The sequence below is a fragment of the Acomys minous genome (genome assembly GCF_964271855.1).
Source record: "Acomys minous genome assembly, chromosome: 6".
NCBI classification, from domain to species: Eukaryota; Metazoa; Chordata; class Mammalia; order Rodentia; family Muridae; genus Acomys; species Acomys minous.
Window position 1 is genome coordinate 88,357,740 of NC_140487.1, and position 239,956 is coordinate 88,597,695.

General features: G+C 43.3%; 2 protein-coding genes and 2 long non-coding RNA genes across 12 annotated transcripts; 3 read left to right on the plus strand and 1 right to left on the minus strand.

The window, feature by feature from the left end:
* The first annotated feature begins 23,041 nt into the window (after positions 1 to 23,041).
* On the plus strand, positions 23,042 to 87,070 carry NRDC (nardilysin convertase). Of its 3 annotated transcripts, none has more exons than XM_084784440.1 (33): positions 23,042 to 23,540; positions 36,950 to 37,292; positions 40,384 to 40,517; positions 41,354 to 41,423; positions 41,568 to 41,649; positions 42,703 to 42,856; positions 49,521 to 49,594; positions 53,313 to 53,408; positions 54,837 to 54,959; positions 59,089 to 59,146; positions 59,871 to 59,944; positions 61,304 to 61,373; positions 64,525 to 64,602; positions 66,035 to 66,155; positions 66,236 to 66,294; positions 66,566 to 66,620; positions 68,771 to 68,875; positions 69,784 to 69,907; positions 72,323 to 72,409; positions 73,439 to 73,558; positions 75,080 to 75,131; positions 77,102 to 77,252; positions 78,830 to 78,957; positions 80,053 to 80,215; positions 81,392 to 81,423; positions 81,645 to 81,783; positions 83,621 to 83,668; positions 83,948 to 84,000; positions 84,354 to 84,437; positions 85,296 to 85,386; positions 85,584 to 85,700; positions 86,336 to 86,425; positions 86,503 to 87,070. In XM_084784440.1, the coding sequence occupies exons 1-33, from the start codon at positions 23,200 to 23,202 to the stop codon at positions 86,695 to 86,697; spliced, it is 3,711 nt and encodes a 1,236-aa protein (XP_084640566.1). In that variant the 5' UTR covers positions 23,042 to 23,199; the 3' UTR covers positions 86,698 to 87,070. The 3 variants fall into 3 exon arrangements, with proteins under 3 accessions (XP_084640566.1, XP_084640567.1, XP_084640568.1); XM_084784442.1 differs by lacking the exon at positions 23,042 to 23,540 and adding an exon at positions 33,222 to 33,352; XM_084784441.1 differs by lacking the exons at positions 40,384 to 40,517; positions 41,354 to 41,423 and having other exon boundaries at positions 23,048 to 23,540.
* A 616-nt stretch (positions 87,071 to 87,686) lies between these two features.
* Positions 87,687 to 223,936, minus strand: OSBPL9 (oxysterol binding protein like 9). 7 transcript variants are annotated; one of them, XM_084784443.1, is made up of 25 exons: positions 223,764 to 223,936; positions 195,395 to 195,445; positions 179,236 to 179,314; positions 153,572 to 153,648; positions 132,036 to 132,104; positions 127,568 to 127,663; positions 126,154 to 126,201; positions 124,784 to 124,813; positions 123,450 to 123,500; positions 116,053 to 116,091; positions 111,575 to 111,665; positions 110,487 to 110,591; positions 107,148 to 107,307; positions 97,919 to 98,031; positions 97,697 to 97,815; positions 96,880 to 96,965; positions 93,853 to 94,024; positions 92,455 to 92,539; positions 91,421 to 91,531; positions 91,161 to 91,224; positions 90,916 to 91,056; positions 89,883 to 89,961; positions 88,846 to 88,937; positions 88,112 to 88,247; positions 87,687 to 87,933 (listed from the first exon to the last, which is right to left on the minus strand). In XM_084784443.1, exons 1-25 carry the CDS (start codon positions 223,926 to 223,928, stop codon positions 87,859 to 87,861), a joined length of 2,334 nt encoding a protein of 777 aa, XP_084640569.1. In that variant the 5' UTR covers positions 223,929 to 223,936; the 3' UTR covers positions 87,687 to 87,858. The 7 variants fall into 7 exon arrangements, with proteins under 7 accessions (XP_084640569.1, XP_084640571.1, XP_084640570.1 ...); XM_084784445.1 differs by lacking the exon at positions 132,036 to 132,104; XM_084784444.1 differs by lacking the exon at positions 116,053 to 116,091.
* On the plus strand, positions 142,118 to 142,817 carry LOC311598908. The gene is made up of 2 exons (XR_014779705.1): positions 142,118 to 142,245; positions 142,446 to 142,817. It is a non-coding gene; the product is annotated as an uncharacterized lncRNA (long non-coding RNA).
* Positions 160,871 to 167,162, plus strand: LOC311598909. The gene is made up of 3 exons (XR_014779706.1): positions 160,871 to 160,966; positions 162,658 to 162,729; positions 167,043 to 167,162. It is a non-coding gene; the product is annotated as an uncharacterized lncRNA (long non-coding RNA).
* Positions 223,937 to 239,956: the final 16,020 nt, after the last annotated feature.

Genomic DNA, 239,956 nt, shown 5'->3' on the forward strand with positions numbered 1-239,956 from the left:
ACAAAACCCAGAGAGAAAGCTGCAACCTTTAATTTTCCCTTCTAGCCAGAGTCCACTTCTGTGTATCTGTCTCCCTCTTGTGGTTCATCAGGGAATCACCTCTGCCAACACCAAAGTCTACTGGCTTCAAGAGCTGAGGTAATGGTTCTTTCTTTCTTTCTTTCTTTCTTTCTTTCTTTCTTTTTTTTTTTTTTTTGGTTTTTCGAGACAGGGTTTCTCTGTGTAGCCTTGCCTGTCCTGGACTCGCTTTGTAGACCAGGCTGGCCTTGAACTCACAGCGATCCACCTGCCTCTGCCTCCCGAGTGCTGGGATTAAAGGCGTGCGCCACCACGCCCGGCTCGGTAATGGTTCTTGAATACGCCATGGACCTGTAACAAACGCTCATTGAGTGTAATGGCAGCAAATCCTCACGACAGCCCTATGCGGGTGTGTTTTGAAGATGAGATAACCAAGGTTAAGAGGTTAAGAGACTTGTCCAATGTCTAGGTCCTTTATATCCCAGCATTTGGGAGGCAGAGGCAGGCAGATCTCTGAGTTCCAGGCCACCCCGATCTACAGAGAGAGTGCCGGGGCAGCCAGGACTACACAGAGAAACCCTGACTCAACAAAACAAACCAAACAAACAAACAAAAACCAAAGAGTCTTGTCCAAGGTCTTGTAAGTGATTTTAGCAGGTAAGATTTAGCCCAAATCCTTTTGCCCTTTTCCTTTCTTCTACAATTGTCGTCTCACGTACTCAAGTACACACCTATCAGTGCCCACCCACCCCCACTTTAATATCCACCATTTTAACTAATCCCTACAGTTCTATAGAGACTCAATATCCCTTTTCCTAGACTGTATGGCGCTTAAGCGTTGTGTTTTACCCAGGCACCTGTCTTTGCCATGGAGCTTCTCATGCTGATTTGAGAACAGCCCTGACTGCTTCTCACTATGATAGATCTGTGATGTCACCAAACAATTTACCTGAAGGCTCCTGATTAAAAACCCTTGCCTTAGCTGGCCGTGATGGTGCACACCTTTAATCCCAGCACTGGGGAGGCAGAGGTGGACGGATCTCCGTGAGTTTGATCCCAGCCTGGTTTACAAAGAGAGTGCCAGGGCAATTACATAGAGAAATCCTGTCTCAAAAACAAACAAACAAACAAACAAACAAAAAATAACCCACCACCAACAACAACAACAAAAAGCCCTTGCCTTAAGAATGTCATCAGGCCCCAAGCCCAGGAGTACTGGCCAACAAAACACAAACTCCATGTTTGTTTGTTTTATAGGATTTTCTGTTTCATTTGGGTACTTTTTTTGTCTTATTGGGTTTTTGTTTGTTTGTTTGTTTGGTTGGGTTTTTTGTGTGTGGGGGATTTTTGAAAGAGAAAGAGAGAGCACAGTTGGAAGGGTAGGGAAGTGGGGAGCACCGGGGAGAGACAGGAGGAGGAGGAAACAGGATTTTAAAACATATTGTATGAAACACTTTAAATAAAATTCCTAAGTGCAATTGAAACCCATAAAGAACATCATCACAGACTGTACTTTACAAATAAGGTTGTGTAGGGGTGTGTGTGTGTGTGAGTGTGTGTGTGTGTGTGTGTGTGTGTGTGTGAGTGTGTGTGTGTGTGTGTGTGTGTGTGTGTGTGTGTGTGTGTGTACTGGAAGAGTCTAGTGTAGTTCAAGACAGAGCCAAAGAGATTGGCTAGGCTGCTTTACCAAGGGGCTTTTCCTCACATCCTAGCATTAGAGTGTGTGAGTTTTAGCAATTTAAAAATTATCCCAGGTCATGGACTCTTGGAGTTCGCTCTGATTAATGGAAAAGAACGTTGGACCCATTAAATGCCAGATATCTGGCATAATAGTATTGCCTCTACCCTGTGGCTTGCATTTTAAAGTAGTCTATAATAAGTGGATAAAGGAACAAATTAAAATTTAAATGACAAGCATTAGAAATAAGCCTTGGTAGTTAATATCAATGCAAAAAAATAATGGAAAAGTGAGCATAGCATTAGGATCTAAATTTGAGTTCCTGCCCTGCCCCCGCCCGTCTTTTTTTTTTTTTCTTTTTTTACTACTAGCTTCATATCCTTGGCCAATGAAGCCATTGATCTCAATGACTGATCTTGGATGACTTGAGTGGACTCTGAGTATACTAATTTTTAATGTAATCAAATGTTACTCTTCTAGCGAACATTTTGTCTTACTGGGATCTAGTGGTTTCTCAGTAGATGGAAAGCTATTCAGGATTTGAGTTAAGATCTGAATGTGCCGAGCGGGCCTTTGGGACTCAGTTGGAAGAGCACACACACAACAGGCAGAATGATGACCTCCTGAAGATGTCCGTATCCTGATCCCTTGAATCGTCGGATACATTAGTATAAATGACAGGTGTGAGTTAAGGCTGCCGAGGGCATTAAGATTGATTATTAGGTAGCTAATCCTGAAATAGGAAGATGATATTGGGTTATCTGGTTGGGTTCAGCACAGGGGCCCTTCAAAGTGGAACAGAGGGAGGAGGACATAACTACAGAGAGATGCCACGTTTCTTGCTTTGAAGAGGAGGAAGCCAAAGAATTCGAGCTGCATCTAAAAGCTAGGGATGGCTCTTCCAGAGCCTTAGGAAAGGAGTGCAAACAGTGGAGGGACGTAGCTCAGTGTAGAGCATTTGCCTACCATGGCCCCTAGCACCTAGAATAAAAACAAAGAGTGGAATGCCTTTGCCTTCCCTTCTTCTCTTTAGATTTTGTTTTGACATAGCAATCTTACTCTGTAACCCAGGCTGGCTGGATTCACACTTGTAGGAATCCTCCTGCCTCTGGCTCTTGATTGTTGTGACTGTAGGCATGCGCCAACCACTAAACCTGGCTCAACTTTTAACTTTAGCCCAGTGTGACTTGTGTCCAACTTCCGCTCTATAAAACTAGATGATAATACACCTATGTTATCCAAGCCACTAACATGTTGATTTACTTTATATGCAACAGAAAATTAATGCAGTATCTGTGACCATCACTGTGTGCAGATTTATTACCTGTCTCTCGTGGTGGAATGGAAAAAGCACTGGGCTGGAAATCTGAGTAACAAGGGCCACATTCCAATTCTGCCATTCAATAGTTGTGTTGTACAAGTAATTATTTCTTCTCTGAGCTAATCGTGGGCAGCTCCTACCTCACAGAATTGTTATGAAAACAAATGAGATCATGGGTGCGTAGGTGCTTTATAAAGCTGCAATGCATCCTATGCTTGTAATAAATTATTGTTTACAGTGCCTCGTATGTGATATGCCAAAAAATACTTGATAAATATTCTTTGACCATCTTTGGAATGTAGACATGTGATTGCAAAAAAATATGTATATGTTAGGCACACTGAGGAGAAAAAGATACTGTTCATGGGATCTACTGCTAAACTGGCTACAATATAATTGGGAAGATAACATTCTTGAGAAGATTTAAACAGAGACTTATAAATTATGTAAGATTATTACAGGACACACCAGGGACAGGAGAAGTCCCAAGAGTGTATATGATTTCTTACTGAGAAAGCGGCACAAAGAACATGCAGCCCCAGCCCAGGCACGGAAGGGGTGTTAAGTACGCGCAGGAACATTCAGTGAAGGCCTGTGGGAGCAGAGTCTTCCGTCGGCTCTTGGAGGGTGTGGCTAAGTGGAGATTCCCTGCTCTTTTCCCCACAAACAGTTGTCTCTCCACAACTCCAGAGATCACACTGTGTATTTAAGACACTAACAATCAGTTCTACTATTTCAAGTGCTATGCATCCTTTCCTTTCCTTTTTTTTTTAAAAAAGATTTATTTATTTATTATATATACAGTGCTCTGCCTGCATGTACACCTGCATGTGAGAAGAGGGCACCAGATCTCATTATAGATGGTTGTGAGCCACCAGGTGGTTGCTGGGAATTGAACTGAGGACCTTTGGAAGAGCAGTCAGTGAGTGTTCCTAACCTCTGAGCCATCTCTCCAGCCCTCCCCCCCCCCCCCGCCCTTTTTTTAAAAACAATTTCAAACTTACAAGGTTACAAAGGCTGTTTTCCCTTGAGCCTTTTGAGAGTAAGTGCCTATCTGAGACTCTCTCACCTGCAAATGGTTAAAACGGGGGTTTCTTTCCTTCCTTCCCATCATCTTCTTTACTTTTTTTTTTTAAATGCTAGGGATCAAATTTAGGCCTTTGTACATGCTGAGCATATATTCTACCACTCACAGACAGGCCCGGTCCCAAATCAGTGCATCACTGGGGTGATGGAGGATGTTTTAGTGCGCTGTGTATTCAAATGCTGATTTCTGTATCCAGAGATCTGGTTGCAATTGGACTTTGGCATTATAATTACTATGAGGCATCTACGTACCTGGATAAAACATAAGAACCACAAGTGAGAGAAAACATCTGATATCTGTCTTCCCATGATTGTTTAATTCACTTAATATAATTACCTCCATTTGCATCCATTTTCCTACAGGTGACTTAACTTTGTTCTTCTTCATATCTGGGAAACTCCATTAAGTCAGATACATATGTATAAGTCACAGCCTTTTTACCTGTTCCTATAACGCTGGGTAACCTAGGTTGGTTCCATAACCTGGCTACTGTGTCTAGTGCTTTAATAAACACTGGTAGGCAAGTATCTCAGTGATGTATCAACTTAGAATCCTTTGGCTAAATTAAATAGCAAGGACTGATGGAGTTAGGTCATATGGTAGATATAGTTTTACTTTTTTGAGAACCGTGTATACTGGTTTCCATAGTAATTAGATTAACTTACACTGCCACTCACAGCGTGTGAGGGTTCTCTTTTGTCCATATCACCAACACCATTTGTTGTTGTTGTTGTTGTTGTTTTGTTGTTTTCTTTGTTTTTCACAGTCTCATGTAGCCCAGACTGGTTTCAAACTCATTAAGTCACTAAAGATGACTATGAACTCTTTGAGCTTCCTGCATCCGCACACTGAGGGATTATGGGTATATACATACACCTAGGTTTAGGAGGTGCTGGGCATGCTAGGCAAGCGCTCTACCAACTGAGCCACATCCCAGCCCTTATTTGTTTTCTCAATGACAGCCAGTTTGACTAGGGTGAAATGGAATCTCAGTGTAGTCTTAGTCTTTGTTTCTCATGTGTCTGTAGCTGTGTGACATCTGAGTCTTTTATTCTAACCTATTGATATATGTGTTGGTTTTGTGCTACTATCATGGCACTTTTATCACTATGACTCTGTAGCATAACTTGAAATCATTATGGTGGTGATGCTGGTACTATTCTTATTAGTCCTCTGCAAGAGCAGCGAGTGTTCAAATTTTTGAGCCATCTCTCCAATGCCCACAAGGCTAATAGCTTTGTGTGTTAATTTTGTATCCTGCTACTTAGCTGAAAGGTTTGTTGTTGTTGTTGTTTGTTTATTTGTTTGTTTTTTACATCTGAGCGTTTTCTTTTCTTTTTTTCTTTTTCTTTCTTTCTTTTCTTTTTTTTTTGTTTTTTTGTTTTTTTGTTTTTGAGACAGGGTCTCTCTGTGTTGCCTTGGCTGTCCTGGACTCACTTTGCAGACCAGGCTGGCCTCGAACTCACATTGATCCATCTGCCTCTGCCTCCCAAGTGCTAGGATTAAAGGCGTGCGCCACCATGCCCGGCCTGAGAGTTTTCTAGTAGAGTCTTTAGGTCTCTTATGTATAGAGTCATAGAATCTGCATATAAGGATACTTTGATTTCTTTCCTATTTGAGTCTCTTTTATTTGCTTATTTTGTCTTATTATTCTGGCTGACTTTAATTAAAGTGGAGAAAGCACACATCTTTGTCTTGTTCCTGATTTTAGTGAACATGGTTTGAGTCTTTCTCCAATGAGTATAATGTTGGATATTGTTTGTTGAGATATGTTCCTTCTGTTCTTAATTTATTCAGGGTTTTTAGAGTTTGACAAAAGTCAAAATGAAGGGATGTTAGATTTTGACAAAAGTCTTTCCTGGGCAGGTGTAGCTCAATGCTTGCAGCTAAACCTAACAACCTGAGTTTGGTGGCCAGGGCCATATACTGAAAAGACAAAAAACATCCACAAGATGTCCTCTGTCCTGCATATTCACACATGCATATGCACTCACACATGCATACATGCTGGTGCACACACAAATAAAAACAAAAATGTTTAAAGGTGTTGTTTTAAAATACAAAATTCCCCCCCTTTCTCTCTCTCTCTCTCTCTCTCTCTCTCTCTCTCTCTCTCTCTCTCTCTCTCTCTCTCCCTCCCTCTTGTTGTGGTTTTTGAGAAGGTTTCTCTGTGTGTAGCCCTAGCTGTCCTGGCTCTCACTTTGTAGACCAGGCTGGCCTTGAACTCACAGAGATCCACCTATCTCTGCCTCCCCAGTGCTAGGATTAAAGGTGTGTGCCACCATGCCTGGGAAATACAAAATCTCAAACATTCGATTTTACCAATAGAAATTCAGGAGCCAGGTGCTGGGGTGAAAACCCAAGAGGCAGAGAAAGCACCCAATTGACCTTCCTACACAGCTCACACACATCCCAGAAGAAAAAAAGGCCCTTCTCCACACTGTCTTAAGAAACCTGTGAAGGCTGGGCATGGTGGTGCACGCCTTTAATCCCAACACTCAGGAGGCAGAGGCAGGTGGATCTCTGTGAATTTGTGGTTAGCTTTGTCTACAAAGTGAGTTCCAGGACAGCCAGGGCTACACAAAGAAGCTCTGTCTCAACAAAACAAAACAACAACAAAAAACCCACAAACAACAACAACAAAAAGAAAGAAAGAAAAAAAGAAAGAATGAAATCCTTCAAACCCCGTTTTATTTCCTATGTGTCTCTCTATCCGTCCTCTGGACTTCCTCTTCTCTCTATGGTTTTTTTCTATATTTATTCCTTGTCAACTGATAGCTTGCTTTGCCTCTTGACCTATGGTTGGCTTTATTTAGCTCTTGTTTAAAGAAAGCTCTTGGGTTAAAGGTGTGTGCTAGGGCTGAGCCACACCACAACAAGAAACAGGTTCTTTTCCAGTTCACAATCTGGGGTTCATAATGTGATCAAATATCCTGCAACATAAAGGCCTTTTCTGTATCTACAAAGATATCATGTGATTCCTGTCATTGAGTCCACTTCTCTAGAATTTGAGAGTGCTAATGTGGAATGCAAAAAAGGCTATTAGACCCTTGAGGGCAAGATCTACACCTCTTCATGAATGGGTTAAAACTGCTGCAGACATAGAAACAAATGCTTATGATTCAGTTATAGTTGGACAAACAACTACAGGAGATGATTCAACATTCATAACAAGGCCCATGGCAGGGCGGTAGCCAGACCTCAGGGCACTGAATCAGCATTAGAATACATAGCACCAGGCCAACACCCAACAGCCCACAAAGTAATGCTGCTTACTGGCTTGCTCCAAAGCTCATATTCATCTGCCCTGGGATGGCACTGCCCACAGGGTGACCTTCTACAGCAATTAGCAATTAAGAAAATGTTCCCCACGGAAATGACCACATGCCAATCTGGTGGAGGCAACTCCTCTTTCAAAGTATGTAAGGTTGATAACCAAGATTAGCCGCCACCGATTCCCTTAAATATTGTCTACAGAGCTGCTTTAATGGTCATGGATTCCTTTTGTGTGTTTTTATTATTCTTCCTCCTTCATTTATGACATAATCTAGACTGGGGTGGTACTTGGTTTCTTTCAGAGTTTGAAATACATCATTTCAAGTCTTCCTGGCTTTTAATAGTTTCTGTAGAGAAACCTGGTACCATTTTGATGGGCTTGCCTTTGTGTGTGTGTGTGTGTGTGTGTGTGTGTGTGTGTGTGTGTGTGTGTGTTTGTCTCTTGTAGCATCCAATATAGTTTATTTTATATATTTAGTGTTTTAACTGTAATATTTCAAGACCCAGGTGGTCTGAGTCTATTCCTGGAAGCCAGATTGAGAGACAGAGTCCAGAGTTGATGCAAAAGCAAAGGAATTTATTATGCCAATGCGCTGGGGTCCACCAAGCTCCAAGGAGATGGAAGACACCATTCTGCAAAAGTTGGGGATTAATATACCATATACAGAAGCAGAACTTAACTACAAAGGGTAATTAACGAGTGATAGGCTAACAACAGGTGACTGACGTAGTAAATTCTAAGTAAAGTGAAGTAAGGGCAGTAAATTCTAAGTAGGGTGAGGTGGGGGCAGTAAATTCCAAGGGCAGGAAGAAATTTTAACTTATCTTTCCCTGTTTATTTCACGTTGCTCAGCTAACAATGCGATGGCTATTTTTCCAAGCCACCTGAAATCTTACAGTATGACATGTGAAGGATCTTTTCTGATTCTGTCTGTGCCTCCTATGCCTAGATAAGCATACCATTTCCCTGGAGTTGGTGAATTTTCACCTGTGATTTTTACTGAAAATGTTTTCCTATGCTTTTGGGATGAAACTTTTCTCCTTTGTCTATGCGCATGATTTGTGTATTTGATCTTTTCAAAGAGTCCCACAGCTCTTACAATGTCTGATTGTATCTTCTTATTTAGCCATTGAAAGCTCCAAATCCTCTATCTTATCTTCAGCTCTGATGTTTGTCTTCCCTTTGGTCCACTCTATTGGTGAGGTTTTCCATAGAGCTTTTCATTTGCTTATTGAATTATTTATTTTTAACATTTATTTATCTGCTGTATTTTTCAGACCACGAGGTGTACCTGACCATAAGACACAGCTAGTTTTTAGAGCAGTAAAACAAGAAAAAATATCCTAAACCAAATTAGTACTAGCATAATAAAATATTTATTAAAATATAACAAAACATGGCAATATTAAACAGCGTTAGCTCAACAGGAGGAAAGGCTTAGAGACTCAAGCGTTTCTCTAGTTTTCTGGAGACCCCAAAACCTCATCATTGTTGGTGTCAGAATTCAGGAAGCTCAGTTGCTGACAATCACTTGTATCACTTTCTTCGCTCTCTTAATATATGATATTATCTTCAGTTCCATCTAAGGCGTTGCTAATGCCACATTTTTTTGAATGATTGTATGACCGTTTTCTTCTTCACTGACTGCCATGATACTTTAACCCATTCACTAACGTGAGTGATAGTGGCCCTCTTCATTCATCCTGTTGGAGTCAGATCATGATTCCCAGCAGCCATGCATCCATTCCACTCCTCTCTCATAAAGACTTTGAATGGTTTGTTGAGTGAAACATCGAGAGGTTGCAACTGGGTGGTAAGACCCCCAGGAATTACAGGTAGATGAGTCTTCACCTCTTTACATCTGTTGTTGTTGTTGTTTTGCTAATTTGTGCTTTGAACTGATCAAGCACTAATAAAGCAGATGTTTTCAGAAGCCCTCCAAGACATTAGGACAACACTTTTTCTTTTTTCTTTTCTTTTTTCTTTTTAGACAGGGTTTCTCTGTGTAGCCTTGGCTGTCCTGGACTCACTTTGTAGACCAGGCTGGCCTCAAACTCACAGTGATCCACCTGCCTCTTCTTCCCGAGTGCTGAGATTAAAGGCGTGCGCCACCATGCCTGGCCTGGACAACATTTCCTCAATCCATCTTCACACATATGCAGAACGAACAATTCTGTCTTCTCCCATACGCCCAGTAACAATTTCTGCATAGCAATGTGGTCCTGCTGGAGTCAAGGAGGGACAAATGGTAGCTAGAGCTTCCTTATTGCTGCACATTTTACTGCACTCACCCTGCCCCGCTCCCTGCAGCAAGCTGACATGCACCTGCTTACCTGGCAGGCTACGATCAGCATTCAGCTCAGATCAGCGCAGTGGGGGTGGCGGGACGACTAGGCTCTGTGTGAGAAGGGATTTCAGGGAAACTGCCCATGCCTCTTCCTGTTCTCAAGGACATACTGAACCCTGCCTGTGTTCCTCGGCTGGCACACTGAAGACAGCAGTAAGTGACTACTTTCTTGATGCCTGATGGACAGCAATCGGACCATAAGGCGCACCCTAATTTCCCCTCACCTTTGGGGGGGGGAAGTGCATTTTATGGTCCAAAAAATATGGTATGTGTGCACATGCACATGCGTGTGCGTGTGTGTACCATAATGTTTACACATAGGTCAGAGTACAACTTTGTGGAGTTGGCTTTCTCCTGCTACTGTGTGGATCCTGGAGCCTGAACTCAGGTCATCAGACTTGGTGGCAGCGCCTCTACCCACTGAGTCAACTCCACAGTATGAGTTACTGAATTTTTCACTTGCAGCATTTCAGGTTCTTTTTTCTTTTTCAGCATTTCTCTTTCTCGAATTCACTGGTTTATGCTTGTAATCCCAGTGCTAGGGAGGCAGAGGCAGGTGGATCTCTAGGGCTAACTGGCCAGCCAGCCAGCCTAGCCCGATTGGCAAGCTCCAGGTCAATGAAAGACCCTGTCTCCAAAAGCAAGATAGAAGGCTGCAGGGAAACAATACCTGAGATTGTCCTTTTACTTCCACCCACCCATGTACATGTATGTACCTCTGTGTCTCCCCTGCCACACACACATGTATGTACCTCTGTGTCTCCCCTGCCACACACACATGTATGGACCTCTGTGTCTCCCCTGCCACACACACATGTATGGACCTCTGTGTCTCCCCTGCCACACACACATGTATGGACCTCTGTGTCTCCCCTGCCACACACACATGTATGGACCTCTGTGTCTCCCCTGCCACACACACATGTATGGACCTCTGTGTCTCCCCTGCCACACACACATGTATGTACTGTGTCTCCCCTGCCACACACACATGTATGGACCTCTGTCTTCCCTGACACACATACATGTATATACCTCTGTGTCTCCCCTGCCACACACATATGTATGTACCTCTGTACCTCTGTGTCTCCCCTACCACACACACATGTATGTACCTCTGTCTCCCCTGCCACATACACATGTATGTACCTCTGTCTTCCCTGCCACACACGTGTATGTACTCTGTGTCTCCCCTGCCACACACATGTATGTACCTCTGTATTCCCTGCCACACACATGTATGTACCTCTGTCTTCCCTGCCACACATACATGTATATACCTTTGTGTCTCCCCTGCCACACATACATGTATGTACCTCTGTCTCCCCTGCCACACAGACATGTATGTACCTCTGTGTCTCCCTTACCACACAGACATGTATGTACCTCTGTGTCTCCCCTGCCACACAGACATGTATGTACTTCTGTGTCTCCCCTACCAAACACACATGTATGTACCTCTGTGTCTCCCCTGCCACACAGACATGTATGTACTTCTGTGTCTCCCCTACCACACAGACATGTATGTACCTCTGTGTCTCCCCTGCCACACAGACATGTATGTACTTCTGTGTCTCCCCTGCCACACACACATGTATGCACCTCTGTGTCTCCCCTGCCACACACACATGTATGTACCTCTGTGTCTCCCCTGCCACACACACATGTATGTACCTCTGTCTTCCCTGCCACACACACATGTATGTACCTCTGTGTCTCCCCTGCCACACACACATGTATGTATCTCTGTCTTCCCTGCCACACACACATGTATGTACCTCTGTGTCTCCCCTGCCATACACACATGTATGTACCTCTGTCTTCCCTGCCACACACACATGTATGCACTGTGTCTCCCCTGCCACACATACATGTATGTACCTCTGTCTTCCCTGCCACACACACATGTATGTACCTCTGTGTCTCCCCTGCCACACACACATGTATGTACCTCTGTGTCTCCCCTGCCACACACACATGTATGTACCTCTGTCTTCCCTGCCACACACACATGTATGGACCTCTGTGTCTTCCCTGCCACACACACATGTATGTACCTCTGTCTTCCCTGCCACACACACATGTATGTACTGTGTCTCCCCTGCCACACACGCATGTATGTACCTCTGTGTCTCCCCTGCCATACACACATGTATGTACCTCTGTCTCCCCTGCCACACACACATGTATGCACCTCTTTGTCTCCCCTGCCACACATAGAGTGAGAAATACTATGACAATCTAAAACACTCCCAGCACTCAAGAACTCAAGAGAGTTAGACACATATCAGGCGAGACTATGTTCTTTGAAAAAAAGAATCTATCAAAATAAAAATGAAAGAGAGAGAGAGAGAGAGAGAGAGAGAGAGAGAGAGAGAGAGAGAGAATATGCACACAAGAACAGAAGTGCCCTGGCAAATTGACATTGGGTGTTAAGGAAAGGAGAAATAAATGTGGAGAGGGCTGGAGGGAGGACAGCCTGAATTCAGTCTAGTCTGCTCTCAAGATTTTAGTCTCAACTCCCTCAGCATTCCTTCCTAGGTTCCTAGATGCCTGTCACAGCCCTGGGTGTCAGGTCACAGGTCACAGGTCACAGGTCAGTAGATGGCTCTTGACAGGATACATCATAGATGCTGGGCACACCTCTGAGCAACCCTTCAGTACTCAGGTGGCAAATGCTGACCCTGTCCTCTTGGTTGGTCCCTTTTTAGCCAGGCAGTGATGGCACATGTCTTTAATCTCGGCAGAAGCAGAGGCAGGTGGATCTCTGTGAGTTCAAGGACAGCCTAGTCTGTGAGTTCCAGGATAGCCAAGGCTACACAAAGAAACTTCGTCTTAACAGCCCTCCTCTCAAATTAAAATTTATTTCGTCGTATATGTATAGGTGTGTTGTCTGCATGTATGTCTGGGTACTAGTTGAGGGCCTGGTGCCTGTGGAGGCCGGAAGAGGGTACTGGGTTCCCTAGAACTGGAGTTACAGACAGCTGTGGGTCACCATGTGCGTGCTGAGAATCAATCCAGGGCCTGTGAGTCACCATGTGCGTGCTGAGAATCAATCCAGGGCCTCTGCAAGAACAGCCAGTGCTCTTAACCAGTGAGCTAGCTCTCTAGTCCTGTGGCTCTCTAGCCCAAGGTTTTTAATATTGGCCAAGCGCCTTAGAATTGGTATCTTTGTCTCCCAGCAGGCATGGCTCAGTCAGACCTTGCTGAATTCTTATGTGTTTATGATTTAAACTTATATCCCTGCAGTTTGGAGGTATTCTGATGGCCAGCTGTCAGGAGGACATACGTGGCGCTTACTTTGACTTCTCCCGCTGTTCAATGATCACACCCAATTTCTGTTTCCCCTTCCTCCTTGTTTATTTATTTATTTATTTCTTCTCTCTTTAAAATGTCCGTCATTGGGGGCTGGAGAGATGTCTCACTAGTTAAGATCACTGTCTGCTCTTCCAGAGGGGCCTGAGTTCAATTCCCAGAAACCACATGGTGGCTCACAATCTATACTAGGATCTGATGCCCTGTTCTGGCATGCAGGGGTACAATCAGACAGAACATTCATATACATAAAATAAATAAATAAGTCTTTTTAAAAAAATGTCAATCATTGGCATCTCAGTGCCAGATTCTTGAGGGTCTCTGTCCTAAGCGTAGCTCCAGTTACTCCCTTTCACTGAGAGTGGAGAACCCCAGACCCATCCGTCTCCCCAGAGCAGAATCTGCCCCCCTGGCATCCCCCCCCCACTTTCTGTTTTATGTGATTTCCTATTTATTGTGCTGTTAAATGGGAAGTTTTCAGCCTTCACTCGCCTCTCTTGGTGGCTCTAGCCTCTTCCAGTTTATTCCTTGGAGAGTCTAGCAGACTGTTTCTGATTGTAGTCACCACCTCCTGGCTCCAGCCTCCCGTGCTCCATGTATTTGAGCATCTCTCAGCATCACTTGTAGCTGAGAGAGAAGGTCAGAGTGAGGGCTGGGACCCCAGGTCAGGGTGCTGTGGTCCTTCCTCCCGATAACAAGCTTCGTCACTGTTACCACGGGCCACACCACACTGTTACCGTCACTGTGTTGTTCTGTTTATTTCACTGCCGGGACCAGAGTTATTCCAGATGGTGAGAAGGTGGTCACGTTACGCCCAGAGGAAAAGGCCTTGTGGTAGGAGTTATTATCGGGGAGAAAGGACTTTATTTTTACTTATAGTTGCAGGGTACAATCCATCATTGTTTGGAAGTCAAGGCAAGAACTTATAATAATTAGTCAAGCGATGAGAAAAAATAAATACATACATTTTTTTTCCCCATTCTTACTCAGTTCTGGACACTGTGCCTAGCGGATGGCGTGGTTCACAGTGGATAGGGTCTTTCCAGATCAAGTAACCTAATTAAGAAAATGCGCCCGAGCCTCCAGGTAAACCCAATGTAGACAATCTTTCGTTGAGATTCTCTTCCCATGTGATTCTATTTCCTTTGAAGTTAACAATTAGAGCTGACCGCCACAATGGTACAGGAAAAAGCAACTTTTTGTGTGTGTGTGTCCTGGACTTGCTTTGTAGACCAGGCTGACCTTGAACTTACTCTGCTGAGATTAAAGGCGTGTGCCGCCACGCCCAGCTGAAAAAGCAATTTTTACGATCACTCGAACTCCCTGGTCTAGTGCCACACATAATTAGTCTCCTAAGACAGGACTCCGTAAGAATACACCTACTTCCTGACCTAGATAGAGACAAACCTGCTACCTGGGAATAGCAATTAAAGGGTGGACACATTAATTAAAGCTTCAAAGATATAATTTCTTATATAGTACGGGCCTTGGATAGGACTGAAGATAATATTTGCCTCCCTCTGTACATTTCCTTCCACATTTCGCCATCCCCTTGCCCACCTCAGGTTTATGATAATCTCAGATTGCCCAAAGCATGCTTACAGAAGCGGAAAGGGAGAGAGTAGGAGGGGGGGGGGAGAGAGAGAGAGAGAGAGAGAGAGAGAGAGAGAGAGAGAGAGAGAGATGAAATAAAAGAAATCCATTCATAAAATGGTGTTTTACATTCCCACGTGTGTTACTGGCATTTAGGAGGAGTTATAGAGAGGATAATGAATGACTAGCGAGGGAATTTTGTACAGTAAAGGGGATAATTTGAGGCTTGAAACTTTAATGGGGCTCACACCATCCCTCATTTACTCAATGCAGAATCCGCACTCCACACTTCTGACATCCTGACTCTCACAAAAGTTACCTCTGAATGAAGGGGGAAAACACGAAAGTACAAGGGTGAATATTTGGGAAGAGGAATGAGACTAGAGAGAGAGTAAATATGATCGAAATATATCATACATGGGTATAAAAATGTCATAGTGAATCTCATTATTTTGTTGACAATTAATACATGCTTATAAAAAGGAGAAAGTAATAGAAAATATCCCACTTAAAATTTTCATACTAAAATATATCCAAAGTAAAATTATGAATGCAATAAACAAATTCAAAACAATATATATTAAATAAGTTACCTAACAGCCTAAAATCTCTTAACCAATTTCATTTTTGACATTTGAAACTGTGCTGTATGAGGAACATTATTTTTTCCCTTAACTTTGGCTTCTTTATCCTCCAAAAGGAGAAATTTTTTTCTATATGTCAAGTATAGGACTTTACACGATTTTCTTTTAGTTTTTTATCATCTAAGGTACTTCTGAGAGTGCTCATCAATTCTTACGCATTTAAAAAAGAAAAAGAGTTAACCCTTGGCTTTTTAGAATAAGGTTCCGACCTGTCCCTTGGTGAGTGGGCAGACAGCTTTACTAAAATGACACTCAGCTGCCCCCAACCCTGTTCTTCGAGACAGGGTTCCTCTGTGTATCCCTGGCTATCCTGACTCAATTTGTAGACCAGGCTGGCCTTGAACTCACAGCAATCGGCCTGCCTCTGCCTCCCTAAAATGACACTCAGAACTAGCCATTGGTCACAGAAATGAGATCGTTTTTAGTCTTGATGATTTCTGAACTCTTGTCAGAACAATAGGAAGGGTTGCGAAGTCCATTAGGAGGTAGCCCTCAGGTTAAAAATGACAAAGACAGCCAGACGTGGTGGCCCACATCTTCAATCCCAGCACCGAGGAGGCAGAAGCAGGGGGATCTGTGAGTTTGAGGCCAGCCTGGTCTACAGAGTGAGTTCCAGGACACCCAAAGCTATGCAGAGAAACTGTCTTGTAAAAACGGGCGGGGGGTGGGGGTGGGGGTGGGGGTGAAAATTAGGTCGGCTGCAGATGGAGTGAAAATAGAAAAAAAATTGTAATACTCTAAAAAGTATTGGCTGGGCTGGAGAGATGGTTCAGTGGTTAAGAGCACTGGCTGCTCTTCCAAAAGTCCTGAGTTTAATTCCCAGCAACCATATGGTGGCTCACAACCATCTACAATGTGATCTGGTGCCCTCTCCTGGCCTGCAGGGGTACATGCAGATAGAGCACTCATACATACAATAAGGAAGCATAAAGTTCTGAATTTGATACTTAACCCCACATAAAAAAGTTGCTCATGATGCTGCACACTTGTTAATCTCAGCACTGAGAGGCGGAGACAAGCAGATGGTTAGGATTCACCAGCCAGCCTAGTTCAACTAGACCAGTTAGACTGATGTCTCAAAAACTAAGGTGGACAGGTCCTGAGGAACAACACGTGAGGTTATCCTCTGCCCTCTACAGGCATGCTCCCTACCCATGCACCTCTGTGCATGTGAGTACACACACACACACACACACACACACACATACACACACACACACACACACACACTGTAATAATCTTGTGCTCTGTAACTTTCTTGCTGATCTCAAAATCTTTTTCATTTTAGAAAATATCAATTTCTTATAAAATTGTCGTATAAGCAGCTTAGATGTGCCATTTTTCTTTACAGTAACTATGGATATTGAAATGAGGTATGGCAACTTTTAAAGCTATTTTCTTTTCTTTCGTGTGTGTGTGTGTGTGTGTGTGTGTGTGTGTGTGTGTGTGTGTTTCTCTGTGTTGCCCTGGCTGTCGTGAAACTTGCTCAGTAGACCAGGATGGCCTCCAACTCAAGAGATCTATCTGCCTGATTCTGCCTCCCCAGTACTGGGATTAAGAGCATGCACCACAACCACCACCAATCTTAAAAGTATTGTTGGGGCTGGACAGACGGCTCAGTGGTTAAGAGCACTGACTTCTCTTTCAGAGGATCCAGGTTCAATTCCCAGCACCCACATGGCAGTTCATGACTGTTTGTAACTTCAAGATCTGGCACTCTCACACAGACATACATGCAGGCAAACCACAAATGTACATAAAAATAAATAAATTATTAAAAAAAGTATTGTCAAAAGGAAACCAATGGTTCTCATTTGGAAGTGCTGGCTAGGCCATAGGTCACTTATGGCCTTTAACTGTTTGGGTATGTAATCATCTTCATATATGAAGAAACCAAACCAAAGTATTTTTGTGACTTCTAGCCAATTCTATTTTTTTTTTTCCGAGACAAGGTTTCTCTGTGTAGCCTTGGATGTCCTAGACTCACTTTGTAGACCAGGCTGACCTCGAACTCACAGTGATCCGCCTGCCTCTGCCTCTCCAGTGCTGGGATTAAAGGCGTGCGCCACCACGCCAATTCTATTTTTTAAACCAAAACTTTTTATTACACTTATTTATTGTGTGTTTGGACACTCATGTTAGCACATGCCATGTGGAAGTCAGAGGATGCATTGAGTGTTGGTTTTCTCCTATTGTAGGGCTCCCAGGGATAAACTCAGGTTGTCAGGCTTGGCAGCAATCACCCTTTACCCGTTGAGCCATCTCACCAATCCCCAATTCCGATATTTTATACGCATAAGTTGACACCTAATGGCAACTAATTTGACATTTTGACATCTGCTGTGGTCTCAGGATTATATTAGGCTTAGCATTAAAGAGAAATTTTCATGTGATACTGCATTCATTATCCTGGGTTTTGCATTACAACTCGGGAAGCCTTCTCTCTAACTCTCTTTCCTCTTATTTTTTTCCTGATGAGCTTCCTCTGCCTCAAGCTCTTAAGGATGAGGTTCTTTACTTTTTTTGCTTGTTTTTTTTTGTTGTTGTTGTTGTTTCTTTTCTTTTTGAAAAGACTTATTTATTTATGTGTATGTGTGCTTGCTTGCAAGAGTTTATGTGTACCACGTGCGCGCAAGAGCTTGTGAATGCCAGAAGAGAACATCAGCTTTTCTGGAACTGAAGTTACAGGCAGTTGACATGGGGTCCTGGGAACTGAACCCAGGGCCTCTGCAAGAGCAGCAACGGCTCTTAACCACTGCGCCATCTTATCTGCTCCACCATTTCTCTCTCTCTCTCTCTCTCTCTCTCTCTCTCTCTCTCTCTCTCTCTCTCTCTCTCTCTCTCTCTCTCTCTCTCTCTCTCTCCCCCCCCCCCCTCTTTGAACTCACTATGTGGTCAAGGCTTGCCTTAAACTCACAGAAGTTCTCCTGACTCCGCTCTCCTGCCTGTTGGGATTACAAATGCAAGTCACCATGCTCCACTCTTTTATCGGTTTCCCTTCACAATCTCAGAGCGGGTGATCTGGCTCTGTAAGTTTTGTTTATCACCTAGGAACTGACCAGTCTCGGTTTTATTTCCCACCCCCCAACCTAGGCTTCCTTTCTGACTCCAGAGCTGACTTCATTTGTGTGGCACACAAATAACAATCTGCCCCAAACCGAGTTAATGTTTTCTCCTCTCCAAACCGTTTCTCTTCCAGAAATAACTCTCCTACAAGTTACTGGCAGAATTGGGAGGGTCAAAACCTGGGCAAGTCTAACAAGATCAGCTCAGCCACCAGGCCTGAACAGGCCACTTACAAAGACAAATGACAATGTAAAGTAGAGCCAAGAGATTTAATCAATATGGCCACGGTGAGAAGAGAAACTCCTGGAAGGACAAGTGACTTCCCAAGTCCCATCATCTGGGGCTTGACCTAGGTTTGAGCTTGCATACATTGCAACTAAGCAATCCTGGTTGAGGTGTGGTCCCGTCCAGGCCTGACCCACTAGTGCCTGGCCCTAGACTTTCCTGCAAAGTGGCCTGACAAGCTTTCAGAATCCTGTCAAAGCTCTTCCTGGGACACAGGTTCCTCCTCCGGTTGGCACCATATCATCCAGCCTGAGATGGCTGGGGACACTCCTGTTGCAGGGTATTTGATCCCATGTGAACCCCAGGATTGTGAACTGTAAGACCCTGTTTCTCGTTGGCTGTGGTTGAGCCGTAACATACACCTTTAACTCAAGAACTTTCTGTTTATCATAAACAAGTGATTATGGTGTGGTTCATCTAGCCTAGCACACACCTTTAGTCTAAGAGCTTTCTGTACACAGGATTTAATAAAGTTAGCCCTAGGTCAAGAGACAGAGCAAGAAACCAGCTGACAGGGATTAAGGAGAAGGAGGCACTTTGAGTTGAAGGGTATTTAAGACAGCGTGGGTAAGAAGCAAGCTTCCTGAGCTTTGAGCTAGCAAGCTCTTTGGCTTTTAGCTGCTGGCTTTTTCCCTCCTGTGCTGTCACCTAAGTTAGTGAGCTTTTTGGTTTGTTTGGTTGGTTTTGTTTTTGGTTTTCCTACTGTAGATATGAGCTGAGTAGGAAGGTCAGCTGGGCGCTTTCTCTGCCTTTCTGAGCTAGCAGGTTTTCACCCTTGCATCTGGGGCCTTTTTTTTTCTTTCTTCTTCTTTTAAATAACAACACATTCCAATTCCCTGGATCCCACTGTGGAAAGGGAGGGTCGTAAGTGTCTCTTTTTGGAATGTCTTTTCCCCCACCAGGATGGGGCTTAGCACACAGAAAATTAGGCAGCAAGGCATTATGAAATCTGATGCCCTCTTCTGTCATGAAGGCATATGTGAAAACAACACTCATATATGTAAATAAATTAATTAAAAAAAAAAAGAAATTGTTCTTTTTGGTTTGGGGAGATCTCAGTATTTTTCCCCTCGCTAGCCCCCAATTCTTGGGCTCAAGTAATCTTCCTGCCTCAGCCTCCTGAATATTCCCAGGTCAGATTACAGACATGTCTATTCTATTTTTCTATTTGTCATTTTTAGTTTTCCCCTTCTCTCCTTCCTGCTTAACTTCATTATTTTTAAATTTTTGTTCTTTCTTTTGTTCATGTGTGTATAAGTGGGGACATGTGTTTGCTTCTGCGGAGGCCTGAAATTGATAGCATGTGTCTGCCTCAATCACTCTCCACTTAACGAGTGAAGGTAGGGACCCTCACTGAATCCAGAGGTTGCCAGTTCTGGCCAGTCTATCTCTTCCTGGGAACCCCGCTTCCAAGTGCTGGGCTTGTAGGTGGGCACCACATCTGCCTAACATGGGTTCCGGGGAGTAGACCTCTGATCCTCAAGCTTGCTATCTCTCTTGCGTCCAGTTGGTTTGATTTACTTATTTATGACTCATCAACTATGGTATCTACTTAGAACACAATGGTGACCATTCCTTCTCCTCATTTGCTCACGCATCACTTAGTGAGTCCTGACAGCTCGTTGGAAAACATTCTAACATCTGGGGATCTGGTGAGGTACTCAGCAGGCAGGGCAATGTCTTACTCTCTAGAATGTTCCGTGTGATCTTTGCCGCTGACCCCTTTGGCTTTTGTTTCCATATCACCAGTGTAACCACGTTCAGAGCTTTTCACCAAGTTCATCCCCACACCAATCCTTGTAGTTTCCAAAGGTTAGCTTAAATTTCCCTTCTTTGGGAGAACGCCCTGAGGAAGACGTATGTTTATCTCCGTCTAGAGTTATTTGTAATTGTGGACTTAAAACTTGTATGCTTCTTTTTTTTTTGGACCATATAGCTAAATTTCTACAATGAAAAGGAAAGGTAAAAATGATAAGTTCCAGAGACACCATTTTTGCCCTTAATATCTGCTCTTGGGGCCAGATGGGGAAACAGGCAGGAAAGCACAGAAGCATGTGACACTGTACCAGGATGCTTCATAAAAGTATGGAACTCTTCCTGAATTTGCCTCTCCCCCTCAGCAGGGGCCACGTTGGTTGATCTTCTCTGTGCCGGTCCAGCTTCAGTGTATGTGCTGCCGAACTCAGCGCTCTCTGTGAGCACCCTGCCTCCAACTGAGGCACACAGTAGCAGCTTACTTGGCTAGCAAAATGGATAATGGAATGTTTCACTACAGGGAAAACCCAGCAAATGGCAAGTAAGGATATAAATTATTTTTCTCCTTAGGAAAATGAAATTGATTGTTGAGGCAGATTTCTTATTTCTGGCATTATTGCTTTAGTGAGAGAGATTAAAAAAAAAAAAAAGCAGCCGGGCGTTGGTGGCGCACGCCTTTAATCCCAGCACTCAGGAGGCAGAGGCAGGCGGATCACTGTGAATTCGAGGCCAGCCTAGTCTACAAAGGGAGTCCAGGACAGCCAAGGCTACACAGAGAAGCCCTGTCTTCAAAAACCAAAAGCCTAAGAAAAAAAAGCGTGTGCACACACACACACACACACACACACACACACACACACACCAAAGGCATAGACTATGTCACTTCAGGATCCATTCAGCGTTTACTATTTTTTTTTTTTTTTTTTTTTTTTTTTATAGACTGGGCAGCCATTCTAGTAGTGGAGAGACACTGCTTAGGAGAGCCCAGTGAAGTTGCCTAAAACCTGCTAACCTTTGAAAGTGTGCTCAAACCAGGATGCCTCAATGCTTTCAAGTACTTCTGCCTCAATTCACCTATCCTCCTCAATACTATCTTTCTATCCTGTAGTGCATGTAGTCTTAGCATTTATTGTTTTTTGAATGTATCATTTTATGGTCTATTTCTTCCCATAAGAAAATAAACTTCACCTTTATCGTTTGCCGGGACTATCTCCCTTATACATCTGGAAGGACGATCGCTGTGAGCAGTGCCACAAGAACACGTCTGTGCACCTGTCTCCTTATTTCAGGGATGTACTCACCATGGGAGAGTGCAGGCCCCTGAGCAAAACTGTTCGACTCAACGTGCTCAGGGTCACCAAGGCTGCTAGCACCGAGAAGCAGTTTCAGAAGTTCTGAGGGGACTCTCTGGCCTACTCCTCAGAACAAATAAAGTTATTTTCCAACTAAAAAAAAGAAAAAGAAAAAAGAAAAAAAAAAGAAAGAAAATAAACTTCTAGAAGGCACAATTTTATCTTTTGAGACAGAGTCTTAGTGGGTAGCCCTGGGTGGCCAGGAACTGCTATGTAAACCTGGCTGGCCTCGAACTCAAATTCACCTGCTTCTGCCTGAGCGCTGAGATGCAGGGCATTGACTACCACACCAGCGAAGATTTGCGTTTTGCTCATGGCTGTTATCGTCAGCACCTGAGGTTCAGAGGCAGGGAAGATAATTACTAATGTATCTACCAACTTCAAGCCATTTTTCGTTTATTCATGTTGAATACGTTTATTTCTTTCATGTGGTAATAATTTCACTATCCAAGGCATCAGCATATTGTATCTGGCCAAATGCTTTTTTATTTTAATGTTCTATCTGTGCCAGTCGCAGCAAAGGCTCCGGCAAACAATAAAACAAAAAACGCCTAACATGTTTTTTGCTTTTCAGTAAAAGTTGGTTAAACTTAAAATGGTAGGCTGAGGACTGGCAGTCTGTGGGAAAGCTAAAGAAATATTTCACATACAAGAGTGAGCACACTGAAATCGGTCTCTTAGGCACTCTTTCGGGTTTGGGGGCATGAAAAGCACCAATGGCTTGGCAGCCTACAGGATGGAAAGGTGCAACTGTTATTTCCGGTGCTCAGTGACCCACAAGAACAGCGTCCATCTCAGGACAGGGTAGGAAAAGACTTCCGGTGCTCCGCTTTTAAAAAAAAAAAAGAGACTCGCTGAGTCACCCTGAGAGCAGAGCACAAAAAATACAGCGCAAGTGGGTGAAGAAGATTAGCGTCCACTATCTCGGCTCACTTCTGCGTCGTCCCGCTGGGTCACATCTTCTCAAGGCGCGGGGCGTAACGCGGCTCCCTCTAAACAGCCACCGGCACGCGTCACAATCGCAGCAAAGCTTCTCCCACCGTCTTCCGCCTCTTTTCCTTCGCCCCGCCCACGTCAGGTTTCGAAATGCTCTCTGGGTGCTTCGGGAACCCGGCTAGTTCCTATTGGTCCCTCGCGTTCCCTGATCCTATTGGCCGTTTCTGAAAACGTGACGGCGGTCCTGCCTTGTGATTGGCTAGAGGTCATGCGTCACCGGCTGTCAGGAGGGGTGGGATGAAGGAAGTCGGTGTGAGCGAGGCCGGGTTGGAGGAGGGGTTCAGGCCTGTCCTCCCCAGCGGCTGCGGCAGCAACAACGCCGGCCGCCGCCGCCGCCGCCGCCGCCGCCGCCGCCGCCGCCCCTGGGACGCGGAGGAGGAGGAGGAGGAGGAGGAGTGGCTGGAGGAGGAGGAGGAGGAGGTGGGCCTGGGGAGCGGGATGTCCAGCGCTACGACTTGCTGGTGAATGCTGAGGAGAGTCGCGGTTGCTGCAGTCGGTGCCACCGGGAGGAAGTTGTGGTGTGAGGCCGGGCGGGAGCTCACGACTTTGGGGCGAATCGAAGCGCGGGGTCTGTGCGAAGAATCTGCGAGAGACCCTTTCCCTACGCTGACCATGCCGGGAAGAAACAAGGCGAAGTCCACCTGCAGCTGCCCGGACCTGCAGCCCAATGGACAGGACTTGGGCGAGAGCGGCCGGGTTGCCCGTCTCGGAGCGGACGAATCTGAGGAGGAGGGACGCAGCGGGTGTCTCAGTAATGCTGGCGACCCTGAGATCATCAAGTCTCCCAGCGACCCCAAGCAGTACCGGTGAGGGACGAGGCTTGGCCTAGGGAGAACAGGGTGCGGGCTTCGGTTGGTGCCGTAGTTGACTTCTGGTCTCCGTGTTTCCCGGAGGAGCAACAGGACGTTATTACTTCCCATCCCAAATGTGTGGTGTTTTTTTTTTTTTGGGGGGGGGGAGGAGGAGGCAAGGGCAATTTGGGTTGTCCCCAAAGGAGTCAGTGTAGTTAGCCATGGCTGTCCTGAAACTCACTCTATAGACCAGGCTGGCCTTTATTTAACTCAGAGATCCGCCTGCATATGCCTCTCAAGCGCTGGGATTAAAGATGTGCGCCACCATCGCCCGCCTAATTTTGACTTTTATTAAAGCAAGAACTAAGGTTTCCATGAGGAAGACAGGATGGATGGTGTACGGCGGTTTGGTATGTTACAAGGAAAGCTTGACAGCTGGCGATATTAATTTTGCTGGAGAGGATATTTGAGATGTGTCTCAGTCCAAAGACATACAGTGTCCCGTCGGTACAAGAGAGGTAAAACGGATTAAAAATTACGAAGATGGTGCGGCTTTAATAAAAGACCTTTTCACTATAGCTGGCCTAAGATGGGAGTGGCTTGTGACCGTGGGTACCTTCCCTTAACTAGAATGCCTAGGTGACTTCTTCCAAAAACGTACTAGAACTTAGGCCTCAGCTGGGTGAATGGGAGGTTTGTAAAATCCCATCTAATCCAACGTTTCAGTCATCTGTAATGAATGGTGACTCAGTCTCCACCTGAGTACACTTAAGCGTTAGCTTGGCTGTCTTGTATTTGAAATAGTTCGTATTACCTCGCAGCCTCGTTTTACCGGTAGAGGACATTGGAACCTGGAGAGGTTTTTCTCGCTCAGAATTAGACAGTTAAATAATACCGGAGCTTGTATGAAAGCGGTCATCTGACACAAAAGCCAAGCGCACTTTTTATGCGCTGTATTATGTATTTTATGAGGTCCTTACTCATGCTGAGTTAGAAGCCCGAGTAGTCTGGGTCCAAATTTATTATAAGCCTGTAGTGTGTTAAAGAGTAGGAAAGCGCTCCAGAGACCATCCTTTCCGCTTTCTCGGACTCCTGTTTTACAAACAGCTGAAACGCAGGTCCGGAAAGCAGTGACACAGACCCAACTTCAAGACCAGCTTAATTTCTCTGAATAATTTTTGTCAGGTTATCAGGGTCAAGATATCTTTATAAATTAGGGATAACTTTTCTTGTTAGTGATGTAGTTGTAGCCTGTAAGTGAGCAAGTGGAAAGTAATAACATTGCTTGATTTTTGCCTCTCAGATTAAGTTTTCAGTACCGGTTCTAATTTTTTTTTTTTTCCTGTTCATACAAAGTTACCTAAAAGTAGCTAAATGTCAGACGCTGTTCTGATTGCTTTGGATGTATTCTTTGACTTTATTTTCAGCAAATTGTTTTTAACAAATGTTTACTAAGTATCAAGTGCCAAACTAGCACTTCTACACCTTGGGGTCAACTAAGTAACATTTTATCCAGAGTGGTATACAAAGATGATTAAACTTATTGTAGTTGGATACAGACATTTCAAAAAGGAAAATGAGAGTGGGGCTTGGTAGTGTATACCCCTGTGACCCCAGCACTAGGGAGGTGGAGGAAGGAGAATCAGAAGTCAGGAAGTCATCTTTGGTCATATAATTTGGGCTACATAAGACCCTGGCTCAAAAAACAAACTAGGGAGAGAGAAGCGAAGTCAAGGACTAAAGTTGAAGGAATTCCTGGTGGAAGTATGCATGTTGGAGTGGATTAAATAATAAACTAGGAAGTGATAAACCAGGATGGCTAGATGGCTTCTTCCAAAAACGTATGAGAGGACTTGGACCTCAGCTGGTTGAAGGGTAGCTTGTAAGATCCCTTCTAATCATCCAGTGATCCAGTCATCTGTCATGAATGGTGACTCACACCCCACCTGAACAAACTGAGCTTGCTTGTGGTGCAAGGAAAAGGAAGACTTCAAAAAAAGAGACAATGCAGCTGGATGTGGTGGTGCCCAGCTTTAATCCTAGCACTAAGGAGGTGGAGGCAGGCGCATCCCAGCCTGGTCTGCAGAGCAAGTTCCAGGAAAGCCAGGGCTACAGAGAGAAACAACAGCTGGGCGTGGTGGCACACGCCTTTAATCCCAGCACTCTGGAGAGGCAGGCAGATCGTTGTGAGTTCGAGGCCAGCCTGGTCTACAAAATGAGTCCAGGACAACCAAGGCTACACAGAGAAACCCTGTCTCAAAAAAAAACAACAACAAGCCCAAAAAACAACACAACACAACACAACACAACAACACCACCACCAACAACCCCTCCCCAAAATCCAAATAGCAACAACAAAAAAGATAATGGTTAAGAATTATTCTGAGTAAGTTGTTGCATTGATGGTTTGTGGCTTTGTTAGAGCACCATCTTCCCTTCTTGTCCATCTTTACCTTATTTTTACATACTGAAGTTTCAAACTTACTTTTTATTTTGGCCAGGCTCTCACTAGCTCTGGCTGGGCTGGAACTCGCTGTGTGGACCAGGCTGATCCAAGCCTGGGAGAGTGCTCCTGCCTCTGCTTTCTGAGTGCTGTGATTATAGACATGACCACCACATTGTCTTCCAGTTTGACTTTCAAAGAAAAAGTTTTTTATTCTTGTTACTTTAAAATAAAGGTGGAAAACTTCAGAATTAGATCTTTAAAGTTAAATTCTGTGAATTTTGGAGCAGAACCTTAGACAAATCCAAGTTATCAGAAGGCAGACATACATCAAACATTACGAGAAAATTTCCTTTTGTATTGAGTGGTAAGAAAATGGTTTTTTTTTTGTTGATATTTATTATTAAAACTAGTAAGTGCTTCATTGAATATGTAAGGGATTAATTTCCTTTGTATGTATGTATATAGAATAACGGTGCTGTCATAGGTTCTTGGAGTTATAAAGTAAATCATTGTGTATTTACTTGTATTAAATTCTAGGAACTTTGAAACACTTAATTTCTTGGTCTGATACTTGAATTCAAACTCCAATCTTCTTAAACATTTGTTTATTTTATATTTAAAATTTTTATGTGCATGCATGTTGTACCTGATGGCCTTAGAAGTCAGACGAGGGCATAATTTGGGGCAGTGTTTTCTGCAATTGTAGAGCCAGGGGGTAGATATTGACAATGCAGTAAGTATTATGTGTAAAATATGGTGAACTGCAGTCATTAGTTTCCAGTCTAAGCTATGTGATCTTGAGCAAGTTAATCTCTCAAAGGCTCAGGACCTTTAAAAGACATAGCAGAACAACCCTAAACAATTGAAATAGAAACTGAGCAGTCCAGAAGGAACAGAAGAAAAACACAAATGAAGAGTCTTTGAAAAGGAACACTTTAGCAAGGGGTGGTAGTCAGTGTTCCTGACTACTTGATACTGTGCAGGAACAGAAGATTGGAGTCTTAGAGACCTAAGAAATTATTCCTGGAGGAAATACTTTAGAGGAAATATGAGGAGGCAGAAGCCATGTTATACTGCTTTAAAGAGTGAATGGGAAGCATGAAATTTTAGATCACCAGGGAGATAATTTTTTCTAGATGATGATGATGATGATGATGATGATTATCATTTGGTTTTTCGAGACAGGGTTTCTCTGTGTAGCTTTGGCAGTCCTGGACTTGTGCTGTAGACCAGGATGGCCTCGAACTCACAGCGATCCACCTGCTTCTACCTCCCAAGTGCTGGGATTAAAGGCATGTGCCACCACACCTGGCTTCAGGATAATTTTTTAAAAAGTCTGTCTGTCTGTCTGTCTGTCTGTCTATCTATCTACTTACCTACGTACCTACCTACTTACCTATATAGTTTCATATATTCCAAGTTGGCCTTAAGCTCAATATGTAACCCAGGATGACTTTGAATTTCTGGTCTTCTTACCCCTACCTCTCACATGCTAGGATTATAGGCATATGCTCCAATACCCAGTTTATGCAGTGCTGGGGCTCAAATCCAGGGCCCTGTGAGCACCAGGCAAACACTCTACTAACTGAGCTATCCTCCCAGCGCCCCCCCCAGAAGATTAAAACAGTTATTAAAAAAAAAATGTTATGTGTATGGATGTTTTACTGGCATGTGTGTGTGTACCACGGTATCCCTGGTACTTGAGGAAGGCCAAAGAGGGCTGCTTCAGATCCCCTGGAACTGAGTTATTGACAGTTGTGAGCTACTGTAAGGGTGGTGGGAATTGAATTTAGGATCTTTGGAATAAGCAACCTGTGCTCTAAACTGCTGAGTCATCTCTAGTGCAAGAAGATTGTCTAAAGTGGAAGGGAAGAGAGCTTTTAGGATAATGCATTGCCTAGAGTAGAGGGAGAGCTTTTGCAGGTGGAAGAGACATGCTTAGTGCTTAAGGAATTTGAAGGTGAAGATAATCCTCAGATAGCTGGGAAGTGACAAGGCCCATAACACCTAGGGAATGATTGGTTGTTTTTTTTTTTTAAGATTTATTATTTATACAGTATTCTGCCTGCATGCCAGAAGAGGGTACAAGATCTCATTGTAGATGGTTGTGAGCCACCATGTGGTAGCTGGAATTGAACTCAGGACCTTTAGGAAAAACAGCCAGTGCGCTTAACCTCTGAGCCATCTCTCCAGCCCATGATTGGGTTTTGAAGGAATAGAAAAGTCTTCTGTGAAGTGGAGGAAGGAGGGGAAATAGAGAAAGAAAATTTCCAGTAGGCTCACAAGGTGATGAGCGCTGACTCACACTCCCCATAGGCATGGCGGTGTGTAAGCAGTGAGGGGAGCAGCGGCAGGTATGAGGAAAGCTATGCTTGTGCTGGTTAGTCTTGGAGAAGATTGCTGTTGAGAAAATGTCTGTAGGAAAGTCCATGGGGCATTTTCTAGATTGACGATTGATGTCTGAGGATCCAGCCCGCTGTGGGCAGTGTCGCCCTTGGCAGGTGGCCCTGGGCAGTGTAAATGAGCAAGCCTCGGAGTGGTTCTCTGTTGTCTTGGCTTTAGTTCCTGCTTCCAGGTTTCTACTTAAACATTCCTTCAAGATGGACTGTAAGCTGTGATATGAAACAAATCCTTTCCTCAAGTTGCTTTGGTCATATTGTTTATTACAGCAATGGAAAGCAAAGGAGGACAGAAATTGGCACAGAGAGTGGAATGTTGCTGTGAGAGACCTGACCATGTTTTGAGAGGATTGTGGACATGTTTGGAACTTGGGTTGGAAAAGCCCTTGAATGCTCAGAGATTAATGGCCTGTTCTGGGGGGGGGGGGGTCTTGGAAGATAAAAATATTGAGAGAGGTACAGACCGTAGAGGCCTGGCTTGGGAAGTTTGATAGTCTCTCAAAGATGCTATTGAAGCTTTTGTGTGATAGTTTGAACTAGTAATCTGTGGTTTTGGTCAGCTGGGGCTTATGAATCAGCTCTGATTAACAAGAGACTAGTACCAGTGAAGTAAAGCCATTGCTTTCATGGGCCAGTTGCTGCTAGTTAGCTGGTGCTGATGTATCAGCTGTGAATACTCACATGAGCCCAGCACCACTGAGGTGAAATCTTCTGGGAAGTGTTTCCTTAGGGCCAGCACACAGAAGCTGTAGTCCAGAGGATGGTTAAGGTTGCATCTTAAGCTGACGGCCAAACTGAGTAACTTGGTATTGTCTTTGAGGGCATGAGGGTAATGAGGAGTTGCTGAGGTTTGGCACCCTGTGGTGGGGCCAGAGACCCTCCTGAGGACCAGGAGGTCATTGGCTGAAGTTTCTGCCTCAGATACAGTGGAGACCCCAGGATATTGGAGATGTCAGGAGCATGGGGTGACTGCCTGGAACTGCAGGAGCTGTGGAGTGGAGCCAGCCTGAGCCTGTGAAATGAGCTTTGTGTGCTGTGAATGGCAGTCAGAAAGTGGGCTGCCCAAGCTCTTTGGAGCCCAGGTGATCATGACTGAATACCATGCCATGCAGCCACAGGATTTATTTACAGTATGGGTGTTGGTGTTGCTTTGATTTAAGTGTAACTGCCCTGGTTCTTCTCTCTTGGAGTAAGATGTATGTAACTTACTGTTGATTTTACAGAAGCCCACAATTGAGACACTTTGGATTTTTAAAGAGAGGTTGGATATTTAAAAGAGAAAAAAATGTAAAGACTATGGGACTTTGAAAATTATAATGTGTTTGTTTTTTGAGACAGGGTTTCTCTGTGTAGCCTTGGCTGTCTTGAACTTACTTTGTAGACCTGGCTTGCCTTGAGCTCACAGCAGTCCTCCTGCCTCTGCCTCCCAAGTGCTGGGATTAAAGGCGTGCGCCACCACTGCACAACTTGTAGGGCTTTTTCTTGATTAATAATTAATTTGAGAGGATCCAGCCCACTGTGAGCAACACCACCCCTAGGCAGGAAGTCCTGGGTTGTGTAAGAAAGTAGGCTGAGCAAGCCATGGGGGCAAGGCAGTCAGCAGTGTCCTGCCATGGTCTGTGTTTCATTTTCTACCTTCAGGTTCCTGCCGGGCCTTCCTTTCATGATGAGAAGTTGTCAGATGAAATGCTCTTTCCTCTTCAAGTTGCTTTTGGTCGTGGTGTTTATCACAGTAATAGAAAGAAAAGCAGGATGTTGGTGGAAGTTTGATAGCTAATGCAGAGAGCACTGAAGAGACTGGGTGACAGTTGGTTAATGCCAGTAAAAATTTCTGCACTTTCTGTGTGAGAATGGAACACGGAATGATGCTTCAAGATTAATCTGAAGGCTACTGCTTAAATTCTTAGGATGTGTCAAGACTGCTTTGAGAGGCAAAGTTGTGCGTTGAGTGGTATGTACATTGACACAAATGGCACTAGTCTTTCTCAAGTGTGTGCTTCTCTCTCTCTCTCTCTCTCTCTCTCTCTCTCTCTCTCTCTCTCATCTCTTTTTGATTTTTGTTGTCCTCCCCACACCCTTTCTTTTTTTTGAGGCAAGGTTTCCCTGTGTAGCCCTTGCTGTCCTAGACCTTGCTCTGTAGACCAGGCTGGCCTCAAACTCACAGAAATCCTCCTGCCTCTGCTTTTTGAGTGCTGGGATTGAAGGTGTTAACTTAGATTCTTTTGATTTTTAAAGTTTTAAAAATTATGTTATGCGTTTGAGTGCTATGTCTGTGCATATCTGGTGCTCACAGAGACCAGAGTGTTGGATCTTCTGGAACTGAAGTTCTAGGCAGTTGTCAGTCGCCATGTGGGTGCTGGGAATCTGACCCGGGTCCTCTGGAAGAGCAGCCTTTCAATTTTCTTTTAGCTGATTCCCTATTATCTCAATTTAATAGGTGTTTGCAGACTAAAACCTCATGAATATGGAGAACATCACTGCTTTAGTTGCTCTGTGCCTAGCACATTGTAGATTCTTTAATACCATTTATTGAGTGTGGGAATAGGCATTTTTATAGACTCTTAGTAATGTTTTCCCCAGAAATTTCTTACATTTATAGCTGGCCAATTTCTAAAAATGTCTTTCTTCTTTCTTTCTTTTTTCCTAGAAAACAAATACAAACAGGCAAGTTACAAAACAAGAAGTACAGATTATAGAAATAATAACCCATGGTGATATTGTATATTTAATTTATGGAAGCTTGTGTTTAGCATATAGCAAGTAATTAAATATTAGCTATTCATGTTTAAAATTACTAAATGATATTTATATAAAGTTATCATTTGGTTGATTTTTTTTTGTTTTGTTTTGTCTGTCGAGATAGGGTTTCATTATGTAGCCTCTGCTGCCCTGGAACCAGTATTCCAGGCTGGTCTTGAACTTCTGATTCTCCTGCTGCTGGGTTTATAGCTGTGGTACCATGTCCATCTTGCAGCATGGTTTTTGTAGCAGCAGAAAGTTAGCAACAGTTTTTATCACCAATTATATAAACTATGGTACAATTCCACAATTAAGATAATTAAAAAAGATAAGTACTCCTTTCTTTTGTTTCTTTTCCTTCCTTCCTTTTTTTTTTTTTTTTTTTTTTTTTCTTTTTTAAAGTTTTGAGACAGAGTCTGGAGTTGCTATGTAAACCAGGCTAGCTTTGAAGTAATGCCAGTATGCCAGAATGCTGGGGTTACATGTGTGAGTAATCCAGGGAGGTTGTGTCTTATGTATTGACATAGAAAAATGTCTTATAACTTATTGTTGAGTTACAACTAATGGTCAAACAAAATATTACATAATTTTGTTTTAAAAATTTAAGAGGAAAACCCCACTAAAAACAGCACCTCTTTTTTTTTTTTCTTTTTCTTTTCTTTTCTTTTTTTTTTTTTTTTTTTTTTTTTTTTTTTTGGTTTTTCAAGACAGGGTTTCTCTGTGTAGTCTTGGCTTTCCTGGACTCACTTTGTAGATCAGGCTGGCCTTGAACTCACAGCCTTTGCCTCCTGAGTGCTGGGATTAAAGGTATGCAACACCACCACCCAGCTTTTTAGGTTTTTTTTTTTTTTTTTGGGGATTTGAACACATAGCCTCATGCTTGTACAGGAAGTACTCTTATCTACTGAGCCATCGCTCCAACAGCAGAACAACAATCTTTTTTTTTTGTTTTTTCAAGACAGGGTCTCTCTGTGTTAGCCTTGGCTGTCCTGGACTCACTTTGTAGACCAGGCTGGTCTCGAACTCACAGCAATCTGCTTGCCTAGCTAAAAGAACAATCTTATGTTGTTAATGTTTTCTGCCAGTATTCAACGTACTGCTCAGTTTGTTTATGATGCTTTATGAACATCTTAAATTAATATTTAATAATCTTTTTATACTTTTTCTTTTCCTTCCTTTCTTTTTTGCTTTCTGAAGTTTCAGTTACATTTGTTAGCTGAATTCCAAAAACATTAAGTAGAATTTATAGAAATAATTTGTCTTAAAGTTGTATGCCATTCAGAGTATTGTATTCTACCTAAAATGTGGATCTCTCCTTTTGTCTCGGTTATCAGATATGTAGAGTTGATACCAAACCTTGGATAAGGGCACCACTGTATAGTACAGTCTTTTCTTTATCTTTAAACAAAAACAAACCAAAAAACATGTATTTATTGTGTGTGTTGGGGGATGGGTGGGGTACAGTGTGCTTTGGTATGCATCTGGGGTTCAGTTCTTTCCTTCCACCATGTGGCTGGAATTGAGGTCATCAGGCTTTGGCAGTAAGCGCCTTTATCCTCTGAGTGAGTTCACTGGCCCCTTGTTTTCTTTATAGCTTCTGGTTTTAGTGTGTTGTTGAGTGTAAAATGTCTTCACTCATACTATAAATTATTTAAAAAAAATAATTTTAAAACATTCTTTTTAGCTGTTTATAATACATACGGTATATGTAAATATACCCTATCTTAGCACAAAGTGCATGGACATCTGTATTTTTCTCCACTCTTTGTCTCATCAGATACAGATGATTGCTTCATTTAAGACTTTTAGGTTTTTGGTATACTTTTTAGATGAATTTAATCTGTATATTTTATATATACAGAATTTACTATTCATTGATTTTTTTTGTTTTTTTTTGAGACACATTGATTTTTTTTAATAAAATGAGTTATTAGATTTTATTTGATAGTCTGTTTCATGTGACAGAGATCAAGTATCTACGATATATCAGGTCCCTTTTTAAATTGAACATTCTTACAATATTCTGGTCATGGTTTCCCCTCCCCATTTTGCAGATTCTTTTCCATCTCCTCGCCTATCTAACTCAATGTCTTCTTTATTTTTCTCTTTAGAAAATAAACAGGCAAATAAAAAACAAACAGGCCAGAATTAAAACAACAGCAAAGCACAAGAAATACACACATAGACACATACAACACAGAAGAACACAGAATCGGAAACCATAATATACAAGTAGAAGACAGGTAAGATTGAAAAAAAGGCCTAAATAAAGCAATATGAGACACCTCCCAAAAGAAAGACAAACAAAAAATCCAAAAAACAAAAAACATTGAGCTGGGCATGGTGGCTTATGCTTGTAATCCCGGACTTGGGAGGCTGAGTTCGTGGTCAACCTTGTCTTCAAAAGTCCAGGCCAACCATGGCTACACAGAGAAACCTTGTCTTGAAAAACAAAAAACCAACAAAACAAAACAAAACCCCTAAAAAACAACAACAACAAAAACCCACTGAGTTCTTTTTGTGTTGGCCATCTACTGCTGGGCATAGGGCCTACCCTTAAGTGTAGTGTATATATCCTGTATATATCTCTGTTGGAAAAAGCTGATTTTTCCTTTGTAAACAGTTGGTGATAACTTCTTGGTTAGGGATGGGAAATAGTGTTCATTTCCTCTTTTCAGCACTGGGATCCCATCTGGTTTGAACCTGTGCAGGCCCTGTGTATGCACCAGTCCCTCGTGAGTTCACAATGTGCTTCATTCCTCTTGTGTCTAGATGACACTGTTTCATGGTGTCTTCCATCCTCGCTGGCTCTTACAATCTTACTTGTTTTCTCTTCCACATAGTTCCATGATCCCTGAGGGAGGGGTTTGATGAAGATGCCCCATTTAGAGCTGAGTGTTTCAAAGTCTCTCACTCTGCACATTGTCCAGTTGTGGGGCTCTGTATAGTTCCCATCTACTGCCAGAGGAAGCGTCTCCGATGATGGCTGAGTGAGACGCTGATCTGTGGGTGTCACAGTGTCTCTAGGAGTCATTTTATTGCTGTGTTCCTTTAGCAAGAAAATAGTGTTTGGCCTTCTCCTAGGCCCATGGTCTATCTAGTCTCAGGTTCTTGGCCACGTAAGCAGTGTCTGGCATGGAATAGATAACAGTGTCCAGCCTTAAGTGCAATCAGATAGTGGTTGGGTCTCTCACATTTGTGCCACTATTGCACCAGCCTAGCACGCCGTCAGGTCACTGTTGTAGACTGCAGCATCTATAGATGAGTTGGTGGTTGGTTATCTTTTCTCCTCTGGTCGTATGGAGAGTAACTTCCAATACTATGAACACTAGTCAGTAGCGGCAAAGGCTCTAGTTACGCACCAGCTGCACTTATCTGTGTTGTTCAATTGTCTCTGGAAGTAATTTAAAAGCATATTTGTGGGGGCTGGAGAGATGGCTCAGTGGTTAAGAGCACCGTCTGCTCTTCCAGAGGTCCTGAGTTCAATTCCCAGCAACCACATGGTGGCTCACAACCATCTATAATGTAATTTGATACCCTCTTCTGCAGATAAAGCACTCGTATGCAATAAATAAAATAAATAAATCTTTTAAAAAAGCGTATTTGTGTGTGTGTGTGTGTGTGTGTGTGTGTGTATGCATGCATGCACACGCACGTGTACCACAGCATGTGGTTGAAGGTCAGAGGGCAGCTTATGGGAGTCAGTGCTTTCCTTTCAGGGTGTAGGTCCTGGAGACTGATCTTTAGGTTGTCAGGCTTGGTGACAAGCACATACCCACAGCGCCATTTTGGCAACCTCACCATTTTCTGTTTTGATTTGCTTTTGAGACGTTGTTTCATTATATATCCCAGACAGGACTTGAATTAGCATCCTTCTGCCTTTCCCTCCATAAGGCTAGGATTACCAGACATGTACCAACACACTCATCTATTAACATTGATTTATCTATTCAGCAAATATTTCTTAAATATTTGGTGTTTGCCAGATGATGGCATATATGGGAGAAAAAAAACCTTTGTAACATTCTAATGAGACAGACAAAAAATGTTTTTAAAAGTAGTGACAACTGTTGCACATTTAAAGCAGGATTAGGGAGGATAGAGATTGACCGGCACGCTATGGAGTGGTCAGGAGGCACAGTTCTAAAGTGGAGCTGTGCAGCACAGACTGCCGTACAGACGGCATCTTCTCATCAGCTCTTTTCTTCTGAGCTCAAGAACTAGGATCTTCTCCTCCTCCTCCTCTTCCTCCTCCTCCTCCTCCTCCTCTTCCTTCTCCTCCTCCTCCTCCTCTTTGGTTTCTATTTTTCTTGTATATTGCCTTTCTTTCCCCAAACTATTTTAAAGCATTTAGTATATTATTCCATTGCTTTGTTTGGCAAACCTTTTATCTATCTATCTATCTATCTATCTATCTATCTATCTTTCTTTCTAACTATCTATCTTTTTAAGTTTCATCGCATATAAAGCATAAACAGTGTTTATTTATTTTGCTTGCTTTTTGGCTTTATTTGAGTAATATTCATGTGGTATGTTGTCTTTTGTGACTTGCTCCTTTTCCTTACTATGTCCTGAAGATTAACTGCTTTCGTAGCTTGTTGCTAAATAAGTTTTCCTGTTTTATCGTAGGGAGGACAGCTACTATGTGACGCGATCACAATTTATTTTTCTGTTGTCAGTAGACTTTGAATTTTTTCCAGGTTGATTAACGTCTGAGTCAGTGTTCTGTTGCTGTGATGAGACAGCAAGACCACAGCAACTTTTAAAAAAGAAAACATTTGATTGGGTCTTGCTTACGTTTTTGGAGGTTTAGTCCATTATAGTCATAGTGGGGAGCATGGCAGCACACAGATAGTTGAGATGCTATCTGGGGTTTTTTTGAGACAGGGTTTCTCTGTGTAACCTTGGCTGCCCTGGAACTCATTCTGTAGACCAGGCTGGCCTCAAACTTAAAGATATTCCTGCCTTTGCCTCCTGAGTGCTGGGATTAAAAGCAGGAACCACTACCACTTGGCTATTTTTGCCCCTTAAAAGAGATACTTATGGCTTCTCTTTGGTGTGCCAGATACCAACATTACCTTCCTTGAGTGTTGGAGGCCACTATTAAGTAATTAAAGGTTACTTTTGAACACAAGCACTGGGATACCATTAATGTTATCTGCTAAAACTAACAGCTATTAGCTGGGCAGTGGTAGTGCACACCTTTAATCCTAGCACTGGGGAGGCAGAGGCAGGTGGATCACTGTGAGTTCGAGGCTAGCCTGGTCTTCAAAGCGAATGCAGGACAGCCAAGGCTACACAGAGAACCCCTATCTTGAAAAACAAAAACAAAACAACCCCTCCCCCAAAACTGACAGTTATTACTGTGTGTGGTGGTATACGCCTTTAATCTTGGCACTCAGAAGCAGAGGAGGCAGATCTCATATGTGAGTTCAAGGCCAGCCTTGCCTACAAAATGAGTTCCAGGACAGCCAGTGCTATGTAGATAAATCCTGGTTTCAAAAATCCAAATCAAACTAAACTAAAGCAAAAAGAACAAAAACCTGATTGACAGCTATTAAATGGCTAAGATATTGTGTGTGTGTGTGTGTGTGTGTGTGTATGTGTGTAAGTATGTAAGTATATTCATATATCAGGACAAAAAACCATTATTTTCATGAAATCTTTATTCATGCTCTGATTGGACAGAGTGGTACACAATTTTAAAAATGTACTAATTAGTCTATTTGGATCATGGTTGATGAGTAACTGAAACTTGGGGTAAGTGTGGGTATTCATATAATAGGGGTGGTTCTTACTGAATAGTTGAATCAAAATGTTTTGTTTCCCCCCTCCCCCAGATACATCAAATTACAGAATGGCTTGCAGGCACTTTTGATTTCAGATCTAAGTAATATGGAAGGCAAAACAGGAAATGCAACAGATGAAGAGGAGGAGGAAGAAGACGAAGAGGAGGAAGAGGATGACGATGATGGTGATGATGATGATGATGATGATGATGACGACGAAGAAGAAGATGAAGACTCTGGAGCTGAGATAGAGGATGATGAAGAAGAAGGTTTGGATGATGAAGATGAATTTGATGATGATGACCATGATGATGATGATCTTGATAATGAGGAAAATGAACTGGAAGAATTGGAAGAGAGGGTAGAAGCCAGGAAGAAAACCACTGAGAAACAGGTATGAGTCATGTCTATATCGTCTTTCTCACTTGGGAATTCCTTGGGTTAATGACTGAACTTGTGGCTTATTTTTTAGTAGCAAAAAGAAAGTATGCACTATCAAACTTCTTTAAAGCAAAGTTCTATTCTATATAAAGATTACATTTTGAAAACAGTTTGCTCTGGTTATAAAAATAATAAATGCTTACTATAGAAGTTAACAAAAATGTAAAAATTATTCATCAGAGGTAAAAAAAATGGCAATAATTGAATTTATATATGTTATGTACATTATATGCTTTAAAAAATGCCAGGAGGTGAGAATCTGTACAATTCTTAGTTGAAGAGGAATAAGAGAGTGTATAATCCTTGGAAAGACTGGAGAAAGAAGAACAAGGCTAGTGCAACACCTTCACCTGGCCCTAGTGTCCTAAGTTACCATGTGGGTAATTCCTTTGAGGGTAATTGAATTTGAACAGTTGGAATAAGTAGTAGTACATCAGGAAAGTTTAAGTGAGAGAGTTGGCCTTACTTTAATCATCAGTGAATTGTTATATGGGTCTTGATAGGGAGATTTTCCTCAACATCTTTTGAAGAATGCTCCCATTTTGCAGGAGGGAATTCCTAGATCAGAGGGTAGGTAACATTTTACAGATATTATTATTAAGTTAATTTCTTTCTTGTTTTGTTTTTTGAGATAGGGTGTGATGTAGCCTAGGCTGCCCTTGAACTTAGTGTAGATGGGATGACTTAGAACTCCTGGTCCTCTAGACCGGTGTTTCCCAACCTTCCTAATGCTGTGAGCTTTTAATACAGTTCCTTATGATATGGTAACCCCAGCCATAAAATTATTTTTGTTGCTACTTTATAACTTATTTTGCTACTGTGATGAATTGTAATGTAAATTTTTGGAGATAGAGGTTTGCCAAAAAGGTTGTGACCCACAGGTTGAGAAGCACTGCTCTAGACTCTTCCCAGGCGCTGGGATTACAAGCATGCACTGCCATGGTCAGCTTATAGTTGAATATCAGTACATCAGCATGGTATAGTCTTATATACAGGATTTATAGCTAGGTTATTAGTGTAGATCTTAAAAGAATACCTAAAAAGTTGTTAGCCTGTGAGACTGACAAAATAGCTCAGGGGGTAGAGGTAATTGTTATGCAGGTTCAATGACCTGAGTTTGATGTTTAGAACTCACAGGGCAGAGGAGGGAAGCAACCTGTGGAAGTTCTCTGACCTCCATATGTACACGTGTACTCAACATATACCATGCATGCACACATCACCATCATCATCAGAACTCAGTTCTTAGTTTTTAAAAAAGTGGTTAGCACTCGAAGATTTGAAGGCGTAAGTTATAAGTAGTAATGACTGTTGGTAGTGGTGGTGTTTGAGACTAGTTCTTGTTTAACTTAGGTTAGCCTTGAATGCTGTGTCTGCTTCAGCCTCCTGAGAGCTAGAATTTTAGAGTGTTATAATCATAGACCTGCTGTATCAGTCCTGCACACTCACCCCCTCCCCCCTTTTAGAGATGTGAATCTCACTTGGTTGTTCAGGGTAGTCTCACACTCTTAGATGCAAGTGGTACTGCCAGTCCCTGAGACTATAGACATTCCCCCCTGCTTTTGAGTTCAACAGTTCTCTTAAACGAATTCTTTGAGAATCCCCCCTCCTCCTCCTCACTCCTCCTTTCTCCTCCTCTTCCTCTTTTTTAAAAGTTTTTTTTTTTTTTTTGAGACAATGCTGTGTGGCCCTGGCTGGCCTGGTATTTGCTAAGTAGACCAAGCTAGTCTTGAACTCTCAGAGAACCATCCACCTCTGCCTCCAAAGTGCTAGGGTTAAAGGCATGCACCTCCACTCCCAGATCCTTTTTTTTTTTTTCCTCTTTTAAGAAAGATTGTAAGGTGGGCATGGTGGCACACGCCTTTAATCCCAGCACTTGGAAGGCAGAGGCAGAAGCAGAGGCTAGGGGATCGCTATGAGTTCGAGGCCAGCCTGGTCTACAAAGTGAGTCTAGGATAGTCAAAACTACACAGAGAGACCCTGTCTCAACCCCCCTCCCCCTCCCCCAAAAAAAGATTGTACCAAAATTTTGCCAACATTTTTTGGTAGATTGAGTTGTGTTTTTAAGAAGTTTTTTGTGTGTCACATAGTAGGGCCAGGTTGTGTTAGCTTGGAGCACTTTAGAGGTGAAACTCAAAACACTGAATAAAATTTGTATGTATGCCATGTGGTAGACCTTTCTAAAGTTTTTTTTTAATAGGCAAATGTGGAATTAATTGGCTTATTTTTGGTTCTTAGTAGAACAAGTGTAGAATGGAGAAGCTATAGCAGCCATAAGATGAGCCTGAGTTCTAGCTCTAGGTCTGTCCCTGGCTTCTTGGGTGACCTAAGGCTGACTGGCTCTCTTTTTTTCACACCCACTTTCAAGTTCACATAATTTTTTGAGCTCTAGCTTAGCTCCAAAAATGACAGAATTATTAAATTTTAGATGCTTACCTCTTAAGTTTCTGCATCTGTCTTTCTGTGTGTTAAAAACTGCAATAGCTTTTCCTGTGCTATAGACTTCTTTTGATGAAATAATTAGGTTTGAAGGGATCAAATCATGTTGGCTGTGAAGCAGTGCGTACCCTCCTAGAAGAAGAGGTTCCATGATTGTAACAGTGGGAAGTGGTTTCTACTTAGTGGGTGTGGAAGCATCTGGAAGGGAATATGAATGTTAGTTTAGGTGAGAGGTGGCTTCAGAATTGCCCTGATTCTGAAGTCATTTTAGGATTTAAATTTTTATTTGAGAAACATGAGCCTCATTTAAGGTAAATAATTCTCATTAATAAATGAAATGGGAAGAAAAAAAATCTGTTAGCTTTAGGAGAACCTTATTTAATTAGAAACTAATTACTTTCCTGAAACATTTAAAAAAAATTACCCCTGTTTCTGTCCTTTGAAAAGAAGTTTTTCTTGATCTGAAAAGTTAATAAATTAACAAGATTGAAATTTAAGTATGATATATTTGAATTATGATTTGTTCATAATTTGAGTGTTATAACTCAAATCTCAAGTATAAATTTCTTGGGTAGAAAATTCTCAAGTATGAATTTCTTTTCTAGCAATCGCAGAACCTGTTTTTGCTGTGGTCAAAGCTGACTGATAGACTGTGGTTTAAGTCAACTTATTCAAAAATGTCTTCAACCCTGCTGGTCGAGACAAGAAATCTTTATGGGGTAGTTGGAGCTGAAAGCAGGTTAGGCATCTATTAAACATCACAGAACAGGTTAGACTGTGGTTTGAAGAAGTGGATATTCTTCCATGTTTTAAGTGAGCTTATGTGCTAAGTCTTCAAACTTGGGACTTGAAGTATCAAGTGAGGCTGTTTGGTTCTTCTCAAAACACAGGGTTGGCTTGTATGCCAGGTACATGCTCTTTTTATAGGGATAACCTTATCGAACAATGCTTCACCAAATGGAGTAGTTCTGAATATTGATACAAAGTTGGAAAGTTAATATTACTTCCCTATTTTCAAATTGACTTTCTTCTACCTAAAACAAAACAAAACAAACTTTTAACTAATGACGATAGCCTGTCATTTTAAACTGAGTTTTGTGTACATTTTGGCCATTTATTTTGTTCAAAACAAGTTTTCCAAGGAATTTGGCAAATGCACATTGATAAATAACATGATCTATATGTGTGTGTTCAAAGCAAATAGAAGAACTAAAAAGCCTCTTAAATCCTTTTTTTTTTTAGCTTTTTAATAACAAAAGTTTTCTCTTTTAACCATTTACTTACTGTTTTACTAGATATTTTCCTAAATTGTTATTTTACCCACCCTCTCACCCCATATTAGTAATAAAACTTTCTTGAGTAGCATACTGAGAAGTCCATGTTTTGTAACTGAGTTACTGAACATAAACATTTAAAATTGCCTAGAGCTCTTTATTGTACTTAGATATGCTTGTTCTGCAGATTTCCTAAATCTAGTAACTCAGGGAACACTAGGTTCAGAGCCCTGAGTCAGCAGCATGAAATTGGTGGCCGGCCTCTCCCGTTGTCTCTGTCTGTTTCTGCTTTTTCCCTTAGGTCTGCACCTGTTGAGCATTTGGCAGGATGGCAAGTGGAGGAGCAGCAGGGTGAAACTGACACAGTTCTGGTGAGTTTCACTTTGCTGCTCCTCCTGATTCCCAGGGAAAGAATTCTGTTTCTTTCTGTTGGAAAACTTCTCCAAATGAATCCTTGAAGTACTGGTACTGCTTTAGGATTGACTCACTATTTGTATGTGTTCTACTTACCCCAGTCTGCAGCGGCTCTGTGTGTTGGAGTTGGGAGCTTTGCTGATCCAGATGACCTGCCTGGGCTGGCACACTTTTTGGAGCACAGTAAGATCTTGTAAACTATCATTCCCGGGTGTGGTTTCCTTTTTCCCATTAAATTTGTGTTAGTTGATTTCAAAGACTAATATTGGTTAACTGAAGCACGTTTAAACAAGGAAAAAGCTAAGAGGAAAATGCTTACTTAGGAATAATCCTAGGGAAAGACTTTTCATCTAAGTATACTGACTTTAAGGATTTGAATGAAAATGGTATCTTCCTCACTCTGTTCTTTATTCGTTGAGGGAGGGTTTCAGTCAAGCCCAGAGCTGGCCAATATGGCTAGTCCCCCTGTCCAGCTTGCTCTGGGGAGCCTCTTATCTCTGCCTTCTGTAATGAATTACAGGTGGGCTGCCATATCCACCTGGCACATTACATGGGCTCTAGGGGTCTGAACCCCAGTTCTCATATTTGGTCAGTAAGTGCTTTAACCACTGAGCCATCATTCCAGCCCCAAACCTGTTTTACCCATAGGCATCATCATGTGGTGCAGTGCAGTGAACAGAGTGGGAGACAGTACCATTCTCTAGGAATCGGCCAGCTCTGGTTGGCACAGTCTGTTTCAGTGACGTCAGAACATCGAAATAGAGAGTAATAAAAAGACATGATAAATACCCCACAGAAAGGAACCATAAGTTTAGTTATGAGTATGCCTCAATAAAACCATGTGGATATGAGATAGCTACAGATGTTCACACACATACTTGCTTTTCTGCATTAGTCTTTTTTTAAAAAATGTCTTTAGTTTCTAAGTTATTTGAAAGTAAACTTCCTACCTGACAAACTTTTTATGGTAGTGATTAATCTGCACATAAGCTTATGTTTAACTTTTACCATTTTTATAAACAAATTATTTGTTTTTAAAAATGAAATGTTTGGGTTTCCTTGGAATAGAAATAACATGAGCATTGCAGAATGTTGTGCAGTATCAGTGTACCAAGTGCTAGTCAGACACAGTAGTTGTTTAATGTGTTGCTTTATCTTTTGTGCGTAGAAAACCTCATCTTTCATGATAAAAATGTTGTCCGTTTCTTTGTGTGACTTTTTATTCTTTTCATTTAGTGGTGTTCATGGGTAGTTTGAAATATCCTGACGAGAATGGATTTGATGCCTTCCTCAAGAAACATGGAGGTAGTGATAATGCCTCAACTGATTGTGAACGAACAGTCTTTCAGTTTGATGTCCAGAGAAAGTATTTCAAGGAAGCCCTCGATAGGTAACTATTATTTAATAACATTGTACACATGGGCACATAGGACACGCTCTATTGTATTTTCAAGAAGTAGTCTAGTTTTCTAGAACTGTCAGAGTAGTTGGAGAAAAAAAGAACAAATTATTAAATGTTCTTCCTCCCTTCCTTATTGAGATAAGGTCTTAGTATATATGCATGGCTGTTCTGGAACTCACTATATACACTAGGCTCGCCTTAAAACTCACAGAGATTCTCCTGCCCTTGCCCTCCCGAGTTCTGGGATTAGAGGTGTGTGCCACCACACCTGGCTCCATTCATTTTATTTGAACTCTCAGGAACCTGGAGCTCACTTGTTTGTTTGGCCAGCAAGCTGCAGGGATCCTCCTGTCTCTGCTTTCCTAGTGCTAAAATTACAATTGTATGTTCCATGCTAGGCTTTAACGTGGTGCTGGGAATAAACTCCAGTCTCTATTCTTATGTGACAAGCACCTTATTGTTTGAGCTATCTTCCCAGCTCCTCCTCATTATTTTTTTAAAGATTTAGCGTGTGTGTCCACACATGCGTGCATGCACAAGAGTGTGGATGGATGCCAACATACATCAAAAGGAGTCTCAGGTGTGTTACTCATCAGAGTTACTGGTGTTTGTGGTGTTTGTGAGCCACCTGGTGTGTGTTTTGGGATCCAAACTCTGGTCCTCTGGTAGAAGAATAAATTCTCTTAACCACCGAGCAACCTCTCCAGCTTCCTTATTTTTTCCTGTACTAGCAATGAAAAGTCCAATAGTGAAATTAAGATAGCTTCTTTAATAATGGCATCTAAAAGAACAAAATGCTTCAGAATAAACTTAAAGAGAAGTAAAAGACTTGTAATAGTGGAAATTCAAAAAAAAATAAATAATGTAATAAGTAAGTAGAGAGTGGCTGAGAAGCTATGCTATGAGCCTGAGACTTAGTATTGCTAAGAATGGGAGCCTAGGAGATGACCTCTTCCTCTTCCTCCTCTTCCTCCTCCTTCTTCTTCAAGTTTAGGTTTTTAAAATTTTTTATTTTTTTATTTTATGTACATTGGTATAAGGGTGTCAGATCCCTTGGAACTGGAGTTACAGACAGTTTTAAGCTGCCATGTGGGTGCTGGGACTTGAACCAAGGTCCTTTAGAAGAATAGCCAGTGCTCTTAACCCCTGAACCATCTCTCCAGACCCCTCAGGAGACTTTAAGAGTGACAACAGTTTCCAAACTGATTTATGGATTCATCCCAGTTGCTTCATAGTTCTAGCTTCCCCTTTAAAGAAGCCAGTGAGCTCTCATAATTCATATGGGAAAAGCAAAAGTAGCCTAAGTTATATTTAAGACCAAGTTAGACTCTCTTTTCTCCAAGACTGAGAGATGCAGAAATCCCAGTAATGTGTTTCTGGCATAAGAACAGACACTGCTCAGTGGACTAGAACTGGGACTCTAGAAATAAACCACCACACTTGCTGTCAGTAGTACAGTGCCAGGAAGCTTAGTAGGAGAAAAAAGATTTTTAGCACTCTGCCAGATATCCAAATGCAAAAGAATAAACCAAAGTTTTTTATTCAACTATATACCAAATTTAATTCTAATTGGGCCTCAGACTTAAATGTGAGAACAAAAATTATGAGACAATAGTTAGGACATGTAGTGTTGGCAAAAAGACAAATAGAATAATAAATCACAGAATTGATAAATGTGGACAATTACGCAAAGACACTATGAGGAAGTGGCAAAATAAAATTTTATTGAAATAATGCCAAGACAATTGAGTTTCCATGAACTCAAATATAGGAATAAAATAGGAATAAAATTGACTGCTTAACTCAAAAAAAAAAAACACACAAAGAATGTTCTGGATAGATTGTAGACTAAAAAGTGAACAAAACAGCTAGTATTTAAAGGCACAATTTAGGTCAGCTTTGTCAAATAAGATTAAAAAACAAACCAACCAATCAAAGATCATAAAGAAAGTGGTATTCCTGAAAAGACACTGGAGAGCTAGGACCTGGCTCAATGATAACTAGGCTCAGCTTTGGTCCCATACCGTTCTCTAAAAAAACAAACAAACAAACAAACAAAACAAACCCACAAAGTAAACAAAATATATAGCAGAGTATTTTTGCAATGAGTAACTAACAAAGACTTATATTTTGAATAGTTAACTGGTTTTTAACTTATTAGACTTTTATATATAAGTATCTAATATAGTTTAAATTGATATTATATAAAACATAAATATCATTAGATGTACTGTTAGAATTAAAAATACAATGTAATCAAAGAATTTGAATAAATATTTAAAAAATTAATTCCTGATATAACTATATAAAATATTCACCCCTATTAGGAATCAGGGAAAGGTACCATATTTTCCGGTGTATAAGATGACTTTTTAATCCTGAAAAATACATGTCTTATAAACCAGGTACTTACCTGCAGCTTGCTTCCCTTTACTTCATATGTCTGGCACATATAGTGGGGGGAGGGGGTGCCTCCGCTGACTCCCCGTTCTGTGTGGGGTGGGGGGGTATGAAGCAGGGAGGACCAAGCTGCACACATCTTCCTGTACCTCTAGGAGGAGAATGTGCACACGGATTGGCTCTCCACCAGAACCCGCCCATTTGACTTGAAGGGCTGCGCCTCTTTGCGTTGAGTGTGGAGTGTACCTTAAGGGACGGTGTAGGCTGGCACTGGCTGTCTGCAGGCTTTTAATAAAGCTCCTGGCTCTCTGTGCCCTGTCTGCAAATAGACACATGTCTGCTGTACAGGATATGCATTGGAAGAGACGTAGTCTTGTACGGAGAGGATATTCCAAACAATATTTTAACTGGAAAAGTTGGGGTCTTCTTATACACCCAGTTGTCTTATAAACCAGAGGGTGGGGGTAGGGCGGTAAATGGAAACTATTAGAAGATTTAACTATCACAAAAATTACAGAAAAAATTTAAACTCTGATAATATTAAAGGAAAGTAAAGCTGTAGAGCAATGGTGGGATCAGAACCACTGGGCAAGTGTGTGCTGGTACCACCACTTCAAGAAAATTGGAGCCAGGCGTGGTAGTGCACGCCTTTAAGCCTTTAATCCCAGCACTCGGGAGGCAGAGGCAGGTGGATCTCCGTGCGTTTGAGGATAGCCTGGTCTTAGCGAGTCCAGGACAGCCAAAGCTAACACAGAGAGATCCTGTTTTGAAAAACCAAAAAAGAAAAGAAAAAAAAAAAAGAAAAAGAAAAAAGAAAATTGGATATTATTTGGTAATGGCATGTGTATCCTATTCCTTTGTAGTTCTTTCCTGGTTAAATACCTAGAGAAACATTTGCATATGACTCAATACACAGTATAAAAACTAACTTACGGTAATAGTGTTTGCAATACTTCAGTTCTAAAGCCCCGGTATTTGCCAAATAACAGTGGAATACATGCATAAATTCATTTCATGTCAAAACGAAAATTAACTAGTCACATTTGCCCATATGAATGAATAGACTATCGTAGCATTAAGTTGAACTGTAAATATTTTTATTTCCTCAGAGGAAGGGATGAGTTGAGAGCCTTACCCAAGCTGTACGAGTATAGTGCTTGGGCTGAGCCCAGAGCATTTCTCTGTCCTAATTATCTCTAGGCCCGGAAGCTTCTAGCCTCTGTATAATCCGAATGAGTCAGATTCCAGTCTTCATCTGCTAAGCTACGCCTAGAATGCTTCATCCTCCAAGTCTTACTGCTGAATAAACTCACCCTTTCTAGCTCTTTCTGAACTCTTGCTGGCTGGTTCAACTCAGCTGTTCTGGCCCAAACTCCTCTCCAAGCTGACCGATTCAGTCTGGCTTCTCTCTTTTCTTCTGACTGAATTACTCTGCTTGGCCTCTGACTCCAGCAGTATGTTCTAATCTTCTGGCTCCATCTCACCCTCTGCTTGTTTTCTCTGCAACCTGTCTCTGTAAAACTGTCCCAGTAAACCTGCCACACACACTACTTCTACTACTGCTGCTACCCTTTCTCCCTGCGCTGCTTGTAAGCAGGCTTCTCCTGTGCTGCTTTCATGCGGGTTGGGTTATCCTATCTCTGACTCATTCTGTCACGTATCTCTCTGATCCCTCACTTTGTCTGCCCCTCAATTAGACATCACTTTCAAACATGTCTGTTTTCTTCTATACACTCATATTTTATTATTTGGCGTTAAAGGTGTGTACTAAGGGCATGTCTGTATTCCAGCCAGATCACATAGACTTAGGTCTTTAGATGTGATCCTTTGCTAGAACAGCCACTTTGGTGGATTAAAGTTCCTTGACACTGAACAACACATGAACAGTTACATACTCTGTATGTTCAGGAACAAAATGATTTTGCTTAAAACATACATTCTCAATGGAATTGATGGTATTTGTTCCCTTTGGTGGCAAAAATAGATTAGTTCTTGAGAAATTAAAAAAGATTAATCCCACGAGTTAAACAGTTTCCTTTATTTATTTAAACATTTATTTATTTATTTATTTTGTTTTCCGAGACAGGGGTTCTCTAGTTTCCTTTACTTGTATTTGTCTTTTGTGTTTATTTTTCTTGTGTGTCAGGTGGTCACCATTTAATCCAACACCTGATTCATGGGAGGTACACATGTGCAGGCTTAGTGCTGTGAGATGGGGGAGTGGGCAGCTGACTGGAGGACGGAAATACTTACTTAATCCCAGAGTCATTGTGCCTGTTGGTTGCTCTGTGTGTTGCCTATGTTTTATCTGAACTATTTTGCATATAACTTTGTTTTTTTAGAAGTAGGTAAAAATATTTCCTGTTTTATTCAAGGTATACTAAATATTTGGAAGAATGTGAATATTTTAATATGTAAAAGCAGATCAGAGTTACAGCAAAAGATTTCAGCAAGTTAGTCTTTGAATAGTTTTATTTTCTGGGAAAAGAACAGTTAGAGAAGAAGAGTGCAGGCAGGCTGAAGCAGAAGAGTCACTTGAATTCAGAAGTTCAAGGTCAGATTGGGCAACACAGTGACCAAAACACCCAAAATAGAGCCTGGTGTGATGACTTACACCTGTAATCCTAGTACTTGGTAGGCTGAGGCAGGAGGATTACCAAAGTACGAGGCCAGACTGGGCTGTAGTGTGAGACTCTGTATCAACAAGCAAATAGTTTTAAATGCTTAAACAAAACCAATTTTGATTATATTATTATACATATATAAAAATGGCATTTACATATATAATTTGCTGTATAATAGTTCATGTAAGTATATAATATTAGGAAAACCAGGGCCATGAAGATAGCTCAGTGGGTAAAAATGTCTGCTACTCAAGCCTGATTGATTACCTCAGTTCAGTCCTTAAAACCACGATAAAAAAAAAAAAGATGTGTTTGTGGACATCTGTAATCCTAGCACTCATAAGGAGAGATGGGAGGTAGCCATCCGTGGCCTGGTGTGTGCAGCACCTCAGAAACAACTAGAGAACCAGAGAGACCTGCCCTGACAGGGTAGATTTTTAAAAGTTGTCCTCTGATTTCCACATGTACATCTGCATATTCATTGATATTCTCTCTCTCTCACAGTCTCTCTCTCCCCTCCCTCCTTCCCTCTCTCCTTCCCTCCCTCCCTCCCTCTCCTCCCCCGTCTCTCTCATACACATACACATACACACATAATAAAAAATACCAGTAAATTTTGTGGTGCAGTCAAATATCAATAGCCTTTAAAATTCTGATTTTAAGGTCTTATTGCTCCTGCAGAGGACCTGGGTTTGATTCCCAGCACGCACACAGTTGCTTACAGCCATCTGTAGCTCATGTTCCAGGGGGTCCAACCCTTTCTTCTGCCCCATGTGGTAACCAGGCACGCACATGGTGAACATATATGCCATGTAGGCAAAACCTTGACATACATAAAATAAAATCTAAATAAAATTCAAATTCTATTTATTATTTTGTAGCTTAAAATATCACTCATAACACCATTAAATGAATAGAGTGAGTTTTGTTTAGTTTCATGTTCAAAAGTATTGGTTGGTATAAAGATTGTATATTGGAGAGAGCTGGGGGTATTGGATGTCTGTAATTTCAGCTGAGGCAGGAGGGTCATGAGTAACAGGGCCTGCCTGGACGACATAGCAATATTTCATCTTTTAAGATGGAGATGTAGGGGGCTGGAGAGGTGGCTCAGAGGTTAAGAGCACTGGCTGCTCTCTTCGAATGGTCCTGAGTTCAATTCCCAGCAGCCACATGGTGGCTCACAACCATCTATAATGAGATCTGGTGCCCTCTTCTGGTGTACATGCAGGCAAGCAAACAAACAAACAAATAAAGAACTGTGTATATATGATAAATAAATAAATCTTAAAAAAAAAGATGGAGATGTAGCTCAGTAGCAGAGTGCTTTCCTACCACATAGGAGGTTGAGTTTTGATCCTTAACATTTCAAAGAAAGGGCAGGATATGTAATAGGAAACTTTTGAAAATGCTTTAATGTGTGTATTTATATCTTAAGTACTTTTTCTGAATGAGTGTTTTCTTTCACAAAGAAACAAAGTGGTTTGTGTACTTTAAACTATTGAAACATTGGTTGTTATTCTGATCTTGTAGATTTTGAGGTAATCCTCTAACTGAGTAAAAATAGTTAATGAAAGTAGATATTGTTTGATGAACTGAACAATCCTAGAAAGACCTGCTTTACTTTTCAGATGGGCCCAGTTCTTCATTCATCCACTAATGATCAGAGATGCAATTGACCGAGAAGTTGAAGCGGTTGACAGTGGTAAAGACACTTTTAACAATTTGTTTCTTTTATTCAAACTCTTAGCATTTTTCATTATTTTCAAAACTGTCGTTTTATTTGTATATTTCAAAGGGAAATATTGAAATAGATGCATCATATTTAATCCTGCAGTTGGTAAATTTTTCATTCAGGATTAAGCTGCCATAATCCAAAAGGATTCAGGGTTCCTAAAGCGAATATTAGATCTTAGAGCGTCAAAAGTGCAGTTACTCTGTGTGTGAAGAAGACACACTTTCTCTGAGGCTCCGTTTCAAGCATACATATTTATAGTTTGTCCTTTGTTATCTGTTAGCCATATCTATGTATTCTTTGTGGCTTGAATTTTATATAAAAATAACTGTGATATGTTTGTGGATAAATAAATCAAATCCCTAGTAGGAAGTGAACTTCATTTTACTCTTTGACAATTTCTCTTAAACTTGAGGATTTGTTTGCAATGCTAAAAATCAAGTAGGAGACATTTAATGGAATTTATTTGTTGCTAAAAGAAAATTGTAGGAGAAATTATTCTTGAACGTCAGCTATTTTTAAGCTGGCTGTGGTGGTATTATTCCTGTAATCCCTGTGCTGGAGAAGCTGGACTTAAATTCCAGGGCAGGCGCTTGGCTACAATATGAAACCATGTTTTAAAAAAACACACACAACCAAAACCTAGCCATTTTAATGATAACTCTTACTTTCACTTAAGCACATATACTTGTTTACATAATGCATCTTAGTGGTTGGGATAAAGGGAAAGTCTAAACCCCACTGACTTATCAACTGGCAGAATGTGTTTTCTGAGTGTTCAGATAGTTATACTGTGTTTTTTATCAACTAGCCACTAGCATGTCTAGGGTGTTAACTATTTGGACAAATTGTTGGACAAATTACCAGGAGCCTGGTGGCTTAAAGTAAAACAAGTTATCCTGGGGGGCTGGAGTGATGGCTCAGTGGTTAAGAACACTGACTGTTCGTCCAGAGGTCCTGAGTTCAATTCCCAGAAACCACATGGTAGCTCACAGCCATCTATAATGTGATCTGATGCCCTCTTCTGGCCTTCAGGGGTACAAGCAGGCAGAGCAAGGGATACATAATAAATAAATAAATAAATCTTTTGGAACAACAACAACAACAACAACAACAACAACAAAACAAAACAAAACAAAACAAAAAAAACCCAAGTTATCCTGTTGAGGAGTCCCAGAATCTAAATGTCTCCTCAGGGCTGCATGCTGGTTTTTTGGACTTAAAGGGAGAATCTGTTCTTACTTTTCTACCCCTGCTGAAGTCAGCAGTGTTGACTCTTTCCTTTCTCATCTCTGCTTCTGACAGTCTTTTTCTGATCCTTCCGGCCTCTCACTGTAATAATGAGTCCATTCAAGTAATCCAGCATACCCACTCATTTTCAGGGTTCCTGATTTTATCATATCTGCTAAGTTCCTGTTACTGTGTCACCTAACATATTCACACATGTCAAAGATCAAGAAACAGACTTCCCTCAGAACCCCTCCCTGTTGGTGCTGAATGCATGTGCATATAAACACCTCAGCCAAGATGTATAGTTTTATTTATTTATTTTTTTAAGGTTTTTTGGTTTAAGGTTTTTTTTTTTTTTAAGGGGTTTCTCTGTGTATCCTTGGCTGTCCTGGACTCACTTTGTAGACCAGGCTGGCCTCGAATTTACAGTGATCTGCCTGCCTCTGCCTCTTGAGTGCTGGGATTAAAGGCGTGTGCCACTACGCCCGGCCTAGATGTACAGTTTTTTAAAAATAGTTTTTCTTATGTTATAGCTACACCTTCATAGTTTCACAGAGACTTTAAAAAAAAATATTGTCTTCAAAGAAGGAATATATTATATTTTTAGTGTCTCATTTTTATGATTTATAACTGAAGTATAGTCCTGAATACTGACTTTTGCTAATGTTTCTATTTTTTTCTAGTTTCTTACCAACTGTAACAGTTGTACCTCTTAACAAATTTTTCTGGCTTTATTCTGGTTCTCATCAATCAGCTTTATACATTGGCATAAAGAATGGATTTCTTAAGATGCAAATCTATAGTGTCATATCCCCCAGTCCCTGCAGTGCTTTTACCCCTGACAACTAATAATTAGCATCTGTTAAGTACTTCTTTGCATTATTGTCCCTGCTCACACTATGCTTAGAGGGCTTGGTGACTCAGCCCAGGAGACAGTGGTTCCCCCAGAGATCTGTAGTCACTTATGACTGTATAGTCAGGAGCTATACTCATGTATAGACAAGACCACTCTTGTCTTCCTTTTAATTCTCAATTTTGTTCAATCATACTGACCTGACTGTTCATCAGAGGTGCTATATTCTCTTTCCTCCCTTAGAATGTTTTCACCATTCCCATTTACTTCCTTTACTCAGAAAGTTTTCATTTGTTCTTTAAGCACAGCTCAAATAGCTTCCTAAGCCTTTCTTTATTAACAGAAATGTATTTGTTGTTGTTTTGTTTTGTTTTTTCAAGGCAGGGTATCTCTGTGTATCCCTGGCTGTCCTGGAACTCCCTCTGTAGACCAGACTGCCCTCAAACTTATAGAGATCCACCTGCCTCTGCTTCCCAAGTACTGGGATTAAAGGCATGTGCCACCGTCCCTGGGTATGTCCTTATTTTTGAAAGCTGTCACGTTGGAGATCTGGTTTTAACATACGAATTTTAGGGAGATAAAAGCATTGAAACTAGCCGGGTGGTGGTGGCGCACACCTTTAATCCCAGGACTCAGGAGGCAGAGGCAAGGCAGATCACTGTGAGTTCGAGGCCAGCCTGGTCTGCAAAGCGAGTCCAGGACAGTTAAACCTACACAGAGAAACCCTGTCTCGAAAAACAAAAACAAAAACAAAAGCAAAAAGCATTGAAACTATAGCATTAGCAAAGACACTTGTGATTTCAAAGTAATTATTCTTAACTATCATACTTAATTATTAACATACTTGCTTTGGATGATATTTAAATAAAATATATGAACCAAGGCCTCAGATCCAAAGGCTGACATAGCACTTTACTAGTGCTTCTCCTCAGGGAATTATTAGATCTAACAATCTGGAGCTGAAACATTCAGATCATTAACTACATTGCCTTGTTTGAAAATTAGAGAAAAACTCTAGAAAGGTGATCAACTTACTCAGAATGATTGATTAAGTGATAGGATCAAGTTTAGGTAGTTGAGTTACCAACTTCAGTTTTATAACATTTTTAAAGTCAATTTTACTACTGCCTTGGTTTCAGTTCTGTAAGCTTAAATTTTTAGACAATAACCTGCACTCCCTGTATACTCAGGTAGTTAATTTTATTCCTTCTCAAGTCTCTGATGGGGTTAAAGACCATAGTTTAGTCTTACAATTAAGCTTAATTGTTTAGGGGTTAAGATGTTTTTTTAGGTCTAGATAGATGCTTTAAGTTGATAATGACGAAATATGATAGATATTGATTCACATTCAGAATTTTAAACTCTCCCATATAGGAAAGATGTTTTCTTCAAGACTGCCAAATACAAAAAGCCAAAACACTATGAATGTAACATTTATATAATTCCTGATTGTTTTATGGTTCTACTTGCTATAGGTATTTATTGTATATCTGTGTAATAATATAAATGTATATGTAAAAATATTTAGTAAAAAATTTGTAAAAAAAAAAAAAAAAGAAAATGAAGTTTCCTCTTACTGAAAATATTTATTTTTAAAACTGACAGAATATCAGCTTGCAAGACCTTCTGATGCAAACAGAAAAGAAATGCTGTTTGGAAGCCTCGCTAGACCTGGACACCCTATGGGGAAATTCTTTTGGGGTAAGATACTTTAATTTATCTATTCTTAAGTAAAGAAAACAATAAAACAAACTGATAAAAAGGATTAGAAATGTTGGTAGAGTGCTTGCCTTGAAAGCACAAGGCTCTGGATTTGATCCCCAGACCTGCATGAAATTGGGTGTGGTAGGTGCTTTCTTGTTATTCCTCTACCACGGAAGTAGAGACAAGAGGATCAGAAGTTCATTGTCATCTTCGGCCTGCAGGCCAGCCTGAGGTATAGGAGACTCTGTCATAAATAAGCAAGCACAACAACAAGATGAAACCAAGCCAAACCCCACCTACCCAAAACACCCAAAATGAAAGAAGAATTAATGAAGCTGTAACTTAGCTAAAAATAGCTAAGTGCTCTTTATCTTCTAAGAGTACAGCTAGAAACTTATTCAAATAATGAGGTGTGAGCATGCTTGTGCTTAGTTCTCTAATACTGGATGTTACTAGAATAGAGTCGGACGTTCTGTGTGTGCTGTCTAGGTGCCAGATACTGCACTGGCTCTGTATGCATTATAGTGTTTGTTTGTTCATTATCACAGTGTTAAGAGGTAAGTACCATTTAAAGATAAACATGCTTGGGAAGTTGTGTAATTTGCTTAAGTCACAAAGGTAGTAAATATTTGATGGAGGGGGATTTGAGTATCTGTTTTTCTGATTGTAAAGTCTGCACCCCAACCTGATGTTTCTGTTTATCAACAGACACTCACAATGGTTTCTCTAATAGTTTTTGAGCTGTGGCCTAATTTTGTTTAACCGGTAAGCTGTTGAATTAGTATCTGTTTTCATAATGGCCTTTTGTTGTTGGTAGAAGTCAGTTGTAACTATTCGTCCTGTCAGCATGGAGACCAGGATGAGTTGATCTAATCAAAGGCTGTTTTATTATACTTTCTGTATCTGTTGTGTAACTTATGGTTTTAAAAAAAAACTTCAGGAATTAAATAGAATATTAGTAAAATAACTCAGAGGGGAAAACTTAAATCAATACTAGACTATCCAGCAAGGAAATTTAGGCAGTTTTTGTTTTTCTAACCATTGATTAATTCCTTGTGTATCTGTTTCAGAATTGTCTCTTGGCTTGTGCTATTATTACGTGCCAGCTCAGAATTCTTGGGTCATTTGGGTAATATCATAGATTTTATAACCTTGTAGAAAAGTCATTGTTGGTATAGAAGACCTTTAATAAAGCACTATTTATTTATGTATTTATTTGTTTTTTATTTTTATGAGACAGGGTTTCTCTGTGTAGCCTTGGCTGACCTGGACTCACTTTGTAGACCAGGCTGGCCTTGCATTCCCAGAGATCCATTTGCCTCTGCCTCTCAAAGGCTGGGATTATAGGCGTGCACCACTGCTCCCACCTTAATAAAGTACATTTATTTAGTCCTATAATTTTCAATCTTTTTCATCTTTTTACAGGAAATGCTGAGACACTCAAGCATGAACCAAAGAAGAATAACATTGACACACATGCCAGACTGAGAGAATTCTGGATGCGTTACTACTCTGCTCATTACATGACCTTAGTTGTTCAGTCCAAAGGTATGTTATGTGTTGTGTTCTTGCAGTACTCTGAAGCGTCTCTGGCCCTTGATTAGCAGGGCTGGAAGAGCCTGAGTCTGCTCACAGGCAGTTTATTTTTGAAAGTTTGCAGCATTTTCAAAAAACTTGTAGGTGAAACACATAACCTAGAAATATCAAAAAATAATTTTTAAAAGAAAAAGTTAGATATCATGAATACATAAAATACATGTAGATAGTATAATTTACTATCATAAAATGTACACAGATCTATAAAAAGATAAAATTAGTCTACATTTGGGCAAGCACATTGCATCATTTCCAGCAAAGAGAATTGTAAACAGATGTTAAAATGCTGTGTTAAAGTATAACTACATGAAATTAATGGTAGCAAATTACTCCTGGAATAGTTTCTTTTTCTCCATTGTTGTGACATTTGCATAAAGCACTGCTGATCATGTCCATATGGACAGTTACCTGGTCTAGTAAACTGTACTATAGGGTTTCAACATTTTATTTTCTTTTTTCTTTTTTTTAAAAGGTCTCATGGTATTGAATAGTTTTCACTGTATATACTACATATGAAATCTAAAATATGTATTAATAGGAGGTTTATGTTATTGATGCAGCTTTTGTCAAGAGCTGGCTGTTAGTAGTGAATTTTGGGGATAGTTTTTTATCAGGGTTTAGAAAGATGGTTCAGTAAGTACATTGCTTGTCATTGTAAGCAAGAGCATCTGAGTTCCTATGTGAAAAGCCAAGCACCAGAGTGTTGCCTATAGCATGCTGGAGAGGCAGAGGCAGGTGGATCTCTGTGAGTTCAAGGCCAGCCTGGTCTACAGAGCAAGTCCAGGACAGCCAGGGCTACTCAGAGAAACCCTGCCTCAGAAAACAAACAGACAATTGGAGCTAGCGAGATGGCTTGGCAAAGAGTGCTTGTGCTAGCCGTGGGCTGGACTCTGATTCTCAGCATCTGCGATGGGTACCTAACAACCACGTGTAAGTGCAGCGTCAGGGCCTCTTACCTCTGGCCTCCACCAATACCCACACACTAGTACACACAACACACAAACACACACTGCTACAAAGCAATGGCAAAGTTCACAGAAATACAAGATCATCTCATATTAATTATTTCTTAAAGACATAGGTCTGTTCATAGACTAATCTCAAGTGTCTGTGAGTATACTGTTGTACTCATAGGTCATGTGGGTCACATGTAGCCTGGACCTCCTGGGATGTCAGGCATGTGCCACCACACACCACACAGCTGTTGTGTTTTCTTTTCAGCTGATTAGTATTTGTGGCTATATATTTAATCCATATTGATTATAAACTTACAAGGCAAGTTGTTTGTTCATTCTTACATAAGGTGCTGTAAGATGATTAAGAGCAACCCCATAGCAGTGACAGGAGCATTTTAAATGTGCAAGACTGAAGGGCGCCTCTGCTCCTTCCCTCTTATGGTTGTCCTCGGTGACCCATGTCTCATTTGTAAGGAACTTCAGTAGCGTTCTTCTGTTTTCTTGGGGCTTTAACCTTTTTAAGATTTCTTAAAATCCCTTGCTAAACCATTCCTTTTGACATTTCTTATAGTTTGCACATTTCTTCTCTTGAAGAACTGATCCTGTCACCCAAATATGACTCTTTTTATAAAATTTTGCCCAGACTTCTACAAAATTGAGATTAAAGCTAATTACATAGGAAACATTTTTATTTTTCAAAATTTAATCTATAAATATTATTCTATATTACTTTTATATTATTGTAACAAACATTGTTATTTTTAGTATTATATAAAAATAATTTAGAGATTAATTTTAAATTGTTGCAAATTATTTCATGCATATGAGTTTTTATTCAACCAGGTGTTTTGTTTCTTTGTGATTTTTTTTTTCCCCTGTTTGACATGCTGATTAATCCCTATTACCGGTTTTGTTTTTGTTTTTGAGACAGGCTATCTCTGTGTAGCCCTGGTTGTTCTTGAACTCACTGTGTAGACCAGGTTTGCTTTAAACTCACAGATTCACTTACCTTAGCTTCCCAAGTTTTATTGTAAATTTTTAAAATAAAGAATAGAATTTTTACGAAAATCACATATAATATATTTCAGTTGATTTTTTGAGGATTTCTCACTTATTACACTATTTAAAAGTCAGGTTTCTAGGGCTGGGGAGATGGATGGCTCGGTTGCTGAAGAGCTGTTGGACAGGCATGAGGACCTGAGCTTGGATTCCCTAGCACCCACCTGTCACCGCTCACTGCGGAGGCGGAGATGGGGACCCCTGGGGCTTGCTGGCTAGGGTGAAGCTCCAGGTTCAATGAGGCCATGTTGAGCATAGTAAGGCTGAAGGGCTAGTGAGATGGCTCACGGGGTAAAAACACCAAGTGTGAATCAGTCTGCAAAGCCTACATGGTAGATAGACCATCACACACACCAAATAAAAAATGTAATTAAAAATAGTTTTTTTAAAGGTAGGCAGGAGTAACTTTTTTAAAAAAGGTGTTTAGGATGTAATATATGAGAGAAGAATTGGGGAAAAAAAGGTGGTAAACAATTGAGGAAGACAGTGAATGTCAGTCAACCTTGGGTCTCTACTTCTGTACACACACACAGATACACACACACACAATCACAATCAAGTATTTATATAGAGCCAGCAAAATGGTTTAACAGATTAAGGCACTTGCTGATTTTGAGTTCGATCCTTGGGACCAATGTGGTGGAATGAAAGAACCAATTCCTACCTGTTGTCTTCTGACCTCCTCATGTGCACAGTGCTTGGTATACATGAGCACACACACACAAATCTAACAAAAAATTCAAATATCTCTAAGTGAAGTCATTTAGGTTAAATTCAAAACTTAACTAGTCTAATTTGTGTATATGTTATATAGTGTGTGTGTGTGTGTGTGTGTGTGTGTGTGTGTGTGTGTATTTTTAACTTTTTTGAGTTTCTTTGAAGTACTGATATCACAGGCTCTGCCACTGAGCAAAACCATGGGCTCATTTATTGAGAGTTGCTAAAACTGACGTATCTGGTTAAAACTAACACATACTGTCCCGTGATGAAACACTTAGATACATCTGAAAAGATTTCTTTTTCATCTTGTGTTTAACTAGAAATTTTAAAGATTTATTTATTATGTATATAGTGCTCTGCCTGCATGTATACCTGCAGGCCAAAAGGGGACACCAGATCTCATTATAGATGGTTGTGAGCCTGGCTCCTGTCAGTGCTCTTAACCTCTGAGCCATCTCTCCAGCCCTTATAGAAATTTCAAAAGACAACTTACGCAATTTAGGAAAGGAATCAAAGTTAGAAATCATACATTTTTTTTGTCCCTTTTTTCATTGCTGTGACAAAATATTGACAAAAGCAATGTAAAGAAGGTTTTTAGGCTCATGGTGAGGGTGAAATTCATTGTAATGGCGCATGTCACTGGTCCTCAAGTCCCTTGCAGACCAGGAGATCTGGCAAAGGCTGGTGCCCAGCTGCCTGCCTTTTTTTTCACTTTGTTGTTTATGGACCTGTAGTTCACAGAATGGTGCCACCCATATCCAGAGTAGGTCTTCTTAAATTAAAGGTCTCAGAGAATGCCCTCGCACACGTCCAGAGGTGTGTCTCCTTTGATTCCAAACCCCCAAGCTGACGATGAAGATTAGCCAAGAGGTACATACCTAAAACCTAAGAAGAGCTGTGGGTAAAGTCTCAGCAAATACAGCAGTATCAAAGCGTACATGCAGGTGGGGTCTGGAAACAGTTGTAGGTGCCAGAGAAAGAAAGGTTAGTCTGGGGAACACAAAAACTTTCCTAAAAGATGTGTTTTAGGATGAGTGCAGGAAGACAATTGACATATTCATGTCTCTTGCTCCTTCACACTTTCCTAGTGGTAAACAAAGGCTTCTTTTGTGGTTTTGAACTTGTGTGCCCTTTCTAACTTTGTCAGTGAGCAATTATAGTTTAACAAGACTGTAGGTGTCATGCGCTGTTCTTGTCTGTTGATACCCTTCCAGTTACTCACGACTATTAACCTAATTCAGACGTGTATAAGAGACAGTCAGCAGTGTGTCTGCAGTTTCCTGCTCTGACTAACAGTGCTGTGTGTCCTTGTTCTCCTGCACCTCTCCCTCCTATCCTCCTTCCAGAAACACTGGACACTTTGGAAAAGTGGGTGACGGAGATCTTCTCGCAGATACCGAACAAGTAAGACAGTCACTTTATGCAAGTTATGTGTCTCCACAGTTAAAGAGTGTATCTTTTTGTATGCGTCCCAAAGGTATTTTTTTCTTTTGTTTTTGTTTTCTTTTTTCAGTGTTTGGAATGTAGAGTATTGTTCCCTATTATAAAGTCTTCTTGTAGATGATGGTGATTTATACCTTACCACTCCATATATAGTTGTTACATTAAAAAAATATTATTTCGGGCTGGAGAGATGGCTCGGAAGTTAAGAGCACTGACTGCTCTTCCAGAGGTCCTGAGTTCAATTCCCAGCACCCACATGGTGGCTCACAACCATCTATAATGAGATCTGGTGTCCTCTTCTGGTCTGCAGGTGTACATGCAGGCAGAGCACTGTATACATAGTAAATAAATAAATATTTTTAAAAATATTATTTCTAGTACAGCTTTACTAACTGAAAGTACATCTTATAGGAGGAGAGCTGGAAGTAAATGGACATGGAAAGAGCCATGCACACACACACACACACACACACACACACACACACACACACACACACACACACACACGGCAGGGTCCCTCCAATGCAGAAGTGAAGGAAACAGTCCTCATGCCAAGGATGCTCTTGACCAGCACTGTGCAGAGAGGATTGCTCATAAGTGTCTGTCAGTCAGTGAGGCATCCCTAAGGATACTGCTCACACAGGCTTTTCCTAATTACATTTTAACGTGTTTGTTTTATTTTCAGTGGGTTACCTAAACCAAACTTCGGCCATTTAACGGATCCTTTTGACACACCAGCATTTAACAAGCTTTACAGAGGTTTGTGAACCTAAGGCTTAAAATTGCTAGAATAACTTTAGCATATTTCCTAAAATTTTAAACTGCCAATTTTCTTGAAAATGCAAAACACAACAGATATCATGACCATGGAGATTCAATTGGAGCAGATAGCAGGCCACTGGCAAGCTGTAGTACCCTGCTGCTGCTGGGTCTGTTTCCTGCTTCCCCCTGTTTTTCCCATATTCCCTTTGTTCTTGTCTCCTCCCACCCCCTTTTCACTTTTCCCTTAAGAAAGTAAAGGTAGAGCCAGGCATGGTGGCGCACGCCTTTAATCCCAGAACTCGGGAGGCAGAGGCAGGTGGATCTCTGTGAGTTCGAGGCCAGCCTGGTCTACAAAGTGAGTCCAGGACAGCCAGGGCTACACAGAGAGACCCTGTCTCGAAAAACAAACAAACAAAACAAAATAAAAAAACAAAGTAAAGGTAGAAGAGAGAAAATACATTGACAGTTACATTTTAAAGTTTCATTATACAGAATGGTATTTGTTAAATTAAGAGGTCTTTAATTTAACAGTGTCTGGGGCTTGAGACGGCATCTTTTAAGTTTTACTAGAAGAGAGTTCCTGCTACTTTATAGATAAATTAATGTAAAATATTAAATATTATACAATACATACTTAATATATATATATTGATCTTAAAATTTGGCATCTATAGTAATTGCACAATGAGTTGTTACATGATCACATTGTAATTGAACGTGATTATTACAGAGACATTGTTGAGTCTTCTCTTTTTCTCTGTTCTTTTAATCATGGTAGTTTTTTTCTTTTCCTTTCATTCCCCTTCTCTCTCTTTCTGTCTCCCAGTTGCCTTCAGTCTTCTCTGCTTCTCCTCTACCCCAGTGCCAGCCTCTCCTCACTTCCTCCGGTAGTGACTGTGTTAGCACACACTTTCTGTTGCAGGCTTCATCCTGCTAAGCCAGACAACTCAAGAGACTATTTTTTTCTCTTGTTTCTAGCATCAGCTTTTCTATTCATAGACTCAAAAGCTCCAGAAATACTGTAGCTAGGACACACATTTTAGCATCCTGCAAGCACTGCCACCAGGAAAGTGGTAGAGAGGCTTTTGCCATGGACTTCCTAACTCCTATAGACTGTACGTTTCTTGAAAGAAGGGACTCATCCCTTGTTGCATTTCACATTCTCCTTGTTCTTTTTTATTCTTGCTTTAAACTGAATTATTCAGAGTAGAAAATTGGCAACTTGAATTAACAGCTACACTTTAACCTTTTTATGATTACTGGAGGGTGAAATATATTGAACAACATAATATATTCTTATGACAGAAAATGTTATGGAAAAATACTTACAACAGTTCTTCTGACATTTTTCTTTAGTTGTTCCGATCAGAAAAATTCATGCTCTGACTATCACGTGGGCACTTCCTCCTCAACAGCAACACTACAGGTAAGGTTCAAGGGAGATTTGCTTCCTTAAATACGGGAGTCAGGGTCATAGTTTTAGAGAAGGCTGGGTGGTATAAGTTTGGGGTTTCTATATTTAAAACTCAGGTGTCCAAGCTGGGCGTGGTGATGCACTCCTTTAGTGTTAGTACTAGAGAGATTTCCAGGACAGCCAGGGGTACACAGAGAAACTCTGTCTAAAACAAACAAACAAACAAACAAACAAACAAAACAAAACAAAACCACCACCAGGTCTTTCGAGACAGGGTTTCTCTGTAGCCTTGGCTCTCCTGGACTCGCTTTGTAGACCAGGATGGCCTTGAAGTCTCAGAGATCTGCCTGCCTCTGCCTCCCGAGTGCTGGGATTAAAGGCGTGCACCACCACTGCCCGGCTTCCCCTAGATTTTTCTTATGAGTTACTTAACCTGAATCTTTGAAATTAGACATTGGTATTAATGTTTCTAATTATTTTTTAGTAGCTGTAGAATAAAATACTAATTTATGATTTATTTGTCCATGGTATGTATTTTTTATTTGTCAAAATGAAAGTTAAATAGCTTTAAGTTCTAAAGATTAACTTGTATGAGTTAGGGGATTATATAAAGTAGAATAAAAATACCAGTTTTTCTATGTATAAGTAGCACGGCTTGGGCCAAGCAGTGTTTTGTTTTTAGATAAGGAGCAGTCAGTTCTACAACTACTTTATAATAAATAAAGGGAAATGAATTGGTATAAATTTAGCTTATTAAAAATACTTTTTTTTTTGAGACATGGTTTCTCTATATTGCCCTGGCTGACCTGTTTCTTGCTATGTAGACCATGCTGGCCTTGAATTCACAGATTCACCTGCCTCTGCCTCTGAGTGCTGACTGACCCTTACATGCATTTTAAAATTATGTGCATGTGTGCATCTGCATGTGGAGCCCAGAAGAGGGTGTTGGATCCTCTGGAGCTGGAGTTATTGGTGGTAATAAGCTTTTCAACATGGGTGCTGGGAACAGAAGTCCAGTCCTATGCAGGAACAGTATGGGTCTTAACTATGGAACTCTGTCACCAGCGCATCTCTCTCTCTCTTTTTTTTAAATACTGCTACCAACAAAGCAAAGCTGTGAGAGCAAACCAAGTAGAAGGAAAGGAAGCAGTGTGCATTGCTTGAACTCAGTAAGAAATTGTTTTGTTACATGTTAGACTATTTGAAAGTCGGGCGTGGTGGTGCACGCCTTTAATCCCTGCACTTGGGAGGCAGAGGCAGGCAGGTCGCTGTGGGTTCGAGGCCAGCCTGGTCCACAAAGCTAATCCAGGACAGCCAAGGCTGCACAGAGAAACCCTGCCTCGAAAAACCAAAAAAAAAAAAAAAAAAAAAGAAGAAATGTTAACATTATTAAACTAATATTAAAGGGTATTAGCTAAAATTCAGATGTTCTTTTGTCCTCAAAGATGTGTCAAATATTAGTAGCTGATTTTATATCCTTTCAGGCATTAAAATATTAAATATATTGGGGCTGGAGAAATTGCTTAGTGGTTAAGAGCACCTCCTGCATTCCAGAGGACCTGAGTTTGATTCTCAGTACTCTTGGGGCAGCTCACAACCGTTTAATCACTCAAGCTCCAGAGGATATGATGCTCTCCTCTGGCCTCCAAACACTGCATGCATATGGTATGCAGACATACATGCAAGCAAAACACCCATACGCTTAATTTAAAAATAGATAAATCTTCTAAAAACTAAAAAAAGAACCAAATATAAAATATCTCTTATAGGAATTGGATCTCAATACATGCCATTAACAAAGACTTTTTTATCCTCTTAATCACTAATATTTGATGAAAAATTGAAAGTTATAAAAAGTAACAAAGTAACAAGTTGTAGGGGTTTGTTTATTTGTTGCCATCCAGATATTTTTTTATAAGGCCTGATGCTTTATTTAACATCTCATTATCAGTCATTCTTATACCCTATCATATATGTGAATTTTCAGTACATCAACTTTGCCAAAGAGAAGTTTTTCACAGAGAAGCAAAGTGTTTTCCCTTCAGTGTTGCCCAGTGCAGTGGCATTAGTTTAGTTCAGATGCAGGTGTTCAGTCAGCTCTGAACAACTTTGTGCCGGTCTAGTGTTTGTGTAATTCAATTCACATTTGAATCTATACTGTGGAGGTTTTAAGAATTGCTTAGCAGAATTGAAATATTATTTTGATCTTCAAGAACTTAACTAAATTTTGGTGCATGTGGTAGCCAGTACCAAAAGTCTCTGTTCATTGTTATAAGACTACTACTTAAGTGAATTTAAACACCTAATTAGATATACTCTTTTTGGTAGAGTGTGTGTGTGTGTGTGTGTGTGTATGTGGGTGTGTGTTTGAATAATCTTGGGGAATATACTTTAAAATTGTAGTAGAAACTAATGCTGAAAGAATTTCAGCAACATATTTTTATGTTGACTGTTATCTGGTTAATGACTGACTGTGTTACATGAGGTTCTGTGAGCTACAGATGGATGAAGAGGAAAAGAAAAATACATTGAATTGTATCTTTGGCTCAAGATCCCAATGTACTCAAAGGAAACTGAAACTAGACTCTATATTTCCCAATTTTAGGACAACACCTTTTTATCCTAGACCTTGATATAGTAATGAAAGCTGTTGTAAAAGCCTGATTCTGGACACCAACTCACATATGTGTTGTAAAATGTTAACCTGTGTTATGGTGGAAGGAGCGGAGGGCAGGAGGAGCTGTGGCGGCCACCAGCCTCGTCTAACTGCTGAACCCCAGGCCCTGAGAGGCCGCCTCACAGCATAGAGAGCATAAGCTGACACTGGAGACTTTTCTCTGGCCTACACATGTACGCACGTGCATTTGTACTTAGGCACACACATGCAAGTTCACACATCTACACACACGCACACACGCATATGCAGAAAACCTCAAAAAAACAACCCTTCTTTCCTACAAAAAGCAGCAGCCTCACATTCTGCTCTTTAATGACTTTATATGGCGTGTCTTTTGATTTTCTGTTTTTATGTTGTGACTATTAATTGATTACAATTTCATGTTTACTGAATTTATAAGAGTAAGCTTGGATACTCAAACCTTGTATATTTAAACCTTCTTTTGACGTCTCACCTTTAAATTTTTTTTTCTTTTTTCTTTTTAAGGGTGAAACCACTTCATTATATTTCCTGGCTGGTTGGACATGAAGGCAAAGGCAGCATTCTTTCTTACCTTAGAAAAAAGTAAGTATTCAATTATTAAGCATTTTCTGTAACAATCTCTAAGTAATAAACAGTAGGTTTTACCATGTATCCCTTTGCTTTAGTTGCCATGGTGTCTAGAATTAAAATGCTAATTCTAATAATAATAGTACCTAACCAGGTCATCTTAAAGACCATAGTTTTGAGGTTTCTTATAGGCTGTCTTTTTAGCTTATGTTGGAAACAATTACAAAATTAAAATTATACATGAAATTAACAGTTGTTTCCATAATTATAAAAAAGTTAGTTTTAATAAAATAATTTGAATAAATCAATTATTTAAATGCTTTGGTTCTTTAGGGTTTCCAACCCAAAAGATGATCTGTAGAAAATCATACTGAATATGTGGAGTTAAGTACATGCAAAAAAATGAAAATAAATAAATAAATAAATAAAAGTGCATGCAGCTTTTGCATTTAATCAACTGTTTCATTTCTAACCAAACAATAAAAATTTCTCTTTCTTTCTCTCTCTCTCTGTCTCTCTCTGTCTCTCTCTCTCTCTCTCTCTCTCTCTCTCTCTCTCTCTCTCTCTTTCTGTGTACTAATTTGAGTATAAAAGGATAATGACACTGAGTAGATATGTGAGCCTTTCACAATATGGGCAATGTGTTTTGAGATATGAATGACTGTTCTTACTGAACTCTATTGGGCTTGCAAGCTCTTTATTTTGGTGTATGCCCTCTGATTTAAATTTTTGGTGTTATCTTCGGAACGATCTACTCTCATTTCTTTACCGGGTAAAGCATGTAGCATCTGTAGTCTCCAACTCATTTGACATTGCAGTTGGGCTATATGTTATGTTTTAAGACTTCTAGGAGACAAGATCAAAGGTGATAAGTAAAATGTTACCTAGTAATTATGTAATGCAGTTAGTCTGTGTGTTTTTATTTTTCATTAAGAATTACATTGGCATAATAAAGCTGTTTTACAATATTATGATATCTGTTAGTCTTCCCATTAGACAGATGGTGATTATTGTTTGGTTCTGGTGACTTCTAAGTATACTGTACTGTAATTTCTTGTACTCCTAAAATTTGAACTTTAAAACTTATTGTTGCCAGGCGTGGTAGAGCATGCCTTTAATCCCAGCACTTGAGGAAGCAGAAGCAGGTGGATCTTTGTGAGTTCAAGGATAGCCTGGTTTACTAAGAGAGTCCAGAATAGCCAAGGCTACATAGAGAAACCCTGTCTCAAACAAACAAACAGCAAACACCCAAAGCCTTACAGATGGGGTGTGTGTGTCACATCCCTGTAAAAAAGCTATGTTGTGAGCCCTGGTCTCAAACAAACCAAACTCCATTAACTCTTAAAAGTGTATGTTTACATCAAAAGCTCAGGCTCAAAAATTTTACATAGAAGTGTTGTTGACTTTGTTAGTTTAAAGGCTCACTGATCAATTTTCCCAACTATAGGTGCTGGGCTCTTGCATTGTTTGGTGGAAATGGTGAGACAGGTTTTGAGCAAAATTCTACTTACTCTGTGTTCAGCATTTCTATTACATTGACTGATGAGGGATATGAGCATTTTTATGAGGTAAGGAACTAAATGGAGTTATTTTTCTTTTCTCTATATACTACTTTGTGCAAAAAACTAATGCAATGTTCTGCTTCTAGGTTGCTCATACTGTCTTTCAGTATTTAAAAATGCTGCAGAAGCTAGGTCCAGAGAAAAGGTAATATTTCTTAGGATGAAACTAAGAACTGATCCTAGTACAGTTCTGATTTCAGACTGCCAGCAGACATGCTTTAGTTTTACAAAATAGTGTTCTGTCATTTCTTAGTGTTTCCTTGCTTGGCTCTGTATTCTGTCCCTCTACATCTCAGTGTAGACTATAATGTTGCTCACTGAGTCTCCAGTCTTTTGTATGTTAATGCCTCTTTTCTTGTGATCCATTGCAATGAGAAATTTTACTATGTCTTCTAATCACCATGTTCTCTTCACAGAGTTTTTGAAGAGATTCAGAAAATTGAGGACAATGAATTTCATTACCAAGAACAGGTATTAGAGCATTTTATCTGTGAACAAGTGGGAACTGGTGTGATTGTTGTTGCACTTTGTGGAAGTGTCACTGGAATTTTAGTTGTGCCACTGTCATGTGCATCTCAAGATGGCATTGACACTTTGTTTTTAGCATTTACATTGCTACAGGACAAGAGTAGGCCCATGATAGAGTTTATAATGTGTGACCATTTTTCTATGTAATCACCTCCTTTGTTTATCTCCTTTGATAAACATTTGAGGGAGAGCTTGCCATGGAATTTGATAGTTTGGGAATTCAAGTATTGTGAAGATATTCTACATGGTAATCAATAGTAATTACCATGTAGAATATTAAGAACATTTGAGCTTTTGAAATTTAAGGGAGAGGAGTTTTTCCTCAATTGAAAGTCTTCATGGATAAGATAAATTTGAATTGAGTTTGCCAAACACATAAGGTTTGTTTATAATCTAGGGAATTGGAAGTACATAGGTAAAGAACTTTGTGGGGCCGGGGCAGTGGGTCAACGAGTAAAGTACTTGCTATGTGTACATGAGGAGCTGAGTTTGGAACTTTGGTACTCATGTAAGTGAGAGGCGAGCCGAGTATGGCGCACACACCTTTATTTCCTGCACGTGGGAGGCAGAAGCAGGTGATTCTTTGAGTTTGAGACCGGCCTGGTCTATGTAGGAAGTTCTACCTCAAAAAAAGGAATAGAAGAAGATGCTCAACCTTGACCTTTGGCAGACACTTGGCTGAGCGCCCCCGTGTACACTCATGCATACATACAAAATCTTTGGGGTGTTATAAAAAAAGTTAATGGTCATGTATATCTATAAGGACATATAAGTGAAAATATTGTATATATTGAAGGCAAAGAATTTAGAGAAGGGGTGTGTGTGTGTGTGTGTGTGTGTGTGTGTGTGTGTGTGTGTATTTGTTGTATGCTATACAACACTTATGGAAGTCAGAGGACATTTTGTGAGTTTGTGGGCATTAAAATTGCGTCACTAGGCTTGGTGGCATGTGCTTTTACCTGGTGAGTACATGCCACCAAGCCCTAGTGTACAGGAGGCAGAGACTGCACTGGGGTGGTGGAAGGCTTTTGAGAGTTTAAGGCCAACCCTCAGTAACACACCTTTTCCAACAGGCCACACCTCCTAATCCTTCGCACATAATTCCAATGGGAACTAAAGTATTCAAACATGTGAGCCTATGGGGCCGTTCTCATTCAGACAACCACAGTGTATCTTGCAAATTATTTCTATTTTATAAACCAGAGAATGTGTCATTCTTTGACTTTTAAATTGAGATAACATGGTTTCTTGTTTTTTCGAGACAGGGTTTCTTTGTGTAGCTTTGGTTGGCCTGGACTCACTTTGTAGACCAGGCTGGCCTCAGAACTCAGAGCTTTCTGCCTGTTTCTGCCTCCTGAGTGCTGGGATTACAGGCATGCTCCACTGCGCCTGGCTGAAAATTTTTATATATCATAATAAATGTCCATTTTTTTTTAGTACAATGTGATATTTTAGTACATGTATATAATGTATAATGCTCAGATCAGAGTAATTGGCTCTGTAGACAAAGTAACATCTGTCACAGAAACATTTGTGTACATTTGGGGAGTACTCAAATTCCCCCCCTCCCCCCGGCTATTTTGAAGCATATGCTGTTTCCCGTAGTTACCCTTCTACTCTGAAGAGCACTGTTACTCCCCGTGTCCTGCGGGGCCAGCACCTGTTGTTGGCCGTTTCCCCAGCTCCTGCCCCGTACTGGGGATACCTGTTTTTCTACTTTCTACTTGTCTTCTACTCTAATCTAGTGACACGCTGCAATTCAACTCATCTTACAAGTAGTTTTTAGTGGTGGGTCCCCATTTTTATCGACATAGCGTTCATGCTGGGCACTAGTTCAGTGTGGGACTGCTCTAGTGAAGAGGTTGGCGTGATTGGAGCAGAGCAGGTTGGTCTTAGGCTCAAGGTGGCCCTTCGCAGGGGAAGCTCCCTGGCTCCACAGCATGGGCTTGCTCTCTTGGTATCCTGAGCACCTTCTTCTGTGACACTGCGTCCTGCTAGAGCAGTTCAGATGCTTCGGTCTTGAGTATGTGTGCTGTGACAGACTAAGGACAGCAATGGCAGCTCCGGTGTGAAACGATTGTTGTTCTTTACAGACAGATCCAGTCGAGTATGTGGAGAACATGTGTGAGAACATGCAGTTGTACCCCCTCCAGGACTTTCTCACCGGAGATCAACTTCTGTTTGAGTACAAGCCAGAAGTAAGGAGCACTCCAATTTAAAACTGCTGTAGGCCAGGCGGTGGTGGCACGTACCTTTATTCCTAGCACTTGCAGGCAAGGAAGGTGGATCTCTGTGAGTTCAAGATCAGGCTGGTCTACAGAGTGAGTTCCAGGACAGTCAGGGCTACACAGAGAAACCCTGAAGAGAGGTGGGGGGCAGGGGGAGAGGGGAGGGAGAGAGACAGGCAGACAGGGACAGAGACACACGAGTCTATCAGTTAGGGATGGGGTGTAGGGTGTTCCTAGGACCTAGTGGGTAGAAGTCTGAAATGGTACAAGCCATCTTTACTGAACAAGAAAAGACCGAACAGTAAAGAACTAGCCCAAGTTACAGCTTATGAAAAACACTGCTTTGTGTCACCTAGTGAGAGTATAGTAAATGACAGCTGCTTACGTATTGCTGGTCCCATTAAAGTGTGAGGTTCCCGGTGAGCACCCCGAGGCCACACATTTGATGTTTGTCAGTTATACCTCAATAGAATAAAAATAAAAAATTTTGAAATAGTATTAAACTTACAGAGTTTATAAATTAGGAGATTCATGAACTAGAAACAGTTCACTGATCATCAGAACACCATAGTAGCAGTGCAACTGGTTTTTTCTTTTGTTTTGATTGTTGTTGCTTTTTTTAAAAAAGTATTTAATTTTAATTTATGTTCATTGGTGTGAGGATGTCAGATCTTGGAGTTACAGACAGTTGTGAGCTGCCATGTGGGTGCTGGGAATTGAACCCAGGTCCTTTGGAAGAGCAGGTAGTGCTCTTAACCACTGAGCCATCTCTCCAGCCCTGTTGTTGTTGCTTTTTAAAAGCAGGAGTGTATTTACTTACATTGTTACTGTGTTTTTTTCTCTTCCTCTCTCTCATGTCTCCCCATTCCCTTTGTTAGGTCATTGCTGAAGCCCTTAACCAGCTAGTTCCTCAAAAGGCAAATCTTGTTCTTCTGTCTGGTGCTAATGAGGGAAAATGTGACCTCAAGGAGAAGTGGTTTGGGACTCAGTACAGCATAGAAGGTAAGACACTGTGAGGATTCTCCTTCATTTACGTGCATCTGACTCATCTGGAGAATCTTAAAAGATATTTTATTTATGTGTGTGCATGTATGATTTTATGTATAACCACATATGTGTGGATACCTACAGAAGCCAGAAGGTGTCAGATTCTGTGGAATTGAAATTAGAGGCAGTTGTGAGCTGCTGTGTGGGTGCATGAGCAGCAAGTACTCTTAACTGCTAAGTCATCTTCACAGCCCCATCACCTGGAAGTTTTTATCCTTTAATAATTTGATGGTTCTTTTTGTTTGTTTTGTTTCTTGCGAGAGGGTTTCTCTGTGTTAGCCTTGGCTGTCCTGGACTTGCTTTGTAGACCAGGCTGGCCTTGAACTCACAGCAATCTGCCTGCCTCTGCCTCCTGAGTGCTGGGATTAAAGGCGTGTGCCACCACGCCCGGCAATTTGATGACAAAAAGTGTCTGTGTTTGCTTGCACACGTGTATGTGTGTACACATATATATGCAAATTTTATTAAATTTTTAGACAGGGTCTCACTGTGTAGCCCTGGTTGAACTTAAACTCATATGTAGACCAGGATTGCTACCCCGCCCCCTTCTTTTTGAGACAGAGTCTTTCTGCATAGCCTTAACTGTCCTGGAACTCACTATGTGTGTAGACCAGGATGACCTCAAACTCACAGAGATCTACTTGCCTCTGCCTCAGAGTGCTGCAGTTATAAGTATGCACTCCATACCAGGCTTGGGATGGCTGTCATAATGAGGTTCTTGTGTCTGCACTGTTCTTAGCATTAAAAAAAAAAAAAAACAAACTTCCTATAAACACTCACTAAGTTCTGGACAATGGCTTTTCTAGCCCCAAGTTCCACAATCCTCCAACAAACATGGCCTGTTTTGTCACAGTGATACTCCACTCCTTGCACCATAGTTAGGATTCTGTTGTTATCAAACATCATTACCAAAAGCAACTTAGGAAGGGGGTTTATTTCTTCTTAAACTCTCAAGTCATACTCCATCACTAAGGGAGGTCAGAGCAGGTATTTAAGGAACCTGGGAACCTGAGGCCCCAACTGAAACAAACCAGAGAACAGGCTGCTTATTGCCTTTTCTCCATGGCTTTCTTAGTCTGCCTTCTTACAGCACCCGAGACTAGCCGCCAGGGGCGCCCCACCCTCCCTGTCAGTCCTGAAATACCTACAGGCCTCCCTTTAGCCAGTCTGGATGGAGGATATTCTCAGTTACGATGACCTCTTCCTTGGTTTGTCTAGGTTCATGTCAAGTTGACAAAAAATAACCAGGCCACTGGCCTCAAACTCACAGATAGCTGTCTGCCTTTGCTGCCTGAGTGCTGGTATTAAAGCATGCCTGGAAAAATGCATAAGTTTTGAAGAATTTTTATTTGAAATGAAACTTACATTTTGTTCTTTACTGCTCTCTTTATATTTACAAATTACTGAAAATGTCCTCCTTAATTGGTTATTTGGTGATCATATTTTTTACTTGTTATTCACTGATATTATTTATTTACTGTTTTTGAGGCAAAGTCTTGTGGTGTAGGCCTGGCTGATTTGCCTGTGCTTCTGTGCACTGCCACCCTTGTTTTAGAGAGAAATGCTGTGGCTTCTTCTTCTTCTTCTTCTTCTTCTTCTTCTTCTTCTTCTTCTTCTTCTTCTTCTTCTTCTTCTTCTTCTTCCTTCTCCTCCTCCTCCTCTCCCTCCTCTTCCTCCTCCTCCTCCTCCTCCTTCACTTTCTTCTTCTAAGACAGGGTTTCTCTGTGTGTAACCCTGGCTGTCCTGGAGTCACTCTGTAGACAGGCTGGCCTCAAACTCACAGAAATCCTCTTGCCTTTGCCTCCTGAGTGCTGGGATTAAAGGTGTGCGCCACCACCGCCCGGCTGAGAAATGCTTCTTTAGAAATTGCCTAGCACCTGCTCTCTTCAATGTCCAGAATACCAAACTATTTTTTTTTTTAAAGAGAAGAGAGGTGGGGTAGAAAAAAAGGGAAAAAGCACTTGTCATACTTCCTTGAGCATGTGTGTCACCTGGAGATAACAAAATAGGCTCTGGCCAGATGTGGTGACACATGCTTAATAATCCCAGCACCCAGAAACCAAGGCAGGAAAACCTAGGAACTCAACTGAGAAAGCACGTGGCTGCATACGTAATGAGTGCTTGTCTCTAAAAGTGAAGAGGGGGAGGTACAGGAGGAAAGATGCCAGAGAGGGGCTCGGTAGGACCTGGGGTCTGCGTTGCTCACCCTGTGTCAGATGATGGCTGGGTCCTGCTTTGACTAGTGAATGTAGGTGGCATGGCTAAGCCTGAGGAGAAACTGAGTGCGGAAGGCCAGTTGATGGCTGGCTTGTTAAGAGAATTCTGAACATTGCATTATTTGTTGGCTCTGTCTGTTTTTCCCCTCCACAGATGTTGAAAACTCTTGGGCTGAACTGTGGAAGAGTAATTTTGACTTAAATCCAGATCTTCATCTTCCAGCTGAAAACAAGTACATAGGTCAGTAAAATAGTAATCATTGTGTATGTCTGTACACATAAAGGATGCATGTAATATATTTATTAAAAGTTACTGATGGGGCTAGAGGTATGTTTAAAAACAATGGCTGCTGATGCCGGGCGTGGTGGTGCACGCCTTTAATCCCAGCACTCAGGAGGCAGAGGCAGGCGGATCGCTGTGAGTTCGAGGCCAGCCTGGTCTACAAAGCGAGTCCAGGACAGCCAAAGCTACACAGAAAAACCCTGTCTCAAAAAACAAGAAAGAAAGAAAGAAAGAAAGAAAGAAAGAAAGAAAGAAAGAAAGAAAGAAAGAGGTTCAGGATGCCAAGGCTACACAGAGAAACCCTGCCTCAAAAAAAAAAAAAAAAAAAAAAAAAAGAACAATGGCTGCTCTCCTAGAAGACCAGGATTCAGTTCCCAGCTCCCACATGGTGACTTAGAACCATCTCTTTGGCCTCATCCTTTATTCTCCCTTTTTAAAAAATTTACCATCTTTTTTTAAAAGTTCATGAATCTATAATTTATTCCTTATTTTTATGTACATTTGGTGTTTGGCCTGCGTGTATGTCTCTGTGAAAGAGTCAGATCCCACTGGAACTTGAGTTACAGACAGTTGTGAGCTATCATGTGGTTGTGAGACTTGAGCCTGGGTCCTCTGGAAGAGCAGTCAGTGCTCTTAATCACTAAGCCATCTCTCCAGCCTTGAATTAACTATTTCTTACATGCATGTTAATTAAACAGCTAGCCATACATTTGAAATAACAAATTAGTCTGCATTTGAATAGACCTATTTGCTAACTTTTCAAAGTCCTTAAGCTTGGCAAAAGATATTCCTGTTGAAGAATACATTCATTCATAAATTGAGTTATACAAGTACCCTGACCCACAAAGGCCGTCCTCTCCTAGTCACAATTACTTGAGAAAGGGAATGAAGCTGAATACACAGAGATAAGAATCTACTATTGGGAGGCCAGGTGACCATTGTACCCTAATATTTGAAAAATGATTACTCTTTTGTTCTTGTTGTTAGCCACGGACTTTACGCTGAAGGCTTTTGATTGCCCTGAAACGGAATACCCTGCTAAAATTGTGAATACTCCACAAGGTTGCCTGTGGTATAAGAAAGACAACAAATTCAAAATCCCCAAAGGTAAGATCCGGCCCCTCTAAAGGAATGAAGGAGGGAAAGTCTCTTAACATAGCGCCCTCTGTGTGCGTGTTGCCTGCCTCCTTCCCCTTTGAAGCCCCTTTACTCCTACGTATCAGTGGTGTGCTCCTGTGCTTAGAGGAGTTATACAGACACTGCTCTCAGGAGATGTGGCTAAAGCTCAAGGCGCTTGATACCAAGCCCGATGCCCTGGCTTTTCATTCCCAGGACCTGCATAGTGTAAGGAGAGAACCAACTTGTAAGAATTATCCTCTGACACCCCCCCCCCCACACACACACACACTGTGGCACGCATTAGTGCATGAGTGCAGTCTCTCTCTTTCTCACACACACACTACACACATACATACATAATTTAAAAATATCAGTTCTAGAAAGAAACTTTTTTATATATTTTTTCTTTCAGAAAAATTAAATTAGAACCAGGTATTGGACCATCTTAAAAGATTGATTGTGTTATTTAAACATTATTTTTAAAACAGAATAAGATATGAGGAAAACGTTCCTAGATACAAGAGAAAGCCTAACCCAGAATTGTAAAGTGAAATCTTTCCCAATTGCTTATCTCTGCCTTTTGCTTTTATCCTTAAGCATATACAGTATGGGCTAAACAGGCCCTTTAAACACCTTGTCTTTTAGGGCGTGGCCAAGCCGTGCTGCTCTTGGCATCATAGTCTGAGGCGGCCATTTAGTCAGTGTACTGAGCCTTGACATAGTCTCCTTTCACCCTTTCTGTAAAACCTCACTCTAATCCAGGTTGGCCTCCAAATGGCAATCCCCCTGCCTCAGTCTCCCAGGCTTTGGAACTCGAGGCTGTATCATCACAGTTTTTCTTGAACGTATTATAAGAATTTAGAAATAGTTATTGACATTTATTCAGCTTCTTTAGGAAAAGGCTCTTATTCTAACTTTTTGTGAATATTGAGTTGTTTGATTAATTAACATGTATACTACTAACATGTATACTTCTATAAATATTTTTGCCTATTTGAAGTTATTGATAAATATGGGGGGGGTTGTTTTTGGTTTTGGGCTTTGTTTGTTTTTTGTTTTGTTTTGTTTTGTTTTTTGAGACAGGATTTCTCTTGTATTCCTGGCTGTTCTGGACTCACTTTGTAGTCCAGGCTGGCCTTGGGCTCACAGAGATCTGCCTGCCTCTGCTTCCTGAGTGCTGGGATTATAGGCGTGCACCACTATGCCTGGCTAAATGTGGTTATTCATAGGCCTTTCTGTATGTGTCTGATATTCCTGTAGGTTAAAGTGAGCCTTCCATGATACTTAATTTGGAATGGTCAAAAAAACAAAACCAAAACCAAAAAACTTTTAAAAACTTTAAGAGTAAAAATAAAGTATGTAGGGATAAAAGAGACTAGACATGTGACAAGGCTGTAAGGATTCGTAGTTTATTTTTAACTTAAAAGTCACATTAAAAGAAAATAGTGGGTTGTTAAAAGTATTTGAGGCCTCTGGCCTTTTATTTTATCCATGGTCTTGTTCTTCCAGCCTATATACGTTTCCATCTGATCTCACCTTTGATACAGAAATCTGCAGCAAAGTAAGTATTTGTTTTCAAAAAATTTAAAATTATTGATTGTACTGGCTTGTTTTATGTCAGCTTGCCACAAGCCAGACTTTTTTAGATGAGGGCATTTTTTAGATGAGGGCATTTCACAACTGTGTGAAAATGCCCCCACCAGACTGACCTGTGGGAAAGCCTGTGGCACATTGTCTTATGGACAGTTGGTGTCAGTGGGGCCACCCCTGGGCTGTAGGAAAGCAGGCTGAGCAGCTCATCCCTCCATGGCCTCTGCATCAGCTCCTGCCTCCAGGTTCCTGTCCTGTTTGAGTTCCTGTCCTGACTTCCTTCGATGATGGACTGTAATGTGGACTTGTGAGCTGAATGAACCCTTTCCTTCCCAAGTTGCTTTTGGTCCTGGTGTTTATCACAGCAGTGATGACCCTAACTAGGAACTTGGTGCTAAGAGTGGAGTATTGCTGTGAGAGACTGTTCGGGGAGGACTGTTTTGTGTAAGGACTTTGGAATTTTGGGCTAGAGAAGACAGTGTTCACAGCGTGGCGGGCTGTTGTGGGACCTTGGAGGGATAATGCTGAGAGTGGTGCAGATGAAGACTCTGTCGGGCCTTTGTGTGATATTTTGAATTAAGAATTTGTGGTGTCCGGTCAGCTGGAGCTGAAGGATGAATCAGCTGTGATTAGGAAGAGATCAGCGCCACAGAGGCCAGCTCTGCTGGCAGGCATTTCCTCAGGGCCCGCACACACTGACTTGTTTTTTTTTTTTTTAGTTATTACTGGAAAACAGTTTTATTTCAGTCGGAACAGCTGGTTGTTTTCTATTTCAGTATTTGAGCTATGCTAGCTGTTTACTGATTATTTATTTGTCTGTGCCCTAAACAAGTTAGGATAACTTACAAGCTTATCATAGTTACTGGGTTGGGAAAGTTCAGCCTCACTGTGAACTAGGACTGGAGCGTTGTAGGCTGGCTCCTTGTCTGCAGAGAAGACTGGCTGAGTTTCTGTTATCTAGTACTTAATGATTTGCAGGCTTTTAAGATTTATTTATTTATTTTTTAAAGATTTATTTATTTATTATGTACACAGTGTTCTGCCTGTTTGTGTGCCTGCAGGCCAGAAGAGGTCACCAGATCACATTATAGATGGTTGTGAGCCACCATGTGGTTGCTGGGAATTGAACTCAGGGACCTCTGGAAGAGCAGACAGTGCTCTTAACCTCTGAGCCATCTCTCCAGCCCCCCCTTAAGATTTATTTTAAGTTACATGTATTTGTATGTGTCTGGGGCGGGGTGGTGGAGGTAGTGGTGGTACATTGGGTGCTGGTTCTGGAACAGTCCAGAAGATGGCGTTGTATCCTCTTGAGCTGGAATTATAAGTATTGTGAACTGCCTATTGTGAGTGCTGGGAATTGAACTGTAGTCCCTAAGCAAGAGTGTGTGTGCTTTTAACTACTGAGCTATCTCTCCAACCCCAACTTCCAGACTTTTAATTATACCTTGCTCTTTATAAATTATTCATGTATTTATATAGGTAACTCACTGTGGGATATCAGAGGGCTCAAAAGTGAGTTATAGGAAAGGCACAGAAAGTGTTCCTTTTTCTTTGCCTCATCACTATCCACCCCTGACATGTATTACTCTTCTCTCTTTCCTTATATTTTAAGTTTATGAGGCTAAAAGCCTAAGTCTGAATGGATAGCCAGGGCTGCAGGCTGGTTGGGGCTGGTTGTTTCTGATGCTGGTTCATTCCTTCACTGTGTGTTTGCATGTGACATGAAAAGATTAGGAAAGCTCCTGAGGGGGGTCCTGTGATAGACCCCTGAAGTTGAGTCCTGAGTAAGCTAGGTTTCCTTCAGACCTCGGGGTTTTATGTTCTGGGGTAGAGAATTAACACCTTACTAAGAAAGGTGAAGTTTCTTACTCTGATGGAAACAAATCTTATTCTTGTCTTTCCTGTCAATTAATGATGCTATGTACATTTTGTACTTTCCAGTGTTGTCCTCTTTGAAATCTTCGTCAATATTCTTACTCATAACCTTGCTGAACCAGCTTATGAAGCTGATGTGGCACAGCTGGAGTATAAACTGGTAGCTGGAGAACATGGTTTAATTATCCGAGTGAAAGGATTCAACCACAAACTACCTGTAAGTATGCAAACGCTAGTCTTCTCAGTTTGAAATCCAATATTTGTCCTGTCTCTGGGTGCCATGGTGCCTGGCTTATTTTGACATGGATGCTAGGGTAGAATTTGGGTCTTCATGCTTATATGGCAAACACTTTACTGACTGAGCCATCTCTCCAGCCCCAAGAATTATATGTATATTAATTTATATTACTGGCAATGCACAGAAAACAATCAGCCTGTGCTTTACGTATGACCCCACTTCTGTTTGCTCTCTGTTTCTCTGAAACCCTTACTAGCACTTTGGTTTGAGGTACATTCTCACAAAAGAGCTATAACAAATTTAAGGAAGGACATTAATTTTTTTGGAACTGGGTTCATGTAAGAAGAGTCCACAGGAAGGAACCCAGCAGAACCCAACTTTGTGCCGGCAGAGTAACTCTGAAGCGTGTGACTCTTCCTCGGCCACTGCCCTCCAGAAGGAAGCTCCTTCACGTGCAGCTTTAAGATGCAAATGGAGTAAATCCCAGAATTTTGGGAAATAAGTTTAGAGAGCTGTTTAAAAATACAAAACTTATTGAAAAACCAAAAAAGAAAAAACAAGCAAATACAAACCTTAGAAAGGTGATGTTCAGCTGGGTGCAGTGGTACACGCCTTAATCGTAGCAGAGACAGACAGATCTCTGTGAGTTTGACGCCAGCCTGTTCTACAAAGTGAGTCCAGGACAGCCAAGGCTACACAGAAGAAGCCCTGTCTCGAAAAATATGAAAGAAAATTTACGCTCTTCATTTTTTTGAGACTTACCTCACCTTAATACTTAAAAATTATATAGACTATATTTATAGAAAACTGATTTTATTTACATAGTGTAGATAAAGCTTTCTAAAACATGAAAATTAAACATAATAGTATAAATAATGCACCTTGGCTAAGTCCCTAAACAGCAGACGTGGTCAGTGTTGGGCTGTCAGTGACACAGCTGTACAGCGACACAGCTGTACTGGTTGATTTGACAGTCCTTCCTGTTACCCTTTAGAAATGACTGGAAACAAGTATTTGAGTTACATGTTGGGAAAAACAGTAAAAAACCTAGCAATATGAAATAGGTTAACTTCTATCCAAAGAAAATAGTAAAACTTCACATTTCTGGACAAGATAGCTTTTTTGTTTGTTTGACACAGGGTCTATGTAGCTCTGGCTGTCCTAGAATTCACTATGTAGACAGGCCAGCCTTGAACTCAGAGATCTGCCTTCCTCTTTCTCCCAAGTGCGGGATTAAAGGCATGCACCACTGTGCCTGGCTTGGATAAGACAGTTCAATATTAAACAGTTATTACTGCTTCCAAAATGTATGTGCAAATAAAATACCCTTCCAGTTAAAGGCACATCTTAAAGGTAGTTTAGAAGGAAAATGATGCAAACTGAAGATACATTGCTTTAACTTTGAAGAATATTATGGCCTTGGCCACTGGGGATTGAGCTATGAGCCCTTAGGTCCCCTGCAGTGCCTGGCCCCTCCCTGGCCCCTGAAAAGCAGTTTCTCCCTGAACTTTAGTGTAGTTCCATGTTTTGCTACTTAAATTGCTTTTTCCTTTTAGCTGCTCTTTCAGCTTATTATTGACTACCTGGCTGAGTTCAGTTCCACACCTGCCGTCTTTACAATGATAACTGAGCAGCTGAAGAAGACCTACTTCAACATCCTCATTAAGCCTGAGACTCTGGCCAAGTAGGTGTACATGAGATGTGCTTATCTTTTGAGTACCTTAAAATGGTTGATTTGCTAGGAGGAGGCGAATGAGTTGCTGAATTAAATTGTTCACCTTTCAACCTTCACTGCTGAGAATTTAACCGAGGTTCCAGGAGAGTATAGAAGGGAGCCGAAGCTTACACACCTGTGACGCGAGCCCCCTGGGCTGATCACAAGCTGCATGGGCATCTCTGTGTGACCTGGAGAGAGGCTCTCTGTGACACTCTTCATGAGAGGGCAGAGAACCCTGTGCCAAGGGCAGAAAAGGCCCCAGCGAGTGGACAGAGCTCTTTGCCCACGTGGCTTTAAGCCCCTCAGGACTTCATTGCTTAGATGTCTGTAACAGCGTAAGACAGCTGATCTTAAACACAGGCCCTGCTTCTGTTTTATAAGTGACAAATTAAATGACAGATACTAGGAACTTGAGGAATCCACTAGCTGTTAGGGAGGCAGATTGGAGATGGACAGTGAAGTTAGTCCGCTAATATAAACTGGGTCATTACCCAGACTATAAGTCATTACAATCGTAGATGCTATAGTATTAGTTTCTAGTAATACAAATTAGTGAAAGTTCTAACAAAAATAGGGATAATTTAAATTTTGTTAAACTTTGTAAAAATTGATTAGTAATTTTTAAAAATGTTAAAATTAAATTTGACCCATGTGAAATATTTCACTCTATAACTGGGACAGGAAGGTGCATTGTACCTGTCAGCAAGTCCATTTAAAACTGTATGCAGTTTTTATTGTTGGTTTTTTGCTTTGTTTTTGTTTTTCGAGACAGGGTTTCTCTGTTCAGCCTTGACTTTTCTGGACTCGCTTTGTAGACCAGGCTGGCCCAAACTCACAGTGATCCACCTGCCTCTGCCTCCCAAGTGCTGGGGTTAAAGGCGTGCGCCGCCACACTCGGCTCTAAAATTGTATGCAGTTTTAATTGCCGCTTTTGCTGTTAAGGCATTTTTCCCAACTCTTGCTGGGAATCGCCTGTCTTTGAAAACACTTCAATAGAATCTTGACCTAAAATTTTTTGTAAGATACATTTCTTGCAACATTTAAAAAAAATGTCCCTTGTAGAGATGTGCGACTTTTAATCCTGGAATATTCCCGCTGGTCTATGATTGACAAGTACCGAGCTTTGATGGACGGCTTTTCCCTTGATTCTCTGCTGAACTTTGTTAAGGACTTTAAATCCCAGCTCTTCGTGGAGGGCCTGGTGCAAGGGAATGTCACCAGCATGGTGAGTGAGGCGCTCTCACAGTTGGCGCCTGTCCCTGTGCTTTGGGTTTGGAATTACTTTACTCTCCCCTCAAGGCACTGCCAAACTCTGGCGGGAGTTTCTGACCCCTTACGCTGGGCACCACCATTCCTAGGAAGAAGACTGTTTATGCTTGAGTCAAAGGGGTTTGTTATTAATTTGGTTTTGATTAAATTTGCTGAAGATCATATGTGGAAACCAATGCAGAGATTGAGAAAGGAGAGAGAGAGATAAAGTGTGTACATACCCACGCACAGCCGGAACCTGCACGCCAGGCTTGACCACGCTAAGAAGTGAAATGGTTTCCAGCGGCCAGTGGGGTTGGGGAGGGAGGAGGAGGAGGTTTTCTAATGGTACATAATTCTGATGGCACAGGGTGGCGGGGTTAGGAAAGTATGTCTTACAAGTGGGATTGTATACTTTAAAACTGGTTATGGGATAAGCTATGCTATATGAAAATGGCGATGCTTGAAAATTATGAAGTAAATGAAAAGAAGTGCTTGGGAGTCAAGTAGGAAGGAGATGCCTGAACTCCCTGGCTGGCTGGTAAGGCATGGAGAGAGGAGCAGGAGCCTGTGCCGGAGTGGCCTATAAAAATGGCCACTCCTAAATGGTGGCTTCCATTTGCCCCTTTATTTCTGGGGAGACTAGAACTCCAAACCCCAAACCAGTCTTGGTTTCTGTTGTCTGACAGGAAGACCTTCCTGAGTCTCACTAGCTGAGTCGCACACAGGGGAGGGCCAGCTGGGCTGTGGACTGAACATGCGGTCTTAAGAAGTAGCCATAGGAGAAATTACTCCAGAGTTGAGCTTGCCTTCAGTCAGCATCTTGTAGGCAGAACAGAAGGGATGTAGTCAGTTAGCCCAGGCTGTATCAGCTGGCTAGTTCCAAAACATGGCTAGGCTTCCAAAATATTCACACTGGCCGTACGCATGGCCTCGCTGGATAAACTAATGTGAGCCAGGGAACTGCTGAAATGGAAGCACATTAGCAGAGGGGCAGCCTGAGTCATTTAGTGTTGGTAAACAGAGCTGGCCTGATGCGTGTCCAGCATTTAGGTGACAGACTCTCTGCTTTCCTGATGCTGTCCAGAGTGCTGCAGGGAATTAGAAAATGGGAATTACCAAGTTCTAAGGTAGGTATTTACTTCTCTTTTAGGAGTCTGTGGATTTCCTGAAGTACGTTGTTGAGTAAGTATTGGTTTGAGTTCTCTATGCCCCTTCCCAGAAAGCAGCAATAAGCTGTAGCTGTTGCTCAGCTTACGTCAGGCCTTCCCTGCTTTTCTTGCTTGCTCTTCTTGAGCCTGGAGTAAACAGAGCAGGGCAGAGGGAGGTGAAGCCCGAGTTCTTCAGTCTGGGACTGGGGAGGACGCAGGTCTGCCTCTCACCCATGCGTGCCGACTGTTTTGCAGCAAGCTGAACTTCATGCCTCTGGAGCGGGAATTGCCTGTGCAGTTCCAGGTGGTGGAGTTGCCAGGCGGCCACCATTTATGCAAAGTCAGAGCTTTGAATAAAGGTGATGCTAACTCTGAAGTCACTGTGTACTACCAGGTGAGTTGACCTACATACCAAAGTGTGGTGGGGATTTTTACCTAACAGAACCCAAGCAGCAAGAGGGTATGTATTAAAGGACAGCTTGGAAAGAAGTGAAAATAAACCTAGCTCCGCAGTCAGCATAGAACAAACAAGGACTCCTACATAAGAAAAAAACCACCACCTGTTTTTTGTGGGATGGTAAATCCAAGGCAGACTTCCTTATTCTCTGGGACTCAGATTGCCTTTTTGTGTGTATGCTTTCCACAATAGAGAGGAGGAGGAGGAGGAGGAGGAGGTCTGTAAACATGTGCTTTTCAGCAGCCCTCAGTCAGCTCAGAGCGTGCTTTAGCGTTTGGCTGATCCCACTCCTAACTTGTGCACATTTTCTCTGAACCTGTCCTGTCCAGTCTGTGCTTTGGTCTTTGAGTAACATGGCCTTGTTTGCTGCCTTTTGGCTTTTTATTGTGTTGCTGACCCTGGGCCTGCGTTCCCCCCCCCCCTTTTGTATGTGTCTGTATGTGTGTTCAGGTGCAGTAGAAGTCAGAGGCCAGCCTTGTGTATCACTCCTCAAGTACCATCCGTCCCCTGCCCCCTCTTTTTTAAAAATATTGAGACAAGGTCCCTCACTGGCTTGGAGTGTAGTACCAAGGAGGCAGGGCTCGTGGTCAGTTACTGTATGATTCACAAGTATATGCCATCATATCAGGATTTTTTTTAAGTTTATTTTTTATTTTATGAGTGTTTTGCCTGCATGTATATCTGTGTACCACATATATGCCTGGTACTTGCAGAGGCAGGGAAAGGGTGTTGGACCTTGGAACTGTAGTTACAGATGATTGTGAGCTACCATTTGTGTGCTGGGAGTTCCAGCTTTTCTTAAATGTGGGTTCTGGGGGTTGAACTCAGGTCCTTGTGCTTGTAAGGCGAGCACTTGGCTGGCTGAGCCGACTCCCCAGTCATTCCTGTCCCTGTCCTGCTTCTCAGAAACAAACTCATCAAAGTATGCCATGGTCGTCTCATAAAAACTGCTTCCTCTAGGAAACTGTTCCCCTCCATAGAACAGAACTGACTGCTTATGTTGTAGCCCTCTCAAAGGGGAACAGGAAGTCTTGGTGCTTGTCAATCAGAGCTGTTGGGACAAATAGGCTGTTTTCTTTCTCTGGTGAACTAGGAGAGACAAGGAATGTCAGAGAAGCCTGCAGGAGACCTGCTCCAACATGCACCAGCAACACCCTTGTTTGGCCTCCATCCCTGCTTTTATTCTCAGTTAGTTTGTTATTCTCCAGGCTTCTTGGGTACTTTCATAGTACTTGGTTTGTGCCTATCTGTTCAAGAAACCGATTCAGCTGCTCCACAACCACTAAACATTTTCTACTGTCTTCCTTAGGGCCTCGAGCTACAGGTGTTTGGTCTTACAGTATATCCTGCGCCTTGCAGGCTGCAGGAGCTGTCAGGCTAGGCATAGTTGCTTCACCCGTGTCTACCTGCAAGTGCACCCTAGTGCCAACTAGTCCATAACAGGTGTTCTAGCAGGACCCCTGCTCTCAGGGTCTCAGGCTGGTGGGAAGGTAGATAATAAACAGGATTGTGGGGCTGGAGCTGTGGCTCAGAGGTTAAGAGCGCTGGCTGCTCTTCCAGAGGTCCTGAGTTCAATTCCCAGCAACCACATGGTGGTTCACAACCATCTATAATGCGATCTGGTGCCCTCTTCTGGCATGCAAGTGTACATGCAGGCAAAATACTGGATAAATAATAATCTAAAAAGGAGATAGGGCAGGAAACCTAAGACAATAGTGGCCAGGATTGCTAAACCCCATAAGCCATTGCTTGTCTGATCACGTTTTCCCTTCAGTCAGGTACCAGGACTCTAAGAGAGTACACTCTTATGGAGCTGCTTGTGGTAAGTGCTGCTTGTGGTGGGGCTCAAGAGTTCCTCCTGGTCTACCGGGAGGCTTACCTTTATGTCTGATGGCTGTGTGCCTGTGGGAGTCAGAAGCTTGTCATCGGAAGATCAGGTGGTAACTTATTCTTATCCAACATCAACAGTCAGGGGCCTGGACCATTTAGGAGAAAAGCTTGTAGGGAGGCTGGATTTTAGAAACTTAGAGAACACTTTCAGGTAAGAAATTGAGGTTTCTCTTCTGGGAGTTTGGCTGATACAAAGTGTGTTGAATTACAGATGCACATGGAAGAGCCCTGCTTTGACTTCCTTCGAACCAAGCAGACCCTTGGGTAAGTGCTGGCGAGAGCACTGATGGCCTAGGGCTCCCCCTGCAGGCAGCTTGCCAGTCTGCCTTGGCCCTCCCATACCTTACAGTCTAGTATCTACACATCAGCCCTTCTGCAATGTGTTGGGCTGCGATCATGTTTTCAGTTTGCTCAGGCACCTGGACAAGCCAGAAGTTAGCCTGTACCCAGTGCAGCATCATTTGACTTGAGCCTACGGCAGAGCAGCTGCACACATGCTTATGTTCCTTTTGGGACTTCCAAATGGGCAAGAGCCCATCACCCCCATGCTCAGGGCCTCTCTGGACAGGAGCCAGGTCACCACATGAACAACTCTTAACTTCTTTGTCTGGCTTTAGGTACCATGTCTACCCGACTTGTAGGAACACATCTGGGATTCTAGGATTCTCTGTAACTGTTGGGACTCAGGCAACCAAGTACAAGTAAGAGTGAATGAACACCGTTATAGACAGTAGGGGTAGGGTAGCGGGGGGGGGGGGGGGGGGCAGGGGTAGGTACTACAGGTGCTTCCCAGAATCTTGTACAACTGTGGCCAAACATGGTTTGTTTTGTTAGGTTGGAAGGGGTGGGATGGCTAATGGACAACTATCTAGGACTAATGAGGCTTTGCTGGTTCCATAGGGTGTGGCTTAGATCTTACAGGTCACAGGGCAGGGCTTGTCAGTGTTTGATTGCAGGGAGACTAGAGAAAAACGATGCTGGACTGATGATGTAGCTCTCCACTGAATGCACAAAGCCCTGGGCTGGAGTTCCAGCACCATATAAAGGCAGGCATGATGGCATCCTCTTGTAATCCCAGTACTTGGGAGGCAGTCAGGCAGATAAGGAAGGCAGTCAAGGCCAGCCCAGGCTTCATGACTGTCTTAAACCTCCAAACAACCAGATGGCTCAGCAGTTAGGCATACTTGTTCTTATAGAGGACTAGGGTTAGATTTCCATCACCCACATGGTGGCTCACAACTGTGTCTTAACTCCAATCCCAAGAAACACATTGCTTTCTTCTGACCTCTGGGTACCCAGCACACATGTGAGCAAAACATACACATTAAAAAAAAAAAAGCCACAGAAACACTGAGCCAGAGGTGTAAGGCCTCGACGGTTTAAGGTGTGGCGCGCCCAGCTGGCTGTCATGGTATCATGTGTGGGTGCTAGGAAATGAGGCTGAAGGTTAGAGGGACCCGAGTTGATGCTCTTTGCTCTCCTAGCTTAGGATAGAAAGCATGCAGCCTTTATGCCTCAGTGAGCCTGAATTCCTTTGGCTTCTACCCAAACTGTTTCAGCTCCGAAGTTGTTGACAAGAAGATAGAAGAATTTCTTTCCAGCTTCGAGGAGAAGATTGAGAACCTCACTGAAGATGCGTTCAATACTCAGGTGACCAGTGCTTAATCTCTAAGCCTTCCAGATACCACATCTGGTATCACAGCGCAATACATTTTACCCAATGTCCCTCTAAGACCCCCCAGTATACACAGATGCATGCATGCACACAAGCACACACACCAGCATGTCTGTCACAGGCCATTTTTTCTGAGTGGGTGTGATGTCATGGCTAAGCATGTTTCTGACAGGTCACAGCTCTGATCAAGTTGAAAGAGTGTGAGGACACCCACCTTGGGGAGGAGGTGGACAGGAACTGGAACGAAGTGGTGACACAGCAGTATCTCTTTGACCGCCTTGCCCACGAGGTAATTATTTTTCAGATCAAGACAGCCTGAAGGATGGGGGAAGGCCCTTGACTGTGCGTTACGTCTCACGTCCAACAGTATTATGTGGAGGAGACCTAGGCCATGTGAACTGGGTTGAAAGTTTTCAGAGTCACCATGGTAGCTATATACATTGCTAACCTTTACCTTTCTACATGGACCAGTTTTAGCCAGATCTGCTCCACTTCGAGGCTTATTATTGGTATTTTATGGAGTTCTACTAAACAGACTGCTCATGTTTTTATGGAGTCCTCTAGGTCTTTTGGCAACTTCTGGCTGAAATTTGAAATCAATGAGACCATCACAAAAACACTTTCATCCTCTTGCCCAGGCGGCTGATGTGCACCACACATCCCATCTATGAGGCAACAGCTGCTGGTGTATGCAGTGCCCTGTGAGAGGTCACGCTAGACTGGGTTTCTGGCTCCAGCTGTGGTGCTTATGTAGACAGTTGCTAGAGGAACAAAGGCCGGTGGCTGAGGACCTTTGTCCTGTGGAAGGGTAGGGGCAGGCTGAGACAAGCCGAGTAAGACAAACGCAGGCAGCAGCAGTCTACTCCCCTCCCTGCCCCTCAGCATCTATGATGTTCTTACGCCTGTTTTCTCTTCCCCTGCAAGATTGAAGCACTGAAGTCTTTCTCAAAGTCAGAACTGGTCAGTTGGTTCAAGGCTCACAGAGGAGCTGGAAGTAAAATGCTCAGCGTTCATGTGAGTGCCGCCAGCCATCTGAAGCCTTGGTGACATCGGCTGGCACAGGCCTCATCTGCGCCTTTGGTGTCTTTTAGGTTGTTGGCTATGGGAAGTACGAACTGGAAGAGGATGGCGCCCCTTCTGGTGAGGATCCAGATTCCCGTGAAGGGATGCAGCTAACCTACCTGCCACCCTCTCCTCTCCTGGCCGACTCCACCATCCCCATTACTGACATCAGGGCCTTCACGTCAACACTCAGCCTCTTCCCCTACCATAAAATAGTCAAATAAACTGCAGTCTCATTGGCCTGAAGCAGCGTGTATTTAAAGACGTGTGTGCATTTTATGGAGTTACACTACTGCCTTAGGGCTTCCACTGGATTTTTGCGATGGCAACCTAGGATTTGATTTACTTTTCTCTCTCCTCTACAAGACTAACAGTATAACCCAGGCTTACTATACTGGATGGCAATGAAATAGTATCCAAGTGTGACCCACCCCCCAGACACTTACGTCAGCAGCGTGGGGGGTCCTGCCCTGTGTCCTCTGAGGAGAACTCAGTTCTTGTGTGCCTATATGTAACTAATTTGTTATAGCACCAAACTGCCCTGTTTTTGTTTTTTTAATGTATTTTTAAATAAACATAGTTCTGTATTTCCCTTCAGATCAAGCCATCTGCTGTGGCTTCTTTGGGGGTTGGGGTGGGAAAAAGGGTAGTCCTCCAGCCCTGTAGGTGGTGAGGCATTACAGGGTGAGCTGCGAGGGCTGGGGAGAAGCCACTCTTCAGTCAGAGGCTGCCAGGCTGGTGGTTTCCAGGTTAAGTCATAAAACAATGAAAGAAACATTTTTAAAAAGGTTGGAAAATTATTTTATGAAGCCTTAAGAAGCACTGCATATAATTATACTAATTCAGGTTTAGATACAATCTAATAATAGATCAATTCTAAAATAAAGGTTATAGGTGAAACCATGAAATTTCCTTAACATTTGATTTTCACACACTGCGCTAATTTGCTAAAACAACTGAGGATACAGTATTTACAGGTGGGTGTACTAGTGAAAAACTGTCAGGTGTGTGCATATATATCTAGAATCCAAGAGAAAATGAACTAGGAGGCAAGGGTTTATGCTTTAACAGCAGAACTGGAGAAAAGCTGAGACCTGGGTCTGTCTACAAATGCTTTTCAAAAGCATGGGATCTGGGAAAGGAAGAGACATCTTGTTTCAAAACCTGAAGTTTTTCTCAGGAGTGAAGTCAAAACTGTAACTGCCACAGAGGAGAAAAGGGAAGCGTTTTCCACTTTAATTGTTCATCTGTGTCGTCAAGTCCAGTATCCCTGAGATAGGAACCACTGCGATGGGAAGGAAGTGACAGGCTCTCCTGGAGGAAGTCCCATTGTTGCTTACTGACGCCTACTGCCCTGGTGACCAGGGGTGGACTGAGCTGCCGGCCTAATGCTTCACAGCACCAAGACGCTTCAGTAACGGCTCATCATAAACCCAGCATTCTCCATCTTCATGGAACAGCTGCAAAAGGAAGAGAGGACTGGTTAGGCAGTGCGCATCTTTATCCCATGCCATGTCCATTCCCAGCTGTGGAATGAGTGTCAGGCAGGACCAGGGACTCTTGAGGTCCACCTCTGCAGCGATCGCTGACAGGAAGGAGTTACTGCTCAAGCTACAGAGGAACAGGAGCAGGACTTACCCTCGTCTCCCACTGAATTTCTTTCTCCTTCCTTTCTCGGGCTTCTGCTCTTTGTCTTTCTTCAAGTCTGTGCTTTGCTTCGGTTGCTGCATCAATGTCTCTGATTTTTAAGTTGAAAGTGACATCCTTCCAAAGGCTAAAGAGATGGAGGGAGCCTGTGAGCTGGAGGACGCAAGCCTGCACCCACCCGATGGCTTCTGACTGCCACGGTGTGAACTAGACCTGGAGCTGCTGTCAGGGTACTAGAGCAGTGAAGGACATGGAAAGGACACTGCTGTCAACAAAGGAAGCAGGGGACAGGCAGGCTGACACATGAGAGGATGGCGGGTGAGCTACAGCGCTAGCAGCTAAGACTGCTTCTGCCTCACCCTCTGGTTCTCTACAACTCTAGGGAGTCAAAGATACTCAAGCCAAATAAATTTATTATCAGTTGAAAGGGTTAGATGGGGGAAGAGGATAATTTTCATTCCAGTAAAACTATGTGATCTCAAAAGAGTCAAGAGGCATAAGAAGTGGCTCCTTCTCAACACTAATTGCTATTTCAACTGCAGGGAAAGAGGCAGAGAGAGGTCAGTAAACGTATCTGTGGTCACAAAGCTCTCAAATGCGGCACTGACAAAGGACCTGGGCCCTGGAGTTGGCTGGCATGTGCAGTGCTCTGTCTCCCAGGGCTGCCTGTAGCAGGGCCTGGGCGAGCAGGAGGCCCCGCAGTGGCCCTGGTTGAGGTTCCTTACCTGCGGGACTCATACTCATTCTGATCTTCCAACTTCCTCACTTTTTTCTTAATTATAGGCAACTTCTTAGTGTCTACAAAGACAGTATTTTCCTAGACAGCAAGAGGTAGAATGATGCTTTATTATTCAGTTTTATTACAGACTCAACTTCTCAGGAGACTTTTAACACATAAACCCCATATATCTTAGCACAATGATTTTATATGCAGCCCAAGTCTAAAATAATTGTTTTGATTCGAGAAGCTCAATTCAACAGATTCAGCATAGCTGTGCGCCCACTTGTGTGTGTGTGTGTGTGGTTTGCCTGCATGTATGTCTGTGTGAGGTCTGGAATTAAGAGCTGGGAATCAAACTTGGGTCCTTTGGAAGAACAGCCCGTGCTCTTAACTGCCGAGCCATCTCTCCAGCCCCTGTGCTATTAACTTTATGTCTACTTAGCACAGATTAGAGTCGTCTGAGAAGAGGGAGTCCCTGTTGGGAAAATGCCCCCATAAGATCTAACTGTAGGGGGTGGGGGAGGGCGTAGTGGGCGCAGCTATTGTGGGTGGTGCCATCCTGGGCTGGTGGTCCTGAGTTCTCTAAGAAAGCAGGCTGAGCAGCACTTCTCCATGGGCTCTGCAGCAGCTCCTGCCTCCGAGTTCCAGCCCTGATTTTCTATGACAAACTGTTATGTGTAACTGTGAGTGAAATAAACTCTTCCATCCCTAATTTGCTCCTGGTCATGGTGTTTCAGCACAGCGATAGTGACCCCTAACTAAGACACATTTCATCTTACAAACCGTTTGACAACGGACCAAATGCTTACTAGGTGACTGCCAAGCATTGCTTCAAACAAATTATTCTCAAGTGTTTTGAGAACAGAAAAAAGAAAAGGCTATTCTGTTGCCTATGCTGTAGGAAAGTGTGTCGGGAGGGAGGCAAGGCTCACCCTGAAGAGATGCTAGCTGCTCTTGGTTAAAGTTCCAGATGAAGTGAGCAAGCACCAAGGGCGGCTATATACAATGCAGCTTAGACCAATGCAAAAACACAGTTCTTACCCCTGTTGCATATTTTGCATACATGATGCCATTCCATTCCCCTTCTATTGAGCAGAAAGATTTCTTGTCATTTGGAGAACTAAACAGAAAAGAAACAATTTCAATTAGTTTCAAGTTGAAAACTGTTCTACTCAAACAAGACGTCAGTAGAAGATGGGAAAGCAACTGTGGCGTCAAAGCAGCTGAGCAGATCTAGAAGGTCAAACCCATTTCACAGTGAAACACAGATTTTCCCATCATTCCTTACTCAGCACAGTGTTCTCCAGAGGATCTATGGTATACAGCAATGGACTGAACACAAATGCCATAGAAGAAGATCCATCTGTTTCCTGTAAGTTACATCAAAGCTCAGGACCAGTTAGGACAGTCCTAACTATGTCGTCCTTTTGTCCACTGTCCTTCACAGGGCAGCAGGACGACAGTGTGAACCGTGCCCATTTTTTTCTGAAAAGCAAAAGTAAACTTTTCTGTTTGGCGTCCCATCCTGCTTGTGGTTTTGGGTTTTATTTATTTATAATTTGTTTTTTATGGTTTGGCAGCTGATTCTTTTATTCTTGGGAAACCGATTAACCATGTAGTCAAGCATGACTCCACAAGGACACGTTTTCAGGGACAGAGAAAAAGCCTTAGGGCGAAACAGGACAGACTTCCAATTTCTGAGTCCACAAACTCCTGTTACTCATACATACAGCTTCCTCCCAGGTCCTGACGAAAGAAATCTTGCCAGATACCTATGTGTGATGTTTACTGTTTTTTCCTAGCAAAGGAACAGAAAAATGAAGGGCTTTGTGAAGGCTTGTAGAGGCTATGCTTTCAGGATGAGCTCATGGTCCAACCTGACAGGAAGATGGAGCCCATGGAGGTCCCACCCACCACCCCCAACTCCTTCTGACATGGGATTTTAGGAAGAGACTGACACCTAAGATGGAGACCTGCTTACAAAGTCAGCTGATGGTTAGTGCCTAACAGAAGTCCAAGAGAGAAAAGTACTTCAGAAAAGTGGAGCACTGAGGCAGAAAAACAAAATACCTACAAAATCTCTGCAGTAATTCTGTGCTTCTTGCCACCATAGAAAGGCTTAGTGTGGAAGATGATATTTGCACTGTAACCCGTTTTGGAGCAGCTAATACTGCATTCTCCTCCTAATTCCACCCAAGGCACTGTCAGGATAGACCTGCAAAATCAAAGGGTCTCAGGTAAAACTGGCGGTTAGGAGAAAGGAGGGGTGTGGCTTACAGCCAGTAGGGTTGCAGCTGATGGAAGAAACAATCTACTTGCCTCCCGTAGCCATTGGGGAATGTGAGAATGTAGTGCTCATCGTACTCCAGACATGAGACACAGCCTGCGGAGAGAAGGACAGCCTCTGCTAGGGCGGCAGCCACAGGCCTGACATCTGCGTGATGGGAGGAGCCCTGTCCCTGTTCCTCCAAATTCACGTTTACATGTAAGTTATGCCACCCAGCCCAACTTTAAGGGGACATTTTTCCTTGAATGTCCAGTTCTCGTACACGCTAGAAGCCCCACTATCACATACTTACCCTGACCTATGTTGTGTACCCCAACTGACATCCCAAGGAATTTTGATTTAGTCCAGATATGAGCATTGAATTGCATCTTCTTGTTAAAACACTCAGCATAAAAGGCTGAAACTGAAAAAGAAAGTGTTTTTCATAAATAATATAGTTGTAGTCACTGTTCAAACTGACTGGCTCTGCAGACGATCCTGCTCACAGAGAAAGAGCCTCATGCCATGCTAGGAGTGTGTGCCTCCTTTTCTCAAAGCAAGTGTGCAGGGGGCCATGGCCACCCCAGCAGTTTAGAATGTAAAGCGCCATCTGCGCTGCTTGCTAAGGGTGCGCGTGCTCCCCCTCCCCCTAGTCTGGGCCCCTCCAATATCGCCACTCATTTTGTTTCTTGAAACAGGGTCTCTTATTATATAGTTCTGGCTGTTCTGAAATTCCCTTTGTAGACAAGGCTAGCCTCAAACTCACAGAGATTGATCCACCCGCCTCTGCCTCCTGAGGTTAAAGGTGTGAGCCACCACTGCCCCGCTCAGTATTCCACTCTTTTTTTTTTTTTTTTTGGTTTTTCGAGACAGGGTTTCTCTGTGTAGCCTTGACTGTCCTGGACTCACTTTGTAGACCAGGTTGGCCTCGAACTCACAGCAATCCGCCTGCCTCTGCCTCCCGAGTGCTGGGATTAAAGGCGTGCGCCACCACGCCCGGCCTCAGTATTCCACTCTTAATACCACACTGGACAAAGATGTTGAAGATAAGTATTCTCTCCACTATGTCTGGAATACACTGCAAAAACTACAACATACTGGTCTCCAAGTTGCCATGGGTAAGGTGACTTCAGGAGTACTAACATTAGTCCTCAAAGCCCCACATCTTGTCCACAATCCATCAGTGACGCTGAGTCTTTGGAACTACAGTGTCCAGCTCAGGTAACAGAGGGTGAACAGCACTCAAGTGACAGGTCATCTGACCTGGCTGTCCAGCACTGGATGACAGGCTTTAGAACACTGTGAGACTGAAGGTTGTAGGAAAACAAACCAACCCCTGTAACTTACTGGGCGGATGATGGGATACTTGCTCAGCCACAAATGTCACACTGCTTTTAGAAGCCCAGGGAAGCGGCCCTTCTGAAACCAGCTCCTGGAAGTAATTGTAACATCAATTTAAAAACTTTTGAGGTAAAACATGACAATGCAGAATCTAATAAGCAGCAACCCTGGTCCCTCTGGACACACACACTTCCACCACAGCACTTAGCTGCACTGAAACTCTTGAAGGCTTTACCTGCCTCACGTGAGACAGGCTATAAAGCCAGGCCTGGCCAGCCATCCTTGTATGCATTGAACACCGCCTGCCTCTGTCTTCAGTTAGGACTACACATTAATGTGTCCTTGGAAATAGATACAGGCAGCCACATATTCCCAAGAGATTATTATGAGTCAGGCACTGCAGAGTGAGGACTTCCCCTTTTTCTTTCCTAGAAGCTACATAGTCTACATTCTTTGCTGTTGGTCTGTGTTTGCAAAAACAATTCTAAATAGAGCCCTGGGCCAGCAAAATGTCTCAACAGGTAAAGACACTTGCCATCAGAGACCTGAGTTCAAGCTCTAATATTCATGTAAAAATGGAGAGAATCCATCCAGTTGCCTTTGACCTCCACATCTGCCATGCCACCTTAACCAGTAAGTAAACACCACACAAGCATGAGAGGCCAGGCTCAGTTCCAGACCACCTGTCTCTTCAGCTGACTGTCTTCTTACACACCTTTATCCAAAGCACCCAAGGGTCCTTCAATGCCTCTCCATTGTCTGGCTTCTCTAGCAAGTGCCGTTCTCAAACTTCACTCCGGAAGCCCCAGTCACCGAGTGGGGACAGGGACACAGCTCTTGACTGTCTCCTCTTCCAGGGCTCCACTGACAATTCCACCTCACAATGCAGCTGGAACCAGCCGTTTGCTCTAAAGCATTCTAGTTCCAACATGTTTTTAAAAAGTATTGTTTCCAAATTTAGTTTTCATAAACCATTATAATGATCTTTTCTCAAAACAAAACTGAGATCCCAATTCAGCACAAATTTACCATTATGGTGACAAGGCCCTCAATCCCCAAGACAAGCTGTTACTCTTTCACCCTCTCACTGCTTATAGAAAATGCAAACAAACTATCCTTTGCTCACTGAGCATCTGAGACCACTGCCTTCACCTCTATCTCATCCTGATAGTGAAGCTTTTAAACTATTTTACACAGTGTGAAATAACTGGGCACCCAGAAGGTCAGTTGGTAAGGTGTCTGCTGCCAAGTCTAAGGACCTGAGTCACTCCCCTCTCCTACACAGAACTGCCTGCTAAAAGCGGTCCTCTGACCACACGTGCTTATGGCACAGACTCATTCACATCCACAAACTCTCCTCTGCTCCTTCTCCGCCCCCCCGCCCCTCTACACACAGAAACTCACTGGGTTCTCTTCTGTATCATTCGGCAATGTCCAGTGACACTGAAAGATCTCACCCAGGATAGGATTGTACGGCTTTTTGGCCACTGATCCTCTCCTTCCTGCATGGAAGGCCGAGAGGTACCATTTCACAACCTGAACCATTCGGTCCCTGGGGTCCTTCTGATCACTAATGCTGGAAGAGACAAGGACAAATGTGATGTTCCGCTTTTGGGCAGGTTGCATGCTGGTGTAGCATGTCCAGCATGCTCTACCTTGAGCCACTGGACCATCCAGTGGATACCAATTCCAGTTTGACACCAAGGCACAACATGTCTAAGTAATGGGTTCACTTTAGTGTCTAGTTAGAAGACTCTAGCAAATGTTTCTGTCCACTTAGTTAATCATCACCCAGTCAGAACACATTTCCCTCATGCTTCCCCTGCAGCTCCCTGCCCTCCTGAGGCAAGGATTCTTGCTGGTTTCCAGGCCCACATCTTTGTTTTGCTTGTCCCAGAACTCCATGCAAGTGTGCTGCCTCACTGCCACAGAGACTTCCTGTATCCCAGGTTAGCAGCCGCTGACTTAATCATGGCTTGGTTTTGAGACAGGGCTGCAGTCTGTGGTCATTCTAGCTTTGAATCTGAGTCGATTCTGCCTAGTTCTGAGTCCTGGGATTCCAGGTAACTTGTGCCACCACACCAAGCTGGTTTAATTCTTTAATGTTCAAGAAACATTATGTGGTTATAATTATTTTTAATTTGTTCAGATATTCTATGGGCTTACCAAATTTCTTTTTAAAAGTGTATTATGTTTTATGTGTACTGGTGTACTTGTTGTATGCATGTCTGTGTACTCCATGCGTGCCTGGTGCCTGTGGAAGCCAGAAGAGGGTCCCCCGGGGCTGCAGCTACAGATGACTGAGCCACACATGTCTGGGTTCTGGGAACCTAACCTGGGGCCTCTTGAAGAGCAGCCAGGACTCTCAGTCCCAGAACATCTCTCCAGCCTTTACCGACTGCTTGGGCTGACTTTCCAGGCGTTTCTGGAGGGGCTGCTAACTTTCTTCTCCCTGTGGTTAGTCTGGTATTGGGGTTGGTGCTGACCATGTGAGGGTTTCACACATGTTAGGAGGTTACCTGAACTCCTGGCCTATACTCCAGGCCGTGTGTGCGCGTGTGTGGGTGTGCGCGCGCGCGTGCGTCTATTTTTTCTTGATAAATTCATTCTTTTATCATTACAAACTGTCTCTATCTGTCTCTGGTTATATTTCTTACCCATTTGCTTATTTGAGACAGGGTCTCACTCTTTAGCCCAAGTGGGCCTGGTGCTTACTTTGTATGCTAGCTACTCTCTAACTTACAGCAATGCTCCTGCCTCTGTGTTCCAAATGCTGGGACTGTAGGACACTCATCTTCTTTGCTCCTTTGACACTAATACAGCTACAGCAACTTTGCTCTGTTCAGTGTCAGATGCTGTGGTGGTGTGAAGGAGAGCGGCCCCACAGGCTCATGTGTCCGCATGCTTGGCCCTAGTCAATAACTGTTCAGAAGGGTTACGAGGTGTGGCCTTGCTGGAGGAGGTGGGTCACAAGGGGAGGGTTTAGAACTTTCAAACGTCCACACCAGGCCTCTCTCTGCCTGCACACTGAGATGTACAGCTCTTAGCCACTTCTCCAGCACCATGCCTTCCCGCCTGCCTGCCACCACACCCACACTGAGACAGATGGTAAATTTGTGTTTTCTTTTTTGGGGTGTTTATTTGGTGTAGACAGACAAGTGTGCAGGTATGTAATCCCAGGAGCTGTCTCACAGGCCAGAGGAGGGTGTCAGATGTCCTTGTCTATTATTCTCTGGCTCACTGGAGACAGTGTCTCTAGTGGACTGGACACAGCCAGGGAGCCCTAGTAACTCCCTTCTCTGGCCTCACAGCACTCAGGCTGAGGCAAGTGTGAGCATGCCCTGGCTTGTGTGTGCTCTCGGAGCACCCCACCCGCCCTTGGAGGGCCATACTATCATTTTAATTTTTATTGTTTGCAATACTAGAGATCAAAGCCAGGGCCTCATACTTGCAACATCTTCAATCCTAGCCTTTTACTTTGAACCAAGCAGTATTACTATCCCTAAAGCCTCCCCCTTTCAAATAGCACAAGAATACATTTTGCCATTTTTATCTAGTTCAACAACTGCTGTCTTCTCTGACAGAGATGTGTGCTACTGACATAGACGTTTGCTGATGCCGACAGGTTAACTGGGACTGTCTCCTACCTGGCTCCTTTCTCCTTCATTAACTCTTTTTTTGGAGGGAGTTAATCGTGCATTTCTAGTATTCTGTTTTATCTGATTTATTCCTGTAGTCTTAAAATTCTACAGTAGTTCCTCTGAGGAAAACAAACTTTAAATTTCCTAAATAAAAGCCACTGTCGTAAGTACCTGGTGCCCCTGACAACATTACCAGTGGACCTCATCTGTCAGTTAAGAATTAAGTTTAACACTACCATAGAGTTTTTAAATTGCTGCACTCTGAGAACTGGTTACATGGTTCTCTTAACCCCGGCTCCAGGAGGCCTCAACCCCCCCAGAACAAGGGATGCAGTCAGAGAGCATGGACTAGAATCTTTCCTGCTGAGAAAGTTTGCCACTGTCAATCACACCCTGACGTGATTTCTTTCCCTGTGCATGCAGCAGCCTGCGGGCTTGATGCTGCAGTTTATGACTCCGGGTGTGACTGGGCTCTTCCTTTCTTCAGGCTGTAACACAGCACCTTATGACAGGTGCTTTAGAGAGGTCTGGTAAGCAGAACTAAATTCCAAGTAACTTTATAGCCTTTGCCTTTCCCGCTGCCTGCTTATTAGACTTTTAAATATACTTTGAAAGTGCCTGACGTGATGGCCTAGTAACCCTCTACCACATAAGCTAAGCAGAGCACCCTCAGAAGACTCACCTTCTACCCTAAGGCCTGACAGGACAGGGAGAGTACCCGCTATGCTAGCCGGGCGCAAGGCTACCGAGCAGTAACACTTAGCACAAACTACTGTGCTCAGTCAGTTACCTCACAAACAGGTCCGGATGTGCGAAAAAGTCTGCATACATTTCTAAAAGCGATCTTCTCTCAAGAATAAACGTTGGAAGAACTACCTGTAAAACACACAGTTGACTCCTGAGGACTGAACTCCATGAGAAACACTTCTATACTGCTGAACGGCACTCCCCCATCCTGTCATACCCACGCCACCCCGGTTCAGAACGCCCACTGCGCTGCCCAGCACAAGTGGAACCGAGAGGGCAAGCCTCTGCTGTCCTGAGTTGAACACACACCACTTCTCTCTCAGTTGGAATGTGACAAACACCACATAAGTCATAAGTGCCCTGAGGCCCAGCTGAGGGAATTAGGCTTTGCTTGGGGAACCAGGAAGAAGGCAGAGCTAAGAAACAACTCAAGTTGCTCCACAGAGGCCACTGAGACTGTGTGCAAAACATGAGGATGGTGGCAGGGACCGCAGCCTCCTCCCATAGACACAGTGGATGAAACACAAAGCAGAGTGTGACAGGCGCTAGCCTAAAGGAGGACGGATTCTATCAGACTCCAGTGTTCTCATTTTAAAGAGGCAGACCCATGCTACAGAGCATGAGTCTGAACATGGGGAGGTTGCAAGGAGTTCTCATTTGCTGCAGGTCAATCTCAGTTCTTAATCTGTACAACCCACCCAGCTGTCACCTCTGACGACTCATCTACTCATCCACAGAGATGCTCGGTTTACTCACCTACAATCACACTAAACAGGAGACAAGACACACACTGGATCACTGTGCTCATTTTGTGAGCACTCACCCACCCAGTCAAGGCACGCTGCAGATGCGGTTCTTACCTTCGTGAGGTCCATTCCGAGCCTCACTTGTGATAAGAGGTGCATGATAACGCTCTTGTGCTCCTCCATCGACCCCGCCTCCCCATCATCATCTCTGTCGTCATGAGAGTCAAAAAGATCTACAATAGAACAGGACGCCTTAGGCTGGCTTTAGAACGGCTGGTGGGGACCTGACAGTACTGCGAACATTTCTAAGGAACAAAGTTCTCAGAGGCCCCTCACCAGCATCGCTTGTGCCATTGGACATGGAGGAATTCAGTGATTCTGTGGTGTCTGGGCGTTTTAGGCTATTTCCAGAGCTGCTGTGTGTCAAGACTGAGGCGGATCCAGAAGAACTGAATTAAAAACAAAAACAAAACAACAACAGTGAAATGGGTCAGCTTTTGAGCTACAGAAAGCAACATGGCATGCAGATGTTGAGCCACAGTCACTTGAAGTCAATCCACAGACAGATGGCAGAAACGGCCAGGCTCCCTCCTACAAGCAACTACCCCGTTCCACACTGCGGTCTGTGCTCTGTGCACAGGATGTGTTCAACTAAGCCTCGCCAAAGGCAGTGACCAAGTCAGTGAGATTTCTGCCTCTGTATCTAAATCTGAAACTTGAGTTCACTTTCTCACTTTTTTGTGCACATGGAGATGTGCCAGTGACCGGCAATTTCCTCAAAAAATGGCCACAGTCAAGCTGGGGGCTGTGGATCAGGCCTATGACCTTCAGCATTTGGGATGCTGAGGCAGGAGAATAACTCTGAGTTAGAGATCTGAGTTGCAGAGTGCGACTCTAAAACATCAAAGTGGCAACATAATCTATCCTAAGTCTCAGGTTCCTTGTCTTTATTTTCTGAGATCCTTGAGCAAAGTCCACACAGGAGTAATGCTTTTCCTCAGCATTTAAAAAGTGAACACTTTAAAGTATATTATCTTTACAAATAAATTTATGGCAACTGACTTCATGAGCAGGTTTAAGAAGTGTAAAGAGAGCCTCCCCTAAAAATTACCAAAATTCACCTAAGAAATCATATAGAAAGTAAGCAGCTTGCCATGAGTGGTGGCACATGCCTTTAATACTAACACTTGGGAGGCATAGGCAGGCATTCCCTGTGAGTTCATGTCCAGGGGAGTCTACATTGAGAATTCCAGGCCAGCCAGGCCAGCAAATGAGAGTAAGACCTTGTCTCAAAAAAAATAAAATCATAAAGGCAAGAAATTATATAAAGTATAAAAACATAAACCAAATTAGTCATAATACAGATACTTAAAATGCTATAGAATAACTAGTCATTTTATAAGTCTTAGTGAACATTGTACATTATATACTCTAGTTAAACAATTTACTCTACTGTCTTTTTTTGATCTTTACAAAAAGTAACAAACTATTTCACAGCAGAGATAAGCAGCAAACGCAGAGTGCCTCCCACCACTAGCTGGCACTGCAGCAGTGCCTTGGCTCCAACTGCTGGCTCTATAGGGTCACCCTGAGCACACAGTTCAGGCCTCGCCCCATTATTATACACCTTCTAGGAAGTATGTTGGACAAATGAAGAATGATATGTACAGAACGCTTTCACCACCCTAAGAATCCTTTGGGATCTGCTTATATTAATATATTAAAAATTTACAGTACGCTTGATCCTACTTTAAATATAGCTGCCTCGGTTACCTTGTTTTGATCTATTTTGTAAAACTCCTTAGGTAAATACTCACTGCCTCTTTGCTAATTTAGTATTAGTATACATCATAAGGGGCTAGGAAATGTACCGCACTAGTTTTAAGAAGCAATGGGATGAGTGAAAGATGCAGGTAACAAATTAATTTTACGTGACAGAGCAGCACGAGAATTCTTGTCAAAACATGTGGTTCTTTGACAGATCATCAAAACGAAATCAATCTTTTAAGCCAACTTAACTTTACACTTTATACCAAATCAATCTTTAAACCTTAACCCCTATAAAACATAATTTTATTTTCATAAAATTCCAAGGCCCGTAGTGTATGTTGTGCCTTTTCTCTTTACCAATGGCTGCAGCAGTCTAGCTTTAGCACATGAAACAGTCTCAAGATGGAAACAAACAAAAGCACGGGATAAATTCCCAGCCATTCCACAGCTCACCTCACTCAGGGCAAAGAACAAAGTCATGCACAGTTAGCTTGTACAACCAAGATCATAAGGAAATCAGTATAATTATGGATTATTTAGAACAACCTGCCCAGAAGCATGATCAATCTGAGAACACAGAGATGCACGAGCGATCAGTGAAGGCCTGATATCCCATATGGCAAAACACGTGGCAAAGTGGAGGGGTGATTTGCATGCACGCCTGGCACAAGTTCTTTCCAATGCAAACTCTCATCTGATGTACAGACTTGGAACCACACTGGCCAGTTCCATAGTCTATGTGCAGCCTCTGAATGTTCTTCCATCAGAGACACACAGAGAAACACACATAAAAACGAGAACTTGACCTAAGTTAGACAACGTCAGGTAGTAGTCAGTGACAGGTGTCACAACTTAAAGCTCAGATGGCAGTAACAGAGAACAGGAACGCCCTACACAAACAGGGCCAGGCTATGAGACGATGTGCAATGCTAGCAACATACCCAGTTTGAGAGGATGTAAAGCCTCATTACAAACAAACAAAAAACAAGTGAAAGAAGCAAAACAAACAAACAAAAACCCAAGGAACCTAAGTTGGCCCAAAATATCTATATTCTTCATGAATTTGAGACTCAAGGATGCCCAAGGAGAGTGTAAGACCAAGGGAGGAGAGGAGCCCGAGATACCAGACAGGACATAGGGTTCACATTTGGGTCATTTCAAATGGTAGGTTCCTGCACTGTGTATTAGGAGGTAGGAGACAGAGAAGAGAGAGAAGGGAACCAGAAAGAGGGAAGAGTGAGAGAGGCCAAAATTGTGCAGATGGTTTTGTAGCCATGCTATGATGGAGTTAAGTGTGTCAATGGGGGGGGGGGCCCGAAGAGATGGCTCAGAGGTTAAGAGCACAGGCTACAATGAAATCTGCTGCCTCTTCTGGTCTGCAGGTGTACATGCAGACAGAACACTGTATACTAAATAAATAATCTTGTTTTAAAAAAGTGTGTCAACAGGAACCTATCCTGTGTTACTAAATTCACGTGAGAAGACTTTAGCAAATGGACAGGTGAATCCATTGACTGGGAAAAACCCTTCAGTCCTGTTAAGTTTAGAGTGATAGCTAATGCTGGGCGGACAGAGCAGTTCAGTGGGTACAGACATTTGCCACCAAGCCTGACAACCTGAGCTCAATGCTAGAACATGCACAGTGAAAAGAGAAAAATGACTTCTGCAAGTTGTCCTCTGTCTTTCACAAGTGACTGTGGTATAGACACACTGACTCCCACAAAAAAATGTAGTAACAAATTAAAAAGAAAACACTAGTGTTTAAGAGATTCATTAAATTCTGTTTAAACATAAAACAACGGTTGAACCTTTAAGAAAGAAAATCAAGCTTTTACTTTGGGTTTCTTTTTCTAAATTGTTATTTGCTAGACCTGTAATGTTATGTATGCAGCAGTTAAGATATATCATTACTATAGTTTAAAAGTTGTACATAGCCGAGAGGTGTTGGTGCACGCCTTTAATCCCAGCACTTGGGAGACAGAGGCAGGCGGATCTCTGAGTGTGAGGCCAGCCTGGTCTACAGAGTGTGTTCTAGGATAGCCAGGGCTACAAAGAGAAACCCTGTCTCAGAAAAAAAAATTGTACATAAGACACACACACACATTTTTACTGTTTGTTTCTGTTGAGTGATCTACTTCTCTATCTCTAGGCAAAGATGAACATTATGCTAATTTTTTTAATTCTCAAAATTTCTTTTGGAAAACTGTTACTGATTCCTCAATAGTTTATGACCCTTTTCCCACCCACACTATCCCCACACTTCCAGACATAGCTTTTGATAGCACAGACTGCACAACTGCCCCGCCCCCGAATCACAAAAAAGGGAAAGCCCACCAGAGTAACAGCTGACTTTCCAATGGAAATTTGAAAAGCCAGAAGTTGGAGCAACGTACAACAACCTAGGTATGGTATCCAGCAAAACTATCTGCCAGTTAAAGGAAAAAGGAAAATTTCTCATGATCTAAGCAGGCTGAAAGAACCCATGCCCTTCAGCCAACCCTGCAGAGAACACTGGAGGGAAGACTCCAGGTGGCCAGAGGACAAGCACAGCCACGACACCAGCATCTCATGCTGTAAAGGTAGAAACGGGAAAGCAGTGGGGAGGAGCGTCCAGTCAGGGGGAAGGAAGGCAGCACAGAGGGAGAGGGACGGGAGATTTTTGGAAAGGCCATAGGGAATCATAGTGTTTTATATTTACCTCAAATTACATGTAATGTGCTACGTGTATGTGTACAGTAAGTGAAGTTATGATAGGCACCAGGGGTGATAACGCCTCCCCATGAGCCTGAGGCCTGAGAAGCCCTCTGAGCTGTCAGGAGAGCCCAAGCAAATCATCACAGCCTGCTATTACCCTCCAGGGCGTGACAGAGTCCCTAGTGCTGGAAAACACTTTGGACACAGGACTTGGAGGTACTGAGCTGGATCTGACCCAGAAGCCTCCTCTGAGGACTAGCTTTCATAATACCAGAAGCGATATGCAAGCTGACAATGGAGAAAAGCAATCTATAGTCCCACCCAGGTATAAAGCCTGGTGGAAACCAAGTGCTGTCTGACTGGACATAACACCCATTCAACAGGGAATTCATGTCTGCTACTGTGAACCCAGCCACCTACTTATGGCCAGGAGGCCATGGAACCTAGAGCAGACCCTACGGCCACTACACTCTCTAAGAGCATGCTGAATACATATCCTTGTGAGTACAGGTAAGTGTCGCTCCCACCTCACATCAAAAGGGCTTCCGTTTGTAGCAGACAGTAAACATGACAGAAAGCCACAACTGGCCAAACTGCAGAGTGCCCACATTGGGGGGTGGGGGGGATGGAAAGATTTTAAGAGCCAGAGGTCCAGATGTGTGCTGCAAAATTGTGTCTTCTATATGTAACAGGGAAGCTACACCTGTAATACCGCAACTGCACGGCTACCTAACAGAATTAACAGTGCTAACACTAGCTGACACGCCAACGTGGATGGAGGAACTCTCACAGGGCCACCCCTAGATGAAGAGACACAATGAATAACAGTTACTGATAGAGGGGGATTCAAACCTTCTCCAGAGAGAGCCCCCTACCTGCTTATCCAATACCATTATCAGCCTTACACATACACAAACAAGCAACACCAAATAGACACAGCAGGTTGTACTTACATATTTATTCATATGTACACACATATGTTTAACTACATATACTATATATGTAACAATATAAGGTAATGGAAATGAAGGTGGTCATGAACTGGAGGAGGAGGAAGTGTGAAGAGCAAGCATATGAAAATGTAAACGGTAAGAGGGAAGTAAGGCATCAGAAGAGACGAAGAGCAAGAGAAAGAGAGAAAGAAAGAACATGGAAACCCAACCCTTTCTGTTCATCTGGCCTTTGCCCCCTGCTCCCTGGCTCACACTCCAGGTGTTCATCCAGACCACATATCATTTACTTTTCCTCAAACTTAAAAGCTGAATTCCCCTCACTAAGATGAACTTCACAAGCTAACAGCTGTTCTCCTGTGAGTCATTATTACAGATGAATGCCAGTGCATTCTTTAAAATGTGCATACTTAAAAAAAACAACAACAGCAGCAACAACCTAGAGTCCCACACACAATTGGTTTTTTTTTTTCTTTTTCTTTTGGGGGCAGGGTTTCTCTGTATAGTCCTAACTGTCTTAGAACTCACAACGTAGACCAGGCTGGGCTTGGATTCACAGAGATCCGCCTGCCTCTGCCTCCTGAGTGCTAGGATTAAAGGTGTGTGCCACCACTGCCTGGCACTACATTTTTTTGTTGAAAGAAAGTGCTTTCCGCTGGCTGTGGTAGTGCATGCCTTTAACCCCAGCGCTTGGGAGGCAGAAGCAGGTAGAGCTTTGTGAGTTCCAGGCCAGGCCCTGATCTACAGAGTTTCAGCACAGCCAGAGCTACACAGAGAAACCTTGTCTTGAAAAACCAAGAAGGAAAGAAAAGAAAGGGAGAAAGTAAGAAAGGAAGGAAGGAAAGAAAAAAAAAGAAAGAAAGAACGAACTTACTTTCAATGCCTAAGGCTTGGCTGATATACAGCTTGCAGTTCACATATAATCAGTCCTAAATTTACCTTGCCACACAAAACAAAACCCAAACTACATCATTTCCACCAACTTCCAAGAGAGCAGGGAAAAACTGTCCAGCAAAACAACAAACAGAAGCAAATTGAAAGCAAATAGTGTTTTCTGTGAGCACAGGCACTTTAAGCACAGTTATGCATGCTTATCTCATTTAAACATTCGCAGAGATGCCTCCACCCCCAGGACCCAGCGCAGCACAGGTCACCTGAGCATCCTAGTCAACCACCAGCTTCTGTCTTCTCTTTGTACCTGCAGTCCAGCACCCCCTCCTCTCTACACAACCTGGGGCCACCTATCCTGAAATGCAGCCTTGGCCAGCAGCTGCCAACACTCATGGTAAGATGTTCAAAATTCCTAAAAGTTTAACGAATAAAACAGCATGCCTTATACTTCGGTCACACCAAACTACTTACAAATAAATGAAGCACTCTGCCCTCTATGCCTTGAGGTGGGGGCGGAGGTGGGGGCACAAAAAAATCTAACAGTTTTATTTGTAACAACTAAAACCTAACAACAGCTTGAGAGCCTGTCAGTAAGTGAACAAACCAGAGCCACCACTGGGAAAACATTGGTTTCTGCTGCAGCTTTTGCCTTTGCCGTATTTTACTTGTGTCCTGGGACAGTAACAACACACTTGCTGTAACTCAGAAGACAGGCAAATGCTTCCCACCCACAAAGCCTGGCGGGGGCCACTTTCCAGCCCCAGACGGTAACAACGAACCCCAACCAAAACAAGAGCTGACCTGTGAACAGTCACAACATGCTATTTGTTTTAAAAACCTATTTCCCCAACTAGGTAAGTATCAGTTTCTTATAATTTTTTTTTCCAGTTTTTAAGTATAAACCAGAAAAATGTGTTTTTTCCCTCTTTCCAGAGATGGTAATAAACTAAACACAGCTTCTGCACTGATGTTTCACTTAGGTTCGGTGTGGAGGTTCTGTCATTCTTTTTTGCCCTGTTAAGAAGGGTTGTCATTAGGTAGCCCTGATAGCCTGGAGCTTGCTGTGTAGACCAGGCTGGCCTGGAGTTCAGACATCTGCCTGCATCTGCTTCCTCAGTGCTGGGAGTAAAGGCTGCGTTAGCACTTGGAAGAACAGGCTGCTGTGAACAGGCTGCAGAGAATCCTGCTGAGCAGGCATGGCTGGTGGTGTTCTAGTCACGTTGTCATTCCTCAGTGGCCTCCTAAAGTCAGGTTGTTTCAAGTGTCACAAACTGTACCGCATTCCGCAGCCGTGTGTGCACACATGTCACAGGTATAGATTAGCGATGGGATCATGTCCACGAGTGGAACTGTCAGGCACCTGTAATCCTGACAGAGGCAACCCCCACCCTGTATGCACTCTGTTTCACGTCTTCTCCACAGAATGAGCAGGGTCACTCCTCACCAGCAGGGCTAGTGCGTGTCTATCTATAGTTAAAAACAGTACCTCAATGGACTCTCGGTGGATAATTATTGAGAAGGTGACCACCTATTTTGCATGTTAAATATGGATATTTATTTATCCACATCCAAATATGGATATTTGCCTGTTTTTTTCCTCTTATGTAAAGTCTTAGTCTCTAGATGATCATTGTGTGTTGCAGAAACTTATACTTTTGTCCATATGAAGTACAAGTATTTTTACCAGTTTGTCACCATCTTTCTTCAGTTAGAGCTGACTGCCTATCTTCGGCTGCAGGCTCTGGTCTTTGCTGGTGTGGCTGAGCTCATGTTCCTTCTATATATCTAGACTTCACAGCATGGGGGTAATGAGGTACATCCTCAGGTGGTTGCTTCAGATTCCCTATAATATTTTAAATATCCCCTCCAAAACAGAGAAACCTGTGCAATGAGATTCAAACCGATGGTGACTCCTGTTTGTTGACTCCTTCACAGCTTTCCTGATGTAGTAACTGAAGATGTGGGCCAGTTTGCCCATGGCGTGGTCTGACTTGCAGAGCCCATCACTTAACACTGCATATTCCATCACACAGATAAGACACTCTGGGCAACGGTGAGCACAGGCTCCCGGCCCCAGGGCTTTCTAAAACACCAGCGGAGAGAGGCAGCGCTGCTGAGTGCCCCCAGGGTGGCTTGTCAATTTGCCAGAAACAGGTTCTCCCTCTGAGGAGAAGCCAACCCACCTCCACACACCTTTCTAAGAGGGTTCAATTTGTCCATTCCTTCCTCTTCTCCTGCCAATCTCCATTTTCTCTACTCACCCTCATCGCCCCTTAGAATCGCATTCTCTGTCTACTCTGGGAACCCTCCCCTAGCTCAAGACCTCAAACTGCCCATGGCTTCCTATGCGTAAACATAATGCATGCTATGGTGTGGGCATTTGTGTATGTTCATGTGGTTGTGTGAGCTTAATGTGTCCCACATAAATGCACGGTCCTACTGAGCAGAAGAGGGCACTGCATGCCCTGGAACTGAGTTAGAGGCAGATGCAAGCTGCCATGTGAGTACTAGCAATCGAACCTGGGTCCTCTGGAAGAGCAGTGCGCTCATCCCTCGAGCCATTGCTCCAGCCCTGTTCCTAAACTCTTACGTTGAGACTTGAATTGCCAATGTGGCAGTCCGACAAGGTGCAGCCTCTGAGTGGCAATCGGGCCAGGGGTACTAACTCTCGCACACAGACTGGAGGCTGGCCCCCAGAGCTGCTTTGCTTTCTACCATATAAGAACACTACAGCCAGAAAGCAAGCCTCCTACCACAAACACATCTGCGAGCACCTAGGTTTTGGACTAAACTGTGGGAAACAAAATCCTATTATTTATAAGCTTCAAGTTTATAATCATCCAAATAGACTAGGACACCACACCATGGACCATGGATTTTATATACATTGTCTATTTCCCCCAACAAACTAAGCTATTTTCTATCATTTCTCCACCCTGTAAAATTCCTGTTTATAGTTGTTAAATATCCCCATTCTAATACAAACATATGTAACAGTGACTTCTCACTGGATTTTTTTCCTAATGGCAGTGTGGCCACAGAAAAATACAGAGCCCTCCCAACATTACTGGCACATTACCATAGCGGATGCTATTTATTCAATCTGTATTACTAAGTCAGGAGTACAAGTCAAAACTGTCACAGAACTGGCTTTGCCCAGTAACCCTTTATAAGGCAAGTCTGTCACTAATAGCAGTCTCAAGACCACATCACTTAAAAACCAGGAGTCATTTGAATAGAGACATCACTCACATACTTACTCTATTAAGCGCTTTGGGGATGAGCCACTTTGATGGAATTCATCAGCATCATAGAACTCGTCTTCACTGCTAGAGTAAGAGAACTCTGGGACTGTATTTGGAGACAAGTTGACATGGCTGGGAGGAGTGAGACTGCTGCTAGGTGGTGAGTTCCCACTGCCTAGGAGTCAAAAGTTCTCAGTTAGGGAAAACGATGGCCATGAGGGAGACGGGCCCACAACACGCCTTTCTAAAGTCAAGACTGAGTTTGCTATTGATAAATTTCTCACATTATCTTTTTAAATTAACAGTTAAATTATACAATGAAAATAAAGAGGCAGATTGTGATAAAGGAAGTAGACACAGCCTTTTATCTTTACTCATCTTATGGTACTGAAGACTTACTCTAGGGGTTCACAAGTACTAGAAAAATGTTCTCCCACTGAGCAATTACACCCCAGACTGGACATAGCCTTTTAAACAAATGGAAAACGTCTATAGCTTCACTCTGTGTTCTACATTAGAAAGAGTGTTCTTTTGACTGTACACGTGCTGGTGTTTGGCACCACACAACAGAACCAATGGGAGCAGTGGCTCTTGATGCCACTGACTCAGACACTAACACCATTGGAAACGCAAGCTCGTGTGACTGTTAGATACTGCTCGGGACACCACACTCCCAGTCATTCAAGTCACCCGTAGACAATGAAAACCTCTCCATAAAGCCCTGGGTACATACCACCCAGGTCCTTCTGCCTTAACCTACACCAGGGGCCTGTGGCTCAGAGCAGAGATAGAGCAGAGCTACTGAGGGAAGCATGCAGAAAAGAAAGCCTACAAGAACGCCTTTCTAATGATGGAGGCTAACTAAAGAAGGCAGAATTAACAGAAAGACTATCATCAAGTCTCTGAAATGACTATTAGGTGCACTGTTCAGTAACAGAGCGAGAACAAATCAGCACCAGCAACGCTGAGACGAGTGTACTGAGTGACCGGGGCTGTCAGGTTACTTGTGACTAATCTAGTTCAGATGCCTGGTGGAGACTCAAGTTCAGTTACTGCTATTGCTGGCAACCAAAAGCCAAGGGAACCCAGGCATGATGGTGCACACCACTGATCTTCGGAGGCAGAGGCTGCATGTCTGAACTCACGGCCAGTCTACATAGCTAGCTATGAGCCAGCCAGGGCTAAGCTAACAAGGAAAACAAAGACAGTAGTGACAGCGGCAGATGAAGATCTAGCCCTCGCCTTTCAGCCTGTTCTTGCCTCTTGGTTTAGTTAGTAAAACAAACCAACTAGCTATCCTATCGACCATGTTCACAAAGATCTCTTTCCTAGGCACAACGGCTTGTAGAAATCCCAAAGGTAAGTTGCCTTACCAAATAACTAAATTCTTTGTTTTCCAATAGCAAAAATAAGGGAGCAAAGAAACTCTTGTTGGAACAGGAAAAACAGACCATGAATCACAACAATTAACAGGAAGATTGTGTTTATGACCACATAGTGGAAAACATAAGACAATGAATTTGAAGGGATTGTGAGCCAAATATTAAGATTCCAACACCACGCATCATTGAAGAAGTATTTTTCTTTATGCTAGAGAAGAAAGAAAAGATGGAGACCAAGACCAAAATCACATGCTAACCAAATTTTTAATATCCTTAAATTCATCTCTAAGATGTTAAGATACTTTATTCTCTTCAGAAATAACTCTCAGAAGGTAACACTCACCATCTCAAAATAATTTATATTAAAATCAGTTAACACGCAGAAATGTTCCTCATTTTCATTTACTAACTAGTTTTATATATTTCCAAGTGGAGAAATTTGACCACTTTACAATTTGAACATATTCACATCATATTAAACAAAAACAAGCAAATTTCACAGGTTATTTTCCCCCTTTTGGGTTTGTGACACAGAACCTCTTGCTGTGATAGTTCTGGCTGGCCTGCAACTCACTATATGGATCCATCCAGCTGGCCTCAAACTTGCAGCAATCCTCCTGCTCCAGCCTCCCAATGCTACATAATAGCACACATGGCTACAGGTTCTCTTTCTAAGCTAAGACACAACATAGATCACGAAATGCCAAAGCCAAAAAAGTTAACTCATAACTGAAATCGCTTATTAGCATTTCCCAAGTAAAGGAACTACTCTTGATTTATATTTTTTCTTTCAAAATTTAGAAGTCACTCATGTTGTTAAATATGAGACCCCAAGTACAGCATCACTCACTGCCCCAAAATTTAATATGGGCTAAAGTCACATGTTATTTTTTCACTGTTAAAAAGAGAAAGTTCTACCAAGGAAGTGTCTGTGGAATGTTAAGAGACATCCAGGGCCCACCTGCTTACCAGGACCTATAGTGTTTAAACCTGGTTTAAGAGAGTCTACAGTTGTAACTGCATTTCTTTGAGTCTGGTTCTATAGGTAATACAATACAAATATAATTAACTTTGAAGCAAGAAAAAAAAATCTAGTATCTATTATGGTTGTATCCCTATACATCAGAGAAAGGATAAAGATGATTATAAATAAAATATAAATTAAAATGACATATTTAATCCTACAAAATTAACAAAAATGTGACTGATGTTTCCTAAAAAGTACACATCATAATGAATCACTGACTCATCACCCTACTAAGAAATGCTGGCGTCACCTAATCGTCTGGGCAAACCCTAACAACCACACAGGCAGCTAAGCGAGAGCGCTGCTGACCTAACTACATGAGCTTGAGGAGTTGTGTCACCTCTGCTGTAAGAGCCAGGCACAGACACACAACTTCACTGAGGCCAGAACAGAGTGAGAGTGAAACTGCACACTGGAGGGGCAGGTCCAGGCTCTAGGCTGTGTACTCCTACACTGCTGGACTCCTTCCAAGTGAGAAAGTATCCAAGTCTAAAGGGAGTAGTTTTTTGTTTTTTTAAAGATCCAATCATGAGCCCCAAGTAAAGAGTGCACAACAAAAGCCTATATTTAAAAAATTAAATAAGGCCCAACATGGTGGCACACACCTTTAATCCCAACACTTGGGGGGCAGAGGCAGGCAGATCACTGTGAGTTGGAGGCCAGCCTGGGCTACAAGGCAAGTCTAGGACAGCCAAGGCTATACAGAGAAACCCTGTCTCTAAAAACCAAAAAATGACAAAAAAAAATTAAAAAGTAAATAATTACTACTGTTCTTGGTTCAATTACAAAGCTAGCCACTTCAAGTAGGAACTATAATTAAAAACTAAGCTATTGCTAATATCAGTAGCTATTACATTTCTTCCTCTTCTTCCCCATTAGGAGCCAAACACAAATGTCATGTGTTAGTGGAAAGTTACAAGAAGCAAAGGTTCCATGAATCTGTACCTGTACTATTTGGTGTTGGAGTCTGATGATGTCCCAAGGCAGCTAGTACAGGTCCAACAGGTAAGGAAGATGGGCGCTGCTCTGACTTACACAACTGAGCAGGTTCTAGATTTGAATATGTGAAATAAGTTAGAAAAACAGTCCAACATATACTCAAAAACTGCAACTGTTTAGAATACAAAACTCCTAGACCTGAATTTTTCTACAGTAAGTGAAATTCATGCTATTTCTCCTTATGGCCGCCTAGGCGTTCAGAGCCCCTGACACTTTCAGCAGCAGCCCAGCCAGCCAGGGTGGCTAACGCCCAGCACAGCTGCCCTGTAAAACCAGCAGTGCTTCTAAAACTCAAACCACACAAGGTCAGAAACAGAGTCCACTCCTCCTCACTAGTGCTAAGTGAGAGCAAGTTCATTCTCTGAAGAGGCTTCTCATGCTGTCTGAGGGCCTTCCCTTCACACAGCTTAATCTCTGGCTTTACTACCTCACTGTGAGAACACAGAAATGTATGGCACAACAAACGGGGTTTTTACAAAAAAGCTCCCTCAGCTCAGGCTAGCCTCAACTCTTGGGGATCCTCCTCCCTCAGCCTCCTGCGTGGTGAGGTCACAGGTGTAAGCCATCACGTCTGGCTTTTGTTGGTCTTGAAGTAATATTGATTATTGTCCTCTCAACTAGTAGGCATCATATGCGCCACATACATCCCCTTTCTCATTAGTGTCCACCGTGGTATAAAATACATTGTTGAGAATCATAAAGAACATGCCACCTTTACATACTCCTGGGCTACACTTAACCAGGTCAGGAGTTTTCTTGGTGGCTATGAGTTCTAAGTCACAGAATTCAGTCCTTCCAGCAAATCTGCACCTGCACTGCTGTTGTCCACCACCTCTGAAAACCAAAACTCCTTCCATCTACTTCAAAGACACCACTACCCAAGATACTATCTTCTTTTTCCAGTTCATTTTCGGCTATATTATTTTGTGACTGCTATTATTTTCAAAATATACAGAAAATCTAGGATTACTATAATTACCAAATTAAGTGTTTCATATCTACTGCACCGTGACACACGGTTCCAAATACTGTACCTGGAGGTAAGACAGTCTGGGAAGGCATTGTGCTGATCACGGGTTCCAAGGGACTAGGCTGGTATATTGCATCTACAGGATTAATAGTACTCTGAGATAAGAAACACAGCAGAGTTATTTTTAATTAAATGTCCTTTTCATGCTGACCCACCCAAACAAGTAAAATGCCACATTTCTAAAAGCAAAATCCACAGGATAGTGTAAGTAAGTTGGTCAAAACGCAAAGTAGAAAATTATCTTTTTATACAGAGGAGTAAGTCTCTCCCAGTAAAGCACAGAAAGGAAGAAATAGGAGTGAATCATGGTCACAGAAAAAAAGCTCAATGGAAAAACCTGCGAGGCAAGAAAGCCAAACGACGACCTCAGCTCGGCTCAGTGCTCCCAACGCTTACCTCTGCACAGCATTGCGGCTGTTACTAATGCTGCCGCACCAGTCACTAGAGCACCAGTCTGCACCGCTGCGACCTCATCTCCTTCCCCAGCAGGGTGCACCACACATAATGGCTGATTACGGCATCTGATATACACTTCATCATGTGCTGCCTTGTACCGGCAAGTGAAGAAGCCTTCCTTGAGGACTTTTTGGGAGTAGGTGTTTCAAACATGTAGTGACAATGTTAGGGTAAGGACAAAAATCTAGATTTCTCTGATTCCAAAACAAAAAAAGTATCTGACAGCAGGATGCAATTTAAACCAAAACTCCATAGCTTACTCACTTTGTTTTTTAAAGAGGACTTTAGGTGAGTGAAACATGGAAGAATGGGGAAATAGAAAGATCCAGAGGGTCCTAGAAACCTATAAGAAGAACATTATGACAGGTGAATCTGGGCCCAGAGGTCCTGCTCAAACTATGGCACCAGCCAAGGACAATACGTGCAGTAAACATCGAACCCTAACCCAGATCTAGCCAATGGACAGGACATTCTCCACAGTTGAGTGGAGAGTGGGGTATGACTTTCACATGAACTCTGGTGCCCCATATTTGACCACATCCCCTGGAGGGGGAGACCTTGTGGCACTCAGAGGAAGGACAGCAGGCTACCAAGAGCCTATGAGCAAATACAGGGGGAGGAGGTCCCCCTCAGTCACAGTCATAGGGGAGGGGAATAGGGGGAAAGCAGGAAGGAGGGAGGAATGGGAGGATACAAGGGATGGGATAACTATTGAGATGTAAAATGAATGAATTAATTAAAAAAAAGAGTAAAAAAAACGAAGAGGAAGGTAATCTGGAAGAATTTAATGTTACTAATTAAAATGACTGAATCTGAGACAGGGTGTTGCTTCATGCCCCAGGCCGGCCTGGAACTCAGTATGTAGACCAGGCTGGCCCCAGCTTCCTTCCTACTATGAATATAGAGGTTTGCTACTATGCATGGTTTGTTTAAACAAGAGCTTTGCTACTAAGTGTTCCTCAAATGTACCCACAAACCCTTGAAAATAGTAACATGAACTGAGACAGCAGTAAAGGGATTTCTCCCCCCAGTATTGTCATTTAATGTCTAAATTATATTTCAGACTATCAAAACCCTTCTCAATTCTAAAAAAGCAATTCCATCTGATTTTCTTAAATGAAATAATTTGAGCATGTGAATTCTGATTCTAGTTACCACAGATATTAACTGGAAAACCAGAGGGCAGTTACAGATGACAACTTGAGAATAACCCTTAAGGATCAATTATTTAGTAAAGTGACGTAAGGAATGTATTGAAATACAAACTCCTTAAGCCTCTCATCCTCTCTGGGCCTCAGTTTCCCCCAGTGAATAAAATGGAACAAGACCCTGGATTATACAGCCTCTAACGCAACAGTTCTCAATCTGTGGGTTGCAACCCCCTTGGTAAATTTCTATCTCCAAAAATATTTAATTACGATTTAAAACAGCAGCAAAATTACAGTTATAAAGTAGCAACGGAATAGTTTTATGGATGGGGCTGCCAGACCGTGAGGAATGTACTAAAGGTCACAGCATTAGGAGGCTGAGAACCACTGCCCTAATGGGTTTCTGACTGTTACTTTATGATTCTATCTTCGAATCTGGATAAGTCCTCTGAACCAGGGAAGCTAGCCTTGACACTGCCCTGAGAACAAACTAGTCCCTCGGACTTCTCTAAGAGACTCAAGCGCTTTACAAAGGACTGGGCTGCTGCTGGAGGAGCACTCCCTAGTGTGTCTGAGGCTGTGAGCTAGTATCCAGGCCTGGAACAGCAAAATGCAACACAGGCAAAGTCCCTTCACTAACACCCCAACTCAAATGAATGAAAACATTATCCTTCTCATTAACGAGTCTAAGAAATAACTAACTTTAGAATCAGGGGCTGGAATTCAACTTTTTAGATAAAATTTTTCTTCCAGGTGAAAATATTCTAATATTAAACAGGGTTTCTCTGGGTAGCCTTGGCTGTCCTGGACTCACTCTGTAGACCAGGCTGGCCTCAAACTCACAGAGATCCGCCTGCCTCTGCCTCCCTGAGTGCTGGGATCACAGGCGTGTGCCACCTCACCAGCTGAGGTTTCTTATAAATGCTAACCCTCAGACTTGCCTAGGGTCTCAGATGGTGAGTGGCAGGACTATACACACGCCCTGGCATGCTAGCTCTCACCCCTCTCCAGTTCCCATCTTATAAAACATTTATGCAAAAACAAAACACAAACAAACAAAACCCTACAGTCTCGGAGCAAATTATTCAAAACCATTTCTTACAAGTTTAAATTTTCCATGTATGAACCTCCCCAATGTTCTTAAATTGCAAAGGATCAAACGGGTGTAGTGTGCTTTCTAAAAAATAACCGAAATTCGTGTTTTGCATAGGCATGTTCCTCAGAACCCAGGAACACATTCTCCCGCCCCACCCACAGGGCTACCTCAGGAAGCGAGGCATTACACTGCATCACTTATGCCATGCACTTGTAGCATGTCAGATCGCCAAGGCTTATACTTTGAATAGAGAAATAAAAAGCCCAATAGAGGGGCTGGAGAGATGGCTCAGTGGTTAAGAGTGCTACCTGCTCTTCAAGAGGTCCTGAGTTCAATTCCCAGCAACCACATGGTGGCTCACAACCATCTACAATGAGATCTGCTGCCCTCTTCTGTAAAGCCCTCATACACAATAAATACAATAAATAAATCTAAATATATATATATATATAAAGCCCAATAGATGTAATTCATATATATTCCTTTAAAAAAATACTCCTGATTTTTAAAAAAAGGTTTTAAAATTTTATGTATTTTTATTTTATGTACAATGGTGTTTTGGCAGCAAATGTAACGGAGTCAGATCCCTAGAGCAGAAGGTATAGGCAGTTGTGAGCTATTTTAAGAACACTCAAGAACACTTATCTTGAGATAAGGTCTCCTGTAGCCCAAGCTGGCCTCAGACTCCCTATGTAGCTGGGGATGGCCTTAAACTCCTGATGCTCCTGACTCTGCTTCCTGAGTACAAGAATTACAGGTGTCACTGTCCCAGCTAGCTGATGTGGTGCTGGGGAATCAAAGCCAGGGTTTTGTGCACACTTAGCAATAACTCTCAACTGAGCTTCAGCCACAGCTTTGAGAAGCCACTCAAACTACAAAACTGCAGGCCTTAACTTATTTGTGTGTGTGTGTGTGTGTGTGTGTGTGTGTGTGTGTGTGTGTGTGTGTGCATGCACTGCGCACAGAGGTCAGAGGTCAACATTGGCTGCCTTCCTTTATCACTCTGTACCTTATATTTTGAGACAGGATCCACAGGTCCCTCCCTGCCCCCAGTGCTATGGCTATAGATGCATGCCACCATGCCTGGCTTTTCTGTGGGTACAGTGGATCCAAACTCTGGTCCGCATGCTTTCATGGCAGGCTTTTATCAACTGAACCATCTCCCCAGCCTTCAACTCTAAGTCATTAAAATCTTTTCTTACCAGCTACGAGTTTGTATTATTTATAAAGGAAATGTCAAGAGTAACAGAAGGGTAAAGAACTGAGGAAGAAAGAACAGTTATGTCAAAGAATCCATGTTACTTGTTCTACCAAGAATGCATTATGCAACACAGCACTGATGACAAATAAAACAAAATCTAAAAGGAACCAGAAGAGAAATAGATAAGTATAAACATCCTTTACCAGATGGCGGTGTGTCTCAGTACTACACAGCCCTCCCTCCCTCTGCTGTCACCTGAGAAGATGTTGGACAGGACATGTAGCTGAGTGGGTGATGCCGCATGAAAGCTCATTAACCCGTCAAGTTGACACATGCAAAGTGATTCATTCACAGAACCAATACTTAGAACAATGGTAAGATTGCCATTTCCCCTCCAAATGATTGTTGAAAGATGCCCAACTATAGGAGCTCAAGGAAAATTGCAAGAGTTAAAAACAAAAAGCAGTGAGTAGGTGAAGAGAAGAGTTTGCGTTGAAAAGTGAACAGAAACAGAGGCCTCTCCTGACACGATGGCTGTAAGCGCTGCAGGAGCAAAGGGACACAGGCCGCATCAGACTTACTATCATTCCATCTGCGTGCTGCTCCACATTATTCTGGTCCTTAAGGAAAAACGTCAGAGATATTAACTTCACTCTCACATTTGGGTAATGCCGTGTGTACTTCTCCTAGTAAGAAAGCCTCTTTCACTAGGTAAGTAGTGAGATTTCCATTTCATGCCGTACTCATTCTTAACCAGGCACGGCTCTATTACTTGCAACACAACCAACAGGACGGAAGAGCAGGAACATGACGCTTATCTTTATGGAGGCACTGACCAGAGCTCAGTGAAGTGCCCTAGCAAAGCTTGCTTACACTCCTAGCAGTAATTAAAGCAGATGCTCTAATATAAAGATGAAGACCCTCAAAATTTCTAAGTTTCAATTTTAGAGTAAGTTATGCCAACTCCTCACAATTCCTAAACTTCTGCTGACTTTACAGGCATGACCAGTATGTGAAATATTATCTGAAAAATCAAAGACGGGGATGATTTCACATACCTGGTTATGACTTCAGAATTACACCAATATTGTTTCTAGAAAGATGCTCTGACTTTTGCTCCAGCTGTTTTGTTCACAGCTACATCTATGGAACGATGATGTAACAGCTAATGCCACCTGGCAGGCATTTCACGTACAGTAATTCCATCAATGGCCCTGTAACAGGGTGAGGGTTTTGGCCTGTTTGTTTGGTCTCATGTGTGCCCCAGGCTGAATGATCCTGAATTCTTGATCTTCCTGCCTCCAATTACAGGCTTAGGTGACCAAACCTGGTTGACAGGGGCCTGAGGATGGAAGCCAGGATTCTGTGCATGCTAGGCAGACACTTTACTAAGTGAATTATGTCCGCGTCCCTACAGGCAGTATCACTGTCACCACTGGACTGATACTGAGATAGAGGTGAGCTCCCAAGACAGGCTGTCTCACTGCAGAATTCACGCATTCTGCCATGCCTCTCCAAGCTTGTGCCTCACAGTGTGAATAAAGTGGTGGGAAGTTGGTGACACAAAATCCTTCCTTATAACTGCATGTCAGAGAACTTAGGGGCTTCGTCTTGTGGACCTTCACTCTTCCCACTTGTCTAACAGACCCTGCCCAACCCAGGTGTGCACAGAGTTAGTATCTTCTGGGATGGCTAGAAAGGTATCAAACACCTGAGAAAACGCTGAGGAGGCCGAAAGCCTCTAAAAATGCTCAAAGGTAAGATTATGTAGTGTAGCCGGGCGTGGTGGTGGCGCACACCTGTAATCCTAGCACTCCAGAGGCAGAGGCAGGCGATCACTGTGAGTTCGAGGCCAGCCTGGTCTACAAAGTCAGTCCAGGATAGCCAAGGCTACACAGAGAAACCCTGTCTTGAAAAACAGAAAGACAACAACAACAAAAAACAAAACAAAGATTATGTAGTATAACTCATGTACTTTTAGAATACTACAACCTTGGAAAACTACGTTTCTTAGGTTTCTTCATGTTTACACATATGAAATTGTATTTATTTCTGCATTTTTATGAAGATAAAATGAGAAAATACAGGAAAGCATTTAAAGGAGAAAAGTTAGACATAAAACCAAGTTTTTAAATTCAAGGGAACTAATGCAAGCCTTGTCTCACTTATACAGTATAAATGCAGTGTCCTAGACGGTTTTTGTCAACTTGACACAAACCTAGACATATCTGGGAAGAGGAGTTTCAACTGAGAAACTGTCTTTATCAGAATGCCTGGGGACAAGCCTGTCAAGCATTTTCCTGGTTGATGATTGATGAAGGCTGGGGAGAAGCAGCCCTCGGTGGGGGTGCTGCCTGCTGGTCCTGGGTGGGGTAATAAGTAAGCAATAAGTAAGTAATAAGTAATAAGTAAGTAATAAGGAGCAGGCCATGGAGAGCGGGGCAGTCAGTGGCTTTGCTTCAGTTCTGCCTCCAGGCTCCCTCCCTGACTTTGAAAAAAGTCTGAAAAAACACTGAAAAGTGTTGGAGTGTAACCAGAGAGTTGTAAGACAAAACAAACCCTTTCCTCTCCAAGGTGCCTTTGGTCATGGTGTCTGTCACAGCAGTAGAAACTGTAACTAGGACACGCAGTACCAAAGGAAGACACCAGAGAGACTCAGATGGAATAGAATAGCAGCTACAGTTTTTGCTTTTTCCACTAGACTTGGGAAACATTCCAAAACAACGGCGTAAAGATAAACCAGGTGCACAGCAGTGTGAGAGATAACACGGTAACTCCACAGTAGCATGCACAGTCACAGTCATCCTCTAGTATTATCAGATGATACATGTAAATAAAATGTTAGCATTTTAAACAGTCCTCCCTGCAAATTTCAGGACTCAGTAGAAGCCAATCTTAGGGTTTTTGTTTGTTTTGCTTTGTTTTAAACATAATGGTCAAATTATATCCCAAATATTTACCTATTAATATGGACTTTCAGAAAGCTACACATCAAAGTGTCAGTCAGGAAGAATTTGAAATTCTGACATCATTTTTCTTTAAGTGCATGTGCAGAAAAATCCTCCTGCAGCAGACCCGAGACAGGTATCAGAAACAAACAGCTCACTGTTAACTCAGAACTCAGGTCTGAAGAGGGCTCAAAGCACCAAACAGGAAAGGGTGGCTCACTAAGCTGCGTGTGTAAACAGTGTGGTCTCACTCATAGTCTCGAATGGCAGGAAATGTCTACTGACAAGCCTCTAGGAAAACACAGGGCACTGAGTCCCTCACGTGTGGTAATGGCCTGTCACTAGAGGAGCCGAGCATACCCTACAGGATCTCACTGGAGAACACTCTTAAAAATGTGTCTAGTGTCTTCCCAGCTGCTTCTGTGCCTTTTCTTTGCTGCTGTAACTCTGTGACCAAATGCTGTGTCTTTGTTCCAGGCAACCAGCAGTGGTCTAGTAACTCTTGGCCTAGGATACATATTCGTTACATATCCCTGAAAGTAACTGCATTTAATAGCTACACAATTTAAGTTGATATTTTCTTCTTTATGTCAACAACTGAGTTAACTATACAGTTGACATTCTAAAGTCTCAGTAATGCTGATGCAGAAAATTAAAAATATAAATCATTTAGAATTATAGAAGGAAAAATCAAGTTTCTGCTCAGATGATAAACCTTTGATATTTAGCTTTCCTCTTCTCATTTCTAAACATTACACTGATTTTTCCCCTAAGACCTTAAGAATATGAAATCTAGAAGGCCAAATGTGCCAAAATGGGCCTGTTGTTAGGCAAATATCATATGCTCTCCACTGCTGAACGTATGTGGGTCTTTGTGACTATACCCACTAAGTTATATGTGACTTCCAACACTGCAACCTGCCTTACGCTCTTGCAGCCTACAAGACAATGAGGAGGCAGAGGCAGCCACAAAGGCAACAATGCAGACAGGAACTGAACTCTACTGCCCAACAACGTCACAGCTACGTAAGTGAGTGAATGAGCCATCTTTAAAGCGGGTCATTCGGGGCTGGAGAGCTGGCTCAACTTAGGAGCACTTGCTGCCGCTCTTCCACAGGACCCAGCTTTAGCTCCAAGAACCCACTACAACTCTAGTTTTGGGGGAATCTGATGCTCTTTTCTGACCTCAGTGGGCTCTTGCATGCATGTGGTGTACATACACACACACACACACACACACACACACACCCCGGGCGGGGGGGGGGGGGGTGGAGAACATATAAATCTTTAAATAAAGAAGAGCAGGTCCTCTAGCCCCCAGTGAAGCCAACACAGGAACGGATGAGTGAGTAAGGAACAAGCCATGAGCTGTTTTAAAACACAGTTTTAAGGTGGTTTGTTACAGATTTCTGACATCACTGACAAATGTTCATCTACAACAACTAGAGGTTGGGAACATAGTTCTCTATGAGTCTGAAATAGGAAACCCTGGTTTGGTTCCCAGCACTGCATGAGCTGAGTGTGTCTGCATATTTCTTGTAGCCCCAACACTGGCAAAGTAGAGCGTAGGTCACAAAATTCACCCTCAGCTCACTGAGTGTTAGAACAGCTGGGACTGCATGTGACCCTAACTCAAAACAAAAACAACAAATAAATCTACCACCTAGCACTTCTAGTTTTTATACGATAAAATAAACCAGTAAAATATATTTGGCAACTTTCTCTCAAAATGTTTTTTTCATATAGGCTATCTCTCTCTCTCTCTCTCTCTCTCTCTCTCTCTCTCTCTCTCTCTCTCTGTGTGTGTGTGTGTGTGTGTGTGTATGTGTGTGTGTGTGTGCGCGTTTCGGGATAGAGTTTCTCTGTGTAGCCTTGGCTGTTCTTGAACTCACAGATATCTCCCTGCCTCTGCCTCCCAAGTGCTAGGATTAAAGACCTGTGCCACCATAGCTGGCTCATACTTGCTATTTTATGGGATATTCTAAGTCAGAGCTCATTTGCTTGCAACGTCTTAAATGCTTTATCACCCACAATCAGCTACAGCTATCTGGTCTATTATCCTGTAGAGCTGATCAGGATTAGCTAAAGCAAACTATCAAGGAAGCCCGCAAGAGAGACTCTACTGAATTCAAAATGACTTAGGAAAAGGGCTCACCATAGTCCCATATAACCCACAGCAAGTGGGCATACAGTGACAAGTGTGGACGAGGGCTGGTACTCAGTTAAACAATTAAACACAGAAGCACGGTCAAGAAACAAGCATGGGCACCTCATGATTTGAGGGACCATTTTTGTAAACTTTTAATGATTCCTATTTATTTATGTTTATGTGCAGTGGTGTTTTGCTTGTATGCATGACTCTGTGAGGGTGTCATACCCCTAGAACTGGAGTTATAAACAGTTGTGAGCCGTCATGTGGGTGCAGGGAACTGAACTAGGGTTTTCTGGAAGAGCATCCAGTGCTCTTAGCCTCTGAGCCATCTCTCCAGCCCAAAATTGAGGGAACTTTTGACTAGAATGATAAACTCCAGTATTTTTAAACCACTCATACTTTTAAAAAGATTAAAGACTGCACTGCTATGAAGAGGCAATGTCTTAACTATATACCCACATAAATCTAATATAATCCAGGTTTTTTAAAATTCAGAAAATGAGGCTGTGATGATAGAAAATTCAGGTTAAAAAAATAATGAATTTCGACCCTTTACTCCTACTGTAATAAAAATCAAAGTGCAACACTGACAAAAATGTAGGAGACAAACAAAACAATACACAAACCCCACATGAGCAAAGTCTTTATGATCATGGATGCTACAGAGTCTTTTCCTCTGGACACACACCCACAGGCTATGAGAGGACAAAGACAAGACAGAGGGCGAGTGCCTCCAAGCTGGGACAGGATCCCTCAACAGAAACTGAAAAGGGTAGAGTCATATTCTTGAACATCCAAAACTGTAAGAAAATACACTTTGGCTAAGCCTTCCAGTTTCTGAGTCGATAAAGGCAAGTGCTAAGTGAGTCCAAGGAGACGAAATGCTCTGACACAGACAATAAATGTGAGCAGGCACAGTACATCATGTGTTAGCCAGTGACGCAAGGTTATGAAGAAAGAGAAAGTAGAGTGGTGCAGAGATTATTTTACACAGTGTGGCAGAAATCTAAATGATGTGAAGTAAGAGACTAGCCTGGTAGACACCTGTGAGAGGAGCCGCCCAACAGAAGCAAAGTTCCCTGAAACGGAGAAGAAAGCTGCCTCCTCTGAAGAATAAAGGCAGACCAGGCTCCTGATATCAAGGTGTGATCAAGCAGAGGCAGGAGATGAAAGAAAGTGATGGCTCAAATGCCAAGCAGTCCTCTCCAGGTGCGAAAGGAAAGCAAGAGATGTGAGTGGGCAACTGGTGGGATTTACACTGAAATTAAGCTTAAAGACTGCAGAGTTCATATGGGGTGCCAACAGGTTTGGAAGTTCTACTTGTATAAAAAATAAAAAGCTTTAACATAAAACTTCCTTCTGGAACTGAGAAAGAGCCAAACTTTAAGTAACTTCAGAATACCACTACTCATTCTGAGATATCCTGAAAAGCACACCTGCCAATCAGACTAAAACATTAACTTGCGGAAACGAGTAGAAAAGAAATTGAAGCTGGGCGTGTGGTGGTGCACGCCTTTAATCCCAGCACTTGGGAGGCAGAGGCAGGTGGATCGCTGTGAGTTTGAGGCCAGCCTGGTCTACAAAGTGAGTCCAGGACAGCCAAGGATGCACAGAGAGACCCTGTCTTGAAAATCAAAACAAACAAACAAAACAACAACAACAAAAAAGCAATTGAATAATTTGAACTGTAATACAGTTCAAAGACAGAATGTCAAAAATATTCTTGATGACAGACAGCAGGATGGTTCAGCAGGTAAAGGTGCTGAGGCTGAAGACTGAACGCAGGAAGAACCAGCTCCTTCAGGCTGGCCTCTGACTGCTACCCACACAACAAACATGTGCATGTAACAAACTTGAAACACATTCCTTGAAGAGGAGCTCAGAAGTGAGGCACTGAGCAAAGAGAAGGCTACAGACAGCCCAGCTATGTGCATGACCGTTAGAGACCACCCACCCGGCCCAGCAGTCTAACTGTGTCTCCTCCATTACACACTAGGTGTGATTTCTGGTGAGTGTGTAACCCCTCCCCCAATACCTGCTCCTGTCCATGCAATCACATACATTTAGATCCAAGAAAAGTCAAATAAAAAACTTAGCCTAAGCTTCATGCCTCCAAGCATGTCCTAAGCTGTGTCACTAACAATGTGAGGTTAAAAAAAAGAGATCCTATAACTGGGCAAACAAGAACACAGGAGTAAAACAAACCGCCAACTGTCCTAAAACTGGCCTGCCTCTACCTACTAGCCAAGACAGGTGCGTGGATGCCAAGTATAATGGTGAGCAAAAGGCTTTTTACCAAGTGCTTATTCTCAAATGCACTTCTCTTTCTGATGATTCCAGGCATGTATCTGAGAACCAAAAGCCTCTGTAAAGTGGATACACTTAGGACTTGAACCCGTGGTAACGCACTGCCCATTCTGTCCCACGGATAACAATAATGAGTGGTTCACCAATGTCGCTCAGTACCCTCTCTTCCTCAAAAACAAGCAAACAAACAAACAAAACCCCCGTGTCAAACACAGATTCCAAAAACATACCTCTACTATTTATTTCCTGATTTCTAAGAAAAAGTGTAAAAGATTTAACAAAATATAGCCTCCCATTCCAGGCTGCAGCCATGTTGAAAGGAAAGGGTGAGTTCTTTAAACATGTTCCCTGCATGCCTGGCCACTACTAGAGGAGATTACTACCAGAACACAGACAAATGTGTGTGAGAACATGCAAACAGAGCCGCTGTTCAATAAAAAGGAGTCCCACAGTTCAGTTTACTGTTGAAAGGTAATGTTTCAGAACTGAATTTTGTGCCTACTAAAGAAAATTCCAACAGCTTTTTAAAATTATAAGCTTTGCAAGGTAATAAAAAGTAAAATTTACTTACTTTAGCAATCTGTAGCAACACAATGCAATGTTTAATTGATTCTACCATGCTCTATAAAGATAAAACACTGATTTTAGGATCTTACTGCGAATACAAAAGTCATATATTAGAGCTTAAAATACTTTTAAAAGTCAGTTCAAATATACAAGCAATGAAGGCTACACATCAAATACTCTCTGCTGTGTATCTGGTAAGTTCTGTTGCTGACAGTGTGACAAAAAGTTATTTATTGACAATTCTATGATTTATTAAGGAACATCACACATGATTTATACAAACACCACCTACTATCTTTCTCACAAATAAAGAAAGATACGTGAGTCTGACAAGTCTTCAATTCTTTAGATTAACAGCAGCAATCCCAATGTCAATCCCTACAGTAGGATCAGGACAGACAGTAAGGGATCTGGTCAGACCACTCAGTTCTGAAGTATTATTTTGCCTATTTAAAAGCACTTTTAAAAACTACTATCATTAGTAGTCTATTAGATAGCACCAACGGGCAGTGCATTAGGAAACTCATATTGTATTAGTGCAGAGAGCACGTACAGGTTGAGTGTCCCTTAATCCTCAAAGTCCTGGTTTCACATGTCAGGGGATCAAAATGCAGGCATGACAAGACATCTAAGAAACATAAATAGACTACGGATTTTGTATTCAAAATTGAATGCCCTCCTCCATGTTTCTTTTTTTCTTTCTTTCTTTTTATTTTTTTAGACAGGATTTCTGTGTGTAGCCCTGGCTGTCCTAGATTCGCTTTGTAGACAGGCTGGCCTGGAACCCAGTGATCCACCTGCCTCTGTTTCCCTAAACCCTGGGAATAAAGGCATGTGCCACCACATCCACTACCTCCATGTATCTTCTATTATGAATGTGTAAATGATCTATTAGAGATACTTCTATGCCAAGTATCTCAGACATGGAACAGTGAACCTGTACCGTTGTTACTGTCGAGACAGGATCTCAAAAATGCCCCAGCTTGAGACTGGCTGGCTTGACACTCGCTCTGTGGCTGAAGCTGGCCTTTACCTCCTAATCCTTCTGCCTCCACCTCCCCACTGCTCAAATACCGGCATGTGTTGTCATGATTAACACACCCTATACCTATGAACAGAAGACACTTTTATCCCAAGATACTATAGAAGTAACCAGAAACAATATGGTATGTGGGGTCAATTTCCACCACTGGGAGACTAAATCCTTGGCCATGACACAATTCTTAAATACCCTCATTAAAATTTAAGACGTTGGTTGTTCTAAATAAGAGCAGCAGGTTTAAAGAGACATTTAAAAGCAGCTTCTAATTTGAAATCAAAGTTTAATACATAACTTACATTTGTTGTGTCTTTGAGAGTTTCAACTTTCTGTGAAAATAAGTTTTAGATAAACAGTAAGAACCACAGAGGTACTGCTGGTTTTTTTTAGGAAATCAGGCAATATAAAAATTATTTTACTCAAACTATTCTAAGTCAGTTTAATCAAGTTGGGAAGGAAATACTTTTTTGCTATATTTTAAAATCTAAATCCTATATTTAAATTTAAAATTCCAAACAGTTTATGGACAAGCACTCATAAAACTCAAGACTTGTAATAAAGTATAAAACATTTTTACACCTTTCTTGAAAACAGATTTTATGTTTATTACATACTTCATGATTAAAAAACAAACAAAAAAACAAAAACCTTCCCTAATGTGTTTTAATGATCTAGAACTAAATTCCAAAAGTAAAAGTTAATGGAAGGTGAGTTACAACATGAATTAATATTATTATTAAGTGCAGCAGAACAAACTACTGTCAGCAGTAAAGCAAAAATGTTTAAAAAAAAAAAAAAGCTACACCAGGAATTAGGCAAGAAAAGAGAAGACATGGCACCTATAAATACCCACAACTACCCAAGGGAAACCAAGCAGAGGCCACTGGGCTCTCCCTGCACCTGCTCATCCCAAGCAGGCCTCTGCAGCTGAAGTGACCACATGCATACTTAATAACTTTCTTTTTGTTTTTGGGACAGGGTTTCCCTGTATAGCTCTGGGTGGAACAAACAATGTAGACCAGGCTGGCCTGGAACTCACAGAGATCACCCTGATTCTGCCTCTTGAGTCCTGAGATTACTGGCATGAGCCTTGGATATTTAAAAACTTTCTACCTTTAACACACTACATATATATATATATATATAGAAAAACTTCCTCCCAGAGGTCTCACACATTTAAAAACAGAATTATATTAAAATCTGCATATTATCCTTTTATTTAATTATCACACTGTAACTGAAAAGTTGCCAGAAAACACCACTTGAGGGCACATTACAATAGTAAATAGTAGACCAGTAATACTGTTTTTGGTGGTTTGGTTTTTTTGTGGTTGTTGTTTTGAGATGGGGGTCTCACTATGTAGTCCTAGCTGGCCTCAAACTCACAAAGCTTCACGTGCTGGGATTAAAGATATGTGCCACCACACCTCATCCATTTTTGTTTCATCTTATATAGACTCTTCCTAGGTACTGCAAGCTGGTCATGAACTCCTGATCTTCCTGCCTCAGTCTTCCCAGTGCTGGGATTCTAAGCAAGCCTTAGTTTTAGTTCCTCTGGCTTCAAGAACATTTTTATAATAAAATATTGATGTACTTCTATTACTTTTCAAGAAAACTTCTGAATATTAAACATGTAAAAAGTAAGTAAAATTATGGTTGTAGAAGTTACCTTTCTCTGTTCATCATCTTTACAATTTTGAAGCTTGTCGTCAAAAAGCTACAGGATATGAAAAAGACAATTTTAGTATCAAGATATTTTAATGCACTGTGTATACTCACTAAACAGAAAAATAAACCTTGGATATAACCATATGCATTTTTAACACACATAAAATTTGTATCAAACACATTCTTCTGTGCTACGATCAAATGCTATAGTAAAATTACAGCCCAAAAAAGTGGTTGTTGTCTATGTTTGCAATTCATGTGCACATGTATGCACACGTGGAGGTCGGAGGAGGATGTCCAGTGTCATCTTCTGGTACTCTCCACTTTGCTCTGAGACAGGAACTCTCACTGAACCCTTTATGGAAGGCTGGCCAGTAGGCTCCCAAGGCCTGCCAGTCTCCATCCTACAGTGGGGTGGCCATAAGCACGGGTGGCAGTGCTTGGCTTTTTATGTAGGTGCTAGGGATTTGAACTAGGGCCTCTTGCTTTCTTAGCAAGTACTTTTACTGACAGAACCATCTACCTCTAAAATCATGACTTTTTGAACTTTTAAAAAATGTGTCTAGTGTGTGTGTACATGGTTGTGTGTCTGCACGTTCTATGCAGAGCCAGAGAGCACTGGGTGTCTAGTGTGTGTGTACATGGTTGTGTGTCTGCATGTTCTATGCAGAGCCAGAGAGCACTGGGTGTCTTCTTTCATCATTCTCTAGCTGATTTCTGAAGACAGGGCTTCACTGAATCTGGAGCTCGCCCACTTGGCCTGATGGTGCCCAGAAAGCTCATGGTGTCATCCATGCTGTGATTACAGACATGTACCGCTATGCCAGCTTTGACATGTGCTGGGAAACCAACTCAGATCCTTGTGTTCGCACATCAAGCACTGAGCATCGTCCCCAGAGCCTCTACAAGACCTTTTATTTTCTGTTTTGAAAGTAGTGTCTCTCTAATCTGTAGCCTGGGCTGGCTGCAAACTATGTAGTGTACTACACATCCTCCAAAAGGTGATCCTCCTGCATCCTCCTGTGGGCTGGGATTACAGACACTAGCCACACAAGACGGCTAGTAACTTAAATATCTATTTCAACTCAATGGGTTTCCGCTTTGTCATCCATGTTAATGGAGATTTCCTTTTCATTATATGACCTATCATTTTAATTCAAAGGGAAATACAGTCATCCCCCCAAAATGAAAGGGAGTGGAAATCCAAGCTCTTACAATATCCTATTTAGCTTTTTCCTCATAATCAAAAAGTAGAGAACATAAATCTTATCAATGCAATTAGATAAAAAGATCTTTTAGGGAGTCAGCTTTGAAGCTGCTGAAAAGCACATGAGGGGTGTAAATTTCCATCAAGTAACTTCTTCTAGTCCAGTGTAGCAGCATTTACCACTTTGCGTCAGAACAGCATGGCATACCTTTAATTGCTCTATCAAGATCTGCAGGTAAGCGTCGGCCTCTGTAAGTTTCTTATCGAAGTCTTGGACACTAGGAACAAATCCTGAATCCAAACCCTAGAGAAAAAGAAAGCGAACAATCTCCCAGTGCAAGCAACACTTGCTATTACATAAACTTCTTTCATCCTTCACAAATGATTAATTTCAACTTTCAAAACAGAGTCTATGTACACAAGCAGGTTTCTTTAACTGAATTTTCCAAGAAAAGGCCTCAAAACCATTTCCCCCAAACCCCTAACAACTGGCTCCAGCAAAGCCTTAGTTATTTAGCTAAGAAACAGAGATCCTAGACATTTCCTATGCTCCTCCAATCCTTCCTGTCCCCAGAATCTTAATTTCATGTTCTTTAATTACATTTATTTATGGTAGGGGTGGGGCCCAGGGCATGTGGAGGGCAGGGAGTGGTTGTGGGAGTCAGTTCTCCCCTTCCACCAGGCAGGTCCTGGGGATTGAACTCAGGCTTGTCAACAACTGCCTTCACCCACGAGTGGGTCCATCAGCCTTACAGTCTTCATCCACTCCATCAGTTCATAAGTTTTCCAACCTCTTTTTTCTTTATTAAAAAAAAACAAACAATCTTTTAAAAGAGAGCATGGTGGCACATATCAACAGTCCTAGCACCAGGGAGGCTGAGACAGGAGGAGAATTATGAATTCACAACTAGCCTGGGTTAACTAACCATCCTCACAGGCCTTTCTAAGTACAACTGCATCAAGTTCCTTCTCACCTCATTAAGTTTCCTATTCACTTTCATCCTTGGCATGAACACTACACCCAGGACAGGGTGTAATGTTTATTTATTTACAGGCCCCGTTTCTTTCTCAGTTTAGAAGTCCAGCAATGGCATACCCTACTTTTTGCACACCTATACCTCAAGTTCCCCAAAACACCAAAACCCTCTTGTTTGACTTCAACAAATATTGAGTTTTCAATCATCTCTTACTAAAAGAACAAGTCTTAGTTGTAAAAGATGAAGCGCTTGGAGAAAACCACACTCCCAGCTGTGGTGTCAACCTACACACCCAGCTGTCCTGAGAACTGCCACCTTCAGACTTCTCACCCAACCACAAGACTGCACTAAGGGGTGACGGAGGGTACAGCTCGACAAGCTCAGCTGTGTCTTGCCCCCTCTGTCTTTGGCCAACACACACTGCTTATTTTCATATTCTCCATCTACTGAGCTGACATGGAAGCTTCGTTGGTATCATAGCAACATCACAATGGGCATGCCACATAACACTTCTTACTGTTAAAGCATGACACAACCCAATTTCAACACTGCACGCAGATGATGACAAGCCTGGGCTGGCAAACTAGTTCCTAGTTTCTAGTCCAGCTCAGATCCTGTCTCCTTACCTCTTCCTGCTACTCCATCTACTGAAGAGGCAACCCCATTATTACTATTTACTTCTGCTCTTCTCAAAGTAAAATAAAAATTCTGACACCAAATGTTAAAAACATTAAAACTTATAGCCTGTTATAACCATGAAAAAAGCCAATTTATATTTTAATTATTTTCTTTTTCAAATTTGAGGCAGATAAATTTTGCCTTATTTGCTCTTTTACATGCATGTAAAAAAAAATCCCTTCCTAGTAATTGATTTATGTGAAAACAACATTTAAGAAAAACTATAATCAATGTGTTCACAATACAGATAATAATAAAATTATGGTTAAACACATTTTTTTTGTTTTTGTTTGTTTTGAGACAAGATCTCACTATGTAGCCCAGGCAACCCCAGAACTAGCTATGTAGACCAGGCTGGCTTTGAACTCATAGAGATCTGCCTGCACCTGCCTCTGGAGTGCTGGGATTAAATATGTTGGACCACCAACCACCTGGCTAAACACTTTCATTTTTAAAACTATCCAGAGAACTTATATTAAAAATGTTTGATGAGCAGAGTGGAGTTCATATTCATACTTCTGAGAAGCAGCGGTCCCTTCTAGTGCTACGACACCAGAGGAAATTGAGGAGGGTGCTTGGCTTGGTTTTTGTTTTGTTTCATTTCAAGAATATAGCAGCATAATTAGCAATGATTTTAACTGTCAAGACCCAGTTGGCATCAGTTAAATACACTATTCTTACTAAATAGTTAAAAGGAGCAAGGACACAATCAAGACTAAATAGGAGAATCATCTACAAGAGAAGAAAAGTGATCTTTAAAAAATTTCCTCTTCTCAATTCATTTAGAGCTATTACTGTCAACAAGTCAATCAACAGAACCTTTTAGATAAATCAGTAACATGCTACAGAAGAGAAACACATTGTTTAAACTTCAGGTTGGAACCCTATGTCATTGATTCTTCAGAAATAACCCTCTACTGTCTCTCAGATCTGAGTCCCTTGGGCTCTCCTCTCAGCCCCCCTGGATACTCTCCTGACTTCCCTTCACCAGGAGAATAAACCCCAACTTCATAACCTCACATCAAAGATGGAATGCTTATGGGGAGGCTGGTAACAGTGGCCATCAGCCTGAAGTCGCAGAACTGGCCAAGTCTCCCTACAACAGCAACCCAAAAACTGTAGGTGTGCTTTCAAAGGAATGCTACAGTCAACTCATCTACAACCAATGAAGTAATGTGTACAAATTTGTCAGTAGCATGGTCGGGCAGGTGGCAGTAATGACACTGTTCTTAAACTGAGTAAGAATACACTAAAGTTACCACCAGTTTCACTATCAGTCACCAACTCTGTCTTCCCACTCATAGGCATTAAATAGGATGTGCCTGATTCATCTTGTCATTCCCCAAGTATGCCATGAACGACAAGAGATTATTTTATTTTTTAAAAAAAGAACTGTTAAATTTTCTTAAAAAACAAAACAACAACAACAACAACAACAACAACAACAACAAAAAGGCTTTAGAGATGGCTTAGTGGCTCAGAGTGCTTGCTGCTCGGACCCGAAGACCTGAGTTCAGTTCCCAGTGCCCACACAGTGGCTTATAACTTCATGTAACTCCAGTTCCTTGTGATCTAGTGCCCCCTTCTGGCCTCCACAGGCACTGCATGCACATAAACTCATACACGTGTGTACACAGACACACACACAGACACACACACAGACACACACACACACACAGCCTGCAGGAGTCCGTTCTGTTCCTCCTTCATGTGGATTCTGAGAACTTAAATCGGATCATCAGGTTTTGCATCAGAGGCCTTTCCCCAGTCAACCGTCATCGCCCTGGAGACTAAGAACATACAACGTTCCCAGGCTGAGGATGGCCTGCCTTCCTTTGGAGAGAACTATAAGCAGGGCAGACCCTTAAAAACTGTGACTTCACACTTCTAGAGCAGTTTGTAGTCGAGCAGGTGCATCTGCAGGACTCTGCACTTGCCCTATCTAACACTGAGCGCAGTAAGACACAGCAGACAGGAGCTGTGCTGTCCAGTCATCAGCAGCCCCCAGGGCTGTCTCAGCGCTTGATGAACACCAGCGGCAGCAACTGCAGGAACGTCACCTGCGGCGGCCCATGCTCCGTCTGGATTTCTCTGCTTCCGCCTTTCCTTTCTTCTCTTGCTCATGTCCTTCAGCAGTAACTGAAGTGACCATACTGCAGTGCTGGCTCTCTGGCTTCCGACACTGATGCACCTCAGTTCTACTACTGGTTAGTTTGTATAGGAATTCACTTTACAAAGGTGGCTCCAGGACAACCAGGGCTACACAGAGAAACCATGTCTCAAAAAAAAAAGTCAAAACAAATAAAACCAACACTGCCCTTCCTTAAACAAAAGGAAAAGGAAAAACAAAGTTATACTTATGGATAACTTGAGGAGCCAAGAATAACACCAAACAGGAAGACAGTAGTTGCACGAAAGAACTTGAAAAATGAGAAACGTTCATTCAGTCTAATTTCTTAATGAAAACTTGAAGGACTGAGTTGCTAAATTAGAATTTTTCCTAAATAAGCCAAAATAGCATGCAATTAAAAATATTTTCTCCCCCAGGCCCCAAAAATAGAAAGGGAAGCTATGTGTGGGGGCACATGCCTAGAATCCCAGCATCTGGTAGGTGAAGGCAGAAGGCACAAGTCTGAAGCTAGCTTGAGCTACACTAGCCTCAAAACAATTTGTTTAAAAAGAAAAATATATTTGAAATAAATGGTTCATAAAAGTGTTATAGAAAGTTTAAAATAATAAAGAGTAAGTCATTAGCAGTAGAACTACAAAAGGGGAAAACAGCTTAAAATTTTAACAAAAAGAATTCACTTAATGAAAACGAAGTAAGAATATGGACAAACATAGGCCATTTTAATTAGCAAAACAAATACCCTAAAGTTAATGACATTTTATGCAAATGCCATTTTAATTAAAATAAGAGCACCTGCTAAGTCTATGTTAATGACATGGGAATGACATGTTTGAGATGACCTCTCACCCAATCAAAGAAGCAGAGGGCATACTTACGATTCAATCACTTACAATTATTTTTGAAAATTCAAGAACTGGAGAGATACCAGAAGACTGGAAAAAAGCAAGTGTGGTACTGATCTTCCATAAAGGTAAGGAGAGAGAGAGTAGAAAGTTACCATGTTGCAAGTCTGACATCAATAATCAAGCAAAGGACTAAGAGAGAACCTGTAACTATACAGAGGAAAATAAGGATGTGAGCAAGTGACAGTTAAAAACAAAACGGGATGCCAAAATTACTGGCTCTTCTGCTTCTTAGAAAATTAACTTAGCATATTAAGCTCTTAGAGCAAGGACACCATTTTGTCTTCCTATCAGATGAATTAAAAGTTCATTTAATAGCTAAAAGTATACCAAAGAAAGAACTCAGTCATTTTCATGTGCCCATGATCCCACGTGAAGAATACTAATGACATCCTTGGCTCAGTGAATATCCTTAAACACTTACAGCACCCATGGACCATTCACTTCAGGGACAAACAAGCCTTGGAGCTACTGAGGAGTCCTGAAGATAAGCATCTCTATGTATTCTCAACCCTAAAGATGTAATACTCAACTATTCATTCCTTTGGAGTCAAGCTTATCCACTCTTAAATACCTATGACACTGCGCATAGAGCTGAACTGCTTTCTCCACCCTAGTTTCTGGAAGGCATTTCCCATGGCTTCACGAGGCTGATTCAAATTAGTTTCTTTTATCATCATAGCAGCTGTTAGTTTGTTACCAAAAACTTCTGGTTATCCCATGAATACCCTAAGAAGTCTTTTTCTCATAATTCTGAGTGAACAACACTAATACTATAGATTCACCATGAATTAGACATATTGAAATTTTTTCAGAGTACTAAAAAGTTTGTTATACCTTTATTCTTTCTCATTTCATCATTATAACACTGTGAAATGATTGCAGGCTCAGGCCTAGAACCGCGCACGTGCGAGGCAGAGGCAGGCGGCTCTCGGAGGTGCGCCAGGGTAGTCCATACGCTCTCTTCATCGCGCTTTGGAACTAGCATTTTCACTATATGTAACTTATCAAAGATGTGTACAGTTGCCTCAGAAGATGTACCAAATTACCTTTCATTTTTTTTTAATTATGTAAACATGAGTTTCCAGGCCTTCACAAAATAGTTAACATTAACTGATGCTTATCTCAGACATGAATGGTATTGAAACTGGACATTTTAGAAGTCATTTTAGTTTCACATTGAAAGCTGTTTTTTGTTGTTGTTGTTGTTGTTGTTGTTGTTGTTGTTGTTGTTGTTTTGGACACAGGGTCTCAACTGGGTAACCCTGGCTGTTGTGGAACTTGCTCTGTAGACCAGGCTGGCCTCGAACCACTGCCTGCCCCTGCCTCCTAAGTGCTGGGAATAAAAGTGTGCACCATCACCACCCGGCTGTAAACTGTGTTTTTAAAAGTTTCTCTCCTTTCTCTTCTCTCTCCCTCCCTCCCTTTGTCTCTCCTCTCTCCCCTCCCTGCCTCTGAAATCAAACACAGGGAAAATCCATGAAATTATGTTACTTTTAGGGTAGGACTGAGGAAAGAGACATTCTCACAGTTTTTGCTTCAAATATTTAATTTTTCTAAGCATTTCTTTTATAAAAGATCAAAATTTCATGTAAAAATATTCAGAAATCACAAGTTACACATATTTTTCAAAAAGTTTAATATGCAAAGTCACCAGTATTCTTTTAAGAATATCTATAAAATCCTAGCCAGGCACAGTGGTACATAACTGTAATCCCCACACTCTGAGAGGCAGAGGCAGGCAGACTGCTGTGAATTCGAGGTCAGCCTGGTCTACAAATTGAGTCCAGGACACCCAAGGCTATACAGCGAAAGTCTGTCTCAGAAGGAAAAAAAAAAAAAAGATTATCTATGAAATCCTAAAATATATCAAAACAAAACAAAACTAGGCACTGCTGAAATTACTCATACACCATTCCAAGCAAAATGAATCATAGCCAAATTTGCAACATCATTTAAAAGTAAAACACCAGGCAGCAAAAAAGCCCTGAAAATAGCCACTGCCATCATACTGGAAAAAATGAACCCCTTAATGAAAACAAAGCAAGACACTGAGGGGTTTCCATGCCCTGCCTGCCAACATGCTCATGACTCAACATCTAAGAAAGCAAACTCGTAAAGAAGAACAAAATAAGCAGGTTGATAGTGGTGCACCCTTTAATCTCAGCACTGGGGAGGCAGGGGCAGGAGGATCGCTGTGAGTTTGAGGCCAGCCTGGTCTACAAAGTGAGTCCAAGACAGCCAAGGCTACACAGAGAAACCTTGTCTCGAAAAACAAATGAGGAGGGAGGAAAAGGGAGGAGGAGGAGGAGGAGGAGGAGGAGAAAATATATCATATGAGGTGACTGCAAACATTTTTCTTTACAGACAACTGAGTTAGCTGGTGGTGGTATTATTATTATTATCATCATCATCATCATCATCATCATCATCATCATCATCATCTTTATTAACCTTGCAGGTTTTATTTATTTTATTTATTATTCTTGGGGTAGGAGTATGCCATAGAATGTATGTGGAAGTCAGAGTGTGGAGTAGAAGCTGTTCCCACCTTTATGTGGGTGCCAACGACAGCACGCAGGTCACTAGACCTGCATGGCAGGGTGTTACGCTGAGCCATTTCTCGGTTTTCAATCAGGTTAAGTTATCCCAGCATTTAAGTAAACCATGAAGCAGGGGAACAAGCATCCTTCCCTTCGCCAGCCGCAGATGGGCATCATTTTTATTCCATCTCTTCTTAAAGATCTACCAAATGCAGCTATTTTAGGTAAATTTCCTGCACGTAAGCTCTGTGTGTAAGCATGTGTGTAGCCATGTCAGTCCATAAGCGCCAAGCATTTTCCTGACAACTTGTGACTTGGTGAGGCTTTCTAAATGATCACACACATTGAATTCTGTACAGCAGACAGCAAGCTGACAAATTAACATGCCAGAGGACCTGCACGGTAAAGGTGTGTACCTCACACCAACCAAAACCAAACCACCTTTAAAAAGCTATAGCTTTCACAGTCTCGCCGTATCCCTTAAAAATGCCTTTGCCAAAGCTGCCTTTAGATAACTGATTTCTCTGGCCGGTGGGAGGAAACAAAGGCTCAGTTCTGCAAAAGTTGCTCAAAGTACACATGAAAGTATTCGATTTAAATGGTTGGAAGTCTACCAAGACGATCTGAATTAATTTTTTCTTTACTGTATTCATAAGCTAGTGCTTGGTTTGTGGCAAATGTTGAAGGAGGAAAAAAAGATGGTGAAGATTGAGTCCTGCAGCATGCTTACTTAACAGCACTTAAACATGAAGAAGTACCTGCAAGCTCTATGTCAGCGTTCCTCAAAACGGTGCCTTACTCAGTTATTAGAGACTACAGGGATGCTGAGATCTGACACTAATGAGAATTATTGGGTTTTGTTTTTTTGTTTCTCAAGACAGGGTTTCTCTGTATAGCCTTGACTGTTCTGGATGTCTCTTCATAGACCAGGCTGGCCTCAAACTCACAGAGTTTGCCTCTGCCTCTGCCTCCTAAATGCTGGGATTATAGGCGTGCACCACCACCACCACCGCCCAGCCTGCTGATGAGACTTTTTAATACAAAAAGAAGTAACAAGAGAAAAAGCTATTACAATAAATAACAGAAATGTCAGTGTGACACAGAAAATCAGCCAGTGTCAACTGTCTTGCACCCTCTAAATTTCATTCTCTCATGCCAAGTCTTGTCATGAACACAGTTTTACATGTACTACTCTGGGCTTAACAATCCTATGTTACAATACTATGTTACAGAAATTATTTATTCATTGGCTATCTCCCGTGACTAACTCTGCACTGGGCACCCTAGAGATACCAAGGTGAAGCAGACACTGATCCTGACCTAAGAGTTTCTATCTATTTGAAGAAATCAACACTGATCTAGAGCAGTGGTTTTCAACCTGTGAGACGCAAGTGAGCCAAATGACCCTTTCACAGGGGTCCCATATCAGGTATTTACATTAGGATTCATAACAGTAGCAAAGTTACAACTATGAAGTATCAAGGAAGGTAATGTTATGGTTGGGGGTCACCACAGCACAAGGGACTGTATTAACAGGAGGAAGGGGAGCATAAGAAAGGTTGAGAGCTCCTGGGCTACAGTACCTTAAATGGGCAGAGAAGTGTGATGGGAAAGGCACCAGAAGACTCGAAGGAAAAGAGAGTAAGAGAGACTTTAAGAGGGAGCCTTGAGAATCCAGCCTCTGTGTTAGAGCAATGGGTTCTGACTCGTGGGATGCAGTGTTTGGTGTTTTCTTTCAAGACCATCATTCAGGGCTAAGCAAGACAACAAAAGATTCTGTGAGACTCCAGGAGTTCGGAACAGCAAGGAAAGCTTTATCCCTTGGAGACTGAAGGAAGAGCAAGGACTGTAGGACAACTGGCTACAAGGCAGAGGGCAGCAGGCAGGAGCAGTAATACTCTAAACGTTCCCCTGCTCTCTGTCTTCGGCCTTCTGGCACTGCCTTCCACAGGCTAAAGCCAAACAAAAGCCCAAGAATAATGAGGCTGCAGCGCAGGCGTAAGGTCTCGGAGGCACACAGAGAGAAGAGAGAATGCTTCTGAAAGGAGGCGCACAGGGTACAGACCCAGACTAAAGGACAAGGAAGACTGGTCTCCTGAAGAGTGTTTTTTCAGATCTAGATGCTGACTTCAAAGGAAACCAAAACTAGCAGCTGAATCAGGAAAAGCCCTACAGCTTGAGAGGCAAGGTGAGCACTGGGTGGACATGCGCCAAGGGCACTGTGGTACATCCGAGGGCTAAACAAATAGCAAATTCCAGACTCTGAAAAAAATCACTCTGTTTCTGGAAGATGCTTCTTCCACTACTTATAAAGATTGGGTGAGAGGTGGAGATAAATTAGATTTTAGGCTTCCTTCCTTCCTAATCTAGGATCCCCTGAAATAAATGCCTCCAGGTTAATGACTGCTCATTCAGACAGTAAACATGCCATTACACTGAGAGGGCCTACAGCTGATCTCATTTAAATAAAAACAGGAAACTGTAGATTCCAAAGACACAAGGTCTTCCATATGACAAGGAATGCTAAGGCTACTGTTCATCCCCTGTAACCTCTAAACTCATACAGACTAATGCCGCCAGAGCCTAAAACAAGCTCTAGAATGCCAGGAACGGAAAGAAACAGCAGCTCAGTTGAAGATGTATATTTCAGAAAAACAAAATAAGCTGTAGTCAATATAATAAAGCCAAGTTCTTTAAAGTGTCTCCAGAAATAAGGCCAGGTGTGGTGGCACACGCCTTTAATCCCAGCATCGGGAGGCAGAGGCTGGCAGATCGCTGTGAGTTCGAGGCCAACCTGGTCTACAAAGCAAGTCCAGGACAGGCAAGAGAAATCCTATTTCCAAAAAAAAAAAAAAAAAAAAAGTGTCTCCAGAAATAAAAGAACTTCAATGTCAGGACTGTCATTTGTTCGTTCGTTCGTTCGTTCGTTCATTCATTCATTCATTCGTATTCTCTCTTTCTCTCTCTCTCTCTCTCTCTCTCTCTCTCACACACACACACACACACACACACACATACACACACACATACACCACCAACAACAACAACAGTTACTATTCATTCATGACCAAAAAAAACCAAAACAAAACATGTGCTGACTTTCTGTTATGGCAAGGTGCATATAAGAATTTCCAAAGGACATCTATATAATCAAACATTACCAATTTTGTTTGTTTGTTTGTTGAGAGAGAGGATTTCTTTATGTAGCCCTGGCTATCCTGGAATTCACTCACTAAACCAGGTTCGGCCTCAAACTCAGAGATTCACCTGCCTCTGTCTCCTGAGTCTTGGGATTTAAGGTGCAAGCCACTAAGCCTGGCACCCAATTTTTTTGTTTGTTTTTTGGTTGGTTTTTGTTTTTTATTCTTCCAAGACATGGTTTTTCTGTGTAGCCTTGGCTGTCCTGGAACTCTCTCTGTAGACCAGACTGGCCTCGAACTCACAGATCCATTTGCCTCTGCTGGGATCACAGGTGTGCATCACCACTACCTGACTATGGCACCCAATCTTAAGAAACTTAACTTTCCCACCTTCCTAAATTCCCTTGACTGCTCTAGCGAGTAGCATGCTTCTCACCATGATACCCAAACCAACCTGTGCTAGTTTGCTATCAGCATTTTTCAACTACATCACAAGTCATGTAGGTATACGGGGATGAGAGGAACCTAAGATCTGCCCACCATCACAGCACTGCTTCCAAACATTCTCTCCAATTCCCTGTGACACTTGTAAGAAGCCAGTTCTGCTTAGTGACCTACGAGATATTTTAGTTCACAGGGGAGAGCAATCTAGATCCAGTACGACTGAATAGAAGGCTTGCATGTTATTATAATGGGTCATATTTTGATCATTTATGTCAGGTCCAAAAGAAACCTCCTGTGCCCAATTCTGGCGGTCAGCCAAAAGCCAACATTGCTCAGGAATTTGTGAAGCTAATACCAAAGGAGACATTTCTCTTATCACTGATGGAAGGGACAAATGTTATCTGTGGTGCCTATTAGCATACCAAAGTACCTGCTGGTTTCAGGCTCTCTCAGTATCACAAGTAACTGTTACACATATCAGAGTCCAGGCTAACCTAGCACCCTAGCTCTTTTCACACACACACCTCTCCCCGCAAACTTCCTTCAGTTCAGGAGCCCCTCTCCCTTATTGTTCCTACAGTCCTGCTATGCTCATCATGCACTCTGCTGTCCCTCTGTCTTCCTCGCTCTCCCGCCTGGCCACCCCGCCCTTCTCATGGTGAGGTCCAGTCTGCTGGACGTACTCAGTCTACTACTTTCTCTCTCTGCTCTGGACTCTTCCAGACGCCTCTGGCTGTTCTATCCTTCATATCTACAATAAAAATATTCCACATAAGCATACCATGGAGCGGGCATGTTGTCAGTTTATACAACGTACCCATCTGCTAAACACCTACAATGTTCTCCTGGGGCTCAGAAAGTCAACCCCCAGCTATGCACTCTTAAACTGAATTTCTCATGTTCCCCTTTTCTTCCAAAGCAGCTAGAGAAACTGGAATTCCTTTACCCACAGCTAGCCTTAAGAGCCAGAACCCTTCTCTCCCATGAAACACAAAATGCTGCTTCCAGCTTTTTTTTTTTTTTTTTTTTTTTTGGCATTAAAGAAATCCTCTGGTCAGGCCAGAGTATAATGGCATGTGCCTATAATCCCAGCATTTGGGAGGCAAAGACAAAAAAATAATGAATTCAAGAAAGCCTGGGCTACATGGCAAGAGTGTCTCAAAAAGACAAAAACTTCAAAACAAAACAAAACACAACACAACAAAAACCTCTGAGATGCTTGCTTGACAGTGAGTCATACTCTTTCATTTTGGAAGGAGTCCTGATTAACACTGACCAACAAGACTCCAGACAGGTTTCTCCTTCCGTCCCCTGCATTACATCACGGCTCTTTATCCAATCACACACTGCCCAGCTACTCAACCTACAGGAGCAAGCCAGTTTTTCCTGGGTCTTTGGGTGTTCATTGTGAGGTCCCTCTGTCATGCAAAACTCTGACCGGATAAATCTGTTTATGAATTTCTCTTGCTAACCTGTCTTGTTCACAGGGTTTACGAGCTGTGATCCTTTTGAGTAAGGAAACATGAAGGAGATCAGCCTACATGGCCAGACACTCCATCAGTGACAAAGGCGCTGCAGATATGAAGATATGGCCAGACACTCCATCAGTGACAAAGGCGCTGCAGATATGAAAATATGGCCAGACCCTCCATCAGTGACAAAGGCGCTGCAGATATGAAAATATGGCCAGACACTCCATCAGTGACAAAGGCGCTGCAGATATGAAGAGATCTTGAGTACAAAATTATCTCTAGCAAATTACAACCTAACAAGAATCAGGCGAGTGAACAAAAAATTTACAACTTAGCAAAAGCCATGAGAGAGATGAATGAATTCTCTGATGCCACACAAAGTAACTCACTGTCTTCCTTTAGGCCGTGAGGGACAGGTAACAGGGGCCATGCACTAGGGGCCAAGCCACGGCTTAACCACCTGAAACGCCGACGGCAGTCTAAGCAAAGGGGAAAGAACTCTGGGAGGCTGGGCATGTTCTAGGAGGAGCCGTGCACAGGAAATGCCTGAGGGAAGCACCTACAACTGGTTCTAGACAGCCCTGAGAGGAGTCAGCACCCACCTCGAGGGGCCCTAAAGGCATGGCAGGAACTGGTCTTGGAAAGGCACCCAACACAGAAGCAAGGCAGCAACTCGGTCAATGCGTTTTTTGAGTGCCAAGGATGGGTGGGGCTTGCCGTTCACGCACTTTGGTCAGATTTCCCAAACGTCCAGCTGAGAGACAGTAAAGGACTCAAAGCACCATCATGCAAGAAAAGGCGTCAAGTCCTAGAGGTATCACTGAAGCCGGCACAGCTTTAGCATGGGGAGTAAGGCAGAGACGGAGCAGCGTCAAATGGCCGAGTGGTAGGCTCAGCTAAATTATTTAAATAGGAGGGCCAGCATCAAGAACAGCACTAACTGTTTACACCTTTATTGAAAAAAACTAAAAAAAAATCATTACAGTAACCATAAAAACTGTTCCTTGTAGTGTAAGAATTACTGCAAACACGAGATACTTTCCAGAGTACAGCAGTTTGTGACAGGACTTGACACATCCCAGAGGCTATCCTAGCATACTTTAGTATAAACGCATGACGGTGGTTTACCTTACCATCATCACTGCCAAACATGGGTGTGGTGATGGTACGTGTGTAAACCCTGAGTGACAAGCAAGAGCTCAAGCACCAAAACCCTGTTTCAAAAAGTGCAAACCACACAACTGACCTTCTAATGACCAGAGCATGGTGAGATCACAGCAAACAAATCTACACGGAACTAAATTTCCTGCTGATCTTCAACACGGCTGTGCTCAATATATTTTTCAGCCTCTTATTTTACCGTCTCGGTACGGTGCCATCCCTCTTCAAGCCAAACTCAGGGCCCTCAGGGAATACCCTACTTAAAGAAAAAAACGTTTCTTGTTTAAACTCTTAAAATGTAAATTCCATTTTTAGTGATGTATGTCTGCCCTGGAACACATAAAACAATCTGGCTTTTATTTAAAAATCTCTTGTAGAGATGCACCAAAAAAAAAGTTTTTTTTTAAATCCCCCGAGTAAGAGTAAAGGACCAGAAATGTTAGCACTAGCAACTCCAGGGCCCTAGTGCTGTTCCACCACAAGTAGTGTTCTGAGAGATGACTTGTGAGTAATTTCACCAAGAGTTCCCGTTTTAAAGTCTCTGCGAAGGCTTTTAAACTGCAACTAACTCAGCTTTCCCACTGAGAAACATGGAAATAGTTACTTGGCTTTCTTTTTCTTGAATATAGCTAAAAGTAAAACAATTTAATCTCGCGCTACCACGTCTTCAAAAATGTTCTTGTTCAGCCTTCTCAAGCCTAACTTCCAATCTTTCATGATTAAAAAAAAAATTAAGTACAGCAGGAAGGCCCCTGCTGGCCTTCCTGCTACATTAATCACAGGCAACTTTCCACAACTGAGCTAAGGCTGACAGCCTTAAAACCTTTCCTACAGTTGTTCTGTGAACCTCATAAAACTATACTGAAGTTTCCAAAATATTTGAAGCAGCTACTTAAAAACAAAACCAACTCCTTCCCCACCCACCAGCAGCAGCATCCATAAATAACACACAAATACGAAGCCAAGCCCAAGCCCTACATCCCAAATTCTACTTGGCCTGCAAGTGAAGTCTACTAAGAGGCAGGCGCCGGTCAGAGTTGAGCGTTCACGTACAGAGCTCAACTGGGTTGAAGTCATTGTGAGTCAGCCTTCCACAGGAGAACGGGGTTCCACAGAAACCCCCAAAGCAGGACAGCGGTGCCTCCGAGGGGAGCTTGGGGGCGTGGGCTGAGGGGAGGCGGCCCCCGCCCGGGACCCGAGGGGTCTACTCACTTCGCAAGTGGCCAGCAGGAGAGCCATTCGCTGTGGCCGGCCGCAGTCTCAGAGGAGGGGCCCTTCCCCGCCCCGGATGCCCCTCCGCGGCCGGCACCCTAGCCCAGGAGCTGCGGGAGACCGCCCTCCCCCGCCTCCCCCTGCGCCGCGGCCCAGACGCCGCCCCGATTGGCTGGCCCTGGCAAAGAGGCCCCTGGCGATTGGCCACAGGTCACCTGCATGCGAGGTGAGCGCCTGGCGATTGGCGGTTGGCCCCGTTTAAGGCGTCAAGGCCGAAGGAGAGAGCCGAGGCAGCGCAGGACTCCTAAGTCCGCCCCAGCCGGGGGACTCGCCTCACCTGCGCCAGCACCTTCTAGTTCACCCTCCCCGTATTTTGGCAGCTCCTAAGCTCAAAAGTTCCATCTTGGAAACTTATTTTGCCTCCAGAAAGTTGTTTCTGACGTTCGAGGAAGGCGGGAGAGGAAGAAACAACCACAGCCTAGCAGTAAACAAGAGCTTGGGTGTCTGTGGGCTTGCTGTTTTGAAAGCACAGTGAGGAGTGTAGGTGGCCTGTGAAGAACACCAAGAATCCAAATGGTGTAACTGTGAAGTCCAGAGTTGGAGGACCTGGGCAGAGGCCCAAATGTAGAAAATTACAGGCACCAATGACTGCCTTACCGATCTGGAGAGAATCTCCTTTTCTGTTCTATTTTTCCTTGGTATCTGGAACCTTCTTCCTAAGACTCTTCGAAGCATCGAATTATTCGCTGTAATTTTATGGCTCATAGAGTTCAAGAAATATTCCCTATAATCAAACTACACTGCTGTACTGTTTATGATATTTTTAGTTGACGTAAATTGTTTTGAAATGTCCAACACAAAGTTCATTCTGCTTCCCCTTTTATAAGCATGGAATTCTCCCGTGATCGCTATCTCCATAAATGAAACCATTATCATCCATTCTAAAATGCAAACCAAACATTTAACAGTTCTTAGGGGCCTCCCCTAGTCCATACTCAAGTCTATCAGCCAAGTTCTATAATTCTGATCTCCAAAATGTGTGGGTTGTTTTGTTGTTTGTTTTGTTTCTTGAGACAGGGTTTCTCTGTGTAGCCTTGGCTGTCCTAGACTGCTTTGTAGACCAGGCTGGCCTTAAACTCACATGATCCACCTGCCTCTGCCTCCCCGAGTGCTGGATTAAAGGCGTGCGCCATCATGGCCAGGTCCTTGACAGCTTTTGACTATTAATTTACTTACCATCATTTCTACACAAATAATGTAAATTCTTCCTAATTTTGGTCATCATTAGCCCATGAAATTTTTTGTGGAATTTACCACAGCTATAATTTTGCATTGTTGTGTTATTTACTAACTGTTTTTGAGATTGTTTTGTTTGACTTTTCAAGACTGTGTTTCTCAGTGTCGCCTTTGGTTTCGAGGAACTTGCTCTGTAGACCAGCCTGGCCTCAAATTTATAGAGATCTGCCTGCCTCTCCCAAGTGCTGGGATTAAAGGCATGTGCCACCACCCGCCTGCCAGCTGTTTTGAGTCTTAGTTCATATGTGATAAAATGTGACTATAGTGGTTTGGATGAGAATGGCCCTCAGCTGGGCACGATGGCGCACGCCTTTAATCCCAGCACTCTGGAGGCAGAGGCAGGTGGATCTCTGTGAGTTCGAGGCCAGCCTGGCCTACAAAGAGAGTTCCAGGACAGCCAAAGCTACACAGAGAGACCCTGTCTCAAGAAAAAAAAAAATAGAGACTAGCCCCCAGAAGTTCATGTATAGCATATGGATGCTCGGTTTCCAGTATGAACTGTCTGAGAAGGACTGCAGGTGTGCCCTTGCTGGGAATGTAGCTCAGTGGTGTGTGCTTGCCCACAACGCCCTGGGTTTAATCTTCAGTCATAAATCAAAGACAAAATTATCAAGTCATGTTATCATAATTTACTTCTCTGCTGCTGTGATAAAACCCTGACCAAAAAGCAGCCCAGAATGGAAAGGGTTAATTTTAGTTGAGTTGACAGGTTACAGTCCATTATCAAGGGAGACCAGGGAACTCAAGGAAGAAACTTGAAGCAGAGACCTACAGACAAACTATGATTACATAACTGTTCAAGTGCTGTACCACCTATAGTAGGCTGCCACCGGCCCCGCCCCCTAAATCAACTGGTGGGCCAGAAAATGCCCCCACAGAGTTGCCTACCAGCAAGCTGATGAAGGCACTCTCTCAAGATTCCCTTTTCCAAGTGACTGTAGCTTGGGTCAAGTTAATCTCAAAAAGTCTAACCAGCACACATGTAAAGACCAAGAGGAAACCAAAGTACATTTTCCTAAATAAAGAAGCCTATCCCAAAAGACTGTACAATTCTAAATACTACATATAACATTTTGGGAAAAGGCAAAACTCTGGAGACTGTAAAAAAACAAAAAGTATGTGACTGAGATTTCTATCTGCAAGTGTGTGTATATCACATGCAAGCCTGGTGCTCACCAATGCCAGAAGAAGACACATCGGATTCCCTGGAGCTGGAGCTATTGACAGTTATAAGGTGCTCTATGGGTGCTGGGAATCAGACCTGGATCCTCTGGAAAGAGTACCCAGTGCTCCTAACTGCTGAGCCATTTCTCTGGCTCCCAGAACAGTTTTAAGGTAGGAAAACTACTGTGTATGACACTATAAAGTTATATGATAGAAATTTGTCCAAATTCATAAGCAACATAAATAATAATCTTCAACTTTTTCTTTCTTCTTTATTCTTTTTTTTTTCTTTCTTTCTTTTGTAGCTGGGGTGGTAGGACATGCCTGCAACCACAGCATTTAGGAGTTAGAGGCTAGATCAAGATCATCATTGGCTAAATAGTGAGTTTAAGGTCAAATGACCTTGTCTCAAAAAATAACAAAACAAAACAAAAACTATGTGTTAGGCAATCAACAATGTGTCACTAGAAATGCTGATAAGAGGGGAAGCCATGTGTGTGGGACAAGGATATAATAAACAGGAAATCACTGAACCTTCTGATTCTGGGGACTTTTGCTCCGAACTTAAAACTGCTCTAAAATATATGGTGCTTTGTTGTGTTTTAAGCCAAACCAACTGTTCTCTAGGCACTGACCTTACAACAGAAGCCAAGCGAATAGAGCAGATAAAAAACAACTCAACTTTCAGAAGCTGTCTATGCAGCCTCAATATTTTTGCCTGTCTAAGTCTTCAGAAATTTCAAAGCTGAAGTAAGCCAGTCAGTTCCTACATAGGCCAGATGGAGCACATATATCACTTGACATATGGGAGACGCAATAGCTGTCTTACGATCAAAGCTGCCATGTCTCACCAAGGGAAACTGCAGTTAACACACTGTCAAGCAGTGTGTTCAGAATTAGAATTAGCAGCCTCTCCACAGGCCCACCATGCCTATGAGATGCCAGGTACCGTGCTGAAACAACCTCAATACACTGTGGGGAGCAGAGTTGAAAAGAGCCAGTCTGGGGGACACAGCAGGGAAGACAGAGGACAAGGGAGCAGTCTTTCCTCTATGAATCTGTACTGCCATAATTTTTACTATTACATTTGATGTATACTATTGCCCTCATGTCATAGGTAAGGCTCTCTGCATTGCTCACTTCACTTTATTCTGAAAGACCTTCTAGATTTCCTTTAAAAAAAAAACCTACATTACTAAATTTAGTAAGAAATATTCAGCTTGGCCAAGCATGGTGGTACACACCTGTAATCCTAGCACTTGGAGGCAGAGACAGGTGGATCTCTGTGAGTTTGAGGCCAGCCTGGTCTACAAAAGGAGTCCAGGACAGCCAAGGATACACAGAGAAACTCTGCTTCGAACACACACACACACACACACACACACACACACACATTTCTGGTAAAAGGAATAACCTTTAGCTATCTGTAAAAATGGACCATCTGTTCTTAGTTGCTTCCCAGAGTTCAGAATAGACACGCTATAACTTGATCAAGAGAATTCATCAGAGCTGGGTGTGGTGGTGCATGCCTTTAATCCCAGCACTTGGGAGGCAGAGGCAGGTGGATAGCTTTGAGTTCAAGGCCAGCCTGGTCTACAAAGTGAATCCAGGACAGCCAAGGCTACACAGAGAAACCTTGTCTTGAAAAAAAAGAAGAAAGAAAGAGAAGGAGAAGAAGAGAATTCGTCAGAAAAATCCTAGAGAATCCTAAGTTCTAATTTAGGAGACAAAAATTTTCCTTAGAAAGAGCAATGGCCCTGCCGAGAGCCTCACGGCGAAGTCAGAGGAGGCCCAAGGAAGTGGCTTCTTGTCCACACTATGTTACCTATGGAAGAGATGACACATTTGAACTCCAGGCATTTCCTTTGGGGAATAAAGGGGAGAGGGCTTGAGGAAGAAAAGTAAAACATGCCTGTTTTTCTATGTAATACTAGAAAAGTCTAACAAGGCCAAGTGAAATGACACAGTTGTAGTAAACAGATCTTTGGACTGTGTACCCAAAAAGTACTTGGTGTAGTAATTCAACACCCCAGAAGAGTCCTCAGAATAGTCCTGTATTGGCTGGGCATGGCAGCAACACCTGTAACCTGTACTTGGTGGGTAGAGGCAGGAGACTCAGGAGTTCAAGGCCATCCTCAGCTAAATATCAAGTGTAAAGTCAGCCTGGGAGGCCACATGAAGCTGGTGAGATCGGCCAATGGGTAAAGCTCTTTGATACCAAGCCCGACAACCTGAGTTTGATCCCCAAAACCCACATAGTAGAGAGAACTGACTCCCACAAGTTGTGTTCTGACCTACAACACACACACACACACACAGACACATACTTTAGTCAGAGGTTAAATGATGCTTCTGGGTACAAGCTACAAGCTTTCCTTATTCACTCAGCCTTGTTCTTATAAAAGCTATTCTTTCTAGGAGTTTGAGATCAACACAAAGCAATTGAAATGCTCTAATTTCATTTATTTTACTGTGATAAAATGCTCTGAGAAAAAGCAACTTAGGGGAAATGGGGTTTATTTTGGCTTCCGTTTCCAGGTTGGAGTCTTATTATGGGGAGTCAAAGCAGGACCTTCAAGCAGCAGGTCATACCACATTCATAGTCAAGAGCAGAGAGAACTAAACACATGCCTGCTCACTGGCTTCCTTGTTTGTGCCCAGCTTGGTTTTTGTCCATTCTTACACAGTTCAGGACTCCCTGCACCTAGGGAATCTTTTTTTCTTTTTCTTTTTTAAATATTTATTTATCATTATGTATACAGTGCTCTGCCTGCATGTACACCTGCAGGACGGAAGAGGGCATCAGATCTCATTATAGATGGTTGTGAGCCACCATGTGGTTGCTGGGAATTGAACTCAGGACCTCTGGAAGAGCAAATAGTGCTCTTAACCTCTGAGCCATTTCTCCAACCCTGCACCTAGGGAATCTTGCTGTTCACAATGAGCGAAGTTTTCTCACATCAATTAACTTCATTAAGACAGTCCTTCCAGAACATGCCCAGGCTACTAGGAGACTGTCCCTCATTGAGAGTCCCTCCCCAGGTGATTCTACATTGTGGCAAATTGACCGTAAGTCTCTCAAGATGCACTGGACTAAACTAGGCTGGTAGCTGGACAGCAAACCCCAGTGGCCTGCCTGCCCTAGCACTCCTCCAGCACTGGAGCTCCAGGTGTACATACAGGGCCATGCCCAGCATTTTCTTTATGTGAGTGCTGGGGATTCAAACCCAGGCCCTCATGCTTACACAGCAAGGACTCTGACCCACTGAGCCATCTTCCCAGCCCCAAGATCTTCTATTAAATCAGGTTAGTAGCAACATTAAAAGCAAGGCTTCCAAGATACGCTGCTGCCTATGTTTGTGTTTGTAATGAGGCCAGCACTTGTCCTTGACCATGTCATGACATAGCCACGTGAAGGTCATATGGCCTCATGCCATGTGTTACATAAGTGAAGCTTTCCCAGCAGTCAGAACAGAGAAAACTGATTGAGATAACTAAGTCATCATTCTCTACGCTGAACTGCATGTGTGGTCAGATTGACAAAGAATCTATGCTTAACGGTTAACAGCTTTCTCCCTGAAAGTAGCCAGCCCAGGTGCCTAGCATGCCTGCCTTCTACATTGTAAGTAGCTTTATTTTTAAATTTATTTTTATTTTTTCTTTCTGAGACAGGGTTTCACTCTGTGGTTCTGGCTGTCCTCGAACTCCTGTCCAGGCTGGCCTTCAGCCTGCAGCACTCCCCCTGCCTTAGCTTCCTGAATGCCGCAAGTACAGGCTTTTGCCACTGAACTCAGCTTAAATGAAATTTTAGCTCAGATTCTGTTGCTTTGTGTTATATTTGCACTTAATTTGGAAGTTCTTTTTGAATGTTTTTCTTATAAAAGTTTAAATCTGAGACATTCACACTTTGCTTCATACTTGCCTATATTGAATATTATAACAACATAAAACTTGTATACTACCCTTTGAGGCCTGCAGAATTTTTTCTAATATTAGAGCCCAAAGCTTACTCAAGTTTGTAAAACTGCTTTTTATTCCTGTGCATCAGCCAGGTAAGCTGCTCACGGGCTAAGAAGAGGGACTTAAGAGGCTGAGCGGCCCTCTGGCTCTTTACAGGGAGCTCCCTAACTCAGCGGGCTCTGAAGACATTAAAACGGGACATCGAGTCACAAAACAAAACATGAAGACCTAACTGTGGCCAGAGAACCTGTAGGGGAAGAGAGGTGACCGCAGGGGCAACGTGTGTGTGGAAATGTCAGAGAACAAATTTAATAAAGACCAATAAGAAAGATTTCTGAAAAAAAAAGGAAGAGGGGAAAGGCTAGGAGAAAGAAAAGGAAGCAAGAGAGAAGAGCCTCCAGGTTAACACACAGCTCCACAGATCTGAACAGTCAGATTTTCAGCTGTGCTTCCCATCTCAGGACAACTCTATAATTACAATTTGCTGGGACCCACAAAGAAGCAGGGGCGACACGGGGAAAGAACGAGAAGAAAGATGAGGAGAGCTTCAGGTGAAATGACAGTTGGAATCGAACACGGAAGGGAATACTATTTGTTGAATACCATTCTTCTGTGTACAGACACCACAGGTTAGAGATACTGAATTACCATGACACGGCTGCTTTGCTGGGGCTTTATAGCTATTTTAAAGATGAAGAAGCTAAAGGCGAAGCCTGGTGTGGTGGCGCACACGTTTAACTCCAGCAACTCAGGAGGCAGAGGCACCGGGACCTCTGTAAGTTCGAGGCCAGCCTGGTCTAAATAGGGAATAAACCTTGTCTCAAATCCCACTCAAAAAAGAAAGGAAGGCAGGCAGGAAAAGAAGGTAGAAAAGGAAGGAAGGAAGAAAGGTAGAAAAGAAATGAAGAAAAGAAAGGAAAGAAGGAAGGTAGAAAAGAAATAAAGAAAGGAAGGAAAGAAAGGAAGGAAGAAAGGTAGAAAAGAAATAAAGAAAGGAAGAAAAGAAAGAATGAAAGAAAGAAAAAGTGAGGTTGAAAAGCAATTAAGTGTCATCAAAGATTCCATATCTAGTAAAACGGCAGAGCCAGACCCCAAGTCATGGCCCTCCTAGGTCTATAGCATTTTTATTTAGCCACCTCGCAAACCACACATGAAAGCCTGTCCAGTGGTGGCCTTCTGCATACGTGCCATGAGCACATTATCAGTAAAAAAGGGCTTTCTGTCTAATCTCATGAGCTTCATAATCTTAAGAGGCAGATATATGAGTAAGAGAGGAGATGAACGTGAAGCACACATTGCTCCTAGGAAAAACAGATGTTCAAATTTCACTGTTAGGATTACACAGCAGTGTTCTAGGGCTGCAAGAAACTAAGGAAGAGATTCCATTTTACTGTAATGACAGCAAGAGAACTGAAGGCCATGCTGGGCTGGGCTTTGGATGACTAAAAGCACCTAAGGGGGTGGGGGTGGGGTGGGGGTGGGGGTGGGCGGGGCCAACAGAGATAGGAGGGTGAGGATGTGTGGGGGATGGTGACTGGAGACCAGTGCAAAACAAAGCATGCAACTATAAAGACATATGGAGAATCAGATGCAAATACAACAGAAACTAGAAAGGTAAACTGAAGTCAAATTAAGGAACCTCAAATCATCTAGTAAGAAGTCTGACTTAGCCGGGCATGGTGGTGCACGCCTTTAATCCCAGCACTTGGGAGGCAGAGGCAAGCGGATCTCTGTGAGTTCGAGGCCAGCCTGGTCTACAAAGAGACTCCAGGACAGTTAAGGATACACAGAGAGACCCTGTTTCAAAATACCACAAAAAAAGGAGAAGGAGAAGGAGGAAGAGGGGGGAGGAGGAGGAGGAAGAAGAGGAGGAGGAGCAGCAGCAGGTTTGACTTAGCCAGGTGTGGTGGTGCACGCCTTTAATCCCAGCACTCGGGAAGCAAAGGCAAACGATCACTGTGAGTTATAGGCCCGCCTGTTCTACAAAGCAAGTCCAGGACAGCCACAGCTAAACTCTGTCTCAAAAACCCAAAAATAAAACAAAAGTTTGACTTTATCCTACAAGTCTATGCAACCCACTAGAGAGTGGTTTAAAACCTTCCTAAGGCTACAACTCTTTAATACAGTTCCTCATGTTATGGGGACCCCCTACCATAAAATTATTTCATTGCTACTTCATACCTGTACTTTTGCTACTGTTATGAATGTAAATCTGTATTTTCTGATGGTCTTAAGTGACCCCTATGAAAGGGCCATTCAACCCCCAACCACTGCCCTAAAGTGTTTTTTTCTCACTTATTAATGTCTCAGAATCATCAATGATGGTTGTTCATTTAAAGGATGAAAAGGGAAGTAAATTAAGGCGTAGTGGTTGGGATAGTGCAAGATACAGTGGAAACCTAACATGAGCGTGTCTGCGCTGACACCCAGAATACAGAGTGACGCACGTGCGTCTCTGTGGGAAGAGCCCAGGTCTGGCAGGTCACAGAAGACTAAAGGCCTGAAGGCAGCTTCCACATCCCATCCCTCAGAGAACAAGGCCAGCATCATCAGAGGCAAGAGGGCTTGAGAAAGAACGGGATGGAGGCTCAGTCTTACCATGCTGAGGGAACTCTAGGGAGGCCAATCCCTATGGCTTTATAAAGACAGGAGGCAAGAGTCACCTACAGAGAGCTTAGCTGAATCTATGAAAACGACAGAGGCAGCTACAGAGTAAAGGGAGGAGGCCACAGTCTCACAGAAATCAAGGTTACTGATCCTTGAAAAGGGGAGAAGTACTTGTCCTATGAAATATGTAAAACAGAGAAAAAAAAGTTAAGTCTCAAGAACTGTTAAAGGAGAAAAACCTTCCTACGTGGAGAGCAGTTATTTTGCTGGGCAGGGGGAGTCTATTGGTGTTTTTAAGACAGAGTCTCTCTATGTAATCCTGACTGGACTGGAACTTACTATGTTTTAAGTAGAGAAGAAAAAAATAAATAAGGCACAGGACCCAGAAAATAGAGACAGAAGGACCTTGAGTTCCAGGCCACCATGGGCTACACAGCAAGATGCTGCCACCACCAGCCAACCAGAAATACTTGTGAACTGTGCAATGGCTATGGGGATGCACAGGAAGGTCGCCAGCTCGGAGGGTGAGGGCCTGTATTTGTCTGCTCTGCCAGAAGGTCAGCTCTGAACTAAGCTGTGGAAAAAGGCAAATGCCATTTGAGAGAGAGAACATCATTCAGAAGAATGTAAAGGCCAGAAAGCTTTCACATGTGTCGAGGAGAAGAAGCGAGTAAGAGCACTGGATGGGTTTCCACGGGTCCACAGCAGAGGCATCTAAGGGCAGGCTGAGGACACCAGAGACTCGAGTGTCAGCTAAGCCAGTCAAGAGAGAAATCTCTTCTGTCTCATTCAATGCAATTAAATGTAAAACAACTACCTTCTAAATGGACCCCGAATCTGTCCAAAATATGCTATATAATTTATGGAACTACCTAAACTAAAAAGAAACTGATAGCAATGGTGAAACTGCTTTTTAAAAGGACACCTCAGAGTAATCTACAACCCTTCAACAACCGCGTCACAAACACTGCTTTTCTAAGCCTGTTTTGAAGGTCGGGAGCGCAGTGTGTCGAAAGACCTGAGATGACCTTACCAAACCAAGGCAATTTCTGCCGTAAGACAAAGAAAGGGAAAGGGGGTTACCAGGTGCCAGTTTTTCTACCATTTGAGACTAAAAATAAAACAAAATCCTCCATCTGCCACAAATGTAAGCTCCTTAGAGGCTAGGCATAGGCACGCCTTTTCTCCACGCTCTGTTACTCTCTCTGTTCTGTTTGCTGTTCTGAAGCTGCTAGTGCAGGGCTGGGTGGGGTGCAAACACCTTCTGCCCTATTAGCACCGTGTTTCTCCAATACATCTCAGCTCCAGGCTGGAACAGGACTAAGAAATTCTGGTTGACTAGGATCAGACACATGACTGAACTAACGTGAAAAAGCGTTCTATTAATCCTGTTTTTTGTTTGTTTGTTTGTTTGTTGTTTTGGGGTTTTTTTTTTTTTGAGACAGAGTGTGTCTGCATGTAGCCCTGGCTGCCCTGGAATTCACTTTGTAGACTAGGCTGGCCTCAAACTCACAGAGATCCACCTGCCTGTGCTGGGATTAAAGGTGTGCGCCACCATGCCTGGCTCTTTTTTTTTTTTTTTAAAGATTTATTTATTTATTATTGTGTATATAGTGCTCTGCCTGCATGTACACCTACGGGCCAGAAGAGGGTGTTAGATCACATTATAGATGCTTGTGAGCCATCATGTGGTTGCTGGGAGTTGAACTCAGGACCTCTGCAAGAGCAGCTAGTGCTCTTAACCTCTGAGCCATCTCTCCAGCCCTGGCTCTTTTTTTTTTTTTTAAAGTCAGGATCTTAGACTCTAGCCCAGGCTGGCCTTAAACTCTCAGTGACCCTCCTGGCGCAGCCTCCTGAGTGGCTGTCACCACTCAGCCACTGCACCTGTTAATCTTATTAACTGTGGATCTAGACTTTTTATAGTATGAGGCTGAAAACTGCTGCAGCCACTCTCAGTAGCTCAGAGGAAAGAGCCCTCTTGAAAAACAAGCCCTCCTCAGAATAAGCAGATCCAGAAAGAGAGGACTCTGAGGCCCACTAACAGTAAGTACAGACTTCACACCAAGCTCCACTTTTGTTTTCTTGGCTTGTACTGAGTTTGTTTCCACTTCCTTCCTAATCAGGTGCACGTGGTAACGACCAGACTCTATTAACAAGAAGATGAGGTAAGCTTGTCAGCACTTATCAATTATTATGTCTAACTTTATAATTTGGTTTTTTATCAATTGATACAAAATATTTAAAAATTAATCTGGAGCATTTTAACATAGCATTTCACATTCAAAACTACCCTTACACAGTCTTCATTCTTGATTTTAGAAAAAAAAATCGGTATTTTGCCCTACAGAAAACAAAAAAATAAATGCCTATAACTTTACTATGAAACACTGAAAGCAAGAATAATCAACTCAAAAGTCCTCATAGTTATTACATGAGTTATTTTAAAAAGTAAAAAAACCAAAAAACTCTTTCCTCCAAAAAGAAAACCACACAAAACTACCCAAACACCATGGAAAGCCTCTTACTTGAAGCTGCAGAGTGTGGCGGAGAATGGTCTCTTCTAAGGCGTGGATCCACTTCTCTCGTTCATCGGCATCTCGAGCTAGAACAAAAGATTAGAGGTCACTGTGTCATTTCCTCTCCAAGCTCATCTTAAGGACACAGTTGATTTCTTACACAGATACAGTTATAAACTACAAACTACAAAAAGACTAATAAAAGGTTACTTGTGCCTCAGACCACCACAGACAGCAACCAAAAACGCTGGACTGATTATTATTTTTAACTGCGTTATTAACAGATTTTAATGTGGCACATATACAAAGTGGCGTACCATTCAGTCATGAACAAAACTGTTACCTGTAGCAACACAGATGGAATAAGTGAAATAAGGCAGCACAGACACACAGGCACCATATGATCTCACATTATCCTGACACAGTGGAGCTCACAGCAGTTGATAGCAGGATGCAGGCCATGGGGAGGGGAGTAGAGGGCGGGAAGGGAGGATGCGAAGGGGAGATTGGTAGATACTAAGGTTCGTTAGCCAGTAGCAAGCAGCTCTACAAGCTGTCCTACTGTTGGGTGACTGTCAATATCAATAGTTAAAACAAAGGATTTCCAAAAAAAATTTTTTAAGCCATAAATTATTGATTTATGTTTGCAGAAATAGGTATGTTTAGCCTGATTTAAAATAACACAATGTAGGGCTGGAGAGATGGCTCAGAGGTTAAGAGCACTGGCTGCTCTTGCAGAGGTCCTGAGTTCAAATCTCAGCAACCACATGATGGCTCAAAACCATCTATAATGAGATCTGGTACCCTCTTCTGGCATGCAGGTGTTAAATAAATAAATCTTTAAAATAAGATAGTGTATACATGCATCAAGGCATAACATTTGCCCACATGTTTTTATGTATCAGTTTAAAAAATAAATTTAACTTAGGTAACTTTAAAAAGAAAAAGAAAAAGGATCCTGGTAGTTAGAAATGTTCTTTGTGCCGGGCGGTGGTGGCACATGCCTTTAATTCTAGCACTTGGGAGGCAGAGGCAGGCGGATCTCTGTGAGTTTGAGGCCAGCCAGGTCTACAGAGAGTCCATGAAAGCCAAGGCTACACAAAGAAACCCTATCTCGAAACCCCCCCATCCCGTACTCCCCCAAAAAGAAAAAGAAATGCTCTTTGCCTGGCAGCACTGTAAGTTCTTAAGAAAGAGTTGTGTCCTACGTGACGCGCTTAAGATCTGTCAGTGTGTGTGCTGAGGCTGTCTGAGGACTCTGTTCTGGTCAATTTTGAGACTGAACCTAAAAGTTTTTGAAAGAGGAAAGCTGAAGACCAGAGCCCACTAGCACAGTGGTTCTCGACCTGTGGGTTGTGACACTTTTAGGGGTTGACTGACTCTTTCACAGGGGTCGCCTAAGACCATTTGAAAACACAGACATTTACATTACAATTGATAACAGTAGCAAAATTACAGTTTTAAAGTAGGAACAAAAGTAATTTTATAGTTGGGGGTCACCACAACATGAGGAAGTGCATTAAAGGGTCTCATCATTAGGGAGATTGAGGACCACTACCCTAGCAAAATCGACTCTGGTAAACTAGGCCACATCTTGATTGAGCTCCCAAGATGGCTTCACTATGGAACTAAGGGTAAATCAGAATTAAAACAACTGCTTGGAAACTTGATACCCTAGCATCATATTCAAGGGGAGGAGGTCCCCCTCAGTCACAGTCATAGGGAAGGGGAATGGGGTAAAAGTGGGAGGGAGGGAGGAATGGGAGGATGCACGGGATGGGATAGCAACTGAGATGTAATATGAATGATTTTATTTTTCAATTAAAGAATATTATTCAGGATTTTTGAAAAGACTGCTTGGTCATCTGTGTAGTCCAGGAAGATCTTGATACCTGAAATAGACTAAAGAGCTCCATATCATTAACAACTGGTGAAAAATCGACTCTACAGGATGACAACCTCATCTTAGTTGCTGATTTTCTCCCTCCCTCCCTCCCTTCCTCCTCTTTCTCTCTTTCTCTCCTCTTTCCCTTCCTGCCTGAGACAGGGTTTCTCTGTGTAGCCCTAGACATCCTGTAACTCCTTCTGTAGTCGAGGCTTTGAACTTAGAGATCCGGCTGCCTCTGCGTCCTGAGTACTGGGATTAAGGGTGTGTGCCAGCACTGCCCAGCACTGATTTGTATTTCTATAAACAAATTTTCAAATATAGTCCAGCATACAAGCAAATACTATCAAATTCACATATGTGGAGGAGCTTCTGCAGATAAAGCCACACACAACTGAACAGCAAGGCCAAAAGAGACTCCAGATTACTTTATAAGTAACCAAGTGGTATTTTTAATCTTACTTGTTACTGTATGTGATGTGTGGCACCTGCATGGAGGTCAGAGGACAATTTGCAGTCAGCCCCTCTCTACCTTTTCCTGTGATCAGAGAGTTAAACTCAGGTCATGCTGAGCCATCTACTTGACTCCTCATCTTATCTTTCAAATAACCAAACATGAATTCTCAAATTACAATATTTTAAACATCTATAATAATAAAAATTGAGAACTCAATGGGTGAGTTTAACAGCAGATTAAGTACAATTACCAAGACAACTAGAGACCTGGAAGAGATTATAAGAAACAGCAGCAGCAGTAGCCAGTCAGTGAGCTGGAGAGATGAGTCAGAAGTTAACAGCGCTTGCTGCTCTTCCAGAGCACCCAAGTTCTGCTCCCGGTACCCACACTGGGCAACTCACAACCACCTGCAACTCCAACTCCAAGAGTATCTGACACCTGTTTCTGGCCTCTGTGGGCACCTATAAGCACACACGTGCAACACACACACACACACACACACACACACACACACACACACCTTTAAAGTACAGATAAAAGGGTTTTTTAAAAAAAGGTAAAAAAAATGTAATACGCTGTGACTGGAATATCAAGAGAGACAGAGAAGAGATGTGAAACCTCACTGAGGAAAGAGAAAAACAAGAGTAAAACCAGAGACATGAGACAGAAGTGAGCCCGTCACGCCCCTGGCTCTGGAGTGCATTCCTAGCTGGCTGGGTGTCAAGAGTCTTGACAGCACCTGCAAAGGACCCGCTATCCCCTTTGCTAAGAGAAATCTCATGAACAAGATTATGAAACATGTTTACAGTCAAAACAAACGTCATGACCTCTTAGTAAGCACACTGGGTACGAGTTTTTCTGAAGAAATCTTACCATGACTATGAATCATGCTGACACTCAAGATGTCTTATCACCTATGACCCATATGTCGCAAGAATTCCTGACCTATCCTGACCTACCCTTTTATATAATCATCATGCCTTATCTGTAGGCCCCTACAATACACCTCAAAAATCACATTACACACTTTCATTTACCATAAATAAAAATACACCAAAACAGTTTAATCTTTTAAACAGCTACAGTACAGAACCCTCAAACGTCGTGTGTACAGCTGCTGCTACGAAACTTCAGTTCACCTCTCTCAAGAAGTCTGTACTTCCTCTTAAATGTGTGTGGTACCCGCCCTCTTCCCCTCCCCTGCTCCCGCCACCCACCCCACAGAAGCATGCTGCCTGTTGTAATAAACCCCAGCCTTGCCTCACGCTGACTTGAATCAAGATCTTGACTTCTCTTGAATAGAGGTTCTTGAAGGACACCCCAGGGGTCACAGCTGGCAAGTTCAAGTTGGTCTGCTCACTCCTGGTAACACTACCTGGCTGAATTTTTTCAAAAATTGAACGGCACAGAATTCAGAAGCCCTCAGAATCCTAGGCAGGTTTATTCATTACAGAACCAAATATGTGAGCACATACTGAAGGCATTCTCAACACTCCAGAGTAAAGTGGCTGCGTAAACTCAGGGGACTATGTAGGGGATACATTTAAAAAAAAAAAAAAAAAAAAGACAAGGAATGATTTCTTCAGAGAGATGTCCAGATGTCCAGCCAAGTTTTAAAATTAAGGCCTCTGATTCACACTGAACTCTGTGTGTGTGTGTGTGTGTGTGTGTGTGTGTGTGTGTGTGTGTGTGTGTGTGTGTGTGTGTCTCCAGGTTGGGAGATGTGGACCTAGTTTCATTCTTCTACAGTGGATTTCCCCTTTTGTCAGCACCATTTCTTGAACAGGCTGTCATTCTTCCAGTGTATGTTTTTGACACTTTTGCTTAAAATTAAGTGGCCATGAATGCCTCATGAAGAAAAGCGCTTGTCATGCCAGCCTGGTGACCTGGTTTCATCCCTGGAGCCTGTGATAGGAGAGAACCGACTGCTGCAAGCTGTCTGATGACTGCAGCCTGCATGCCGTGGCACAATCCTGACTGCTGCAAGCTGGCTGATGACTGCAGCCTGCATGCCGTGGCACACTCCTGACTGCTGCAAGCTGGCTGATGACTGTAGCCTGCATGCCGTGGCACACTCCTGACTGCTGCAAGCTGGCTGATGACTGCAGCCTGCATGCCGTGGCACACTCCTGACTGCTGCAAGCTGGCTGATGACTGCAACCTGCATGCTGTGGCACACTCCTGACTGCTGCAAGCTGGCTGATGACTGTAGCCTGCATGCCGTGGCACACTCCTGACTGCTGCAAGCTGGCTGATGACTGCAGCCTGCATGCCGTGGCACACTCCTGACTGCTGCAAGCTGGCTGATGACTGCAACCTGCATGCTGTGGCACACTCCTGACTGCTGCAAGCTGGCTGATGACTGCAACCTGCATGCCGTGGCACAATCCTGACTGCACTCACACATAGGGGAGGGGGTGCACCAGTAGGATGAGGAAGAAGAGGGGAGAGTCAACAAAAACACATTCTAATGAAAATGCCATAATGAAGCCTATATGTATGTGTGTGTGTGTGTGCACGTGCATGCGCATATAAACCATGTGATGTTAACTTCTCTTGGTATAAAGGACATCACTGGGTCAACTGGTGAAAGAAACTTGAAAGTCAGTGGCTCAGATAATATTACTATACCAATGCCAATTTCCTTATATTTCTTTTTTAAAGACTCATTTATTTATCATGTATAGTGTTCTGCCTGTATGTACGCCTGCACACCAGAAGAGGACACCAGATCACATTATAGATGGCTGTGAGTGATCATGTAGGTGCTAGCAATTGAACTCAGGACCCTTGGAAGAGCAACGAGTGCTCTTAACCTCTGAGTCATCTCTCCAGCCCACTCTTACATTTCTAATGCTACTGACTGCATTGCACATATGAGGGAAATTCTCCACTTGCAGGACAACTTGCAGGAGTGGCTCTTCTCCGCCTACCATGGAGGTCCCAGGATCAAACTCAGGTCACGGCCATCAGACTTGGTGGCAAGTGGCTTTACCCACTGAAACTTCTCACCAGCCCAAGACTGAGATTCTTAAATATAATTTTTAAAAGTTAAAACAAATATTATGATAATAACCTAAGTAAATGGAAACAGCATTCATGAAGAACTCCCATTCTATAATATCTAATCTTAATTCAATTTCTAAATTAAAGAAAATACTAATTAAAATTCAAAAAGCATTTTTTATATTTGCTGGTTCTAAAAATTTTCTAGGAATGGAGAGGATACAGAATAACACAGACCTCTGTAAAGAGAGGAGCCTTGCTGGAGAGAGTCTATGCCCAATATGAAGTCGTATGAAGCGGTGGTGAGAGGAGGTGGGCAGTTACTTGCCCACCCTCCCTGCTAAGCCTGCCCACTTCCTGAGCCTGGCTGTAGGCTGGGCAGGCTCACCCTCCCTCAAGAGCTGTTCCTCCCCCACCACTGCTCACAGACTTCACAGCTGAGCCTCCCTGCTTCCCCCGCCTCTCACTTACCCTCATCTTATTCAGCTCCCTCCGGGAGGCCACAGAGATCTGCTGGCTTGCCTGCCCTGTGGTATTTTGCCCTCAAGCTCCAATAAAACCATCCTTGAGTTTCAAAAAGAAAAAGAAAGGAGAAAATATGAGGTAGGAGTGTAGTTCAGTGGACTGTTTTCCAAAGAGGCCCTGAGCCCAGCTATTCCAGTATACAGGAAGTAGGGGTCAAGAGGATTCAAGGTCTAGGCTATCCTTGGCTATTGGAGGAAGAATAAATTGAGACAGATTAGAGACCAGAAATAGGTTCCATTGTATATACAGATACTTGAGACAAGTGTGCACTAGTGTGCAGTAAGGAACAACTCTTTAGTAAATGGCACTAGAATAATTATGAAGAAAAGTGAAACCTGACCCTACATTGTACTGTACATAAATCAAATCCAAATACTCTCCTTAGTTCCTAATTTGAAAGAAAAAACTAAATTTGAAATGAAAGAGAATATCTTTGTAATTTTGATATTTAAAAAAAAAAAAGGCTCCTTCGGGGGATACAAAGGTCCTAATTGTTAAGAAAAATGGCATAGCTGGGTGCAGTGTCGCACATCTGTAATCCCCACACTCTGGACGCAGAGGCAGGTAGATCACTGAGTTCAAGCTCAGCCTGTTTACAAAGTGAATCCAGGATAGCCATGGCTACACAGAGAAATCCTGTCTTGAAAAGGCAAAACAAACAAAAATGGCATAAACCCACCCCAAGGAATGAGGTGTGTGTGTTTGTGTTGTGTATAAAGGAGTGAACTTAAGAATGGCTCTTAAAATAAGATTAGAGGTGAATTTTACAGATTGAATAAGAGTTAAAAGCAAAGATTTTGTTGTTTTTGTTTTTGTTTTTTAGTTTTTTGGTTTTTCAAGACAGGGTTTCCCTGTGTAGCCTTGGCTGTCCTAGACTTGCTTTGTAGACCAGGCTGGTCTCGAACTCATAGCGATCCACTTGCCTCTGCCTCCCAAGTGCTGGGATTAAAGGCGTGCGCCACCATGCCCGGCTGTAAAGATGTTTTTAGACATTCAGTTCATCTCAAAATGTTCTTCTCTAGCATCCACCACTCCTCTTCATACCCGACGAAGCCTGTTTTACACCCCCTAAGCCAGGAAGTTCCAATTTTCATCTCTGGTTCACATTGAAGGACATATTTATAACATGGCCTGGTTAGCACATGCAAGTGTATGATACATACGTACATATAAAACCAGAACATTAGATTCACAGAACAATACCTGCTTTTACAATGTATTATCGATATTCAATCTCTCACTCCCTCTTTTCTCTCTCTCCCTCATGACTCACTCTATAGCTCTGGCTGGCCTGAATTCACTTTATAGACCAGGCTGGCTTGGAACTGGTGGGACTCCACCTGCCCCCTTCCTGCCTCCCCCAAGTGCTGAGGTTAAAGGTGTGTAGCACAAAGCCCAGCATACTGTCTGTCTCTATTTCACTTTTGAAGGAAAGTGATGGCAGGGAGCAAGGCTGCGGAGATGACCTCAGTGGTGGAACTGCTCGCCACACAGACCTGAGGACTTGAGTCGGCATCCTAGCATCCAACCAGTAAGTGATCTCAGCCCTGGAAAACGGAGACATGGGGATTCCAGGACCTCCCTGTTCAGAGAGAAATCTCTTCTAAAAAACCAACAAGGAGAATGACCGAGGGGGCCATCCAACAGCTGCCTTCCAGCCTCCACATGCACAGGGACACACACCCCTCTTCCCTCCCCTGCTACATGAATGTTGACTTGAACTTAATGGAATTCAAAGGCTGGTAGAGGTGCTTGCAGCTATGTGTGAAGACCTGGGTTGAATGTTCAATACCCACACAACGGAAGGAGAGAACTGACTCCTCCTACAAGTTGTCCTCCGACCACACATGTGCAGATCTAGTGTATCCACACACAAACAATAAATAGAATTCACAGACTGTCCACTGTTTGGCAAAGGTTACTATAAGGCGTTTCAATTTCCCACAGAACCACTGCTTATCATTATCCCTTATGATCTATGGGGTAAAGGCCAAGAGGGCTGCCTCCTGGGTCCAAACTCCGGTTTGATTCCCAGCTTTGCCCTTACTCGCCTGGACCTTCACATGTTACTTACGCCCTCTGGGCCTTTAAGTGTCTCATCTATGCTGGGGATGATAATGTCGCCTGTGAGGATGACACTACCTAGACCTTATGGGTGGTTGTAAAGTTTACAAGAGCTGCATAATAGATTCACACCAGTCTGTAAAGCAGGCTAAAATATCAAGATAGTATTGTTAGACACATGGCCTAAAGAAAACATATGATTACTAATTAAACAAACAGCCAGAAAAAAAAAAAAACCACATTAAGAACAGTTTGTAAATTCTAATTCCCAGTAAAGCCTAGTTTATCTAATGCAGAGGAAAGACAGTATTTGTCCACTATTACCTGGATTTTCAAGATTTTGGAAGCTTTCTTTTAGCTGGGTGTGGTGGTGGCACACGCCTGTAAATCCCAGCACTCAGGGAGGCAGATCTCTGAGTTCCAGTCCAGGACAGATAAGGCTATTAGAAGCCCTATCTCAGAGAGGGAGAGAGGGAAGGGGGAGGAGAGGGGGAGGGAGAGGGGAAGGGAGAGGGAGAGCTATCTTATTTTTTTTTTTTAGATTTATTTATTTTATTTATTGATACAAGTACTTTATCTGCAGAAGAGGGCACCAGATCACATTATAGATGGCTGTGAGCCACCATGTGGTTTCTGGGAATTAAACTCAGGACCTCTGGAAGAGCAGATGGTGCTCTTAGCCACTGAGCCATCTCTCCAGCCCCAAGCGCTTTCTTTTAAAAGGACATTTTTTAATGTGTATGGGTGGTTTTTTTTTTGTGTATGTTTGTGCATCACATCTGTGCCTGGTGCCTAAGGAGGCCAGAAAGGTTGTTGGACTCCTAGAAGTAGAGATTAAGACAGTTGTCAGTCACAATTTGAATGCTGGGAACTGAACCCTGCCTGGGTCCTCTGCAAGAGCAGCAAGAACTCTCGACCACTGAGCCATCTCTCCAGCTCCAAATCTTAGCTTCTTTATTACAGTTATTATCATAGTTCCTAAACTAAACATAATTTTAAAAAGAACACCAAATCATTGAAAAGACAGCACTTCCAAAAGTATACAAATCAAACCACAGAAAGCAGATCTGAATACAAAATGTGAAACCCCCATCCATTACCATTTCCGTTCCTCTACTTAGGCATCTGTTCTCACAATGTGTTTTCTTCTCCTTTAAGACACATGACTACTATGAACAGACAACTGCCTGCTTGAGAAAGAAGTGGGAACCGGCCTGCTTTGCAACTGAGGTAAATAGAAGAACTAACCCTTACAGGAAGGACTCTTTCTGACAATTATTGCGAAATTAAAAATTACCCAAAAACCATGGTTACAAGGTTAACTGCTCGGGCACTACCCAAATGTCTGAGTCCCCAAATGCATAAGTGCGATGTTTGGGACATAAGCAAGCATAAAACAACCCATAATCTCCAGTAACTTAGCATTTCCTGGAAAATACACTCACTTGGCTTGTATTACAGGCTGAACTGTCCCCCGGTCTCATATGTTTCAGCCTTCCATCCCTAGCCTGTAGCACCGTTTTGGGAGACACTGGACTCTTCAGGATGTAGGGCCTAGGTGGCAGAGGAAGGCCACCAGGGGAAGAGTTGAAGGTTACAGCCTCCCTGTTCTCTGCATCCAGCCCCGCCCCAGGCTGCCCAGACTGAGCTGTTCCAGCCAAGTGCCTTCCCTGCACACTGGATTGTATCTCCAGCTGCTGATCTCAGAGATATTTGTGACAATGATGAGAAAAGTAACAAATACATTAGGACAGTGAGGTCTCACATCATCCACTCAAGCCTCTGTTACCCGCGCTTATTAGAAGTCTAGTCCTCCTTCTAGGCTACGCTGAAATGCTGTCTCCTCCACATATGCTGCCCATGATAAGGGGATGTGCTTTCTCCTTCCTTAAAGTCAATATTCCTCTACTCAGGTACTATATAAATCCACGTGCCACATGCCAGCCATTGCTCTAAGCTGTCTGCGCAGCAGTTTACAGCTCTTGCCCACAAATAACTAGGGGTCAAGTCTACACGTCCGTCTCCCTTCCCAGGATGCTGCTCTTCCATGAAGCAATAACCCTGGTTACATCTTACTGTCCTTGTGCATCCTAAGTCTCAGCTTTTGCTCCCTCAGTTGAAGTACCTGAGCCTTGTCAGTGTAAATAACAAAAGTTAAATCTGCTGAGCCTTAATATATGATGTAAGGAGTTCTAAAAATAGTAATCAAATTCACACAGCAACGACATGAAATAGGCATTACATTTCTTTTCCAGCATAAAAAAAAGTCCAGAAACTTTACCTTGAACATTCTAGTACATGTTGGCACATGCTAGGACATACCTATAACTCCAGCACTTGGAAGGCTGAAGGAGGAGGATTAAAATTCAACTTCAGCTGGGTGTGGTAGCGAATGTCTTTAATCCCAGGACTTGGGCTGCAGAGGTGGGTGGATTCTGTAAATCTGGGGCCAGCTGGGTCTACAGAGTCAAGGCTACATAGAGAAACCCTGTCTCAAGAAAGGAAGGGGAGGGAGGGTGGGAAGGAGGGAAGGAAGGAAGGGAGGGAGAACTATTATGCGGCCTAGGGACTACATATTAAATCTCTGTCTAAACAGTAACATAAGACCAGAAACGGAAGTTCAGTGATTTTCAACAACAGCACCAGGGGAAGCAGCATCTGAGTTTAGTCTGAGGCTTCAAATAACCGTGACTGTTAAGTAAATCTCCCTTCATCCTCTTTTTGCTAGACAAAGCCCGCCACGAGGGAGGAGAGCCTCCTTTTCAAACTCGCGGGAGAGTGTATAAAATGGACAGAGCGAGCCCAAAACTCCAGCATGGGAACGGGTTCAAGGCCCAACTCTACCGTTTAGGGTGACCTGAGGAGGGTAGATTTTAAGTAACTCTGAATCATATCCACCTATTTCACATCTCACAGGCCCACAGTGAAATCTGGTAAAATGAGAGAAACAAGCACAGTGGAGAGCCAAGTAGTTCAAGGGCTCTCAGGGCAAAAGCACTTTTCACTGGAGCATAGGAGTTTTAACTGTGTTGCTCTCCTGACGTCGCAAGCGCAGCAGTGAGGAAACAACTTGTGCAGGAGTCAAGGCAGGAGGGGAATTAATTCATCAGTGCACATTTATTAAACAGCTCTAAGGACAAATGGGAGGTGTGCACAAAATACTTGTGTGCATTTCAAAGCCAACAGTCACTGCAAGGAAAAGAACCCAAGTAAGGGTCTGAGTGGTGAACTGCCTGACACTCACAGGGCATCATTTTTATTTAAAAAACAAAAACAAAAAACCCGATAGCCAGGCACAGTGGTGCGTGTGGGTAATGGACTTGAGAGGCTAAGAGGCAGGAAAATGAACACAAGTTCAAAGCCGGCCTGGGCTACCCAGTGAGTTCCATACCATTCTGGGCTATACAGGGAGACCCTGTCCCAACAAACAAACAAACAAACAAACAAACAAACAAAACCCCAAACTGAAAACCTATCTTATTCACACTTGAGGTGGCAGATGTTTTCCTCAAAGTGACAGTCTGTATTCCAGGGACATTTTATAGTTTATTACCAATTAAAGAATTAGAGCTTTCAAATTAACAATGGAACTTTGGGAAATGTTATGTTCCTTTTCCACCATCACCCTGACCAAGTCCTTTCAACAAATGTGAGTTTTCCATGTCATACAATGAAAGGTGCCAACATCTATGTAGAAATTGCAGAGTTAGGTAAAGTAGTTCCCCAAATGATCAGTGCGTGATCTTACAAGATGTTCTGATGGGTAAAGGAGCCACTCGACATGCCAAACCCGTGAATTTTAGATAAGTATCCGCCGCATACATCAGCTTCAGTAATATAGCAGACTCCAAATGCAACCCATGTTTAGAAACTATCATTTGAATATTGGTGAGATATCAAAGACTACTCCTCAGACTTCGCCTCGGGGTATAGAAACTCCTTTCTGTATGCTTAGAATCTCATCAGGGAAATGATTGTGCAACAGAATATTTGCTGAGTGAGAACTGATGGATCACTAGTCTTATTACTGGGTACAGTGCTCCATTTTCTGTTTGTAACCTAAAGTTAAGTTAGAGCTTCTGGTCTTTTCACCCATCCGTCCATTCATTTGTTTATCTATTTATTTATTGAGGCAAGGTCTCACTGTGTGGCTCTGGCTGTCCTGAAACTCACTATGTAGACCAAGCTGCCCTCAAACTCACAGAGATCCGCCTGTCTCCATCTCCTGAGTGCTGGGACGGGTGCCATTACACCAAGCAAGTTATAGTTCCTAAGAAATAATTTTTGCTTGATATTTTATTAAATCTTCCATAATTGGCTCCTTCAAAGATCTATTAATAGTTATAGCTGAAATCTCTAAGCTGTCAAAATGCACGCAAATATTTACAAATGTGTTTCTCCCCCACAACTTCTGTTTTGACTATCTAAAGCAATATTGTGAATCTCTAAGACAGAGTTAGCATTGTTAGACAACTGTGTGTTCATTCAGCCTAAGACAATGGAAACCACATGCGTTCCTGCTCATTCATTCTTCAATCACATACTTGTCAGTCAAATTATTCCTACTCAATGAAAATCCTTGAGAGATTAATATGCAAATATATACTGGCACTTTTAGCTCCTTCGGGGGCTTTCTATACTGCATCAACGTCAGGTTTTCGGGTTTTCGTGAATGACTAAAAGTCATTATTCCTTAACTTTAGAAAAGCAAGACTAAGACATGGGAATGTAGGAAAATTTAGGAAGGCTGTGGTTTATGGGAGTTCACAAGCATAATCAGGGAAACATTTTGACGGCATGAAAACCAGAAAGGGGTTAGCGGGGCAGCATTGAATGTGAAGATAAGAAAGGATAAAGACCTGAGCCAAATCACAGACTTAGGAGACGGAACAGGAGCACTAACGGGCAAAGGGATGCAGCAAGTACAAGGAGATGCAGATGTGGAGGAAGAGAAGGCTTCAGACTCAGTTAGCTGGGAAATGGAGGGGCTGTTGCACAACCCAGAGACTAGAGCTGGCAAGCCCCAAGTGCTGTGGTGCTTGCACACAGTGCTGGCACTCAGGAATCAGGACTGTCAGTTCCAGGCCAGCCCAGCAAGACCATAAACAAACAAAACACAACAAAAGAAAATACAAGATGAGTGCCGGGCATGGTGGCGCATGCCTTTAATCTAAGCACTTGGGAGGCAGAGGCAGGTGGATCTCCGTGAGTTCGAGGCCAGCCTGGTCTACAAAACGAGTCCAGGACAGTCAAGGCTACACAGAGAAACCCTGTCTCGAAAAACAAAACGAAACAAAAACAAAGAATATACAAGATGGCTCCAAAATTTTTATTTAGGGTTTGAAAAGCCTCTGAAGTAAACAATCCTGAAACCTGATAAGCCTTACCCTCAGAAGTGGTTTGTTTTCTGCTTAAAGTGTGTCTGTGTGTCCGTGTCCGTGTCCGTGTCCGTGAGTGTGTGTGTGTGTGTGTGTGTGTGTGTGTGTGTGTGTGTGTGTGAAGTCAGGCATCATCCTCAATCACTCTCTACCTTACTCTTTCAGACAAGGTCTCTCACTGACCCAGACCTCGACACCCAGCTTTTCCCCAGGGTTCTAGAAATTGAACTAAAGTCGGGTCTCATTCTTGTACACTTTCCCTGCTGAGCCATCTCTCCAGCCCAGAAGGTTAAGCTTGGTGCACACCTGCAATCCCAGCACGCTGGAAGATGAAGCATGAGGATTTCTGTGAGTTCAAGGCCAGCTTGGGAAACATAACAGTACCAAGTATGCCAAAGGCATATGGCTTGTCTTATTTTGAAGAAAATAAAGTTTTACTGAATTTACCAATAAGAAGTTCTCAACACATGTTATTAGGGGAAAAAAAAATCCCAGGGACTGGAGAGGTGGCTCAGAGGTAAAGAACACTGGCTGAGTTGAGTTGGAAGTGTCTAGTTTTGTTCCTCTCTCATTTCTGGTGCAGGGACATTAAAGGTCGATTGATGGGGGAGGGGGGCGGGGAGCACTGGCTGTTCTTCCAAAGGTCCTGAGTTCAATTTCCAGCAACTCACAGCCATCTACAATGAGATCTGGTGTCCAATTCTGGTGTGCAGGTATTATATGCAGGCAAAATATGCAGGTAAAAATAAACTAAAAAAAGAAAAGAAAAAACCGGGGGGTGGGGGGGGGGGGTTTGATGAAAAATGAGGATTTATCTTTAATGCACTCTGGGGAAGGAAAGGGAGAATGGGACAAAGGAAGGTAAGCTTTAGAGTCTAAACCAAGTCTCAGCTCACAAGGAGAAATACAGAATGTCAGAAAGAAAGAAAAATGTTACACAATCATTTTACTTGGATTAATAACTCAAAGAAAAGGAAGGGGGAAATCAATGCCTATTTAATAAAAAATACAGGAAGGAGCTGGGTGTGGTGGCTTGTGCCTGTGCCCTGCACTTGGTCCGCCTCTAAGTTCAAGGTCAGTTTGATCTAAAGAGAGTTCAGGTCAGCCAGGCTACAGAGGAGGCATGCCAATTAAATAAATACGCCAGTAAGTAAATAAAATTTGGTAAATAGATTAAAACAAAGCAAGTAACACATGAAAAAAGAATTAGCTACTAGGTCTTTTGTTTGCTTTTGAAGTAAACCAAGTCAAATAGACGAGGCCTAACAAAGTAGCAGAATCCTATCAAGAAACTATAATTGAAACCGAATGGTGGTGGCCCATGCCTGCAACCCCAGCGCTGGGGAGGCAGAGGCAGGCAGATCTCTATGAGTTTGAGGCCAGCCTGGTCTACAAAGTGAATCTAGGACTGTCAGGACTACACCGAGAAATCCTGTCTTGAAAAGCTCCTCCCATCCCCCTAAGAAAAGAAAGAAAAAGAAATTATAACGGATGTATGGCACTTTAAATAATAAAGTGCTTAGAGACAATAGATATATCCTTTACATACTGTGGTAGAGAAGCTTCTTGCACACAGAAAGGGAAGTGTGCACATGTTCCTTTGGAGTAGAGCGGTGGGAAGGCTTTTCTGCACTGTCATGTACAATATTCCTTCTGAAGGTTTCACTCTGGCTCCAGTTTCTCCAAGGAATTCTGCTCAGGGCAAAGGGCTCCAAGCCACTTCCTCTCTCTTCTATATTTAGTGCTGAGCTGTTAACACAATATCTTTGCCTTTCCTTCAGAGCGGATACACTAGATCCAGACTGTAGTTATAACCATACCCCATCCGGCAGCTTCAGCCCTGTCCTGCACACAGCAAGATGTCGCTGATCCACAGCCTTTGTCTTTATGCCAAATCACTATGTTTAAACCAACACAAACATCTCATGCTCCACTTTTGTTTCTCAGGAAAACCGGGTTCTGGTTAGAACAAATAACTAAGAGACGATATGTTCCTTGGTTTGTTTCCCTCAAAAACTTTGAACTGCTCCCCCTGTTGGCATAAGAGGAGAACTGTGCAGTAAGAACAGAACTGAAAGAAGGTCAACCACGCTGACCCTGCTTGTTAACTGGATTTAAGGAGCACCCCCATGCCTCCTGTGGCCAGGCCAAGCCTCCCTACCAGCTGGGGAGAGACCTGCACATGCCTTGTGACCTGACTCCCTACCACCTCTTCTGACCAGTGTCCCAGGTTACCTTGCCTCAGTGGGCCTAGGCGCAGTGGCGAGCTTAGACGTGCACTGAGCACAGGAGAACCCTGACAGCAAAGCCCACCTGCTGCCTGGAAACACTGCTCATACTGCAGTAGCAGAGAGCTCTTGTTTACAAAGCGGCAACAGCAGTGACGCAGATACAAAGACGCTACAGTGTGATAAAAAGGAAGTCAGAGCGACCAAGAGTCACAAGGGAGCAAGCCGGGAATGGACGGCACTGTAAAATGGAAACTGTAATATATAAATGTAGCCCTGTTACTTCCTACATGTGTGACCATGACTAAAAATTCATACAAGCCTCAAGCTCTTCTCTGTAAAGTAAGGACAAAACTACCTACCTCATTAGTGTGTGTATGGTCCCTGCAAGGACTCAGGCCCAGCAGAACACTAAGCTGGCCCTCAGGGGCTGCTCCTTTCCATTACGTCTTTTTGTTTGTTTGTTTGTTTGTTTGTTTGTTTTGTTTTGTTTTTAAGAACTCACAGATATCCACCTGCCTCTGCCTCCCAAGTGCTGGGACTAAAGACATGCACCACCACTGCCTGGCTTGTACTTTTCATATTAAAACTTTGGTACTTTTGATAATGCCTGGATTGCTTTTAAATTTTGGACTGCCAAGTTCTGCCAAGGTTTCTTTTCAGCCCTTTTAAAAACTTTTACTCATGCAAGGAATAACATTCATTTTCATGACCATGATAGTCTTACTAATGTACTCCACATGCAACATCAGTGTATCACGTGAACTGCTTATTTTCTGTCCTTGCTTTGTGTGTATGTGTGGCAGGTTCCTGCATATCCCATGCTGGCCCCAAGCCTACTGCTAAGGATGCTCCTGAATTTCAGAGCCTCTGCCACTTCCTCGTGGTGGGATTGGAGTGTCACCACATACCTGGCTCATGAGATGCTGGGGATCGACCCGTGGCTTTGTGCATGTTAGGCAAGCACTCTGCCAACTGCGCTATAATAACAGCCCACATTTTCTTAATATTAAAGGAAGAGGACTTTAAGACAAAAGCTCAAATGTAAATAAAATATAAAAAGCTCTGTCTTGCCTGGCTGCTGGCTGCAGTGCGGACCTCTTTAGGCCACTGGCTAGTTGGGGGTGTTTTATATGTAAAAGGGCACTGACCTGAGCACCTGCACGTAGGGGGCAGGGATGAGATGTGTGTGGGGTTTTCCTTTGTAGAAGATGACTGGAGGTTTTTGTTGGTGGTGGTGGTTTTGCTTTTTCGTAGAGAAGGTGATTATAATATACAGAAATGAGCCTCGGTTGAATAAAAAAGAAAAAAAGGATCTATAAGCCAGGCAGTGGATCTCTGTGAGTTCGAGGTCAGCCTGGTCTACAGAGTGAGTTCCAGGACAGCCCCGTCTCGAAAAAAAGAAATAAATAAAAAGAAAAAAGAAAGAAAAGTACAGAAAATGTGCAACCTGGAGATTGCTGCTGGAATGAGAATTTAAAATCCTTATCTTAGAATACACACTCATGTACTTGTCGACTTCACAAAAACAAACTAATTGTAAAAATGAGTAGATGAGCCAGGTGGTGATGCACACCTTTAACCCCAGAGCTGGGGTGTCAGAGTCAGGCAGATCTCTGAGTCAGCCTGGTCTATAGTGTGAGTTCCAGGACAGCCAGAGCTACACAGAGAAACCCTGTCTTGAAAAACCAAAACCAAACCAAAACAACACTGGATGAAGTAAACTGAACACTAAGATTTTCTACAATTGTCTAAGTACTTGTAGAAAGTAGAAAAATTCCTTTCAATATGTATCTTTACTCACTCTTTACACCAAGCAATGTGCCCCACACTAAAAAGATTGCTTCTTGAGATTCACCAGGTCTCCTCTCAAGGTTAAATAAGCAAGAACAATTGCTTGGCACAGAAGGCTGACGACCACCTACAAGGCGCTCTAGAAATGCAGCTTCTAAGAGTCACCAGGCAGCCGCCATGCTGGCTGGGTGGGGCTTTCCTGACATGGCTGCCCTTCAGTTGCCTGGGCTCCCGAATGAACGCTGTAATGCAAACAAACTCTGGATCACTCATTGCTCTGCCATGCCCTCCACAGCATGATGCACTAATGTCTTTGAAATCATGAGCTGAAGTAAGAATTCTTCCTCTAAGTTATTTCCCCCAGGTATCTGGTCACGGCTACAGAAGTTTCTACTAGCCACTTTTCCTGACATATACACAGGACTGAAGGGCCAAGGAAGTGACATCTTTCTCTCCTTCAGGAAGTAGGACTGGAGTGGTAATTAGCATCATCTTTACAATATTCCCCCTAGACTGTCACATTGAAATTTTACATTAGCAATTAAGAAACATGAATTGTGGAATAAAATGTAAATTACTAACAAAAATAAAAACGAAATAGAGAGGCGTAACTAGCTACACATTCACCAGGGTCCATAATTAAACTTGGGAAGATTATAATTTCAAATATTTAGGGAGGATCAAGAACAGAAAACAAATTAAGAAGAGCACAGGTACACTAGTGAGCTCTAACCCTCCCACAGTAACACAACAAACTCCCAACACACGAATCCAGCCCTGCCCACCCCTCCCAAACACCCCAAACATCACTGAAATGATAACAGCTAATTACAGAATTAATTACAGCTGATTTACTGTTTTAGGAATGTGATCACATAAAAATCAGAAACATAACACTATAGAGGAAACTTGTACGTCATCAGAAAACAGTGCCATCTGCTCGCTGGTGATAATGCTGAGGTGCCTGCCCTCAGGCAGAGGACAGACCTATAGTCCAGTGACTTACTGCCTATTCTAAGCATCTGACCATGCAAGGTGTGTGCTATGCGAATCCCATAAGACTTTTTAAATTAAGTACTTTCTTTCAGTATTGACCACTAGGTTGTATAATAAGTCTGCGTTTTAGTAAATAATCAAGCTTTTATGGACTGAGTTGGAAACAGCGGTCATCAGACCAGAGACAACTTCTTCCACTGAAACTCACAGAGCTCTAACTTAAGTTTATTTTCTATGCGTAAAAAGATTGTATTTCACCAGGTGGTGGTGGCATGTCTTTAAGCCTGGTACTCAGGAGGCAGGCTGGGGGATCTCTGTGAATCTGAGATCAGCCTAGTCTACAAAGTGAGTCTAGAGCAGTCATGGCTACAAAGAGAAACCCTGTCCTGAAAAACAAAAACCAAGATCAGACATAGTGTTGCCCGCCTGCACTCAGGGGCTAGAGGCAGGCGGATCTTGGAGAGTTTGAGACCAGCCTGGTCTACAGAGCATAGCCAGGTCTGTTACACAGAGAAACATTGTCTCAAAAATTCAAAAACCAAACCAAACAAAGTGCTGTATTTTATCTCAGAAAACTTGTATCACTCTAAAATATGTCCAGATAAATTAATATACTGTTTAAAATTTGGACTATTTCATAGATGTCCTCAGTAAAGCTCCCCCCACTCCCTCCCCCACACAACTTTTTGAGACAGGGCCTCACTATGTAACCTAGGCTGGCTTCAAACTTAATGATCCTCCTGCCACCATGCGCAATACATAGTTTTCATCTTTTAAAAAATGAGTATTTTTTTTACATATCAAGTTTGCTGAAGCCATGAGACTCCTCCAATACAAATGAGACTGTAAGCATCATGGCCAAGTCACTTGACACGCCACATTTTACTCTCTGTCCGTGGGCGGTGATTCTAGGTTGTAGCAAGAGTAAACAGACTCTGGATCTCAAGCTTTCAAGTGCATTATAATCAATGGAGAGGACCCATTCCAGAGCCCTTAAGGGCAAGCGATGCATCCCTAGAACACTCCCCAGTGGTGCTGAAGCTCCGTCTACAACTTTTTTGTTTGTTTGTTTGTTTTTTCGAGACAGGGTTTCTCTGTGTAGCCTTGGCTGTCCTGGACTAACTTTATAGACCACGCTGGCCTCGAACTCACAGCAATCCACCTGCCTCTGCCTCCCAAGTGCTAGGATTAAAGGTGTGTGCCACCACACCCAGCTCCATCTACAACTTTAAGAACCACTGAGCTAGATGGAATCTGAGCACAAGTCCAGGCCCTACCACTTGGGCTTCCTAAAACTCAGTTTCTCCAACTCTAAAACTAGAACCAAAGCTATCCGTAACTGTGGGTTTAACAATTACATAAGTAATGTCCAGAGTCTGTGGGCCAGTGTCTGGTTCCTATCTCTTCGCAGCAATCCGAGAGCTGCCTTACCACCACAAGGCTACTGCTGCTTCTAAGTAACGGAACGTGGGGGCCATTGAGGGCATTTTATAAATGCATTAAACTGCATTGCTGGTTAAAGGCCCTTCTATTTTACATGAATTCTTTCTTGCTAAAATGGTAGTTCACTATAGCTAGGTGACTTACAGCTCCAAGGCTGCGGCTTTCGCTCAGTTGGTCGACAGCCTAGTATCCATGAAGCCCTGGGTTTGATCTTCAGCAGCTCATACAGCAGACAAGGTGATGCACATCTGCCATCCCAGCACTTGGGATGTAGGGGCAGGAGAGTCAGAAGTTCAAGGTCATCCCCTTTGGCCACAGATCAAGTTCTAGGCCAGCCATGAATTTATAAGAACCTTGTCTCAAACGATAGGTATTAATTATTGTGTTCAGTTTTCAATTCTGCTTTATGTTGGCTGTGGGTGGCCCCTAGCTTCCTTACGTATAAAATATAAATGGCTCTAGCATTTACTTTGTAAAGTTATGAACTGCAGGATTTTTTGTTTGTTTGTTTTCGAGACTGGGCTTCTCTGTGTAGCTTTGGCTCTCCTGGACTTGCTTTGTAGACCAGGCTGGCCTCGAACTCAGAGATCTGCCTGCCTCTGCCTCCCTGAGTGCTAAGACTAAAAAGGTATGTGCCACCATGCCCAGCTAGTGAGCTGCATGATTTAATAAAGGTAGAATTCTGAATACTGCTTCATATAAAATGAACATTCAACAAATGTTTGCTATTTATCTCGATATCTATAATGTTATAAATCATTACAAATATTACATCATCAAAGATACAACTTCAAAAGCCAGGGATAGTAGCTCACCCCTGCAATCCCAGCACCTGGGAAGCTCAGGAAGAAGGACTGTCATTCAAGGTCATTCTCAGCCTCATTCAGAAGCCAGCCTTGTTTCAAAATAAAGACAGAAAGAAAAAAAAAGGTACAACTTTATTTCAAAGTAAAACTCAAACAACTGGGCTTTTCCCAGGCATTAAGGTGGGCGACAGAGCATCTTGTCTTCCCCCAGTCTGGGCCACATTTAATGCTGATGTGAGACTGCTCTCAATCTATACACAATTTAATGCTGATGTGAGACTGCTTTCAATCTATAACACAATTTCAAATGATTAGGTTCTGGCTGTGATGATGCCACAGTAAGGTTAGCATTTGCTGCACAAGCAGGGAGACCTGAGTTCAGCTCTACAACACTCACAGGAAAAGTCATGGGTTCCTGTAATCCCAGCACTACGGAAGCTGAGGTAGGCAGTCCCTCTGGGCTCGCAGACTGGGCCACCAGACTAGCCAATGTGTGAGCACCAAGTTCAGTGAAGAACCTGCCACACACGCACTCACGCACGCATGCACACGCACACATACCTCCATCCTATCTTCTCTGCCTCCTGGCACTCCAGCCTCTGCCATGGTTCTAACCAAAGATTGACAATCCAAAAGCTTTATTTAACTCACAAAGGTACATTATTTGGCCAACATTTAGAAAAATAAATGTTTAAAGATTTGGAAATTTCACATACTCATTTCCCATTGAGTAAGAAAACTAAATCTGACTCCTCTTGGAAAGAAGTGGAAGCCAGGCATGGTGGCGCACACCTTTAATCCCAGCACTCGGGAGGCAGAGGCTGGCGGATCGCTGTGTGTTCGAGGCCAGCCTGGTCTACAAAGTGAGTTCAGCAAGAGAAACCCTGTCTCAAAAAAAAAAAAAAGAAAAGAAAAGAAAAGAAAGAAAGAAAAGAAAAGAAAAACAGAAAAGAAGTGGAAACTCTGCCAATGTTTTAAGCAAGCCTTAACCAACTGAGGCAAGTACAGTAGCTTCCTGGCTCCACACTGCTAGTCTTTATTATTATTATCCTTACATTTTATTTCATGCTGTATGTGTACAGTGTGTGTGTGTGTGTGTGTGTGTGTGTGTGTGTGTGTGTGCGCGTGTGCATACATGTGCCACAGCACACATGCAGAGGTCAGAAGGCAAGTTTTGGGAGTCTGCTCTTGCCCTCCATCATGTAGGCTCCAGCAGTTTAACTCCGGCCGTCAGACACGCGTAGCCCAAACTACTAGTCTCTGTCTGGCTTTAACCCTGCTTGTCATTCAGATTCTCACCTCTACTTCTACTAAGCAGCAGTGTGCTAATAATGCTCTTCACTTGCACTTAAGCCCAGATGCAGGTCCCATAATCTCTGTGTCTCCAAACTAAATTCCTCAAGACTCCTGTACAGGGCCGTTCCTGGCGTGACAACACAAGCCAAGGCAAGAACATCATTACTACTAAATTCTCCTCCACTTAGTCGCCAGCTCCCACTGATTTACCCTACAAATGTCTAGTCTATTCCTCTTTGCTTTCCCCATCATCATGGCTTTGATCTGTTCAGGGTCCATCACCACCTACAGCTGTTTCCCCAAAGATAAGCTGTCCGTCCTCTGGCCAAAAGCAACATCTGCAAGCTGTGCCGTAGGGCCCACTGGCTCAGGTCCCATCTGCTCTTGACTCTCCAAACCGCTGATCCAACCCCCCCCCCCATTTCTAGCACTATCAGCTCTTCATGGAATTACTTCTATCAACACAGAAACACACCACTGCTGTTTCTTTTTGTCTCCAAACATAATTAAAATCTCCCCAAACTCCCATGGCCGGATCCCTTCTTCTGCTCCCGCTATCTGCTCAGGAGAATCTGAAAGCACTCGCCTCCCTCATCTCTCCCTCATCTCCCTCGCGGAAGCACTGTCTCCAGCTCCACCTGCTTCCGTCCCCAGCTCTTTTGCTGATTCTGCTTCACCTCAAGGCCTCTAGAGTGCATGTCCAAGGCCCACAGCTCAGGGTTTGGACATTCTTCTTTCTACTCTTATTCCCAGATTCTGGAGGCCATAAAAACTGTCTCTGTGCCAATGAATCCCCATATTTATTTTCTTAACCTGAAAATTTCCTCTGCATTCCATAGCCAAACTACACAGTCAGCATCCCCCCTGAGCTCTCCTTTCCTCCAACCTGCTTCTTCCTGGAAGCATCCGCTTCAGTTAATGGCAACTCCACTCTTCCTATTCCAGTCAGAGCTCTCCAGTGTCAACCTGAACTTGGCTTTCCGTCATATGCTACGACTCTACCTTCAAAATAAATACAGCATCATTGAACAGATTGTGCCGAAGCAGTAGAAAGTGACTACGCTATGCGACGATAAGGAGGGTGCACCTCAAGGGGAAGCAATCTTTTGGACTGGTGGAAATGTTCTGTAAGTTGATTGTGGTGGCAGTTATATGTAAATAAACTGACCAAAACCTACTGAATTATATGAGACATATTTTTAAATGTTTTTATCTGAATGTCCTTTAGATTTTTCTATTGTTTTGTTGTTATTATTATTATTATTTTGTGTTTCAGTGTATGTGAAATATGCATGCACATATGATGGAGGAGTTCATGTATGCCGCCACACTTGTAAGGAGATGAGAGGACATCTTTATGGAGTTGGTTCTCTCCTCCGACCTTTACCTGGGTCCCAGGGCCCGAAGACATCACGCTTTTGCAGCAAGAGCCTTTACGTGCTGAGCCGTCATGTCAGCAGCCCTGCATGCACACATGTGATCTCATGTTAGCTGTACTCCACTGAAGTTGACAAAGCACGCACACAATCTGACCACTTTTTGCCACCTCCCTCCCCACTGGTGCAGTGTGGAGACTACTGCTCTCTCTCTTCTTGACTACAATAGCTTCCCAGGTCTGTGTCCTCTGCACATTTTCTCAACACAGTGGCCAGAGAAACCCCATAAAATATGGATCTCATCATGTCACTCTCTGATCAAAATGTCCTAATGGCCTTTCATGGCACTACAATTCATTCATTTATTCACTTATTTTGGCAATAGGATCTCACTATTTATTTATTTTAGTAATAGGGATCTCACTCTGTAGCCCATGCAGGCCTGAAACTTACTATGTAGACCAAGGATTCTATCTCAGACAGGAAAAAGGTAACGCTCAAACATGACAGGACAATATATATCAACCTAGATTTGCTTTCAATTCTCATCAGCAATTTAAGATTAAAAAAAAAAATACCATAAAGTGTAAGCTCTATCAGACACTGAAAACATTTTGTATCAAATTCTCAGATCTTCTTCTAAGTAAGTATCTCTAAGTCTGAAGTAATTTTGCTATTTGCTGAAATAAATGCACAGTCTAAGTGCTTTGTATAATCCTGTGCTGCATAACACCCCACAAATGCTACAGCAGAAAACAAACTGCCTTACGTTCTAGAAACGTAGAGTTCATTTTTTAAATTCTTATTTATCTTTATCATTTAAATAATGTCTTGTTTTTAATCAGCAAGCCACATAAACACAAAATGCTAAAGAGATCAGTCTGACATAAATAATTTAAGGTAAGGTAGAGCTGCCTTTGCTCAGAGGCCCAAGTCTGTCCTTCCACCAAGCAAACAAAGCTTCCCGAGCCCAGAGGAGCCAGCCCAGGCACCGCACCACACTGCGCTGCAGCCCCGCACCCAGCAGCTCCTCCTAACTGCAATGAAGGATTTCAACTTCATTCGGGTAAAGAGTCCCAGTTCCCTGCTCTGGCTTGCAAGCAGCAGTGCATATTCAACCTAAATCAGGGCTGTTTTATAATATGATGAAAAGGTTTTATGGAGTGGAAATTTCCAGGGCAGCACAATTACTTAAGCAGTTCTAAACAAATAATGCTCGCAAGCACAGTTAGCATCTTAAGGATGAGCATGACGACACATTAGAGATGCCGCTGTTGAGTACCCTGGCCTGTCTTTATTGTTCATAGGTGGCATCTTCCATCGCTACACATCAGTCTCTTAAACAAGACAATGAAGAAAAACTCCTACGATGTACTGTCCTAGTTTAGGACGACAGTGACCTAAACACCTCTGCATGGCATATATGGCCACCAGTAGACTTCATAACCAAAACATTTAAGCTGTAACTACTTGGTATTCATTCACCTTGAAATACCTGGCAAGTGTAACGGCGCTTGCACTCACAGGTTCAGACAAAGTGCTAACACCTCCAAACAGTCTCATTTCTAAGTTTCCTGGGTTGATTTAAACATAAAACAGAGGTTACTCTGGATAAGGAAAAACAACAAAAACACCAGGACCAAAACTAATAGGCACTCTAACAGACGACAGGTCGTTAGGACCAGATCACTCCCGTCGGCTTTTATTTGCCAGTTTAGAGCATTCAAAGCGAGATGAAATGTGAAGGATCATACAGTACCTTACCCTTTCTACCGGTGAGCCACAGCATGCAATGCCGAAACATAGCAGTGACAGATGGCATTGGAGTTACTAACTACAGAAAGGATAACAGCAGAGGAAGGATGGCTGGCAGACAAGACACAGAAAGGATAACAGCAGAGGAAGGATGGCTGGCAGACAAGACACAGAAAGGCAGATGAATGAATGCAAACTTGGAGTTCTTGAAGCAGAGCAGAACCTTTCAGGCAAAGGTTGCCTCTGGCTTCAGTTGGATTTACATTTTGAGCTTCACACGGACAAACACTGCAGCCTTCACAGTCAGTCTCCAGACTCTTCATGCAGAAGCAGAGCCACACTCCTCGAGAAAGAACATGAGCAACCTTCTGTCAGCACAAGCCAGCAGCAGCAGCCCATTACGCCCGCTTCTCACTGATCCTTAGCCTTTAAATTTTTAATCTCCAATTGCGGCCAGATCCACAGTCGCTTCAAATTAATGTGCATCCGCGGCAGACACAAATCCCTGCCTAACCTGCGGCACCACTTCATCCAGAAGGTTCCTCTGCACTCGTTCCTGCAGGAGCAGCTGCAAAGCCATTCAAGTCACTCAGCAAACAAGCCACGAGAGAAAGGAGAAAGCAGGAGGGACCACGAAGAGAGAGACTCTCTCGGTGCAGCTCACCCTGGAAGTGGAAGGTTTTCTGATCAACAGTTATTGTGAAGGTGCTGTCGTCCTCGTCGTCTATACCAATCACAGCTCCCTGTGAAACAAAGAGCAAAACCCCAGTAAGGCAAACAATGACATCAGCAATAGTCACTACTGCTACAGCCCTGGAGTACCCGATGGATGATGCGCTGAGGACACTGGAAGCCGGCGAGACAGACAGGAGAAACCCGAGAACCTTGTTTTGTTAGGGAGGAAGAACCGGAGGAGAAGGGCTGGCAGGGCATCTCAGCAGTCCCCGGCTCCGAGATTTTCCATGCTTTGCGAAGGGGACACGGATGCAGTGGGAGGGGACAAACACACAAGCTGAATCTGGAATCTGTTTAACAGCCGGCCGGGCACCCAGCCCTTCTGAGCCCTTCTGAGCTTTAAACTGCTCTCTAAAACGGGAGTCAGAAACCTACACCGCCCCAGGTTGTTGTGTGGCTCAAAGACAGCAGGTGCTCTGCGCTGGGCTGCTTCTGTACTGCGCTTGTTAGTGCAGAAACACCAGCTGACACTGCTCCAAAACACTGTCCAACAACCAGATGCTCCCATAACCACTTGTGCTTTTGTGGGCGCCGCAGTTTTCACACTGTTACTGTTTGCGACTATGTCTGCCTCCTCCCACTAAACTGCTGTGAGATTTTGGGAACCCGGGACGGCTCCCACAAGGCACTCAAGTATATGAAGTGCTTGGGTTCTAATGGAAAACACAACTCAGTGCTCAGCAAGAAGGCAGGGAGCTACACTGGGGCTGTTGGGGAACTTGGGACATTTGTTTGTTTGTTTGTTTTAGTTTTTCTTTTTTCCTTTTTTTTTTTTTTCTTTTTCTTTTCGGTTTTTCAAGACAGGGTTTCTCTGTGTAGCCTTGGCTGTACTGGACTCGCTTTGTAAACCAGGCTGGCCTCGAACTCAGAGATCAGCCTGCCTTTGCAGTGCCTGAATTACAGGTGTGTACCACTGCGTCTGGCACATTTGAAATTTTTATACACAGTTATATGGATCCTATTCAGACAACAGGAATTGATGAGGGAGGGAGAAAGCTACACAAAATCAAAATCTACCAGGGAATGTTTCCAAGAAATCAGTATCTTGCATATCCCAGAGGGGCTTGTGCACACACCACACCATAGGAGCACATTACTCTCACACAGCCCGTTATTAAGATACCTTGAGATACAAAGTTAAAGGACTGGAGAAAAAAACAAAAACATTATCATATGAAAACGGTGGTATGTAGGGGGACTGCTCTTCTCCTAAAAATATTAAGTAAAAGAGCCGAGATGTATCCATTTCTTCCCAGAGACCATACAGACAAACCTCACCTTGATCTAAGTTCTATACACCTGGCTTAGTTTTAGGTTGGATGAAGAATTTTGTTCCCTTGGGCTGCAGAGATGGCTCAGCAGCTGAGAGCACTGCCTGCTCTTCCCAAGGTCCTGAGTTCAATTCCCAGCAAGCACATGGTAGCTCACAACCATCTGTAATGAAATCTGGTGCCTTCTTCTGGCCTGCAGGTGTATATGCGGGCAAAACATTGTATACATAATAAATAAATACATCTTTTAAAAAATTAATTTTGTTCCCATTCTTAAATAAGGAAAGGTCTACAGACTTAGTCTAAACCCAACAAGGAGCTCACAGCAGGACCAGGACTGGATGCCACTGGCATGGTAGCTCCTGGTCCAGCATGGTGAGCACGGACCCCAACATCATATGCCGGAGCACACATTCCGGGTACCTTCACTTTGTGGTTAGCTGGGCAAACGTTCCCTTGGTCCAAACGCTCAATACCCAAGGACAAGAATGTGTGCTGGATGTAGCTCAGGTGCATGTACCCATGATCCTTGCCTTTAAGGCCCTTCTGTTCCAGAAGCAGAGATAAAGAGAAGAGCGCAGCACACTACCAACAGTGCTCACTACCTGGATGAACCTTGGAAACAGTATCCAAGAAGCTTGTCACTAAGGAAATAGCCACACGGACAAACACACAGATGGAAAGAAGTTTAGCATTCCCCTGAGGGTAGGGTGAACAGGGACTAGATGCTAGTAAGTAGGGGCGGGGGAGGCTGTTTTGGAGACAAGGCGCTGCTGTCTTGCCCAGAAGACCTCAAACTCCTGGGCTCAAAGTAATTTCTTCCACTGGAATTACAGGTGCATACCTGGGTGGCGCTGTATTTCTTCTCAGAAATTGACCATACCACTGTGGTGGTTGAGCAATCTTATTAATTTACCAAACACATTACACACATACACTAAATCAGTATGCTGCACAGTGTATACTTTTTTCTCTTTTTCTTTTTGGATATGGATGGATATACATACATACATACATACATACATAATACATACATACATACATACATACATACATATCTCCAAAATGTATTTACTGGGATGGTTCTTGACTCAGCACTTTCAGTGCTGCTTCCTCCTGAAGGAGCATCCTTCTGTCAGCCTTGCTTTTCCACCTATAGGCTGAACGAACAGTGGAGCAGCCAACACACGAAGACTACCGCTTGTGCATGGCTAAAGACCATAGTGATTTAAATCATCCTGTGCACTTCTCATGCACAGAGTAGGAGTTGGGGTTCTGCACCAGGCGCTGGCTCTTTTGTTTCCTCTTCTGAAGAGGGATGATAGAGAGCCTTTGTGAGAGGCATGTTCTCGTAGGGAGGTTGTCACCACTGGAAAAAGCGAATTTTCTTTTTTTAATACAGGGTTTCATACAGCCCAAGTTGGCCTCTAATTCTGCGCAGCTAAGGATGACCCTGAACTCCTGATCTTCCTGCCTCCGCCTCCTGAGTGCTAGGATCAATGATATGGGTCATCACTGCTAGTTTTATGAGATGCAGGGGATCCAGTCCAGGGCTTCACATGCGCTAGACAAGCACCCACCCACTGAGTGACATCCCCAGGCCTAGCACGTAAACTGTAACTCAACCAAGCTGAAGTGTCTCAGCCACCTCCAAATGCCTCCTCGGTCTTTCTTTTGAGTTTCTTACTCCAAGTTTGCCCATCATCTAATCACGCAAGACAGACCTCACGCAGCCCAACTGTGCTCCAAATATGGAACTATCACTTTTGCTTTTTTCTCCTTCAGAGCCAGGGAGAGAAGCGAGGGCCTCACACCTGCTAGGCCTCACACTGGCACAGAGCTGCCGCCAGCCTGGCGCTGGTTTCCTATGTTCACCATCTCCACAGCCACTGGGAGAATGGAAGCTCTCACCAATTCCTTGGTCACTAACCCAGTCCACCTTCAGTGTGGACACCTTCTAAGCCAATCTTTCTTACTGCCAGGAGTTAAGATGCAAACTCTAGGAGACACAGATTTTAAAAACCTTCTTTAGCTTCCATAAACTAATAGAGTCAACATTACTTCTTTTTTAAATTTTTTTATGTTTTGGTTTTTTTGAGACAGGGTTTTTCTGTGTAGCTTTGGCTGACCTGGACTTGCATTGTAGACCAGGCTGGCCTTGAACTCACAGAGACCCACCTGCCTCTGCCTCCGCCTCCGAGTGCTGGGATTACAGGCGTGTGCCACTGTGCCTGGCTTCAACATTACTTCTTAATGCTATTCAAGACTCTTCAAATTTGGCTCAGCTAACCTTCCTACTGTCATCACTCCTGCCCCTCCCACCTCCCACAGAGAGAGACCCTACATGTTCAGTCTCAACATTTCTTCCACTCACCATCTCCCTCTAACTCCCCTCCCCTCCTTGAGAGCAGCTCTGTAAAATCTGTCCAGTTCTTAACCCTTTCTCTTTCCTTGCATCCATGCCTTCTCCCTCTCGCTGCATCCTGTGGCCACCTCAGTACTCTTGAGACAGAACTCCAGTAGCATGTACAGCTGTTACCTGGTCCTCCTTAACAGCCTTTGTGCCTCGGCTGCACTTCAGAAAGGCCTCCCCCCAAGAACCTCTGGTAATCTAATATGAGAGAAGGCATTCCTAATCCAATATGGAAGAAAGCATTCCTACTCTAATATGGGAGAAGGCATTCCTTTGGGGTCCTCTGCACTTCCTTGAAGGCTTTGGAACCTAGCTGGGAGTCTCCTGCTCCAGGCAGGGCTTGCCACTACCTGGGTCCTTCAGAGTATGTAAGGGCACTGCTCTCGACACTCTGACCTCTCCTTTTGACTATTCAAAAACAATCTTAATTTCTCATAAAAAAAAAAAAAAAAAGAAACCCTAGTTCTACATTGTTCAATACTGTAGCTGTTCAGTCCTGTGTGACCATTTAAATTTAATTATAATTAAAATTGAGCAAGATTTAGAAATAACTGGAGCCAAAAGTAGAGCTCTTCAGCAAAGCAATGCTTAGTGCCAATAAGGCCCCGGGTCTGTTCTCCAGCCCCAGAAAAAAACATACTGGTAATCCCAAGGCCCAACAGGCCCAGAAAGCAGGTACGTTTGCAAATGGATGGCACAAATGCAGACCATTCTAATCACTGTGGGAGGCACGAACACTGCAGCACCACAAGGTAGAGGGCAATGCAGTCTGGCCACTGAGAAGAAAGCCATAGCAAAAAGCTACTGCTACCAAATGAACATCTGCAATGAATAGACAGGGCGTTGTGCAAAGCATTTTACACATACTCCCTTGGGAAGACATCATTTTGAAATGTGCCATACACAAGGCCTGTGTACAAGGTCAGTGAAGAGCAGCCCCGCTGCATTACCCCTCCCGGTCTTTTACCCACCGCTCTATCCCAAAGGCAAACACTAACACTGAGAATTGATTTGGAGGTTGTAGCAGCTACTCATAGACCCTGACGCAAGGCCAGTCCTCCCCCTACCAGGCAAGATGATCCAGAGCTCAGTTTTGGAAGGGACGCAGGGTGCTGTGAGGGAGGAAGGGAGGAGCTTGGCCAATCACCTGGAGCACCCATGGGGTGGCAGATGTAGCCAGACAATGTGGGTGACAGATGCTGCAAGCAGATCGTCCTTCCACACAGTGGGGTAAACACTGCTCTTCGGTATTACGAAGCCCTTCTGTCTCGAGTTCTATAAGAATGGGCTCGTGTATCCTTCATCTGCTTTCACCCACGCTGCAGGCAGGACAGTTTGAGGGCGTTTATTTGCTGTTACAGGTATGATTCTATATGGCTATTCACAACTTCTCAGCCCCCCTGGGGACGGACATTCATCCCGCTCCAGCTCTGCACGCAGACAACGCTGCGATGGATACTGCTGCTTAGGCAGAGACAGAAACCTGGGGGTGGCTTTACTAGATCTGGCATGTGTGTGTTGGTCTGCACTGTCAAGGGTTCTGAGAGCAACAGCGCTGGTTGCACTCCCCCCTCACAGGCACATGGTGAAACACTGTCTCACAGTGGTTTTAATTTTTCATTTCCCTGGTAACTGATGCGGTATCTTCTTCTTCTTCTTTTTTTTTTTTTTTTTTAAAGATTTATTTATTTATTACATATACGGTGTTCTGCCTGCACACCAGAAGAGGGCACCAGATCTCATGATAGATGGTTATGAGCCACCATGTGGTTGCTGGGAATTGAACTCAGGACCTCTAGAAGAGCAGACAGGGCTCTTAACTGCTGAGCCATCTCTCCAGCCCCCATGATGCGGTATCTTTTCATGTTCACTGCTGCTTGAATAACTCCGTAGGATGGTTCAATGTTGTCAATAAGCAACAAAACAAAAGCCCATCTTCTTACTATTTGCAGTTTTCTTTCTATTGTTTATAGTATGTCACCTGCCTTTTGCATCTTCCATCTTCTGAAGGACAGTTCCTAACTTTAATTCCTTCCCTACAATGTACCGAGTATACAGTTGTGCTTTCTGCGTGTTCTTCAAGAATCTTTCTCAGTCCTGAGGCCTAGGTAATATTTTCCTGCATTGTCTTCTAGAAGCCTTTACATTTCAGTATTAGGGAAAATAAGTCCTCCCACTTTTCTGGCCTTTTTATGTTCTAAATCAACACCACCACCATAGTCATAGCTGGCCATCCACAGAGGTCTATGTAAGTGGCTGAGAAAGCTGCATTCAGGAGTGGAGTTTTTGTGTGTTTGCTTGCTTGTTTTTTGTGGGTGTGTTTGATTTTGTTTTTGTTTTTGTTTCAAGACAGGGCTTCTCTATGTAACCTTGGCCATCCTGGACTCACTTTGTAGACCAGCCTGGCCTCAAACTCACAGCAATCCACATGCCTCTGCCTCCCCGAGTGTAGGGATTAAAGGTGTGTGCCACCATGCCTGGCTTTTGCTTGTTTGTTTTTGGTTAGGTTTTTCCAGACAAGGTTTCTCTGTGCAATAGTCCTGACTATCCTGGAACTCAAGAAATCTGCGTGCCTCTGCCTCCCAGGTGCTGGGACTACAGGTGTACACCACCTCGCCCAGCTCAGGAGTGGTATTCTTGACCCTTTAAAAATGTTAAAGACAGGGGCCGGAGAGACAGCTCAGTGGTTAAGAGCACTGACTGCTCTTCCAGAGGTCCTGAGTTCAATTTCCAGCAACATGGTGGCTCATAGCCATCTATAATGAGGTCTGGTGCCCTCTTCTGGTGTGCAGGTGTACATGCATATGTAATAACGAAATAAATCTTTTTAAAAAATGTTAAGTCAAGTAAACAGCAACACACTGACTGGGAAGGCCACTGACTGACAGCTTCAACTTCAACAATGCTTAATGATTTTCTGGAGAGAGATTTTCACCCATCCTTTTCAGTCATTATCTTTCCATTTATTCCTTCCCCATCTCCCTTTCTCAGATCTCTTCCTCTGCACATTTTCTCCTCCTCACCAGCCCCAGCTGCTTCCACACATGACCACAGCCAGGACTCTCTGCGTCTGCATCCACTCCAGCTTTACACTAGTCCTCGAACCCCCTCCCAGGCAAGATTACCCAGCCATCTAAGCCTCTCGCCTGGAACTCATCCCATCCTCCCGCTCTTTGAATATAGCCACGTCACTTGCTCTTCTTCATCTCACACCAGGTGACCTTATGACCTGGCTTGCCCAGAACAATCCTGGATTTTTCCTGTTATCCTGGCATGATAAGGAAGAACTTCCCTTTTCACTGTCCAGACTGTCCAGGTTTCAGAGATGGCCCCACTCCACCAAAGCGTAGCCCCAAGGCGCTAATCTCCCTCTCTAGACTTGTCTCCTACCTAAGCCTAAGATAGAAACAGTTTGCCTTAATGATTCGGGAAAAACAAAGCAATCAAGACAAGATTCTAGCCATTTTACAGGAGTTGTTTGTTTGTTTTTGCAAAAAAAAAAGAAAGAAAGAAAAGTAGGTTGGTAAACTGATTCCAAAGACAACAAAACAATGATGACCCCTCCAGAGCATCACCTGCTCACCTGCCTCATAAAGGGAGGTGGCTGGTGTTCAGCAGACACAGCACAGCTATTCCCACCACACACCGTCCCTCCCTATAGAAATGACAGGGGAACTTTATTCTGCATTCATATAAACATGCTCTTTAAACATGCTTGCTGAGATTTATGGTGAATAACTGATAATAATTAAAAGGCAGAAGTCTCAAGCTGTAATCCAGCACTTAGGAGGCAGAGCCACCTCTGCCTAGCTTTGTGAGTTCAAGGCCAGCCTGGTCTACAGAGTTAATCCCAGGATAGCCAAGGCTACATGGAGAAACCCTGTCTCAAGCAACTCCCGATCCAAAGCAATATTTGCTAATTATAATTACTTCAGCACTCAAACTGAATACCTATTCTGGGCCAGCAACACTAACAGCTAGGAATATAAAAGAAATAAAGTATAAATGTACCCTGGAGGAACATGTAAGAGACAAGAAAAAAGCCAGTGTGCAAAGGGAAGCAAGAATGCTTGCACTCCAGCTGCTCACAGAGGAGCTGCATGAAGGCCCTGCTGGGGCACCATTCATTCAATCACTCACTCAACAAGTACTGAGCTTTTCTAGGCATAGTTTTAGGCTTCACTAAAAGACAACGCAACTTTTTAAAAAAGCTCATCATTTGTTTATTGAAACTAAACACACACACACACACACACACACACACACACACACACCTTCCACACTGAGATGCTACACATACTGTCCATGCTAAGAACATACCTATTTTACCCTCCTATCTCACTCTTTTGGGTTTTGTTGTTGTTCGTTTTTAAGACTTACTTACTATATATACAGTGCTCTGCCTGCATGTACGCCTGCAGGCCAGAAGATGGCACCAGATCTCACTATAGATGGTTGTGAGCCACCATATGGTTGCGGAGAATTGAACTCAAGACCTCTGGAAGAGCAGTAAGTGCTCTTAACCTCTGAGCCATCTCTCCAGCCCCCTATTTCACTCTTATATGAGTTAAATATATATTTCATTTTTTAGTATACTTTTGTGTTTTCTTAATGACTTTATGCATTCTTTAGGTTACCTGTTGCCGCTGCTGTATATGTGTAGTTTTTTATATACTTTTTGGTATTAATCCCTTGTCATTTGCCTTACATTTTCCCTCAGGCCTTTTCTCTTTGGTTGTGGTAATAATTTTGCTGTTATTCGGGTCCCCCTAAGGTTTTTCACAATGGCTTATAACTTTTCTGCTTTAAAAGAAGGTATTTATCAGGTTGGAGAGACAGCTCAGCAGTTAAGAGCACTGGCTGCTCTTCTAGAGGACCTGAGTTTAATTCCCAGCATCCACAGGGCAGCTCACAGCTGTCTAACTCCTGTTCCAGGGGATCCTACATCCTCACACAGACACACATGCAGGCAAAATAACAATGTACATAAAATACAAATAAAAATTTTTAAATGCATTTACCTTTTAAAACATATTCCTAGATGAGTTCTATTATTAGAAATACAGTTCTTTAACTCCTTTTCTAATTGATTATGGAAATTATTAAGGAACATTATTAGTTTTTGCACATTGATCTCATATTCGATTTGCTGCTATTGTTTTTGAGACAGGGTCTTACTGTGGATCCCTGGTTGACCTGTAACTCTCTTAGTAGACCAGGCTGGCTTCAAAAGCAGAGATCCACTTGCCTCTGCCTCCCAAATGCTGGTTTAAAGGCATGTGCTACCACATCCAGCCCCATTTACTTTTAAGATTTATTTTTATTTACATGTACTCATATATGTCTCTGTTCATGTATGCTACATATGTAAAGGTGCCCACAGATGCCAAAAGAAGGTGTTAGGTACCCTGGAGCTGGGGTTATAGGCAGTATGGGCCACCAGACAGGGGAACTATGAATTAAACTCAAGTCCTCTGAAAAACAGTATGCACTCCTTTTTTTGTCATTTGTTTGTTTTGCTTTTTGAGACAGGGTTTCTCTGTGCAGCTTTGGCTGTCCTGGACTCTCTCTGTAGCTGGATCAAGTGGACTCTCACGGCAAGCTCAGAGTCCGCTGGAGCAACCCTGCCTTAACCAGTGAGGTGGAGAGCAACTGAGAAAGATGTCACCCTCAGGCCTCCACGTACAGATGTACATGCACCCCCACATACACATGCATACATGAGATCACACATGCAAACCACATACACATACAAAGAAGAACTGTATACTACTTCATTATTAAGCACATAACACACTTGTAATCCATCCCACTCTGGTGATCCCCAAGCCTCTTCAGAATGTCAGAAGGCAAGGTTCACCTGCACCAAGAGTACTTGTTACCCAGCAGCCCAGGCCTGTGATCTCAGCTACTCAGGAGACTGAGGTGGAGAACCACAAGTTCAAGGCCAGCTTGGGCATCAATCGGTAAGCCCTGGCCTTACAAAGTTAAAAGGGGGCTGGGAATACCGCTCAATGGTGGACTGCTCGTCTAGGATCTAAGGCATAGGTTCAATCTCTACTACTTTCAAATATATTAGCAAATTTGATGCTGACAAGTCTGTGAGCAAACAATATGATAACCAGTCTTGTTTTGCTTTGTTGCTGTTTTAAGAGCTCAAAAATGAATCGAGTTGGCTCCATTCATAAGTCTAGTTAAAAGGCAGAATTCATTCTTAACCTTTATTACACAGATGCCATGCTCTTGCTTCTACCTCACATGCCTTTTTTAAAAAAAGATTTATTTATTATGTATACAGATCTCATTATAGATGATTGTGAACCAACATGTGGTTGCTGGGATTTGAACTCATGACCTTTGGAAAAACAGTCAGTGCTTCTAACCTCTGAGCCATCTCTCCAGCCCTCACATGCCTTTTTAATGCTGTTATTTAACCATTTTTTCAGATACTTCTTTAAAATGTTAGTATTTTGCTTTTGGATAAAACATGAGTGAAGTGGAAGATTGGACCCCACACCATCACTGCATCCTCAGGGCAAGTGCGCCATCTAGTGGCGTGCTTTGAAACCAACAAAGTTAAAATGTTGCCGACAGGCTCACCATCAATGTGTGGCCTTGATAAATTACAAAAAAATGTTAGCTTAATCTCTGAAGTGACTGGTGACGTGGCTTGGCGGTGGAGTGCATTCAGATCACTTCCAAGCACGGAACTCAATCCCTAGCACCAGAAAACAAAATTGCGAGGCCTGGCACCTTACAAGGTTCCCAAACTAAGTCTGCCCACTATCTCGGGCAGTAAGATTGGGGTCCCTACGATCCTGCATGGATCATAGAGTCTTCCTGCAGTGCTACCAACTTGTCTGCATAGCACAATCAACCAGAGGTTCTGTTCAGAACTAAAGACCCTAGAATCTTACTTTAAAATAAGATGTGTAAAGGGGGGCTCCTGGAAATTTATATTTTCAACAAACAGGTGTTTCTCACATAGGAAGTGTAAAGGGCAATCTGTCTTACCCCCCTCACCCCACCCCACCCCGACCCTCTTTTTAGGGCAGGATCTTGTGCCGGTTAGATTTATGTCAACTTGACACAAACTACAGTCATCTGAGAGGAGGGGACCTCGACTGAGAAAAAGCCTCCACAAGACTGGGCTGCAGAGAATGCTTTTGGTTTGGATTGGTTTGGGTTGTTTTTCGAGACAGGGTTTCTCTGTGTAGCTCTGGCTGTCCTGGAACTCACTCCATACACTAGGCTGGCCTCGAACTCAGAGATCCACCTGCCTCTGCCTCCCAGAGTGCTAGGATTACAGACGTGCGCCACCACTGCCCAGCGAGAATTTTCTTAGTAATTGATAGGGCCCAGCCAATTGTGGTGATGCCATGGCTGGGCTGGTGGTCCTGGGTTCTCTAAGAAAGCAGGTTGAGCAAGCCATAGGAAGCAAGCCTGTAAGCGGTACCCCTCCATGGCCTCTGCATCAGCTCCTGCCTCCAGGTTCCAGCCCTGTTTGAATTCCTGTCCTGACTTCCTCTGATGATGAACACTGACGTGGAAACGCTTTCCTCCCCCAACTTGCTTTAGGCTATGGTGTTTCATCGCAGCTGTAGAAACACTAAGACAGTGTCCTACACGCACAGAGGATGACCTTGAACCTCTGATCCTCCTGCTCTACCTTCCCAGTGCTGGGGTTAGAGGCATGCACCACCCACAGCTGGTTTTATGCAGGGGGGAGGTTCTCATCCAGGGCCTTGCGCATGCCAGGAAGCTGAGCTGCCTCCCCGCCTTGTCATAGCACATTTTTCATTATCCCGCCATCGATGTGCCCACAGCCATCTGCTAGAAAGGCACTATAATCCCCACTTAAAGAAACCGCCTCTCCTGGGACTATGGATACAAACCAGATGTGATGAGGTCACTGCAGTGCTTATGTTAAATAATGGCAAAAAGATTGTCTAACCTAACCTAACTGCACAAGTCTTTTTAAAACAGTGCTTTCTGGGCTGGAGAGATGGCTCAGCGGTTAAGAGCACTATCTGCTCTTTGAGAGGTCCTGAGTTCAATTCCCGGCAACCACATGGTGGCTCACAACCTTCTATAATGTGATCTGATGCCCTCTTCTGGCATGCAGGTGTACATGCAGATAGAGCACTCATATACATAAAATAAATAAATAAATCTTCTTTTCAAGTGTTTTCTGCAGCTGGTCACAGAATGGTAAGTCAAGCCAGTCACAATACTAGGGATCAGTGTGTACTGTTGATTCCTATAAGGAGGAGATATATGGCAGTTAGGCACAGCCCCCCACCCCCAAAGCACAGTATAGACCATAAGTGACAACAACAAAGAGACCTCTAGATGTTTAACTACAAGCAACTAAATTTGACCAACAGCCTGAAAAGGGTTCTTTCTTGGAGCCTTCAAATAAGGCCCATCCCAGTCAACTTGACTTCAGCCTTGTAAGTCTCAGCAGAAACTCCAGCTGAGATGCATACCAGTAGGACTGTGGAAACCTCAATGGGTGTCTTTATGTATGGGGACAAAACATATCTTCCTGCTATTTACTGTTTTAGCCATTTTGGGGTGATAGATCTGCAGCATTAAGGACATTTATCCTGCTGTGCAACTGTCACCATCATCCATCTCCAGAAATTACCTTTCTAAACTTAAATAACTCCATACTCAGCAAACAGCAACTTCTTATTTCCCCATGCCCAATCTGGAAGTCACCGTTTTACTTCCAGTTTGTGTGAATGCGATGTCTCTTCTATCCAATAGGACTCACAATGATACTTGTGTTTTGTAGCTTATTTCACTTAGCATAACATCCTCAAGATCCACACATTAGCACATGTGACATTTTCCTTTCTTTTCTCAAGGCTAAATAGCATTGGTCTTAGTTGATTTTCCAGTTGCTGTGATAAAATACCCTGAGACAAAAGCAAGTTAAGGGACAAAGGTCTATTTCCGCTCCCGTATTCACTTACATTCACAGTCCAAGAGCCCAGCCTAGGGAATGGTGCCACCCACAGTGGGTACGGCTTCCCACCTCAATTAACCTAGTCAGAATAGTCCCTGAGAGGCATGCCCAGGGGCCCATCTTCCTGGTGATTCTAGATCTCACCACCTGAGGTAATCGGCCACAGTGTTCTACGGTGGTTATGTGCATAACCACATATGATTTTATAGTATTTTGTTCAGTTTTCTATGTATAGGCACTTGAACTGTTTACCTTTAGGACTACTGTGACTAATACTGTTAGGAACATAGTGCACAAACATTTACTTAGACCCTTGTTTCTGTTCTTTTCTTTTTTTTTTCATATATATATATATATATATATATATATATATATATATCGTGGCCTGAAGTCATTATCTTAAAAAGTGGGTAAGTAAAAGGAAATACGCAGTTATCCTGCCTATTTGAACTGCATTGTTAGGTAAACAGATAATAAAGGAAAAGAAAGCTCTCATAAAAGCATCACAAAATTAACATAACTATAGGCCTATTGTCTTTGCCAATCCCATGAGAATAAGTGCTCACTAAGCATCAGCATCCATTACTATCAATAAGGAGCAAGAACTGGGCAGTGCTTCCTGCTATAAGGACTCCACCTATAGTCTTGTCAACAGGATCAAATGTGAGGCTGATGCAGTCTCTGGATGCAGCTACCAATCAGAGCAGAAATGGGGAGAGGAAGGCGCTAAACTGCCCCACAGTGCTATCAGTAAATGCACACTCCGTAAATCCACAGGTCTGAGGGGCAAACTGTGGGTGAAAGGCTCAAGTTTTAAAATAAACAAAAGAAGCCTACAAAGCTGCTGTGTACTGGCACATTGTAATCCCAGCCCTCGAGAGGCAGAGTGAAAGATCTCCTGAGCTCAGGACCTGGAGACCTGCCTGGGAAACACAGGAAAGCATCTAAAACATTTCAATTCAAAAAAATTTTTTTCAATTTAAAAACTATGAAATTTAGTGATGTCACACTATAAATTATAAAGAAAGCAGAGAGTGATTGCTTAGGAAACAGGAGGCATTTGACCGGGACATAGTGCCCGGGAGGCAGGGCAAATCTCTCAACCTGAGAGTTAGGCACAGGGTTAATTTAGGAACTCAACTATATTTAAAAACCAAAATCAAGAACTAAGCAGTGCATAAGACAGTGGCTGAAGTCCAAACACAATCCGCTGACCGGCTGTCTCAAGACAGCTCTGCCAAAGCCTTACCCTGGATCCAGCTCAAGCCAAAAGCACAGTTAGAACCAGACCAAGTGGGAACTGGGATCAATAACAAGTACTTAGAAAATCGACCTGACCGAGACAGCAGGAACCACAGGAAAAGGTTAAAGTGCAAAAGCAGAAGGCATGTGTGATCACCGGTCACGCTGCAGCCCCCGGACCGGGGAAACGAGGCAGAAGGATTACTCAAATTCAAGACAAGCCTGTGATCATGAGATTCTGTCTCAAAACAAGAAAGAAAACCAAATGAAAAACAGCCTAAGTTGCTTTTTTGTTTTGTTTGTTTTTCCAAGAGAAAGTTTCACTCTGTAGCCCTGGCTGTCCTGGAACTCACTCTGTAGACCAGGCTGGCCTCAAACTCAGAAATCAGCCGGCCTCTGCCTCCCCAGTGCTGGGATTAAAGGTGTGCGCCACCACTGCCCAGCCCCTAAGTTGCTTTTTAAAACCCTTTATGCTGCCATATATACTAGCTGGTCTTGTTTCCCTTCTGCAAAGCAACCATCCTTACTCAATTCCAGACTTCTCCCATTATGCCCAAGCTGAGAATTGTTTCCAATTCTTGGTATAACTGATAATAAAGGTAACAATGTTTGCCAAATATATTCACATCTTCAAAAGTAAGAATGCACCCTACAGTCAGCTCAAAGCACCATGAACAAACAAACAAACAAACAAACAAACGTGATAAGGGTGAGGACAGCAAGCAAACAAAAGAACTCTGAAAAGGAGAGAGCTGCCAGACGCTGGTGGACCTAGTGGGGGGAGGAAACATCAGTGGAGTGAGTCGGGGACCTGTCCCCCAGCTTTGTGCTCCCCCTTAGCTTCCCTAACTGAACAGCGGTAGAAACTGAAGGAGCAACTAAGAGCAGCATATGAAACCCAGGACTGCACTGTGCAGCAAGGCTAGCACCAAGCACAGATATACTGAGCACCCCCTTGAGACGCCATCAGCGCACAAGACATGCTGGACTCCAAGGACCCAGAACGAAAAATGTCATGTCAAATGTCTGCCTGCCTGCCTGCCTGCCTTCCCTCTCTCCTTCCTTCTTCCTTCTTTCCTTTCTTTTTTCTTTTGAGACAGGGTCTCACTATGCAATCTTGGATAGCCTGGAGCTCACTATGGAGACCAGGCTGGCCTCAAACTCAGAGAAATCCACCTGCATGTTAAAATAATATTTTGGGAGTTGGAGAGATGGCTCAGAGGTTAAGAAGACCTCTGTTCTTCCCGAGGTCCTGAGTTCAATTCCCAGCAACCACATGGTGGTGCTCAACCATCTATAATGAAATCTGATGTCGCCTTCTGGCCTGCAAGGGTACAAGCAGGCAGGGCACTGCATATATAATAAATAAATAAATCTTTGAAAAATAATAATATTTTGGATGTATTAGCTTATTAATTTTACTCTTTCTTTCTTTCTCTCTTCCTTTCAGTTTTTCGAGAGAGGGTTTCTCTGTGTAGCCTTGGCTGTCCTGGACTCACTTTGTAGACCAGGCTGTCCTTGAACTCACAGTGATCCACCTGCCTCTGCCTCCCAAATGCTGGGATAAATGGCGTGTGCCACCATGTGGGCTACCATCAATTTTTAAGTTAGATGTGTGGTTCAATTTATCTTTCTACTGCCCAGCACTGAAAAGAAAACAGAGCAGCTAATCAGGGCTTTTCTGAGTCATTTCTGCTATTGCTGTGACACCAACAGTACAAGTCACCTAAGGCTAGCCTTGTCTTTTGTCTGTAAAGTGAGGTTTTAAAGGAAAGCTGCTGGGCGTGGTGGCGCATGCCTTTAATCCCAGCACTCGGGAGGCAGAGGCGGGTGGATCGCTGTGAGTTCGAGGCCAGCCTGGTCTACGGAGTGAGTCCAGGACAGCCAAGGTTATACAGAGAAACCCTGTCTCGAAAAACCAAAAAAAAAAAAAAAAAAAGGAAAGCTGGGACGTGCTTTAGGTCATGGATTAAGGCATGGACCAAAAGAACTGAGTTCTAGTCCTGGCCCTGACACTTCTGAGAAGTTACTTAGAGAAACCTGCTTTTTCTCCCTGAGGCTTGGTTATCCCGCCTAAAGGCTAAGTAAGGAAATTCAGTTAAACCTAGACTCCTAGACTCCGTGGCTCCATCAAAAATCTCTCTTTTTTTTGTTGAAATTAGTCTTCATAAAATGAAAAAGTACTTACTCTGAGTCGAACGCATCCTCTCCGAGAGCCTCTCATCATTTTGTCCTTGGACTAAAAAAAAAAAAAACAAACAGAAGGCCCAGTGAATAAGAGGTTAAGACACTGTTTGGTTTTTTGTTTTGTTTTGTTTTTGAGACAGAGTTTCTCTGTGTAGCCCTGCTGTCCTGGACTTGATTGGTGACCAGGCTAGCCTCAAACTCACAGAAATCCACCTGTCTCTGCCTCCCAAGTGCTGGAATTAAAGGCGCGCGCCACCACACCCAGCCTTAAGACAACTGTTTTTAGAGTCATCTGGGAACTAAAAATCAAGTAAATTTTACAGAACTGACTGTTCTTTCTGACCATCACCTGCCCCCAAAGAAATCATTTCCTGCAGGGGAGTTACCAGCTTCTAGATGGAAACGATGTGTAGTGTGTACCAGTCAACCTGAGCACAGACCGTGGCACGCATCCTCTATGTACAAAAGCTGCACTATGATGCTTATCCCTCTCCACAGCCCTCCACGGCTACGGCCCAGCACTTCTCACCTACGGGCTTGAGAATCTCTCCCCGATGCTGATGACAAGAGGCAAAGGACCACACTTAGAAACAACGCTCAAGTTTTATCTACGCAATTCTGTGATGTCATCTCTCATCTAGGCTCCTTTTCCATCTTGCTGCCACACATCAAAGTGCTTCAGCCGTGTGGTCTAGGTTCTTATCCCCAAGGGTCCCGCCTCCTGGGTGGTTCCTGCTTGTGGCATGTACACCCCGTGGGGCATGCCTCAGCGACTGAGAAGTGTCTCTTGGCTTAACTTAGGCTGTAGTACAGTGTCTGGTATGTATTAGGTGCCCAAAAGACATTTTGTTGTCCCTTCTGTCCTCTCATTTAGCCTGGGCAGAACACAGGCTGTCACAGCAAGCACAGAGCTCACATCTAGGAAATGCTCCTGAAAGTAAACTGCCACAAAAAATAGAATAAAATGTAGGAGAGAGATTTTGATAAATATGTAATATTTGTGGAACTACTGATATTTGGCATTTCCCACATATATGAGAAAAAATCAGAACAAGCTGACTCCATGTGACTGTGCAATTAATTGTCCCACTTGAAGCCACAGAGAGCATATAACCCCAAATTCCTAAGCCATGGGAACTCTTGTTCCGATGTGATTGTGGATGTACTGAAGACAGCCTGTTTTTATTCTATTTGGAAATAAATACAAGAACAAAGACACATACTTTAGGGGGGAAATCCTCACTACCAGGCATGATCAAAGAGTTCTTTACTAATAACAGCTAACTAATAACACAGCTAATAAAAACATTGCTAAGAAAGGCATCCTTAAGGATTTAATAACCCTTTATGGGCCTCTATTTATATTTTCTCCAAAACAATAAAGGCAGGATACAAAAACATGTATTAGAATGTAGAATACAACCAATGAGATTAGAATGCAAAGTAAACATAAAAGAAAAAAAAAGTGAAAGCCCGTATAAGCATCCTTGAGCTGCCTGCATGGTAAATCAGTTTTTAAATCACAGGACGCAGAGCCAGACGGGCCAGTGATGTTGCTACCATTAGGGTTATGAATTACAAAGCAGCCAAAGACACAACTGAAGCAATTACACAAATGGCTAAGCAATTGCTCAGACGAATCAGAATATGAAGTATACTATAAAACAACTGACAGGCTCACATAAAATGTAAAAAAAAAAAAAAAAAAAAAAAAAAGGTCTAACACATTAACAATCACAACACAGAGCAAGCAAGCACAAAGTATCATACACTCCAAGCGCAACTCTGACGGGACCGGAGCTAAAGTGTGAGTGAGGGCTCACAGATGAACTTGCAGCGGGCTGAGGACCTGAGTTTGATCCAGCCGCCCCCCTCCCTTTTTGAGTCAAGGTCTCCTCTTCCTATTACTATCTCCCCAAGGCTGTTGATTCTTTCTTCCAGAACATAATAATCTGGAACTGCTCCCAGGTGGTGCCCAGTGAACCCACTCTCAAGACAAGCAGGACTGCTTTCAAGTCTGAGCCTGGCTGATCCATACAGCAAGCTCTGGGCCAGCTTGGGCCGCATATGGAGACTGTTGCAAAATGCACGTAAATATGTAAAGCAAAACAGAACAAAACAATCTTCCTGGCCGAAAGCCCCCAAAATTCCTGCGCCCCAGCGTGACGTCCCAGCTCCCCGAGCCAACCCCAAGCCTAAGGACTTTGACAGACTGCTCTCTTGCCTGCAGTGTTTGCAAACGGTCCAGATTCCTTAACAAGCTAATTCCTGTTTACCCTTAGGGAATTCTTGCTGAAGCTCTGGACTACATTATAACTGCTCCTGCCACAAGCCATTTTTAAAGACAATCTTTCCCTTCATAATACTGTGGGGAAATAAAACGTCCCTGGATTTCTCTGTGCTCTGATCAAAAGTTGTAGAGCATGTCACAATAATTAAAATTTTCATCTTTCTCTGATCTCAAAGAATAATAAGTATTTTCTCTCCCAGCAGAGTCTGACAAATTCTGTCTTGGAGTAGGAAAGTCATTTTAAGAGCAAACTAAGAGCCATCCAGCTCACTGTAGCTCCCCTGAGTTGCTACACCCTGAGTTCTGCCTTGTTGCTTTAGATGAGCTTCAGTAGTCCACTTAGGAAGCCATTAAAGGGCCTGGAGAGATGACCCGGGGTTAAGAGCACTGGCTGCTCTTGCAGAGGCAAGGACCAGGGTTCAGTTCCCAGCACCCACATGATGCCTCACAAGCACCTCTAACTCCAGTTCCAGGGACTGAGCATCCTCTTCTGGCCTCTACGGTCACTGTACACATATCAGGTACGTACATGCATGCAAGCGTATACATAAAATAAAGCAAGATGGCTCAGTGGGTAAAACTGCTTGCTGTACAAGGCCTACAACTGACCTAGAACCCTTGGTGGGGAGGGGGGGCAGAACTGACTCCAAAGGAAGTCTTCTGCCCTTCATACCATGGCTGTGCATTAACACATCTGCTATACAAAACACATATTCACACACTCAAGAGCACACATGCATACCACAGACAATAAATTAAAATTTTTGTTAATTAAGAAATATTTCTACTTCACAAATATGTCTGCCAGATATACTGGGCCAGAAAGCTGAAGACAATGCTCCAATGTTATAGAGTTTTTTGGGTGACTGTCTAGGCAGCAAACTGTCTCTGCCATGTTCTTATTTTAGAAGCTTCTAACTTGTACTTCTTGATTACTCAGATAATTAATTTTATTCCTTCTCAGGTCTCTGATGGGACTGAAGACCAGATAGTTTCGTTTTACAATTAAGCTTAGTTGTTTAGGGGCTAAGATGTTTTTAGGTCTAGTAGAAGTTTTTAGGTTGCTAGAGATGAGACATTAGATAATGATTACATTTAGAGTTGTAGACACACCAAGATAGGAAAGATGTTTTCTCCAAGGTTGCCAAATACAAATAGGCAAAACACTATGAATGTAACATTTATATAATTCCTAATTGTTTCGAGGTCCTTCTTGCTGCATGTAGTTTATTGTATATATGTGTAATAATATAAATGTATATACAAAGGTAAGAAAATAATTTTAAAAATTAAAAAAAGAGAAATACTGAAAATATTCTCCATTTAGGCTCCAAGGCTGCAGATATCATTTATGTAAAAAATTTTTTAATTTATTTTACTTTTATTTTATGTGCATTGGTGTGAAGGTATCAGATCCTTTGGAACTGGAGGACAATTGTAAGCTGCCATGTGGGTGCTGGGAACTGAACCTGGGTCCTCTGGAAGAGCAGACAGTGCTCTTAACCATTGGGCCATCTCTCCAGCCCCATAAAATTTATTCTTTAAATGTATAACTCATTTCAATCCCTTACAATTTCTAGAGTTACTTAAAGACTATATATATATAGATAAAGAATGTACTATGAATTGGGCGTGGCCTTTAATCCCAGCACTCGGGAGGCAGAGGCAGGAGGATCGCTGTGAGTTGGAGGCCAGCCTGGTCTACAAAGAGAGTCCAGGACAGCCAGGGCTACGCATCAAAGCCCTGTCTCTAAAAGCAAAACAAACAAAACACAAAAGAATGCACTATAGACGGCACAGTTTAATGAACGGAGGTGGCTGTGGAATGCTGAGATCCTGCTCTGCCAGTGTACCAACAGATCCCTTCTGTTCTCAGACTTCAGTTTCTGTTTCTAAAATGGAGCCCTGACTGTGACTAACTCCCGAGAGGTTGCCCCAAGTACGTAACAGGGAAGCATGCAGTGCCCCTGCGCAGAGCTGGAGCAAGGGTTACATACGCCCCTTCCTCGCTCCTACCTTAGGGCCAGCAAGAACAGTGATGCTCTTTAAAACTCAACAGGCCCTGCTCTCATAAGTGACAATTGGTATCAGAGTTCAAGGAGTAACTATCCAGGCAAAAGCAAAGGCATGTGTGCCTCCTCCCTTCAGTTATCAGACTCTTGAGACAATGGACCCCAAGGAATTGGAATTTCCCAGGAATCCTGGTGCCAGCAGCGAGAGATACTAATCAGAGAGATTCCACACAATGCTAACTTCTTGCAAGACGGGAGCCAGCGATGGGCACGGTTACACCGTGACTCAGCTGTTGAGTTATGCACACCTCTTGCCCTCTATTTAAACCTAAGCCTGGACTCTAGACCCTGAAGATGGGCTTGGAACCACTGGGTCACTGGGCCATTTCATTTGTTCCTCATCCCAGTAGCCACACTGAATAATTTTCACTGTTATTTGTTGCTTTAATTGGCCCATTGAGGGCAAGTGGACTGAGTGAGTATAGCTTGTCAGTGCTCCGGGACACAGATTCTGACCCCAATAACTCTAGTAACAAGAACAAACACTCCCAAATATGACACCTTAACACCTACAGCCTAAGAACTGCCTAAAGGTTTCTCTCGAGTCTTCTTGACAGGTCCCACTGAACACGAACAGGACAGCCTGTAGCTTCCTTACTAAAACTGCATTAACCAAGGGCAATTAGAAACCAGGCATGTCAGCCGGGCGTGGTGCTGTGTCACACGTTTGTATACCTGTTTTCCTTGTCTCATAGAAAGCCAGATTATTTTACTATTATTACTTTCAACCTATCGCTCAGAGCTACTTACTACCTGGGACCCGAAGGCATCAGATAAATGTTCACTGTCTACCCGTCTCCAGCCTCGTCTCTTACGCATGCTGCTCATTCCACAGAGTTTACTTGAAACACGCTTGTTCACGGCCAATTTACCACTCTCAGGTAAAACAGAAGAAATTTTTTCTCTGTTAACTTTCTAAGTTGGTTGCGTTGTTGAGACAGAGTAGTCCAGGCTGGTTTCAAACTAGCTACGAGCTGAGGATGACCCTGAACTCTTCCTCCTGCCCTCACCTCCCAGTGCTGGGATTACAAACATTCATTCCAATTGCTTTTTCCTTTTTATTACATTTATTATTGAGGGCAGAGCGACGTGCACATTGGCATGAGGTCAGAGAACAACTTTCAGGAGTCAGTTTTCTCCTTCTACCATACGGGTCCCAAGGACTAAATGGACGTCATCATGTTTGATGGTAAGTACCTTCATGTCCCCCGCTCCTAAGTTCAAGATTTTTTTAAACTAAGACCTGAGCCCCTGGCACTGGAGTATTACATAGAGTTGTGAGCTTCCCTGTGGGTGCCGGGCCCTCTTCAAAAGCAGTCCAGTGTTCTTAATTGCTGAACTATCTGTTCAACCCTGGAGTATCTACTTATTTGTATGTTAATTGTAACTACTTAGCTCTCCAACATTTTTATAAGCTGGGTGTGGTAGTGCTTGCCTATAGGGAGGGAGAGGCAGGCGGACCGCTATGAGTTTGAAGCCAGCCTCCTCTACAAAGTGAGTCCAGAACAGCCAACGCTACACAGAGAAACCCTGTCTAAAAAGAGAAAAAAAGAGAAGTAAAAGAAAATGAAAATCAGTTCAATATATTTTTACCATGCATTATATACTCAAGAATAAGAGGGGCTGGGGGTGCAGCTAAGGGCTAGATGGGGGTGCAGCTAAGGGCTAGGTGGCTTGCTTAGCACGCATGAGGTCCTGGATCCTAGATGCAGCACTGCAGACAAAGAAGGAGGCGGGGGTCTAACTGACTCACAGAATCTGGATTGAAGCCAGTATACTATGCTATCTATGAAAACCTGTTTAATTAAAATATAAATGTGGGTTTGCCCTGATTCACAAAGTAAATGTGTTAGGAAAAGTTTTGCACAAGCATATTTAAAACTCACTGGAGAAGATTAGCTTGCCATTTAAACCAATCCTGCCATCCTTTTGCAAAGAATGTTTCCCAAGCCTGTTATATAAAGACACTTCAACTTTTATTTGAATGTTAATTTTTACTTTGCTTAAAATACATTTGTCTTAAACAAGAGTCTCACCTTACTTGCTGCAAATCTCTCTCAGCTGCACCTGACTTCTGATCTGAGGTCTCCTGAGCTGTGTCCACACACAGCATTTCTATTATATTCCTTGATAATGTATAAGTATGCCTCAATGCTTTCTCTAAAAAGACAGGTGTCTAATTTACTCTTTTATCTTTCCCCCTAATTTGGCAGCCAATCCCCATTCTGTAAAGAATAAAAACATTTAGTAAATGATAGTGGGCATCGTGTGGACAAAGGATGTGAACAGAAAGAAATCAAAACGCTTCAGCACTGAGGCTCCTGTTGGCTCATTCCCATGTGCGCCCAGCCAGTGCTGCACCCTGGACCCCCAAGCCTGGTGCAGGACAGCAGTGCACCAGCGCAGTAACTATGAACATGCAGGTGTGTGTGCCCAGCCAGTGCTGCACCCTGGACCACCAAGCCTGGTGCAGGACAGCAGTGACCAGCGCAGTAACTATGAACATGCAGGTGTGTGTGCCCAGCCAGTGCTGCACCCTGGACCCGCAAGCCTGGTGCAGGACAGCAGTGCACCAGCGCAGTAACTATGAACATGCAGATGTGTGCCCAGCCAGTGCTGCACCCTGGACCCCCAAGCCTGGTGCAGGACAGCAGTGCACCAGCATAGTAACTATGAACATGCAGGTGTGTGCCCAGCCAGTGCTGCATCCTGGACCACCAAGCCTGGTGCAGGACAGCAGTGCACCAGCGCAGCAACTATGAACATGCAGGTGTGTGTGCCCAGCCAGTGCTGCACCCTGGACCCCCAAGCCTGGAGCAGGACAGCAGTGCACCAGCGCACTATGAAGATCAAAACCATGAATACAGAAACCCTTACACTTGGAAGAAAGGGACAGAAAGGAACTTTGCAGAATGCCAATAATTCTCTATGCTTTGATTAGGATACAGTTATGAGGCCATAAAAAATGTGAAAACTCTACAAAGAGAGTTCCAGGACAGCCAGGGCTACACAGAGAAACCCTGTCTTGAAAAACAAAACAAAAGAAAATGTGAAAACTCATTTAACTATACTTAAAATAGGTTGTGTGTGTGTGTTTTTAACGTGGTACAATTAGCATTACAGAAAACAGGTAAAACTAGAACCAAAAAGCTACGGTAGATTACACAGAGTGGGTTCTGTAATGGGTGTGTCTCTAACATGGAGATACTGCGCCTCCTTGTCAATGTCGATGGCATTAAACATCTGTAACAGGAATCTCCCTTGGCGTGTGGCTGCTTATACACTTGGCATCCCATATTGCCTGCTTTCAGAAGCCAACTGCACTCATGCAGCACTCGGAGAGCCAAAGTCACCACTTCACTTCTTGCTATGATTTAATGAACTGGGCACACTGGCTTTCATAATGTGGCCATGATGTACATTTCACGGGTATTACTAAATCAAACGTACTCCTAAACATTGGTGCTGGTATTACTACCCATGTGTGTTGGGCCAGACAATGTGCTAGTACTTTACTGTCACACTTGAGTTGTCATAATGAGATTTTGAGGCAGGCTCTTTTCTTACTTATTTATCGTTAGGCATTTTTGTTGTTATTTGGTTGGGATTTTTAGATTTTTGGTTTGGTTTTTCAAGACAGGGTTTCTCTGTGTAGCCCTCGCTACCCTGGAACTCTCTTTGTAGACCAGGTTGGCCTTGAGCTCACATAGATCTGCCTGCCTCTGCCTCCTGAGTGCTGGGATTAAAGACGTACACCACCACTTCTGGCCTTTTTTTAAGATTTTTTTTTTTTTTGAGACAGGTTTTTTCTGTGTAGCCTTCACTGTCCTGAATTTGCTTTGTAGACCCGACTGGCCTTAAACTCACAAAGATCCGATTGCCTCTGCCTCCCCAAATGTGGGGTTAAAGGTGTGCGCCACTTAGCCCGGGTCTATCTTTAGATTTTTGAGGCGGGGTTTCTCACTCTAGTCTGTAACCCAAGCTGGCCTGGAACTCACAGTCATTCTCTTTGTCTTGCTCAAAAGACAACTTTTGTCTTGTTCAGTTTTGGTGGGGTTTTATTTGTTTGTTCAAGAAAAGACAACTTTAAATTTTTTTCTATTTATTTATTTTATGTATAAGCACTCTATCTGCATGTATACCTACATGCCAGAAGTGGGCATCAGATTTCAGTATAGATGATTGTGAGCCACCATGTGGTTGCTGGGAATTGAACTCAGGATGTCTGGAAGAGCAGACAGTGTTCTTATTGGCTGAGCCATCTCTCCAGCCCCCAAAAGATAACTTTAACATAATTTTTTATTGAATCTTTCCAAATTTCACATCATGCATCCCAACCCCACTTATCTCCTAGTCTTTTCACATCTGCCCTCCACCCTTGTAGCCTCACTGCCAAAAGTAAAATAAATAAATAAATAAATAATAATAATAATAATTTAATTTAGAAAGAAAGGAAAAAGAAAAAGAAACAATAAAAACCATGCCGCCAACCCTCTGAGCAATGATGGTTCCTCTATCTACCACAGCCTTCTGTGTGTGTACCATCCCGCTCCTCCGTCTTTCTTGCATCTTGCAGTATATAATGCTGTATACCAAGCAGCTTTACTTCAAGAATTCATTGCAATGAGTTGTTAGGCTACTTAGAGGCCTCTGGCTTCTGCTACAACATCAACACTGGACCCTCACACAGACTCTCAGATATCCTGCTGTTGCCCTGAGTCCTGAGCATCCTGAGCGCAGGACTGGCCCCTTCGCTACTCCAACAGCTCATAGATGGGAAGATGTGGGTGCCAACTTTCCCACATCCAGCCAGCTTTCCCACATCCACAGCAGAGCCGGCTCTCCCGCTGGCCAGGTGAGGGGTGGGTCCAACTCTTCTGTGCCATGTGGAGAGTAGAGCCAGCTCAGTGCACCCCTCTGACACCAACGTGGTTTCAGACTGCAGTAGAGACCACGAACATTAACACAGACCCAGACATGGCCCTTGGCAGCAGCACGGGCCCGGACATCGCCATGGCCTCATGTGCACAGGGCTCTCTACCAGGCTGTTCCTCACTGCTGTGGCGTCTCCAGTTCTGCCTCTCCTCACAGCCCACCAGGCCCCTGGCTTCCCTTTCCCTCCCAGCACTCCACCACTTGCTCACTTCGGGCAGCGCCCACCCAGCTGACAAAAGACAACTTTTAAGACTCAGTCCTCTCCTTCTGCCATGAGTCCCAGGCACTGAATTCAGGATGTCAGCCTAGCGTAGCAAGCCTTTTTATCTGCTGCACCATGTAACCAGCCCTAACTGCAACAATTTATACCTGAAAATGATAGGGAAATGTTTAAGGAACTTGACCATGGACATTCACAGACAGCAAGCAAGTGAGAGAAACAGAACGCAAACCCCAGGTACGTCTATTCTAGCCATGGTAAGCATGCTCAGTCTACATCCTCCTTAAAGTGTCGCTGTGCCAGAGACAGAATGAGTGACCATCCTGTCCTCAGTGGAGTGGATGTCACCTCATGGAGCTGTCAGTGCATGCTCACGAGACAGGGCCCTGTTTTCCTTCTCAACTGTCTGACACGCAAACTCCTAGACAGCTCTATCACAAACATGCCTGTATCTTTTAATCCAAGACCTTCTTGGATCTTTTCAAATTCACAAATATAGAAAGGTAATATACATACATTATGTAAATTACAGTTAAAAACCAGACCTGCAATATAGTCTGGGGTAACCAGGCATGCAAATCTCACAAGCACATTACTATTTCTGCAGTACAGCATATAAATATTTATAAGTGTAATGAAGATTATAAATAGCTACACATTAATTCAAGGCAGGCTTTGCTTTCAAACAAAAATGTCATATATTTAGAGAAAAAGCTTTTAGAATTCAAAGCTTTGGGGATTTCAAAATTAGGGGTGAAGGCAGGAACTCTGGCATTTTTTTCTGGGAATCTGCAGGCTTTCGCTGCTGTTGGTTTGGAGCTTACTGTACTGTTTTGGGTTTTGGTTCTGAGTGCTGAGGACCAAATCTAGGGCAACATATACACCAGGCAAGCCTCTGCCCCTGAGCCCTCACCCCAGCCAGGCAAGCCTCTGCCCCTGAGCCCTCACCCCAGCCAGGCAAGCCTCTTGCCCTTGAGCCCTCGCCCCAGCCAGGCAAGCCTCTGCCCCTGAGCCCTCACCCTAGCCAGGCAAGCCTCTGCCCCTGAGCCCCTGCCCCAGCCAGGCAAGCCTCTGCCCCTGAGCCCTCACCCCAGCCAGGCAAGCCTCTTGCCCCTGAGCCCTCACCCCAGCCAGGCAAGCCTCTGCCCCTGAGCCCCTGCCCCAGCCAGGCAAGCCTCTGCCCCTGAGCCCCTGCCCCAGCCAGGCAAGCCTCTGCCCCTGAGCCCCTGCCCCAGCCAGGCAAGCCTCTGCCCCTGAGCCCCTGCCCCAGCCAGGCAAGCCTCTGCCCCTGAGCCCTCACCCCAGCCAGGCAAGCCTCTGCCCCTGAGCCCTCACCCCAGCCAGGCAAGCCTCTGCCCCTGAACCCCAGCCCAGTCCTTTCACTGTCTTGTTTGGTTTTCTTCAGGGGTTTCTGAAACATGATTGTTCTATAGCCCAGGTTGGCCTGGAGTCATTCAGCTCAGACTAGCCTTGAACTCTGGGCCATCCCTCTGCCTCACCCTCCAGCACACTAGGATGACAGGGTATGTGACTCCACACTGGGCTTTTTCACTCTTCTTTTTAAGAAGACAATTTTATCTTTAAAGAGAAATTTCAGGCTAACAGCCCAGGGAAGAGAACCACAGGTTCATTAGGGACTGCCATGATGACTTAGGATTTTGCATTCTTTATCAAGTTAAATATTAAATACTAAAAAGCAGCACGTGCTTCACAAATTATTTACAGCACATCAGTAATGTGTGCTAGCCCTCAATGCAGACTTGTTTTGTTTCCCAAATACTGCTCCAAAACACTCAATATTGATTCATGTTTTTTTAAAGAGAGTTGACTAGGAAAATAATGGGGAAGTGTTAAACTCCAAGTGCTCTGTGCTTCAATATTAGTATTTCTCCCACTAAACTGTGAAATTATAATCTATTATTCATCATTCAATTTCATATCTTTATCAAAAAATCGCCTGAGGAACATTTTCCTTCACTTAGAAAAAGACCAATGTGGGCACAAAATAAAACGAGAAAACGGAAGCTAGAAGAAACCCCTACATTTTAAAGAGCAAGCCGTGGCCTGGTGGGGAGACTGAGCTTCGGTCTCAGGGGAGAGAGGCACTTACTGCAAACTGATGACCTGAGTTTGATTCCCAGGGCCCACAAGGCAGAGGGGAAGAACTACCTACCACAGGTGTTCTCCGTCCCCAACATGTGTGCTGTGGTAAGCATTTGCATACATGTACATGCACATACATGGACATATACACATAAATAAAAAGACAGCCCCCTCCCCCAAACTTTAAAATACATATGTGTGAAAATATGTATTACAGGGGCTGGAGAGATGGCTCAGCAGTTAAGAGCACTGACTGGTCTTCCAAAGGTCCTGAGTTCAATTCCCATCAATCACATGGTGGCTCATAACCATCTATAATGAGATCTGGTGCCCTCTTCTGGAGTACAGGCACACATGCAGGCAGAATATCATATAAATAATAAATAAATCTTTTTTTTTTAATGTATAACACACAAATAAAGATCTCGTTAACAAGAACAGAGCTGGAACAGTGCCGCTTGCTTCACTGCTGTCTAATTCCGGGACTCATTCTGCAGAGCCCGGTTTAGGAAGGGGCTGGGCTCCAGATCTGTTTGCTCATATTTGGAGCTTAGGGTTTAGGAAAAAATGTTTGGAAAAAACTCTGTTAAATTTGATTCCCCAGTTAGCTAGGGAAAGCATTTGAAATCTAGTAAATATGAAAACAGAGGTAAGCTTAAATTCAAACACTTCCTCAGAAAGCATTTCCTTCCTTCAAGAATTTCTATCACCAGTGTTAGCGTTAAAGGGAATGTGATTGCCAGAAAATAAGGAAGTAGCTGAAAATCCAGAGCCATGTCTATGAGGTTAAGAAATCCCCTAAGAGTTGAAGCTAGAAATACATTTTGCTTTTAGAATGAGAGGAAAGCCACTTTTGTAAGGCAATCTCAAATCAATGCAAGCATAAAAACTCTGGTTCATCACCAGTCCTAACTACGTCAAAGTTCACTGCCTCACAAAAGGGTCTCCCACAATCTCTGCGCCCATGTGGTGGAGGCAGGAGGATGAAAAGCAGGCTAGAAGTCAGCCCTGGCTGATTGTGAGATCCTGATAGTAAAATACAAAACATAAAATAAAATAAAGACAGAAGTTGAAAGTTAAAATGCACACACACATACAACACAGGGGGCTAGTCATGCAGGATGATGCCTACCAGAAACTTATTCTTACTTCCCAAATCCAGCTGATTAAAACTTCAAGGCAAAAACTGTTACAATGTGGGCAGTAAGTGTTTCCCACAAGAGGCCTGTGTTAAAGGTGAGGGTTCAGACCGAATGAAAACTCTCACCTGGTCAGTGAATTAATATCTCGTAGATCCTTACTATAGTGGGGCTATGGGTGCCAGAAATGCTAGAAAATGGCCTGGTTCCAGACAGCAAGTGACCAGGGTGTGCCTTTAAAGAACCTATGCTGTGCCTTCTTCAGTACCCCTCCCCTTCCTGATCACTTGAAGGGACCTGTTCTGCTGTGCTCCCAGCAATGACGACTGTGCCTCATCTTGGGCTCAAAAGCGGGAGAGCAGACCAATCACGGGCTAAAACCTCCAAAACTAAAACCTCCAAAACCAGAGGCAAAGTGTCAACACGTGGACAAAGCTACGGTAACTGACAAAGTATGAAGGGGCATGAGGACAAACACAGAAATCAATGGACTGGTCCTGAGTCCAAAAGTTAGTCTCCAGTCAGGGGTAAACTCCACGGCACAGTGTGGGTTTGATTCCTAGCACCACACACAGCATATGTAAACATAAACCTTCACATTTATAGTCAACTCATCTGAACAAAGATGCTGCCATGGGTTGTATGGTTGTCCCAGAGGCTCACTCACTAGGCTCTGGAGCCTGGTGTAATGGTATGAGGAGGGGACAGAGCCTTTGAGAGGAGCAGTCACTTTTGGAAGGGACCACTGTTCTCCTAGAAGCAGACTAACCACCAGGAGACTGGGACTATGAGTGAGGCCATGACAAGCCAATGGAAGGATAATGCTTTCCATGGTACAAGGATAGTTGGTTTATATATACAAAAGAATAGAGGTAGACTTTTGTTACATATTTGTAAAAAAAAAAAAAAAAAAAAAAGTTAAAATTTACCTAGGACCTAAACTTTGGGGCTAAAATTACCAATTTCTTAAAATAAAATACAGATTAAAAAGGTAATAAAAGCCAAAAATGCAAAAATCCCACATACCCACGTAGCTAACATCTTGTGATTTTAGAAACTATTGAGTGCATTCTGGGTGGTATGGCCTTACGCTATTTTATAACATTAAATCAGCCAACGCTATCTAAGATTTGATGTCAAAAGCATAGGTACCATAAAAAGAATAAACTGAACAGCTTGTGCATCAAAGGAAACTACTATAATAGGAAACGCTACGGCTATCAGCAGGTCAGTGGCAAGTGCCTGCTTACCATGCATTAGCTCTGATGATCCTTAATGCTACACCAAAAAGAAAAAAGAATTAAATCTCACACAGAACAGGTCTACAAATAATGCATACATTGCTATCTTGAAAACAGAAAACTCAGCTGGTCCTGGTGGCACATGCCGGTACTCAAAGCAGGAAAATCATAAGTTCAAGGACATCCTCAGCTACATGAACAGTTTGAAACCAGCAAGAGCTGTATGAGACTCTGTCTAAACAAAGTAGAGAGAAAAAAATCAAAGTATTTATTTTTAAAAATTGTATGTGTGTGCGTGCGTGCGTGCGTGCGTGCGTGTGTGTGTGTGTGTGTGTGTGGTGCGGCACACATGTGGAGCCAGAGGACAACTCGCAGGAACCAGTTCTCAGGTCAGCAGTCTTGGTAGCAATCACCTTTACTCATTGAGCCATCCCAGGTCCAAACTCTTATAACTTAACAAAAAGGGAAAAAGTAATAATGAAGAAACCCTGACTTTAAAATCAATACATCTCCAAAGATACTCAACTGGCCAATAACATATGAAAAGATAGGATAGCTATAAGGAAAATACAAGTAAAAAAGATAGTACTTCATACCCACCAGGATGGCTATGATCAAAATCAAAGTAGCAAACGTTCTTGAAATTGGGTCCTTTAGACAGATCGGGGGAGCCACTTGACAAACAGTCTGGCAGTTAAACAACAGTTAAATAGAGAGGGATCATCTGAGCGGGCAACTCCAATCCTAGAACTATACCCAAGAAATGAAAATAGATACAGCAAAACTGTGCACAAAAGCTCATGGTGGCATTAGTCACCAAGGTCGAAAGTAGAAACAACTGCATCCCTATCAACTGTGGTGAATGAAAGTAAGTGTGGAACATGCACACAACTAAATACCCGGTGATGCCTTCCACACACAACAGGGATGAGCACACACGAACTCACAGACACTGTGAAGCATGCATGAGACCCCAGCGTGGAGAAGGCGGCCTGAACACAGCCCCGCCCCAACCAAGAAGCTGTCGCAATGACAGCTGCTGGGCGAGGGAGAACCACTTTTCTCCAATGCATGGACACTGGTCATATCAACTCCACTCAGGACGGACCCCATGCTCAGGAGTAACATGGACTCCATGGGTTTTGTTTTAGGTTTGTTTTTGGGTTTTGTTTTTGTTTTGTTTTTTGTCACATTCATTTTGTTTGTTGGCTGGTTGCTTTTGATTTTCATGTTTTGTTGGTGTGAGACAGAGACAGAAGGAGGGAGGGAAGGAGGGAAGGAGAGAAGGAGGCTGAGGAAGGGGGGGAGAATGAAGCTGGTGGGTAGAGCAGAAGGGAGGGCCTGGAAGGGTTTGGGCGAGGGATAAGAATATAATTTAAAAATATATGGAAAAAGCTTTGAAATAAGAAGAAGAAGAAGTTGGGCGTGGTGGCGCACACCTATAATCCCAGCACTTGGGAGGCAGAGGCAGGCTGATCTCTGTGAGTTCAAGGCCAGTCTGGTCTACAGAGTGAGTTCAGGACAGCCAAGGCTACACAGAGAAACCCTGTCTCTTAAAAAAAAATGTAAAAAGAGGGAAAGAAAAGATCTAAGCCCTAACACCTTCTAGTAAATAAGTAAATACTCAGTGGTAAACACTATTGATATACACTGAACTTGAATGGACTTTGAAAATATTAAAGGATGTTGAAGATGAAATGCTGGCAAGAAACGGATGACTGTTAATAGAAATGGAGTTTAAAGAGTGAAGAAACGTTTCCAAACTGTGGAGATGGCCGCACAGTTTGTTGATTTTTCTAGAAACCAGTGAATTGCATTGATTTAATGAATGAACTGTATGGCGTGTGAATTATATCCAAATACGGCTACTCAGGTATTGAGAGCAGAAAGCATGAAGCCCATCCCCAGTGCGTACCATCCCCAGCGTGTACCATCCCCAGTGCGTACCATCCCCAGAGTGTACCATCCCCAGCGTGTACCATCCCCAGCGCGTACCATCCCCAGTGCGTACCATCCCCAGAGTGTACCATCCCCAGAGTGTACCATCCCCAGAGTGTACCATCCCCAGTGCGTACCATCCCCAGCGCGTACCATCCCCAGAGTGTACCATCCCCAGAGTGTACCATCCCCAGAGTGTACCATCCCCAGAGTGTACCATCCCCAGAGTGTACCATCCCCAGTGCGTACCATCCCCAGTGTGTACCATCCCCAGCGTGTACCATCCCCAGTGCGTACCATTCCCAGAGTGTACCATCCCCAGTGTGTACCATCCCCAGCGTGTACCATCCCCAGTGTGTACCATCCCCAGAGTGTACCATCCCCAGAGTGTACCATCCCCAGAGTGTACCATCCCCAGTGCATACCATCCCCAGAGTGTACCATCCCCTAAAATCTACATAAATCTGTTAAAGGCTGGAGCACTGGGCTGCTCCTCCAGAGGACCCACATTTGATTCCCAGGACCACACGGAGGCTCACAATCTCTGTAACTCTGGCTCTAGGAGAGCTGATGCCCCTGCCTCACAGGCACCTGTGCTCCTGTGCACACACATCCAGACACACATGCAACTACATATAGCTAAAAATAAGAGTAAAATGAACTTCTTTTTTAAATAAGGGTTTCGTTTTTGTTTTTAAAGCTGTTACAACTAAGATGTTTGTTCTGCTACTTAATAAGACTTTAACAGACAATGGAAGACCAGAGTTAGGACTCAAAGATAATGGGGGTGGGGGGAGGATAAAGCAGAGGATAAAGCCCACTGAAGGAAGTCCTTGAAAACTCAGAGCCAGTGCACAGAGGACGCTCTCTTCCACATGAGGGAGGCAGAAGAAGAAGAGAGCGTAGGAGTTCTGAGCACTGCCAGCCAGACTAGTGTATTGTCCAAGGATGGTGAAGGCCCTCCTGTGAAGGACTAGAAAGAGGGGCTGTGAAATCCAACAGAGCCTCAGAGGGACTGAGCACATTTTCGCCCAGATGTTTATATACCCTACTGTGCCATATTTACTGCCAAGTCAGCCATGTCCTAGCCATGTCCTACCAGGAAGTGGAGGCAGGAGGATGGTATATTTGAAATCAGCTATATAACAACGGCCTATCTCAAAAAAACAAAATATTGCTAATACAAAACCCAGCCAGGCACAGTGGTGCATTAATCCCAGCACTCAGGAGGCAGAGGCAGGTGGATCTCTGTGAGTTAGAGGCCAGCCTGGTCTACAAAGCAAGTCTAGGACAGCCAAGGCTACACAGAGAAACCTTGTCTTGAAAAACAAACAAACAAACAAAAAATAAGTGAACACAGAGGCCTTATGTGGACAAAATCAAAGAGAGAAAATTGTCCCACCCCCTGTAAAAATTTTTGGGCTGGGCCCTCTTCCAGTCCAGGCTGGCCTCAAGCTCACTGTGCACCCCAGGTCAGACTTGAAATCCAGATGCTCAGACCTCCACATCTGAATGCTGGAATTAAAGACGGGACTGCACCCCACAGCTTCCATAATGAACTGAACCTTGTCAGGTGAGTAGAAAAAACTAGTTATGAGTGACCCAAAATACTTTCTTTAAACATGATTCCATTTATAAAAATCCATGTTTGCTATAAACTTAATTTCTAAAAACAACAATTTATTTGTTTTCTTTTAAAAAAGAAATCCATGCACTCAGGAAGCTGAAATGGAGAGTTAGGAGCTCTCAGTTACTCTGTGTTATCAAGTAAGACTCTCTCAAAATAAAGGGAGGTAGGGAGGGAGGCAGGGATGGGGGCACAGAGAGAGGGAGGCAGGCAGGCAGGGAAGGGGGCAGGAAGGGGGTCAGGGAGGGAGGAAAGGAGGGAGGTAGGGAGGGGGCAGGGAGGGAGGCAAGGAGGGGGGCAGGGAGGGAGGCAGGGAGGGGGGCAGGCAGGGAGGGAGGGTCCTAGTCTGCAGATAGTCCCTTACAATACAGTCATTAAGAAGGGAAACATTATTCAGGTGGACATTTGTTTGCTTTTTTCTACCAATGTTAAAAGAATGTAATCCTTAATCTAAATTACTGTGTGTTCTAGTTTTTTTGTTGCAATTGTCTATTACACGCCTGAAAAGTCTAATGTGAGGTAATCGCCACATAGAGACACAGCATATTTAAGATTAACAATTCCATTTTCTTTCTTTTGGTTTTCTTTTTCTTTTTAATGTGTACAGATTTTTGCCTGCATGTATGTCAACACACCATGAGTTCCAGGGCAGCCTGGGCTACAGGCAAGCCCCAGTCTCCACAAACAAAAACAAATACAAAGAAACAAAACACCTGCCTACAACAGCACTGAGAAAGGACAGCCTGTCTGAATTAACACAAGCAGCAGATCACTGGCAGATCGCTCAGTCCTTCAGCCTCCAGAGGATCAATTAAAAGCCACTGTTGTTACTATAATTTCAAGTGGGGTTTATGTAAGCCACAGACATGGGCATATTTGCTATTAATATATTCTGCAAAGCTTCCAAGGCTTGCGCACCAGACTCCCTAACTGCCTCCTGTACCTCACCTCTAAGCCTGGCTTGAAGGAACAGGGACATTCCATTCCATGGAACGCGCTACACTGTGGGCCCTGCAGACCATGACGTGCAGTACAAACTGCTATCTAAGAGGTTACAAGCTTGCTGTACAGAGAAAGAACATACTTGGGATATGGCTAGCTGACTATACCAGATATAAATGATTAAATGTCCCAAAGAACTAGACTGAAAGGCTCAGAAGTCTTAGAAAAAAGAACAAGGCTGGTACATGTATTTAATGTATTTAATGTAACCCAACCTTAACGTACAAGGTTTTAATTGCATTTGGAAGGTGGTGCCGCCGATGATCAGTTCTCAGCCCTGAACTTTGTAGATGACGACACTGTATTACAATGTCAAAGCCTGGACACACCTGGCAGAGCACTAAAGCAAAGGAAGTACAGCGTGTCCACCCACTTCTTCCCAGTGATACTGCATATCACCTCAGGAGTTTACTTTACTTTCTTTAGGGCACTTTCATTCAGATACACTTTTGCTTTCATTCCATTTACAAATCTAAAGCCACCTTAAGCATCCCTAGCCTGAAATTTAAAATGTTCCAGAATCTGAAATTTGTGTGTGTGTGTGTATATACATGTTCACAACTGTGTACATATGTGTTGTGCACTTGTTGCAATCATATTCTCTCTCTCTCTCTCTCTCTCTCTCTCTCTCTCTCTCTCTCTTTCTCTCTCTCTCTCTCTCTCTCTTGTTGTTTTGTTTGTTTGTTTGTTTGTTTGTTTGTTTCAGACCTTTTTTTTCTGTGTAGTCTGGGCTGTCCTGGACTCACTTTGTAGACCAGGCTGGCCTCGAACTCACAGCGATCCGCCTGCCTGTGCCTCCCTGAGCGCTGGAATTATAGGCATGCGCCACCACAGCCAGCTCAATATAGCTATATTCTATCTAGTGCTTCAAAACCCTAAAATCCGGGGGCTGGAGAGAAAGCTAAGCAGTTAAGAACACTGGCTGCTCTTGCAGAACACCTGCATCTGGGCCCAGCACCCACACAGTGCCTTACAATTGCCTGTAACTCCAATTTCAGGGCATCTGATGCCCTTTCCTGGCCTCTGTGGGCCTCAGGAATGCACATGGTGCACAGACATACATGCAGGCAAAACATGCATACATACAAAAATAATAAAATACATCTTTAAAAAGAAGAAACCTAAAGTCAAAGTAAATTAGACTGACTTAAAAACAAAACATCCTCTACACATTGCTATCAATTGTCAAATAACACTGAACTGCTTTGACCAGCAGGGACTTTACTGCAAAACCATCACAAATCCATTCCAGCCACCAAGCAGTAGCAAAGACACATTTTCCTAACGACTGCTACAAAAAATACTGAGCAGCACGGGTAACTTACTAAGTCTCTGGTCCTAACCTTCTTAGCAATTCACATGTTATAACCCCAGCTCCTTCCTTACCGCACCACTTTCTCCTTTTCCTACTTCCCGGGCTGTTATCCTCAGTCTTCACCCCTGAGGTCCACTTTGTTCTACTTGTTACCTTGGACCTCGGTACCTTACAACACTGCTACCCAGGAACTGGCCGTTCAATCATCTCTCTCGCATTGTTTCTGCAGTGAACTATCTTGAAAAACCTACACTCATTTGTCTAGTCTTACTATTTACTCTTCAGGCCACTCCACTCTGCCTTCCACACCCACCACTCCACAGATGCCGCCCTCACTATGGACATCAATGATATGCATCCACGTCCATCAATCGGGTGGGGCGTGGACCGTATCTCAGCAGTATGCAGACCACTTTATCCCTCCCGTGTTGCCTTCCAAGACCACCACATACTCCTGGGTTTCCCTTCCACCCCTTGCTGTTGCTTTTTACTCTCTTGTAGAGGCTCCTCCCACCCCCACCCCGCCCCCATGTATCACTCACTCACTCAACATGGTTGTCATGGATTACAATCTCAACACAAGTTCTTTTTCCGCCCCATGTGTAAAATTCCCGTCTGTAGGAGTGTGAGCACAGCTAATGAACAGAACAGAAAGGAGTGAGGAGAGTGTAGTCACAGAAGGACGATGGCTGATCTCACCTGGATCACTCTCTCCAGGTGAAGCTAGCATCCCTGCCACGTTGGCACTCAAGCATCCCAATGGGCCTGACGAGAAAGGGGAGCCACCTTCCCACAGGCAGCAGGGAGCCAAGGCTTCCTGTCAATGGCGATTTAGGAGCATCCCCCAGCCAAGGTCCTCAGATGAAGCAACCCTGACTGCGATGTCTTGACTGCAATTTCATGAGACCCTGGGCTTCAAATCCCCAAAGCTCTGCCCCATAGAAACTATTAAATATTAATGTTTATTGGGCAATAAACAACTAATCCAATGGTATTTTCCTGAACTGTCTCCAAAGATATGTTTTCAGTCATTCAATTATTCATATGTGAAAAATATCTATCTTTAGCCCAGATTTCTGTCCCAAACTCCAGACCCTTAACACACCACACTTCAACCCATCAGGCCCCACAACTACTGTCCTTCCCCATCCACCTTGGTTGGCGGCCAATAAACTCCAGGGATCTGTCTCGACCTCCCAACTCTGGGAGATGGCAGTACCATCTTACACGTGTGCTGCGGATGCAAACTCATTTGCACAGTGGGCACTTTACAGACTGAGCCACTTTCCAGCCCTAGGTACTCATCACGTTTATGTGTGGGTCTTGTTCAGAACCCTGCCCCAAAGCAACTGCCAAGAATGATGGTTAAGACCGACAGGAAACCCTGTCTCGAGAAAAACAAAACAAAACAAAAAAACCCAACCTTTTAGGAAGCCAAACAGACTTCATATTTACTATTATGAAATTATTACAGTGCAACAGTAATGAAGGTGTTTTAGTAACATTTTTCAGACCACTGAGGTGGCCAGAGTAGAGGCACTTGTCATCAAGCCTGACGACCTGCGTCCTAACCCAGAACCCACACCTAGACAGAGGGAACTGACTCTGGCAAGTTGTCCTCTACCTGAGCACACAGGTGCACAAGCGGACACACACAATACAATTTAATTTTAAAAAACTTTTAAAGAACACTTAATGTTTAGTAGTATATACTGAAATATCCACAAATAAACCTTAACGTAGTATTTGGAGTATGTTTTAAAATAAGCCAATTGAGCTGGGCATGGTAATCCTCACCTGTAATCCTGTGAGTTTAAGAACAGCTCTGGTGGGCTGGAGAGATGGCTCAGAGGTTAAGAGCACTGGCTGCTCTTCTTAAGGTCCTGAGTTCAATCCCCAGCAACCACATGGTGGCTCACAACCATCTATAATAAGATCTGATGCCCTCTTCTGGCATGCAAGTGTACATGTAGGCAAAACACTGTATACATAAATAAATAAATAAATAAATCATAAAAAAAAAAAAAACAGCTCTGGCTACACCACAGTGAGAAAACACACACACACACACACACACACACACACACACACACACACACACACGGTGTAGTGCCATACATCTGTGGTCCATCTGCTTGGGAGGTAGAGGCAGGAGGATCAGAAGCTCAAAATCATCTTTGGCAGCCAAGGCTCCACAAGACACTGTCAAAAGAAAGAAAAGAACGAACGAAGAGAGGAAAAAAAGGAGCAGATAGGAGTATTAGCAAACAGGATTAGCCATATGCTGATAACTGTATGGCTGGGTGTCAATAACTCATTCTCTGTCCTCTTTTATGTAAGTATAACATTTTCTACATAAATCTTTTCAATAATAAAAGTTCTTAGAATGTGGATCTTCAGAGTCTTAGGGATTAAGTTCAAATTGCTTAGCATTTCAGGTTGAAATGCCAAGAAAGCCTTTCACGATCTAACCATACCCCCCCACTTCCACTCGCTTAGCACTCAAGGTCAATTCAGCTGACTTCCCACCCACGCTGCACCAGCGGCATTCGTTCCCTGTCTACAGTGCTTCTCCTCTCTGCTCATGCTATTAACCTCTCTACGCACCTATCGGCTCACAACAATCTTATTTCCTCTAGGAAATCTATCCCAACCTGTGTACACCTACAGGACCCATACCCCAAACATCATGTGTGTCCCCAAAGCTTTTACCTGCTGCACCCTCCAGCACACTCTGGGTGTTACAACAATATGGGTGGCTTCCATCTCCTTTGCTAACTCTCTTCGTTAAAAAGCCCAGAACAGTAGATACTCAATAAATGTTTGCCAAATCAGCAACTTATACACACTATAGCAACTTTCTCACCTTCCAACTCCTCACAAAACTATCCCTTCCAATCTTCCTTCCTTTCTCGTCTCTTTTTTATGATCATGATTCACATCAATGGTTGACTTTTCACATAGTGTTCTCAAATTTATATCCTTATCTCTCTCTGGTCATCTCATCTAATAGTAAAAATAGAATTCATAACCGGGCGGTGGTGGCGCACGCCTTTACTCCCAGGCAGAGCCAGGTGGATGACTTAAGAGGCCAGCCTGGTCTACAGAGGAAGTCCCTGGAGAGCCAGAACTACACAGAGTCTTGAAAAACTAAAAAAACGAAAACAAAAACAAAAAAACCACCACCAACAACAACAACAACAAAAAACCTCACTCAAGAGGTCAGGGCAGAAGGGTCCAGGTTTGACGCCAACCTGGACAAAAAACTCTACTCTCAAAAGGTGAGAGTGGGAAAGAGTGCTAAAGATACGGCTCAATCAGTAACGTGCCTGCCACACAAACGTGAGACCCACCTTTGGGTCCCTAGGACTGACATAAAAGCCAGGCATCTACAGCAGCAGTCAGTGCTGGGGTTTGGGGTGGCAGCAGTGGGCACAGGAATAGGTGGATCCCTAGAGCTCATGACTAGCCAGCCTAGCCAAACGGATGAGCTCCAGGTTCAATTTGTCTCAAAAAATAAATAAATAAATAAAAATAAGGCAGAAAGGACTAGAAAGATGGCTCAGCAGTTCAGAGCACTGGCTGCTCTTCCAAAGGACCTGGGTTTCATTCCCAGCACCCACATGGCGGCTCACACCCCAGTCCTAGGGAATCTCACTCCTTCTGGTCTCCAGGGCACCAGGCACATGTGATGGCACAGACATGCATGCAGGCAAAACACCCATGTACATAAAATTCTAAATTTTTAAATAAATAAATAGATAGATATGGAGGAATATGACTGAGGAAGACACTCAATGTCAACCCTTTGGCCTCCACATGCACACACACTGGCACATACGCAGGTGGACACATACATGTACCATGCATACACAAGAAAAAAACTAAAATAGTAACAACAACAACAACAATAAAATGAAACAACTTTGCACTATCACCCAGTAAGTCCTTATCTATCCAGGCCCGTCCTATGACTCCAAGCACCTTCTAGATGCAATCTCCTGTCATCTCACAAATCCGTCTTTAGGCAGTGCTGCTGAGAAGTTTGCAAAACCTTCCTAATACATCTTACGTGCTGAAGCTTCCCAGTCTATTCTATTCCTATTGCCCAAAACAGCCCTTTTCTCAACCTTCATCCCTCAAGTCCTTGTTCAAATGTCCTTCCAGGCTTTTCTGAGCAACACTTCTGCAGATTTTTACTTCTATTATTGACCTTGTCACAATGACTTGGTTGGTGTATGTATGTGCACATATGTGTACTATGCATGCATTATGTGTACATGTGTTCACATGTTAGGGGGCACATGTGTGTGTACAGGCCCAAAGTTAACACAGGGTGTCTTCTTTGATCATTCTGGACTTACTGAGTTGGGGGTCTCTTGCTGAACCCAAAGCCCACTGATTCTGCCTACTCTAGGCAGCTGGCTGGCCCAGTGGATCCCGTCTCTGCCTCCAGGGCATAGATTTACAGTAGCTATCACGCCTGCTCAGTTTTTACAAAGGATGTGGGGGTCTGATTCTGGTTGTGACTGCACAGCAAGCCCTCTATTCTCTAAGCCATCTCTGCAGCCACTTGTCACAGTGCTTTAAGATTAGGTTTGGGGATCTGCTCTGCTGGACCAGAAGTTTCTACATAAAGGAACAGACTTGCACTCCAAGCATATACACTAATTGTACTATTACACAGTCAGCCCTACAAAAATGCCTGCTGAATGAGCTAGCACTATAATATTTTATATCTAATGATTATGATTAAGAGGCCGAGTTAAGGCTGGGTGGTGATGGCACACCTTTAATCCCAGCACTCAGGAGGCAGGTGGGTCTCTGTAAGTTCAAGGCCAGCCTGGTCTACAAAGGGAGTCCAGGATAGTCAAAGCTACACAGAGAAACTCTGTCTTGAGGGAAAAAAAAAAATAATTTTCTGGAATGACCTAGAAGAGAAAGAGGTCAACAACCACAGAGCCTGACTAGAACTCAAGTAATTAGGAAAACAAGGAATAAAGTGACAATTTGCTGAGTCCTGGCTTGGTGTGGCCATGTCAGCTCCTGTACTTTCCCCTATGTCTTCTATCTACTTGCCCTTGGCCTTCAAATGCTACCCCAGCTTCCAACACTAGCCTTGAAATAGCCACTCGGCACAACTCTGTGCCCTGTGGGAACCTAAACCAAGCACGGGACTGTCTAGCCAGCCCATCGCTTGCCAGTACAGTGATGCTTGCCCAGAAAGGTCACACATGAGCACCGCCAGTACAGTGATGCTTGCCTAGGAGCCTGGAAGGGTCACATCCTAGTTCCACCAGGACAGTGATGCACCACTTTTGACTTAGAGGGAACCAAGAAGGAAGTTGCTGTCTGTTATAATCTATGATGAGATTGACCCAAAAAAGCTCTGAGTAAATTCACATTTTATGAAGGACCTAGGCTTAGACAGTTCGCACCAGGTGGAGATTATTTCCATGGAAGATGAATAGGGATTTGGAATTCCTGATGTAGAAGCAGAGGAGTATGGACAAAGTATACGAGCCTTCTTCTTCCTCACGGAGCGGACTCAGAGAAGCCGGGAGTGTCAGGAAGTGAGAATGCTTGGTGGCACCATCACCCACTGACAGCAGCTCTGCTTGGTTTGTATTTAAATTATCTGAATATTTTACCCTTTGGAAAAAAAATCCAGGGCCGGGTGTGGTGAGGCACCCCTTTAATCCCAGCACTCGTGAGAGGAGGCAGAGGCAAGTGGATCGCTATGAGTTCAAGGCCAGCCTAGTCTACAAAGTGAGTCCAGGACAGCCAAGGCTAACACAGAGAGACCCTGTCTCAAAAAAAAACAAAGAAAGAAAAAAGAAAAAGAAATCCATTAGAAAAAATGTGGCCCAACCAGTTCAGATATTCCTCCTAGAAGGTGCGGCTATAAGCAATTAGGCACATGCAAAGCATCAATACAGATAGAGCATCAGCGCTCCTACGCACTAAAACAATGGCCGAAGTCACTGCCCGCACTCAGTCAGACTCCTGCTCTCCAAGGTTACCCTCTTATCTTCAGAAGATCGTAGGAATCCTCTGTAAGCAAACAATAGAGGATTTAAGGGGAAATGTTTCTAAATAGCCACTGGTGAGAAATATGACCCCTCCTTCCTCTAACAAGGACAATGCCTTATAAAATCTAATATCGGAAGGTAGGATAAGTATTAAGAAAGAAAAAAGACGTCTATGAAAAACTTCTACTTACAAGGACAAGGAGTCCAAGCACTCCAAATCTACAAGGACAAGGAGACAGAAATACACACACACACTAAAGGAAAAAAATTTTTTTTCAAGACAGGGTTTCCCTGTGTAGCCTTGGAATTCCTGGACTTGCTTTGTAGCCCAGGCTGGCCTTGAACTCACAGCCGTCCACCTGCCTCTGCCTCCCGAGCTGGCGTGCGCCACCACTACCACATTTTATCTGCGCTAGAAATTCCCAAGAATCTTAAGTTAGAAGCTCTCTAGGACGGCCCTGGATTCAGACCCACACAAATTTGGGATTTGAAGGGTAACTTAATTCTATAGTGCCACTAACTGAAATTACTCCATCGTGAATATACTGGCTAGGTTCCATGGGATTTGCTGATTATCACATTTGAATTTAGTGAAATTTGATATTATTCTTTATTTATCGGATTTATAGGATTTCGTAAGTCTTCAGTTTCTCAGTATATCCAGGATGAAATATGTAGTTGTTCCTTTTCCATCCGACATAATCTTCAAAAATGTGGTATCATGTTTGTGTGTGTGTGTGTGTGTGTGTTTGTATGTGTTTTGTTTTTTAAGTATTTTTGGCTGTGGAGGGTTTTGTGCATTTATGTTGTTTGTTTGTTTGTTTTGAGACAAGGTCTCATTAGGTACTCTAACCTGGCTTGACCTTAAAATTCCCTATCCAAAAATTTGGATATAAAGAAGTTACATATATGAGCCACTGTATTCAGCTTCGAACAATATGTTTGTGTCACAAGTTTGATCTTTTAAAAATTATGTAGAAAAGAGCTAGGAATGTGGGTCTGTGGTAAAGTGTTGACTTAGCAATGTGCAAGGCCCTGGACTCCATCAACAAATAAAAATGATAAAGACGCAGAGAAGAGTTCATACCGGAAGAATGCTGAAGGTAATCGCTCACTCTGGTACTCTCGCAGCCCTGCCTCAGCGACTTACAGCACTTACTTTTCTCCTCTCTGCAGCAACACAACAACTTAATGGGAATCCTGGCTTCACCACTTGCAGCTGCCTATGTGCGCTTGAGCTAATTACTTAAAAAGCCTGCAGCCTCGGATTCCGAGACTGTAAAATGGGAACATTAAACGGGGATAATGAATACCTGTATTGCAAATTTATTAAGAGTAAAATGAATTAAGGTGCCCACTAAACTACAAACTAAAAACTCCTGAGAAGAGAGACAGTGTCTACACGGTTGCTGATTCTTGCCGGCATGGTAACTTACAGAACAGGAACTCAAATGATTTTTTTTTTAATTCTTATTATTTTTTAATGAATGAGTATGTAACCCTATTTCCCCATCAACACCAACTCTTCTCCTATAACTGTAATCCTTTTTTTTTCCTTCTATCATTTTTTAAAGCCTTCAAGTCATTCTCTATTTTGTCCTTCCGAATGCTTTTCTTCTTCTCACGGGCTATTATTAACGGTACGGCTCAAAGAAAGTAGCCCCGTTAGTGATTTCTCTAACACCGCCCACCTTCCATCTCTAAAGCTATGGGGGGTGGAAGAGGCAGTGAGAACACAGGCTTCACAGCACTTTATCTACCTACCCTGGGCACTCACTCGCGTCAACAACAGTGAAGTTGAACACACTGTCTTCCCAGAACACAACTTTCAAGACAACCCGCACCATCCACTTTCTACATCTCCGCAACCAGAAGGAAGAAGACTCGCGCAGAGGGGAATCCTCTGCTCTCAAAAGTTACGGAGTCCGTTACACTCGCACCCGGCTGGAAAGCAGGGTGCATCCCCAGAGTAGGACAGCCGGAGCTGGACAGGCGGGCGGGATCTCAGAGCCCGAGGTGTGGACAAGGGTCACCTTTGGACCTGCCCGGACTCGTCTGACCACCGCTCTGAGAAAGGCAGCGCGCTCTTCGAGCCCGGGAGGGAAGCTTAAGGGGTGCGGCCAGTAGCCAGGCTGAGGACAGCAGGGGCGGACAGTGTGGACCGCACGGCTGACCTGCCACACCGGGACTACGCCCACCCGCACCTCCCCAGGGCGCAGAGCCCACCTAGCCCCAGAACCACTCCCTGAGGCACCCGGCTCGCCCCCGGCCCATAAATCAGGCAGCCGGCCGCTGCTCACTGGCTGGGTCCGTATCTCCCTGCTGGCCATTGGCTACCCGCACGCAAAGCCCTCCTCCACAAGGGAACCTCGCGTACGGCGGTCCCCTACAGCTGGGCGCCCCCGCCCCGGCTCCTCGTAGCCCGCCGTCCCGGCAGCGCGGCCGCAGCCACTCACCGTGTAGTAGGAGAGCAGCCCTGCATTGTAGTCCAGCACGAACCAACGGTACTGCCATCCCTTCATCACGTTAGTCCATTTGCTCAGCGGCCCTTCCACGATGGACGCCATCTTGGGAGCCGCCAATGACAACAAACGGCCTGACGTCAGCCGCCTATATGGCATTCGGCATGCCGGGGGCGGGGCCTTCGAGAGGGTAGGCGGGACAAGGGCTTGACTGGGCGGGGCCAGGGGCGGTTCCTCTGTGCAGCCCGTGGGCCCACGCCCCTGGCAATCATAGTCCAAGCATGCTTTTCTTTCTTTCTCTCTTTGCCTATTGTGTGTAGGGCGGGGTGTTATGGAGGCGAGAAAGCTGAGGAAGCCAGCGTAAATATTAAGATTATTTATTCATGTCGGGCGTGATGGTGTATCTGTAATCTCCGCACTTGGGAGACTAGAGGATCAGTAGTTCAAAGCCAGACTCAGCTAAATGAAGATTGGGGGCGGGGGGGGGGGGGGGGGGAGGGGGAGGAGAGGAGAGGAGGAAAGAGAAAGAGGAGAAAGTCCCTCGACCATGCCGTATTTATAGCAGAAAATTGTGGCCCGGAGTTGACAACCAAGACTAGCCGTCACACCTGCCCTCACTTAAGAAAACTTGTAGGTCATTCCTTACACATCAAAGGACGCCACTCCCAGAGTTCAGCTATGTACTCTGTCACACAAACCATTCACTTAATAGCCGTGGTCTAAGAAGATTAGCTCAGTGGCAGAGTGCTTGCCTAGCCTGTGTGAGTCCCCAAGTTCAACTCCCAGAATCAGACACCACACTTAAACACGTGCTATTTTGCCCTATGCATTCTTCTAGGGCTTGAGAACATCTGCAGAGGGTAGAGAGGAAAGCAAGAATAGACAACAAAATATGCCATGGTATGCCATGATAGCATATTAAAAATTGTTAAGTGCGGCTGGAGAGATGGCTCAGAGGTTAAGGGCACTGACTGCTCTTCCAGAGGTCCTGAGTTCAATTCCCAGCAACCACATGGTGGCTCACAACCATCTATAATGTGATCTGATGCCCTCTTCTGGTGTGCAGGTGTACTGTATCCATAATAAATAAATTAAAAAAAAACTGTTAAGTGCTATGGGGAAAAAAAATAAAGAGAACAGGAATTGGCACTGCTATTTTAGACAACAGAATAGGGAGGTGACTTTTTCGAAGGTTTACACATTTATATATTGTATATTGTATATTTATATTGTATGTTGTATATTATATTGTATATTGAATATATTACCTCTCATATTCTCCTAACTCTCCCCTTTCTTGTCCCTCCCCTCCCATTAGTCTCATTTGTCCCTCTAGACAGTTTTACTTCTATTTTCAAGTCACATAACTATAAATACACAATTTTATGTATCTATTTAAATTCTGGGGCTAGAGAGATGGCTCAGCGGTTAAGAGCACTGACTGCTCTTCTAGAGGTCCTGAGTTCAATTCCCTGCAACCATGTGGTGGCTCCCAACCATCTATAATGTGATCTGATACTCTTCTCTGGCCTACAGGTGTACATGCAGGCAGAACTCTGTATACATAATAATAAATAAATAAATCTTTAAAAAAATAAATTCTGGGCACCACAAATGAGAAATATATATATATATATATATAAACATTTGCCTGTAATGGAAGTTCTGGCTTCTTTGTAAACTCAGTTGTGTTTTGTAAATATGTTTATGTTTTAATCCCAAGTGTGGGATCTCAGTTTGAGCTTTAGCCTGTCCACAGCTGTTAATTGTCTCGTGAGAGGCGTGGCTTTTGTCCGCTGGTACCGGCTTTCCTCGTGCAGCCCGGAGAGGGGCATGGTCTAGGGCTCTGAGAGAGTGTGGTGTGGTGTGCAGCAGTTCGAAGAGACCAGAGACGGACAGTCTCAAGGTTTGGAGCAGGCAGAGAGGAAACGCTTTGGAGGGAAACACTTCCGGGAGCAGTGGCTTGGAGGAGACTGCTGCCTGGTGCTGTTGCCGGAGACAAGTATAGCCCGAAAATACTCACTTGACCCGAAAGAGACGACATACTCATTCCTGTCAACAAACGGGAGATGGGAGAGAACGCATGAGGTGCCAGAGGCGTGATAGCTACATGGAGCTCAGGCATTAAGGACGTGGACTGTGAAGCCACAGGACAGGAACACAGCCCTGCACCACGTGACAGCATGTTGCCCTGCTGCAGACAGAGCACAGGGACAGTGGTCCCATGAGATCACAACAGAGCTAAGCCAGGAAGTTCCCATTACCCAGTGGTGTTAGGACTATCAAAACAACACAGTGCAGACATGCTGCTGATGGTGCCGATGTAAGTAAACGTACACTGTCTGGGCTATGGAAGTGTACGTAGCTTATGCAGTTATGAAGACTGCATAAAGCTTGACTGTGGAAATCAAGTATGGCCTGGGTTTATGTATTCACTGTATTTGCCAACCGTTATTTTAGAGGGCACTACTATAGGGAAGAGGCAGGAGGATTGCTGTGAGTTTGAGGCTAGCTTAGGCTGAAAAGTGAGTTCCAACCCAGCTTGGGCTACATAGCAAAACCTTGACTTTAAGAAAAAAAAAAAAAGGTGGGAGGTAACTAAAACAGCCTCAGGCAGGTCCTCCAAGAAGGATTACAGAAGAAAACACAGCTATCTTAGGAGATGACGGCGCCATGTCTAGCATCCCCGAAGACTATACAGTGGAACAAGACATGGGGGTGTGCAAGACAATGATACTAATATTCTTGCCCTAGCTTAAATACCATTTATGGTTTAGGAGTGAAATACCTGCCCCCCACACACATACACACAGGGTTGTGTGTTTGAACACTTGGTCAAACACAGCTAGTTGTGCCATTTTGGAAGTCTGTGGGGCATTCGAGAGATGAGGCCTAACTCGGGAGTGTATCACTGAGTTGCAGACCTCATGGGTCATAGTCAGATGAACACCTACTTCCTGGTCCATGAAGACGTCGAGCAGTCGTAGCCACACACCCCTCTGCCTTCACCCCACGATGGACCATAGCTGTTCAAACCATGAACCAAAACCAGGGCTTCCTCCCTTAAGCTGCTTCTTGGGAAGTGTTTGGTCACAATGACTGGAAAAGCAACTTGATATGAGGCTGCACGGTATAATTTAGGTCTGCCAAATGCCATGTCAGTTTGTGTGTTTGTACAATGATGAAGTAGCCTAATGACCTACTTCTCAGAAAGTATCCCTATTATGAAATGCAAATTAAAACTACATTGAGATTCCATCTCACCCCGGCCAAAATGACTATCATCAAGAAAACAAATGACAAGAGATGCTGGTGATCATGAGAGGGGAGGAGAACCCTTATTCAGTGTTGGTGAGAGCATAAACTGGTGCAGCCACCATGGGAACCAGTATAGAGATTTCTAACAAATTAAAAATAGAACTGCCAAAGCCAGGCATGATGGCGCATGCCTTTAATCCTACCACGCCCGAGGCAGAGGAAGGCAGATCTGTCTGAGTAACCTGTCTACACAACTAGTTCCAGGCCACCTAGCGTGTTATAGCGAGACCCTCTTTTAAAAGAAATAATAGAATTACCATATGTTCAGCTATACCACTCATGGGCATGTACCCAAAGGACTCTAACCCCCACCAGAGACATTTACATATCCGTATTATTGCCACAGTATTCACAGTATGAAGAAAATGAATGCCCTTACATGCTCATCAATAGACACAAATGGATACTGAAAATGCTGTACATACACACAATGGATCTTTATTCTGCTATAAAGAAAAATGAGGACTGGGGAGATAAAGGCCTGACAACCTGAGCTCAAACCCCAGGACCCTGACCTCCATCCATATACATGCCATGGCATGTACACACACACACACACACACACACACACACACACACACACACACACACGTGAGCATGCTAAATGATAAATGTGAGGGGAAATGAAATTTTTAGTAAAGTAGGTGGATCTAGAAATTTTCATTAAAAGAGTTAATCCAGACTCAGAAAGACAAATACCACATGTTCACTCTCATGTGTGGATCCTAGATTTTAATTTTAATTTTGTATGTATGTATGTGTATGTATGTATGTATATATGTATGTATGTATGTATGTAGATATATATCATGAAACTAGAAAGGGGACCATGGCAGGGTTAAGGTAGGGGAAGGGGGAAAAGAGGGTAATAGAATACACATGACATGGACATGAAAGTGGACTACTTCCAGAAGGAAGGGTTTAAGGTAGGGAGGGGGGAAGAAAAGTGGGAAGAGAGGACCAACAAAAATGAAATATGTGCCAGGTGGTGGTGGTGCACGCCTTTAATCCCAGCACTCGGGAAGCAGAGGCAAGTGGAGTGTTGTGAGTTCGAGGTCAGCCTGATCTACAATGCAAGTCTAAGACAGTCAAGGCTACACAGAGAAACCCTGTCTCACAAAAACAAAAACAAAAACAAAAACAAACTAAAATGAAATATATGTGAGTGCTTGCTTAGCATACACAAAGCCCTGGGTTCAATCCCCAGCACAGCATAAATGAGGCGTAATGGTGTACACCTGTAACCCAGCACTCAGAACATGGAGGCAGGAAGGTCAGAAATTTAAACAAGACTACAGAACAAGTTCAAGGTCAGCTTGGGCTAGATACTGTGTCTCAAAAAAAGCAAACAAAACCAAACAACAGCACTCAATCACAGCCCCCTGTAGTGGCTCTAATGCTTGCAGTGCCTGTAATCACAACACTTAGGAGGCAGAGACAGGAGGACTGACTGTCCGGAGTTGAAGGCCAGCCTGGGCTTCATGGTGACTTCACTCCTTCTACTGAGTTACAGAGTGAGACTTTACCTTAAAAAAAAAAAAAAAGTCTCCTCTTCCCCCATCTAAAAAGTCAACAAGAATTAAGATTTATGAGCTGGAGAGATGGCTCAGCAGTTAAGAGCACTGGCTGTTACATCACCTGTTTCATTTCGCTGCTGACCGTGACATTTGCAGAGACTCGTGCGTGCGTGTGTGTGTGTGTGTGTGTGTGTGTGTGTGTGTGTAAATATACATGTATGGGGGTACCGGTGTGTGCACAGAGGTCAGAAGGGAGCTTAGATGTCCTCCTCTATCACACTGGATCTCCACCCGCTCAGAGCCGGGGGTAGCCTGCACCGGACATCAGGCTTGTCGCCTGGGTGCTGGAACTCCAGTCCCCTTGATTGTGTAGCAAATGCTGTTAACCACATCTCTCTAGCTGCATAGCTGTGGCAGCTTAAAGAGCAAGAGGAATACCACAAAGCAAGTTCTAAGCCAACTAGGGCTACATAGTAAGACCCTGCGTCAACCAAAAGCCAAGTGGGTAATGAAAGAGCCTGTGATTGGACAACTACAATAGGGACAGAGGATGGTAAAGATATGCTACTGTATATTTATTCTGCATAATTAAGTAAGTGAGTAAATTAATTTTGAGACCAATCATAGTCAGGGTTGCTTTCAAACTGACAGGAAATGGAGGATGACCTTAAACTCTTGATCCTTCCGAGAACTGAGATTGTAGGTGTTCGGTTCCAAGCTTTAATTCTGTCAAGCAATGGAATGCTTGGAATGAGGTTTTCTCTCATTCGTGTGACTGGATAATCTATTAATTAGCCACTTTCTTGTTTCGTTGGTAGTGGTGTGTGTGTGTGTGTGTGTGTGTGTGTGTGTGTGTGTGTGTGTGTGTGTGTTGTTGGCTTATGGGCCTGAGACAAGGTTTCCCTATGTAGCTCAGGCTGTCCTCAGACCAGAGACGGTTTTCCTGTTTCAGCACCCCTACCCCACCACCCTAGATGCTGAGTATAAGTATATCCCAGCATGCCTAGCTAAAATAAACTTTTGTCTTATTGTTCTATGCTCTTTTGAGCCACATCCCCAGCCCCTACACTTCTTTTTTTTTTTTTTTAAAGGAAGAAACAAGAATGGCATATGTTTCTCAATAGGAAGCTTCCTTCCTCTACACAGCTGTTTAGAAACGTGTGTCTGTGTGTGTGTGTGTGTGTGTGTGTGTGTGTGTGTGTGTGTGTGTGTGTGTGTGTGTGTCCCTAGGAGAAATGGTCTGTGCCATTCCCCAGCCTTTAGTGCAGGTGCCACTTGTTCCACAGTGCAGTCTGTTGTTGCTGGGTTTTGTGCCCTTATTCTCCCAAGCCTGCCACCAACTGTTTTTTGTTATTGGTGTCATATTTCTTAATTGGTATTTGTTGGCCACCAAATAAAACATTTCCAGGCTGCTGCCTTCTGAACAGGAAACCTAGAAACAGCAAGAATGGGTTCTTCCCACCCATCCTTCTAACTGGAGAGGAGAAAAGAAGTGAAGCACAGGGCTTAGGAGGGTGTGGCTATGCTGTGGGGTCAAAGGTTACTACAAAGGTTACTAAGAAAGGAAGAAAGGAGCACTGGCTTCTTCCAGTGTTCACTCGGAGACCCACATCCCAGCTAACCCGTGCTTTATTCATGTCATAAGCATCCTCCTTTCCTACGTGGAATTGACTCGCGCCTCCCTGCACCCCAGATGTACCCTTTTAAAAGCCTTTCGTCTTTGCTTGGCGTTTGTTTGTTGTTTGAGACAGCATCTCGTGTAGCCCAAGCTGGGCTCAAGCTCACTATGTGTAAGAGTCTGGCCTTGAACCCCTGCTCCTCCTGCCTTTATCTCCTAAGAGCTGGGGTGGCAGCCCAGCAGCTCGGCTCCATCCCTGCACACACTATGCACACACCCCCACTCTGAACAATAGATGAATTTCCTCACCCCTAATAACAGGTGAATGTGGACAGTTTCTATACTGGTACACTTAGGTAGAAGAATGGAAGGCCGACCCAGCCTGAACTACTTTGGGGCAAAGCAAAACTGTGTCCTCAAACTTTAGTGAGACTAATTACTGTATTATGCTTCTGCATAATTGGGTATACATCTGATTAAAATTAAAATGCGTTATGGGAAGAGACATACATGGAAAAATGATTATAGGACCTAACCTGTCAACCAAAACAGAAAACCACGCTCATGATACCCTTTATTATCCAAGCTCCTTCTCCTTTTGAACCTCATAAAAGTAGCCCCCCAAAATAATTGGGGCCCTTGAGAATCCTCATTCGTTTGGCCCCACTGTCAGTCTGTCAATCTTGATGGTGTATCCCTCTTTGATCTATAGTATCATTTCTCTTGAAATAAAGTTTTCTTGCTTCTTTTGCGAATCTGAGTGAGTCCTTATTTCTAATTCTTTCTTTGGATAAGACGCCAAGAACCTGAAACACCTGACCTATACCCCAACCGCTGGTGACAGCTTAAACATTAGTTCTTCTTTGATATTTCTGTGGAACACCCACACCTAGGCCAATACTCCTCCACCACAAATTACACACAGTCACTGGGCATCTCAAAACATCTAAGGAGGCCGGGTGTGGTGGTGTACAACTAAGTCCAGCACTCAAGAGGCAGAGGCAGGCAGATCTCTGTGAGTTCAAGGCCAGCCTGGTTTACAGGCTGTCCAAGACAGCCAAGGTTACAGAGGAATCTTATCTCAAAAAACAAAAAAAGAAAGAAAGAAAGAAAGAAAGAAAGAAAGAAAGAAAGAAAGAAAAAGAAAAAATGTCTAAGGTCTCATTAACATGAGTTCATCCATAGTGTACTGTGACAAGTGTATGTTACATGATCATATATGAGTGAATGTTACTATTATTATTAGTGTTAACTTCTATTATCTGGTGCTGGGGATTGAACCCACAGACTCTCAGATGCTAGGCGTGTGTTCTACTGCCAAGCTACTCCTCCAGTCCCCAGGAGTGTTTTAGATGAGCAGCTCATCTGTAGTGACCAGGACGGACTGCAGGCAGCATCAGGAAGACCAGAGCATGTGAGACAGGCTAAGTCCTGAATGGCAGCAGGAGGCAGAGCTGGGGGTTGGGGCAGATGTGTTGCTGCTTAGGAAAAGGCAAGCATCAGCTGGACTCAGATTCCCGCACTGAGGACAGTTGACCGAACAGTTTCCTGATAACGTGTAAAGCTGAGTGTGCTGAATCTGAAGCATGTGGACACTCAGATGGGAGATGTTGAGTCAACAAGTGACATTCTAATTTGGAACTTAGGAAGGAAACTAGGGCTACAGACCCAGCCTTGGGAGTTTCCACACATAGGGGCGGCTGAAGGGAAGCACCGAGGTCACAAGGGGGTCTGGACAGGTGTGTAGGACAAAAAGGAGCCCCAGAGAGCAGTGACATTGAAAGAAGGGAGATTGGAGGGAGCTGGGGGGAAAGACACAACAGTTGTAATAGTAAACGAATGAAAGACTTAGGAAAAAAATACCTTCAAGGCCAAATGCAAAAAATAAAACAGGTTCCCCTCTGTTAACTGTGTCTTTGTCATTAACAAGATTGTGTGTGTGTGTGTGTGTGTGTGTGTGTGTGTGTGTGTGTGTGTGTATAGAGTGGGTAGATCTACATAGTGAGCTTTTTGTTGTTGTTGGCGGTGGTGGTTTGGTTTGGTTTGGTTTTTCCAGACAGGGTTTCTCTATGTAGCCTTGGCTGTCCTGGAGTAACTTTGTAGACCAGGCTGGCCTCGTACTCACAGCAATCTGTCTGACTCTGCCTCCCAGTTGCTGGGATTAAAGGTGTGTGCCACCACACCCAGCCCAACTTTATTTTCTAATTATATATTTAATCTATAGAAGACTATAAGAATATACACAAAATATCTATAGTCAGTTCATGAACTCATTGCCTTTTTTCTTTATACTCTTATGTAACTTCTGAATTTTCTGCAAGATTCAGTATATTTAAAATGAGGGGGGAAAAAGCTTAAGTCCTAAAATTACAGGCATGTGCCCCCATGCCTGGTGAGATAGTAGATTCCTTTCTATGATTTATTTTTTTATGTGTAAGTGCTTGCGTATACGTATATGTGCCACATACACGTTTAGTGTTTGCAAGGCCAGAAGAGTGTGAGTCATCGAATTCCCTGGAACTGGAGTTACAGATTGTCAGAGCTGACGTGAGGGTGCTCTATAAGAACAGCAAGTGCTCATAACTGCTGAGCCATCTGCCCAGCCAGCCAGTAGATTCTTGGCCTGGGAACTGAGCACACAAGAATCTGAGCGACTTTGCCCAGGGGCTTAGCATGACATGAGCAAAGAACTCAGCACTGTGCTTCTGCAGAATTAGCGTTCAACCCAAGTGCACGTCTTCTCTTCTTTCTAGGGAAGGTGGGCAAGGATTCCAAAGGAAGTAATGCTCGCACTGAGTTTTCAGGCAAGAAGTCTTGGCTGGCTCAGAGAGGAGAAACTAACATGTGTAGCAGAACTGCTAAGAATAGGCCGTCTCTCTGGGCTTCCCAGAATGAAGAAAAGAGGAAACATTGCAGGCAAACAGAGCAGCATAGGAGAGATGCAAAGGCTCCCTACGATGCACCCCGAAGCGGCCTCTCCTCCAGATGTGGCAAAGCAAGACAAACCAGCGCATCCACGGAGGGAAGCTAAGGACAGAGGCCTGGGTGGGGTTTAGATGTCCAGCTAGCCTTGTAGACTTGTAGGCGCGTCACCTCAAGACAGAGGGAAATTCTCACTGTTCTGCCTGAGTGCAACAGTATCGGTTACAGGGATCTAACCACGTATCTAATTCCCAGGACTACACAGTGATTTCCAAAACATGGGCTATGTGCATAATTTATGGCCTCACTTTGTAGCTTTGTAATTAAATCTGCAGAGGATCTCAAGATGCAGGGCCATGCTGGGATGACTCCCGGCCTGGATAGCTGCACCACACTGCACCAGAGTAAAACTGATGGTCTCGACCGCTTCCCTTTCCTGCCTGTGAACTTACAGATTAAGGGGAGAATTTATAGATTAAGCTGGAATTGAGTGGAGTGGACAGCTGAACAAATGAAAAATGAAAGAGCCCATGAACTGACCGACCACACAGTCTTCCCTGATTTTCTGTGGCATCTTGAGTCTGTATCATAGACGCCAATTTTAAAAATATCTGTTATATATTGTTGCAGGGTAGAGACCCAAAGACAGCTCAGCACGACCAAAGTTCAAACTGAGAGTCTGTCGTAAGCTGGTGACTGCCTGGAAAGAGAAACTTCTCACAGAGCAGCCTCAAATGTATTTTACAATTTTTAAGGCAAAGAACACAGAAAAACTATATCCTGGTTGGAAGTAATGCAAGCAAGCAGGTTTTTTAAAAATGTATTTATTATCATTTATTCACATTACAACCTGACCGTTATCCCCTCGCTCTTATCTTCCAATTCTCACCCTCCCTCCCTCTTCTGCACTATTTCCCCCCGCCCCAGACCTCTGATGGAGGGGCTCCTCCTCCACCGTTTGATCACAATCTATCAGGTCTCATTAGGGTAGCCTGCATTGCATTCCTCTGTGTGTCACCAAGGCCGCCCCCCTCCAAGGGGCAGTGATCAAATTACAGGCACCAGAGTTCATGTCAGAGGCAGTCAGTCCCCTCTCTCCCACCTCCCCATACACACGGAGCATGAGCTGTCCTGTCCATCAGCTACATCTGAACAAGGGCGTCTAGGTACTCTGCATGCATTGTCCTTGGTTGGTATATCAGTTTGTGCAGGACCCCCTGGGGCCAGATTTGCTGGCCTTGGTGGTCTCCTAGTGAAGCTCCTGACCCCTCCAGGTCCTTCCATCCTCCTGCCTCCACTCTTGCAACTCTCAACTCTCTTCCCAAGGTCCAGCTGCAAGTCCTTGTATCTGTCCCAAATCCCCACTAGGTGGAGTTTCTCAGAGGACTTCAATATTGGGCTAATACACCATGCATGTCTTTCTGGGTCTGGGTTACCTTATTCAGGATGATCTTTTCTAGTTCCATCCATTTACCTGCAAATTTCAAGATTTCCTTGTTTTTGATACCTGAATAGTATTCCATTGTGTAAATGTACCACAGTTTCTTTATCCATTTTTCAGTTGAGGGACATCTATCTAGGTTGTTTCCAGATTCTGGCTATTATTAATAAATCTGCTAAGCGAAAGCTATCCTGTACAATAAAAAAATCTCCTGGAGGAATCTCCACCTCTGATCTCAAGCTGTACTATAGAGCAACTGTAATAAAAACGGTGTGGTACTGGCATAGTAATAGGCTGGCTGACCAATGGAATCAAATTGAAGACCCAGAAATAAACCCACACATCTATGGACACTTGATTTTTGACAAAGAAGCCAAATCCATACAATGGAAAAAAGAAAGCATCATCAACAAATGGCACTGGACTAACTGGATGTCTACATGTAGAAAATGCAAATAGATCTATATTTATCACCCTGCACAAAACTAAAGTCCAAGTGGATTAAAGATCTCAACATAAAATCAGACACATTAAATTTGTTAGAAGAAAAAGTGGGAAAGATCCTTTATAACTCATTGGCACAGGAGACAACTTCCTGAACAGAACACCAGCAGCTCAGGCACTAAGGTCAACAATTAATAAATGGGACCTCAAGAAACTGAAAAGCTTCTGTAAGGCAGAAGACACTGTCAACAGAACAAAGCAACAGCCTACAGACTGGAAAAGGATCTTCACCAACCCTACACCTGACAAAGGGCTAATATCCAAAATATATGAGGGACACAAGAAATTAAACATCACCAGGCAAAATAATCCAATTAAAAAATGGGATACAGAGCTGAGCAGAGAATTCTCAACAGAGGAAGATTGAATGACTGAGAAAGACTTAAAGGAATGCTCAAGGTCCTTAGTCATCAGGGAAATGCAAATCAAAATGACTGTGAAAGCCAGGTGTGGTGGCGCACACCTTTAATCCCAGCACTTGGGAGGCAGAGGCAGGTGGATTGCTGTGAGTTCAAGGCCAATCTGGTCTACAAAGTGAGTAAAGGACAGCTAAGGCTACACAGAGATACCCTGTCTTGAAAAGCTAAGAACAGAGCCGGGTGTGGTGGCGCACGCCTTTAATCCCAGCACTCGGGAGGCAGAGGCAGGCGGATCGCTGTGAGTTTGAGGCCAGCCTGGTCTACAAAGCGAGTCCAGGACAGCCAAGGCTACACAGAGAGACCCTGTCTCGAAAAACCAAAAAAAAAAAGAAAGAAAAGCTAAGAACAATGACTCTGAGATTCCCCCTTACACCTATCAGAATGGCTAAGATCAAAAACTCAAGTAACAGCACATGCTGGTGAGTATGTGGAGAAATGTTCCCATTTCTCCACAAGGTAGGAGTCAGCTTCAGTTAAATCAAAGATGGCTCCAGCTGAGACAAGATGGAGGAAACTTTGCCCTGCCACAGTATGTCCTGAACTATTCCATAGGTGATCTGACAAGATAAAGCATATACTGTGTCATCAAGCATATACTGTGGCTGGGCATGGTGGCTCATGCCTTTAATCCCAGCACTTGGGAGGCAGAGGCAGGCAGATCTCTGTGAGTTCAAGGCCAGCCTGGTCTACAAAGTGAGTCTAGGTCCTGGACAGCCAAGGCTACACAGAGAAACCCTGTTTTGAAAAAACAAAACAAACAAACAAACAAACAAAAAGCATATACTGTGTCCTGGCAGTCTTCTTATTGAGCATTTCTCTATGCCAAGTGTTTTAGGTTCAGAGTGGGGGGAAAAAATGAGACTTCATCTCTGTCCTCATGCAGCTTCCGAGTGTCTCAAGAACTCCGTACAGCAGCTGTTCGGAACAAACGGCCAGCCCTGTTTAGCCGCATATTATATTGTTGCCAAGACAGAACAACAGCTAGGCATGGTTCAGCTGACAAAACCCCATAGATTCTGCAACTATAACACGGATTTTTTTCCCATATGGAAAATACAACTGAAGCCAGGAGTGATAGCCCAGACTTAAAAGATAGAGACAGAGGATCTGGAGCTTCATTTCCATGTTGAGTTTGAGGTCCATGTGGGCTCAAAAGGAAAAATGGGAAAGTGAAAGGAAGGAAAGGAGGGAGGGAGGGAGGGGGAAAAGGAGGGAGGGAGGGAAGACATCTGAAGATGAAGTCTACATGCTTTGCCAGTCTGTAGGATTTCCCATCAAAAGACTAAAACAGACAACGTTGCTAGCAAAACTACTTGTCATTTGTTTTGTATCAGATAGCCAACATATTTCTTATCTCAGCATATCTTTCAAAGAAACATAATTGTGCATATTACACAATTTAAAAATCCACCTGTTCAGTTCACTCTCATTGTGTCAGGAGCTGAAATTATAAAAAAAAAAAAAAAAAGAAGGCACAGCGGGCCTTGTCCTTGAGGACTTCACAGTCAACTTCACCGTGTCGCTGAGAAGGAAGAGCCCACTGGAGAGTTAGCCGTCGTGCAAGTGATTCTAGCTCCTCAGAACAGAACCCTGATAACTTCTTACTAAGACTAGTACGCTGGAAACCCTGCAGGGGTTGTTACGAAGGAAGAATGCTATCAGTGGTAAGACAGCATCACTTACACTCATCCGGTCACAACTTTTTTCAACCCTAGAACCTACTGGTGTCTAGAACAGCAGTTTCCAGGGGGAGCCCAGTTTTCTGTGCATGTGTAAGCACACACACACACACACACACATACACACACAGGCACGCACACACGCACGCACGCACGCACGCATGCATGCAGGCGCGTGCGCATGCGCGCGCGCGCGATGTGTAGAGACATTTTTAGTAGCCACAACTGTTGGGGAGAGTAGTAATTGTCATCTGTTAAGAAAAGCAGCTAGCCTTTTCCAGCACTGGGGAGGTAGAGGCAGGCGGATTGCTGTGAGTTCGAGGCCAGCCTGGTATACAAAGCGAGTCCAGGACAGCCTAGGCTACATAGAAAGACCTTGTCTGGGGGGGCGGGGAAAGAGAAGAAGAAAAGAAAAGAAAAAAAGAAAAGAAAAGCAGCTAAACATCCCACTGTGCAGAGGACAGACAAAGGAAACTGTATTTCGTAAACCCTACCAACGCAGATTGAAAAACTCTGGCCTTGAGGAACCAAATCCGGAATCATCCAGCTGGCATTTTAGGCCTGGGACAGTGTGGTCCTGCTTATCTCCCTCTGCCTTGCTCTCTGAGTCCTTCATCTGCCTGGGAGCTGCATGTTCCAGCTCTATCAGACTATGACAAACTTTGAAAAGGGTGATTAAATACTTGGACTCTGAAGTCCTCAGGTCTGGACTCCTGCAGTGCTGGGAACCTGACAGAGTCCTTGGCCAGTCTCTTCTCTCTCTCCGGCTCTTTGGCCCACACAGTACCACTTACATCCCTCTAGTGTATATTTGCAGCCAGGATCCTTTCTGAGCTCCAGTTTATAAATCTTTTTTTTTTTTTTTTTTTTGAGACAGGGTCTCATGGAGTGCATGCTAGTCTAGAATTCATACATAGTCAAGGATGACCTTGAACTTCTTTCATTCTCCGGCCTCCACTTCCCCAGTTCTGCGTCACAGACCGACACCACCTTATCCAGTTTTTATGGTACTGGGCATCAACCCCAGGGTCCTAGACAGACACTGTGCGCACCGAGCTCATCTCCAGTCTCTGATCCATTGTTTTATTTTCCGCTTTAGGATCCAGCTATGTAGCCTGGGCTGGCCTCAAGCACGCAGCAGCTGTCCTGCTCCCGCCTCCCAAGGGCAGGCCTGTGCGCCACTGCGTTTGACAACTTTTAATCGTTTGTTTGACGTCCCTAACGTAGCACACAGTAGTCATTGTTCTCTTTGCAGGGTAGCGGTCACTTTGTAGCCTGGTGTGGCCTCAAGTCCCCTGTCCCCCATCTTCAGTCTCCTGAGCGATGGAATTGCAGGTGTGTCCCTTCATGCTTGGCCTGTGGTACCTTCTACTTGCTTGTGTTCTCTCTCTCTCTCTCTCTCTCTCTCTCTCTCTCTCTCTCTCTCTCTCTCTCTCTCTCTCCCTCTGTATGTGTGTGTACATTTTGCTAGTGAGGAGGTGCACATGTGTGGATGTCAGTGCATAGCCCTACCTCTCCATGGGCTCTGGGAATCTGAGCTCAGGTCATCAGGCTTGGGCTGCGCGTGCCTTTACCTTTGTGCCATCTCTCCAGCCCCAGAGAATTTCTTTAGGGTAGGGTCTCTCTGTGTAGCCCTAGCTGGCCTGGAACCCACAGAGATCCACCTGCCTCTACCCCTGAACGTATAGGCATGTGCCACCATGCCATGATCCCAGAGATATTTTTAAATATAACTCTTCAACTGGACATGGTGGCTCGTGCTTATGATCCCAGTGACTGGGAGGTAGAGGCAGGAGGATAAGGAGTTCAAAGCCATTCCTAGCTACGTAGTTCATTCAAACACAACCTGAGGAGGGGGCTGGAGAGGTGGCTCAGAGGTTGAGAGCACTGGCTGCTCTTTCAGAGGTCCTGAGTTCAATTCCCAGCAACCACATGGTGGCTCACAACCATCTATAATGAGTTCCGATGCCCTCTTCTGGCCTGCAGGTGAACATGGAGGCAGAGCACTGTATACATAATAAATAAATAAATAAATAAATAAATAAATAAATAAATAAATCTTTTTAAAAAAATATTAAATTAGAAGCAACAACAGTCTGGCCTGAGTCTCTGTCTCAAGCAAGCACCTAATGACGTCACATGGGTCACATTGCCGCTGCCGAAGTACGGAAAGCTTGCTCCTGTTCTAAAAGCCTTTGGCCTCGGCCGTTGCCATTGCTGTTGTCTGGCACAGCCCCCCCAGCGCAGTGCATGGCTTCCTCTCATCCAGTTCTCAGCCAAAGTGCCCCTGTAAGCAGGCCTTCCCTGGCCTCTTCCCTCTGCAGCCTGTCAGCCCTTCCCACCTCCCTGCATCCTTTCCGTGCCGACAACCATTATCTGCCATTTCTTTATGATTTATGTCTGCTGCAGTAGAAAGTGAGCTCTGTGGGCGCAGGGTGACTCCATCTTCTCCCGCGGCTTTGATTCCCAGGTCTGCCTCACACACGGAAGCACTCCAGTGAGTACACTAAATAGATAAGTGAAGTTTAGTGCATCAGAGCTACTGCACGCCTGGAATCCCAACACTAGCGGAGGCAGAGTCCAGGACAACCAAGGCTACACAGAGAAACCCCGTCTCGGGGTGGCAGGGTACCGGACCTTAGTCTACCTCCCTATGATGCTGGCAAACTGCCCGTCTCCCGGAGCCTCAGTTTGTCCACCTGTAGCATGACTACAACGCCCTGTTGCTATTCATCTGTGTGAGGGTTGAATGATACCGCGCCATGTTGG

What these genes read in the sequence shown, in the direction of transcription:
- NRDC (XM_084784440.1), top strand. Translation starts at nt 23,200, where the DNA reads ATGCTGAGGAGAGTCGCGGTTGCTGCAGTCGGTGCCACCGGGAGGAAG. An exon ending in CTCTTATGGAGCTGCTTGTG is followed by an intron (nt 83,669 to 83,947) that starts GTAAGTGCTGCT and finishes GTTGAATTACAG; the next exon opens with ATGCACATGGAAGAGCCCTG. An exon ending in GTAAAATGCTCAGCGTTCAT is followed by an intron (nt 86,426 to 86,502) that starts GTGAGTGCCGCC and finishes GGTGTCTTTTAG; the next exon opens with GTTGTTGGCTATGGGAAGTA.
- OSBPL9 (XM_084784443.1), bottom strand. Translation starts at nt 223,928, where the DNA reads ATGCCATATAGGCGGCTGACGTCAGGCCGTTTGTTGTCATTGGCGGCT. An exon ending in AGAATTACTGCAGAGATTTT is followed by an intron (nt 89,962 to 90,915) that starts GTAGGTATTTTG and finishes TTTTCTGTTTAG; the next exon opens with TTCTCCAAATGACAAGAAAT. An exon ending in AAATTCAGTGGGAGACGAGG is followed by an intron (nt 87,934 to 88,111) that starts GTAAGTCCTGCT and finishes TTCCTTTTGCAG; the next exon opens with CTGTTCCATGAAGATGGAGA.